Below are 288,358 nucleotides of genomic sequence, written 5' to 3'. Positions count from 1 at the left end.
AAACTTGTGCAAACTGGGCTTCAAAACCAGGGCAGGTGAACTGATATTCCTCTGATATTGTTAGTGTATTCTGTCCGCTTTCTGCAGGTATAAGTCACTACACCATGTGCTAAGCAGAAAGCCCAAGGGCTGCATTAATTTTTCTTTCTTATGACTATTTTGTTCTACTGCAGTAAAAATTAATGCAATGGTAATAAAAAGTTGTTTACATAGTACCAGAATGCAGAACTTCAAATTGTCATTTATAACTATGAGATTTTAGGGGGTCATTTACTCTTTGCTTTATCTCTACCTGCCTATATCAAATTAATTTTATGTTAAAGACATGATTTCTATTATGAATCAAAGTAATAGTCTGAAATAGTTTCCAACACATGGTTTTGTTACTTACTATACCAGGGAGTTGAATATACTTTACTGAAAATCTTAAGCCAGTAAGAGTTTCCATGTCCCAGAGAAAATTCCCCACTGTGTTGCTTAAGACCCAACAAAAAAAAAACAGTGCTTGAAAAATTAAGGATGAAGAAAATTCTACAATGTAACATGATGCTTTTTGGTAGAACACGAGGCCATTGATCTATTAGTGCAAGCAAAGGCCTAAGGAGTGCTGCTGTGTCTTTCACTTTGTCACTTTGCCAGGAACAAAATGGGTGTAGTGAAGTCAAAATTAACTGTATACTGTAAATGACTTGTCGTGTCCAGATATACACCTGTTTGATGTGAGCAACCAAACACACAGCAGTTCCGAATTACTAGAGGAAAAACAACTGGTTTTTCCTCATCAGAAAGAAATCATACACTTGAGCAATTGCAATCCCTTCTAAGACAAATCCTTTGCCAACCTAGAGAACATGGAAAGCAAATATGGTGTATCTGTAGTTTCTGTCCTTTTTCACTGTACAGCAGGCTCCTGTCTTCCTGCTTTGCCTGTTCCTCTTCACACGGTGTGCAGTTCATAGGAGCAATGTGGGTAAAGCCTAAATGTCTCCATTTACTACTCTCTGTAAGCCCTCAGTGTGTACTGTGCAAGGACAAGCAACATGTAAACACCACTCTTTTGACTGAGTTCTGATGACTCTGAAACAGAGAAAACAGTCAAGGTCACTAGATGCTTCACAAGCTGTGAAAGGGATAGTCCTCAATTCCTACCACTACAGACATCCATTGATTTGATTAAGAAGAGAGATTTATTTAAAATTATAAAACAATATTAGTCTAACAGGATATCCAGAGATCTTGCCCAAAGCATGGCCAACTTCAAAGTTACATCAGGTTGCCTGAGGTCTTGTCCAAACTAATTTTGTGTCTCTCCAAAGATGGTGGTGACACCACAGCCTCTTGAACAACCACTTTCAGTGTCTCACCACATTAACCATGAAGAAAGTGTCTGTTCTTCCCCAGAGATTCAGTCCAGAGAAAGAAGGGATTGCATGAAGCATTACAGCCAAAGAAGAGGGGCAGCACACGTTTTGGCCAGAATGCTGGAGGGACAGGTGGCACCAGAGACATGAAGAAGATGGCCCCCAGGACTGTGAGGTTGTTTTGGTCACTTGCTGGGTGATGGCAGCGGGAACACCAGTGCTGTGCAGAAATGGAGGATGATGTCTGGGTCCATGAGAAAGAGAAAAAAAAATCTGAAAAAAAAAGTGATGATGTATAAAGAAGTTGAACACCATTTTTTTAATCTTTTTTGATTCAATTCCCCACTGAGTGCCTGTTGATTTCAATAGAGTAGTACAAGTGATTAATCTGGTTTTTGTGTACAATAAGTCCTATTCTGTAAAAAAATAAACATCTGTTTCAGAAAAGTGCTCACCACGTGTTTTATCAAGAAAGTTTTAAAGAGAATGTGAATTGATTTGAAAGGAGCTCAAGAAAACAAGTAACAAAACAAAGAAACGGTCTCTTTTTTTCTTTTAAAAATTTTTGCAGAAATGCTTGCTGAAAATATCCACTTAAAGAAATTAAGGTTTTTTTATCACTAGAAAAACTTCAGCAAAATCTGCTTGAGGCCTTGTGTTTTGCATCACAATCAGATGCTGCCTGTGGCAGAACTTCCAAAGTTCTGAATCAATTTTCTTTTCCCTGTAAACAATCAAGTCCCTTTTTGTTTGAAGCATTTTATATCCTGTGCTAAAGAACTCCTCTCATACACACATTTAAACATATACATGGAGGAATGTGCTGGGAGATTTTGTTTTTTCCTGAGGCCAAAAAAAGGCAATGGTGGAGACAGTCTGAAGTCTCTTGATGTCAGTGATGGAGATTTAAAGGTTACTGGATAAGCTCTGCGTCTCTGTATGAACATCTTAGATCAACTGAAAATGTGTCAAGACCTTTAATGTTTCCTAGAAACTTTAAAATCTCTGTGGATTAGGAAAACCATTCCCTCAGCTTACTTGTTCCCATGGGCAAACACTGTCATCTCAAAATTGCATGACATATGGGACATTACAAGCATTCTAGAGGCTCTAGGCTACTTTCTTCTGACAGTGTAATTTGGACCTCATGGGTGTTAGATGATTATTTAGATTTAATTCCTAGCTTTACCTTCATCATCAGTCTTTGCAGAATAAGAAAATGAGACAGATCAATTTTGTATTTATCAGCTGATGCTCCTATAATTTTAGAAGATAGTTAATTTTGACATAGTCTATTCCAGAAATTACATCCAGTCATGAAACACGGTTTTCTGTTAAGCCTGAGAAAAAAATAATTAAGAGAGGGAAAAAATATATAAATCTGCTTACAGTTTGGATAATCTTTACCAGTAGTTAGCGTGGGAGAAATAGAAATGAGAATTGTCAATCTTGATACAATAATGATTGCAAACATAGCCCAGTGTTGAACTTCAGGTCAAATAGGATTACAGAAATGAAGGAAAAACCAAGTAGGCCAAGAAACATACAACAAAATTTACCAACCAAAATTATACCCAAGTAGGAAAAAGCCGTTGTGTGTGATCTTGTTTGTAAAACCAATGCACTACCTTTCGCAAGCAAACTGATTATTATATTTTTCAATTCCAAATACTCTGATCACTTACCCTGGGAGAAAATGCTTGTTGGAACTTTTCTACCAGACTTTTAATTATCCTACTGGGATGCAATTTACAGCCCTCCTTTCAGGGTGAGTCTTGGAGGTGCAGCTCCCATTAACATTAATGATGTGTGCATGCTGTGAAGATAGCTATAATCCCTTTGAAAATTAAACACTTGGTGCTGTCAAATATTTTACTAATGCTGCAAATCTGAAGGCATTCAAAATGGGTGTAGGGCTCTCTTTATTTTCCGTATGAGTGATTTTTGATTTCTTTGGATGAACAAAAAGATCTCTCTGAGACTGATGTTTTCTGCCAGAAAGAACAGTTATGAATGGGTAGCTTGGTTAAGGTAGGTGTTCAGAATCTTCAAAAGTCACACCAAAGAGTATCTACACTATATTCTCATTGGAGCTAGTGAAGTTTAGGTGTATAAAAGCATACAAGTTTGAATTTTTCAATTTAATTTAAATTTACTACCAGATTGCTGGTGGCCCATTCTGTATTGATATGCATTCAGTCGGCAGGAGGACAGTTCTGTGAGTTTCATGAGTGGTGGATAAAGCTGGAATGTTATGCTTTGAGAAAAGAAATTGCTCTGCTTTCTGAGATAAAAGCTTCTCTATGCACTAAGTGCACTATATCTAGTTTTGCTCTCCATGGATATAGCTCTAGCTGAACACAAAAATGATGTAAAAAATTTCAACATCAAATTTGTAGACATGCTCTGCTGGTCTACAATCAAATTAATGCACAGATAATTGTACAAAGAATTGATAAACGTGTTTCAGACAGAGCAGCCTAACAGCAGGCATCCTCTGCCCTAGAGACCTCTGCTTTGTAGCTAAGCCAATATTCAAATCCAGAGAGAGAAAGAAATACAGCTGTAGTACTCACACATGCGAGCTAGATAACAAAATCAGACATTTAAGAGAAAGAGATACAAACAAATCAAGACACAATGTAGCCCTAAAATTAATAACCTTTTTATTTATTATTCAGTTTAACCTTTTTATATATTATTCAGTTACACGTCTGACATGTACATTTAAACTCAGGGATACTAAGATAAATTCAGAGCCATGGATAAGTGGGTTTCCCAGGTGGGAAAAGCCCTCACACTTGTAGGCACTGCCTGCTCTGCTTCATCTGCTACAGGCAAAGCTGAGCTGGCTCCTCTTGAGTTCAGTGCTCTGTCTGCCCTTAGCACACATTCACCCAACAGAATGTAAAGCCTAGCCACATTGATCAGCTCTGTCTTCTTCCAACTGTGCAGTGGTAGTAACTAAGTCCTAGACTTTGCTCATAAGCAGGGAGAGTCTAGGAGTCAGTAGCTACCATCTTAGAATACATCTGAAGTATGCTTGAAGGAGATGAATTGTCACAGGTTTGCACCCAAATTGCCACCTGTTGGTGGTGTGATATAAAGAATAAAATCTTCAAAAATGGCACAAGAGTAAATTTGTCTTGGAAAGAATTTGGCTCAGGCTGCATAAGCTGTTTGTGCTCTTTAGCACTCTTCAATGTTTTGTGAACCATCGGTACATTCTGGGTTATCTCCATTTTAGGTGACAAAGATGTACGCAGAGTGCATCCACACTGGGTCAGGCTTGGTGCTGTTATTACTGAAGAAAGAGCAGAATTACATGAATCTGTCCTGAGTTCTGATTTTGAATTGGAGCCAAATTCAACACCTCAGTAGAAAAAGATTGTTTCTCACCCTTCATCCGCAGCTGGCATTTTCACTTCCTCACCTCTTCCTGCCGCCATTTGGGAAGAAGGCTCCTCCAAATCACCTTAATTTGAAAAGACCTTTTGAAAAGAAGGAGAGCAAGTGCAGGTATTACACATCAGGAAGAAACCCACATTATTTTAAGGCTATTTTATGAAGTGCAGAACACTCCAAAAATTTCTGAGCATGTGAATTAGGTAAAATATGAAAAGGCAGACCTCTGTGTAAAAGAACATATTTCCATGTAAATTACATGGAGTGATGCCAGCTGAGACTTGGGATTGTCCTCTTATTTAAATATTATACTATTTGTCTTTAAAACAAAGCATGGGGTTTTGTGAGTGGAACTGCAAAGCACTCAAGAATATTTGCATTGCAGCAGGAGGGACTTTTGATTCTGTGATCACTGCCCCTGCCTGCACTCCAAGTTAGTGCTTCTAGAAATAAGGATATAGCCCAAAAGAAAGAAGCACAGAATAGTCCTCTCAGTGAGGTAAGTGCTAATAAATCACTAATCCACTCTCAGACCTTCACGTGCATTCCTCCAGGAGAGGCCACTCACTTCTGCAAGGACAGGCTTTAAAGAAGGGGATGGGAGTGTACCAGTTGAAAAGTCATTCAGGATCTCTGCAGAAAATTTTTTTCCCAAGCCAGCTGGCTGCCTCCAGCTGAACTGCCCACATGGCACAAACCCATCAGGTGCTGCAAGGGGAGTGAGTGCCCATGGCTGTTGGGGCAGTGCCTGGACATGCCACAGACAGAAGGAGCCACGTGGAGAAGGTGGTAGGAGGCAGTTTGGTGGGCAATGCAGTCCCAAGGACACCTGCAGGGAATTTCCTGAAAGAAGCCTTGGTGGTAATGCAGTGATCTTCCTACACTAGATCTTGCTGCAAGCCTGAAAGTTTAACTGGTTTTTTGGCTGATTAAGCTAATTTTTTACCACATGCACGTATTGTGGTTTTGTGGCAGCTTAGTCAAAGGCTATTGCTATCAAGACAGGTTTGAACATAAGAAAAAAGTGCTAAGAGTTGGACTATGCATTATTTCTGAGCTTCTCTCTACTGCTGAGGCACCTACACATCCCCTGACGACTTCAGGTCCTGGCCCTGGTACTTTCAGGCAGAAAAGGAGACTCCAATCCTGCGGTAATGAATGACCAGAGTTGGCTGTGGCAGATCTAAAGCAGATCCTCCAGCCAAGCCAAGTTATGAGGCTCATCCCTTGCCCTCTTTTCTCTCTCCATGCAGCCCTGTCTCATTTTGGCTGAAGGTCACCAGTGAATTACAGCAGGTTTGGTAGTTATGCTGCTGGCAGGATTCAAGGATGGGAGGCTGAAAACACAGCTGGACACATGAAAACAAAGCTACTGGGATTATTGTAGGATCTGGTGACTTGTCCATTATTTCTGGTCTCTAAACTAAAGCTCTTTTTGCAGAGGTCAGTGCATCTAATGGAATATTTTAGGGCCTCAACCTGAAAATACCTGCTACTGGCAAAGCAGAGCTACTTTAACTGCAAGTCATCTGCCTCTGCAAGGGAATTATCTGGTGAAGTGTTAAAAGCTTGCATTGCACTGATGACAGATGACAGGAGATTTTTTTTCTCTCCTTCTGAAATACTTGTTTTCTTTTAATGAAAATACTATCAAGACCCATTTCATATATGCAGCAAGGATAGATTCTAAATTTGACATGTCTTGCTTTTCTGGTCACCCTAGTGTTGGATAAACTTTCACAGGTGTGTTTAACAACATGGGTAATAGCTATCTTTTTTTAAATGCAAGTCTGTACATTGGAGTGACTTATTTTCATAGCTTTTGTGGATCTTTTTGGTAAATAGATATGCTTCTTTTTAATTAGGCAAAATCAAAGAATGCAGTCATATTTGGAGTATAGGAGGAACTTGGTTCTTTGGATAAACTCTCTATTTCCTGTGGATTTCTCCTCTGATTCCCATTGTGGATAATACTTCCACACAGATAAGCTCTACCCTGGTAATAAAGCCCTCATCACATTAGAGAAATTTAATGATTGGCTGGTGTGGGACTGGGCTTCGGGCAACCATAAAGAAAATGGTCAAGACTGAGCTTGATTTGAAATTCTGAAGGGAACTGATATGGCTGGGCTTCACATTTTGTCTCTCAGCTGAGACTGTTGCATATGGAGGAGTATTTTCTATTTCTTCCAGGCTGAATTAGTGGGTCACAAACACTTGCTGCACCTTTACCTGCATGGTGCACACAGGTGTGTGGACACATAAGGGTAGAACTCAGTGCAGCTAGTCTGTCTGCAATGCAAGGACTTGAAGATCTCTTAGAGCTGATTAGATGAGTTACAAAGAGATGCTTTATCAAACTTCACATTTGCTTAAGTCATCATCTGACTGAAAAGTTTAATTCGCTCAAGATATGCATGGAATTTGCATGGAAAAAAAAAATCAGAATGCTCGAGATTCTACAGATTCTAGTTGTGTGTGGTTTAGAGTATTCCTCTGCAGCTTGAGAGACAAAATCTGCCCTGTGCACTGACACAACCACATTCACTTACGTGAAGCGACATGGCTGTAACTAATTGGACTAAGCAGGCAAACTTTCACTGCACACAGTGATAAAAGCCAAAGATAAACTGCCTCCTAATATTTCTCCCTGAAAATATTTTCATGGTACCTGGCCTCATTTTAGTCTGAACAATACATTTCTGTCTCTAGACACTAAAAATAGTTCACGTACTAATTAAAAAAAAACAAACTGTGACAGAAAACAATAAAGGCAAGGAAATGGGAGAGCATTTTTACATAGCCAGCAGCTTTCCTGGCACCATTTCTAGCTATGAAGAGGGTTATTAGCAAGCCCAGAATTATATAAACAGTTCCCTCTGCCAGCCAGTGTACACCAGAATCATCATTTACTTTCAAATTATTCAAGTCAGCAGAATTCATCTTTTCATCAGTCCAGTGGAAAGATTGGCAGAGGTTCTCAAAAGTGGGATTATTATAAGAAAAAAATTACTCTTTCTCTCAACAGTTCAGTGCCCTAATTTAATAAACTCATAGCTATTCCTGTTTTCTTCATTGACAGAAATGTGTGTTTATTCCTGCTAGCAGAGCATACCCATCCGCTGCAGGAGTGGGAGCTGCATTCTCTGCAAAATGCACCATCATCAAAATCATCCAATAATTCCAAGATGAAGAATCTTTGCTATTGGATGTGATAATTGAGAAAGAAAGAAACTGACTGAGTTTTGAACTGTGCTAATACTGATTACAGTTTAAAACAGCAGGGGAAATCAGCTCTGGATTTAATGAGAAATAAAGTCCTAGCTACTTTTTGCATGAATTTTAATAGTGAGTTTGAGGATGAGCTATTCATCTCTTTGGCTTTATATGCTGACAAAAAAGGAGCTGACTGGGCGCAAATCAGGGCTAATGTTTGCTCTAGGTCTGGCAGAATAGCGTGGCTGCTCAGAGGTAGTGCATGGAGAGGCTGGTGGCTGCAGAGTGAGGGAGCCAAGCCTCGGAGCCCTCCGGCACACCGGGAGGCCCCGGCTCAGTAAATCCTTCAAGATTGCACAACCTGGAACAAGTGAGCAGTCCTATGGTGGTGTTATTATGTGCCTTGGGTTATGTAAGTGCTTAAGTGTTTTGCTGGATAGGTGCCCTAATCTGTCAGTATCTTTTTATCCTGTCTTTAAAACAGTAATAACTATTCCTACATCAGGAAGGAAAATAATTTATTTAGTCATGATTGCAGAAAAGAGGAGGTCTGTAAATACTAAAGAAAATAACTCCAAAGTAGGGGAAACAGGAAAGTGTGGGGAATATCACCCTGGGATGATTATTTGGTAAGAGGCAGTTCTGTTTTGGAAAGTGTTAAACTGCCACCCTCTCTTACTCTGGCTGATCATGTGCCTCTAAAGTGTAAAACTACCTGGGAAACCCTGCAGGAAGATAGCTAACAAACAGGAGTCAAGTGGACTGTGTTCCTCACACATAATGAATAGGTGCCTTCAGATCTCAGCAAAGCCTTTGAAAGCAGTGTCCTATTTGGCCTGAAGAACCAGAACAGATTGTCTGAATAACAGGCTGACTTTCCAGGATCAGGAGTTTAAAAACACATCGGTTCTCCAAATACAGCCTGGTACTCAACATGTTCCCTCATGAGTGACCCCCGGGGGAATATTTTTCTGAAAATTACTAAGACAAATGAAAATTGCAACATCAGTAACTTTTAGATTATACAGCATTTAGAATCAAGATGAAATAAAAACTAACATAAGAAAATGTACTTATTAATGCACTACTACTATTCCATATGCCAGAGGCTGTTAATTCAGACAGGAGATGTAGCTGTAGCCTGATAGAGCAAGGGGAATGTTCTACCATGTGCACCAGCTGAACCATCTTTAACTGCTGCTGCTGGAAACCATTCTGCAGCCTTCTGCCCTGGGTTACCTCCGCTTCCTATGATGGCTCAGGTGCTCCATTTCCTTTTGGCTTCCTGAATCTGTAAATGAGAAATTCAGGGGAAAAGACAGAACAAAGATGGCTTCCAGTCCTTACATGCTTAGGCTGGACACACAGATTTGCCTGATTTTTTCTGCATGGAAGCTCAACAGCAGCTCTGTGTTCATCGCACTACTTGGACATTTCTTCAATAACTTACAGGGAGGGTGAAGGCCTTTAAAAATCAGCTGAAAATATCCTGATAGATAGTTCTTCTGTATTTCCATTAGCTTCTCCAAGTCAAACAATTTTGTGCACCATTACCAACCCCAACGAAAATCAATGGTTGTAATTGAGATGCAGCAAGCCAATGCATCGACCCATGACAGACTTGTGCCTGACAGGCCTGCCAAGGTAAAGTGGATGCACAGCAAATGACCTCCCTCAAATACAGCCAGGTATTCAACCTGCCCTCTTAGGAGTGATTCAATGGAGAACAGCTCAAGCTAGTCATTGAAACAGCATCATGACTTCTGTATAATATCATGGACCATGAAACCCTCTTTCATGTATCCTCTGCTGTGTTTCTATACTGCTTGATCATTAGTGAAGAAAAAATAATCCTTATTTCTCTTACATACAAAATGTTGCTACTTCTTTAAGCTGTCAGCTACACTAGCAAACACCATGATTTGGTTATCCACCTTAGCAGGGATTATTGCTTATCAGGAAAAAGTCCACTTTTCCAGAACAATGGGAACAAGGGCCTTATATGACAAATGACCTTGTAGCTGACTGTGGGGCTCTTGGGAAGCCTGGCCCTGTGCAGCAGGACAGAGACAGCCTGTAGCCTTTGTAGTTACAGCAGTCACCATGTTGTCTCAATGTAAAATGCAAGCAGGTTGCTTTTGGAAAGGTATTTCTCTCAAATAAATAAAGCTGAGTGCAAACATGAGTCTGAAAGAAAAAGAAATGCCCTGCAGGATTTCTGAAGTCCTCTCAGTTTGATGCCATTGGATTAACCTCCCTAGCAGCAAAGAAAAATTAGCTCTATTTGTGCAAGTTTGGACCTTGCAGATGGTTTGCTAGTGTGGAGGTGTGGTCATGTGGAATGCTGCTGGCTGGCAGATAATATATTTGTAAAAAGACTTTGAAGTTTACTTGAATAGACCTTACATCAGGCACTCAGAATCACTGCAGTTGTCAGTTCAACTTGAAAAAATAAGAAAGGTTTTTTACTATCAAACACGTATTTTGTGCCTAGTCTGAAGCTTTTCCCACTTGCAGGTGCTTTCAGTCTTCTACCTACTGTTATGGGTAGACGTGTGCCACAGGAATAGACAGAGAGTAAAAGCTTTGCTCTGCTTTACATTCTTTATATAGACAAAATGTAAACAATCATGGTAAATAATAATACTGGTAAGCATAGTAAATTACAGAGACCAGTTCTAATTCTAATTTACTGTTGGAACACACTTGGCTCAGTTTTGTATTTGTGACATTTAAACCAGGGAGAACTCCATGTAAGGCAATGGGGACACTTGGATTGGAAATAAAACAATGGAACAAAACTCACTGGAACTGTATACATGTTTGAAAAACTAATTTAAAAAAATGTTCAAAGTCTTGGTTTCTTTTCCCCTCTTTAGTTTGGGAATCTGAGTTTAGAGATTCCAAAGCTAAAATAGAGCAGAAATGGAGAGAAAAATGGCTGACAACTTGAGCTTGATCATGGTTTTCAAAATCTCAGAGCCAATAGCAACACCTGTTTTTGAGAGGACTACAATATAATCCTTAGATTTCTCCTTACCTCTGGGATTAAAAAGTATTTTGGCATGAAGTGCACATGTGGAACAGATGTCTGATGACCTCTGCTCCATGCAATGCTCCTCTGTGGCTTACAAGAAAAAGTAAGGACTCTGCATGTTCCCTAAGCTTGCCTACATGTGCATTTTAAATCTCTGCTTTTCTTGTAAAGTTATTTGCACGACAAAAAGATAACCAACAGCAGGCACTGAGAAACACCTACTTTCTGTGGACCATTTAATGTCAGACTGAAAAGAAATCTCTGCCTGTTTTGATGGAATTGCCTGTAAGGGTTTCTATGCTGAGTCACTGCTGAGGGAACATCTCTGTGTTTCTTTGTCCTTCTTAGTTACCTAGTGCTACTCCTAATAGAAAGAAATTAACTAAAAGAAAAAAAACCACAAAGTATTTGCTGGAACAAACTGGGTGAGCTTGTTCTCTCCTTTAATTTTCTTTTTTCCTGGTTTCTCTGAAGAATCTGCTTTACTGTGTCCAGTAGAAATGATAAGATTTTTCATTTGTATTCTGTTTTCTTTTACTAGACTATGCAGACATATTTTCTTGTTTTTTCTGTAAACACATCCACTAGGAGAAAGCCCCTCTTTGACCTGTTCTGGACTCATCCAAGTTTTATTGACTCATCCTTTCAGCATAAGTCCTCTGCACACAATTTTTAGTTTCTACTTCTATTTGCTAATATTTTGCCTTTCAGGGGAAGCACAGGAATACAATAGATGAGAGAAAAACATAAAGGTGTTCCTTCTCTCACACTGCTTTTACCAAGGCAGGTTGCACGTCTTGTTCTTCTCTCACTCACCCCAGGAACTCCCCCAGCATTAGCTATTCAGGAGTTCAAGTTTTAGGCTGGCATAATGCCAGCAAATTCATTAGTGGCACACTGGATAACAGATCAGAACCAATCCTCAGGGATTTAAACAACATTTTAACAGTAATATTTGATGGCTAGAAGAAATTAAACTCTGTCTGGCCTGAACTGTCTCAGGGGGTCCAAGTACCCACATGTAGTAGATAATATAATAAACTGTTACCTCCCCTCGTAGGCAGCTTTGGGAGACCAGATGTCTCTTGCTTTAGTAGCTATCTGCAAATTGAAGTGTGCAAAGCTAACATATTTTTGCAGTCACCTCACTACTTACTTTTGTGATTTGACTTTTGGCTAAAATTATCAGGTTCCATTAATCCTGAAAACCTCAGCACTGAAGTGAACTGAAAACCAGAATCCAAACCTCTTGTTACTAAGAAGTTACTTGGGAATCCACCTCGCTTTTCTTGTGCACCTGCAAGAACAGCTTCTTTTGTTTGTTCTGGAAACAGATTAAAAAAAAAAAAAAAAAAACAAAAATGAAAAATGTAACACACACAAATGCTGTGTGGGAAATGAGAAATGAGAAAGTGCCTGTACCAACAAACCATGGCTAGTGGCACCAGGTCGTTCCCACCCGGGGCTGTGTGGACACGGCTGGGGTTGCCCTGGAACAGCTTTGTGGGTCACGGTGATGTGAGTCAGCACTGCACACGGTGTGGCTGGGCCGTTCACAGCTGTGCAGGACACTGCTGGTTGGGACACTGCCGTGCCTATCGGTCCTGTGCAGGACACGACAGTGTGACACCACTGTGAAGGACATTGCTCTGTGGCATCACAGCATGGGACACTGCTGTGCAGGACATGGCTCTGTGGGAGGGACATCAGTACGTGAGGCATTGCTGTGGGAGGTCACTGAGTGTGGGACACTGCTGAGGCGGACATTGCTGTAAAGGTTGTCAGCATGTGGGAGACACTGCCATGGGGAGGACATTGAAGTCACCACTATGAAAGTCCCTGCAGTGGGATATAGCAGTGTGGGTCATGGTGTGAGGGCCATCCCCGTGCAGGACATCACCACGAGGGTCATACCTGCGGGAGTCCCGCAGTGTGGGACATGGTTCCTGCTGTGCTGTATCCATCCTGATACAGAACATCGCGGTGTGGGACATCGCCAGCCGTCCTGCCATGCGGATGCAGCGGGAAACACCCACCCACCACCTGGCAGGACACCCCCGGGGACACGCGGGTGTGTGATTTCAAATTTACGAGATTTTAAAATTTACGAGAGATTTAAAATGCACGCTGCGGCTGCCCCCGCACCCCGAAGCTTCGCCGCGGCAGCTGTGCCGCTGCCCGACCGGGCAGGGCAGGGCAGGGCAGGGCCGGGCAGGGCCGGGCCGCGCCGGCCGCCCCCGCCCCCGCCGGGCGCCCGCCCAGCCCGCCCCGCTCTGCTCCGCTCCGTTCTGCCCCGCTCTGCCGGGGGCTGGCGGCGGCCGCGGCGCGCAGCGGTGGCGGGGCCCGCACGTCGGGGCGGCGGGGCGGTGATCGGTGTGGCGGCGGCGGTCGGTGTGGCGGTGATGGGCAGCACGGCGCTGTCGGGAGCGCTGTGGCTGGGGCTGCTGTGGGCCGGGAGCGGGGCCGGGGGCAGCTGCCAGGGAAAGTGCTGCCAGGGCCGGGACGCCACCTGCGTCGGCGAGGGCTGGAGGGAGGGAGGCGGCTACGGGACCTGCTACTGCGACGGAGGCTGCCGGCGAGCCGGGGACTGCTGCCACGACCACGGCCAGGCGTGCCCGGGTAGGTGCGTCCGGCCCCGGCCCTGGCAGGGGGTGCGGTGGCGGGCGGCCGGCGGGACCCCGCGGCCCAGCTCTGGCCCTGTCCCCGGCCCGGGAGCTGCGTGCCGGGGCTTCGCGGGATGCGGGTTTAGCCGCGTTCGTGCGGGCATGGGCTCAGGGCTGCGAGGGGGACAGATTCCTCCCTTCCCAGCCGGGCACCAGGCTGGCTCAGGAAGGGAGACGGAGACTTTTCTCCCGCTAGAGAGAAAAGGTTTCCGGATCAGCTGTAGTACAGTGACAGTCTGAAGTCATTTTCCCTCTAAAATATGTTACTTTTCACTCAGGCAAGTCCCAAACACAGATTTATTGCAGGGGGGACGTCCGATTGCCGAGACAGCGGGGAGATTAATTCAGCACCCCTGTGTCTCTCAGCTGATCCCTCACATCCTGACAAACAAATATCAGTGAAATAATTGGGGAAGTCCCCACGGTGAGGTTTTGTCCAGGAGCATGAATCCGCAGGAATTTACTGTGAAGGCAAAGGCTTTAAAATGAGCACAGGAGCATGAGTGAGAGGGTCCTTTGCCAGCCCTCGGGGGATGGCAAAGCCTCCCAGTGAGCAGTGGCAAGGAGGAAAAAGTATCCCAGTTCTACCAAACTGAGTCTGCTTTGTAGGTATTCACAGTGCCTCTTTCTGTGGGTTTTCTACCCTTTGCAGTCTTCACAATTTGAAGACCTCTCTGTGCCTGGGATGCAGGACACAGACCTTGCTTTGCAGGTGCAGTATGAGTACTCGGTCAGCTTAATGTCTCTTCCCAGCTGGCTGGATGCACGCCAGTCTCAGCCAAAAAGTCATGAGCCTCTGCTGCACAGTCCTGCTAATTAGGGTGTATTTAGCAGGCTCAGAGCCATGCTGACATAGCCACATAGCTTTGGGACCCAAGTTGGCTTACATCTGCCTGGACTTGGAAGGGAGAGTACAATTCTCAGATGGTGTAGACCCATCCTGAGGGGTGTAGAACTGCACAGAAGAACTCAGCAGAGCAGAACTATGACCCCAGGTCTCTAGAAGGAGCATGGTCAGCTCCTCCACAGCTAAATAATCTCCCCAGAGTAACAGAAGGGAAAAAAATGCACCACAAAGTAAGACAGAAGGTAGCATTTTTGAAATCAGCATTTTTCAAATAGATTGTTCTTTCATTCAGGAAAGTCACTAGAGGGAGAACTGTCAAGATGCTTGTCCTACAGCCACAGCATATTGCATCTTTTCAGTAAATAAAATTATTTTTATTATTTAAGCATAAAAGGAGAGAGTTGATGAACATGCATAGTGTTAGCATTAAAACAGAGCTGAAATCCTTCAAAAAGAAGCTCAAGATTGTGCTTGAAAAGTTCTAGTTTGAACACTTTCATTACCATGACTTCTCTGGCACCTGATGATGCCCTGCTGTTATCAAGATTTTTTTTTTTTTGTCTCAGGCTCAGGGGTAATTGCCTCGAAAGGCATTGTATGTCTACAATATAAGCACACCACGCTTGCACCCTGTGTGGGGGTCGGTGCCCTAGATCCAGTCAGGAAGATGAGTCCCAGTGGAGCCTCCCTGTCTCACTGCCTCTCCTGCACCAGGGTTGGAATTTGCCAGTCTTTGGTGGCCCAGTTCAGGGAGGTAAACTCACAGGGAACTATTTCTGTTCTCCCTTTTGCCTGTTTCTGCCTGGTTTGACTCCTGCACTGCCTCACTGCCCAGCTGTGCGAGCACCAATGCAAACTCAAACAGAGGGAGCAGCACATTTTGCATTCATGGGTGTAGCATGGGAGGGCAGAATTTTGGCAGCCTGGCAAGGTGGTCCTAGAATTCACACATCCACAATTCTAACTTTATGAGAAGTTGTTCTTTTAAAGGCAAATTATCATATATACTCTCTATGGCAAGTAGTCATTAGCTTGTATTCTGTATAGACAGAAATTCTAAATAGTTTCAGTGGAAGTTTTTATTGATTTACACAAGTGTGGCTGAAAATGTTAGATTCATTTTTATTCCCATTGGGTGTTGAGGTCTCCCCATCGAGTCTTGTTAAAATCTACGTGTTTAATGACACCAGGGGTGTTCCCTGGCATAGTTCATTGTTTTAAATATAGAGTTCAAAACTTTAAAATGGAAATGTGAAGAAAGGGGATCAATGATTCTCATGCTACTGCTTGTTTGTCAACCTGTTCACAACCCATGATTTCAGCGCCTGCAGAAATGACATTTCATCCTCTGGGGAAAGTTTAAAGTGCCGCAAATGTAAGTAATCAAGAGATGCTAGGATGCAAGAGATGCTAGGAATCATACAACCAATTCTCCAAAATAAAAGAAACCTCTGAAAGAATGAACATCCTAAAGCTGCCAGCAGCAGGGTTAAATTCTGTCATGTCTAAAAATCGTTGTAGGTTTGGTACTTTATAAATAGATGGCTCAGCAGAAGTTCATGGACTGCTGAACCCAAGTTCAAGAGTTTTAAAATGAACTTCTTTATAGTTCTAACAATGAAGAATATTTTTGAATAAATGGAGAATATTTTTGAAGAAAGAATATTTTTGTACATAGCATTTTAAATTAGAACTACTGTCCAATGAGAAAGTCTGAGAAAGGAATCAGCTCACCATTTGAATCAGTGGTTACTCTGAGAAAAGCTGGAGATCCTTACATATTACAGTATATGTTGTGCAATGAACATACTACAATCCTCCATTTTTCTTTTTCCAGAGATGGGGAAAAATTAAATAGACTTTGACTCAGAAATCAAAGATTTCTGAGGATCTGTGTTTCATAGTGCTGCAAGTGGAGAAAAAACCAAAGTTTTTGCTGCTCGAGCTGTCTTTCATAAAATAGCAATGTATTTTTTCTGTGATTTTTTTTTTCTGCGTTTTTTTTTTTTTTTGAAATTTCAAGTGTTGCATTAGCTTCCACATTTTGGTAGGTACCTGAGAACAAATCCCTTCCTTCAGTTTCCTTTGACTTGCATCCTCTTCATTGTTTCCAGGAATCACCATTAAACATACTTAAAATCATCGTGTTAACTAAGCTGAGCAAATAGCAGCACAGAGAGGGATCTATAAAGATGTAGCTATGGATCCCTAATACTTCTTTTAGTGTGTCAAGAGATGGCACCATTCCTTTTATGCCAGCTCATGGACCCAATCTCTGTCATGCTGAGGAATTTGACATCTTTCCAACAAGGCACAAAATCAATCCACTGTCCCTTAACAGTTTTTGGGTGCTGACTGCAAGAGTGACATTATTATCTCACTGCCTAAATTCCATTCTAGCAACCCAATATTCTTATTTTTCCACATGACTAGGGCAATTCATCCTCTTACTCTAAGTCTTGATAGCCGTAAAATTAGCATGTATTTCTGCAGATGACCAATTTTTAACTGTCAGCTTGGTTTGATTCCAGTAAGACATGAAGTCATCACTTTATTTGTTATGCACTTACTCAGTCCCTTTGGGAGTTTCTTCATGGAAAATTTGATGTTAGACTGATGTTATCTGCATATCAAGGTGCTAATATGGGATTAAAGTTCTGTGGAAATTCTTGTTTATGCAGGTCATTCATGCAGCCAACTTGGAAGAGAATCAATAGATAAGGAAACAGGCTGGATAGATACTGTCCTTTGGATACTTGGGTAGAGCTAGGATGTGTGATCAGACATTGAAATCTGTGCTTGCACCATAAATCAAGTGGAGTCAAGGACTGTGTGGTGCAGTGTGAGGTGTCTGCATGTGCCAAAGGGGGCTTTTTCTGTGATTGTCCAGCACAAATCATACTCAGGAGCTGTCTGGGAAGGTGTTCCTCAGTAAGTAGAGGAAAACACCAGAGAGTATGAATTGTTGAGCAGGATGGAGAACTGGTGTCCCAATACCCAGGGCAGCCCTGTGATTCTGTTTCAGTGGAATTCCTTAGGGCGTGGGATGCAGTGTCCTCAGCCACAATACACCTGGTGCTGTCAGGGCTCTCAAAAGTGGGTGAGTTTGGTCAGAACAGCTGGTGCACAGTGAGAACAGAGGAAGGGAATTGTAGTAAAGTGGTAAGGACATCTGCCAAGTAGCCTCTTTCAGAGGTTTTAGAGGTTTTATTTGCTTTATGATATTGGTAAGAGTCCAAGAAATTAGAGATGTAATGACAGAGCAGACACTGCAGTTTTTGTGTTTTATGAGAAGAGTCACAAACCTCTAGGAGGTTATCATATTCTACTCTTCCTTCCCAGTGTCTTGTACTGGCAGAATCCCAGAGGGCATAAAATGTTTTCCTGAAAGACTAGTTTGGTCCCATCACTTTCCTGCAACACTGATACAAAGATGTGACTAGTGGTTAAATGTAAAGCTTCTTGGGGATTTAAATTGTAATCCAGAAATGCAGAAAAAAAAATTGAAAGCATGTGATATGTTCCATAACAAGCTAATGAGAAATAGCGCACCTGGGAAATGAAAAGTTTTATTTAACTAAATAATGAGAAGCCTGACCCAGAACAATCCAGAAGCAGTTTAAGATAGCCCACCTATTGATGATAATGTGTATTTTGTACCATTCTCTAACCTGGAGCACCTACTAGGTGGCTTCCAGGAAAAAAGGCTACTGGGAATGGATCACCAGTCAGATTAAATGTCCTTGTAGGCCACAAATTGAGGATGACTCGTGTAGGGAAATGATTGCTTGTCCTCAGAGAACTCTTCCACTTGATGGATACCCATGTGTGAGACATTTTACTTATCTACTCTTTCATGGCTCCTCCTGGCATGGCTGTGCAGATTTGAAGCTCCCAGATGGAGAGGTTGTGTTTGTTCCATCAGTGAGCATCCAGAGATCATCTTGATCCAACCCCTCAGGGCTCAGCCTGCAGTGAAGCTTTGAAAAGCTGTAGTATTCATTCTAACTGCTAGGAAAAAGGAAAATTTTTAGGTTATACAGTTTTCAAAAATGGACTTGGTGTTCCTGGAGAGGAGGCTGAGGAAAGCAGGTTCGTAAAGGTGTGAAATGGCTGTATGTTCTTTACAGTTGCATATTGTTTTAATGGGAAAATAAAGTGAAGACTTCTGTGTTATGTAGCTTCTCACTCAGGAATAAGGTATCTATCACCTGTTTTTGTATTCTGGGAATACACAAAATACACCACAAAACCTTTCTTCCCTCCCTGAGGGAAATGCAGTTTCTTATAATTCAAAGTTTACTTTAGAAATAATGGTACTTTCCCCAGAATTTTTGACCAAGTTCAGAGGAAGTTTGTGATCCATGAGAACTGAAATTAAAATATCTGGTGGACTGTTCTGTAGTTGGATATGAACAGGACCTGTGTTAAAACAGGTGGCAGTGGATACAGTAAGTGTTGAAGAAAAATTAGTTAGAAATTGATCTGAAGGGAATCAAGCAAGCTTCTGTTTAATGTTCCAGCCTTTAAGCAAAATGTAGTGGTGTAGGAGCTGCCAAGGAATGTCAGACCAGTCTGGTGTAGGTAATCTATGAACTGGTCTCCTTTGAGGCTAATGCTTCATGCTTCAGAGGAGGGTACAGAAGAGCCCCACAGCTGTTTCTTTGTGGACAAGGGATGGAATAGGGAGCCAAGCATTGCAAGCATTTGTTTGAACTTTCAATTTGAGTATGCAAAATCCCGGAAGAGCATTCAAACCCATATAAATAAAATTAGAAAAGAAAAAGTAAAAAAACCCAAACCAAGCAAAAAGCCCCTCACAATAGTCTTATTATCTCAAGCTTTTGAGAGCAATTAGGATAAAACAGAAGTCCTGACCACTGATAATATTTTAATACTGCTTTGCAGCTATTCCCTGTGTTGTGGGGGAGTGGAGTCATTGGAGTGGCTGTGCAGAACAATGTCATCCTGGGCTGCGGGTCCGTCGGCGCTATGTACAACAGGAGCCTCAAAATGGTGGGGAACCATGTCCAGCTCTGGAGGAGAAGGCTGGCTGCCTGGAATACCTGACTTACCAGGGGGAGGACTGCGGCCACGAACATGGTATTTTGAATTTCACCTCTCTGCTGAATATTGTGTCCATCACAACCATCATAAATTTTACTGATGTCAATGAACAGCAAAAAAGCCAAGCATCTATCTGCAGTTAGCTGGTTAAAATGATAATTTAGAACTTTCTGCTGTCATATTGCTTTTTATTCAATAATTTGTTCTTCTACTCTGTCTTTTCTTAATTTCAGTTAAGCAGACAACTAAGCTGTGTGCATTCCTTCAGCTGATCAAAGTATCAAATTACCTCTGTGCGAAGTTAGAACACAAATTCACTATGAAACAGGAAATAGTACTCCTTGTGGGATTCCAGTACATCCTCTCTCCTCACTGGCTAGATGACATGCATTATTAGATTTTTTTTTTCTGAATAAAGAGAGCTTAGCTGTAGGGAATGGGGTTGAGGTCCAATGTTGCCAACATTTTATCACTTTTTCAATAAAGTGAGCCAGCATTGCCATCCACAAGCTCCTGATTCATTCACCCACTGTTACAGGAATTGCAATATGACTCAGCTGTGCCTTGCTGTTTTACCATAACTGTTTTTTTCCTCAGTCCCTGCTTTCATAACTACCTCTGAATACGGTAAAGAAAGAAAAAGACGAGCAGCATCTTCTCTCTGGCCTTCAGACAAAGAAGCAGCAGGGTAATCTATTTATCATATGTATGTGGGTCATCTTGTTCAGTAGAAAACAGCTGTCTACAGAGAAAAATGTAATTAAATTTGAAATCATTAAACAATAAGCTATAGCTTGTACTGGTTTTCTCTCCCACAGCTTATTTGCATGTTCTAGATATTGTTTATTACTTGCTAATTGTCCTGAATTAGACATTGGGATCATGGCAGGTCTGATGATAGCTGCTTTTGAAAGCCAGCAGTAAACAATGCTAAAACAAAGCTGAATGTATCCTAAGTGTAAGTCTGAGAAATTAGATGTAGGTCTCTGAACAACGTGGGCTGAATGGGGTTGGTCTCAAGAGACCTTTTTTTTTAAACTGTTTGACACAAACAGTAAGAAATTTTGTTTAGTTACCAGTAGAGATGGTAATGAAGTTTAAATTAGGCTATTACTGGGTCTGTAATGCCCATAATGTTTTGTCCTCTGCTATTTTTCCTAGAACAATAAAACTCATTGATATTCTTAAAGTCTCTCTTCCATTTTCTTTCAGCAGCATAGAAGAAAAAATATGGGTTACTGAGATCTGTTTTTCATAATTTAGGAATACAGAACACTACCAGAAAGTGAGATTATACATAAAACACTGGACTGGGGCATAGAATGAGAAATAGTTTTCATAATGTTTTTAAGAATCCACTGATTGGGTTAGGGTCAGAAGATTTGTTAGCAACGACGATGTCTAACTTGCACCACCCTTACGATATGTAAGTCCATTCAAAGTGCCTACTTAGCTCATGCTTGATTTCTCATAATTTGGTGCTTTTCCTCCGGAGCAGATACTGCGTGGAGTTCCGGACGGAATCCCTTTCGCAGCACTGTGCTTCGGAGACGCGCCCGCACGCGCGCTGGATGCAGTACCTGCGCGAGGGACACACCGTGTGCGTGGCCTGCCAGCCGCCGGCCATGGGCCCGGCCACGCGCCGCTGCTCCGGGGACGGCCACGGCGCACACGGGTGAGCCACACCCAGCACAGTTCAGACTGCTCAGGGTATCTCATTAAGAGATGCATTAAATGGATCTAAAAGATTGAACAGCTCAAACCGTTTGAAAAGCTCAGGTTTTATCCTTTCGCTTCTCACAGAAATTGCTTTTAAAACCTCGATAAAATTGGGAAGTCATTTTAACATAAGAGTTTAATGCTTTATTCACTATTGTGAAGAAGTGATGGAATTTGTGTAGTGGAAGAGGACTTTTTACAGCTGTGTGCACTTTTACTTAAAAAAGGTATTTCCTACCATAGTCCAAATCTGACTGCAGATTTAACAGTGGTGGATTGGTACTCCCCTCAAGCATATAATACCTGGTTTTTAGAAAAGTCATTGTGAAAACAGATATTTATTATTAAAGTAGATATTTATTATTCAGAACTGATTTTTATTTGATCCATACATTTATTAATATGCATACTACTTAATACCTGTACAACCAGCTGCTCAACCCACCATCCTGGATATTCCACTTAGTAATAGAATGTCTGCTCCAGAAAGCATTTTAAGAACTAGATGAGTTTAGTAAAGTCTTACATGATTAAATCTTCTGACATTTTATACAACTCAATCCAGTAACACTAAATACACAGCTTTACTCCTCTAATTTCATATTTATTCTCATTTCAGAGATAAAATCTTACACTGGGAAGCAATTGGCAACTCTCAGTGCCAAGGAACCTGGAAGAAGATCCGGCAACTGGACCACTGTTCCTGTCCCCTGGTGCATAGTTTTATTTTTACATGAAAGTTTAAAAGGCCTTTAAAATTGCAACAAAAAGACTAAGAAAATTAACACAAATGGCAAGAAACCTATATATTTCTGCTGCATTTCTGGAGCCTTAACAAATTTTAAATGAGTCAGGATTTCAGCAGAGTCATTTCAGGAAATTCTCTTTGCCTTAATACAAAATGCAAAGACTGATCTCTGTATTAGAACACTAGAAGCATGTTACCATGTTTCTCTTTTGTAATTAAAGAGCTAATGTTTCTAACCATAGTAGTTGCTTTCCTTTAGTTCTCCATCTTTACTGGCCATAGCCCTGTCTCCAGGCAATGCTCCTACTCAGTAGTAAGCCAGCCAAATATTTTCAAGTCTGAGAATAGTTACTGTACACATTTAAGAGCAAGGGTAAATAAAAATGAAGTTTTTGAAGGCTAAAACTGATTTCAGTTTAGGTACTTTGTTCCTCTCCAGTATCATCTAGACAATTTTTTACACTATAATTGTGTAAGTATTCTTCCTCTACCCTGCAGTTTTCACGTTCAGCCTTCATGAAGACATAGACCTAGACAGCATTGTTAAGGAATTGGTCTCCTCAGAACTTCATGTCAGTAATACACAGTGTAACTTCTCTGGCAGATGAACTTAGACAAGACCTTGTGACTAAGGCCTTGGCTAAGAGTAAAAAAATTACTTATTACTAGTTAAAATGCTATCTACAGTGATTAACATATGAACCTGCAACAGCTGAGCACAGGCAAGACTGCTATGCAGGTGGAGAAAATTTCCTGTTAAGACAGGCAGCATCTCCATGCAGCATAAAGACTTACTAGGAGAAGCCATAGAGTCTCTTAGCCAGAATGAGGAAGGTGATCTGCTTGAGGTTCTGTCCACAATAAATGTGTTGTGAAACAAACCTTTAAACTGCATTTTACTATTTTATTGTAATGAATGCAAGCCTCCAAAACAGAAAGCAGAGATTATTTTAATACTTTCTGAATGTTTCAGACTTCATAACTATATGTTTTTCTTTTTTTATGGGGAAAATTAGCTCAGAGAGCTTTGTTTTAATATGACCAATTCAGACAGGTGCTTGTTCTTAAAAGGTTCTTGGAAAATAAAAACCTTAGCCATGAAAAATAGGTACAGAAAACATCTGAATTCAGGGGATTTTGCTTTTAAAAGAATGGTGTCTTATGTTAGTTCAAGTCACTAGATTCACACTAGTCTGACAGTGGAATGCATGAGTTTTCTGAGATTGTTGAAATCTCTTCCAAATGATCTGAATCCAGAGATACAGGCTAGTGCCATCATCCATCTGTCCCAGTCTCCCATGAGCAGGAGAGTTGCAGTGGCCAGCAGAGACCTTGATAGTGACCTCCATTAAAATGTATCTTTGCTGTCACTGACAGTGTAGACTCATTATTGAGCCCCACTTTGGCCATGTGTTTTTGAGCTTTCCCTTTCCTGCTGGTCTGGAAGAAGGCACTGATCAAGACAAGGTAGGTGTCACAAGCTAACCAAGAAATGCTAAGTGCTAGTGTAATAGGGTTCCTTTCCATGTAAAAAACTAACCAGTCCCTTTGTTACTTAAAAATACAATATTATATGTATTTACGCTTTTTAACTGCAGAAAAAAACCCCAACAAACCATCATCTCAGAAAATTAGCAATACTAATACATACATACTTTTTGGTAAAACTTATAGAAATGTCAAGTCTGACCTAAATTTCAAAGTGAAGCAAAACAAATTAGAATGGGTTATATGGCAGGAAGTAAAATTATGAAAAGGTCAATCTAAAAAGAGATACAGCCCTTTAAAAATACAGAACATTTGACTTTTCATTAGCCTCCATCAAACTAAAGATGTTGCCAGTCAGATCTAATACCCCTATTTACATAACAGACATTTCTTAAATCACTACAAACATTTTCACATTTCAGAATCTAGGTGATCTGTTATTGCATGTAGCAAAAAAGGCCAGACTTTACATTTAAGTCATCATTACCAGAGTAGGTGAGCTTACATGTTTTACACGTGTTTTACACGTATGACTATTCTGTTTCATGTTTTATGACAGCAGCACTGCTGGACACTCTGAGAGTAAAATAAGATGTTATTCTGAAAAGCTAGAGTAGGTCCTTATGTAGGGAAAGGTCAAGAAGAGTTGGTTCCTGTAGTCCAAATCAACTTTGTTTCATCTTGCTCAATGTTCTCCACCGGTCTTTCAACATGACACTTGTTCGGTTGTCGAAGGCACCATGGGCTAAAATTTTAGCCCAGTTACCCACTCCAAACTCCTTTACTCCCAATTTCAGCTCCAGGTCTTCTTTCGGAGTCCATTTCTAGGGCAAGAAAAACAGCAGATTTTTGAACAGAGAAAGATATTAATGTGAGAGCTTACAGCAAATATAAAAGTAAGTTTTCAAACAGCTCTCTAATTGTTAGAGTACACGTCAGAGGGTTTTTTTGAGCACCGTATCTTGAAACTAGAGATAAATGATACATTTTTAACTGAACCTGTAGAGCTTTATGGGGGCTCCCAAAGGGGGATCTGTGTTAATAAAGCCCTGGGTTAATTGGAGTAACAGGATTGGAAGTAAAAAATGTTTATAGAACATTACAAGAGCCATAAGAATTGTAAATGGCTGAATCTGACAGCCTAAAATTTACAGCTTGGTGGAATAAAAGGTTGGTTTTCCAGAGTATGTATAAAACCTCCTCCTATAAGTAACAGATCACTTCCAGCTATCAAATGGATAAATGGCATTGGCTATAGAGCAGAAGGGAACTTTACAGAATCATGTTATGGCTCACCTTTACAATTGAAAACTTCAAAATTGTAAGGAACTGGGCACAAAGGGAAATGGAGGTGCAAAGGAATAGCCTCAGCTTAAAGCCAGCTAGTAGATCTGGTAAGTGCAAGGAAATGTGAATTAAAGGGCGACAAACATCACTTAACTCTGAAAATAATGCACCCAGTGGAAATGTAAATCTTATGGCTGCTGCCATTACACAAATGCATACCCTCCTGCCTGTGCACAAAGGGAGGATGAGCAGCAGAACACCCAGCCAACATGACTGTCAGTGGCACAAGAACCCACATCCATGGAAATAGCAGGAAAAAATAAATTTATTTCTTAATGACATGGAACCCCTTTGGGATCTTTGAAAGATTCTGCTCTTGTAAGCATCATCAGTACAGTCTTTGGCAGGGTGGCAATTTTAAGTGCTCTTCTGCATGGTTCCACCCTTCTGTTAATTTAGACTTCTAAAAATTGCAGCAGGGCTCAGACATGAAAGACAAGGGGGAGTCTCTGAGTGCGAAGGAACTTAGATAACATTCAGCCTCAAAACTGTAACAGATCAAAACTGTATCCTGGTTTTTCTCCAAAAGGGGAAAATGTGGCATCTACACAAAGTGCAAACTGAGGTGTATAAAGACCAAACTTCAAATCTCAAAGCTGGATTTATTCCAGCTTAATGCAAGTATCAGGGCCCTTCCAGTAAACTCTGATCACTGACAAACCTCACTAAGCAGTGAAAGAATTACAAGTAATAGTAGTTCAACTGTATTTCTACACAGTTAGGAACCTAAAACTTCTCTAAAGTAGTTTACCCTTTATCAAAAATACTTCCTTTTTCTAATTCTTCCTGTTCCACAGATCTTTTGCAACATTAGCAGTGAATAGCTTTTTTTTCTACTATTATTAAAAGGCCAGAGATTCCATTGGAATAATGTAGTTCATCTCATTTCAGAGCATGCCAGAAAACTTTACTAAATAAAATCTTTATTCAAGTAACACAGTTATGCTTGACCTACAGCACCAGATAATTCAAATACTTTCATCAAAAGAGACAATCACAACCCTTGTTACTTGCAATGATTAATTACATTTGCTGTTAAAAGGGTTGTTTTTAGCTTGTTTTGATTTTTAATTGCTCACATTGAGCTTTTTAAAAAAATAAATTTCTTCCATTTATTGTATAAATGAGGGCCTGCTTTACAGGTAAATCAGGGACTGACTCTTCAGTGAGGAGCAGAACAGAGCAGTAACTTGCCCCCTGCCCCACTCACTGACCAGGTCTCTGTCCCCTCTGGGACAGAACTTATGTAGATTCCAGCTCTGCACTGTTACAAGAGTGGTTGAAAGCCTGGACATAATGCAGCACTACGCTTGAGCTCACATCAGCACAGTGCCTGGTCCACAGCAACAATGTGACATCTGGCCAGCTCTGAACACCAGCAGAGCAAGCTTCACTTAGCCAGGCAGAATGTGAAGACATTCCCTCACAAATTTGAAGATCTTGTTATTCATTTGAGTCAGTTCTGCTCTAGTAACCTGTCTTCCTTTATGCATTAGGGGACTCTGCTCTGAGTCAGAGCTTTTTCTCCTTCAGCTTTAAATTTATGATTTTTTTTTCCATACAAGTCTGACAAAACTCCAAACATTCAGATTTTCAAACACATTACTAATTTAAATCAAGTATCATCTAGATTTTAGACAACTCAAAGGACTTGCCATATAATTACTGGATATAAAATTGAGTACAAACAGTTCCCTAAATTCTGTGACACTTGCATCCCCTAATTTAGGGATGACAAAATAAAGTATGTGTCCTTTCAATAGCACTGCAGATTGTTCTATGCAGCTAACTGAAAACACTGCAATGAAAGGCTGAAAATGGGCACTGAACCATTGCAATGAAATGCCATTTACAAAACAAGAGCAAACAATGCCAACATTGAATGAGGGACTACATGGAAAAGGAAGTTCTAGAAGTCAACAGCTTGACATTCATTGCATTCTTTCATGCATGTGGACAATTTTATAACCCAGATGATTAAGCAGAGGAGCAGATTTATTGTTTAAAAGGCCAATTATCATTGCTTTCTATAAAACATTTATGAGGTTTTAGTGGTAGGGAGTAAGGCATAAATATAACAGAGGAGCAGATGCCCACAACTTTTCTAAGCGTTGAAAGAAACACAGTTCTGAATCTTAAGTTTCATTGAAGTTCTTTTAACATTTTCAATGCCCCTGTCAGATGCAGTTCTCTACAAATTTAGTCTTTATATTTCAATTAAGGCTGAACTATAACAACATAATTAAGCAAACAACTCCTATTTTTTTCTAACAAGATGTGTGTGTAAGCCCTAGACCTAGACACAGTGCTTGTAGGTGACCCTGTAACAGACTAGCTCAGCACAAAAATATGTGACTACAAAGCTTTCATTAGCTCTGTGTCATTGTGCTCCAAACAGTTTAATACTTGATGTTGAAAACAAGCTTGATGGAAGGGCTCATGCTTACCAGCAACTGCCTAACAAGGTACCTATCCAAGTATATGCGGGAATAAAGTAATTTTGTCTTTAAAGGCAAAAAGCAAATCCAGTAAGTGATGTTTTTTTTTAGGGCACTGGTTTTATCTGCAGCTTTTAAACAGATTGTCAGTGATCTAACTATTCCTGAGATTTATGAGAAAGTGAAAATCTCTTTATAGGGGCTTAAACTTCAAGAACAGGGGCTTAAACTTCAAGAATGAGGTCTCATTAGGGCTTCAACTCATTTGAGGACAGCATGTAACTGAAAATTTAATCAGTACATCAACTTCAGTAAAAATGCTTAAAGAAATAGGAGGAAGTATAACTCTCCTCCAGAAAAAAAAAACCAAAAAAACCCCCAGATTTGGTCTTCCCTGTTACATGAAAAATGAAATATCAAAATGAACACCAAAAAAATGAAACACCTCACATCAAAATGGAGATATGATGATAACTTGTACTATAATCTAAACAGAAAGACTCCACATTGCTTCCTAAGAGATATTATAAAGACAAATCCAACAATGGCAACACACATACTCAATGTTAATTTCTTCAGTTACCATGATAAAATGCTGAATGCTCATGAAGGAAAATTGGCTATAATCAAAAATCAGCTTGAAAGACCCCAACATCAAATCAACTTCAAATTGCATTCTATTAAGGCATACACTTCTGCACATCCTACCAGTGGGAATTCTAGCATTAGTGAACCCAGTAGGGTTATTTTAATGTAATTCAATGAAGTAGGCTTATCCATGAAGAGTGCACAAAGGACCATTTGAAATGTAGCATTATAAGAAGACCCTACCATTTGGTTTATAAAAACTAGAGCAGTTTCCCAAGTAAATGTTTTTACATCACATAAAAAAGTATTGAGTTATAAAACTGCTAAATATTTAAGCGTCTAAGATGGAAAACGAGTTGCCTCTGATAATTGCCCAAAATTCTCACAGGCAAATGACATCCTGAATTCTTTAATCCAAGCTGTGGAAAGAATTTTTTATTTCACACTAAGCTTTGGTAATGGTGTATTTCAACAAATAAAAGCCTTGGAAGCATTAGCAACAGCAGTATTTGAGACAGTAAAAATATGTTATATTTCCTGTCTTTAAAATAAAGGGACTGTAACAATTTCAGGAACTGTAGCACTTGAGTAAGCTACAGAATCTTAAATCTAAGCAATAGATTTAAAAATCAGATTAAAGCTGAGAAAAAAAATCTGTGCATGCAGATTCATTTTATCTCTGTTTAGAAGAGAGAATAGGTACAAACCTGTCTTCTTCGGCTACATGCTAAAGAAACTTCGTTTTGTCCCATATTTTGCATGCTGGTAAGATCTAGAAGACAGTTAACATAAATCCAAAACAAAGGGGAGTCAACATCAAGGCAGCAGTTTTGCATTTTACTATTTAGACCTGACAAGATGTACACTCTTTTGATATGCTTTGACAGATTGGGAAAATTTCAATGTCTCTTTACATACATACTTTTATAAATGAATACACATGAACCTTGCCATAGTCCAAGGGCTTCAAAAAACAGGCTATTCAAAAAACCCACCCTAATTTCTATACAATAGAGTTCACAGAATTATATTTTAAACACTTAGATTAAAATTGCTACATAATAACAAAACATTTGATTTTGGTAAAAACATTTTTACTATATGCACTAGTTTCATTTTACATAGAATGGGAAGTAAGAACCAATCAGAGCTATGATTCTTTGTATACAAATTCCATCATTTCCAAGTAATTTATCAGGTTTTAACTGTGGCAAGCACTCAAGGCATCTTAAGAGTTTGTCCTTCCTTATACAACATGGTCATGGTGCAGGAACTATAACATCATCTTGCTGTTGTAAGAGGGTGCTAATGGTCTTAAGAACATACTTATAACTATTATATTATCTGTGTTAGGTTTTTAAGAAGTAGTACCAGGAAATCACACAAACATCCTGACTTTGTACATTTTACAATACAATTTGTTTTTCCAATCAGCTAACTTCTTTAGTTCCTTCCCAATCAAGTTATCTAGCACGAAATTCAGAAAGAAATGAATTTCAGCTTTCTGTCAGCTTTCTTTTGGACAGGATACCATAAGTCCTGTAAACCAACCAAGCAAACCAGAAAATAGTCAATGACTTTGCAAAATTAATTGCTGGAGAACATTAAGCCACTTCATAGCTTCCTAAATATGGCAACCACAAAATTTGCATTTGTGCAGAAACCATACACAACTTGGAGAGTTTTTATCTACCACAACCATTTCTGCATTATTTTTAAGCACTATCCAATGTGATTGGATTACGTGTCTGAAAGTGTAAAAATAAACTAATACTCACTCTGAAGAACTCTGCTCTCTTTGGGCTTCTGTCCTGAACCTCTCCTGCAAAGAACACAGATCTGAAGTAAAAATACAAAGTACTTGATGAAAAGTCTGTGACCAGAGCAATAACACAAATTTCTTCACCTTGCTATGGGTTTTATTATGACTCCAGATGACTGACTTGTGATATACTGTTTCTCTTTCACCAACCTTAAAAAGAAAAGACAAAAAAATTATTTCCTAGGCAGCAACTTGCCATTTATATGATTCAACAATATTTCAATGAAAGAATCCTACGACTTCTCTGTAGAAGCAGTGGCATACAATAACTGACTGCATCAATGCATTCACCCTCTTAACCTTGCCTCCCTATACCTGGAGGAGAAATACAGAATCTGCCAAGTTGGAAGGGACCCACAAGAATCACTGAGTTCAGCTTTTAGCTCTGCTCAGACATCCCCAGGACTAACACCATGTATCTGAGGCCACTGTGCAAATGTTTCTTGAACTTTATCAGGTTTGGTAATGTGACCACTTCCTTGGGTAGCCTGTTCCCAAGACATTTAAGTTGAAGATAAAAGGCATTTTGCACTTCTATTTTTCATTAGGAATTATTTCCATAGGTATTTTTGAATGAGTCTTTAATCATATCTCTCAGATGTGTCAGGAGCTGCCCTTCTAAAAAAACAACCTAAAAAAAATATCTTATAACGTGTCTTCCTCTATACTGTCTGCATCAGTGTTTTCTTAACTAAATGATGCCAAGTATTCCAAGTACAAAAATGAAGAAATATAGACTCTATCCCAGCTAAAGCCAGCAATTTATTCTCCCTGAACAAGTGGTGATAAACCTAGAATATTAGCATTTTCCAAAATAATCATGTAATTGTTCTGAAGGTTTGCACTGTCAGAATCATGAAGCAATGTAACTATTTCCCTCCACACTAGTATCATTAAGGGGTCAGCTGTAAGAAAAATGTAAGACTTAATAAATTTCCTTATTCTTTTTCTTCTTGAGATGACCTATAGCCTGAAATTAGAACTAAAAGGAGTTCAACCAAGCATTAAAAAAGCAGTCTTTTTTGGACTTATATTATTATGGACTGACAGCTGTTTAAACTGCAAATTGTGCAACCTCACAAATAATTAAACTTAATGACGAGCTTTTTCATGTAAATGCCAAAAGTAACAACCACAGAAGAACACAAATTTAAAGAAAATAGGGAATGTGCTTGTAACTAATTTTCTATTGAACAGCAATTTGGAATTTAGTGCCTCCCCCCCTTTTACCTACTCTTTGATCTACAAGTTTCCTGTTACTGTCCAAGTACATCCCTTAGCAGTATAATACTTAATAACAAACCTATGTTTTGTTTCCAAATCACTTCTGCCATTTTCATTGACTTTCACAGGTCTGTTCTGCAATGTTGTTGCTCCCAATCCTTTAGACACCACATGCTTTGTGGCTTCCTGTGAGAAATATAACTGATATGTTAAAATTAAAGCCAGGCAGTACCTAGATAGGAGTTTGTACTAAGTTTAACATGCATACTTTTTATTAGAACTAGCAGTGCTTATTTGACAGACATTTCAGAGGTATTAACATTAAAGTAAGTAGTTTCAAAACAACTTTAGCATGTTAAGCTGAAATCCATAAAGATCTTTATCAACTAATAACTTGGAGAAATTTTAGTCATAGCTGCAACTGATTTTTATATGGACACAAAGAAATACAACAAATAGTTGCATAATGAGTGAACTTAAAAAATGTGTCAAGTAAATTACAGAACTTAACTAAGACTGAAAATACTATCAAAGTACTCCAAATCTGGTTTTTATAACTAGGTTAGAAACTAAAACTAACAGGTGTCAAGTTTATCTAGTTCTGTAGCACATGGCAGGACAAAGCATACATGTAGCATGTTCAAAAGACATATCTAAGCAGACTTGAGGCTTGTAATAGAACCTTTTTTGCACTGGCAAAAAAATATTTCTAACATCCTGCTCAAACTTCTAGCCACAAACTAGGATTATTTCTCCTCCATTGCCAAGAGAAGGAAGTAGTAATTCATTACTCCTTATAGAGTACCTAAAAGGACCTCCTACACTGAATAATGATGGGACTTTACCTCTTACCAGGGCTTGTAGAGGTAGGACAAGAGTTCATGGTTTTAAACTAAAAGAGGGTAGATTTGGACTAGATATAAGGAAGAATTTTGTTTTGTTTATGATGAGAGTGGCAAAACATGGAACATTCTGCCCAGCAAGGCAGAATGTCTGATCCCTGAAAACCTTCAAGGCCAGGTTGAATGGGGCTCTAAACAACCTGATTTAATTAAAGATGTCCCTGCTTACTGCAGGGTTGCTTATTGTGGGTTGGACTAAACTACCTTTAAAGATTCCTTTCAATCCAAATTACTCTATGATTATACTTCTACATCTGGCACTAGAAGAAAGAGAAATTAGCAGTTAAAGCTAGACTGTTCTTCTGCAGAGAGGACAGGGTGCACTGCTGGGAGACGTGAGTGCGGCACAGGAGTGGGAATTCCTCACAAAGTTGTCTCCTCCATGTGCCAGAGTAACTGTTCAAAGTAAGAATTGCAATGTGGGTGACAGCAGGACAAACTTGCAGGCAGTGAGGGCCTTAGGCATGTTAGTATGGAATTCTGGGCCTTCTCTGACACCTCCAAGCCTCCGCTTCGTCTTAGACTCAAAGAAAGAGCCTTGAAAAATAAACTTGAAAACTGACATTAAAGTGAAACCATTAAAAAGTATTCCTTGTATTATACTCTGAGTGTATGTAATAAGTTGTCCATTCTCTCTGGTAAGAGAACGAAAAACACAGAGGAACTTCAGGATTGTTTATTTAAAATTTGCTTCTTATTACCTTTACATGTCTGTGCTTTTGTAATTGAATAATTCAATATTCTTTTATATGAAGTAAACATAAGAGAAATTCTTTACAATCCTCCTGAAGATGAACTGAAGAAGGAATGTTGTTCTTGCCAATTTTAAATCACTTTTGAGCAAGACTGTTTGTAAGGAACATTTGTATTTACAGGAAAACAGCAATAATAGTTTGCTATCTCCTAACTCCCCTGACATTCCTAAAGCTTTTATCTAAATTAACAGGTCTTGATTTTTTTTATTTTTAGTATGTGAAGACATGTAGGCTTAAATAAAATAAGCATTAAATAAAAAGTTACATTTTTAAAGGAGCCCCATATCAGAACTGCATCTCTTAAACAGCTCTTGTTTTAATTACACTATTGTCCTAACTACTTTTCTAATCAAAAAGTTGTGGGAAAAACATTCATAGAAGATATTTAAGAGGAGTCTCTTTCCAACTAACTTCCTCCAAGACATATTAATTAAAACAAGAAGGTTTAAAATAGGACAATCCAAAGGAAGGCAAAGTTTCCTTTTCATCTAATACAGTAATTGAATATTGCCTAAACAACTCCCTTGGAAGGAGAAATCTATTTAATTGTATCAGGTAAATTTTTTCAAAAGTTTTCAAAATACTTTCAACATACCTGTATTAAGAAGTTAGTTTCATTTTCTTTCATGAAAAGTTCAATGTAAGACTTGATTTTACTTATCAAAAGACTGTAACTGAAGCTTTGGAGAAGAGGAACATATGGATCCCTGGTTTTAATTACGGTTGCCAGCTTCACCCTTAAAGGCTAAGAAAAGCAAAGCTTTATACAACACAATCCTGCAGCAAACTTGGTATCTATGCTAAACAGGAAATACAGAAAGCTCAACATGATGATTATTCAGTTTCCTGCATATCCCTATAGAGTCCATGCTGCAGTTTGAAACAGTTCTAGAGCCACCTAAACATTATGCCAGCTATTTACCTTATGTGCTCATAAATGGTCAAGTGTAGCTGACCAGAGATTTACATTTTCATTTCCTTTATGAATAACACTGAAAGCAGGGCTGTCAGTGGAGGAAAAACACCCAGAAAAAAGCCACTCCTTACTCAGTTCTCTCTTCTCATTTGCTATCTCAAAAAAGTGCCATTGAAAGGGCTGTACAGTATTCAGGAGAAGGAAAACTTAGTACAGCAGCATTAAGGATACATCAACATTGATAATTAGAAATTCTCATTTTGTCTACCAATCCCTTTGAATTTTACAGAAGCCAATGCAGCCAGAGAATTATCTTCTGTGTATAGGTTACATTTTTATTCATGAATTTGAATACTATTACCACAATCTACACTTTCCAAACATCCAAATGCTCTGAATGGAAGTGTATCTGAAGAGTAAGTTATACACAGGCTACTACTTACATAGAACACGTGTCCTAATATACCAGTTGGGGATATAGGAAGCATTTTTAACTTCTCTTCACCTACAGTTCTTCTGTTGCTGTTTTCTCTACTCCAGCAAATTCAAGTGTGTGCACTAACTATCATATTAGAGAGTTATTCACTCAAACCTGCAACTTTCTGAATGATGCAGTCAACTTCAAACCAGGAGGTGGCCTAACATAGATGTTGTCCTTTCCTGTCAGAGGCATAATAGCATCACTCTGTACTACAGAAGCTAATGAGTTTTCCTTCCCTGGGATGCTTTGGTACATACAACACTAATCAGAGGTGACAGAGTCCACTACAATAGAAATCTGCAAATTGGCTGTTAGTAGTCAGCACTATCAAATTCCCAGAATTTGTAGTGTCATCTCACTCCTCAAATGAAATGGAAGAGGGGATGAAGGACAACTCCTGCTAAAAGCATTTTACTCCCACAAAAATCATCCCATTTGTCTATCAATATCCTGGCCACAAATTTCCTTTTGTATTCTAAAGAGACACAGGTAAGAAAGTGACTGCACAGACAATAATGAGATTGAAGTTATGCAGGTAGGATTTGCTAGCTTTGGAAACCAACTCCCCTTTTTCTCCTCTGAAAGTCAAGAGCTTTTAATGCAATTTAAACAAGTTACTACCTTATCTGATTCAGAGTCTGTGAACAGCCTTTCAAGAACTTCAGCAGCTTCCCTGAAATACCTGTTTTCCATATGGACTGCTACAATCTACAAGAAATATAATTAAAAGATATGATTAAATACTTTTCATCTGAGATTCAGAAAAAGCAAGAGAATTCACAATTCTACAGTTTTCTGAGACTCCAAAAATTCAGTTTATATATTTAAGGGTTACTGACACATATCTACTTCTAACAGTTCTGAAATTAGTTTTGAAATTTATTTCAATTGATATCTTTTTCAGATTGTACCAGTTAAAATTTGTTTGAAAAACTGCCAAACAGGAACTATATGAGATAAAAAAAGGTCCCCTGTACAGATCTATTTACTCTGTACTAAAACTGAAAATTCAGTTCAGTCTGCTAATAGCCCAAGATTTTGGTAAAAAGGGCTCTGTTTTAGTAAGATAGAATTTTTAAGGCTGGAAAAGACCTTTAAGGTCATCAAGTCCAACCATCAACCTAACACACACCACCATGTTCACCATTAAACCATATCCTCAAGTGCCATATACACATGTTTTTTTCAAACACTTCCAAGGATCATGTTTCCAGCAGTTCCCTGGGCTGTCTGTTCCAATGCTGTGAAACCCTTTGTGTGAAAGTTTTTCTTTATACCCAATCTAAATCTCCCCTGGCACAACTTGAGGCCATTTCCTCTCATCCTGTCACTAGCCACCTGGGAGAGGAGACAAACTCCCACATGGCTCCAGTCTCCTTTCAGGCAGTTGTAGAGAATAACAAGGTCACCCTGAGCCTCCTTTTGTCCAGGCTAAACACTCCCAGCTCCCTCAGCTGCTCTTTGCAAGGCTTGTGCTCCAGACCTTTCACCAGACCTTTCCCCAGCTCCTTGGCCCTTCTCTGGACACTGTCCTCTTCCCTGGGCACTCCCCAGCACCTCAAAGTCTTTCTTGCCCTGAGGGGCCCAGAACTGAACACAGGATTTGCCCCCTGTGCTCAGCGCTGGTGAGGCCACAGCTCAATCACTGCCCTGGTCCTGATGGCCACTCTGTTCTGGATACCAGCCAGGTGCCATTGGCCTTCTTGGCCACCTGGGCACACACTGGCTCTTGTTCAGCTGCTGTTGACCAGCACCCTCAGGCCCTTTCCTGCCAGGCAGCATTCCAGATACTCATTCCCAATCAGTAGGTAGCATCCTGAAGCATTATGAGTAAGTCACACAGACCTGAATTTGAATCAAGCGACGAATTTCTTCATGAAGTTTTTCCAGTTTAATTTCTTCCCTTTCAAGTAAAGTCCAGAAAGACAGAGCAGATTCCAAAGGTGAAATTCTTTTATCATTTTCAAACTGTAATCCTTAGAGGGAGAAAAAACCAAAGTACTCATAAAAATCAAAGGATAAAATTAAATAGATTACAGTATGCAGTAATGTGCAGTAAAGTAATATGTACTATACAATTTCAATTCCTGTTTCCTCAAGTTCTAGGTGTTTAAGAAACCCAAAGCAACTGCCTTCTTTTCAGAGACTGGGTCTTCCTACCCTTGCTACTAACATTACTGATGCATTTTCAGGAGCTATTACGTCAGCTAATCATTGTTCACTTAAAATGTCACTTGCAATTAGGTATTTGGTCTGGCATTAATAATGCATTAAACTTAGCATGAGATTTCACAACATTTGATATTGATACTATTAATTTTGTAATACAATCACCATGGTAAGTTGTTTTTTCTTCCTGTGTCTATCACTATTTCCATGTCTTAACTTGCTGTTGTATTTGAAGTGCTTAAACCAAGAGGGAAACTCAAACAGGTCTACACAGGAGCGTCACTTAAAAACCAGAAGCAACTCCCCACGCCAGTGTACTGCTGGGCCAACACCAAGGTTTTGCAAACTCTCAGCAAAGGATCAGTGACCAGTTCTGGCAGAAATCTAGTCTAGCCCAATATTCATCCCCTTAACACTCAAGCAGTTTCCCAGTCTGGTCATTGCACACCTGCACAAGCGAGTGTGCCAATGTAACACACGCAGGAGGAGCTGGCAGGTGCACAAGTGCTTCTTTCCCATGGCACTGCCAGCTTAATTCAAGATGTTCACTGAACTACAGCCTCACTTATGCCTTCATTTTATGGTATCAGCAGAATCTCTCTTAACTCATTCCTTTCATTAAGTATTTTTCAGACAGAAGGTAAGCAATTTACACAATAATGAAGAGAAAAATTATTTTTTATCCACTACAATGTCAAACAATGAAATTTTAAACAGTATTATGTGCATATACACACATAACTAAAACAAAAACATGTCCCAGTCAAGTAACATGACACTTCATATTGTTTAATAATGTGAAACAAAAGTGTTGAGCTCTTAGTGAGCTGAAACAGCCTTGTCTGTGTGATCATCACAGATCAAATATTTTAATAACTAGAGAAATAGGAAAGCTACCATGTATTAGCTTTCCATGTACATGGTGCAGCCACACCTGATGTAATACCTACTACACACATGCAATCTTCCTCACCACACATATCATTCTCTACTGATAAGATAAAAACACACATTGAAGTAATATTCTCAAGTGTTATATGCAATAATACAATTTAGAGCATTAGGACAAAAATTTCATAATTTTTATACTATTTTAAATAATTTTATGAACTATTTCAAATATTAGAATTTGATTCCCAAGCTAAACTAAATCAGGATGCCATAATACCTGATAAGCAACAGAGGAAATTTAATTGTATAAAAACAAGACTTTGTGGCATTGCTAGGCTAGAATACACTTTTTTCTTCCATGTTCATGCTTTCAAGACTGCTTCTGAAGTCTTTAAATTCCAAAGAGCTTTATCAAACAGTGGAATAAAAAGAAGTTAGTCTTCCAGAAACTCAAAACAAAATCATTTTGGCTAAACCAACAAGTTGCAAATGCAGCCAAACAGAAGATGTAGTGAGTAAGAGCCCCAAGGACTTGCTGCCAGCTGAGATCTTACAGTCTTCTGTAGGAAACATGGGCAGTCATCCTTTTCATCCATCTTCTCATTCCTGCTGTCTGTCCTACTTTAATCTCTAGAGTGAAATGTGCAGAAAAGAACACATATCCTGAGTTTTAAACTTGTAAGTATTGCTCACTAAGACCCAGTCAGGTCTTTCCAGTATATTTCTTTTGTTGATACTACTCTGACAAAAAAAGCCTGGTAATTTAGGAAGTATATGGTCATTGAAACTCCATGCAGCTAAGTCAGTCAGCACAGAGTAAGTGCTGCAGACAGCTCAATCACATGTGTAAAAAAGATAGTCCAAAAAGTGAAATTTATTCCATTTATTTATATATAGCTATATCTATATTTAAAATATATATATATATATGCATAGTAAAGGCTATGTGAAAGCATATCTAATGTACCTCTGTAAAAGTTCATGCAACTATTTTTAAACACCTGAAAGAAAGAACCTATGTATTTACCAAGGCTTTTTCCTTGTGCAATTCTTATCAAAAGCTGGCAGAGATATACTGTTTTTTTCTGATGTGGAGGTATTTGGGAGAGGCCACTAATAAGAGCTGGAAAAGAAGAGAAAAGTTAAGTCAGTTTTGCTCCAGCACTGCCACAGTGTGGCTAGATATATAGTAGACACTGTGTTACCAGATTTTACTAAATTTCTAATTCCTTAAGAAACCAATGAAGCCCACTTCATTAAGTATTCTTCCTTGCTAAAACAACTAAAATAATATTTAAGAGCTTGACCAGAAGAATATATCCTTTTCTGAAGAAACAGCAGAATTAATCACAGGCTTTTATTCATCCAATTCAAAGACCATAGTATTAAATATAGGGGTTTTTTTTGGTAAGTAGGGTACTACAAAAGACAACTGTCTGCTCCAAAGAACAATTCCAGGAAATGCCCACAAACCTTGAGCCACAGACAGACTGGTATAGCATGTTGCTATAGCAACTTACAGAAATAAAGCAGTAAAAGATACATGGAAAGCTTAGTCAGAAATGTAAATTTAAAAGGAAAATCCTCCTTGCAAGGCTGGAAGGTCACAAGGATTATTACATATTTTAAAATGGGAGCTATCATGAGCTTATTCCCATCATTCAGGTTACTGTGAATTTCTTATGCTAATGTGCTGGATATAGTAATTCATCTTCACAGCATAATACACAACCATTCAAAATGAAAAGTGAATCACAGTTGGGGTTCAAAGGAGCTGCTGGATATTATCTGGAACCACAGCCTTCCTTCCTTTCTGCACTTGCTTCAATTTGAATTGACTTTCTTGTTGACAGCCAATCATTATTTCTGTAGGGTCTCCCTTTGTCACATGCAAGAGTAACAATTCTGTGTTTCTATGAAAAAAACACACCTACTTTTCTATTACAATCTTATGACTGTGCTAAGCTTTTCCCAAAGACTTCTACAATATTGACTTAATAATCTTAGAGTGCCAAACTCTTTCCTCTGTTGCTGAACAGAGTAGGAGCAAGTTCAAAATTTGCTATTACTTGTTATTTCTGCATGACCTTGAATTCTGTACAACTTTATTAACAGTTTCTACTAACACACTCAGTCTTCCCAGGAGATATTTTCACTCTACTTTTGCATTGCATTGTCTCTGCTTCTCACCTGCACAAAACCTCAGTACAATTCTCCTGCTGAGCTGCAGTCCAAAGGCCACACATAGAGAAGCAACACAAATAATTTAATCTAGCAGCCTCCCATTCAAAGTACTGTAGCAAGTTATCATTAGATTTCTTACCATATCCCATATCAACCTGCTTAGTAATCATTCTGTATGCCATTGTATTCCATTCTTTGCACAAGTTTAAACAAGTCATACTGCTATGTTCCCTTGAGTCAAGAACATATAAAGAGACAAAATATGCCCCAAAGCTCTAACCTGGCATCGTCAGGAAAACCGCTTCTCATTGAAGAAAACATCAAAAATCCATCAAATTTATCTGAGTCTTAGACATTTACTTCTAGTTGTCAACCACTCTCACTCTAAAGTTTATTCCCCGTTTTAAATATATATTTTTCCATTCAAAAGCCAGTTACCACACTTCATCTCATCTCATCTCTGTCTGCCAGACTATAGTTCTCTGAAATATTTCTAGCACTGATGTATTGCTGCCGTGTGCGAGAGCTGCCGATACCACCTCAGCCCTCCACAGGCTCCCCGGTAACCCGGGGATCTCCTGAGGCCCCCCATAGAGCTGAGCATCACCCTCGGCGCTGCTGACCGCGGTGGTCGATAGGCAATGAGTGCTTTAGCGCTCCCATGCCCCGGCGGGCAGGAGGGCGCTGCCCCTGCGGCCCCTCAGGACTCGCTGTCCCGGCAGCGGCTGCGCAGAGCCCGAACCGCCGCCGCCCCTCACCCTGCGCAACGTCCCTCCAGCGCCAGAACTCCGCCCCGCTCTGCTCCGCGAAGTGCCGGCACAGGCAGGAGCAGGCGAACTCCAGCATCCACTCCGCGGCCACGGCCTCCAGTGCCTCCGGCGGGGCCGAACTGACGGAGCTGCTCACGGAGCTGCTGCCACCGCCGTCCGTCGCTTCCGGCGCGCCCTGGGCCGCCGTCGCCATCTTCAAACCGCGCGCCAACGGCTGCCGGCCCTGAGCTTCGCCCGCGCCGCAGCCAATCAGAGCGATCGTACCGCCCCGCCCCGCTCCGTATCCAATCAGCAAAGCCGTTCCGCCTGGCCCCGCCCCGCTCACCGAGCCGCAACCAATCAGCGCTGCCGCGCCTCACGGCTCGGGCCGTCGTCGCCGCGCCCTTGTTTTGGTTCGCAAGTGCCCTTTAGTGGTGGAGGGCGCGGGGGGAAAGCTGAGGGAGCGCTGTCCCGTGCAGAGCGGGGCTCTGAGAGCTGCCGTGTCCTGTCGCGTGTGCAGTGCTGCCCTGACCCATGTCGAGTGCTGGTTCTAAGAGCTGCCCTGACCCATGTGGAGCGGTGGATTTCAGAGCCGCCGTGTCCCATATGGAGCGGTGGCTTTCAGAGCCGCCGTGTCCCATGTGGAGCGGTGGCTCTCAGAGCTGCCCTGTCCTATGTGGAGCGCTGTCCCGTGAGGAGCGGTCGCTCTCAGAGCTGCTCTGTCCTATGTGGAGTGGTGGCTCTCAGAGCTGCGGTGTTCCGCGCTTCCTGGAAGAGCAAAAGGCGAAACGTGGATGTTTTCTTGCATGTGTGAACCGAAGGGCTTCTCTTAGCGCGTTTTCGTGTGGGCTCTGGAGAGAGGAGGCTGTGGGAGGGAGGGGAGGGGGGGACATACCAGAGCCTGGGAAAACTGAAAAGTGGGAGCTTGGACTTGGCAACGAAGCCCTGGATTGTATGTGGAGAGCGACGGTATTAGTTGGACGGTGTTTATCTGACAAGGCAACTGTTTGTAGATCTTAAAATGTAAAACCCAGGGAGGAAGAAGGTGGTCTGCAAAGGGCTGAATTCAGGGCAAGTGCTGAAGGGCAGAAGAGTTTTCCTCTCAGAGATGTGGTGGAGGTTTCCATCTCAGTGATGTTCTAGGTCTGGTGAAAGGCTTTAAATTGAGCTTTATTTCACTCCAGGGAGGAGCAGGGTGGTATCAGAGTCAGGAGGTATCAGCTGATGGGCCTTTAAATCCTTTGACTCCTGTGCTCACACTAAATTGCACCCACAGCAATCTTGCTGTGGCATGAATACATTGAGGTCAAAGAGACAAGAAGACACATAATTTAACTTCAAAGAATCTTCTATTTGGACAGCTGTATTAATAGAGTGCAAGACTTAGGTTTGCACTTTGGAAGAGATTGTGACAACTTCTTAATGCTGATGGTGTCAGGAATAAAAATTCTTAGTGTTTGACACAAACCAGGTGGACATAAAAAATGAGATTATTATGCATTAATGTTTAATTGAGTAGATTTTTATAAGTTTTGTAGTAAAAACTGGCAGGAAGGTGGATCAAATTACCTGATAAACAACAGCAGGACCAGTTTGCTGAGTGTAAGCTCTGCTCAGTACTAGCAAAATCATGTTTGTTATCATCTCTGTGTTCAGCACAAATCCAAAACACAGCTCCTCACCAAGCCACTGTGAAGAAAATTAACTCTGGCCCAGCCAAAACCAGCACAACACACAGCCCTGAGTGTCCTTGAGGAGTCCCTAATATATGGGCAAATGGATTTCAGGTACTGTCCCAGGCCTATCTCTTCTCCTTGACAGTAGAGGGAGCCTGAAGTATTTTAGAAAAGATGCCTATCTTGTAGGTGTTTTGAGGTCAGATGACTCTTGTGTTGGGTGAGCTTGCAGCAGCATGAGAAAAGATACTCTAGTGTGGCAGAAAACATGTTTTTATTCTTATGAATGAGGTGGAAAACCACAATTGTTCAGTTTAATTCCTAAACCAGTTTTTTCTTTCTTTTGCAGGTGTTTCTACCAGTTCTGTCTGTGATGGTGGCAATGTTTTTCTTCCCAGATTTAGCTCCTGTAGTCTTGGCTCCAAAGCTGCAACATGTTTACACTTTCCTCTTTATGCTGGGAAGTCTTGTTATTTATCTGCCTTTCATACATTTTAAAATGCACTTTGCATTTCTTGATAAAATTACAAGCTGCTTAGAGCTCCTGCTAGAAAACTGTCCTGCTGATGGGTCTGCCAAGGGCAGATGTGAATAGTGTTTAGTCCCAGTATAACTAAGAGCCAACAGAGGATTTTGTTTAACTGAGAGTATAAAAGGTACAAGTTACATGTGATACACAAGTGTGCGTGCCTGTGTGCATATGCATATGTAGATGTAAATGAATGTACATGTATTGCATACCTATACACATAAATATATATAAATATATATTTATAAAAGTGTAGGTATTAGCATAGAGAGTTAGTATGTATATATTTTTGTCTCTGTGGATACATTAATGTAGATGCATAGCAATTTAATAAGTGCAAGGAGTCTCACCTAAACTTGTAAAATCTGTAAAATGCTCTCTTGCACCTTAAGACAGTTAAAATAAGAAACAAGACTAAATTGCAACACAAATAATTATCACTATTATCATATAATAAATGAGTAAATACATACTTAACAGCATAATTATGTAAATATACTTTTGGTCTCCAGACTCAATCAATCAGGATTATTCTTGGTTCATAGTTGCTCATTTATTAGAACTTCCAGTTTAAAAGGGTTTAGTCTTCTCTTAATTTGCTAAAACTATTTTGGTTTGAATTTATTTTTAATAAGAATCTTTAAGGTACATCATAAAATTGACAGATCTTTTTTAATCCCTGAAAAACGGTGCATTTTAGCATTTTAGCTATTTTAGAACAAAACATACAAATTCATGATGGAATCTTACACTTTATTCTTCAATTTCTTTTTGGTTACTTTATTCTTTATTTTGTTTTAGGTGCTGTTGGGAAGTAGGAGGCCCCTTTCCCCCCATGTTTATTTTGTTTATAAAAGCCAAATAAATTAATTTTTCTTTTGATAAATGGTCCATATTAACTTCATACAGTATTTAATCTTAAAAGCAAAGAACCATTGCACAAGAAACATCACATACTTAGGTAATTAATATATTAATATATGCTATTATTTTTATAACTGCAATAGAATTACATGTGTAAAGCAGTTTTTCAAATTTGTCAATGAAAACATGTGTAAAGCAGTTTTCAAATTTGTCAATGAAAGCTCAGCAATACAACCAGTAGATGGCCCCAGCCTAACATCTCCCTTACACAGTGGTGCTCTGGTTTGCTGGGTGGGTGGAAAAGTTCTTGCTAGGATACTTGCATACATCAGTGCACTGATGTATGAAAAACAGGGATCAGAATGATGGATAAAGACTTTATTCATAGCTGCCCAAATGATAGGGTACCCTTCTATAAAGTTGGGAACCAACTGAATGTTAAACTGAACATTTAAGGAGATTTGACTTAACACAAATGAAAAGAAGTGCATGAAGAAAGTGCCTTTTCTCACAGGTGGTAATGCGCACAGGATGAAAATTTGAATTAAAATTTAGAATGCTGTAGGGAGTAAATTTTGTGCAAGTGAGAAGCTGAGCTAGAGATTGGATCCCACTGAAAGCAAGACAAGAATCAATCTCTAATTTCATTCAATATTGCTATTGGAAAAAACATTTCTCTTGCTATTTAAAAAATCACAGGACTCAATGAAGTTTTCCAGCGGTAATATTTTAAGAATTGAATTCTACTGAATAATAAAAGGAAGGAGGGATTTTACTGCGACCAAAGCACCAACCAGGGATCTATAAATTCAGGTAGTGCCTGGCATGCCACAGATTTTCAACTAATCTTTATAAAATAATTTATTTAAATCCGTATTTTAATATGGAATTAAAAGTGAAATTTATAGGGAACAAAAAGTGTATGTGACAATAATATTGTGGTGTAGACCAGATGGTTAGAAAAAGCAAGCATCAGGGGGAAGTTGCTCAGTTGGATGTGTAATTTCTTGTATCTTGTTCATACACTAATTCCATGAATTGTTGAGTACTAGTGGATACATTTGTCAGGGTGTGTTTGGGTAACTGGAACATGTATCTATCTGGTAAAGATACAAACTTTGAATTTAGAGATTTAGCAGAGTCAACATATCAGGGAACTAGAAAGTCCCAATAAAATGTAATATGAAATAAAGTGCATTCGTGTATCCATTCATGCCATGTTTTAGATGGAAACAAAGGAAGTCTAGCCAGAATTATTCACTGACTTTGGGCGCCTTGGACCTGATATTTCATAGAAATTCATAACTATAGGCTACCTATAGTCCTCTAGAATCAAGGTCCAAGAATACTAAAAGAAGAAAGAAGGACAAGTTTTCTCAGTCAGTTTGGTTTAGATGAAGAACAGGTATCCTAAAGCTCAACTTCTGACTCTGGATAGCTGCAATTCCTGTATGATCTAAAGTCTATGAAATGTTAAATTACAAAATGAGATCTTAAGATTCCACAACCCAAGCTGGGAGGATTTAAAATAGAGTATAGAAAATGAGGAAAGTGGGATTAATAACAATTTTTTTAAAAATTATGATTTAAATTATTCCAGTATGGTTTTAGATTTTATAGAGAAAGAGAAGTTTGAATATCTCTGGGCAGTACTGAAATTCTTTAACAACTGTTCTGGAAGTGTTACCTTATTCACTATATCAAATACTTCTACAGCAAATGAGGTATTGGCTACCTCTCATTTAGCATCTCCTTCACCACAAACTGTTCACTTATTGCCAGATATAAATGAAATGGGGATCTTCTGAAAGAAACCCTCTCATTAAATGACCTGAAAAGGTATTCATACAGCTGAGATGAATTAACATTGTAAAAGCAATGTCAGATGTTTCTGATTTCCTAAATGAGTCACTGATGTTCTCTTAATGTGGCCTTTCTTTTGCATGAGTTTTTTGAATGTGGAATCACAAAGAAGCAAATACAGAATTAAATTTATAATGATTTCTTATTGTTGCTGGATCATTACAGATTTTAAAACACTAATTGCGAAGAACACAATTCAATATTTTAACTAATATTAATGACTGAAGGCTAGGGCAATTCAATATTTTAATATTACAATATTATTATTGTTTCAGTGGCACTGGTGGGTCTCAGCTGCTTTCCTACTTGAACATGCCTCTGAAAATACCATAAAGAAATGTGACTGTTCTAGTTCTAGAATACATCAGACATTAGTTTAAATTTTTAATTCACTTTTAACCTGTGACTTAATAATTCTTTTAATTCATACTTGCATATTTTAAAAGTTCAAGCACACAACAAATAAAGATAAAATGTGGGGGTTTTTTTTCAATATTGTACTGGCCCAGTTTGACATGTAATCTCCCTTTTTTTGTTTTGTTGTTTCCTATCACAATATTTGTGTGCATATCTGCATTACCTTTATTTTATTCTTTATCTCCTTAAAAACACAGCTTTAATAAAGAAATTATTATCAGTTCTATTTTTTAAAATTACTTGTAGTGCTCCATCATGCTAACTCCATGTGTGTTGACTGCTTTATAAAAAAAACCCCACAGAATAGAAGAAAAAAAAATCCTTGGAAAAATAATGGAACATTTAATATGAAACTAATCAATAAATAATTAAAAATGAATAGCAGATTTAATGCAAATTCATTTGTGTTTATGAAAAGTAATCTGTGTTGGGTCTGGCTGAGATAGAGTTCATTTTCCCAGAGCAGCCCTCGCAGTGCTGTGCTCTGTGTTGGTAACTGGAAAGATACTGACAACACACCTGTGCTTTGGCTACTGCTGAGCTGCACAGACTTCACCTTTTCTTTCTTTGCTTTGGTAAATGGCCTTATCTTAAGCTACTAGTTGTTCCCCATCTTATTTTTGGTGTCCTGTCACCCAGGGCTTGGTGGCTTGGTGGGCACCTGGCTTCCAGCCAAGGTCAACCCACTTTATAATTCTATCAAACCATCTTTACTTTATATTTTCTGTAATACTGGTTGCTTAAAGGATGACGAAAATTGGGGTTTAAAGGTCTGTTGAAGCTGTTGACTTCGACAAAGTTTTACACCACTATAAATCGGTCTATTTTGTTTTGCAATCCTAGAACAAAGTAAGTTGGGTTTTTTTCATCATGCAGAGCTACTAAAATGAGCCTTACTAGCAAGCCTTTGTGCTGTCCATACTATTGGCTAGGGACTTTCTTTTGATGGCAGAAGAAGATGTTTTTATTCCCGGCAGCAAGTGGTAAATGCATGCATTGGTTGGGCTGAGACCTCCCTATGTGCCACTATGTATATGGTAAATCTTTGTTGTGAGGGTGGCAAGGTTGTCCAGAGAACCTGTGGATGCCCCAGCTGTGGAAGTGTTAAGGCCAGGCTGAATGGGGCTGGGAGCAACTTGGCCTAGTGGAAGGTGTCCCTGTCCCTGGCAGGGGTGTTAACTAGATGGTCACTAAAGGTCCCTTCTTACCCAGACCCTTCTATGGTTCTGTGATTGCCAAGTGTTGGGCATCAGGTGCCAGCCACAGTAAAGTCCCTCCAGGGACTTGGGGGTTGGGCATGATCAAGCTTGGAACTTTGGGGGGGCACTGCCAAGCAACCTGACAAACATTCCATAAACGTTCCACTGCACTTGGTCAGGTAGTGTCTCCTGCTTGCGGCTTCTCTTAAGGTTTACAATTCACAGACTGTGCACAGGAGGATGTATTTGTCAGGTGCTTTATGTGTAAAGATTTTGGACACAGTCAATGGTTAAATTGGCCACCAGTGCCTTCCTTTTGGTATTACCACTTGTAGAGAGATCTTTGCACCAGAGCATCTTTTATGTGGGCTGGTTTCTTGTGAACTGAAATGACCACTTCATGCCTAGGCTTTCAGTAGATGTTACCTTGCTTCTAAATTTATCTTCTTGGCACCAGAATTGGCTTCATGTTTAATTAACTTTTCTTTCATGCTTGCAAATAGTGTCTTGTTAGGAAATGTCAGAAAGTTGGATAAAGGCAAAGTGAAGCAGTCCTACATTTCTGCTTATGTGTCTATGACTTAATTCTCTTTGCTCAAATTGAAGCCCAAATTGACATTGTTTTCTGAAAGGTTTTCAAAGTATATCAACAGGGACATATTCTTTTTTCTAGTGTGTATATTCATGGAAAATCAGCATGAGACCTTAATTCCAGTTAAAAGAAGACTAAGCAACCTGTTGTCTAAGGATGGCTGTGAACTAAAATTCACTTAATGCTATCATGCTGAGCAACTTAAGTGCTGTGAAAAACTGCCATAATTTCTTTTTATCTTCATATGATCTTCAGAATTCTTTTTTTTCCTACTAAATGATATTCTTTTTGTACTGTGTTCAGCAAGAGGGGAAAATTAACTGAAAATAATTTATATTTGCAAATCCTCTCTATAAAAAACAACATTTTACCTATTTTTAAGTAGTGTTGAAAAACTTGGTGAAGTGTTGATGACTTGCTTTATGCACACTATATTAAAATATCGTGCTAACTACTTGTGTTGTTTTCAGTGGGGTTTTTGTGCTCACCTGTCTGTGCTCTTACATATCAACTCTGTGTCTTACTACTGCAGAGGCAATCTTGCAAAAAAAAGGGGATGATGTGGAAAAGACACCTAGACAGCAAAGAGACTGTGGGTGTTCCACTACACAAAAGCAGATACCAAAATAATTTACTATTTTTCTATATGAATGGCATTTCATGTAAAGGAATTGCTTACTTTAATTTTAATTTAGCTGAAAACTTTTTCCAAAGCATAGTGTAATCTAAACTAATATTTTATTCATGTTCTCTGATTATAATTTAACATCTTACTATTACAGTCATGCCACAGCTACATTCTAAGGTGGAGGAAATACCTTCTTCAGAAGACAAGAAAGAGTAGTGAAATGCTGAAACATATAATATACTATGCTTGCTGAATTGCCTTATGATTTTTGAATGGATAAATAAAACCCCCAGCTTTTTACAAATAGCTGTCTCAGGGCTTGGGGTTTCATTCAAATCTTACTAAAAAGTGAATTTACTGGTATCTGATTTATCTGTGTTTGTTCTTGTGCCAGTATGTTCTTGCCTGCAAGCTCAAGTCATCCCTGTCCCAAGCAGAACTCATGTTAAAATTATAGACACTGATCAATATTTTTTCCTTGTCTTGGTTTTGCTCTGTTGAATCAAGGTAGTCCACTGTCTCCTTGAATGCCAGGAACTTTGTTTTCTAAACATATCCATAGCCTGATTTCATAGTTAGTTTTGGTCAGATATGAATTCCTTTGCAGTTTGTTTCAACCAGAATTTATCATAGTACTTTCTAAATCATCTCTCAAATGCTAGTATGATTTTTTTTTTTCTGCTAAGAATTGCTTTGTTCTAGGTTTTACCACACTCTTGGATAATTAACCTGTGACTTATTGATACAGCCAGTTTTGTATCTGGCCAAGTGTTTAAGTTTCACATCTACTAAGCCCTATTTTAGAGTAGAAATCCTTGTTATTAATCCTGGGTTCCTGAGTGGTGTTCCTATTCCCTCTTGCTGTGTGTTAGTTTAATCTTTTGCATGTATGGAGTGCCTTGAAATTGATACTATGAAGGCACCAGATATGCTCACAGGTTTTCTGCATGTTTGTGTGATTTTTCCTGTTTCTTTTAATTAGGAAAGTCTACATATGGAAACAACTGGTAAAGAAACAACTGACAATCCAGGTAGCATTGTAAGCTACTTCTGTTCTAAATTTCCTTGACTATACCCTAGCCAAAAGTTTTTTCTTAAGCAATTGAGATGGACTGAATTAGTGGGATTTTTTCATCTATTAAAAATCTGTGTTGCTCTTGACCTTATAAGCCATAGCCACAGATTCTAGGGCTGTACTGGAACAGAGCTCATAGGTATTCAGACAAAAAAGGTCTCAGTGTTTTTCCAAAAGAAGTGCATGACAAAAAGGCTGTGGACAGGAGGGAGTACCTGTAGTGTAGGACATTTTGAATATATCATTATTTGCAACAGTACTTAAAGAGTTTAATGTTGTGTGCAGTAATTTCCTCATAAGGAAGTGAATGAAGAAGAAAAAAGCTTTGCTTTGTTGAGTGCTATCAAGATACATTGGAAAGTACATTTTAGGCACAGTTTTTCTGAAGAGCTCATTTCTTGCATGGGAGCAAGATTTTTTGAATGGAAATACATGCATATTCTCAACTTTAAATTTCTTACCTTCATTCTGCCAGCACCTTTTCTAAAATGTCTTTATTCTGTGTACATGCTATTAATTTTTATCTTTTGGGATCCTTATTGTTTTCCAGTAAAAGTATGACCTATCTAGCCTTGAAAAAATAGTAATTAAAGAGACTTTATATTCTTACTCAAGTATTTTACTGTTCTCATTAAAAATCAGGTGTGTGTTTTTTCACTTCTATTGTGCATTGATTAACCCCTGCCTGCCTTGAAACTTCCCCTGAACTTAGAGATGGGTGATACACATCCTGTTTTCTGCCTCTTTGACTATCCTGCTTTATCTTAAACTTGTTTGTGACATTATTCTGAATTCTTTGCTTTCAACAGCACCTAGAAGATGTGAGACAGATTCTTCAGTCCATTCTTCATCTGTCTCAGAGAGAGATTCATGCAAAGGGAACAAAAGGTTTGTGTATGGTTAAGTGATAGTTTTTCTGTCTCAATAGTGCTGACTCAATAATGCTCTCAAGGGGTTTTGGACTGGTGGCAAATAAGATAATTATTATTACTGTGGTAGTCTAAGAGTATAAAGAAAACAAACACTGGCAGTGGCAGGCCATTCCTTTTACTAGCCATCAGATCTTATTTGGGAATGCAGTATTGCAGTATTTGTGGTCATTGATAAAGTGATGATGAGGATTGTGGCTGAGATTGTGTAACTGAAGTTAATTTGTTGTGTAACTGAAGCCAGAATCTCCCTCTGAAAACCTTAGACTATTTAATCTTGAGAGATGAAAGTTATTTTCTTAAAACCAAAGACAATTTAGTTAGAGGGAGAGCCTGCATGGAAGTTTTAATGGATTTTTTTTTTTAATCACTCAAACACTGATTCTGGTGTCTCTTTGGAATCAGTTCATGTTTCTGTGCAAAACTATCCTTAAACCAGAAAAATATTAAATGAAAATCTAATTTATGAATTGCGGTAGTAATGACAAAGGAGTGTCAGATCATTCAAAGAGAGCATGGAGAGTGCCTTCCCTTGCTAGATAGGAGCACTTTGTTTAGTATCATTGAAAGCAGACAATTATGGAAGGAAGGGGTTTTGAAGTCAAGTTTTTAAATAAGTTTAAAATGTTGATGTGTCACAGAGTGGCTACATAATGCTAAGTGAAACTATTTGTGTGTCTGAGAGAGAGACAGAGACTGGATAAAAGGAGTAACTTGGTTAAGAAATTTCTTTGCACACTAGTGATACATTTTACCTTCCTAAGAAAAATCAAATTTGCTGTCACAAGGAAAATCACATAATGTACTTTGAAAAAAGATAAAATTTCCAATGATCTGAAAACTTTGTATATTTAAAAGTAAACTCCGAGCTAGTGTTCACTTAAATTTTGGTATTAATTGGAGTGCATTTTAATTTTTTATTTGTTTGAATGTTTGCAGACAGAGATATGGAGTCCTCAGCAGTGATTCCTTTTCCTCTTCTGATGATGATGAAGATTTTGAAATACAGAAGAAAAAGAGAAATTTAAGGAGGTTAATGAAATTAGTGAATGGGGGGGGGGAGGGAGGGAGGGAGGGAGGGAGGAGTGTGCCTGGGAGGACTTTGCATATGCCTAACAAGTGTTGCCATCTTCATATTGTACATTTTCAAAATTGTCATACCTGTTGGTATTGACAACTGTAATTGGAGTCTCTAAAACCGGATTTTTAGGATTGACTTTTAATAAGAAATTTAATTTCCAGGTGGGAATGGGAGGAAATGTAGAGATACACACATTGATGTGTTTTCTTGATGTAAAATTTCATTGCTGCTGTGTTTTGCTGTTGTTTTTTCAAAGTGAAAACCACTATAAGAGAAAATAGGGGAAATAGGTTTTGTTACTTAACAAATGTTCTAGGAATATTAATTTAATAACAGTCTAACAAATGAGTTTTCAACCTGACATCTTTCAGATGTGTATCTTCTGGCACACAGATTCCAAAGTCCTCAGGAAAGCCCAGGAGTTGTGGGCAGCCTTTATAATGTTAACACCCACTGAAATAAGTGTTCTCCTGGGCTATAACTTTTTGAAGGTGAAAGTTAAACTATTTGAAAGATGTCAGTGTGTTTGGGAAGAGGAGGAATTTTCCATCATATCAATCAAGGGCAGTCCATGGTCTCCACATATGGAGTAATTGTTCTAAGCTTGTATTCCTATATGTGCTGTGTTAACTGGCTTGGGTATTCATAAGTGATAATGTTAAAATAATTAACTCAGTTTAATGTCTGGAGAGACAATTTTCTTTTATCTACTCATAGCCATTAAATGTAAAACACTGGAATGAGTATTTACCTATTTAGGAAGTTTATGCTGGTTAATAAGGTCTTCTGCGTTCACTTGCTGCCTTTAGAAAATCAAAAATCTTCTATCTGCATTGTAAGTTGGAAAGCACCTTTTTTTTCTCACTTCAAATTAGATCTCTTCTGGTCAGCTTTCAGAAGTGTGCCTCAACAGGAGTTGACAAGGATACCATGAAAACTGGAGGAAGTCTGGCTGACATGGAACAAATGCAAATAGATGGTTCAGTAAGTATTTTTGATTCATTGTGGCAGTGAGACATTTGCAGTATTTATGAAACTTCTAGTAATGGACCATCTATAACTTCCTTGAGTTTTCTCTCAAGCAATCCAGCTTCTCATGGAACCTTATCAAGGCTGCAGCTTTTCTTAACATATAAAATGTGTTCTTTCTGTTGACTTCATCTTTAGGTACAGTTTGATGGTGTGGGTGGTCTTTCTGACCACATTTCATCTTTAAAAGAGATGGTCATTTTTCCATTGCTTTATCCCGAAATCTTTGAGAGATTGAAAATTGAACCTCCAAGGTAACAGACACTGTTTAAAACTCTTAAATTCTAATTAACATATTTTCAGGAGAATTAAGCTGGGGCATCAATATGTTTTCATGCTTCCAAATTTTCAGCAGTTGATTTTTTTTCAACAGTAGTAAAACATAACTTAAAAAAATAATTCGTAGAATCCAGTATATATGTTGGCCCAAAGATTTACTGTGTGGTGAGACCATCCTTTCAAAGTAAAGTGTCTTGCCTTTCAAAGGCAGAATTGGGGATTTTTTCATTATAGCTCTAAATGGAAATGGACTTGATTGGTTTGTAAGCAGGAAGTACTTTCTACTCAAAGTCAAATGTTTGTTTAGTGAAAGTCCACTTGTCTCTGCCACCAACTCTTTTTTTTTTTTCAAGTTCTCAAGTATCACTTTTGCAACTGATAGGATATGCAGCTAGAAACTTGCAGTATTTGTTGTACTTGAGCTAAAATAAGAATCCGTCCTCTTTTTGCTGAGCTAAGTGGCTTCTGTGTTAAAAAAAAATACCAGTGTTTTACTTGTTACCTTTATACATTCTTGGTCAACAAAACTCGGTCATGGCATATTGAACTAGGACCTAAAATTCTTTGCCTGCAATAACTTAAAAAATATTTCAAAATAGAAAGAAAATATTTCTGTGCTTTGCTTCTTCATTAATTGAAATTCTTTTTTGAAGCAGCAGTGCTTTTCTAGTTGAGGTAAATGCAGAAATGCAGAATATCTTTCCAGCTTTAGAATACTTTTTCCTTTATCACCAGCAAAGGGAAGCCAATTCCAGTAACTCAAAGCTTTTTAAAGGGGAATCAAATGTTTTACTATAAAAACTTGACTTATTTGAAAAAAAAAATGAATATGGAGTGCATTGTTGAAAAATGAACTGATGATTCCTAAGTTAGCCTAGTCTCAGATTCTGCATTGGAAGTTTGCTCTTGTTTGGCTCCAGCCACCCCTGCTGGATTGCCAGAAGTTTTGAGAGTGTCCTTTTAGGATGCTGCAAGCTTTTATCAAGGTTTTGTATTTCCTCATTATCTTCTTTACTGCTTTTTTGCTGCCTTGGAGAATTATGCAGGAACATTTCTTACTTTTCTGATACTTCAGCTGTTAGTGTTATCTTCCCCATGAGGTGTTTTGTTTAGGAGAGTAGAGTTGTGTGTTTTAAGGATGGGGTTTGTAAAAGGTGCTTTTCCATGACGTTTTGTTCTTATGTGACTTTTTAAATTTTTTTTTTTTTTTTATTGCAGAGGCTGTCTATTCTATGGTCCACCGGGGACAGGAAAGACACTGCTTGCTCGTGCACTTGCTAATGAGTGCAGTCAAGGTGACATGAGAGTGACCTTTTTTATGAGAAAAGGTGCTGAGTGCCTGAGTAAATGGATAGGAGAATCTGAACGACAGCTTCGTACATTATTTGAGGAGGTAAGGTTGAAATTTGGCATGTGCTCTGTATGAGTTTGAAATAAATTTCTATGTTATACTTGTTTTGTCAGCTCCTTTCACTGAAATGGGATTGTCACTGTTTCCTTTTTCAATGAAGTTTTAGGGGTTGAAATCTTGAGATGTATTGGGAAAGGTTAGTAAAGGAAATAATAAAATCCTGCAAAGCACCACCAATACCACCCCCCTCTCCCCCAAAACAACAAACCCAACAACCTCCCAAAAAGTCACAAAAATGTTTCAAGAAGTAAGAGCTGGTGGCTTAAGATCAGAGGGAAAGAGGCTGAAAGCAGGGTCATTTAAACTGATAACAGAGAGTTGCTTCCAGAACATGTAACTTAGCTAAGTCCTGTCTCTGTTCTTGTGGTTGCCAGGGAGATGTAAAAACTCCTGATGTGGTTTGTTTCTTGTCACCCAGTCTCCTAGAGTTGATATAGGCTGTTTTCTGTTACTCATGCCACTTTACTCCGTGACCTCAGTTAACAGAGTCTGAAAAATATAGTTGCCTTTCCAACCATGATGTTTTTCATTCATTTTCTCTTTCAAATAGGGCTGTTTTCCTGATGTCAATATTCCTGTGTTTTCATTGTAGGCCTACCAGATGCGACCTTCAATTATTTTCTTTGACGAGATTGATGCTCTGGCTCCTGTACGGTCCAGTAAACAAGACCAAATTCATAGGTAGGATATGTTTTGTATCTACATAGAAGCTGCTTGATATTTTTGAAAAAGAGATGGCAACTTATTTAACTTCAAGTGACCCATTCATTACCCATTAGTAATTCCATGAAAATGAATCTCAGATTTTTAAACAGTAATTGAAAACTGTTTGCTGAGTTTGATATCAGCAAAAGGTCTGTGTTACCTTGCCTGTATTTTATTATGGCTTAAAATGAGTCTTTTGCTAAACAGAATCTCATCAGTAAAAATTTGTCCTTTTTGAGTGATCATTGGACAAGGTTATGTGTAACTGAAGAAAATTTACTAAGCTGGTGAATGAAAACCATATTTTTCTGTTAGCTCTATTGTGGGGACACTTCTGGCACTTATGGATGGCTTAGCCAGCAGAGGAGAGGTTGTGGTGATAGGAGCCACCAACAGACTGGATTCTATAGATCCTGCTTTGCGAAGACCTGGGCGCTTTGAACGAGAATTCCGCTTCAGTTTGCCAAACAAAGAGGTCAGAACTTCAAATCAACCTTGCACTTCTGTGGCAAAGTCCATCTTCATGACAAATCCCTGTAATAAGGCAGCATTGTGCTGCAGTGCAAGTCTCCATCTGTAGTGTACAGTTTGGACAAAGCTATAGGGAGACAAAAAGGGACATTGGAGAAATTGCATTGTAGTGTACAGGGCAGACCTGGTGCTGAGTATATATGATTAGGGTGATTTCAACAAGTAGTTGATTCTCATTCTCTAGTTTTGGTTGCTCTGTGACCGGTGAAGAAAATAGGATGCTGATAGTAACTAAAATGTTTAAGAATGGGTATATTAATTAGTTTTAAACTACCCCTCTAGCATCTTGAAATTAAAAGAAAGGGTGAGAGAATGCCTCCTTGGTAGCAAAAACTTTGATCAAGGCTGATGCTAGAGCAAATTAAATATGTTGGGATCTTACTGGAAGTTATTGACAGGGACGTGGACAAAGATGTGAAGGATACTGCACAGGTGCAGGGCTTGGGAAGCTTCTAGTTCAATGGCAATAGTTAAGCAATATAAAAATGGGTAAAATAAAAATATTGAAAGGCAGGAGATAGCATGCAAAACTGGTGACCTCTTTTTTGTGTTTTCTCACTGGCTGTCTCTGATATTTCTTATCACTTCTTGGAAAAAGGACAAAAAGGCTTATTGGATTAAAAGCTAGTAAAAGTGCACAAATATTTTTCTCCAGCTTTCATCTGCTCTCAGGAAGAGGAGCTGAGATGTCATTAAAAAGATCTAATGCATGATTCTCTACTGTGATAGAGTTCTAGAAATCTGCCATAATTAATCTGTCTGCTAAAAGTTTCATGAAATTTTACTTAATTTGAGAGAATTTTCTTTGATGAAAACACTGCAGATAAAGATTTTACAATGATTTTTTCTTTGGAATCATTGGGTCTCACACTTGGGAAAACTCACTTTTATGGTACATGTTAAATGCCTTTTACTTTACTGCAGCCCCCAGCAAGAGTTTAATGTAACAAGTTCAGAATTCTTAAATTTCCTGCTTGAAGAAGCAGACAGTGTATTAATAATTGACCTTTAAAATACTAAAAGGTTTAGCAGATAAGAAAAGCATTTGTATTGGTATAAGGGATTTTGTGGGTTTGTGTTGTCATTGTTCCTTTAAAAGAAAACTTAGGGCAAACTAAAATGCAACTGTTTCCAGGCAAGAAAAGAAATTTTCAAAATTCACACACGAGACTGGAAGCCGAAGCCTTCCGACCACTTACTTGAAGAGCTGGCTGAAGAATGTGTTGGTGAGCTTGAAAACTGTGGGTTGCCACATGTGGCTTGAGTCCTAGGGAACCTGAGCTTGTAGCAGGCAGCACTAGAGCCCTTGTAACTTGTGGCAGAGGGAGGCAGTGAGGAGGCACTTGGCATGGGAGCAAATTTAGACACTGCTTTCAATTTTCTTCTTGTCTCTCAGAACATTGAATGGGTTTGTGACATCTTTCCCAGGAACGAAGTTTTGAGCAGCAGGCTGCTGCCTGAGTGCAGGATATTAGGCTGTGAGGCATGTAACAGAACTTTTCTGTGGTGCAGTAACTCTTTAAATTGTCTCTTAGCCTGGTAATTTATGGCTGCATACAAAGTCTTTCAGTGTTGCCCTTTAGAAGTATTGGCCTTGAATTCTGTTTTGTCTGAGATTGGCATAACATTTGATTCCTGTTTTGTTTATTTAGGATACTGTGGTGCTGATATTAAAGCCTTATGTGCCGAAACTGGTCTCTGTGCTTTGCGGCATCGCTATCCTCAGCTATACGAAAGCAGACAGAGACTGCAGATAAACATGGATTCAATTAAAATAAAAGCAAATGATTTTTCCATGGCCATGCAGAAGACTGTTCCAGCTTCACGGAGGGCTGTGCCTTCCCCTGGGCAAGCACTATCAGCTATTTCAAAGCCACTGTTAGAAGACACCCTGGAAAGGATTTTACAAACCTTGCAGAGAGTATTTCCCCATGCTGAGCTTGCACTAAAGAAGGACCAACAGCAAGGTAGAACATCTACATCCACTTGTTTTAAAATCTGCCGGAGCAAAATCTTGGGATCTGGGCAATCAACATACACAAATGTACTCAGCTGTACTAGCAGCACAATTTTATAATTTGTGTGTGCCCAGTGCTGGGTGGGAGCTGTGAGTGACATGCAAGAGCAGTCAAGAACTACACATTCTCTGCTGGAGGACCCTGTTTCTGACAGGAGCTAACATCACATTTATCTAAGCTTTAAATTATTAGCACCTCTTCAAATAAATGTTTAAAGCAGGAGAAATGTTTTTCAAGTGTCTGGGAGCTACATAAATTGTTCCTAACCATCTTTATTCTAAGGAGAAAAACTCACAAGTTTTTGTCAACAGCGAGATAATACCTGTTGCAAATCGTGGGACATAGGACAGCTTTGTAGAGACTTTTACATTCTCCTTTGATTTGTGGTAGAATGAACTCTTCAGGAAATAGCATTCAAAGGATGAAAGACAAAAGAAGTGTTTTTCAGCACCGATTTTGAAGGTGTATTAATACAAGACAGAGATGGATTATGCAGGAAAGTTAACAACCCTTTCTTCTCTTTAAATCCTGTTTTAGGAAATTATGTGATTGATAGCGATGAGGAATCACCAACAATTTCTGAAGAGAAGCAGACCCATAAAACGTGTGATCACAAGAAGGCAGAATTCCTCACTTTCAGCAGGTACATTTGTCCCTGTTATGGCTGTTTTTAAGACAGCTGAGTGTGTGAGCTCTTTGGTGTGAGGGATGCTAGATGAAGGAGCTGAGTATGTGTGGAAGGATCAATATTTGCCAGACATAAGTGTGAAGGTTCAGCTGGTTACTCCTGTTCTGAGTACATTGCCCTGACCCATCAAACTGAACTGTTGTGTGGGTATTTGGCTGGACAGTCTCTGGGATTTAAGAGCTGTTAGTTAAGCCAGCCAAAAGAGTAGCAGATGTGCTGGGGACTGGCAGGATTTCTACCAGAGGCAGAGTACCAGTTTGTGAGAAAGTAGGCCTTGATAGTTTTCCTGTTCACGGACCAGCTTATTATTTTGTGGAACAGGGAGAGTATTTCCAAACAAGGTGTATAGGAAAAAACTTTAATGTCTGTTTTCCTATTCATCACTCATTTTTAAACTTGTTTTCTACTTATTGATGTAGAAATCCTCGTGACCAACCAACATCTTACAGGCCACGCTTCTTGCTAATTGAAGAGCCAGGATCTGGGCAAGCTTCTGATTTGGCAGCTGCAGTAATACATTCCCTGGAGAAGTTTCCAATTTATTCACTAGATACACCAACTTTGTTTGCTAGCACATTACCAGATGAGACATGTGTACAGGTAGCTTTTTTTCTTGTTAGTCTCATAGGATTAGTGTATAAACTAGTGAAGTAAGCAAAAGTCATTGTCAATATAACTGGCCTGACTTAAATGTGCTGTTTTGTTTACTTCTGTCTGAAAATCCACTTTTCCAATAGAATGACACCATGTAAGGATTTTATACATAGCCATGTTATCCATTTGAAATGTAACAGGGAGAATATTACTAGAAGCTCAGGAAGATGGGAATTGCTGCTAATAAACCTCTCTTTGTGGCAAGAAATCCTGCTGGTCTCATGTGGGATTTAGAAAGTTGTTGTTCCTTCTTAAGAGTCTGTGCTACCAGTAGATGGCTCTGCATCGACCTGACAGCATGTCAACGCACATTCTGTAACCTCTTTTTTGTTTGTAGGGCAGCCAAGGTTTTGAGGCAAAGAATTTTTTTCTTTGTTTGGAGTTTTTTTACATATGCAGCTTTTAATGCTGCATTACATGCAGCAAAAGTGTTAAAATGGAATACTTAGATTTGTATGATATTGAGTTTTCATTAACTAGGAAAAGGAAATGTAAACAATTTAGTGCTGTTTTGCTTTTTTACTTTTGGGCAGTAAATCCACTTTGTTTTTTGGCATCACTGTGTTAAAATATTGTTATCTCTAGTAGCAGCATTTCAGAGCTGTGCAAGTTAGGACAGACACATTAGGTGACTGGATACTCAATTGTCACATAGGAGGAGCAAGTATTTTTCAGATTGTTAATCTGAAGTGGTGCATGGAGAAGTTTGTTGTGTGAAAGGACTGTTCCACTTCCCTCATGCAGTAGATGTGAGTTGTCTTCTGTGATTGAGGTGCCATCTGTAGGCAGTGGCTTGTGTTTTTTCTAAGCCCACGTTTGGTAATGAGAGGCAGTGAGTGATTTAGCTCTTCAGACAGTCTAAGGACTGGTCACCTCTCATAAAATGTGCTTGAAGTTATGAATTATAGCCAGGCACTTTGTGCTGTGTTAGCCCTCATCTTTTCACATACACCTTTGTTTGTTCAGCCTGTGCTCCAGGCTGAATTGGGTGTGTGTCCCTTCTGAACTGAAAATGATTTAGCTGCAGTTGTGTAGTGATTTCTCCAGGCAAATACATCTTGCTGAAGAGTTAGCTTTGGGGGTTTTTAGGCACACCACTACATTGGGTGAGGAATTCTTAGGCTCTTTAGAGTTATTTTATACATAAGTAGTTTTGAAATCAGGCAGAGATTCAAATCTGTTACTCTCTGCATAAAAATGTCCATATTGGAGTCAAAGTGCAAATTTTACCTGATTATTAAGGAGTCATTTATCAATTTGTCTTCACATCTTGTGTTTATACCTCTTATTTCATAAGGTAGTTTGACTGATATCTAGTTTTTTAGTAGTCTGTTGTATGTGGTGGAGTTTTTTTATCCAAATAACCTTTCATTTTACTAGTTGATGCGAGAAGCTCAGAGATCAGCACCGAGTATCATATATGTCCCACAAATCCCTTCATGGTGGGACACTATTGGAACTACGCTGAGATCTGTTTTTACAACACTACTGCAGAACATCCCAAGGTTTACTCCAGTTTTATTCCTTGCAACATCTAATGTACAACTGAGAGATCTCCCAGAAGAGGTATTACAGCCGATACTTTTCTTCCTTTGTTACTCAATTTCTTGATAATTTGTAACTCCCTGAAGCATTAGAGTTACATGCCTCTCTTAAGCAAATTCGTAGCTGTTACTCAAGCATCCAAACCCAGTCCCTTAAAACTTGCTTAGACAAAACAGTGCTGAAAGCATTTGCCTAGTATTTTCTGAGTAAAAATTGACTTTGATCCAGCTTTTTCTCCCTTCTCACATACTCAAGATTATTAGACAGATGTATGGACTTGCTTCCAACAATGGTTTTGGTGGCTTCAAGGTGGTTAGCTGTGTCCTTAGTGAAGAGTGTGGTGCTTGAAAAGTAGCTAGGAAGGAAAGACTGTTTTTCTGAAAACATTTTTACAGAAAAGTCAGATGTATTTTTGCTGAAAAAATACAGAGGTCACAGTGTTATTGATGGAATGTCATTTCAAATGTAAGTTATTAAAAAAAATTGCTTCCTTCATTGAGGTGAGAACTCAACATATTAGAAAGCTAAGTTTCAGTTTCTGCTTAAGCAACTTGGAAATCAATTTTTAGGTGTATTCTTTAAGAAAATTCCTCAAGAAGACATGCTAAGCGTTGTAGACATGTGAGACTGCTCATTAAAGGAAGGTGTTCAAAATGTGAATGTGTTGCTCAGATTATTTTGTCTGAGTAACAGAAGTTTTCATACTGTTAATAACTGCCTTCTAAAATAAAGATTGAAATCCCTTCCGTAATTTTTGGTAGTAGAAATAGAAAAATTACGGAATACAACTTGGAAGTATTTAAATTGAGACACTTCATTTAAATTAATTGAAAATAAAATCAGAGAAAGCCCAATCACCTTACTAAAAAGCCAGCACTTTTCCTCTGAGCCTTGCCATTTTCCCTTTGTAGCTGCCATAAAGATTCAAGCCAAAGGACAGCAAGGCACATAAATGGAAAATAAGCAGCCTTTGGGATGGTAAATCCCCAATCACTCCTTTCTCAGTTGTTTATAATTCAGTTTCTTCATGGAGCTTAAAATCTAGAATGTGATCCTTAGAGAAGGCACTTGAAATTGCCATGCTATAAGAACCTAGTCTTTTAAGGCCACAAAGATAACTGTTAATTTATAGTCTTGTCCAGAGAAGTATTCAGTTTAATTCAGAGAGGTACTAATTTTTTTGGAAGAGAATGTAAGAAGTGTGCATGGCCTTGTATAACTGAAGTATATTTTCTCTTCATGCCTTAGATAAAAGCATTGTTTAATAATGAATATGAAGAAGTTTTCAGAATCCCACGTCCGACCTGTGCTGAGAGAAGACGTTTTTTTGAGGACTTAGTTATGAAGCAAGCTGCTCAACCTCCTGCATTAAAAACCAACACAAGTGAGGAGGATGTTCTACATATAAAACTTTGCTAACTCTAGATTAACAGTTAATAAAGTATTTGCTTGGGTGATAATTTTCTATCAATCATTTTTCATGTGCTTGTATATGAGTACCATCAATTAACTACAACTTTCTGATTCAATTCAGCTTGCCAGCCTTTGGAAGTTCTGCCTGTAGCACCACCACCTAAGCCTCGAAAGCTGACGGAGGAAGAAATAAGACAGTTGGAAGAGCAGGAAGAGGATACATTGCGTGAACTCAGGATTTACTTAAGAGATGTGGCTCAAAGACTTGTCATTGACAAACGTTTCAAAGTATTTACAAAGCCCATTGTCTCAGAGGAGGTTAGTATTGACTTATAATGCCTTTATAACTGTGTGTATTCATAATTCCTCTGTGTTTATATTTCTTGGTGTTCTTGTGCTCTTTCTAGGAAGGTTTATCTTTCATGTTAGGACCATACTATTCTGATTTTCCAAGAAGAAAGAAGTGAATTTTGCTTTTACTTGACTCCTTGAGACTCTCAAATGTTTATTATTTGTGTATTCACTGAAAGCCCTATGTTCTTTCTAAAAGGTCTTTAAAACTTTAGAATATTTCAGTTAGAAGGGATCTACAAGGAAGGTCTAGTACAAGTGCCAGTTACACCAAATGCCGACACAATTTGCCCATGGAAAGGTTTGGATACATAGGTATGTTACAGCACTAAAGAGCAGAGGGATCACTTTATATTTATAAAAATACCTAAAGAGCTGCTTTAATAAAGTCTAAAGCTCTTTGATTAAATAGTTTCTGTGAGAACAGGAGTAGAAGCAACAGTTTGTCAAATGAATTTTCAGATACTATTCCAATTTCATCTGTGGTTTTTCTCAGTACATAATCAACAATGAGGGCTGTTGTTTTTTCTTGCTCCCATACACTTCCCATTGAATTTAATGAATAAGTCTATGCCAGGGGCATGTACTTCAAAGTCAGTTGTAGTTTTAAGATAGCTGTGCATTTCAGCAAAGTCCCATTCCTCTAAGCATCCACTCACTTTTCTTTTTCTTTCCTTTAGTTTCCAAGGTGTGAATAACCTATAAACATATAAATCATCTAAAGTAGTCATTAGGCTCCTTTTAAGCTCTAAGTAAAGAAATTGACATTTCTGGGTCCAGTTATCTCATTCTAGAGTAGATGCTTAGGACAGGTGCTTCAAAGGTGCAAATCCTGCAGTTTTTTTCTTGCTGCCAACAACAAAGAGAATCCAAGATGACATTACTGAGAAAGGTTTCTCTGCTGTGATTTTCTAAAAGGAAGTGAAATGCATCCTGCCAGTTCTCCTCTCTGCTCCACACATGCTTCTGACCACCCTGCTTCTTTTTTCCCTCTCTCTTGGTCTGTCTCTTCAAAGACACCTGAAATACCTTTTCTATTTTCAAGAAGCTGGTTATTTTCTGCATCTTTGAGGGTGTTATAAATATTTAGGGCCTTTATGACGTCCTTTATTTGACTTTATGAAAGTCATTAATTTTTTGTAGCTTAAATCTCAGAGCATGCATATTTAATTTTTAGGCACCCAATTACAAGGACACCATTAAACAGCCCATGGACCTCTTGACAGTTCTCTCCAAGATTGACATGCACCAGTACTTAACAGCAAGAGATTTTCTGAAGGACATTGATCTAATCTGTAGCAATTATTTAGACTACAAACCAAATAAAGGGCCTGGAGGTATGGGTGTATTTTTATGCCTAATTTGGAAAAATTTCAGATGTGTAAATTGATAGATTTTTTCTGTGGAAATTTAGTAATCCCACAGTGGATATGGTATCAGATAAATTTAAAGAACCCCATTAGACAGTTTTAAACAACCCCAGAGAGCATTTATTGCCAGGTTGTAAATGTTTTAGTATTAAATATACTGTTTGGGTATGGAATTGTGATAGATGTGTTCATTGATAACTAGTACTTTTTCTTAAATAATAACTTTTCTGGTTTTATGCTGAAAATACAGACTGAGATAATCTTTCAGAACCTGCATATGAAAAAAACCCCAGTCATTCTAATTAATCAAAATAAAGAGTTTCATTGACTGGTGGAAAATTCTCAGTTCTGGCTGTAAAAATTTCAGATCATTTCCTGAGGCACAAAGCTTGTACGTTGAGTGATACTGCATATTCCATAGTGAGGAATGAAATGGATGAAGGTTTTGAGCAACGCTGCCAAAAAATTAAAGACTCTCGTAAGGAAAGAGGTATGTTTTTTGATGCTCAGGATTTTAAGACTTGTCTCATGCTTTGTAACCAGCCACACAAGACCCAATTCTTTGCTCTGCGGGTATAAGAAAGCAAACCCAAAGTGTAATGAGAAATGGAAGATGCCCACAGCACCTGTGGACACCAGTGCCTCCTGCTCTAATGGCAAGTTGCATTTTATTTAGACTTTCTTGTAGAAGGTGCTAAAGTCACTGCTACCTTCTCTGTTTCTGTGGCCTAAAAGCAGGTTGTGATGCTTGGTTCTTCATGCCAGAGGCATTGAATTTTTCATTATGCTGCTTCAAATTGTGGGGTAAATCCTGAGGTCTTTCATTCAGTATGGTTCTGAAATTAATTGCACTGGCTGCATGACATTGTAAGAGCCTGGCCTTGATGTCCCAACTGACATTTAATGCACCTATATCTTGAAGTTCAAAGCATTGTCTGCATCTGTTTTGAATATTTAGCTAGTTTTCAGTTACATGAAACAGTGTTTTTCCCTTCTCTGCCTATAATATATCTAATAGAGAACTGATCTCATGAACTTGCAACCTTTTCTCTAGACACATGTAGGGAGATGGTGCTGAAGCTCCTGTGGTTATTTTCCTTGCAAGATGCTGCTGCTGTGTTTTGAAGAAAGAACTGCTTTGGGAATGGTTTGATTTACTTTTTTTTGGTATCTCTTTGTAGATAAGTCAAAAAGAAAATGCAAAATGAAGGAAGACTCTTCAAGTGTCTCAGTAAAGAGGGAGAATGTTCAGTTTGTATCCTCCCAGGACAGTCCTATGGAAGAACATGAAAATGTACTTCAAGGACACCAGAAAAATGTGACAGAAAATGAAAGTGCGAGAGTGACCCTTGTGGCTAAATCCCCTGCTGGAGAAAAGAGTGTTGTACTTCCTGAATGTTCAGACCTAAGAGAGGAGAGTGAAATGCCAGATTGCCAAATAGCCAGAACTGTTGAAGATGCAGGTTCAAGTGGTAAGTGAAAGGTCAAACAGGTAATTTAGCTCCTTTTGATTCTTGAGGAGGGTTACACTATTTTAGGTTTTAGCCTTCTTGAATTTCATTCTGTTACTTCTTTTGTGTCTCTCTCAAATCAACACACAGTCTTCCTTGCATAATGATGTTGTTCCTGTAGTTACATTGGCTACAGCCATGGTCTTTTACAGCGGCTGTTCTTTTTTTTTTTTTGAATCTACAGTTTGTTTTCCAAATGGTACTGAATTGTGCAAGTATCTTCCCAGTAATAAGCAGCCTAAGTGTAAACTGTACAGCTGTACTTAAAACAGTGGGGACCCAGAGAACCCTGTGGAATAGAAGAATTATGTCCTAATGTTTGAAATATAAGATGTGTAGATGTGTTTCCTAACCTAAAATACTACTTTTTTAGACCATGTTTGGTTTTTTTAACTTCAGGTTTACTGTGCAGTGCTGGAGTGGCAGCATGAATATTTTTTCCTAGTTTTATCCTGCCTTTTTTTCCCTAGTGCTTTTTTTCATGTCTGAGTTCCTAGTTTTTATGGAGCAGCACCAGAAGGATAGAAGTCAAGCATTTCTCTGTAATAAAAAATAGATAACAATTCTGTCTCTGTTACTGCAGAGGGCTAGTCTTTTCCAGGTACAGGATAATTCACTGATACTGTATTACAGATAAAGAAATCTTGATTTCAAAAATGTGTGTAATTCCAGATTCACAAGTACATCATACAACTTGTGTGGGACATTCTCAAGTGGATGAGCAACTGCAAGTATGTGGAGAAGCAAAGAAAATTCACACACAGGGAGTGTCTGTGGATTACTCTGAACTTAGAGTAAGTCTAATTTCAATTTTGTTGATACTGAAGTAGGATGTTTTCTTTCTACCTGTATGGTTGTCAATTAAGTCACTTGTTAACCAATGCCAATTCAAACAATTAATGAGAGGGATATATAGCTTGTGAAATGATTCAGCCTGTAATGACTGTTGTTTCCAGAGCTGGTGTTGGTGGCTGCTTTTGCTTTTGGTGAACTGAATTTTAGGAGACTGTTCTCTTCTTCATTTTCAATGTTTGTTAAGTTTTAAGTTAGCTCACTGTCAACCTGCTACTGCTGTTGGTTAGCAGTTTTAATGATGGACTGGGGAGATGGGTATCTTGGTTTGCTGTTTGCATGCTTTCATTAATTAGGACCTGGAAAAGTACCTTGATTTTTAGCAGTGATGACTTTAAACCTGAAATTAGAAGGTTGATCAAAAGATTGTCTTGGATAAAATACTAATATCTACTTTTCTCAAATGCTTTCAAAATTCAGTGTTAGAATTTTGCATCCATACAGTTACAAGTTTTTTCTAGTCCCCTGTAGGATAGAGGCTCTTATCCTAAGGTATAGTCAGGGAAAGGATCAAACATGGGCCTAGCTGCAGATGGAAAAGGAGGTTCCTTTGCATGAACTGGAGAGGGTGGAAGAATGACCTGCCCTTCAGGTGATACAGCCACAAGAAAAATTCAGGAAATTACTAGGTTGCACTTCTGAGGGTCGGTCAAAGCAGAGGAAGCTGCTGTTTACCTGCCATGATGAGAGGGAGTATTACTTGGTTGTTTCCCTTGTGCAGGGACAAAGTCCCTTTGGTAAAAGGGCTCACCAGCATAATTTATATCACATTTGTAAGTGTTGATCTGAACTGTAAAGGTTAAATTAACTTTCCAAGATGGCTTCCAAAGGAAGCAAATTTCAGGGGGTTGTGTTGTTCATGACTGCTTGTATATTAAAAAAAGTTACATGGTTTTTTTCTAGAATCAGGATGCTAATGGCATGTAATCTGAAATTACTGCCTACTGACTGGAGAAATGGTAGGGTAGAGCCCTTACTGATGTTTCTGCTCATATGTGTTTCAGCTGTGAGGAGAGGGCTACAGCCATGAAACACATATTTTAGAAGTCTTGTTTCCATAACATGGGTGTCACTGGAACTCACTGCTTGTAGCAGAGAGCCCCTCTAAGATGGATCTGCTTGGTTTTGTACAGGGTTTTTGTTTAGTTAATTTTATTTGTTTTCTTGGGGGTTTCCTTTGGATGTGTGTTCACTTATTTGCTTCATATTAGGTGTAGAACTCAAATCTTGTGATAGCTGATGTAAGCGAGGCTGAGTCTGATGGCAAGCAGGTGTGAGGCTGTAATATTTTTATTTGGTGTGGCTGCTCTCTTCAGATATATCTGCACAGCCTCCCACAACACACAGCTACTGAACAGCCCCAGCAGTGCTGCTGCTAGCTTGTTAGTGTTGCTTTCCCCAGATTACCACGTTCACGTCTCTGCTAACACAAGGAACTGTGTGAGAGATTGGTAATTTCTTACAGACTGCTCTGCTAGTTCATCCACTCTTGAGTTGAAGGGTAGGAGCTGACTGATGTTAGTCACAGCACTGATTCAGCTAATGGGGAGAGGTGAGCACCTAAAGATGCTTCTGTTTCCACCTGGCACAGCTCTGTCTGGCAGATCTGTAGGCTTGTTTCTAAAAACACATTTTCTAGGGCCCTGTATTGCATTTGTAATGAAATGCAACCATGACTTCCCCGAGGCAGCTCCTCAGTGACAAAGTGGATCGTGTCATTCCCCACTGTTTTAGAAGTAGTTGAATCACAGTTATGATCACTGATGTCATATAGTGATGAGTAAGAAAATCCTGTCTGAAATGTAAGCTTTTTCTCTGACATGTGGAATATTAATTTGCTTCCTCCAAACAATGTAAGAAAATAGGATGTATCTTGTGCAACTCTGAATTGCAATTTCCATTTTTTTGCTTCAGCGAGTGCTGGATTTGGTCATTGTGGCAACTGAGAATGTCAGTATATCTCGCATGGAAAGACTCTATGCCCTTCTTAGCCAGTGCATTTACCGACATCGGGAAGACGATGACAAAACTGAGTTAGTGAAGGTAAATTTTTTGTCTTGTAGCCCTTTGTGTCACATGCTATTGTACATGTGTGTGTGTTGTGTATGTGTGTGTGTGCGCTGTGAACATCATGCTTATTTGGCATTACTCTGTACAGCTCAGTTGCCTGTCTCTCAAGGCTTTCATTTCAGCCTGGAAGACATTTATTCATATTGCAAAACCTTTGTTGTATGTAGCATAATTTTTGACAGTTTCAGCAGGAAAAGGCTTGAAGGCAATGAGTCCACCCACTCAGGGCTCTCAAACCATTTAACCTCAGTCTGTCAATAGTCTTCTCCAGAAGCCTTTCAGGGGTGGGAGGTTGTAAAAGGAGGGTGCATTTCTCAGTGTGTCACTTCCTCTTTCTCCCCCTGGAGGCAGGCACATGTGGTAATGCTTGTATAGTAGTAATTCCATTCTTGAAAAGAAATTAAGGATACAGCATAACAAGAACTTGAGACTTTTTTCTAGTCTCAGCAGACTTTATTTTTAACTAGCATTGCCCAAGCATCTTTAATTTGACAAATGGGGAGTTTTCTGCCTATGATAGTTTGCTAATGAGTCAAATTCTCTAGTCTTTCCCTCAGTGAGAGGATTTCTGAGTTGTCAGAACTAGGCAGAAATCTTCCACAGGCACCCATGGTCCCAGTTGGACATTCCTAGCATTCAGTTCATTAAGATAGGTTGGATATTCAGTCTTCAGCTTCAAGGCCTTTGAATCCCTTTCAGATGCTTGTGCCTGAGAATAGATAAAATTTGTTATGCCTCTCAGTCTGCCTTAAAAAAATGAGTAAGCCTGTTCTCTTTGGCCCTAGCCATCTTAATCCGTTCTTCCACAGCTGATAGTTAGAACAGACTCTGTTCTGATTGTGCAGGCCAGTCCTGAAAAATGCACCCACCCTTTTCTCATTTAGCATAATGATGTGGTGTGGTGTGAATAGGGAACTGTTTGTGTTATCTCAGTGCTTTTGAGCTTTTGTGACCGGACTTGATTTTTGATTTGTTTTCTACTTCTATCTTAACCAAAAAACACCTCCTCTTCAGAGTACCTTGCATGAACTGATCAGGGGGAACCTTTCCTGTATATGGAGAGAGAGACTTTAACAAAGTACTTAATCAGAGTGCAGAAAAGAACAGTTCCAGCTTTTAGTTGTGGTTCTTTGGGAACTGCTTCTTTTCTCATTGTTGAAACCATCATTGATAAAGATCCATAGTCCCATAATACAGATTCCTCCAGTCTCTCTAGCCTGCTCTGTATTTTGGGTGCCTAATGATTTGTTTGAAGCTAACAGGTCTAGAAAGATGTTAGCACATGTATCGGCTAAACGTGTATTGGCTAAACATTACTAATAATTTTAAATATCAACAGACTCTTGATTCTTTTGATGAAGAAGCAAACAAGGTTCTCTTGCTTGCATTCACACTGTGACTCCTGATTTGTCTTTTTTTCTTGTTAGGCAATGGTGAAAGAAATTGCAATGTTAAGTTATCTGTGATACTTGACTTCAGTATATTCTAATGTTGATGTACTTCTCCAAAATGGAAAAATTATGTTTAATGTCTCAGTAATTGCAACAACTAAGAACAGAAGAACAGGAGAAAGAAACATCTTTTACTGTATGAAGGAAACCAGACATAACCTCCACTCTGACTATGGATCATCTCCTCGGACACTGGATGAAAGCCCCTTTCAAGACAACAATGTTTACTTTCCATGGAAACATCATGAAATTCTTCTAAAGGGTCCTGTTTCTGACTCCTGATATTGTCACAAAGCTTCCAAATATTTTTGTCACTGTAAGATGCGGGGACTGATTTTATTTTTCCTTTAACTTCTTCCTCTAATTTCTACTGAATAGAAGTAAGCTGGGATGCTCTGGGTTCTGCACCTTGGATGCAGCAACCTTGGTTGTGTGTACAGACTGGAGAATGAGATGCTGGAAAGCAGTGCCACAAAAAGGACCTGGGTCCTGGTTGATGGTTGAATCTGAGCCAGCAGCCAGGAGGGCCAAACATGTCCTGGGGGGCATCAGGCACAGCATGGCCAGCCAGGCAAGGGAGGGGATTGTCCCACTCTGCTCTGCACTGGGGTGGCTTCACCTTGAGTCGTGTGCAGTGTTGGGATCCTCAATATAAAAAAGACATTAAATTATTACAGAGTGTCCAAAGAAGGGCAACCAAAATGGTGAAGTGCCTCAAAGGACAGCTGTATGGGGAGCAGCTGAGGTCACTTGGTCTGTTCAGCCTGGAGGAGCCTGAGGGGAGACCTCACTGCAGTCTACAGTGCCCTCATAAGGGTAAGAGGAGGGGCAGGCATTGAACTTTCCTTTGTGGTGACCAATGACAATACCCAAGGGAATGGTCTGAGGCTGGGTCAGGGGAGGTTTAGGTTGGATATCAGAAAAAAGTTCTCCACCCAAAGAGTGGTTGGGCACTGGAATGGGCTCCTCATGGAAGTGGTCACCGCACCAAGCCTGACAAAGTTCAAGAAGCGTTTGGACAATGCTCTCACACATGTGGTGGAGTTCTTGGGGCTGTCTTGTCCAAGGCCAGGAGTTGAACTTGATGATCCTTGTAAGTCCCTTCCAAGTCAGAATATTCTGTGATTTGTGAGAGGCAGTACTGAGATCAGCCTCCCATCTGTGGCACAGGTTGGCAGAGGATGCCACTCCTGCTTGTGACTCTGGCTACCCTGTCACCTCACAGGGGTGGGGGGTGAGGGGAGCACTCACTTGCCCCATCCTTGTCCCCCAGCAGCCCTTACCAACAGCAGTGGTGCAGGCATGGGCAGGTTGGACCACACTGCTGCCTTGCAGGTGGCCAGCACAGGGATGTTGGAAGTAGATGATATTTATTTATTTTCCAACCCAAACCATGCCACAGAATGTGTGTCCAACTGTGTATATGTATGTGTGTGAATATTTATGTATAGATATGGTATATACCTGTGCTCTCTCTGCATGTGCCTGTTGAGAATAAAGCTTTTGGCTGCTTATCAAGTGAGTATTAACTATTAACATAGCATAAACTCATTTTTTTACAATTCTCTTCTGGCCTTTAGAAGGAAATAGATAAGGAGAAACAAGAGATATGAGTATAGCACGTGGGTAGTCTGAACTTGACTTTAAAAAGGCCTGACAGAACTCTGTGCTGGAATGCAGAGCTTCTTCAGCAGGCATAAAGACTATAAAGTTTTTAGTCTGCAACGGTGCTAGATTAAGTAGTTTTTTAATACATATATATTGGAAAATATGCTGAGATCCAATATAATTTCTTACTACTGTTTACATTACATCACTATTTTGCACTGTTGCTGCAAATGTGTTTTGGAATGCATTCTAGCCTTCAGGAGTTTCAGTCCTCCCCAAACATTCTCCATTGTTTGTTTTTTTCTCCCACAAACACTAGAAATTGCAGTGGTTTAATTTCCTTGTTCTGAAGGCTTCCTTTGCTTTTACATATCTGCATGAATTGGTCTTCTATAATTTCCATATTGCCTCAAGTAGAATTAAGAACCCTATTAAAAAGTACTTATCAGAGAAGCTAGGAAGGTGGAAAAAAGAAGTAATCCATTGAAAACTCCGAAGTCCCTTATAAAGTTTTTGCATTGTTAGCCCAGTTTAGCACTTTAGCTGTCTTTTCTGCCTAAAAGGCACGCTTTCAAAGCTGCTGAGCTTTTTCAGGTGTGTTGAATTACAGTCTTTTGTTGCATGACAGAGCTACTTCTTGGCTCACAAATTGTAATTCCTGCTAAGTATGACAGCACAAGTTCTTTTTTTTAAATCTTGCTAGGAGTGCTGAACCATCACACAAATTGAACCAGTAGACTTTAGAATGAGATATATTAAAATTCTCACAACCATGGAACATACATTTAGTTATAATAGAGGTTATATCATATTATATGCAGTTATTTTGGAACAAAGGGGAAGGAAATTGTTCAATACTCTTGATATATGTGTGTATTTTAGCATCAGCTAAAATGCTGCTCTGCTGTAATTACCTTTTCATATTAGTCAATGGCAATAGTTATAAGATATAGAATGATGGAAAAATTGAAGTAAGACAACTCAAAGGTTCTTTTAAAATAACATTACTGAAATTATTAATCATATGTAGAAATACAGGACAGACCAGACTTCTGGTAGAATACTGAGTAAAATAATGGATTTGGAAAATCACATCTGCCTAGAAACTACTGGCAGTTTCCATTAGGTGAAAGATTTTATTTACAAGTATGCCAAGATTATGCGTGGATAATACCATGCAGACATTTCACAGATTTATGGGTGTTTTCCTGAGCCAATAATACAGAAGCAATTAGATGCAGTAAACTTATGAGAAGGCAAAAAGACATGGGTGAAGCTGGTCTGCAATAGAAAATAGTTATAGTTCTGAAACTGTGTTCTGTCTTTCCTTAGTCCTCTGGGCATGCATCTGCTGTGGTTTCAAACTGTTTGGACTTTACAAAAGTGGCAAGGCTGAATTAATGACTCCCTTGTCACATTCACAGGCCATGTGAGTCCTGGGGAATTCCCATGGTGAGGTCTAAACACAATATTTCTGTATTTCAATAGCTTCCTTGGGAGATCTGGAGGTCTCTACCTAAGCCTATGGCCCCTTTGAGGATATTGTTTCTTCCAAGGGGACAGCTTTCCTTATGGAACTTTGATCAGTGGGAAGGGAAGAATTTTCTGATTAATTGAATAGAGAAAGTAAAAGAGAAAATGAGTCTAATTTCCTGAGACTTGATTAGGAGCAGGGTATTATCCAACATATATGTTCCCATTTTACTCTTTCTAACTTAGATTTCTTGATTCAGTATTAAAGATTTCAACTGCCCTCTTGTAAATAAGTGCATTTTATGGAATAAAATGAAAGGGCAATTTAAAAATAAATGAAAGGCTAAATTTCTCCTGTTGAGAGTACTGTTGGCACTTGTAGGATATTTTTATGACTTCTGAAGCTTAAACTATAGATCTTTTTGTAAGCTTTAAATATTAGACATTTTAATGGCTCATTAAGCTAATATATGTATATAAGAATAAAGGCTGCATTATTCTCAGTTAGTGTAATGCAGTTTTAGAGACAAATGTGTTACAGTATTCAATATTATGAACTCAGCAGGGTCTCCTCCCCTTTGCTGAGATTAATTCATACGTGGAAAAGGAACTGATAGGTGTTTTATTCTGTCCCAGCTGAAGAACTACATGAGACTTGAGTTAAAGACAATGTATTTGCTACAGTATCACCAGCCATGTTCATTGGCACATTCACATCACTGAATATAAAACCATTGTGTTGCCCTAGTGTCTGGGACTCCCCCTAGAAAGGGGAAAGGTAAGTTGGAATGCTGTGTAGCACTGGCTGTGGTCCACCTTGCTTGCTACCAGAAGCAAATATTTCTCATATTTTGTCTTTTCTCTATGTCTCTTGTTTTAACCAGGGACATGCTCTAACAGCCCCTATGCAAAACTCCTGATGAAATTACATGGAATTCTCCTTGGCTAAAATCATAGAATGCTTGGATTGGAAGGGACCTTAAAGAACATCTAGTTGTAACCCCCTGTTGTGTGTAGCTGCACCATCAACCAGGCCAGGTTGCTCAAGACCCCATCCAGCCTGGTCTTGAACAATTCCAGGGATGAGAAGTCCACAGCTTCTCTGGGCAACCTGTTCCAGTGCCTCACGACACTCAAAGAATTTCTTCCTAATGTCTAATCTAAACCTGCCCTCCTTTAGCTTACCACTGTTCCCTGTTGTCCTGTCACTATATGCCCTTGGGAAAAGTCCCTCTCCAGGTCTCTGGTAGACACGTTTAGGTACTTGGTGTCTTCTATAAGGTCCTTTGTGCCTTCTCCTCCCCAGGCTGAAAAACCCCCGCTATCCCAGCCTTTCTTCATAGGAGAGGTGCTCCAGCCCTCTGATGCATTTAAGTAAATTGTACAAATCCATAGTGTTTACATGCTTTAATCAATTTAAATTATGTTTACAGATTATCTTTTATGTAAATGAAGATTTTTCTCATAAAAACACATGGAAAGAGTCCCTAAGTTACTGGCCAAATACTGGCATCCCTGGTGTACTGAATACTGACTGACATTTGGCACCATTTTCTGTGGAGTTATACCTGAGATACACAATTGCAGCTTAGGCAACTGTATTTCTATGAAATGATCATTAGGGACCTCTCAGAAACTTTGCTTGTTTAGAAGTAATAATTTATTTATGTGTTTGTTCATTTTTCTAAATATGCCAGACAGTAGGAACTAACACCTTTGCAACTGTTCCCACTGTGAAAATAAGGTCTTGGGAACATGATTCTCTAGCTCTACTGATTAGCTCAGCATTGAATGTGTTTAGCAACCTGGAAGAAAGAGGATGAACTTGGAACAATGTTAAATACTGAAATGCTAAATGTGAAAATATTAAAGAGAGACACACTTTATTGTATATCTATAGAAGTGTCAGAGAAATCAATTGTAATGAATACCAGAAATTCTGAGATTCATTTGAATGGGTGAAACTAAATCTGTAGCTCTTTTCAACCCACGCTTCCACATGAAGAGGAAATAATTTACTGTTGTTTAAAAATGGGAGGTTGGTAGATTTCATCAGATTTCTTATGCTGTGTAAATAGCTATTGTGACAGACAATACCTCTGAACACATGCACAACAGCAAAGTAGTTTGCCTTGATCACTCATCACAATGAATGTCAAATTAATTTGCAACATCAGTACATTCCTGGAATTACAATTTTATTCATTCTGAGCTCTGGATACATTGCTGACAGTCCCTGAGTTTTAATTCTGCAGAAGACATGACTAGAAATTCCAAGGGAAAAAAATATGCTGATTATACAGAAATCATTTTCATTTTTAACTGGGGAGAAACACTGAAGTGAAACTGTACTCACAGAAAGCAGAGGTAGTGGAATATTTATGCAGTGGTGCCTGTTTAAATCTGTTTCTTCTTTATTCATTTTATGTGGGTGAGAATGAGATTCAGACATGAAAAACAGTAGCTACTCTTTTCTGTTATATTTTTAACACTATAAAATTGATTTTCTTTCTGTGTGTACTAAGGTCTTTATTTCTTTTGATTACTGAGAATCCTATTTTGTCCTCCCCAAGAAATGTGAGTAGCTTTTGATTTCGTTTTGTAATATTTAATAGAAAAGTTGGAGCTTTTCTCCCATCTTGCAAGGTAAACATGTGAAACCTGCTTGAAGTTATTAAGCAGGACTCGCTTATGTGCTTCTGATGAAAAGGGTGGTCAGGCAAGAAGGAGTGGCTGATAATAAACCAGTGGTTGTATTGTTGCTGCTAAAAGACACTTCTTTTGGAGATGTAACTGTTCATACTAGAACATGAAATTTTGAAGATGCTTAGTGTTCATACTAGAATGAAATTATTCCAGTCTATGTATGCTTTAATTTACTGCCAGGTATATAAGCCTTGTAACAATCCCAGTGATGTGCAGGTTAACACTTCCATTCTTCTGTGTGAATGGAAAATGATGTCCTGGATATGTGAGTTGTTTTGAGTATGAATTAGAGTTGTGAGAACTATGAGATCTTTCTGCTGTGCCTTGGTGAACTTGGTAAGAAATCTCTAAATTGTGGCTATATCGTAGCACAAATGCAAAGTATTGTAGGGTTTTGGTTTGCAGACCATGGTGCTAAGACAGTGACACATTCCATATGTGCTCTGTGCATGTGTGGGTGTTTTATGTGTGTGTGTGTGTGTATATCTATATATATATCTATATATGTACATGTGAAAGTGCTCAAGTGGTCAGCAGACTTGCCACTGGAAGATGAGTCACAGATATAAGATGTTTCTGTTACCATCCTGCTAAAGGATTGAAAAACTGAAAACTTAGCTCCTTTCTAAGAATGGTACAATTATGCCAGCCTCTGTATATATTAAAATGAAATTATTAAATCAAAACCAGTAAGAGATTAAGAGGGGAAAAGTGGTAAATAAAGGCAGTTTTTTGAGTGGCTGAGGAAATAAGTTCTACTTTATGGATCGGTGGTTTTGATCATTAAATTCCTCAGTGTTTAATAGAAATACTTCCAGCAGTTGGAGCATTCACAGTGGCTCTTTTAACTGTGGATTGTCCAGAGTTAAACTGGACTAAAGTTCACTTAAAGCTCTTTTCCATAAGGACTCCACTAAATTGCAAAAATATCTGAAGAAGCTTTTTTAGCTTTCATAGCATGGATATGAATAATGTACTGATACTTGACAGCTGACAGCTCGCCTCTTGCTGTCTAGTAGAAACAAACTGTTGTGGGAAGATATTTTGAAGAATAATGGCAAATTGCCATTTGAAAACTGCAACATAAGAGAAGAAATAATAAAAGAAAAGATTTCTTTTGCAAAGGAAACCAATAGTTTCATGAGTAGTTTCAATACCAGTGAATGACAACAGAACTCAACCTGAATGTTTTGCTGTAGAAATACCTAAATTGTAATTTAGCAGTGATTCACAATAAATTGTCACTGTGCTGATTTCCAGTGGGGGAAAGATGATAATCTGTAGAATGCATGAGAATGAACGGTGAGAAATAACAAACCAAATTTATTTATAATAACATAAAAATGCTATTGAATGGCACCATTCCTTCTGATGCCATATGCATGGTATGTCTTTACTTTCTGCAAATAAATAAGATTTTATGGTTATCATAATTCAACATCATTAAATACTTTTTAGGACTAAAAATGCTTCTGTAGCAGCCTTGAGTAAACTCGTGTTCCCTCTGGGCTTCCTGATGTTAGCTAACAAAATTGCAGATAGTTTTTCCTCATCATCTGATTAATAGTGTCTATTTTTCACTCAATGAGAAATTTGCATTCAGAGAGTCAGCAGAAACATGGTTTAAGCTTTTTCAGTAAATTAAGGTTTAACATGATAACCTGAATATTTAGGTTGCTTACTTTCCTGGTACTTATATCTAGAAATGCTAGGGATTTTTTTTCCCTATGAATAGATTATGGTGGGATACTTTCTGTGCTAACCTAATGCTATCTCAGTATTTTGTCAATATTTTCTCTACTGACCTGCTCTATTCCTGGTCTGCTAAGAATACATCTTTCTTTAGGACCTAATCCCAGCTACATATCACACTTGCAGGTTATCATAAAATAGTTCTCCTGCTTTCTGGCTGGATTTGTGTCCAGCCATAGGTCAAATTGCATCAATAAAATAGTGGAGATTTTCTATATTTTATTTTCTTACTAGCATCGAGTCAGTTCCTTTCTTGGGCTGCTTTGGGTCTGGGATGAGATGCTGGGGTTCTTGATTTTTTTTTTTGAAATGTGCTCCACAAGAAAAAATAGATGGAGAAGAGAAGATGGGAAAAGATGAAATGTTTAGAACAGAAATATTTTCTAAGCTCATGGTATGATTGAAGAGATGTTGAGCTAGGAACTACATTGGTGTATCTTGGTGCTTTGAATCTGCTTTTTAGAAAATGCTCCCACTTTTTTTTCTTCTATGTGATTTAGTCTCCTTTCTGCGCAACCAAAATCTGAAGAGGCCCAGGTCTTGGTGCAGGATGGAACCATGTGGAAGCTGGAATATTCATGTAGAACTGCAGTTTTGCAAAAACTCCTGGGTACCATGATTAGGTGTGTGGGCTGCTTGGTTTTTGAATAATGTATAACCCCCGAAATCCTTTCCTTAAAATGCAATTACTCGCATGAATGCCAAGAAGAAGATATTTGGACAAGCAATAAGAAAGGTGTGGTTTGTTTTTTTTAAAGGAAAAAGGAAGTTGGGAATGTGTTCAAGGTAGAATAGAAAGATGGAACAAATTTAGATTTATGTACAGTGCTGCACATTCATAGAGGGAACCCTTAGATTAAAAGCTGAGAGGGTAGAGGTTCTGCAGTACAGTGAATGGTGTATTAAGAGATGTATAGCACAGTGAGGCTGTGAAAATAAAGTGTCTCTATGCTCTCATCAAAGGGATGGATTTGGACATCCATTTTTGCTTCATTGCAGTGCTGTTCAGATGTTGTCATTAAAAATAGCTTTCTAATTTGAAGGTGAGGGCATTATAGTCCTACTTTTCTGAATGGTAGAGTTGCTCTATTATAGGTGGATTTGCAGCAAAATTTTGCCTGTAAAAAAAAAAATCTGTTATTTTCATGAGTCATCTTAAAAAAGTAAAAGAATTTCCACTATAATCTAATTTTTCTCTTACAGTTTTAAGGTGGACAAGAGATTGGTTTATCCACTACGCCTGAATATTAGGCTGAGGTACCTAGGTTTGACTAGCCAAAAAAAGGGTGCCAAATCTTTCCATGCTTCTGCTTTCCATCCTGCAGGCAATACTGTTTACTCACCCTTGTGAAGTCATTTGAGGCTTTGTATCCAAGACACTGTGAGTATAATTCTGAACAGAGGGGAAAAAAAAAGGCTTAGAATCACTACATTTCATTTTTTTATAAAAAAGCATGGATTCTGACTTTATTTGCATAGCCAAGTGATTTATTTCTATACACATTGTCTGTCAGAGATTCCTGTATAATTTTGTTGAGCAATGACACCTAAAGACACTATGGATAATTGTTTTGGTTTATATGCAATGTTCAATGTAAAGCGGTTTCATGAAGAGAACTGAAATGAGACACAGATGATTCATTTACACATTTATTTACTATCCTGCTTATTCTATCAGACTGAAATGGAGAACAATGCATTTATTTTAAAGACATTTGACATAAATTAAACAGATATTTTGATGTTGAACAATTGTACAGACTACAACATGCATATTAATATGTAGATTGGTGCAGAAATACTTAGTTGATCAGCAAAATCTAGTATGACAAAAAATAATAATCACATTTCCTTTTTTATGAAGTTAAAATGCAGCTGATATGGAAACATTGATACGAATACCACTAAATGTGAGAAGTTATTAGTCTAATGAAATCAAATGGTTAGTTGAAAAAATAAAGCTATTGTCAAAGTTTTATCTACAGAAAGAAACTAAATCAAAATGTTTCTAACAAATACAATAATAATGAAAAAAAGCATGTTTGATGCAATTACCATTGCAAAATGCCCTATTATTCCCCTGCCCCACCCCCAAATACAACAATGCATGAAGCAAAAGCAGCATATTCTCCCACAAAATGTCTGGGGCATTTTGTAAAGGCAGATGAATGAGATTAGACAAGACTCATCACATATGCTTTTATCTCCTAGTGACAGTACTTTTAAAGAAAGGTACATTATTAATAGAGCAATGTATGATGAAATGTTGCTAAATCTGTAAAACTGAACAATAGTGAAGACACTGCTATTGCCCCAAGAGAACTTGAAAAAATACTGTTGTGCTTTTTTTGTTTGCAGCATTCAGAGCATTCACAGAGGAATACAAAGTAAAGTTCATTAAACTCCATGAAACTAATAATAGTCATGCTACTGTATCTATGAAACTAACACAGTAATAACATATAAACATGAATTAGTACATATTTAATTTGATATTTACAGTGATCTTAAAGCAATAGGCTATGTATTCAATGCTCAGCTTCTTTGTACACTAATCCCTCCATGTTTTAGCTTATCAGCATGGCTCCTTTGATTTTTGAAAGAGTTGTACAGTTAAAACTCTGCAGAACTCTGATAATTTAGACACATAAATCCAGAACTCTGCATCCTAGCAGAAGTACCCATGATTGTCCCCAATAGCAGTATCTTAAATTTCTTTTTAAATGTATTTAGTAATGTGTTAGAAATTGTTTCCTTTGCCTAACACTATAATATATTGCTCCATCCTTCAGTTTTATACAGGCAGAATTCCCACTGGCGTTCTGCTTAAGGACTTCAAGAACAGGCATAAATGTTTTGTACTCTGAACCTTCACAGAGAGATGCTATCTGTGCAAAACTTAGAGCAAAAATATCACTACAAGACTTACGTCCTCCACCTTGAAAGGGTTAAAAGAAGTAAGATAAGGAATAGGTTTTTTGTTCCTTGCTTTACTGTACAAGGTATGTCCCAGACATCAGAGCAGCAAAGCACACAACCAAAACCTTACTAGTTCCTCAATTTAAATAAATTTCAGCTGGTGATCCAAACAGGAAGATATCTAGATAATGGCAAATCAGCACAAAATATTCAAGCTGGGCTTCTGATCCTCCATCAATGCACAGCAATTTGCTTTTATTCATACCAGTATAAAGTCAGGGTTACTGGTTAAGTAAGGGTTAAGTGAAATAAAGCTACCTGCAATAAGTTTAATCATTGCACTGACTTAGGAGTAAGTCTAGTGCTGTCTGTACTGTCTTCATTAAATGTAACACCAACTTAAGAGTAAATTCACTGTAGAAATATGCAGTATATAGAGTTTGGTCCAAACTACAAAACACAACTTTCCAAAGGTTATCAAGAATTTATTGCTTAAATTATTTTATGCGGGTTAACTTGGGGAATGCAATGGCAACAATTTAATCTTTGGCTACATATTGCTTTTTTGTGCAATACCACTGATGAAAATGGCATAATTCACTTGAATAAGTGATTTATCAAAGAGCTACATGGGCTGGAGAGAGTAGCCATGCTAGAGATCTATGTCTACATTAGCAAGTCATGCAATAGGAGGAGATTTGTTGAGGACAACAGTTTGTGCTGACAGTTTACACTATTGGGGTACAAATTTTGGACTCGCTCTCATCTGGTATCAGGACCTGAATGCTTTATCCTGCCTGCAGCATAGCTGGTGCCCTCATGGAAGAAGTTTTCTGGTTCAACTTCACCTAAAAGCAGTCCAATTTCCATGGTGCAGGATTGCTTGGTTATGTGAATCAAAGCATGAGAACTGAGGCTAGCTGAGAGATCCATGTCAAGAGATCTCTCCTGATTTTCTCTAAGATGCCAGTGTAAACTTAACCATAGACTTCCGGATTTAGAAGTGTACATTATTCCTGCTGATGCTAAATATGTATTTAAATAGTTATTTGAGTTAAAGAATTACCCTAATGAAATCAATTACACAGACTGCTGTTAGATTATTGGTTTATGTTAATCACAGGACTACAGTCGATGTCTAAGGTAATGACAGGTCACCATTCTGTTTAGTTGATAGGTATAACTAGGAAAATCATCTTTTTTGGATTAAATGTTCGCTAATACCATGTTTTTTTAATTACTTTAAAGTAAAAAGAGCAGTAATATTTGTGTGCTACTTCCTTGTTCCACAGAGGTATTCATCAGGATCTGCATTAGGTGTTATAAAAGAAAACTAAATATCAATCAATATTAATATAGGATTAGAAAGTATCACTGCTGTTTTGGAAAAAATCTCCATATTACTAAAGGGTAATGGTTCCTAAATATCATAACTCAGCATTTAAAAAATACTGTTTAAACCTGGAACAAAATAAATACAAAGACAAGTACATTACCCCGCCTGCAGATGTCCCATGGTGTATGATCACTGAACAAGAAACCATCACACAATGCAAACAAAATTTTTTCTTTCATTTTTGCCTGCCAGTTACCTAACCTTCCTTTGTTAAGGAAACTGACAGAGAACAACTGATCTGTTTTAGAAAGCATTTCAGCTGGAGTTAAAGCTGAGCACCTCTAATAAAACCAGGCTGGACAAAATACAAATATTTACACCTAGACCAATGGCTCTCTTAACAGCATTTACCAATCAACTGCTTTTAAGAATGTTCTTGCAAGAACACTAAAAGCTCCTGTGTGAAGGATGGGTACACTGTGGGGACACTGGAGAATTCAGAGCACTTTGCAACTAGAAAACAGGGAGAAGTGACACTCAGTTCTTGTACCTTGGTTAAAATGCAGCATCTGGTCATTTGCACCACACTCCCAAAACACTTTCCTGACAAACAAGACACTCCTGTCATCTTGTTGGGTGGGCTGCCTTCTGACCACTCCCAAGAAGAAGAAAAGATTGATATTGGGGAGGAAATGGGAAGAGATCCAAAGATCAATAAAGATACCGACAGGTGATATCTTATTTTTCAGGAAAGTCTTCTGAAAAATTATTAAAGATCAGATATTCATGTGGCAGGCGAGTGGGTAATGGCATCACTGAACCTGTTGGTTCTAGGTTAAAATTACGATGGAGGAGTGGAATTAAATCTTTTGCTACTGGCATTTTTACCTCATTTAGTGTGAACAAGGATTCTTTTACATGTATTTTATTACATCTCTTTTTATATAGTACACTAAAACATGCCTTGTTTACTTACAGTTTTCTGCCCTTCTTTTCCCCCTTGTTGTGTTTGTATTTCTTGCTTGATCTGTGCTGGCTACTTAGAAAAAAAAAAGGCAAAAGGCATATTTGTTGAATTATTTTGCTTCTAATATATATTTTTATGATCAAAATATATATTTTCTATCCAAGTTATTAAAAATTATTTGAATCAAAAAGCCAATCAGTTAAACCCTGGACATATTTGCCAGTCTGACTATCTGCAATAGAGAGTCAAGAAAACAACTGTTGTTTTTACTGGACTGTGGTTTAGAGATAAGGTTGAAGCAGTTCATGAATAAATTGAAGGTAAACCTTGAAGGAAACAGAAGCTCAGTCAACATGAAGGGGAAGAGGTCTACTTTCAAAAGAACTCATTGTTTTTCAAGGAATACAAATACATTGCCCAGTATTACCTGATAGGAAATTACTCACGGAAGCCAATTGTCATTTAGATTTATGAGTGTTATAGGCAAAAATACAATTGTCTTTACACATTTTGGGCTACATAATAGTGTGCTAAAAGGCTCTTCATGTCCATTGCTCTAGTGTTAGATCAGATATCACCTCTCTAGCATCACTAATGTTTGAATTTTGAGACCAATTGTGAAGTGAGGACACAGTGCTTTAGATTGCTGCATTAGCACAGAGGCTTCTATAATCTATACAATGTAGCATTAAAAGGCCTTTTGTGTATTCTTTAAAAAAGTGTATTTTATATAAATTTGGTAGTGCAAAAACTTCCTACACGTTGTTACATTCTTTACATGACATATTTCCCCTGTAAACAGCTTTCCTGTAGGAACTTCCTTTGCAGTTTGTGCAATATATTATTCCCCCCTACCCTCTACGCCCCACCCAGATTTGGATTTATGTGATTATTACTCAAAAGCTCTTCTAATTACTCTGTGAACTTTTTTAAATAGGTGCATTTGGTTTCATCATTGAAAAGGAATTAAAACTTTGATTCACAATTCTGCAGTTAGTAAAAAATATAAAAAATAGATCAATTGCAAAGCTATCTCCCTGAACATTCTTCATTTTCCATTGATGCAAGGAGTCAGACCCCTATCAGGTGCACAAAGAAGTCACATCTTCCTAAGACTACTTAAGCTGTTTTGAAACTGCACAGCTGGCATTAGAGACTGACTCCAGAACTCAGACACATTCTCCCCTTACTGTGGTGAACGGGTAATAAGTCTGAAATGGCTTCAAAGTTGTAGAAAACCAGAAAAATATATTTGTGTAGTTTTGCATAATTTGCTGCATATCAACCCATGATGAATGAAAGGATCCCGGCCTGCACTTCTTACACCTGCTGTGCTGGATAGAAAGCTAGGTCCAGTCTGCAACTGCTCAGAAAGATGTTTTAATCAGGAATTATACAAGTTTGGCATTCAGAGGTGGATCCTGTATATGCAGTCAAGACTGGAAAAACCACATTTCTAAACCTGTGCTTCTGGAAATAGTTTTCAGCATAGACAAAAGTAGATAACAAAATTATACCAAAAGCACTTCTAAAGCTTAATCATTTTGCTTCCAGTATTTCAAAAAAATAAAGCATCTGTTAATAAAGTGAATTGCATTTCTTTCAAAATAAATGTGCTTCTCTGAAAACATTTAAAATACAGCAGCAAATAAGGGCCTGATCTTTCATCAGATTTATATAATTAAACCTCCAGTTGATTTTCGTCAAGAGAGAGAGACTATTGTTTTTCTCATTTAGATTTCAGTCAGTCCCTTTTTCCACCAGACTCCCATTGGCTTCAGGGGAAAATCATTTGCACAAGAATCGATGGCCTTGACTTTACTCCTTTGAAATTTGTAGTGATTGTAATGGGCCGGAATCAGGTTTGCATGAGCTTTAGCTCAGGAGAGCTTTAGGAATGAAATCTCTGTTCCTGCAGTAGGTTCCCTATGGCTGGACTCCTCCCTTTCCATCAAGTGTCATAGGTCTAAGGGGCTTTTCCAAAGTGTAAGGGTCACCTGGGAGAAAAAGCACACAGAAGAAACATGACAGACCTCAGTCTTGCCAGAACAACATTATTGTCATGAATGGGAATTTTCTGTGGATCCAGAGCATGTGACCAGGTCCCATTTGGTCTCAATCTGGACTTCAATAGTTCACTAGGATGAAAAGGCAGATCAAACAGGCCCATGTGATTTCATAAAACTGCACATAGAAAATACAAACCAACAATTCAGGCATATAAAAATTGACTGGCATTTAGTTTTAGTCACCAAAAATATCTAGAAACTAAAAAATAAATGTAGAAGAGTAATGACTATAAAATATTAAAGAACTAAGTTTGGGGACAGTGAGACACAACATGATTGAAAAGTCTTACGCAGAATACAACATAAATACATAAAACTGAATGCAGCAACAAGTTGACATGAACTGCAATTAAAGACAAAAAAAAAAATTATTTTGAGAATTAATGACCAGACATTGTTTGAAAAAAAAAAAAGACATATTCTCAGGTATTGAAATGACTGAAGAGACACCTCAATATTATCTTGTTACAGAAATAAGATGGAAATATAGAAAACTTTTTTTAAAAAAACCCATCTAAATGATTGTGCTGTGCTCATTGTTTGGCCCAGCCATCAGGATCAATATTTTGGGGCTCTTCAAACTTGACTCTTTTCTATGTGCCAGACTTGATTGAGGTCTGTGGCATTGGCCCAGCCATTTAAGCAAAGGGCCCCGTTGTAATAAAAATGGTTATTCCTTTGCCCTAAATGCATTAGGTGCCTGGTTGCTACATATTCAAGTGACATAAAAAGACTCAAGTAAAAATTAATCTACTAACCTAGGATAGTAGAAGCCTGCTGTTCCAAATGATTGAACTGAAAAACACAAACAAGCTTTGGGGTATGGAAGACCTGAGGCAAATCACATGTAGTGAAGACTTTTCTTCTCCAGCCATATGATTTATGATAACAAAAGGTATCACTTTCCCCTACAAACTATGTCTCATGTCCTTACAGCTTAACAGCTTCAACAACATTGCCATTACTGAAGTATGTGCACTGCATGGAGAACAAAAGGTAAAAGATTGAAGATCAAGTAGAAGCAAATAGTGTTAAATCAAAGGAAAACTAAGAGTTTGGGAAATATTTTTTAATACCAAGTTATATTCTATGAGGTCGAAAACTTTTGGATATATCTGAATAGCCATTTGGCACTGTTTATTGCCACAGAAATAACTATGATTTTTAAATTTTTAAATTTTAAAATGGAACTTTTTTTTTCTCAGTTATGAAATGTTGGCAATTTTCTATAAAAATATCGAATGCTTCAAGTTCTGGTCATTAAATCTTTGCTTTCCCTCACAGGATCATTAATTAAACTGACAAATGCAATAACTGAAGTTCTGCAAGTAAAAAAAGAAACCCATCATGATTTATAACACAGATAAACTAAAATACTGTAGTTCTTAATTAACAGATATACTCATGAGCTTTTTAACAGAAAGCAAGATACGTGAGATGCTTTAAGTAGAAGTTGCAATTTTGCAACATAAGTCTGTACAAAACCTCCAGGCAGCACGCTGTGAAGGAAGTACCTGTGTCCCAGGAAATGCTTTTTCCATAAATCCTTGTTAACAGTAGCTTTCCCCCCAACCCCAAACTATTTACAAGTATATGCATTTTGCAAGCTCAAAGCACCTTGTTTCACATCCTTATGAATGCATGCATTGACATTTCATCCTTTCATGTGCAAATTCTAAAATTCATTGTAACTGAGGGAAAAAAAAGAAAGTTTAAGAGTTCAAAACCTGTCTACAATCATAAGTGAAAGGATCAAAAATGTCAGATGTTGCAGACCACTGGCTCCTAATAAAGCTCTCTTTATTGTATTCACCATTCTTGAGTAATTTTTTCCCCTGTTTTTTCAGTTTGTTACAAAAGCAGTCTTTTTCTTTTAAATTAAACAATATTTAAACTAAACAACTCTTCATGCCATGCAAAAATAACATTTTATGCACTTTTGTTGAGGCTTTCCATGTTTTAGTTCATAGGCATTACTAACTGTGTTTTAAGAAAAGATATTTTTATTGCTTCTGTAACTAGTCACATGCTAGTTTCACGTGTAGGACAATAACCAGTTTCTCCTGGACTTGAATGAATTTCTGGAGCAAATAAATGGTTTTCCATTTTGTGACCTTCTTGATTATTGTCTGGCTTTACTTCACCCACAGCATGGTAAATGTCTTGAGTACAGTTGTGGCTCATGCTTTTGGGTGAAGAGCTGACCTGTGGCTCCCCTGGTAAATTGTTGCCATCACTGTGTTTATCCCCACAGCAATTTGTCTTGATATCCTGTTTTTTCTCGTGTTTCATACCGTGTAACTCCATAAATTCTTCTTCTTCTCCAGTGTCTATTTCAGTGAAGCTCCTCCTCTCTTTTGAAGGGAAAGTGAAAATTTTTTGTTTGGGAAAGAGAGGGGACGATTTTTTAGCAGGTCCCTGACAAAGTGCAGGTGCATCAGCACCAAGTATGGGCCGTTCACCTTGGGGGGAATTTTCTTCTAGGAGAATGGTGCTGATGTGCTGAGGGGTGGCCTGTGTGAAATCTGCTCCTGCTGTCACTGGCAGTGGCCTTGCGGTGCTTGGCGGAGTTTGTGGAGCGCCACCTCTATTGTCTTTAAAATTAACCTTAAGGGATCTAGATTTTAATGGGTTGCTACCTTTCAGGGAGCTTTTGGGGCTTTCCATGGCAGTGTCAAAATGAAAATGACCATGTGAAACAGTTTGGGACCCACTGCCATCACTGATACCAGCTCTGTTGATTGGATTATAGTCAAAGGTGACATCAGTTGGAGAAAATCCTCTGTCTTTTGCAAATGGCATAAACTGAGAACTTCTTGCTCTTTGGTTTTCTTCAAGGTTAACAGCATCAGCTGGAAATCTCATTTGCAAGTGAGAGCCAGGAAACAGAGAGAGTGGAGACCTCTCTGTTTCCGTGAAGTCAGTTGCACAGCTGGCAAAACTGTCGATACTGGATGTGCTTCTCATGTCCATTACGATGTCCGCAGGCCCCGTTGGCAACGGATCCCTCTGACCTATAACTTCCTCCATTTCTATTTCTTCTTCATAACTGGGTGGCTTTGCTGACTGGTCTTGGTAACCAGCATTAAGATTAGGCTGAGACTGGGTTTTGGTAATTTCATTATACAGCATCTCCAATTTTTGGGCACTGAGGTGCTGTGGGCTGGAGGATGCTGCAGCATTATTTAATTGCTCATGGGAGTCTTGTTGACTAACTTCTTGGTACTTGTTCTCATAAGATTTGTTTGAGCTTGTTTCAGACATTGTCCTTCTGGCCCATTTCCACCGGCTTGGGGACAGGTGGCTATTATCAGATGTCTCCTTTGGGCTGAGTGGTTCTCCAAGCTTTCCTGAATCTACTGCTACATCTATCATTTCCATACTGCGAGCAAAGGCATCTTTCAGATTCATGGAGACAATACTGCCGTTTCTTTTAGCTCGCTCAAGTGCTTCTCTCCTCTTAATTGCCTTCTCCTGTCTTTTCTGCTCCTTATAAAACTCTGAGAAATTGTTCACAATAATTGGTATAGGCAGGGCTATGACCAGCACTCCAGCAATACAGCAGAGTCCTCCAACTATTTTACCTAATAAGGTCTTAGGATAAATGTCACCATATCCTACCGTAGTCATAGTGATTGTTGCCCACCAGAATGACGCAGGAATACTTGTAAATTTTGTAGCATCCTCATCCTTTTCAGCAAAGAATACAAGACTTGAAAATATCATTATTCCCATGGCTAAAAATAATATCAACAAGCCCAACTCATTGTAACTCCGCCTGAGTGTAAAGCCTAAAGACTGAAGGCCCGTTGAATGTCTGGCGAGCTTAAGAATCCTTAGGATCCTCATAATTCGAAATATCTGAACCACACGTCTGACGTTTTGGAACTGCAGGACACTTTTATTGGACTCTGTGAGGAAAATGGTGACATAGTACGGCAAGATAGCCAGTAAGTCAATGACATTTAATGGGCCTTTGAAGAACTTCCACTTATTTGGTGAGGACAGAAAACGCAAAAGATACTCCATGGTAAACCAAGCAATACACACAGCTTCAACATGTGCTAGCTGAGGGTTGTCATTTGGCTGCCCAAATTCATCCATTTCTTGAAGTTCTGGCAGCGTGTTAAGAGACAAAGCAATAGTGGACAGGACGATGAACAGAATGGACACAATGGCCAAAATCTGTAAAACAAAATAAAAATGTTTTGGTTAGACTGATACAAGTGTGCTTGTCAGGGTTTGATTAAATCCTTTCAAATACACGTGTCAAATAAACACAGAGTGGTGGAAGCTGTTTTTGCTGATGTATTCATTATTTTGTTTTATTGTTTTGAATTTTGCACAGAGAAAACATTAGACTCATCTTAGACATGGTCAAAACCTGATTGTGTTACTGCCTGCAGTAAGCCAATTCATTTCAGAAAGCAGGCCATGACTGGTCTTACCATTTTTAAATTACAATAGGAGGTGATGTTTATTAGTATAAGTCACCAAGTGAAAGATATATTGTCCCTGCTAATATGCAGAACATTTTTAATTTTATGCATTAATTGTGATTATGTAAAAGTTTACATAGTATGGAGAATTGATTGGGGAATACCATGTGTAAGATGGTAATTCAGTACTACATAATGCACACTTCTCTAGACAGGCATACATTTACCAGCTGAAAAGTCAAGAAGAAAAAATTAAGAATAAACAGGAAGCACTATTCAGGAGACTAGTCCTGCTGAATTCTCATGTCTGGACAAATTTCAGATGATACAAGAATTGAAGGTAATGGTCCTGAATTAGGTTGACAGCAAGATTTTAAAAAATAAGTAGTATGAAGGTGAACTGAGTTTCTCATAATTATTAAAATGTGTAAGGAGAAAAAGGCTTCCAAGAAATAAAGTTTTACTTTCTGTCTAAGGAGATAGGTTTTTATAATATATTTTGTCACTCACTTTCACAGAGTCTTAGAATGACAGAATGATAGAACCATAGAAACATTAGTGTCAAAAAAGATCTCCAAGACCCTCAAAGTCCAATATTTGACTGAGCACCACCATGCCAACTAAACCACGGCTCTAAGTGCCATACCACTTTCTTGAATGCTTCAAGACCTACAGACTCCTTAGGCAGCCATTCAAATGCCTGATAAGCCTTTGAGTGAAGAAATTCTTCCTGATATACAACCTGAACCTCCCCTGGCACAGCTTGAGGCCATATCCTTTCATCCTGCCACTGGTTGCCTGGGAGAACAGGCTCTCCTCCACATGGATCCAGCCTCCTTTCAAGCAGTTGTAGAGTGTAATAAATTCTCTCCTGAGCCTCGTTTTATCCAGGCTGAACAACTCCAGCTCCCTCACCTGCTCATCATAACACTTGTGAGCTGCTCTGTGCTCCAGACCCTGCCAGCTGGATGCAGAACCTTTCACCACCTCTCCCTGGACCCAGCATCCAGCCAGTCCTGAACCCAGTGAAGAGTGCCTCTGTCCAAGGTGTGGGCTGCCAGTTTTGGACAATGCTGTGGGAGGCAGTATCAAAGGCTTTACTGGAGGTAGACAGCATCCACAGCCTTTCCCTCAGCCACTAGGCAGGACCCCTGGTCATAGAAAAAGATCAGGCTCGTCAGACAGGACCTGCTTTTCCTAAACCCATTCTGGCTGAGCCTGATCCTCTGGTTGTCCTGTTCATGGTGGGTGATTGCACTTAAGATAATCTGTCCCATAACCTTCCCCAGCATTGAGGTCAGCTGAGAGGTTTGTAGTTCCCTGGAACTTTCTTCTGACCATTTGTGTAGATGTGTGTCACATTGGACAACTTCCAATCATTTGTTCTTGAGCTCTACACAGTTGAAACACTCCCTAAAGTACAGACTCCCCTGCCACACCTCTCCTTCCTCATCTGTTCCATCTGAAGGGCTTATAACCATCCATTGCCACTCTCCATTCTTGTGAGTGCTCCCCTGGTGCCAACTACACCACAGCTCTCCTGCTCTCGATGGCTCCCAGCTCCTCCCGTTTGCTCCCCAAACTGTGTTCATCCATGCATGTGCACTTCAAGTGGGCTGCTCATTTCACCCCCAGCAACAGCATGCTCCCCCCAGGTGCATTTCTAGTCAGCCTGCTCCTATTCTCTTCCCCCTTCAAACCTAGTTTAAAGCCCTCTCAATCAGTATTGCTACAATACTTTCCCCCCTTTTTCCCCCCACCTGTCTCCTGCAGGCCTGGTTCTGTAAAAATTGCCCTATGATGGAAAAAAGACACTTTGATAAAGTTCAGACATCTCTGTACCTCACAGCATTCCACTCTGCCTGGAATAGCTGGTCATTGTCTTTTTCAGAACCAATATTATCAGAAAAATATTAATATCAAAGAACCTCATGGCTTTACCAGAAAGTTTATTTATTTACACTCTAAGGAATATGAGCAACTTTGAGACAATGAGCAAAGTGTTAAAATGATATAAAAATTATTAAAACATTTGGAAAAAAGATATTACTTTGGTTGGAAGTCCTAATTAAATCCAGAGTTTTATTAAAAATACTAAAATAAATAATTTTCTGTTTAAAAGATCAGTTTAAGCTCATTCACAAAAGCATTTACTTTAATTTCTGAGAAATGGAACTGTTAAATCCATTTCTTGATGTTCCAAGGATGCATTAGGTCTGACAAAATTGCTGGAACACCCAAGAAGAATGAAATGAAGCTAAGAAGAATGCAAGTGTGAAAAGTGTATGCAGACTGGTCACAGTGGTGATAGAGGCTCTAGAGATAGAAAGGCCACCTCACTGTAGCTTTGAGAAAAACAGCAATAAACTTGTTTAATCTATGGGTTACTGTGGGATCTCAGCACCTCAGGACTGATGTGCAGAGTGACCGAGACCACCCTTGGGGGGCTCGGGAGTCCTGGAATGTTGCCAGAAGTGTCTGGTGGCTGGACTTTGATCCGACACAGGAGACGACGCCTGTATGAGGATGGGAGGATTTCACTGGGTAAATGGTGAAGGGATAAGTTAATTAGAGTGTAAGACACAGGGTTTAGGATTTCTGTACAGGGGGGTCTAAAGAAGTAAGATGGAGGAATTGGGGCGTGTCCTGTTCTTCTTCTTCTTCTTCTTGGCCTCCATCTTCTGTGGTGATGTTGGCACTTTGGGATTGGTTATTACTAAAAGTGCACTGGTTAATAAGGGTAAAAGGCATTGGGGAAAAATGATAAATATTGTATACGTAATTTTGGGTATAAAGATAGGTGACCGCCCCGGGGGGCTCGCAGTGTGCCCATGGCTGGCTTGCTGTGCAGACCTCTGTTGGACCAAGAGAAAATCTTTTAGATAAACAATTAATAAACACCGAGACCGAGAAAAAATCTGGAGCCTCTTCTCGTCCTTTGAAGCGCGGGCTGTCCAAGGCCACCCCGGGCCTTTCCAGGTCACCTAAACAGCCGGGAAACCAGCAGGTTACCAAGTGGATATTCAGTTCTTTAAGCACAAACAGAAATTGCTCATGGTGTGTGGTGTGTATTTGGCATAATGTTGTAGTTAGGTACTATCTTTGGCCTTCTTCAGCTACTAATAGTGCAGAACAGGTATGCAGGTATCACCTTTCATATTCTAAAGTATTCAAACATATTTATTTGAATTTTTCTCTACCAGTGCTGCTTCTGTCCTTTCTTTTTTATTATTTTTTTTTCCTTTTTCCTAACTATTTTTATTGGAGAAATAAGATCCCTTCATTTCTTCTGCCAAATGAGTTATGGACCATCTGTCTTCATCCTTTGTACAGCCAATTCAGAACACATCCTTAGGTTAACCCATCCTATTTAGAAAGGCTATACATTCCTTTAAACCTTCTGCTACCAACATCAGCAAAAGAAGCCGATCTTAGTAAAGAATGAGAGCAATAACAGTGCATATGTAGGCAGGGCTGATTTATGAAATTTGTAGCTAGGACGGAGGCAGACTAAAGACAACACTATAAGAGGGCAATAACTACCTTTCAAACTGTGGAAGTTGCCTGTATCAGATTTCTGTATTAAAGTTGGAAACTTGAATAAGGTGTACTGGGTTATCCATTTCACCTAAATGACTGTGAAACAGCTAATGCAGGCTTGACTCCTCTAAAATACTCAATAACATAATTATACTTTTTGAATTTATGGAACAAATGAACAAGGCACAGGTCTGAACAGTTGAGCTTGCAGTTTCTGTCAAGCTGATGGAGCCTCACTGGGGCCAGAATCAGAATGCAAATAACAGGATTAGGAAAAGCTGCATAATACCAGGACCAAATTACTTGACATGCATTGTTCTTAAAAAAAAAAAAAAAAATTTGTAAGAATGTATCTGCCCAACTGTCCCAAAACTGATTTCAATTAGGAACCACTGGCATTTCAGTCGGTCATAAGGGATTTATTTTATGCCTAAATGTCTACCAGCATACAAAAGATCCCAGAAAAGAGGTGAGTTAGTGAATAGCACCCTCTCTTGCATTGTGACATTGCTAAAACTCCATGCATTTTGGGTGTTTTATTGAAAACAAGCATCCATCTGTTTGTTCCAGCCATTCCTTCATGTACTGCTAACACAAGCCTGAACTCCCCCAGCTCTTATAATAAAATGTGCAGTACAGCAAGCCTGGGACCTTAAGTGATTTATACATATAATCTATAAGCATGAGTCTGTTCTTAATGAAAAAATTTACAGCAAAGTAAAGTAGTTTAGCTTCTTCTAATGTAAGAATCTCAAGCTTTTATTTGTTTGGGACTTTGTTGTGTAATTAAAGCAGTGCATCATTCCACACACAGTATGTTTTAATTATTGCAATTGATTAGATTTCACAAGTCATTAGGCAAAAAAATGCCAGGGGAAAACTTGGAAGAACAAGAGTAGCTAAGAAAAAAGAAGAAAAGAAGAACTCCTTATTCTGAGTCTACATAAAGAATACTTTGCAGATATTACTATGCTGGTAAATTCTCATAGAACAGATGCAGATTGTATTAAGAGAAGCATAGAATTTATAAAAAAGACTTGTAGCAAACTGCTAGACTGCTTATGCTGATACAGAAAAGTAAAGAAACCACCACTGACTGAATTTTTCCCAGCAGAACTTCCTATTTATCATGTAATATTTTTTAAACTATGTTCTGGACTGAAATGCCTGGAAAATTTTTACACTCCAAGTCATTAATCTATGACCACAGTTCTTGACATAATATTTTTAGCCTGAATTTCAGAATATACTCTGTTAAATGACATATTCTGGTAGGTTATGTCATTTAGCTATGGTACTACAAATGCATATAAAAATCCAGATCCTCTTAATCTTTAAAAACATTTCCTTTTCAATGACAATTTTTTCTAAAAGAATGGACAGATTTAGAGTTTTTTTCCTATGGGCTGGATATGAGGCATTTGAATCTGTTGATGCAATGAATAGAAAAACATTCCATGAGTTAATGATGCAGTCTTAACAGCCTCTGCCAGATGCTGTTATTTTATTTTTTGGGTGCAAGAACTGGTAGCAATCTCCTGAAAATTTAGTTGTTTCCCAGTATTAAATTGCCACTAAAAATGGCTTTTTTTCCCTCATTGCTTATTACTGCCAGCAGAGTGAGGAATTCTGCATAAAATGAGCATACAACTGAGGCAGAAAATAAAGGTGAAATAGAATAGCCTTCAAATTTTGCCTTGCTACTCTGCAACAACTGATATGATACGTGAAATTATATGCTATGTGAAAAGGCTTCTGCTATAACTGACAAGCCAGTGTAATTTTGTGTGCGGCAGAGAAAAAGTATGCATCAGGTGCACATTAAAATATAGCTGCTGAGGGGAATTTCCACTGAGCCCTACTGATCAGCCAGTACAGTATGTTTGATAAATATAGGTTTCAGTCTGCAATCCACTAAGACTGTATTAGCAATAGTGTTTCCTTAGTCTTTTTTTTTTTTTTCCCCAGGGTAGGATCTAGGCTAGGATCTAGACCATTTAATAATAGACAGCAGTATAGTCTCATACTTTTGAGATTTCTAACCTCCACAGACAATGAAAATTATCAGGCTGTCACATATTCTTCCCTTTCTGTGTTGAAATTTATGATCTTGTCTCCACATAAGATATACCCTGGCAGTATCTTTAACTCTGCCTTTAGAAAATCTCAGAAAAAATTGCTGTTGTTCAGCTTTTGAAAGGCTTCTGGAGAACTGTATCAACTTTCTTGTGTATTTAGCTATATATTCTCAATCTGCTCTTGGGAAAGAGGTGTCTAAATTTGGGCAGATAGATATCTGGAGTTGTTCTAGGTTCTTCAGGTCAACCTGAGAGCTACCAAGTGCTATAGCCTGCAGGTCATGCTGGATCTTGCATAAAGTTTGTGCCATTCACATATTCTTTGAACAGAGAGAGACATAATTCTCTCTCCCAGGATTTTTCCTGGGTAAGGCAGTGAGAAACCTCAGAGAGAGAAGAGAAAACAATTCTTATCTCTATTTGGTGCACCTGTTGTTTGGCACATATAGAATGTGTTATGGAGATTGTTTACCAAAAGGGATTTGTTAATTGGCCACTGGTGATGGTTGTTTGGATTGATTGACCAATTAGGTCAAAGCTGGGTCCTGACTGTCTGGTAAGTGTCCCGGGTTTTTCTTGAGTAGTATAGCAGAGTATAGTATTAGTATAGTATGTAATATAATATAGTATAGCTGAATAAAGCAATTGTTCAGCCTTCTGAACCACGGAGTCATTCCCTGGCTGGGGGTTGCCTTGCATCAATAGAAGTGTCCTTAGCTTGTAGCACAGAGCTCCCAGCTCTGGCCAGACAAACCACAGACTCACAGCCACACTGGCAGGAGCAGAAGGTTACATAACGGATGCTTTCATTTTTCTGAGGGAGTAAGCCCATGACAGTGGAAGACATTTTGGGAGGTTTGATGAGAATTTTATAGAAATTAGTTTACTTCAGCAGCATTCTTTACTGTCAGGTGTCTTCAGATTGTGATATTGAGTTTGCAACTGAATGGACAGAAAGTCTTGCTGAGTAAGAGTGTTGTCTTGTACGTCTGTCTAAATCTGTGTGCATTCTGTTCTTGACATCTGGGACTTTCCAAATGAGACGCACATTGGAGAAGAAAAGACAACACTACAAATTGAGTCACCTTGCAACTAAGTATTACCACATGAGGAATTTTAAGCTTAGTCAGGACATCAGTCTGTAGACATTTAGGAGAAGAGGCCATTAAAATATTCTTCTGTGATGCAAAGGATGAGAAGAAGGTCATGGTACAACATCTCACTCCCTGGTCACTCCATGTTCTCCCTCCATTGTGTTCCTTGGACTTCCCACCCCCCAGTTACAAGCATCACCTCTTGCTTCTGACCCACAGCTCTATCTCATGCTGCTTTGCAGAGGGGACTGTGCTCAGCTCACACCTGTAATTCTGCATTCCCACGTATCAGCGTGCCATAGATCACATCATGAACAGTCTGACAGACTTAAAATTATTCTGAATCTAAGGTTTCAACAGACCACTTCTGTATTTTCCAAATTTGAAAAAGTTCAACAAAAGGCAAGACATTTTACTACAGTCCTTTACTGGCTAATGCTGTTTTTTAACATATGTCCTTGGCCATGGGACATAAAAAAGGAGACAAATAGAAATGAATCCTACTTGGATTTACTTCAAACTAGAACGCAATGGAGCTATGGCAAACCTTAAGCATGCCAAATCTAAGCAATCTCAGTAGTCCTGCAACACTGAGAATTATCTAAGAAGTATATGTTTGCAAATGTTCCTTGTTTTAAGTGGTGGAAAAATTATTTTCCAGTTACTAAAAATTTAATTTTTGGAACATAAGAGAGGGGAATAATTTAACAGAACAGCATAAATTTAGTGTAGCTTACAGCTCTATCACTGTTGCCCTTTCAGGAGCACATCTGATTATAACTCTGACAGCCTGTGTGATCACTGAACAGCTTCTCTCTGCTGCTTTCCATCTCCTTCCTTGATGACATTATTTAGAATTCCAACTTTTCATTTTCCCCCTTTTCCTAGAGTAGTATTAATATTAATGTTTTTAAGGACTTGATTTGACTGTACTTCATAGCTCTTTCAAGGATATTCATTAAGCCTCACACCAACTACATATATGAAGGTTAAGCTCTCAGTGTTATGTTTATTTAGTGTCTAAGGGATGTGGTCTTTTCTTTTGGTCTCTTTGCACTGTGATGACTCTCACTTAAGAAGCTTGGTTTAGAAATACTCATTTAGGAGGTTTTCACTAAAGATTTCATAACTAGCTCCATAAACACTCAACATACTTTTAGATATGAGAATTATTTTCTAGTACATCAGTAGGTGAAAAAGCTCTGTCTCCAGTTTAGCTTGACAGACAAGCTTCTATGAAGACAGTGAACTCAAGTGCTGCTAGATGTTTATGCATGGTTTTATGAAGTTCAGTGGTGACTTTACCTAAGGAGTGGCATATGTCCAGGGATGTGCAGTCCTATCAAGCTCACCCAGACTGGGAGCCAACATGTGGGACCACCTTTGTTTCTGTAACGTTAGATCCTTCAGGTCTCCGTCTGAGGAGGTTTAAGGCAGGTAGGAGTTTGCTGCCTGCCAGTTCCAGTGTGCATGGCAGACCAGTGATGATAACATCAGCAGGATCATAATCATGGTAATTCAAGTGGAAGGCATGATAAGAGGTAGTTAAAGCTCAGATTTTGCCACAAGTTAATTCAAACTTCTCCAAGCACAGCTGTAGTCAAGCAAGGTATTTTAAAACTGGCTAAGGTAGGTCTGACTGGAGAAACTGCTTCTGCCTTGGCCAAACCTTCACTTCAGAAGTTCAGTCATAAAGCCATTCTCTGTAGCTGATATACTTCCTGCTTGAGAGCACTGTACAAATTCCATTTTTTTCACAAAGTCTTTCCACCACTTTGTGCTGATCTTCCCATTCCATAGATGAATATTTGCCTTAGAAGACCTAGCATCTCAGAGGGAATAAACCTGTGTAGGAAAGGATGTTTTGTTCTTTGAGATTAGCAAGCATCTTTCTGGTTTAAAGTAACAGTAATAAAATGCATCTGTCCTGCAATCTGTTGCAGGTAGATTACTGTTTATTGTATTTATGCTATTAGGATAACATTAATAGAATACACCCCTCCTGCATTCTGGGGTGAGCTAAGTGCATTTACTTAATGACTTGATTATTGCTTTATAGAAGGGTGACCTTGGGGTTTCTACCACCAAGATTTTCAGCATAAGAATTTAGTTTGGGTTTGAGAATTTGATTATGGCTGAGTATTGAGGTGGTTTTGTATAAGGCAACTCCGTGAGTAATGTGGCAAATGGGAACCCTGGGAATGGACTGAGTCTCTGTGAATCTGAACACAGGAACCACTCAAGTCTCTTAGAACACTAGGGGCACATTAGGTATGCAGTAGAAAACTAAGTACAACACTGCAAACATTTGCGGGATGTATTTACTAAATATTGTAACCAAAAAGTGATGTTGGAGACCAGAGAAATTGCAATATGCACAAGCAATAGGAAATGGATTGCAAATGGGACTATCAGCTTGAACTTAAGCACAGAGAGAGAAGAGAAAACAAACACAGCCCTGATGAAACCTGCTATGATTCCTTATAGGGAAAAGCTGAGGTTAATTCTGAGGGCATCTGTTGGACTGGCAAAGATGGGGAACCTTAAGTAGTCACAGATGAAGACAGTCTTCATAGTTTGGGAAGAGACAAATGTATTTTGTTTAGCATCAGTGGAGACAACCTTGAATACTGAATCAGCACAGAGCTAATAAGAATTATTTTTTTGAACATATTAAGATCCATATCAAGTCAGCTCTAATATTTTTTGCTGTTGTTCAACAGCAAAAAGCTATTTCAGCAGGAGACATGAAATCAATTATTTCATGATAAATAGCAAACTGTCCCCTAGGAATTAATGTAGAAGAAATGGCAGATCCAGAGTAAATGTAGGTGAATTAATTTTTTTTTCACTATGCAATTGGATAAGCCCATGAATTTGACTGTCATATATTGACAGAAATAGAGCTAGGACCTGCTTGAAATTATAGTGTGGCTAGTTTAATCAATTAAATAATTTAATGTAAGGTAGTTTACAGTGAAAATAAAAAGTTTATCTAGCTAATGCTTTCTTTGCTCTATAATAATGTGAGAGATTTAACTGCCTTATGGATGATCACAAAAAATTAACTTAAAGAGTCGTCTTAGAGGCTTTATTTATATATAGATTTTTGGCCTCCTAAGTATTATTTCTAAATGGAATAATTTGCTTATGTGTGAAAGAAAAGTCACCTACATTTATCAAAAATGAATGAGATGTCTTTATTAAAGCTCCTGCCTGCCCTTGTTCAGAAGTTTTCCAAGCCTTTGACATATTTCTTCATTGAGGTTGTGTTTTGCAGTAGCTGTCTAATTTTTGGGTAGCGAAAGCTGAGTATTATTACTTAGATGAATGTACTAGACTCTCCAAAATTTGCATTGAAGTCATGACAAGAAGCTTGCAGCTTCCAATCCTTCTGCATAGCAAACCATATGCAAGATCTGTTCTGCGCTACTTCACTCACAAAAACATTGGCTTCATTACAGGAATTTCATAAAAAAAAAAAAAAAACCCAAACAAACAAAAACCGACAAAACCCCACAGCAACACAGCGCAGCCTCCATACCCAGGCAGGGAGGTGGTCCCGAGCAGCAGCTGGGCTGTGGGAGGCCGAGGGAGCGCGTCTGGAGCGGGGCTGGAGCGGGGCTGGAGCGGGGCTGGAGCGGGACAGGGAGCGCGTCTGGAGCGCGGCTGGAGCGGGGCTGGAGCGGGGCTGGAGCGGGAGAGGGAGCGCGGCTGGAGCGGGGCTGGAGCGGGGCTGGAGCGGGGCTGGAGCGGGACAGGGAGCGCGGCTGGAGCGGGGCTGGAGCGGGGCTGGAGCGGGAGAGGGAGCGCGGCTGGAGCGGGACAGGGAGCGGGACAGGGAGTGCGTCTGGAGCGGGGCTGGAGCGCGGCTGGAGCGGGGCTGGAGCGGGGCTGGAGCGGGAGAGGGAGCGCGTCTGGAGCGCGGCTGGAGCGGGGCTGGAGCGGGGCTGGAGCGGGAGAGGGAGCGCATCTGGAGCGGGGCTGGAGCGGGGCTGGAGCGGGAGGCGGCACCGGGAGCTGTCCCCGGCCCGGTGCTGAACGCGGGGCCGCGGCAAATGCGCTTCACCCCATTCACCCTAAACCCCTTTTTTCTGTCATTTACCTGAAGGTATGCAAATGATGCAGTCTAAAAAGATAAGTATGGAAAAATAAAGATAGGTCTGGCATGATATTTGTTTCTTGGAAAAAAAACACCGTGTAAGGAGGCAGGAGTCTCACCAGAGGTGAGATATTTCTTTTTACCTCTTGCCATTTAGAAAGTTATTACTAGCACCCAGCAAATCACGCTGGAGATAAACAAGCAGGAGTAATGAAAAATCAAACCCCAATTATTTAACTGTAAGGAGTTTTTGCATAGGCTGTTGAATGGATTTAATGGGGGAAATCAGCACACCTGATATACAGATTTATCCTGACGCTGCCTATTTTGATATCAACATTCAACTTAAAGCAGAAAGCCAGATGTAACTGATTTTTAAAACATGGAAACTGGAAACCAAATTACTCGGTTCTCACTTTTTCCATTTGTCATTTAGTTTTAATGGAATCTGCTTTCACTTGGGACCTCAGGTTATTAACCAGGACTTGAGTCTAATTTGAAAACATATTAAGATTTTTTTGTTTGAACGATTCTCATTGTATCATCTTTATACCATTGAATAATACTGTTTTTCAGTCATATAACACAATGAGTAGGTATGGTCTTCCTGAAGGCTGATATTATCTATCAGACTTATTTGAAATTATGACAGGCCCAAAATTCTTTATTCACACTTTAAAAATAATTTCTATATCTTGGCTTCATGTCAATTTCTATACACATTTGAGAACAAAGGTTCTATATAAAATATCTATGTTAATCTATGGTTTTATGTAAACGTTAGGCCAGTATTTCCCAAACTTGCAGAATAAGAGAAATTTTTTTTTCTGTCTTTTTTACAATACAGTAGTTGAAGGTCTGCATATCTTAGGTGTCATTTCCTTATGTTAGCTGTCACTCCAGGATTACTTTTGAAACTTCATCTGTAATACTGCAGTTTCAAACCCTTATTAAGGTGTAATATATGCTGTAACACATACACAGAGTACCAGTGCTCTTCAATAAATATGTAAATGTCCTCGCATCACATTTAGGAAGGTCAAATTGTAATTGAAGACAGATTTGATTCACAAAATATATTATCCATTATTAAAATACCATTAAAAGGTACTGCTCATGCTGCTGTGAGCTCCGACTAAGAGGACAGTATATGAGAAAATGCTTGTAAATTACAGGAACATTCCAGTTTAGAGCTGTAATTCAGACTCTACTTTTAGCACAAATTCCTCAGGCAGGTGCTGGACAGAGTGTTCAAGGAATGTCTGTTTTTCCCAAACTGTGACTTGGACAGAAGAAGGGCTGACTATTCCCTGCTCTACAGAAGACTGGTTTTGTTCTGTCACAAATAAATGTCTGTTATGTTTATAGTCTATTAGAATTATGGTCAATCATTGTTACAGGGTCTGGCTTTTTCTCATGAAATCAAAGGGAGGTTTGCTGTTGCCTTTAACCAGAATGCACCAGTGGAGTTTGAATATTTTAGTCAGCTGTACTGGGAAGCAAAGGAGAGCAGTCTGACAAGGCTTTGTCTAATGTTCTGCACAGATTTTTGTATTTTTCCCATTTTCTATTTTAACCAGTAGATGTCTCTGTTTTATCATGCAGCTGTTGACAAGGACACGCTGCTCCTGTTGTCACAACACATATTTAGTAAGAGAACCATTTGTTTCCAATGGAATGAATACACGTGAACGCAAAAATGTTGACTTAATGCTCTCAGCATAACCCTAACCAACCTAAGCCCCCAGCAGCTTTGGTGAGAGCTCTGGTTGCCAAACAATATTGAAAATCATCTTTATGCAAATGTCCCACAGGATTTTAAGAGGGCAAAAGGGGAATTGGTGGGATTCTATGGATATTCATTTAAAAATAGGTAATAAATTTAGTACATCTTTTTTTATCCCATGAGAAGGCTCACAGAAGCAGCTTACAGAACAGTGTGGAGTGTTTGATTTCTACACAATGCCTCAGGAAATTCCATGTTGTGATAGATGAATTATCTCCTCTACTTCACAAATGTGTAAGATGATATTATTTCTGCATCTACAGGCATCAAGAGTAGCAATGTAGATTATTTGAAACTCTTGTACCTAACTGAAAGTATCATTGTGATACAATTTGATTCAGACTTCTGTGTTTTCCAAATTTGAAAAAAAATCTAGGATATATACAATTTTTCTAAAATCTCTACAGAAGAGATCAGCAATTTAAAAATTGTATTCAAATTCTATTATTTTAAATATATGAAAAATGAAGATATATTATTTCAGAACTTATAACATTTTGATTTTTAGTAATTATCTAAGAATGTGATAGGCTTCCATCCGTTGTTTCCTGGCCTTGTTGTTGTTCTCCTAGGGCAGTTGTCAACACATTTAAAAACTTAGGAGCTATTTTTTCTTGTCTCTGTTTTCCTGGATATCTTTATATTTGAGATCCTGGATTAGGTCATCAGAGAGAAAAATACTAGACTGGATCTACACCGAGCCCTGAACTGCATCAAAATTTTTGTTTGTGGGTTGCTCCATCTTGGTCAGTCGCTCCCTTTTAGAAATCCCTACAGAAACTGTTAGGATCTGTTGTTGGGCCGTATACTCATTAAAGTAAAAAAGCATATAATCTTAGAGAAGAAAAAAGTCACCTCTTTTAGGTGGCAGCTGTTCCTACATGAACAAACGGTATGCTGGGGCTTTTTGTTTCCCCATGTCAATGTTGGAAACAGAACTTCTCTAGCTGGAAGGAACATGCTCCTTACAGACAAATGCATATCACAGACCAGCCCTGTGTGTTCCCACCTGCAGTCAAGAGGAGCCAGAGGTAAGCTATTTTTTAGCCCCCATTTATGCTCCAAAAGCACTGTGATGAGAGGCATGGACGGCCAGTGTGAGTCATCAGTCCCATGTCACTGGTTCCACTGGATGGCCACTTCTGGAGCCAAGCAGAACACTGTGTAGCAGAAATATCAGGCCTTACCCCGAAATGGTTTATTATTAAATGCAGGTTTTACCCAAATGTCTGAGTTGACTGTAGAGAGGGACACGAGTGTTGCCTGCTTTCAAAAGAAGGACCAAACTGTCAAATCTTCCTGGTTGTCAGGCTGATGGCCAGGCCATAGAAACCCCATAGGTTTCCTTGACTGCAGCTACAGCATAGTTTCTACAGCTCAATCAGGCTTAAGACAAGAAATAAACCTGGAAATAAATTTGTCAGGTACGTACAGCTATAATGCAGCTATCTGCAGCAAGCCTATGGACACTAAAATTCATCTTCAAAGAACCCTTGAACGTGGAACAAATACATTATATTCTGGCTATGCTTCAGGAAGTATCTTTCATAGCTGACAATTTCATAATACATATATTTTTTTTCTTTTAACTGTCAGCATCTGGCAATTTATGATAAAGTCTTGGAACAGAGTCTTTGGGGTATTTACACACTGATTACACATATTTCTACTTCTGAAAGCCACATAAAGCCCCCACACCCACCACCAAAACCTCAAAAATGTGCTGGAAGGGCAATGTGATTCTTTATTTTGCATGATCTTTATGATAAGGGATAGAACTGCATGAGTAATTAAAGAAGAAAAAAGTTTGTGTTGTTACTCAGAAGTGCTAATCAAAGCAAAGTAAATATTTTTGAAAAATCCCTTACTGTGAAATATATATGACAAAACCATATGGCTTTTAGTAATTACAGTAATGGCAATACTGGGAGAAAACACTATAATTCCAGCATCACCTGGAATAAACTGGAACCACTGTGTATAAGGAATATATGTCATATTACTATATGCTATTATATATGTTTCCTCTGAGATGTAAACATACAGTTATTACTTTCAAAAGGATTATTAATCTTATTGATCTTACAGATTATAACTGCTTCTGCTTTATTCTGGGTCCTTTAAGTCCAATTATTTTTCTGTGAGCTGTATAATTAGAAACACATTTTTATGGGGAAATACCTGATTTACTATATCTAGGAGCTCATTGGCAGTGAAGCATTTCACTGCTATTAATAGAAACATCACAATGACACCATGGCTGAGGTTTGTTTTTTTCAAAATGATTTATCTTAGCAGTCCTGGCAGTGCACACTCCTGTCATTGTCTCATGCTCCTTTGAAGGATAGGAAGTGGGACAGAGGTGATTTTTTGCCTTCAGTGCAATGCATTTGACATTATAACAGTTAATGTTAGCCTGAAAGGAAATAACTGCACTACTGCGTTTACTGTCATATCAGATGGAGAAATGGATGTGACATGGAGATTAGGGAGTCAAAACATAGGAATATCTGGAGTGCTTTGCAGAATTTGGGATCTTGACTTCTGAACTGAATTTTCAGCATCTAAGAAAACAGTCTTCTTCTTTGAGGACCTGTCTATATTACAGAATGTTATCCTTTTGAAATATTTCCATTAAGACAGAAAATGAGAACCTAGTTTGACATAAAATAGGATTTAGAAATATGGGACTATATTACAATGACTGAAGGAAATACAACATCCTCCATCAGCCCTAACATCATCATTTATGGATACATTTCTGCTCAAACAATTAGCTCCCTGCTTCATTTCCATATCCTGGTTCACTTCTAGGTTCTTTCTGGAGGCACATAACTTTGTGTGAGATGAGATCAATGTTCTTGATAATGTACTCCAGGAGAATAATATGGACAGAACAGTGAGGTCTAAAAGCAGGAACAAGGATGTTTAGACCAGATTTGCTCATGACCTCCACCTCTGCACAAGTGCCCCTTCTGACACTTCTGGAATGGGAGGGCCTTTTGAGTAACCTGTTTGTGTGCTTGGACTGAGACAGAAGAGACATTTTCATCACTATCACCACCACACTTTCAAATGTACCTTTTATAGCCCCAATCTGACACTGAATCTGATTTACACGAGGAAGCACTCATATAGCAACTGTGTGGTGCTGCTGCACATATCTAATGCTTCTGTTGGGGGAAGCCTGCTATATGTAACTCAGCAAGATAAACAGTATTTTCTATGGATTTTTATCTGCAGGAGGCTTGTTTCAGAGCAGCATGATTTGGGTAAGAGATTCCCCTAAAGGCATGTGAAATTGTAAAGGAGGAACAGTTTCCAAATCTCTCTCTGTGGAAATCAGAGAGCCAAACAGTGAAATGGTGCCAGTAAAGAAAGAGAGGAACAGATGTACTTTCATTGTCTGCTCCTTCCACTTACTGTTAGTCTTTCAATACGATGGACACCATTTCTAACATCAAAACATACAAATAAAGCTGCATTGAAAATGTCAAACATCAGCACTGTTAGTAGGGTCACGAGTTTCACACCGATTCTGGAAGCTGGGATGAAAAGAGCTTATTAATTTTATCTTTACATCAGAGAAAAATGTGTTCTGAAACACCCTGTCAAAAGGAAAAGATGCAATCCCCTCTCCATTACAAGCATTGGATTTTTATTAAAATTCATTTAGTGTCTAACTTTGTAGCTGGAAAGAAAAGCAATATTTATTTAACTTTGTAGCTGGAAAGAAAAGCAATATTTATTTTGGAGTTGCCAATTGCTTTTGATTTTGACAAATGACTTAAATTATTTGCTTATCAGATTTACTTTAGGAATGAATTGTATATTTTTTTCCAGAGGGTGTTACAATTCCTAAAGAGTTTCATCAATTTTCCATTAGTGTGCCAGTCAGTCTTAAGCAATAATTACAAAAGCAGAAGCATCATATTAACCTCTTGATACCAGAAGTTGGAATTACCATATATGCACTTAAGCAATGTAAACATTGGCCCATTGGTGACAAGGGATTAAACTGCAGCATGCTGTGTCTGCTGGGAATAAATTCACTACACCTGGCCCAGCATATTTTCTGCAGTGCACAAATCCTTCTCCAGATGCACAGAACTCAATTCGAATCCTCATAACTTCAGGAGCCAAACACCCATGTAAAGCAGGAGTCAGGAATAAAATCCTACCCCAGTCTAATGTATCTCAAAGCAGCTCAAATGAATGAGCCTTTAGCTTTTCTTATCCTGCACTCTGTACAGTAATTACTGGGGGCTTTTGCAGGGAATGTACTGTGCATACTATCAGCAAACATTTTTGATCAGTAATTTATACATCAAGATATGCTTCAAAATCTTATCCCCACAGTAATCCTAGATGTAAGAATCCCACACTAAAATACTAAAAAATGGACATGGTAGAATTATAGGAACGGCAGTATAATTTTAAACAGAAATTCTGTGACTCAATGATTTTTTTTTCAGTGAGAAATCTGTCTCAACAGTTATAATTAATTTTTTTCTTCCAGTAATATTTATCACATTTTCTTCCAGTAATATTTATCACATCACAGGAAATGAAACGAAACGAAACGAAAAGAAAAGAAAAAGAATCAAACATATAGGCATAGTTACTTCTATAAGAATTTCTAGTATTTATTAAGCATATCAGAATTTTACAGGAATAAAGTTATGAAAGGAATTTGTTGCTCTGCATTATTATTGCCTTAAGCTATGATGACCTGTGAGTTATCAAAACTTCCAGGTAGGTCCTGAAATTGAAAGCCAGGTGGCCTTTCTAGACATAAGCTGTTTAATTTTCAAGACAAATGGCAAAGAGCTCCTGGGGAAGACTCTGGAATATTGTGCCTATGGTCTCACATTTCTTAGCTATGAATTTCCTGTTGCATAAAACTTCAATATAAAAACTACTGTACAGTATCTGCCAACCTTACGTTGGTCTTACAAGGATCGCTAATTATGTCTGGCATTTGCTAAACTTTCAGAGATCAGTTCTCATTTAAATCACAGCATCTTGCTAGCTCTTTCTTAGCTAGGAATGCAAGATGGGGTGGGTTATTGTTGGTCATGTACAGCCACACAGGCACTCAGGGTTTGCTGGCCATAGTCTAAGCACCTGCTTTGATATTATCAATTCGTAAATGATTCTGGAAATGATACCACACTGGACCAATAGTCAGCACTAACCACAGATGTGCTGCCTCTCCCAAGTGCCCATTTGTATGACATGACTTTGGGGCACTGGAGAACTTGTTTTCCTTATAATTAATCATTTACCACTGTTTGCACTGCATTGCTGGAAGAATCCAGTTCCCTTTGAAGTGGGCTCTTTACAGACCACTGGCAGACTCTTATCTGCATCTAGATTAATCTTGGTACTAGAATGAACACAATAAATGAAATGGAAAGATAGGAAGACAGGGACACTGTCTTTACCATTTGAAGCTTGGTATCACATATTATTTACTTTATATGTTTTTATATGAGTGTCTGCACAGGGAATGGGGGCCTTTATGAGCTCAGGACATTATGTAGCAACAAGTGCTCTTAAGGTGGATTAAAAATATGATTTATTATTTTCTATGAAAATTTAATTCTGTATATGATTTAGATATTAGGAACTTTTTGCAACATAAGAAAGACAAAAAAATCCCTTAGACTGAATGAGAATCATGTTATCAAATTAATAATAATTTTCATTTCCCCATAGTGAAATAAATAAAATCCCCAAAGATAAGGGCAGGATTTGAGATGAGTAAAGTGGTCTAGAAGCCCATAGTTTTTATAGCTCAATTTCTTGGAGTGGCTTATACAAATTCTGTTCACCTGCTCCTACAGCTCTAACAAATATTCCAACAAATCATTGACTTTCCCTTCTTTTCCATCCTGAAAGATACTTGTTTGCAGAAATTCTTCCAAAACCATGAAAACATGACAAATGTATTTATTTTATACATCTTCTACGCCAGAAAGGAGTTGAAAGGATCCCATTTGATGAGATGTCTATTAAGAAACTTGAAATGAAAAACAAAATTTTTTTTTCTTTTTGTTCTCCACTAGTCTGTGAAGCAGGAAGACTGACATTTTAAGTTTTTTTTCACTGGACCACTCTCTCACTGTATTTTGTAAGTACATTACAATTCTTGCTTACCAGTCTATAAGCTTCCACTTCAGCAATTTAGATGAAGAAATAACCTGTATGTGCACATAACTGTGGTTATCTATCTTAACTACATCATCTGCAAAAGCAGAAACCTTAATTACCTTAATACAATCAGGAAAGGAACTTCTGAGTCCTTTCAATATAAATGCCCTTTTACTGGCTTTTACAGCTGATCTCCAGAATGCTGAGTTGAAACATATGGGAACAGCTGATGCTGTGCTGATAGACAAGAGGTCAAATCTTTGCAGGGTCACATATGTTACTCCTGAAAGCTTAAGCAACTGCTTGCACGCAGGATTATTTATAGTGCTGAAGAGTGAACCAATAGTATTGGTATCTGATCCATACCTCATATAGGTAAACCAAACTGAATGCCAAATCAGAGAGCAGATGTAGGGGAAACTCGTCTGGTTGACAGATGCCATAAAGTTTATTAAATATTAATGGCCACTTAGGCAGATTTTCTCTGCTAGTTTCTCTCTGGAGCGGTCACAAAATCCGAAATTATCTGGACTGCATTATAGTCCATGAAATATGCTACTTCAAGGTCTAGGGAAGGTGGAATCTTGAGCACTTTCATCAAGAACCTTCTTTCTGTATCCCCCGCAGGTGTCAAAGTTCTTTCTCAGTTGGGGCAGGACTTGTATTGGTTTCCCTTTAGCACATTTTTAGGTTTGATTATCCTACTTTACAAACAGTTCTTGGATGCAAATATGCTGCTTGGTTAGGAATACAGCAATAAAACAACAACAAAATGCAACAATAAAACAACAGTACAAATAATATGTCTGGTTTATGAACAGCAGTAAAATCCCTTTGCTTGGACCAGGGATTCTTAAACTGCACAACACTTAACTGCCATGAAAGATGCATAAATAATTCCTAGGAAGCCAATAGCTTCCTTCTGAGTAGAAATGTGACTGGGAACTGCTGTAGTTGCTCCCAGCATTACCACAGACAGTGCATGAGAAAAATAAAGTTGGGGCCTTCTAGAGCCCTTTGTGTTTTGCAACAGATAAAACTGTTCAGTTCAGAACAATGAGCAGCTTCTCTCCAGGACACATGCAGGAGGCTGTGCAGCACAGAAGCAGAAACTTTATATATAATGAGCCACTTCACATAGCACATTATGTGGTAGCCTCTCATAGCAGAGTAAAATAATTCCCCCAGTGTGAGCCTTATTTTAAAAGACATCTGCTTACAATTGAAAGGGATAATATTTTGCAGAGATAGGGAACATCTGAATCTCGAGCAAGAGACTGGAGTATTGGCTGTGACTACCTACAATTACCATTTCTACTCTCTCTTACAAAGATACACTTCCAGGTCTCCACAGCTGTTCATATATTCATGCACTGTACAGATGAGGAGGACAAAGATATCTGCTCAGACTACTTGCCTCTCACAGATAATTTTTTTTAGATACTTTGGGTAATCTCAAATGTACAAAGCGTATTTCTAAGACAGAACAACACTGTCTCAAGATTACAGTCTCTGAAGAAAATACACCAAATATCAAATTTACTCTTTCTCAAAACTGCCATTTACAAATCTCGAGATTTCATGAGAGCAGCAGATGGTGAAAATACATTTTTAACTCATTTATCTTCCATGTGGTGGGATGAATTCTTTTGCTCCCCTCTTAAGTATCCTCCCAATACAATTCTAGCATTATTTCCAAAAGCTGAAATTGGTTATAAAGTTAGGGGTTTTTTCTCCATTTCATTTTGTATGGCTTTTGAAGTGACAAAGAAGAAAAGCCTCACTTGTATTTCAAATGCAACAAACACCGGTCAGCTTTCACATATATTAGACATATACACACACATGTTCACATACACACACACCTACATATATATGTAGATGTATAAGATAAGTATGTACACTTATGCCTAGAGAGATCTCTGCTAAATATTTACAAATCTGAAAGGCAAAAGCTTAATTCAGGAGCATTTAGGGTTGCTGGCTACACTGCTGGCATAGTGCTAAATTCAATTTACTAAACCCTTTATGCAATGTTTTATTACACAAAAAATTGTAGATATGCCAAAAGTAACAAAGCGGATTGGTGTGGAAGATTTAATGAATTCGTGTCACTCTGGAAGCCTGAATCAAACTCGATATTCCTGGAGCTTAATTTGGATTGCTAGGGCTTTTTAAAGTAATTTAGAACATACAGTTAGGAGACATTTGAACTGGGCTGGAAATGCTCTATGGTAAAATACAATTTGTTGCATATCTTTTCTGCATTGGGTTATTTTGGGTTCCTTTCTATTTTTAGTGCAAGACTTTGACTTTCCTTATATCAGTTCTCAGTTCCCACCAATTTCTGCAAGAATTGCACCAATGGAGAGTGGCAAGAAAGAAAGCTCAAAAATAACCATAAAGTGCTTATGTACCATGGCAGAACTCCATGGGCACTGAGAATTGCAGGTAGATACTTGTGTACCAAGTGCATAAAAAGTGATATTTTGGTTTATTCAATATGATGAAATACCTGGAACACCCTTCTCCACAGTTCTTTGAATTTTTTTTAATCAATTCACAGTATTTCCTGATTTGCTTCTCCAATCTGATCTCATTTCAACAGTTCTCTTTGTGAGTAAGATGAAATGGAGAACATCTTACAGAGTCCGTTCAGTTCAAAATTCAGTTACACAGAAATGTTTTTAATGTAATATTGTGCTGTGATTTATATCCATTTAACAAAGCCAAACATTAATAGACTCCAGAGAAAGAAAAAAAGAATTAAAGCATTGCTGGACCTTACATTAGACCTTTTCTTCACAAAGAAAAAGCAAAATGAAAGCGTCACTAGACTGACCTGTATATTGGAAAAGTTAACCACATAACATCAATATGTCAAAATTAGGAGTATCTACAGAATACTGAATGAATCCTGGAGATACTTCACCAGTAATTTTATGTTCATTATGCATTATAAATATTGATCACTAGAACAGATGGTGAAGGATTTACTGAGGAAAATTTTGAGAGAAATGAAAATGAATAAATATTTCCTCCTTGCCTTTTCTTCTGTTCTAATGGTAAAAGTATTTTGTTTAGAAACCAAAATGTCAGATATCCATTAAAAATGTGAAGATTTTTATTTGGAGGGAAAAGCTTCTCTAAACAAATTCCAAGCAGTAAATTTCTGGCTCTCTCCATTGCAAACTAGGAATTGAGCCTTAAGAACCTGGACAAAATATGAGAATATTTCTGGGGACATTACATCACTGTCCCTTGTGGTCTGAGTCACCTGTTGGAATGGCCACATTCCACCTTCCCAATTTAGGGACTGCTTTGTCTCAGGCAGGTGAATCTCAGCACGAGTGTTTAACAGATCCATCACAAGGGTGATGGGCTCCAGTGCACAGCAAAATACCCAAACCCCTGAAAACAAGGCTGACTCAGGATGTGCAGAACATCACCTTCTGGGCTATTTGCACATGCTCAGGCACAACAGGCAGAGTGCCCATCTTTCCTCTAGCCTGATTTTAGTGGGATGACATTATGACAACACTATTAAATGGAATGAATCAGAATTCTGATGGTCATGATATTCCCTGATACTTCATAAAATCAGTAATTTGTGTATGATTCTGTAAAGAAATTAAGATTAAGTAGCAGGCACGGCATATTAAACTTCCCTTACCCTGTGTATAATATAATATAATATAATATAATATAATATAATATAATACAATACAGACTAATATGTATGGTCATGTGTCTGGGAATATTAAAGTTCACTTTTTCAACTGCAAGAGAACTCTCTATTATTCAGAGGAGTATTCCATACTATTCATCCTCAGGCTAGAATGTACAGTGGAGTTCACTATTTGTCTGAGAGAATGTTATGATGGACAGAGTCAAAAGACTTATTAACATTCACTAATCTCACATCCACCAAGAGAGCCATGCTATTCCAGAGAGGTATCAGGTTAGTTAAGCATGATTTTCCCATTTGTAAATCCATCTCTCAGTCACCTTCATGTCATTAAAATAGCTGGAAGCAGCTTCCAGGATGATTTGCTCCATGACCTTCCCAGGGATTGAGGTGTGGCTGACCAGTCTGTATTTTCTCCTTGCCCTTTTTGAAGTTATGAGTGACATTTCCTTTCTTTCAGCTCACATGAGCCTCCCCTGATCACCACAACTTTTTTAAGATAACTGAGAGTGGCCTTGTGGTGATATCACCTGGCCCCTCATCACTTGTGGGTTTATCCCATCAGATCCTACCCATTTGTGGATGCCCAGTTTGTTTAAATGCTTCTTAATCTGATTCTTCTCCACAGAGGGCAAATTCTCCTTTTTCCAGAATATCCCAGGGTTCTTACAGATTTTGTATTGCTGATGGTTGATCTTATCAGTAAAGACCCTCTGTGCTGGCTCAGGCTGCAGCTTTAACACTGCTCATGTGAATTGTATGATCTTTCACTACTAATGGATGGGTTGGAAATAATTTTCTTTAAGTTCTAGGCTCATTTTTTACCAGCCATTAGCCAGAAAAGCCTTGTTTTCTCCTACCAACAGAGATTTGCATGTAGAACTCCATTCATTGTGGTGAAGATATGGGACTAGAAACCTCAGGATATGCAGCAGCTTTGAAGGAATAACTCTTTGGTGAATCTAATAGCATACCACTACTTCAATGCTACTAGTCCTGAACTGACTAGATTAAAACCAGCAAGTTCTGTACATGCAACAATAACTCCTACTATTTTTCAGAATTCCTCCAATAACAGAGAAAAGGCATGGGATGGCTCATAAATAAATAATATAACCCACAGAAACAGCTGCCATTATTTTTTGTTTTATTTTACTGCTGAAAAATTTCCACTCTAAAGACCAATTTTATGTTCCATAGAGAAGAACATCCTGTTACCACAAAGTACCAAAAGTCACACATTCTGACTTGTTAGATATGGCAGAAATTGAAAGTAAAAAGCCACAGCTAAATTGTCATAACTATAAATTGCACCTGAAGAGCACCATCGCTTTTTTTTTTGTGTGTGTTAAGTGGTAATACGGACAATAAAATCAAACACATGTTGGAATGATACAACTCAACAAATAAGTTGGAATTGAAAGAGTTTCCTGGAACTGAGAATGGCCAGAGTGAAAATAAGAATGAAACACCATTATAATAAAAAAGAATACTTGGGAAACACTTATTGTTTGGGATTTTCTGAGAATCTTTTTTAGTTTTTTCCATGCTGTGCTAGCCTGATTGCTAACAAATTTTCCCTTTTATATAATATATTCTCCCTACAATTTTCAAGTAACAACTTTTCTCGCATTGTTGTTACTTGAAAATTATAAAGAAAATATTATATCAGGAAAGGAGAGCTTCCTTTGCCAGAAAATACCTCCTATTTGTTTAGAGCTTCCCTAAGTTTAAATAAGACAACTCCCATCATAACACAATAAACTTTTGCATGCTCATTTTTATGTCTTATTGACATGATGGAAATAAATCACTGATAGGCAAATCTCAAAAATATTCAGAGCTAGCTATATCTAAAAGGATACTTGGAAAGTCACAAGGAAAAAAGAAAGGAGGCATTTGCAGCGGCAGGGATCTGGGGAGCTGTGCTGACAGTGCCTGCACAGGGGGGTTCACTGAGTGCACAGGCACAGCAGGGAGCAGTGGGGTGCTTGGTTCTGCACAGTCACAGAAAGCTTTTCCCTTTCAGCCCTGCTGTCCAGAGCCTGTGGTTAATGCCAGCAGATAACAGCTCCTAATGCGGCTGGGATGAGCAGAGGATTGGCTGTGTTTGCTGAAGGGCAGAGACCAATATGAGCCAGGAACAGTTGAGGCTTAAAAGAGAAAAACATAGCAGGAAATATGCTGGGGCAGAAGGATGGCACCTTTTAGAACAATATGCTATTTTTCTTGGAGATAGAAACAGAAGACCCGTTAGGAAAACTGGGGGCTGGATTACAGTACCCTGTTTTTGAAGCAGAGTTAAAATCTACTTGCTTACCACTAAACATCTTAATTTAGCATTCACTACATTGCATTCACTAAACATCTCAATTTAGCAGCTACATGTTAGCAAAATACATAAATGACATTTCTGAACTGTCATTGGTGCAATATGATATTTCCCCAGAGCATATGGAATTAGAAATGATCTTCCTTTCCATTGGCGGGAGCAAACTCTTCATTTCCTGAGCCTTTGGATATATTTACATCGTAGGACTGTCACTCTACAGCCCACACCTAAAGCCCCAAGGTCATTAATCACCTCTATGAAAGATATAAAGCTACTGGAATAGAACACTGTCACCAGACAAATTACAGTATATTTCCGACCTTGTGTCTTAAATATTTATTATCGCTGTAAGTAGATTTGTGGGGCTGCTCTTTTTGAGAATCTGAAGAAAGCTGCAATGAAGGGAAGCTTGTCACTTGTTCTATGAATAAATAGGGCACTTCAAGATCCATCAATCTGATGCCTTCCCAAAGCAATAAATTCAACTTCAAAAGGGGGAAAACTTCCACCCTCAGCTGTTGATTTAATTTGTCATTATTGTATGTGTATGTTTCTTTTGATGGTTTAAAAGCAAATTCTTAGTGACAAAATTTGGAAAAAACATGAAAAGATTACCTTTACAAAACATAATGTTGTGTTTCACTTTGAAATCTATGTCATTATGCTCACATCTATTTCCAGACTTTATTAGGGTGTGTGGTAGAAAAAGCCCATCAAATCAATCAGAACCTTTGAAGAAAGGTTTTTCACAGTTGTCATTTATCCTGCCTGGTTTTTGACTCTCTTTCAAACAACCAGGAGAAAACACTCTTATCCTTAGTGAACTTCTCTTGGTTGCTTCTTTCAGAAACAGGAGGTATCTAATACTTTCACACCTCAGATATGAAATACAGCTATGTCATGAGACAATGCACTGCAGCACTGCAGAGGTCAGTCCCCACGGGAAGGAAGTGGTAATTTAACTAGAGAAAATACAGGATTTTTAAGGGAAGGGAAGGGAAGGGAAGGGAAGGGAAGGGAAGGGAAGGGAAGGGAAGGGAAGGGAAGGGAAGGGAAGGGAAGGGAAGGGAAGGGAAGGGAAGGGAAGGGAAGGGAAGGGAAGGGAAGGGAAGGGAAGGGAAGGGAAAAGTGATATTGGGCAGTGAGTGAACTGGGTGTAATGGACAGCATATGTGTGTGTGTGTGAATCTTTGTATGACTAGCGATGAGATCAGGAGCAAAAGAAGACCAATAAATATTTGATTTTTTTCTCATAGCCTATTGTGGTTACAAGCCAAAGCGATCAGTCATGAATGAGAATGTTTCCTCAAGCTTTTGCCTGCTGATCAAGGCTGCCTGTATAATTCAGTGCACATGCACAACTCACATCCCTTCAAGGACAACTCTCTTTTCTGCTACAAAACCTATGCAGAGTGGCAGGTAGAGTTTAATGCAACTTATGGTCCTGTGAAGGTCTGGAACTAAATCTTGACTGGCTACAAACGTGACAGAGAAACTGAAATGGCACATTTCTATTCACACCAGAGATATTTCATATGATTTACATGTGTGTAAATCCATCACGTGATGGAAGTGTGTTCTATTTTGATATTCCATGCAAATCAAATGGGTCACACGGTTTGCTATTCAAAAGCTCAAATAAATAGTCTAATATTAACAGTCCTGAAATAGTATCATGGAAAGGACAGGCATGCACAGCTAACATAAGACAGTGATTTTCACAGAGCAACTTTGCTGTTTAATAGCACGTACATTTGCTGGCTCAGACTTTGTTTCCTCCAGCCTTGCACTAGGCACACCTGCAGCAAGGAGTTACTTGCAAACTGATAAGCTATGTTTTCCACATCTTCCAGAGTCAGAAGCATCATCCTGTATACTATAATACAGTGATAAATTCCCACTCTTCAGGTCTTTTGAGTATTCCCTTGGACAGCTCCCTCCACTGCTGAGAAGTATTCACAAGCACATTAGCCAATGCATTTCTGAATGTGTTTATGGGAAAAAGTAGTCTGTAAACTGTATATTACTGTGCACTGACACCAGTGAAACTCTTGTCCTCCTCTGCTCTGCTCTCCTGTGCTTTATCATAGCTTTAGGGTGCTATGCCTCATTACAATTTTAGTCTGTTCAGAGCAGCAGTTGACCTTTCCTTTTGTTATGGAAAACTCCATGCATATTCCTGGAGCTATCCAAATGACAAATAAAAATCACCTAATCCCTAACTGCATCACCTAGTCCCTAGCTGGTGTGCACAGAAACTCTCCATACTACATTTTCTACCATCACTATCTCCCTAGGTACTCATTACTGTGAACAGTCAATGATCAGGCTGTAACCTGGATAAGTTTAGTGTAAGGACACATCTGAAGCAGTTCAGAGTAAACACATAAATAATTTAATTTCCAGAGTTGTCCAATAGAAACAAGAGTCTGTACAGAAATCTTGTTTTACCTCTCTACCTCTGTTCTTTTAGGCTCTTTTTCTTGAAGTTTTAAAGTTCAGCCTCATATGCATGATCTGTTTGTTTTAGTCCCCTACTACCTAATGCATGACATTTAATAAACTAATACCCTGCTAAAGCCTAAAAACGGTTCTCTTTTAAGGTACTGTTGAAGAAACATCAGATGGTTTGTCATCCTGTACCAGGAAAGAATGAGTAAGTGCTAAAAGTGGCTTCACATCCTTTCTATATATAGAAATCCTATTACAATTACCCTTAACTGTCCTTTGCCTTGCTGTAGTAGTTTCTTCTGTGTCCTCTGTACTTCCATAAGTAAATACAATAAGATGTCAGGGTTTGTTTGTGTATATAAAAAGAAGAGGCAATCCTGATCCACTTTTAGTGTACAGCTAATTTCCAAGCAAATGTGTGGTAAATCCTCATCTATCTTCCCCTTTGTTTCACAGTTTGTATGTGCAGTAACAGTTCTTGATGCTGTATCTACTTCCACATTTTGAGAGCTTAACTGTTTCTCAGAGTATCTCCCATTGCCACACCTTGTGCTTGGAGTACAAAGTATTCAGAAAAGGAGTCAGGCAGCATTAATAGCTTCAGGAAGCAAATCTGTGCAGAATTCATGGCCTGCATAAGGAATGAAGGTGGGTTTTAGTGAAAGATCTGCCACAGATGGATAATGATTATAATAATCACCAGTGCATCTAATCACGTTTTTAGAAGGTCTTTAAGAGGCTTCTTTGTTGACAAAGTTTTTTACTCCCTTTGCTGTCAGTGCAGAGTCTGTTTCTTTCCTTCTGAAGATTAATGGTCAGTTAACTGCTCCTGGCTGAGCAAGGCTCATTAAAGGAATATTGTCTAATCATCTACAACACTGCCTGTCTCTCCTTATTCTAAGCATATAATTTTGCAGAAACAGGATCAGAGATTAATTGAATCAATTAGCAGCAAGATTTGCCGACAGTTTGGGAGACCTAAGATTTCCCACTTACTGTATTGATTTGTGTGCAAAATGGCATCTAATTTTCCACACTTCTAGGACTGGCAGGCATCCAGTCTGTTATTTTTCTGTCCTAATGGCTAAGAACATGCCATGTGATCCTTGCCCATAAATTGCATTTCTTTAATCTTCCTTTTAAATGCAGTCATTCTATTTAGGTATTTGGGGCATTGTTTAATATATTTTTCAAAAAATCAAGAGATGTTGGTAAAATACAGGCCCAGCCAAGCTTAAATCTAAGACATTAGCTCTAAATCAGGAGTCACAGTGCTTACCTGACAGAAAATGGGACAACTTCTGTACTAATTGATAACCTGTAGATTTATAGTGAATCACTGCTTTTCACAGAAGAGGACAAACTAACATTAAATTCCTCAGTATGCATATATAGCTTGAAAGTTTAGGCTGCTCTCTCTTCCCACATCTGAGCTTTGTCATTCCTTATCTCAAGGCAGAGCTCATGCAGTTGATAGAAAGATTCTGGCCATTGATCAGGACCCCAGAGTGGTTTCAAGCATTCAGAAAAGCACTCCTGCCTTCTTCCTGGGTGTGCTTAGAAGCACATGAGAACAATTTCATAAAGCTAAATGGTGCTGCTTTACAGGTGAAAACTCTGGCAGAGTTTCTATTTAATCTTTTGTCTTCCATCCTAATTGTGCTGAAGTACTCCCCAATCATTAGCAGAAAAGACCCTTTATGTCTTTACAAGATGCAGAGAAAATCAATCATTTAATCTGTAGCTCTGTTTGTGAAAATAAATTATGAGGAGTTTTGACTTGCAAGAGTAAATGGTTTTGTGACTATCTCTGCTGAGGAAGAGCACCCCAGCCACACAGTAATCTCCTCTTGCACCAGCAGAAAGTGTGCACTTACTCATCTCTCTCAGCATTTCTACAGCCTTGTTTGACCTAAAGTTTCAGGAAAAAACTCTTTAGATACAACTTTTCCTGTAAAGAGTGGAATATTGCGAAGATCAGCTTTTATGTTAATAAGAAAAGGAGTGGAGATTCATGTGTTTTTATGAATGACTGTCACACATTTATTTCTGTCTAAAATAGAAATTAGTAAGATGGAAGTGAAGGAAGGAGGAGAACAAACTTCAGTATCTGATTCAGATAGCATTTAAGTCATTGAGAAGTGGGTGACTCATTTGAATGGACTTTCACAGGGATGAAGGGACCTCATCTACAAAACTGAAACTCCTCCAAAGTCATAGAACATGATCATAGCTACACCTACTTATTTCCTTATAGATAGCCCTCAGTTTGGAAGGTTAAGGAAGGCTTTTGGAAGCTCTGCAACCCCTTTAGTGTTTTTCAATAGAATAGGCTCTTTGTTACTCAGAAGAAAATAGTAATTATTTGCTCCTCCTTCAATTACTCTTCCTTCAGCAAGGAATCAGATCCTCAGTGTCCAACATTTTCACATAGCAGTTTTTTGCTGTTCACATGTCTAAAATGAAATTGAGAGTGTTAATCTGCTTGTTTACTAAAGTTCCTTAACAGCCTTACTATCCACCTCCTCAGTTTTCCATCAGCAAGTGCCACTGTTCAGCAGAGTGGAGAACAGAGATAATTGCGTGAAAGACAAAAACCACAAGTAATGCAAGATTGCACGAGCCAGCTCATAAGCTAGCGCTCTCTTCATTTCCAAAGTGCAATTCAAAGCTCTGGGCCAGTTATGCATGTAAATTTTCATTCCTGGGGATTATTTAGTGAAGGTGGTGGGAAATGTGCTATTCTAAGAAACCACAGCTTTCATTTACTTAGTGGGTGCAACAGATTCTCAGCTACTTTGTGTAATCAGATTTGCTTCTTTAGCTAAATCATAGTATCCTGTTAACTTAAAAAAAAAAAAACCAAAAACAGGAAACCTGGTTTATAACCTGGCAGTTTTCTGCCTTTCCCTCATTGTTAGACCACATTTCCTGCTTGCTGTTTTCCTTCCAGGACTCTGATAGGAAAGCATCTTCTCAGCTGGTTTCTTGAAAGGAAATGTTTGACACTGACTCTTTTGTCTCACTTGTTTTCCTCCTGTTATCAGCTGCCCTTTTGCTCCATGGCAGGTATTCTTGAAGGTGAGAAGGCACTGCTAGGGAAATGGGGAACTTTCAGTGGGATCAATGAATCTGAGTCTGGTGTGGCAGAAGTTCTGGTGAAAGCTGACCCCACTGTTGCCATAGTACAGACTGCTGAGTAGCCAGATATTAAAAAATGCTATTAGCCCCTGTCTTTCTCAAAAGAGAATCAGCAATTTTATGAAGATGGGATCTGAAGTCTTTCATTATACTGAAAAACAGCAAAAAAGGCAAGCCTTTCCAAATATTACCTCTTGCAATGGAATTAAGAGTCTTACACCTAGTATGCTCTGATGTTTGTGCTGCATTTTTCAGTACAATATTAATTTTTTAAATTCAGTGAAGCAGGCTATTTTAGCCAAGATTAAGGGTTCTAAGGATCATGAATACTAAATTCCATTTATATAATACCAGAGTCACGGCAGACCTACAATATTACAGGCAAAGAAGAGAACATCCTGTAGGTAAAAGACCTCAGTGTATGAATAAAAGGTTCTAAATAAAGTGCAAACTCCTCTTTCATTCTCTTTAAACTACTCACACCCTCCAAAGCTGTAGCAAAGACCAAAAACCTCAGGTCTGTAACTATCTCAGGAAGTGTTCTCTATTATTTCTAAGAGTGGGTATTAGTTGTCACTTACAGCACACGGCCAAAGCCAAAAAACCCTGCCTGACACTGGATTTAGGTAGATATTTGTCACTGAAGTCCTACATTACTTAAAAAAATCACAACTAAAGGAAGTACCTGGAGGGACCTAAACTCTTTTGCTACTTTCCTTTCCACTTCAATGCCTCTCCTCTGATATACAAACTCTAGGAAACAGAAAATATCTGTCCCTTGTGATCTCTTTGTTTAGGGGTCTCTTTTTAGAATCTGACAAAATGGTTTGGGGTGCTTAATATATCCCAAATTTGTAAACCAAACCAAGGTCTTAGTAACACAATGGAATTAAAAATCCCACTGTACTTATTTGACCAGCTTAAAAGAATTCTGCTAAACACTCTGCAATGCAAATGAGAGGCAAATTAGCATATCTGACCACAGACAGTCACTCTCCGAAGAGCAGCGTGTTTAGATGGAAATGATTACCCAGTAATGAAATAGCAGCAGCAGTGATGAACCTATTTCCTCAGTTCTAATTACATAGGCTCCAAAGAGGTCTAAGCTGTGTTCCCTGAAAAGCTAATTATTCTACCAAGAACACTCTCTGCATTACAAATAAATTAATCCCCACAGGAACAACTGAGCTGAAGCAAATGTGACAATGTTTCTGCCATAGGGAAAAGTATTTGCTCCAGAATTTTTAACCATTCAAACACTGGAAAAGCTCCATTTGCCCCCTTGAAAATAAAGAAATTTTGATAAACAGTTCAGATTTTGCAAGGTTCTTGATCTCTCAATTTGGTTTTTCATGGCAAGGACCTTTTTAATCCCTTCTACATTTTCCAGAAGACATTATTTCTGGTTTTCTATCTAAAGTTAGTTACTCCTTACCTTTGAATCACCTTAATAAATGCTTTAATATGGGGGTTTAATAAAAGGATTTTACAATAAAAAAGTCCTAAAACTGCAACAGAACTGAAGATATCTTCATATAACCTTAATGTTGCAATAAAAATTACTAAAATAAAATTGATCCCATATCTAACAGCCTATTGCCTAGAAGTAAAAGAAATTATTATTGAGAGCTCAAAGGCTCCCTAAAAGCAAAAGGTACAAAGGGGAAATTGGCACTTGAGTTGAAAGCCTGTGTTTAGAGACATACTGCATAACACTAGGCAAAGCTGTAAGACTGCTACTTTCCAAATGCTGCTATTTGAAATTAAGCAAACTAAGTTGTCTGCAGCTTTTCTTCCTGGGGTATTTTGTATCCTTTCTCCTCCTCATCTCTTCCTAAGATTAGCAGCAACACAGGTGGAAAGGGAGGGAAGGGTCAAAGCTTCTCAGTATCTCAAATTTCCAACTCTTGCCCTCTTGTTAGGAAGAGGATGTACCCATGTATCCAAATGGAGAAGCCAACATATTCTAGCAGGGTCAGAGGGAATTGTCATGTTCAGTTCTTGCAGCACCTTGAGACCCTTTGCCCTTTCTAATTTCTGTTTCTTTTATTTCTCAGTTTTGGGCATGGAAGACATCCAGCAACTCTGGATTAAAGTATGAAATTCATAGATACTATATTCTTGTCTTTAAATGGCTGGTTTAAATTAAGATAGGCTTAGGGAATTTCTTGAGATAAATACCCACCAACCCACCCTGCAGCTGAGAGCAAGGGAGTGAGCAAGGTGCTCTTTTGGCTTGTTAAAAAAACCAAAATATTTCCATGGAAAAGCAGAGGCATCTAAAGCAACACTGTGCTGCAAGAGTTACTCACTAAGGAGCTGCCAAAATATATTTTGACTGTGCAAGTTATAGTATGATCAGAATGGAAAATGGATTCAAATATTTAAGTTTCAACTGACAGATTGGGGAAGAGGGCATATATTCATTGCACACAATTTTATAGTACCTAATTTTTGTACTTAGCATTGCAATGAGGATTGATAGAACTAATCCAAACCTTTCACTTAAAATGAAACAACATGAAAATGAGAGGACATATTATTTAGAAATTATGAAATTATGCACAAGATTAGATCTTTATGCCTAGGGTAACAAGCACAAGAAATATTTATTTTTATTATTTAATTTAAATATTATATATTTATATAGTTCTTTAAATATTAATTTAATTTATTTAATTATTTAATTATTTAATTTTAATTTTAATTTAATTTTCCTCTGATACAGAGTCCTTATGGATCTGTCTGAGATATTTGACATAAGAATGAAGAAAGGAAACAGTTTGTTGAGAAGTTAGGGCCTTTTCATGATACTGAAATGCTGAACCTAGTTTTTCGAACAGCAATTTGACTAACATAGAACTTGAAGTGAGATGAATGAGACTTCCACTTAGTTTTCTCTTTTAAAATCTGATCCCTATTTCTTAACTGAAAACCAGCAAAAATAAAGGAAATCAGAAATGTAATTGTTTTTCAGTCCATTAGATAAAGAAATGTGTATGCCATTGACTAGGTAATAGCTTTCCCAGAACTAATGAATTCTCAAGATTCAGTCTGGTGGTGATGCAGCGGAGGATTATGGCAAGGAAAGGAAATACAAAATGCCATGTAGAAATCAAATATTTGAGCTGAAAGCAGAGGGAATTTTTTAAAAAATGAATATGCTAGCTCAATAGCACATGCAGTCTCCTGTAAAAACAAACTTTCACTGCTTAGTTTTAAGATTAAAATCACTTCACTTGAAACAGTGAAAACCTGTGAGGAAAAACATACTTGATATGCTCCAGGCTTAATCCAAAAAGCTGTTTAGTTAAATCCATGCAAGTTTTTGACAGACCTAAGTGCCTTGCCTATGATTATCAGTCCACCTGCAGCTTTCAAGCCTTCATCCCTAACTGACGGCTCTGACTATGGAAATGCCTGATACCTCCAAAAGAAACCACAGCACTGAAGGATGCCAGGTAAAGCAGGGTGCAGAGGCATGTTTTCCTCAGCATTGCTGCCAGCCACTGAAAATGTGTCAGGCTTGCTTGCCGTGCTTTCCATTGTCCCCTGTGCAATGCAGAACCAGGTGAAGGTCACAGCCTTCATCTTTGAGGTATCTCCTCACTGAAAAAAAAAGATTTTGTTTACAAGGGTGCAGAACACAGATGACAACACTTCTCAGGTGGAATGGAATAATATGGCCACAGCTCATCTTTACAGAGAATAGAACTGACATTTAACAAGAATATCAGACACCTAAAACCTAAAATAGAAAGCTCATTTCTTTCACCTTGTCTTCTTACATAAGTATTAATGATGTTGCTCGGTTAATGTATATGAATTTTCAAAACCAGACACTCAAGTACTCACTTCTATATCTGGGGAAGGGGTGGGAGAACAAGCTGCCTCTCAGGCATTAGATACAGTGCTTAAGCAAGAAAATACAGTACATGTCCAGTTCTGGGCTCCTCAGTACAAGAGAGACGTGGAGCTCCCAGAGCTGGTCCAGCGGAGGGCTACAGAGATGATTAAGGGACTGGAACATCTCTCTGATGAGGGCACCCTGAGACAGTTGGGCTTGTTCAAACTTGAGAAGAAACAACCAAGAGGGTACCTCATAAATGTGTATAAATTTCTGGAGGAAGAGTATCTAGAGCCTTGAGCCAGGCTCTGCTCGGTGGTGCCAAGCAGCAGGACATGAGGCAATGGGCAGAAAATGATGCAAAGGAAATTCCACCTCAATGTGAGAAAGAAGTTCTTTACTGTGTGGGTGACCAGGCACTGGAACAGGTCATCCAGAGAAGTCATAGACTGTCCCTCACTGGAAGTATTCAAGAACTGTTTGGATGCAATCCTGTTCCATGTACTCTAAGAGAACCCTGCTTGAGCAGAGAGGTTGGACCAGATGAACCCACTGTGGTCCCTTCCAACCTGACCCATTCTGTGATTCTGTAGCTGATTTTTGTTACAATGAAAAATACAGCCAGAAAACAGAGAAGGTCAAGATGAAAACTCTTGGAAGAAAATAACACACAAAGTTGTTGGGATAGAGAAGGAGAAGGACAAGGAGGGAAGAAAAGGGGGGAAGAAAAGGACTGACAAAAGCATGTAAAATATCTTCCTTGTATTTCTCTGATTTTCTGCAATCATTAGCCCCTCTTTTAATAGCCATAAGAAGCATTCGACTTTGTACAAAATGGAATGGGAATGGGAGGAATAAAGAGAAGTGCCCTTGAACCATCCTAGATGCAGAAATCACCTATGGCTGTCTTCTGTATTTCATTATCAGTTACCAAGAGCAAGTAAGTAATTTTTTGCTATCCTTGGTTGGGCAGTTCTATTAAAAATGGCTTCCTTTTATAACACATAATCCACTTTTTAAAATAAAGGGATGCATGGCTTTGAATAGTGAGCAATTCCATCTTAACCTTGAATTTGTTTTGTTACAATGAGGCAGATTGCTAGCCTAACACTGCAAGCAAACATAAAATTATTTGATAGAAACAAGTCCTTTCTTTTCCATGATACTTACAAGGGGAACAGGTTTATAGTTCAGAAGACAGAAACTATCCTCTGAGCTACTGTTGGAATTTCTGCCAAAATCCTATCCAACAGCATGCCCAGGAGTTGGTTCCTGCTCATCTGTGCTTTGGCCATCTTTGTGATGAGGGCAGATAAGGTGATCTTTGGTTTCACCCAGTACAGACTTAGAAACTGATTCTAAAATTACTGATAATGACAGTGAATGCATGTAAGATTTATTGCAGATCATTAATTTGCTTATATATCACTGTAGAAAGGTACTCAATGTTTTTTAGGACAGGATCAGTATCTCATTGCTTGGGAAGATCTGTGGCATTACACTGTGTCTCTGAAGGCTGAATAGATGAAATTTAAAGTGATGAATATTTCCCAACAAGAATCTAAAATCTTAGAGCAACAGTTATCGAAGAGTGGATGAGGCAAGACAGAAAATTATGCTGATCAGTGAAGCAATGTCAGTGGAGGAGCTTGTGATTCTTCAGAGGTTAAATCAGTCAAGCGACAGGGATCTTGTAAAATCTGTATTTCAAGTGCTTGTTTCCATCAAATTGTGATAAAAATCTGATTGGTGAAAGCTTACAGGATAGCTTTAATGAACAACATCTTTTCTGATTTTTAATTCTCAGATTTGAAATTCAAATTCAACAGTTTATAAGATAGAAAGTATTTTCTTGCTCATACTTCAATAAGTTTACATTATCCTGTCAGGATGGCCAAAAGCAGAGTCTAGTTGAAGCACACATTGAATTCTGCCTAACTTCAACCAGGTCCAGCCAAACTTTTCAGTCCAACACTTTCCAGAAAGTAGCAGCAGAACTGGGGATAAACAAAAGCAGTAGAAATACTTCATAGGCATCACTTTTTACATATTAAGGTATTGGAAAAACATGGATAGCAGTTATGTGAGGAAAAAGAATAAGCTACAGATTTGCTGGAAAATAATTCATTCTGATGTAAAAATCTCTTTTTTGCCCCCCTTGCAATTTTAGCATGCACATACTTCCCACTGTAGTAGCTGGTTCTTTGATGAATGTCAGCCAAACTAAGCTGCCAGTAACCTTTCCTCAGGTAATTGAACTTATTCAGAGTAGCATTCATCTGGGCACATCTGCTCTTTGGGTGTTTTTTTTTGCAGAGGACTGGTAGGGCCAAAAAGCCATGGGAACACCTGGGAGCAGCTGCACCAGGTTGCCTGGTCATGTTTTCCCCCAGCGCAGCCTGCTCCGGGGGCTGTGCTGGCTCCAGCTCTGATCACTCCTGCTGAGTGTCCCCAGAAATTCTCCAAGCATCTCTGCTAACACCAGCTGCTGGGCAACCAGATAAATTCAGGCAGTCTGTCCTATTAACAGAGATTATGATTCATTTAAAAGCACAGAGGTGAAGAGCAATTAGTATTAGTGGTGTTATTAAAGTGAAATTCTTCTAGAGAGGAAATACTAGGAGAGAGAAAAAATTTTTCCTGATGTTTTTCAGTTACTGAGAATATTTCTAGACAAAAATAAGTGATTCACCCTAAGCATTTTTGTCACTTGTTATTTCAAGGGAATTATCATGGCTTAGCATTAGTTCTGAGGTATAATTCACAGTGTTTAAAATAATAAATATGTAAGATCCTCTTGGTAAACAGATCCATAGAAAGGGCAGGCAGATGGAGGTCTGCATGCTGTTTTGTTATACGTCCAGCATTACTTACATTTTGTAACTACTGAAACCCTTAAGCTTTAAATCTCCTCTTTCTCTTATAAAATACTGTGAGATTAGGAGGTCTGCACTAATCAAGTGTTAACAATAAAAAAAACCCAAACCCATTGTGGAGCAGCCAAGTCAAAGGTGAAGGTATTGCCCAAATCCTCAATGATAGACCTTAAGTATATTTTTCTCTGCTTAATGTGATTTGTAAAATACAAAGGTAAAGGTGTTTTTCTGTGCCTGGTTATCTGTTGAGAATAATGCATGAACATATATGCAACAATGAGCATAAAGAGAATAATGCATTAATAAACAGGAACAAAAAAACCTTGTTGACTTGATTGCTTCAGAGTCTGAGATTCACACTCTGATTATCTCTGATCTATTTTGAAAACAAATATTTGTTTTCTTTTTTTTTAAAGTTTCTCCATCTTAGATTTGGGGTAGACTAAGTGTCCTGGGTGTAGGTGCACAAAGAAGCAGATAATAGCAGATGAATCTCTGAGTTGAAAAGATATCTGTTCTAAGTGGAATTCCAAGTTGGGGACATACTTTGTTCACATTTTCTTTAAAATATCATAAAATATTTATCTAAACACTTCTGTGCCTAAATACCTTCCCCAGGTTTCTTGTTTGCCAGGTAATATGGCAACAGGATATGTGAAATATCAATTAAATAAATACAAAAAATAGGGTTTCATTTATTGAAAAACTTGATTTCTGACATTTTCTAAAGGAATGTTGATTTGGTATGTGGAAGATGCAATTTAAAATAATAAAAATATACAAAGAGGTACATATTTCCAAGCTGAAGAAAGTGTCCTTTTCATTAAAGATTAATAAAGTTTTTTACTTTAATAATTTCAAACATGAAATTGAAAAGTCTACAGTTACTAAATAAAAAAAAAGTATTCAAAATATCCAAATAATTGTATTGATATAATATTTACAGTTCTAGCTTGCTTGGCTTAGTGCCAAATCTTTATCCTCTTCTAGGAGATAAAAGAGAGTATTTCTTGGAGAAATGCTAATGGCAGTTCATTCAAATCCTGTGACTGAAGGCCTTGAGCTGAATATGTGGCACATTTTACCCTTAAAAAGATTACCCCCATATTAATTGAATTTCCCAAACATGCTTTAAGGAATATCACTATTATCTTACTTCTTTATTGAAGGCAAAGCCCCTGAGTGTTTAAAATGAGGCCAATTTTGCTGCATTAAGAATAATGATTATCAGTTATATTGAGGATAACACTATGCCACTTTATATTAGCTACTTGAGAAGGAAAAATAGAATTAACAAGGTCTACACTTCTCTGAGCCTATATCAGTATAATAAAATTTGATTAAAAATTAACTTTTTTTTGTTTTGTTCAACTTATGAGCCAGAGGCTCTTTGGATGGCTGACATTTGAAAGAAAAACTTTTAGTGTGATGTATGTGCATTGAATGAGATGTGCTGAAGCCAAGAATTCTGTAAGTGACCCAGCTGAGTAGCATGCTCCAACTGTGAATGAAGTTCAGGATAGTTTATTGGCCTCTTGTCTAGTAAACATGAGATGGATTCTGCCACGTAGCAGGGCATAACATTCAGAATGTTACAGAAGTCATCAAGGAAAAGAAGTACAGCACAGAATTGGTCACTGGCTGAACATTCATTTCAGTTTTGGTTAAAGCATGAGCATATTTGCATGTTCTCATGATGCATTTATCAGAACAAACAATTAGAAATGGATCCTGAACTCCTCTCATGATTCTCCTGTCCACCCCACGCATCAAAATGTTTTTGGGCTGAAAGTCAGCTGTAAGCAACAGATGCAAAGTAAAAGCTATTTTTCTTTATAATGTGAATATCTCCATCCCCACCATACTTATTTCAGCAGAATGCCAGAGGGCTAGGAGAAGATGGAGGTCAGTGAGTTTTTAAACCTATCATGGATATTCTTGTTCTTTTACATTGAAAGAATTTTCACTGGAAATTTTAAAAGCCAAGGCTCATCTGAAAAGCTGATGGTTTGAAGTCAGGAGTATCCATACAGTGTAGCATATTAGAACCTGAAAGTGGAAAAAGCTTATTCTCAATCCCCCATAAAACACAGAGATTTTCAGAGGTACAAGCACTTTCATCTTGCCCTTGCAGTTAAGAGATCTTGTCAGTCCTGAAATTCAGAAGAGAAGGTTTTGTCTCGGCCATGAAACATAAGGCACATGAACATTTAAAATGCAGTTCAGAAAAAGATCTCAGTAGGATTGGATCTGAAACCCATTTACATTAATTCCTGATTCAGAAACACATCTGTAAGACTGATCTCTCATATAAAACTAAGGATTTAGATGCAAGTATGTGATGAATATACCACGTGAATGGTTATAGAAAACTTTCCAGAAAGGTCAGCTTTTTGGTCTGTCAATCCTGAAACAGTTGCTTTGAGCAGCAGGAATTATCAAACATCTCCAGATATTCAATGTAAAGATGAAGTTTTTGATGCCAGTCAAATAAATGCAAGTGTCAGCTTTCAGTGGCTTATAACCCTCACAACTGTAACAAGCAGCTGGGAAAGGTGACAGTCAGAGCATGGTCACTGACCAAACACAGCCAGCGTCACTCAGGATGCCCTTCTGGACCCTGACTGGCCTCCAGCTATTGCTCCACACGGGCACAGGTCTTCCATTGCTCTAATGTCACATCTGCAAGACTCCTGCAGATGCCCTGGATATCCCACCAGGGCACCTCAAATGGTACTGGCTATCAGCATTGAGGCAACTGAATGCAGTTCTCTGTGAGAAAAGCATGAAAGCCAAAGGATCCAAAGCTGGTATCTCAGATCCATAATTATTTTAAAATTGTTATGAGAAGCTCACCAGTGATTTCAGGATGCTTCAGCTGGCAAGTATTCAACTGGAGTATGCAAAGTTATTTTTCACATGTCTGCAATTAATTAAGCACTGGAAGTATTCAGCTAAGTGTTCCCTCAGATGAGCATTTATAGAAAGGATAACATTTTGGTGCAGTTCTTTTACTAACAGGCTGCTTGGGAAACTGCAGTGTTTTGTGAAAATTTTGGACTGACTGCTTCAAAACCTTGACAATATGTTTAGTCTGCATAAATGAGGGAAAACATATTTTGTTTTGTTCAGCATGCTCTGAACTTTCACAGTTACATAATTATCTGCTCAGATGGTCCCACAGTCTTATTTTGACTGAAGGGAAATTGGAAGTGTTGATAAAATAAACCCAGGCTGGAAGCTTGGCAGCTCTGCCATTTGTTGGAGAGAAAAAGACCGAGGTTCAGGACTTTCTTTAGCATGTGATGTTTTTCCCTGCAAACCATTCCCTGACATGGTGATAGTTAGCTGCTACAAGGACATAAAAAATGGCTGGATTATGCTTTTCTGGTCTTCTCCTGAATAAAGATATTATGAGAGTGTTGAGTTGAATATTGTGGGACAAGCTGAGATGCTGGCACTTCATACCACCCAGAATCTGAATCAAAGTACTTGATCTGATTTTGAAATGAAAGAATCCAGGGTTTAGTTGCGAAACTTTAAACTCTCAGGAAGCCTAATTTTTTTTTCCTTTCCAGTACCTTGTGTGTAAAACTAAGGTGTCAATGATTTCCTCTGCAAAGCATTTTGGTGACACCAATGCTATGGTATCACCACAGTCGTGATGAGTAAAAAAGGAAAGGTATGATTTGAGTCATAACAAGTTGGTAAAAATAAAATTGAATGAAAATTTTCAGATTATTTCTTGTCAAATATTTTACAAACTCAGTCCCTGACCAAAAAATGGATTTCAATGTGGGAAACTTTCTCCTGTGAATCTCTGAAAATTATTGTCATTCCTTAGTTCTGCAAAAGCTCTTAAGGTGAAAGGAAAAAGGAAACTAGGAGCTTTTCCTTGCCAGCCCTTTGCCTCTGTATCGGCCAAGAAAAATATGGTCTGAAAGTGTAACTGTCCTGCACCTTTAATCATTTTCTGTGTTAGCAAAGAGTAAAATCTGCTTCTGGAGCTCCTGTAGTTAAAGCACCTTACATCCCTTGTCCCTAGGGGTAGCTGTCATCATGGCACCCAAGGCAGCTGAGGTTTGCTTCATTAATTTTTCACATGTGCATCAACATGCCATGTTTTTCTGCTTACAATTTCATTGATTGGTTCTTGACAGACAATTTTTTCCCAGAAAAATCTGAACTGTCTCCTACTGCTGCAGCAATACTGAGGTAGGCTTTGGGCAGATCTAGAAAGGAAGGCAGGCATTTTGTTTTCTCTTCCACACAACCAGTGGTGTGTCTGCTCAGTATTCATGAATATCTGCAAAGAACAACAGATTTCTTAATTTCTGGGACTGCTAAAGAAGTGCATTGCTTTTGGCTCCTTGCATCTTAAGTTTCACAGCAAAACTTCCCTGCTTACTTCAGTTCTGCTGGTTTCATACGTCCTTCCTTATCAGAGAGGCTGAACAAAACTGCCCAGGCCATGAGGCACTGTCAGCCTTGCCCATCCCTGCCCAGCTTCCCCAGGAGCCCCTTGCCCATGGGGAAGCTCCCACTCTGCTCAGGGCACAGGATGCCAGTTCAGCCTACTGGGGCCAGCAGCTGCCATGGGCTCAGCTGAGCCAGCTCCCCTCAGCCCGGGCCCCACAGCCCAGCATGGCCTTGTCCCAGTGCCTGGGGAGGTGCCCAGTGTCTGGGGCTGCCCTGTGCCTCCCTGCTCCTGGCTGGGGAGGCCTGTGATGAGCTGCCAGGCCCTATCCTGCTGCGCTTGAGGTGCCCTGACAGGAACATCTAAGCAATTATTAATGGCTGGAACTAAGGCAGAAGGAATCCATATCTTCCCATGGTATTTATTTGGGAATGCCAAGTCCTGGAAACGGTTTAACATGCAATGGTCCCAGTGGAGAAACACTTCAATCATGTTACTGGAATACCAAGGCTACAAACTTTTCATCCAGACTAGGCCAGGAAATGAATGTCACTCTCTCACAAAACCCGTCGAACGTCCATGGTGTCAGAAGAACACAAAAGCTCTGGTTAAAACTATGTAATGTTCCTATATAAAGAAATTAAAATTGAGGGGAATGGAGAATAGTGGAGTTGGGGGTCCTCTGGATATGAATTGAACACAACTTTCCACAGGCTGGCAGCCAGGTATACATATGGTATATCTCTTGATGGCTTTCTCTGGTATTGACTCTTCACAATTTTTGGATTTAGTTTAGGATGAGATTAGGTGTGTCCACCATGCATAGGCAGACCTACTGTATCTGCCTGGAGAAGACCCTGCCCATCAGGACTCACCAAGACACAGGCTGTGTCTTGGGCCGCACAGACTACCCCTTGGCATCCACCAACAGCCTTCCTACCTTCTACAGCCCTTCTCTGGAGACTTCTTGTGCCTTCATACACCTGTGCATTTAATATTAACAGAAAGCTTTTCAGAATTCATACTTTGAATATTTTCCAAGGTAACAATCTAGAACCATCATGTGTCCTTTCTGATGATCAAAACAATTAACCTTGAGGACTAGAATGAAAAAAACATTTTTTTGCTCTCAAGAAGAGCTCTGTTCTGAGAGCACTGACAACTTCATTCTGCTAAGGATCTCCATTGGTTTTCCTGTATTCCAGACAGGAAAGAGCAATAGGGCTATACTTTCTTGCAGGTATTCAGTGCTAAAACAATCCTAATTCTGGTGGACAGGGATCCCCAGGAAATGTTTCTCTCTTCCAGTGCAGCTCACAACCTGGCCTGAGTGACTTTTTCCTTATTATAGATATTCTGCAGGTCTTACAGGAGATATTTCTGGATTAAAGAAATTCTTTTCCTTAGATGGGCATTTAAAGGATAAAGGCTTTAAATTTCTCATCTAGAAATTTTTCTGTGGGACATAAATATCAGGGCTGCAGGAACACATCAGGACAGGTTTTTGCAGGACACTCCCCACTCCTCAGAGCAGCATACAGTCAACTTTAAAAATACAATCTGTTTTCATACTGCATAATGCTCATGATTAAATGTGAATTTCTCATAGCTGTTAGAGCCTGGGGCAGTCACCAAGCCCCAGCTGATAAATGTTGCTTAAATGAAAAGACATTCTTTTGTTAGGCTCCTGGCAATTCAATAATGATGTGGACAAATCTCTGGCAGGGTAACTAGCAGACCCTGCAAACTTTCAAGGAGTCTCTTTTCAAATGTCATGATAACAATAGGTCAAATCCCTAATTTCTGAACCAGAATCACATACCACAAGGATAAAGCTCATTTCCTTATAACTCCTACATGACACTGCAAAATTTCCTTTTTGGTTTTGGAAAATCTACCAGGAACATTTGGAAAATGTACTAAGAGCCGAAGTAAGAAATAGATATATAGGCCCTGATAAATGGCACGACTGATGAGCCATTTTTTTTGTGGTAACACCTCAAGGCCTCTGACAGGATGAGGTTCTGTGGTGGGAGGTGCAATGGGAATGTTGCAGTGAAACCATATCTGCTCAAAGACTTTGCAGTCAGAAAAGCAGTTTGCAGCACAAAGAACAATCTAATCCCAGTTCTACATCCTGATGAGTGAGGTGTAAGGAGTGCCTTTGGTAAGCATGAAAGGGGAATAACTTATTTCACTGCTGTGTAGGCTCCAGCATTATAATTATATTATAAATATCATGTCACGACACAGGATGTTATATAGTCAAGTTTGTTCATATATCCCATTGCTGGAGCTGGGAAAACTGTTCCTGATGAGTAAGTTAAATTTTCAGCAGTTTTAACTTTTAGCATTAATCATAATGATAATAAAGTTCATGCTAATAGATGCATTCTATAATTTAGGTATCTAAATATAGCAGTTTCCTGAGGCTCTGACAGTGTGAGGTATTAGCCTTTCCTGACTGGTGTACTGAATGGGGCTTTCTGCTGGGAGCAATGTGAATCATGGATTTAATGTATGTAAATTCTTTCATGTCGAATCTTTTCATGGGTTACAACCTGCCTGCTTAGACTCAAAATCTGTATTTGATATGGCTGTGATAAGAAGTTCTGCAGTATTTTCTTATGGTGGCATACCACGAGGGGAAAGGGTGGTTACAGGGGAAAGGCAGAAGCTGTGTGCTCTCCTTTGTAATTCAAAATAAATGAAAATGAAAAACAAGTGCAATATCTGAAGCACCATTATTTTAAATTTATGAATCATTAGCTTTCTAGTACAATAAGAAATAAACATAATTTAATAGGCAAAGCATAACAGAGGGAACTCTAAACATGTTTAAGTGATTAAACAGCAGAGATCAGCAGGTTTCAAAATGAGAAATTGTTTTAAATATATTTCATTAAATTATTAAGTGGATTGCTTCACTTATTAGCTTAAAATTTTTGTTCCCCAGAAATTATATCTCACTTTCCAAAGAAGATGTATTAAAAGAGAAAGTACATGCTTTTTCTGCCATGATGAAAATTGGGAAAGGACGCCCAAACCTCTGCCTTATGTAAAGGCTATTGCCCAGCCAAAAGAAAAAAAGAACAAAGAGGTTTTTTGTTACTGATACAATGTGCTGTTCTCAAAGAGGTGACAGGAATTTGTTTGCTGAACATACAGCATGTCTCTGGAAAACAATAATCCCCTTTAATTCTTAATCTTACTGGGAAAGTCTAGAGCTAAGAAGGAAGACCTAAATTTAACCAGACTCAAGAATTTAATCAATTTTGGGTAAATTTAGCTCTCCTTCCATGTAATCTGGTGGCAGGCTGGTGAGACAGCAATCTTGTGACAGGGTATGTACTACTGAAGTAAGTAATGAATTGGTGACCACAACCTGACCTCAGATTGCTTCAACATGAGCAATGCTCTCCCCTGGATGCTTGTTTCAGTACCACAGAAATGAATCCAACAAATCTCACCTCCAATCTGCTGTTCAGTGCTCCTAAGCAAGGGTACCACAGGGCACTTCAGTCCCACTGAGGGACAGAGACACCACAGCTTAGAGGCACCTCAGAATTCCTCAATACGTAGGGAACATTGACCACTTCCAGGGTCCTGCTAGAAGCAAACTGAGGGGCATCAGCACACAGACTCTTTCTCCTTTCTTACATGCAGCAGGCAAAATTTCCATTCCAGTATATCCTCTTTTTTAGGGATGTGACCTAGCTTCATGGGATATTTATGGCAATATTAACAGCAGGCATTAGCAGCATTTCCTGGATGGTCTCCAGATAATAAACAATGTATGGGATTCCTGTCGGCAGGCTTCCACTCCATAGCCAGGGGGAGTCAGCTGAGATGCCCAAAAAGCACAGCTTTGTCAAATGGTGGCCCTCCATGAAGCATCAGGACAGAGGATAGAGGAGCACAGCAAGAGCAAGTGCTATGCTGGTGAACATATGGATAAACTCTAGAAAACTGTCCCTTAATTGCTGGGGAAGGATGGGCAATTAGTGCCAAGAATATGTTTATTACTGTATGTGGGTACAAGAGTGCATCCTGGTATTCTGGCTGCTCTCCAGGACTCCCAGGGTCTGTGGGTAATTATAATAGACACAGAAGTGTGACCTAACTACAGGTCCCATAAATTATCCTCCTGCATATTTTGTTTAATATTTTCTTCATGATTTTTATATATACTGCATATACAGTTAAAGAAAGTATATTTATCCTATAACAGCATTTTACTAGTAGAAAGATCAGAGAAAGAAATAATTTAAAAATCAAGATCAGGAACATTTATTTCTGTTATGATTTCTTTGCCCATATTTACCGAATGCCTATTTAACCTTTTAATTATTAGCTTTCCTGGATAAGTCTGCTATGTATAAGTTTTGTTAGTTTCCTCTAAGTAAGAAATTTTAAACAATCAGCTTCAAAAATATTTTTAATTCTGAACAGAAGTGGTTCAAATTGAAATGTTATTCTAAGGTGATCAAAAACCAAATGTAAAGCTGAGCTTTTGAAAATTATCAAATATGAAAAAACATGAACTACTCAAAAACCTGATCTAGACCGGAGTTTTGTGTTATTAGATAAGTTATAGCTATTTCTATTTTTTACCACCAAAATAAAAAAAAAGTTAATTAAAAATTCTCCTTTCATTTCAAAAGTCTTCTTTTTTTGAGAAAGAGAGAAAAATAAGAAATGGTACAAAGTTTTGTCTTCCATTTTTCCTACAAATTTACCAGAACTTACAGAGGACAGTTTAGGCAGAACTACATTAGCATGCAAAACCTTTTTGTGTCATAACCCTTCCCCATAAAATATAGTGCTCTGTATCCTTCTGAGTAATATAATATGAACTTTGCAGGACATAATAATGCTACATCCGTCAAAGCCTCAATTACAACATAGGAACTCAGTTTGATCTAAATTGTCTAATAACATAGCCAGTGGAATTTTGCCCAAGCTACACTGATCATAAGTTTCCTTTATAGTTCAAAACCAAACTGCTTCTTCTTCTTTTGTCACTGATGGGCTAAAGTGCTTGAAAAATGGAATAGAAATTAGTCTCACAGAAGGACTTCTGTGATGGGACTTGACAAATAGAACTGTGGAATGAAGTCAAGATCTAGTGCAAGGTCTATAAATGTAATAGATTTCCAATTTCACATTAAAATTTGTCCATTCACAGATGAGGGCTAGCATACCTTCAGAAACAGGGAGGTTTTGTCCACAGGCACAAAATGTGTGGGAAAGAAGTGCCTGACAGAATATGTTCTAGGTAAATAAGGCAAGGGGGAGAAAGTAGGAGATTTGGGACAATGACTGCCTAAGTCAGGAATAAAGCTCAAAGTACAAACAGCTTGAAGTCAGCCTCCAACCACCACTTTGTGAATGGTTTGAGCTTTACCATATTCATTGCCTTTGTATGTGAATCCCTGTCAAAGTCTTAGCAGCTGTGGGGATCTAAAGTAATCAAAAGGAGCCAAATCTGAGAACAAAGAACTTGATATTCCATTAAGAATAAGCACTTCTGCACTTTGATCTAACATACAATTGATTTTGTCATTTTTCACTGCTCTAATGCTGTTTTTCACTTTTATTTAAATTTGATTACATTTTTTATGTAATTTGCTTTAAATATTCTTAGCAATAGCAGCAAAATGAGGTATGGGAATGATGATAGCAATGTGGACTTTGAACTGATAATAACAGTCCTCTTTTATTAGTCTGCTCAACAAGAGAATAGTAATCAATCCTTACCACAAGGTAATTATGGACCTGTGCAATCTCTACTGTATTTGGTTTGAGCAAATTTTTTGATTTTGCTTCTTCCACTGTAAAAAAATAACAATTTTCATAGTAACTCATTTTTGACTATGTCTTTATACCACGGCACCTGAACTCCTCTGTGGCTGCCATTAGCCAGTGTCAATAAGAAACTGTTATGTGTTTCAAGTCATATAGATGATTAAGAATGGGTTCTTAGGGTCTTAGGCCCAGCAAAGAAAATCACAGGTAACTTCCTTTAGTTTGTCTTAAAAACCTGTGGCAGGACCCAAGAAGTTCAGTCCATGATGGCTATCAGAACTCTATGAAATCTCCACAGATTATACAATGAAAATGAAAATTCAGCAAAACCTGCTTTATCTCAAAGACAGGGATTTTTTCTAGAATTATTCTCTGGAAAAATTTTGTGTAATTGTCTTGAGAAGCTAATTCTATACTATGACAAGCAGTTTGTGGATGCAATTCATGCATTTGTTAGTACTCCTTCTAAAAACCCAGATATTCCTCATTTGCTAAGGAATCACTTTGATACCAAAGCATCATCCTGGTGTCACAGAAATGCATGACAACCCTGGCTGAATGAATTTTAGGTGTATAAACACGTCTCTGTAATGTCTCTTATATCTAGAGAGCATTCAATGCCCTTAGCCCAGCAAAAGGGCTAACAAATCACTGCCCTGCAAAGCAAGAAGCAAGCCTGGAAAACCTGGGGGAGGTTGGGCAGAGTGGCAGTGTGCTGCATGAGTGCTTCATCTCTTAAAAGGAGGTTCAGGCTACAAACTACAAACTTAACACCTGCTCCCTCCAAAGATCTCCTGGATTTGGACAATCTTACCCAAAACCAAGATTTCCCAGTCCAACCTCCCCTTTGGTTCTACAAACAGTAACTTTCTTGTATTTTCTTTCAGCCAGAAAAAAAATCAAAGTGTCACACAATGTGCCTTGGGGAGAAGAAGTTCTGGCTGCTGAGGAGGCAAACTTCAGGAAGGAGTGGCACCTCCAGCTGTTAAGCCCAGTCAGTCTTCTGCCCAGTAAATGCTCTAGATTCCTGGCAAAAAAAAGGAGCATCACCACCCAATTCCATGCCACTAAGTCATTTTTTGCCTTGCAGCAGTTTGTTTTGGGGTATCACAGACATGAAATCGTTAGTATATTACACAAGAGAGCAATGGTGCCACTGCAGTTGCGACAGCCCAAAGATACAAGGCACAGGGTTTGCAGTGAGAGATGGTATCTTTTGCTAGATCAACCAGCACCATGTTAAAAAAAAAAGGACAAAATAGTGAGTGAAAAAAATCTTGTCTTTTTTTTTCTGATGGCTTGATATAATCTTCTTCTCAGCCTCTAAGAACTCCAATAATTAAAAAATATTTGCTTAAGGATGACACTGTTTGTTGATATTTAATTATCAAGTGATCAAACAATAGTTAATTCTACAGACCATTTAGTAATGTATCATGTTGCAATAACAAAAATAAGAACAAACATTTAATGAAACATTAAAAATCAAAGTGAGTGTTGACATTCATCCTGCTATTGCCCAGATTTCATCAAGTTTTCCACTGCTCTTACTAGTTCCAAAGGTTTTGCTCCATGTTTCACTGTATTATCTCAGATTGTGGCTGATGACTGAAGGATCATAAAGAAAATAAAATAAGAAAAGAGGAAAGATAATATTGTTTGGAACTGTGGTCAATTATTCAATTGGGACAGCTGTTGCCATGAATGATGTCACGTAGATCTCACTTAGAAATAATATACAAATAGAAAATATTGTTCCACCAAATGCAAAGTACTGCAAATTATGTAGATAATGAGTTTTTAATGACTAAATTCACTTTGTGCACAGTCTCAGAAATGTCTCTGTAAATGTCGTTTACGTCATGAAAAGGGCACATTAGGTAGAGTTGACCACTCTGTACTCCCTCCCTGCACTTACACCAAAACCATTAGAGAAGGGACTTGAAGATATTTGAAGCCTGTTGTAATTACCTCACATGAAAGAGAAGTTTCATACCAAAATCCACTGAGAAGGGATATTTTGGTAACAATGTAAAGCCAAAGTGCTTCAAAAGACCCTAGAAATTCTTAAGCATTTTATCCTGCTTGTGAATATAAAAGGCTACAATTTCATTCCCAGTTACAACAGCAATTCCAGGGATTTAAAAACCTAAGCGGTTCATTTTGCTTGACCTTCAATTTGCTACTATAGAACTAATTATGAACATCTAGCAAATTTTTTTTTGGAAGAAACAAGGATGTACATACAGAAATTTGGTTAATAAGAGAGAAGTAAGAGAATAAAAGTAAAATTTTGAGTTGCCTCACTATGACAGTAATTTTAAACTAGTTCAGTCAATTTTATACACATTGTGACAACCTAGGTTTGATCATATGAGATCTGTATCTGTTTCACTTGGAAATCAGAAGCATTTTATTGTGATATTAAGGCAATTCATTACAGCTTTCATGATGAAAATGCTGAGTGCATTGTGAACACACAGTGCTTTGTACTGCTTGCATTGTGTTTTTAGAGAATGTTTGCTGATTTAGTCAATTGTAAAAATTCATCAATTTCAGCAATAGAAAGGTACTAAATACCTTTGACTAATGTATAGTGACTTCATAATTGCATGCTGATAATTACAGCAGTATCATTTGAAATGTTTTATTTAGACAAAATTAAGCCTTTTTCTTTAATTTCTAATTCATACTTATGGCATAAAGTTTTAAACAAGAGAAATTTATTTTTAAATACATATTTTTTCAGAATTTTTCAAGGCTAAAATGTCAGTTTATGGTGGTGGGTTTTTATTCATAAATCTGTATTTCTCAATGGAAAAATCTTCTGTTTAAAAATTTCCTAATGATCTTCTGTGGTAGATATATTATATAAAAACTACATGTCAACTAGTACTCTTTTACTATGGCAATTTTGCATGGCATGATTATTTTACATTTCCTTGTATATTCAAGAAAATAAGAAAACATTTAACCCTAATTGCATCTTCCCCAGTAAAAGATCTAAAAGTTTACAAATGTCTTTATCTTGAGACATTATCACAACATCCATCCTGTATTAAATGATTTAAATTCTTCACCATGTCTTGGCTTTACTGATCCTGGTTTCCAAAAGCTGCTGGTTTTCTATTTTCATATGACTTTGTTATCTAGTGATCACCGGTTTCCTTTGCTGGGATTTTTCATCACTTCTATCCCGAGAACGTTTTTCCTCACAAAACACTTCACCAGTCTTCATTGCCACTTTGTCAGCAATTTGAAAATGCCCATTCAAGCAAAGAAAAGAAATCCAAGGAGTCAAAAATTTTGAATTAAAGTTTCTAAAGTAGCCTAACATGAGCGGTAGGGTGTCCACAGTGGTCATTTAAAGACCTGAGAATCTTTATGTTAGCAAACAACTTTTTGTTGATTGCTAACATATTGATAAAATGTTTGCTAGCTGTGCTGTCACCTCACTCCATCCCTGTGGCCACAGATGATTGCTTACTCATAAACCTTTTGAACCCAATTAGCCACCACAGTAATTATCAGCAGTCCCCACAAACCCCACTAACTTTGTAACAATACACCAGAGCCATTTATGGGACTTTGTAATGATGAGCAATACCCACAGCATTTTCACCCTGCACTTGAAATGTTTCTTTTCAAATGCAGACAATTTGAGCCACAAAAGCAATTTTGCACACAAAAAAGCCAGTATCAACTAACTTGGACAGAGAGCTGGAGCTGTAGCAAAAATGTCATGTCTGTTCCCCTGAGAGACTTGGAAATCATCACATTCCTGCAACAGCAAACTTAAACATTCATTTAATTTATACTGGATGTTATGAAGTCCAGTTGGTTGAGAAATTACAGCTTTGTATTGATTTTCTACTCCTTTTAAAAGGCTCTACCAGAAGTATTAGTGTTATGCCATATTCAAATTAATGACATTCTAGTTTTTATAGCCTATGTCCATCACTAACATAAAAAAAAAATAAGACCACAGAAATAGTAAGTCTGTTTTCTTCTGTACAAGGAAAAAGACTGTAGTCACTATTTTGACTGGGCCTGTGAAGAATAACACAAATAAGATTATACAAAAAAAAAGCTCCTGCTTGACAAGAAGGTGTTTTTGTAAAATGATACACAATGGGTCAAATCCATTATGAGGAAAAGGAAGTCCCAAGAATTGGCTGGGGCAAAGACTAAACAGCATTCATAAAATAGCTGATGCCTAAAACTGTTATTCATTATGCTCTATTTATCAGCTTGTAAAGGCTCCTATTTTAATTTATAATAACACTCCTCCTCACTTATCACCCTTCTGCCACTTTTCATTACTTTTCATTAAAAAATTCAGTTTTGTATAACTTGTTCTCCCACAGAGAAGCAGAAATTTATTTTCCTCCCCATGTTTTGATTACAATATGCATTTTTTGCCTAGATTCTCCTGACTTTTATTAGCGCAATAATTTACTGGACAGCTCTCTGCCACCTCAAATCTGGGCCCATTAACACCATGCTGCATCTTGATTTGTCTTCTTGATAGCAGAATATTGAATTCAATTCCAAAGATAAAAATGCCATCCTGTTTGATTCATCAAGTGGAATAAAGCCCTCTTGCTGAGAAAGCCATTTGAGTGAGGGTTAATTGTGACCTGTGCTCCTCCACAGTCCTTGGAACATCTGGCCATATGGGCTGTAAGCAGATTAACCCAGTGCTTTGCACTCTCCTCCTTTAAACAGCTTAAAGGTTGCTGTTTAAATAGCACGGCATGCAATTTTTTAAAAAAAGATCAGCAAATATTCAAAATAACTGGGACCAGATGAATAAACCTTCTCTATGGGAAATTTTCAGAGGACCTGAAGAAGCAAATTATTTGGAAATTGCTTCATTTTGTTTCAGTCTTATGTTTTAACTGGATATATCTAAATTTAATCTTTCCCAAAGTTGTCAAATCCTATCTAGCTTACATGATTGATCCAGACATACAACTTCCACTACTCCTGCTCCTGACAATTGTAATAGACAGTTTTAAAGTCTGGGTAAGAGAGACCTGTAGTAACACCAGCTTGTCTGGATGAAGCCTCCATGCCTCGGTGAAGCGTCCCCCCAAGGGTGCTGGTGGCAATGCCCTTTTAGCTTCAGCTGTAGCTCCAAAAAGCTGGAAAGTTCACCCTCCCTGCACTGACCACCCAGCTGGTGCCTGCTAGTGCCCAGAGCTATGCAAGCATCTCGCTTGACACGTCCTCTGTGGTGCAAGCAGAGGCAAGGCTCTGGCTGCCCTCCTCACGCCGGCTGATGCTTTTGGCCGCAGGAGCAATTGCAGATGGACTGCCCTGATGAACCAGAGGTCATGTGGAGGACACTAATGCAGAGTCTTTCTTTCTACCTGGGTGTTGTTTTTTTTTTTTTTTCCCAACAGCAAAATAAATTGCTGATGCTAAAACAACTAATATGTTAATTCTGTTTTCTTTAAATTTATGTTTTCTTGGAGTTTTTTTCCCCACTGAAAATGGAAACCTCCTCACAGGTGGAATTTTGGTTATATTTGAAAACAGGAAAATCCATTTAATTTATTTTAAATTAAAAGGTTTCACATAGAAATAACTGTTTTAAAAAGAAATCAGATTGAGGACAAGTTCCAAGCCATGTGAAGTTGGTACATTTTATCCCCATCTCTGTGTCTAGGATTTTCTTTGGTAAAAGCAGAAGCTAAACTCCACAACCCCAAATGTTTGCTTTGTTTGAAATTGCCCTCTCAGGTTTTGTAAAACATCTAAATTTCTATTTTTCTCCTGATTTCCAAGCACTTTATCTCTCAGTTCTTGTACTTTGTAGTTACTGCAATAGAGATTTAGTTCTGATCACTGTGCTTTTGGGAGTAGCATGACCAATCCTGGCCAGTATTGTTTTCCAATGTGAGTTTGAAGAAGTGTCTTCTTCACAGGTGCAGGTGGTCACTGCAGCTCTGCAGACAAGCTGAAGTCTTATTATCTTCATTTTACGTAGCTACTAATTTTGAAGTTGTCCATCATGATTAGTTCTGGGACTAAATCCTGTCAATTACCAACCATGGTGATTTCAAGGTTGTCTCGCTAACTTTAAAGAGAGGAACCAAGGAAATATTGATGATATCCTCAGAAACAATATTGGAAAACAGTTTCTGAAATTGGATTTCTTATTAACATGCAGAGCAGCACACTGCCTATTACTCTGCATTCCTAGTTAATGGAAAAGTTATTAGCAGACAGCACTAAGTTAAGAAAAGGAATGATATTTTGATTGAGTTATTGAACTGGCTCTATTAAAGAAAACTCCATCACTGAGCTGACAATCCCCCTCCTCATCCTGCTGTGCATCTTCTAGGAGGGGACCTGAATGAGAGCAGAGTGCCAAGGCTGAGGACAGCCTGCACTGGAGACAGACTGCAGGAGCATTACCACAGTGCACAAAAAACTAAGGCAGCGTTTTAAGGACTAGATATCACCTCTTGCTTAAATTGTAGGTATTGTGTACACCAAAAGGCGCTCCTAAAACAGGAAAATGGCAGCAATTCTCAAATTTTGGGCTGATGATGCCACTGGCAATACTCCACCAGCCAGTTCAGGTCAGATGAGTGTGTGATGCATGATCTTTGTGGATAATTAACAGTAGACTTTTTTAAACACCAAAGGCCCAAGCAACTCTTTCTTTCAAATAAAACATATGCAGCACTGACATAGGAATTCTTTATTCCTAGACCATGGTAGAATATAATTTTTCAGTCCTTTAGAAGGTTTTGATTTTCGATTTTTCCCATTCCATCTGGGTTGAAATGAAGGCCTTTCTAGTGAAAGCCCAAATCTCAGAATATCATAAATTAGGATCTTTGTGTAAAATGGAAGATAATCCACATGAGCCTTCTTCAACTCCCAATTTCAGCCAGAGATTTCTATTTTACCAGCTCAGCTGGGATTCCTGACTACTAGATTACAGACTTGCTATCTCTTGCTGTGCCCTAGTAACTACTCAATTATTTAAATATGGAATAGCTCCAACAGATGCTGTTGCAAGAAACACGTTCTCTAACAGCACAGCCAAGTCATTCATCTGGGACACTGGAAACCAAGGGTCAAGTCCTCGTACCAGACAGGTATAAAATCTTTATACAAAGAATTAATTTTTGTGCTAGACACACAACACCACTGGGTCAGGGGAACATAAGTTCAGGGCTAGATTCATTCCTAGGATGGAGTAAACTCCACCACTGGTTATTGGGAAAGTAATTTAACTGTTGAATTTTGGCAGAAATAAGCTCTTATAAAATGGCATCCTAAGAAGGAATAGACATCCTCCCTAATCAATGATGCAGAAGTCTAATTAACAGTGCTACTGACACTGATATTTGGTATGAAAACAAGATATTTTGTGGAAGTGCAGAAGTTTTATTAAAATAATAAGGCATTAAAGCAAATTTCAGAGTTCATGGTGGTGGTTCACATTCTCAGCAACTCAAAAAGCATTTTTGCAGTGCAAGCAATAGACAAAACTGCCTTGGAACTAGATGTTGAACCAAATATTCCTGCTGGGGAAATTATGGAAGTTCAGTGAAGATCCATGCAGGTCAATGGAACTTTGTGACTTCACAGCTATTAGAAATCCAGCGCACAATCCCTTGACAATCAAACCAAACCTCCAGAAACTTAGCTATAGTCTCCGGGGGAAAGGCATTTGCCTTCAGCTCATGGTGAAACTGCTGCTCCAAGGCTCCTAGGAAGGCTGGTGGTGTAACTCCCCTCAGTCTGGGGCACTTTCATCATGCTGGTGTTAGAGCTGCAGGCCATAAGTCTGGTATGGCTCTGAGGCTGTGCAGGAGCAGCAGCAGCACTGAATGAGGCTGGAGCAGCGTTCATGAGCTGGGCACCAGCAGTAACAACCACTGCCCACCCCAGTACAAGGGGCTGCAACTGCCTGAGGGCACTGAAACCTGTATGAGCTCAGAAGAGTAGGAAGATGGACAGCACAGAATCATCCCATATGAAAAGCCCTGATTTACAACAATTGGATGCCATTTCTTCTTTCTGAAACTCTGAGATTTCATGATATGAATGATTCTCTGACTACTGCTAAGATAATGCCTTTGTTCAAACTGATACCCTGCAATAATTTATATAAACACTGTTAATTACATATTTGCACTGTATATCAATTTTGTCTGTGCCCAATGATTTCTTTTACAAAAGAGAGAAATAAAACTTAAGACAGTTTTCAAATAAATCACCAGCTGCCTGTCTGATTTCTTAGAAGTGAACAAAAACAGTGTAGGTGACAGTCAAGACAGGCAAACTCAGTCACTCCCAAATCATATTTACCTTCCAACACTGCCTTTTCCTTTCTGATTCATCTATAATGAATATCCTCCTCTCTTCATCAGATCCAGTTACTGTTTCTTTGTCTACAGTAACATAATCCACATGGTTTAAAAACATAGCTCTCTATCTCTATTTCTTTCCCTTTACCATTAGTATAATTGGGATGAAGCTTTGCCCATGAGACCTACAGATAGAGTTTGCAGTAATAAGGTATTGGAGGAGTTTAAAAGAGAGAGACCTTGCAGACAGGAGGAAAGACTGCAGCAGCTGTTCAGATGAGCAAGCCTGGGTTTTGTGAGGCTCTGAGCGCCTGCTGCTGCCGCGTTACACATGAAGAAATAAATGTGATGCCCAAAGGCAGAGTACGTGCATTTGACAAGGTAGGATGCCTTCCCCCACCTGGGTGCTTTCAGGCACAGCTAGAACAGGGCCAGCTCTAGAAAGCCACATGGCAGCAGCTCCTCAGCCATTGCTGCTGCCACTGGTTTTCGGGAGAGGACGACAGCACTCGGTGAGCCCCGTCCTCATGGCTTTCAGAGACAGCACTGCAAGATATCCACATATAACAAGAAAGACGGGAGAAGATTTGTAAAAGAGGGAAATTGTAAGATTTCGATACTCTTTTAAATAAATCTCTTACCCTGCACAGTGACTTATCTTTCCGGGATTATTTTCACAGCCACGGATTTCCCTTACTTCTTCACTAAGTGAATATCCAAAGCGAGACTTTAGTACTAAGACATATGGAAATCAAACAAATCAAGATCCATATAGGCTGGTGTCCTCTGGTTGACCTGTCATGTGTGGAAAGCAATGACAATCTTAATCCTCAGATTTTGGATTGTATCCAGTCTATAAAAACATGTGAACTGAGAGGAGAGGATTGGGAGGCTGGCTGAGCTGCAACGGGCAGTAGATGTGGACACTGCTCAGCAGTGCCTCGAAGAGCTAAAACCCCACAAGTGTGTGGGATGCCTCCCTCTCCACTGCTGCTTCTGCCCAGTTTGGCTTGTGAGAGAGAAAGCCTTGAAACAAAAAGTAAGTCTCTGCTGTGAGATCAGTAGCTGTTAAAGCCCATCAAACCAGTAAAGGGAATCTCAGTTCTCATCTCTGATGCTGGGTGTTAGAGTTGGCAAAATAGCACTACAGCACGTGTTCTGGTATTTGTTTCTGCCAGCTGTGCTCTATTTTGTATTTTGGAGGAAAAGGATTGAGCTCTTTATGAACTCAAGGAGTTTATTTCAGTTCCTTTGCCTTTATAGAACAGAATCCAATATGAACAGTAAGCATAATTTGAAAACCGTTTAAGAGGAATATATTACAGTATAGTAATGAAGTGGTCCCTTCTCAGCATATTACTGCCTGCTATTTGACAGCATTTTATAAAGCAGCAGCTTTCCCTGTTCCATTGCAATGTGCACGCCTGTATCCTGCCTGTTACAAAGAGAGGGCTGGCTCAATCTGTTTGACCACTGTCTCTGCCAGAATGCCAAAATGCTGCTGTGAGCATCAGAGGAACATGCCAAAGATTAGAAAAAGAAATCCTGTGTAAACCAGCAGAACACAAGTGCTCAGGGCCCTGTGAGGGAGGTTTGCTCTTTGAGCTGCCCAGCTTGCCAGTGGGTCTCTTCCAGCCCATGCACCACCAGGCACAGAAACCAGGACCAGGGGCCAAATGCAACCCAAACCAGAGCTGGCAGCCAAAGATGCTGAGGAATGCACTGGTCCAGAGTTCAGAAAGGCAAGAGGCAAAGCCTGTGTGTCCTGTCCCTGGAGGAGCCAGGGCAAGGACCAAGGAGCAGAAATGACTGTACTAGAGGAAGGGTGAGGGACAAGGCTCAGTAGCAAGAGGAGTACACAGCTGCTGCCAAGAGACAGGAGAGCCAAGGTTATTGAATCCTCTACTAAATGAGCAGGGCACATATTTAGTAGCTGGATTTAGCAGATCATTCCAGTGGAAGAACTGGGCTGTGGAGCTCTGAGCTTGGGCAGAGCCTGTTACCTGAGCCAGAGCCCATGCTGCAGTAGCAGAGAGAGGATGACATAATGAGGGAGGAGGAATACAGCTTGAGCAACACAGCTCTTCCCTGCTAAACCTACCCTTGCTTATGGAGAGCTGGAACTGGCAACTTTTTTGTCAAAAAAGGGATGAGAGTTGTGAGCCACCTCCAGCTCCTGCATGCCTCACTCCACAGCCCTGCAGCACAGCGGGCACAACCCATCATACCATAGAAAAACCAGATCTTCATGAGGCCATTACCCTTCAGAAAAACACACTGGTGTGTGGACAAGTAGCACACAAACATGTTAGATCCACTCTTAAAAGAACCTCACTCAGCTCGCCTGCATTTTTTGCCTTTTGATACTTAACAAAGCTCTCAGATCCCTTTGAACCCTCATTCCAGCTCTTTTAAGTAATAAACTCTCACAAGACAGGCACAAGAAGGAAAATATTCCTTCATTAAAGAAATCCTGCATAAAACACTACCCTTAGAATAAGTTTTAGATAAGAAATGAATGTAGCTGAAAATGGCAGAAATGTAGAAGCTCTAATGTAGGATTTTTCACATTTCACGGAAACACAAGTACAAAACAGCACATTTGTTATTCATTACATGAATCTCCATAAAACTCTAGTCTTATAAAAAGTAATGTCAGGAAAAATCTGATTAAATGATGCTGTTTTCCCTCAGGGAAAACCTACTTAAATTAGAAGAAATTGTGTTAAAGCCTGAATTTCCTGCTCCATTTCACCTTATTTACCATTCCAATAAATTTATACTAGGCAAAAAAATTGCAAAAACCACTCAATGTCGGGTGAACACAAAAAAGTATATGCATTTAATATGCTCACCTATTTAGACTTAATGCTTTTCAGTTGTCTACTTTCAAGGCTAAAATATTTTCTTTGGGCTTAGTTTTGTCATCTTGACATTTTTAATAATCTGAATATTTAGCTACGTTAGTCTCTAGCATAACTGGAGCTTCCTGCTTTAGTTTTGCTCAAGAATAGCCCTTGAAGTGGATAGTCAATGCTATTTTGAAATTACATTCAAGTATTCTTAGGTATTAAGTGTGAAATTTGACTCCAGATTAATAAAAATCTTTGTTTACCCTTTGCAATAATTGCATCAGTATTCATTTAACTTTGATTTAGGAAGACAGTTGTATGTGAGTGATTAGATGATTACTGAGAATATATCTGAGGATTATCAAATAACAATAGATATTTTGTCTTTTGCTGTCTTTGAGTTTGTGTCTATTATGCAGCTGTGAATTCTAGTAATTCTTCTTACTGTTCAAGTTGCTACTCTGTCAAAATAGAGCCAGCTTTAAAAACATTAGCTAAATTCGTACCTTAGACCACTGACACACACATAGAGGTATTAAGAAATAAAGCTTGATACTTGTCTCCATAAAACAGAGATGTTCACTTCACGTGTCGCATAGGCTGGACTGCAGGAGAATATGTGTATGAAGTGTGTGACTTCTGCTATGGCTAACAGATATTAATGACCTAGCACATGTGTTCTCCTTCAATTTACTGGGCTCATGGCAAAACTCTGAAGGCTGCTGCAGAGGCAGATTTCATTGACTGCTTCATTTTCTACATGCTGGAGGCAGCCTGGGGAAAACCAGTTGGGTTGTCTTCTGGCAGGGTAGGGGGTCACTAGCAGCCAGGTGACAGTCATCACTGCAATTGAGCAGAGTTTAGTTTCCTCTTAAACTCCTACCTAGGTTGTCCCTCCCAAATTCATGCTCCCCTCCACTTTAAACTTTGTTCATGTTTTACTGGTGAAATTTTTGGTTGCTTTCTAGACTCATGAATCAGCTGTAGGGAGGGACAAGGACATGCAATGCTCCTGCTGATGCAAGACCTGTTTTGCAGCTTTAATAATACCAAGATATAAAGAATATGCACTTCTGGGCAGTGATTTTCATTATTAGAATGATTTCTAGATTGAATGAGTTTCTGATAGATTTCAGTTTCTTGTCCACCTTTTTGAACACCAGGGAGGGGCCATTTTTTAAAAAAGAACATTTTTTAAAAAGGCTTAGGCATTGTTCAAATACTTTTTAGTGTAAAAACTTAGAAAAAGAAAAATTACATATCCAACTTTTTCTGTGCGCAGAACGATAAAAATAAGGATTCACTATGAAAAAAAATCAAATAATTCATTGCTTTTAACTAATCAGAATTTAACTTTCATTCTGTACATAGAACACAGAGTTTAGCAGAATGCTGCAATGCAATGTGCAAAATGTTAATCTTTGAATTTTCACTGAAATTTTTTGTTGATGTGCTGAATTGTGGTAAGAACTTTGTCACTTTGGATGCTGAGTGCTGGACTTCAACCTAAAGGAAAACGTAAGGTCTAAAAAAGGACAATTTTGGTTGAAAACACACCAAAATTAAGTGTCAAAATAAGGTAACATTTGGAATAAAACTTAAAAATAATAAACAAGGTAGAAAGGGAAAAGAGAACAAGCAGGATACCACAGATATCATAACCAAGTCCAAGATAACTGATAAATAAAAAAGACAGATACAAGAAAGTGATGATTGACATCGACCCATTTCTGTGTAGATGGTGTATAACACACAGACAGGGCTGTTTTGCTCATTTTTTTCTGCTTTCACAAGAAAAATGTTTTTACAAGCATGATGAAATACTTTCTAGCACTTTCAAGAAGGATATCAAACAGCATGTACAGGAGATAAATACTTTTCAGGCTGTAACCCTGAAAAACTCACATAGAAGATCCTATTTCTTCTGGAACTCAGTCAAGCTTTTGAGTAGAAGCAAGCTCATCTGCCTTTGATCAAAACTTTTAATTCAGTTAGTACTTAGGTACCTAAGATTTTACTTAAAATGCAGACTTATAGCTAGTCAATACCTTGACTCTAAATTAATGCACTCTACATGTCTCATTAGCAAATTTGGCATGACAGAAGAAGATCAGAAGATCAAGACTTGATAAGGGTTCCTACATCTTTGTCAGAGATGTAGTTGAAGGAATTTACTTTGAAGTAGTTTGTCTGTTTCTGAGATTGAAAGTCTCCACCTGTTGGGGCTCAATGCTCCTCATGGCCACATACCTCAGAGGGAGGGAATGACATGTATTCATAAGCACTTGGAAGGGATTTTCCAATTTAGCTTCCTCCAAAAGAAATTTAAAATCCAAAACTGTGATCCTAACTAGACCAGAACACAGTAAATGGAGGACATACAGGGATTTGCTTCAAACCAGCCCAAATAGCACTACAACTCTAAGCATTCACCTAAAGCAACAGTTTCCTGCTGTGCCACCATCCATGTCTCATCTCCAACACAGTTTCTTGCTGTGCCACCATCCATGTCTCATCTCCACAGATTTTACCTAAGCCCTGTATTTAAGAGGATGATTCACAACATGACCAACAAGTTAGAGAAAAAGAAATCAAGCTGTGTATGCCTCCCCTGTGGTTCTCCAGAGGATCATGTCTCCCTTTGGCAGTGCTGGTTCCTGATAGCATTCTCTAAGCTGGGAGGCTGAATGAAGCACTTGTGAAGGTGCCATGAGAAATGTCTTCTGCAGATGACCTACCTGAAGACAAAAGCTATGAAAGGCTTCCTTTAAATCATTTTGAAAGGCTATAGTACTGTGGCCAGTGCTGGAAAGCTTTACTGCCTGAAAAATATTGTCAGGATGTGGAAGAAGAAAAAGCAGCAATTTACACAACTTCTTCAGGGCTAAACTGCTATCTCATATTTAGGAACTCTTGGCATCAAGTATCCTTAGTTACCCGTGGAAACTAGGCCTGTGTGAGTCAAAACCACATAGCTGAACAAAAATAAACACAACAGAAAATCTTCAGTTGAGCTGTTGCAGATAATAATTTTTCTCTATGCCTTCTTTAGTAAATTGAGATGAACATTTGAGAGTTGTAATATTTTTGGGGCATTTATGATAAAAATAAGAAAATAAAGAAATTCTGGACTCCTTTTATAACAAGAGTCAATTGATTTTCAAACACCAAGGAAGATGCAGCTGTGCAAACATGCACAGTACCACCATACTCTCTGGAAGTCAATCTCTCCAGCAATTAGCAAGTCATTTCCCAGGCAAATCTGGCCTGACTGATTCATCACAGAAACTGGAATTCATAGATGTCTTCTCCAAAGACAGGATTCTAGCCATCAGACTGTAAGTGAAGTACAGGCAATGAGGAGCCTCTAGTTTCTCTTCTCAAAGCCACTGAATTTTGGCTGAGCTTTTGCAAATCAAGTTCAATTGATTGACATTATGGCAGAGAGAGAAAATGGTGTTGAGCCTGTAGTTCATGTGCTAATAAGGAAGGTCCACCACATTTTCAGTTGAATTTAAAAGGTTCTAATTAATTTTTTGAACAGCTTTAACAAAAATAAGCTTTGAGTAATGGAAAAGTAAGATTTATTTTTCTAGAAAATATTCTTACTTCATTGCTAATAGAGCCCATGGATGTCAACTTCCTCACTTGCATCTGCCCCTTCTGTGAGAGAATTTTTCAGATAGATGCATGCAAAATGGAAAACGTAAATTACAAATTGAACATCTGTAAGGTAATCATCTGGTGAAGACAAGTAAGCCTTCTCAGGAAAGTACAAGAGTTCTGGTTAAATTATTATGAGCTGCAGAAATGCGCTCTTGGGTGTCTGTGTATGTGTATATATTATAAATAGACACACACATCACAATTCCAGTTTTAGCAAGGGGAATATGCACATCTTGTCTCATTACTCACATTCCATTTTCTACTTTGCCTAAAATATATTTAGTTACATCCCAGCATGGAGTATCTTTGAATTTTTGTTTGGAAGGAGTACCCAGCTTTCTAAACTCTTACCTGGCTAAGCTCTTTTCAGAGGAACAGCTCTCAATCCCCTTTTACACTAGAAGTACAGTAGAAGGAACAATTTGCCAATCTATGTGCAAAAAGCTCTTATACAAAGAAAGTTTTTGCAGGTCTGTTGTGCAGCATGAAGGCAACTCTTTGGGTCAGCACTGAAGCCTTCTTTTGTGTGTAACATTAATGGCTTGACTTGCTAGAACCTTCCATTTTAGAGGCTGTAAATTATAATGTATTTACTGTTGGTAGGATACAGTATTAGGGTATTTTTAGACACTTAATCCTGTGCATACCATATGTAAGGAAAACAACCCTAGGTGCAACTTAGCCTACGTACTTCACATTTAGTCCCATATTTTTTTAATACAGAATGGTCTGGCATGTTTTTCTTCAACTATATGCAATTTAATGTTATGGCTTGCCAAGTTATTTTAAAGAGATTTATAAAGATGGCTCATAACATCTTCAGAGGCTGAAAACTGCTATATCTGTAGGAGGGATGGAAAGGAATCTGAAAACCATTTTCTGGAAGGGGCTAATAGCTGAGAGCATGAAAAGAACCTAGGAAGAATTTCAATGGTACTTACAAGAATGCATTTTTCATTTAGCTCTTGGAAGAGGCTCTCACATGGGTCAAATGTGTCTTGGCAATTTGTCAGTAAAATGCAATTTGAGTTTGAAGCACTCTGAACTGAAGCTTCCAGAGTCTTACTTGTGGCCTGATGAGGAAGGTTTAATTTCAGTAACTGCAGGCCTGATTCTCTATTTCCTTTCTTAAACCACTGATGCCACTAACTGGGTGAATGCACTCCCAAAGTGGTACAAAGAGCCCTTCCTGAATGCCAATAGTAGAGCAACTGTCACCAGGGCCACAGGCCACAGGACAACTGGAGAAATTGTGTCTGGGCTTCTGGCATGTCTACATACAGGAAAAGACAGAGGCAAAAGCAGAGGTGAAAGAATCACACCTTAGGCACAGCCTTTACTGTGTGACCCCTCACTGTGGCCCAGAGCATTTTACTCAGTGTCAGTTTGCTTAGTCTCCAAGGCAGCTGAATTCTGTGGCTGAATAATTTATTCCAGCAGGTCAGAGGAGTTCCCCACCGAACAGACTGTACTAAGCAATGACCCAAAACAACAACTAATGAAGGTGGTAGGCTCACCAAAAGCATTTATATGAGAACAGAAAGGAAAACTAAAAAAATCCTGCTCACAAAGATGATAAATCTCTTTACAAATCATATGACAATTGGCGGTACATCCATTACCCCTGTTTACACACCCTTTTTGAAATAGCTGCTTCACAGTCACACAGAGGATGTTGTCCACTGCCCACCACACATCACTCTCCAGAGAATCCATATGGAAATCTTTATGTCTAAGCCCAATTTCTGGTCAAATAAAAATTCTTGAGTCCTAATGCTCAAATGCTAAAGGGATGATATTACTTCCTTTCCATGGCAATTATGGGGAACTCTTCTCAACAACGCAGCTTGCTGATGTATTTCGATGATACTATGACTTTGCTACATAAACTCACGACTGTATTTTGCAAACATCCATGCACAATGAAGTGTCATTGCTTTTTCTCTTGCGTAGGAAAAAAGATTTAGTCTTGATTTGATTAAAGAGCATCTAAGAAACTAAGTATGGTTTCTACTCAGAGAGAACAGCATTAAGTTACTTTTATTTTTCTTCTAACAGTGAGAAAGAACAATGACAAAAATGCAATGAAAAGACATGATACATTTTAATTTCCATATAACAATCCTTGTCAAACTGAAAATGATTTTGCACTAACCTTGAAAAGATGAGCTGCCTAAACCTCAGGCCCCTCAAGAAAAAACAACTGCCAGTGGAAAGGACATAAAGGTAAAAATGCTGTATTGGGTAATTCATTTACATAACACGTTTAAAATGCTATTGTTTAGGATAAAGATTATCTTTGTTAAAAAAAAAAAGCAGCAAAAATCCTTCTGGCTGTTACTATGCTACTATACAGACATTTGGTGAAGATTAGGACTATAACTCTAAGTCTCAGTCAAGCAGTGCTTTTAAATACATCATTACATGGAACACTGCAATTACACAGAACAGCGACTTCCACAAAACTCATTTTAGACTCGTCAATTCTAGTAATTTATGCCTACCATCACCATAAGCAAATGGGATGAAGAACTCATTTTATGACTGCTAGCTGAAAGAAGATACAAGAGGACTGGAAGTGATTGCCTGGACCAATATTTTATTTAGTTTTTCCTCACTTACAGAATGAGTCTGCTAGAGAATCTGTAAAAACATGGAAATGGAATAACACAGTACATTGACTGCCCAAGGTTGGCAAATGTTATGTTATAAAACAATCCTATAAATATCTATATATCTCCAAGTGGTTAACCAATAGAATACCAATGGAAAGCACTAAGGATAAGCAGAGGATTTTCTGGGTTTTATAAAAACAATAGCAGTTCTGATTGCACAATGCAAATAGGCTCTTCTTTGCAGTCCTTGATCTGGAACTCTTGTCGTGCTCTGTAGAGAATCGAATGGTTTATCCAAGCTCCCCCAGCAATCACACATAGAAAAAGAATTCCATTCCTTTGATGGAATTTAGAAAGGTCAACAGCTCAATTTCTAATCAATGATCTGCTGAAAGTCAAGAAATCTTTAAAGCTTGTTGGGCTAGTGAGATATTTGTGTAATTCTTTACACAAGTAGTAAAGAATTAATGCATAATGATTCAGATTGTTCATAGAATAAGGAAGGATAAAGGCAAGAAAATGATGCTTGATGATCTCATTCCATGAGTGTCATTTTTCCTGGGATTGAAATTTTTCCAGGAGTAATGTAGACAATCATACTGATTTTGAACAACCTGACCCACACTGTAGAACCAGTTAGAGAAGAAGAAAATAAAAATATTCCATTTTCAGATAAAACTCCAGAGGGAATTTTATTGATGGGATGCAAAATAGCCATTTGATTAGTATCAAATAGCTTTTTTGACAAATTCTACAATATTTTTGAAAACTCCTTGCCCTTGTATGCCCAGTTTAGAGGTCTAGCTGAATCACTCACAAATGTATTTCCGAATATGTTGTTCAATGTGTTCCATGACATTTTAAGTAAAATATACAATGAATACATTTTCCCGGTTCTCAGATGACTCAAGTAATTAAACAAAACTGGGACTTGGCCAGGACATGGGAACTAAAAAAATTACTAAAAAATGTCACGGGAATTTTTAATAACACAAAAAAAAATATAATACAGCTTTGTCTCTCCTTTCTGGACTCATGGGGGAAGATTAATTGGGTGCAGGCAGAGAGAACATGGTCTACTGACTGAGCAGAAGTACTGTCTGAGTGTAATTACTGCCAAGCTACAATATAATTATCCTGAAGCGTGAGAGGTGGAGAGATCTCAGTGTGACATGTCAGCCAGGAGTATGGGGCAAGACAGGGAACCTGAAATGTGGAAAGCAGAGATCCCTCCACACTCATTCCCTGCTTCACTGGAAGTGTTTCATAAATGTAAAGATATTGAGCACTGAGAACTTAGGGAATGCTAGAATTAGTGGTTTTTATTCAGTATTTGTCCTTATTTACCCTTCCCCTTCAAGGCATAAGAATAGTTTTTAATGACTTGAGCCCATACAATTTTTTTCATAAGCCTCCTATCTCATTGAGTGAGTGCATGAAAGGGCACTTGATGTTATCTCCTTGCTCAATATATTGTGTACATTTCAGTGGAGAAACTCTTTCCCTAATGTAAGAGATACATTCTTGGGCTGTTCTGTAGTACACAGAGGACCATCCGGTGATTTGAAAATTTTATTTATATATTTTCTTGACCTGTAAGGTAAGAGATTCGATGCCAGGACAATTTTACAGATGTGTTACTAAGTGAAATAGAAATTGAGATTACCTACCACTTTTAAGCTCCTTTTGAGATGCCCCAGGACTGACTTTTCAGCAGAGGTAACATTGTACAGTGGTTAATATATTCTGAGAACAATTCTTTTAAGTTAAACTGTATTATTAAGTATTGGCAAATCCAGGCCAGTACTTAATAATACAGTAAACTGCATTATTAAGTATTGGCCTGGATTTGCCAATACTACCCCAAATTAGAACCATGCTGCTCTCAGGCAAGGCACAACTGTAGAGAGAAACCTACAATTAAAGGGCGTGACAAGTCTGGTTTGTGTGACTTGCTCACTAAAGCACAGAAAGGAGCAAGAACTAAGGAAAGAATCCTATTTCCTTGGACCAGAGTCACCTTAACTAGATGAGTATCCTACCTCCTCTAACAGCTCCATGCACTGCACTCCTCAGCTCTTGCAATGACAGAAGCAGTGTGCAAACAGCAGTCATACTTAATCATACTTAATTCTCCATTTGAGTGAAGGGCAACACAAAGAAACACTCTCTTATGAGAGACCAAGAGATTCCCCTTCTCAAGATTGTGAACTTACTAGGAATAGTATGACAAAACGTACAAAACTGGTTTTCATTAAAAACATAAAATTCAGATAAGTTGAACAAAGTATTCTAAGTCTTGTAATAAATATAATTCATATAGGACCTGTTTATCTTCCAGTCTGCAGCAAATGGAGAAGGGGAACAAAGTTTCACAAAGCTCTGCACTAAACAAAGGATGGTGGTTCATACATCTATTTTGACTTGTATCTTGAGTTTCCAAGCATGATTTCCAATACACGCAGGAACAAGTCTTAGGTGAATTCATCAGTTCAGAGCATCTGAACTGACATATTCACCCCAAAATTTATGATGATGTGAAGCAGTTGCAGTCTACTCTCTTTCTGAAATTTCACTATTTATAAAGCAAAATATTAATTCTATCTTTCTTTTACAAACCTAGTATAGGGTTTTTTTTGTTCCAAATAACTTAGGGCAGTCGAAGTCTGCTGCCAACCTGTCTCCCTGTGTCTCACAAAGCATTAACAGAACTATTTCCTGAGCCTCATACTTCCCTAATTTTAACACCTTAAAATCAAATTACAAGCTCAAGGATCACAAGCAGAACCTGGTACTGAAGCCTAGCTTCTTTCACCCTATGAAATGAATATTGCTTGAGAAGGAAATCAATACCAAGCCTTGTATAGTGAACAAGAAAGATACGAAAGCATTGCTCCTTTTCTGCTCCAGCATTGCATTCTGAAATCAAAATGAACACAACAGCTTTCCCAGCTAATGGGCTGTGCTGGTGAGCCCTGCTCTGCTCCTGTACAGATCTGTGCACAAGGCACTGCAAACAAATCTCATGAGAGCAGGTGAGATTTGTCAGAGGCAACTCTTGTTCCAATTGACATTGTATTCTGGTGCTGACAGCTGAAGGCTAAAATTCTAATTGATTAATTTTCCTTTCACTATAAACATTTTCTTTTTCCTGAGAAGGTCCATTTAATCTAGAAAAGTGATGGCCCTTGGCAGTACTGGTTATTCTAATGTGGTCAGTAAATATGCAAGAAGGCTTTGACTTCTAATTTTTCCCTGAGTTTTCAGCTCTGTCTGGATCCTGCTCAAGGAATGAACAAAAGCACAGAGTTCCAGCAAGCCAATAACTGACGTATTTACAGAAATGAACAGTTCTGTTCTCTGATCTGTTTTTTGGTCCCTGCACAGTCAAACAAATAACTTAAGTGGGAGTTTTGCCTGTGTAATGAATTTAGGAAACCTTCCAAAATAGCAATAGGATGTGTGGAGAGCAGCAGTGCAATAAATAGCCATGTTTTTTTCCCCCAATTATCTCCAGAGAAAGAACAGACATTGGACTGTGGAACAAAATTCAAGTTTCAAATGAACAACAGAATGAAGATATTCTGATATACTTTATTTCTGACCTCTGAACATCCAAAAGCCAGGTACAGGCACTAGATATGGAAACCGAGAGAAAGACTACCACTATTTCCTTTGACTCTTAGAAGCATTTAAAAAACTACGTAATATTAATTTAAATTACTCACAACAGGACACATTGAGCTAGATCTCTGTCCTGCAAATGGCAGGACAAAAGAGAAATTCCAGATGGGCAGCTAAACCCTTCCTGAGTTGCAATCATATTTTGTCAATATTTACCATTTCCCAGCTCACTGGCTTTTTCTTGGCTTTTGTACTCTTTGTTTTGCCACTGAGAAAATACTGTGCAGTGAAACTGTTCATTAATCCCTGCAAACATGTTCTGGAAGAGAATAAATAAAGAAAAATGCTGTTTACTTAGATGAACAATCATAAGCAACATAAACTGGGCTTGAGGGAGAGTATAACACAGAACTATAGTCTCCTTTATCCTAAGTAAAGTCCATTCATTATGGGCTTTAGGATAAATTTCTAGAACTCTTGTGACTTCATCTTGTTTTTCCCTAAGCTTTTATGGAAAGCACAAGAAACCCCAAGCTCCATTTTCAGTTGAAATATATGTTTCCTTCAGCTGGAAAGGAATGGAACCTAGAATTCTGCCTGGCTGAGACAAAATGAAATGTCTGTCATGTTGATCTGCCTGACGTTTGGTTTTGATCTGGACACTGAACAACAAACCTCAAAAATCCATTGTTACATTGCCTTAGTGAACAAGAATTAGATGCAAATTGAGGGGATTTTTACTTTGTTTAATGACTGAGTATCCACAGTGGTGCCAGTGATTTAAGGTAAGGATCTGGTCAATGCTAACCTTGTCAAGCCAATGCTATCATGTTAATAAATGATATTATGAAGAAGAAGTAAAGAGCCAGGTAATATGGGTATCTAATCCTAAGCTAATCCTGGCCCTGGGTGAAGATGTCAGTGCCACACAGAGAATCCCTCCAGGCTGGATCTGGACACTCACTTGCACACAGTCTGCAGCCAGTACCTTCCTTTCCAGATGACAAACTTCATAAGGGGTCCCACAGTGTGTGACCAGCCTGTGCACAACACTAGCCCTTAATGGGAGGGGAGGGCTGCTTGAAGCAAGAATTTGATTGTTTGGAACAAAGCTTTTGGCCCAAACTGCATGACTCCATCCATTTACATCATGAAATGCTATAGTAAATCTAAAACCACATTATCTTGCACATTGAGCAGTCTTTTATAAAGTGTATTGTAAACTAGTAAATATTACATTTGGAAAAAAACCAATGTAGTGAATAGAAGAGATTTTCATTTTACACTATCCTCAGAGACATCTGAAATTTCTTTGAGATCAACACTCTGGACAAAAAATGCTGATTTCAAAGGTATTTATGGAAATATAACCTCATATGAGTTCTGTGCAACAGACAGCTTGAAGTATTTGGGACCTGCATGCTTGAGGTTTATCTGTCAAAATACAAAAGGTAACAGGGAGGGTGGTAAATGCTATCAAGTAGTTTGGGAAGCAGGGATCCCTTTACCTTTCTCACTTACACACTCTTGGGCTGGCTGAGCAAAGCACTAATGTACTGTCTAGACATTTATATAGAAGCAGATTTAGTTTGTAGGAGAGTGAGCCACATAAATGACTAATTACCCTGTATCTTACATGAGCCATCTTCAACTGCCATATATTTTATTGAGATGAGCATATTAAGAGGCATAAACTCTATATGGGAAACCCTGAAATGCCCCATGTAACTTAATTTTCATAGATAAGAAATGCTAAACAGTCTTTCCAGCGTACCATGACTTTCTGCAGGAAGTAAATCCATTAGAAAATGAAAGCTTTCTAATGAAATGACAGGGTGCAGTCTCATCATCTGCATGTGGGACTGGCACTCACAAATTATTGTTCCAGCTGCCACCAGGCAGCTCTCTTTATCAGATCTAATTTACTTGTCTTTTATCAAGCCATGTGAGAGACATCTTAATCATGAAGGACAGGATTTATCTTACCTAATGTCAGCTTTCTGAGGTTAGGCAAATGGAACTCAAGGCAATGCTTAGGGTCAGAGGAGTTGTACTCCTCTGTGAGATACCTGCTGCGGGATTGGGTCCATGACTCTCCTGTCTCTTGCTGCTGTCATGAGATCAGAGACATTTGGCTTCAACTTTGGTTTCAGCCTTCTTAAGCAGGTTGGGATGAATCCTGTGTTTCTTTCTCAGAATACTAATGACAGAGGTGAACCAAGGTTTTAAAATTTGGAACTGGAGACTCATCTTTTCCCCAGATGATGGCTATGTGATACCTTTTTTTTTTTTTTTTTGTTAAGTCCATTAGAGAGAGGATGTCACAGGTATTTGGACTGGTACTATCCTCAGGTTACACTGAAGAAAATGTCCTTGTGAGATATCAACCACCCAGTTAACATGACTGACTGATCTAAAGGCAGCTGAAAGCATTAGGCACTAATACAGTATATGCCAGTTTGCTACTCCAATGGCTGGTAAGCACAAAATCTGACATGAGAACAAAACTATCAAGCTGAAAACACCTGATTTCCCTTATTGTCTGCAGAAGGTGTTACAAGCTGGATGCTTTATGTCTATCTGATGTGTTGTAACACATTTTTGAATGCAAATAAATTGAAGTAGCCATAATATGAAGGCCATCAGATGGTTGCCTAGATCATGTTTGGTACCTCAGAGACAGCCAAGATGAAGAGAATGGTTGAATGAGAACATGAAAATATGTTTAGTTTAAATATTAGATGAAATCACATTCCATCTGGCCCTCCTTAAATAGTCTCCTGCTTGAGCTTTGCTGTGCTCTTGAAAGCAAACAGGTTGAAAGCTTCTCTAAAACACAAAGATTCAGCAGCACTCAGAGATGCTGTGATTAAGAAGCCAAGCAGTGCACAGTACATAATGTTACATCACCATCCTTAACTGTTAATGCCTTATTAATACATATACAAACCATGAGTTTATGTTCTATAATACTGATTAGGCTAAATATATTGTGACCAGGTTTTACTATTCCCAAGTAGAAAACTCTGTGTATTAAAAGAAAAGTAAATGCATGTATTTTACTAAACTATATGTGTGACTGACCAGCTTCAGTAAAATTACAGAAATTGACCTCAATGTTAGTCAAGGCATTTTCCCAAAATGTTGTTTTCTTATCTTTTCCATTTTCCTTTCCTGTAAATCAAGTTAATCCAAATATAAATAGTGTAAAATGGAATGAATAACTGCTGTGAGGTCAAAAGTGGGTCAAAGAAGGATAAAGAATTAATCTCAAGACCAAAGGCCATTGTATTTCAGATATGCAGCTCACAATGGGAAGAACTCTATAAATTTTAAATGAAATTTGGCAGGCTGACCCTGGTGTGATTGACATCTTTTTCTAGACACCACGATCTGAATTCAGTCTGTCCCTATGCATGTCCACATGTGTGAGAAACACTACTGAAGTGAAAACACAACCTACTATATGGGAATTGATGGTCATCATCCACAAGAAATGCATTCATTTAATTAATTTAATGAATTAGTTTTATTCAAATACATTGATTTTCCTTCTTTTTCTGCGCTAGATAGCAATCTTAATTCATTATAATATGCCAGAAATGTATATCCAAACATCATTTAACTATAGAAAGCTTGATGTCAGCTAATATTCTGCAATTCCCAGTAGCTGGGAAACCTATCTCTAATAAAGTGACAAGACATATAATTGCTTTTACACATACCAGTACCAGGAATTCCTAACATGATTCATCTACAAAGGGTAGTTCTGAATACCTGCTGATGCAATATAATAATCTTAGAAATTTGATTAAACCTTGTTAGAGGCAGAGTCCTTCTTCTTCACATAGTTATCACAGCCCAGTATTGGCTGCTTTGCTAAATGGGATAGATCCTCCTCTCAGTCTGTTGTTTGAATTTTCTTCCTTTTTTGATATTCAGCTTGAGAATTGTAATAGTAAACACAAAGAAAGTACAATACTGCTGGAACACTGCTTACAGAATCAGCCCAGGGGACAAGCCACAGCAAGGCATTCTAGGCAAAGCTAATGGTTAAAGATTTATCCTAAGAAAGAAAATGAAGGAAAAACTGGTAAAAGGCTAAAAATCCAATCTGATGCTCCAGTACATGTGCAAATAGATATACTTTAATGACTTCAGTTATGGAGGAAATGAGGCTTTAGAGATAATGCTGCCTTGCCTAGCATAGCCTCTTCTCCCTCAAAAAGGCATTCACTTGACTTTCAAGACTCTGAGATTCCTTACTAGAGTTAATATCCTGTGATTTACCTCACACATCACTGTAGTGGACAAGAACTTCTACATCCTCTAATAAGCAGCAACTCTAAGTTTGTGACAAACTTCACAAGAAAATTTCAGAAACTTGCTTATTTTTCATCCTTCCTGTGTTCTGTAGCATGCTCAACTAAATCATAGTTATGGCCATGTCCAGAGAAAGATATTTCTTCTGCTTGATTTTAAACTCTGGTTTAAACTTGGTTTTAGAAGCTTAGCCATCTAAATTAATTGGCAATGTTTAAATTTATTGGTAATGAATGGTGATTTACCCTGAAAAAGAAGCCTCACGTAAATGGACTTCAGCACAAGAACACCAAAACTTCATGTGACAGAAAGGCTACTTTAGAGCTGGGGCCTGATGCCATTCCTCAGCTGGACTCAATTGCCATCAGACATCTCCTTTTGGCAGCTGGGATGTTCCTGTCCAGCTGGGAGGTCCTTCTAGCACTGAAAGAGAGGAGTGGATAAAACACAGTGTGCCACCGTTTGTCTAGAAGATGAAGACTTGGTGTTTTTGTGGCAGAACATGTCCAACAGGGGAGATGCCCACTGGACCCTTTTCAGGGACCTTTATTAGCTTCTCAGTAAAGGACTGTCAGACAAACTCTGCTCTAAACTGGCTCCAGGACTAATGCTTGCTTTACCACTTTGTAACCAGTAAAAAGTACCCCACCAGTGTGGAGGAGGATGAGCAGGAATATTTTGGTTCACCCACTCCAACACAAGCAAATAGTCAGCACAGTGTCTCTGGGACTGAAATTCCTCTGCCTGAGCAGAAAGAAGAAGGAACGAAGATTTTGTCAGCAATCTGATATGCTTCAGATTACTTGACTGGATACTTAGCTGACTAAAATCAACATAAACCAAACTGATACCTTTTTGGTCAGGTATAGTCAAGGTATACTTACTTTATGGGAAGTATGCTATCCATTGTATTTTCTAATACTGAAATATCTGAAGTAAAAGGATTAAAGTATTTGTCATCTTGATATCTCAGCCTAATTAACTGCACAGTCCTGACGGAGTTACAGAGAAATTTCCTTTTTGATCATTAGGTGCCAGACATAAGAACAAATGTCATTTCTGAAAATGAATATATAAACTACAAAAACCGTTCTGAGAATTTATATCGTGCCACAGAACATTTTCCCTGAATTTGTATTTAGGAATTAGGGTTTGCTGCGGTGACTGAGCCCAGGTGCACTGGCTGACGTCCACATGAGCAATTACATTCAGCTCAAATTCCTCTTTTCAGAAGAGCAATGCACTCTCTCTCCATCCTGACACATTGTATGGTGGCAGTGCCTATTATTTCAAAGATGCACCCAGCCTCAGAGACACCTGTACTTTATTGATAGCTGAAAAAATCCTTGTACCCACAGCTCATATTCTCCTTCAGACTCTGCTCTAATTCACAGAACAGACTTTGTATTGCAGGTCTTATGTAGAAGTGCCTACCCTGTTTTGCAAACCACTTTGAGAAGCACAGAAGAGCAAGTGAGTCACCTGGGTGACAGCTAGTCCTCCCAAACAGTAAGAAACAAGAAAGCATAAGGGGAGGGAAAATGAGCTCAATATCATAACAGCCATCTCCTGTGTCCAGAGACATCACAACATCCCTTCTTAAGCTTGCCTGGAAAAGCAGAGAATAGCTCACATCTGCCCCAGCCATCAGTCAGTGAGATGTGCGCAGAAATCTAAAATACATTCTTTTTCCTGAAGACAAAAAATTTCCTCAGTCCTTTTCCATGTCTAATATTCCACCTGGAGTAAGTACTATGTAATATCCTTATTACTCAGCCTACTCCTGCACTAGACAAACTGTGCTGCCACTGATGTGTGAGAACTTGCAAGGACTGGATATGAGAGAAGTCAAAGGGTAAGACATTACCATTCATCAGTGTTCTGTTTTTCAGTCTTTGATTTGTCATCCTCCCTCCCTTTTTCCTTCCTCAGCTACAGGTTTCTCAATGCTATAAATTATTTTCTTGGTTTCATTACCAAGAGGGGTTTGCTTGTAAATGCATTAAGTGTCTTAAGATGTTTAGTCATAAGGTGTGGAAAAGGACACATTTTTTTTTCATGGAAGTAGCAGCACTTTCCTCTGGTATCTGATGCCATGCCATTTAAACAGTAGGCATACTTCTATTCTCTTCTTCAAATCTCTGTCTTCCACTTTTTAGTGTTTTCTTTTTTTCCTTTTTCTTATTTAGTATCTGAATCTGGTTCAGCATAAAAACTATATAAAGGCAGTGCCAAATTCTACTCCAATATATGTCTGGCTGCTAATAAATCATGACATACTTAGCTTTTACTTCATTAGGAGTTTACTAGAAATGCTGTTATTACCCATGATACCATCATGGAATAACAAAATATTTTTAGGAAAAGGATACAGGAAAAGTTGTTCCTACACAAAAAACTGTTGACAAGTATCTTTATTGTATTGTCACTTGACGCATGGGAGGGGAAAATAAATGCAATGGTGAATTTGCCAAATGGAAAAGTACCAACCTGGTTAAACGGGAAAAATTATTTTCAGACTTCTGACAAGATTTTACAATTAGCAAAGAAATATAAAATTAAATTAAATAACATACAAAACCCATGCAATTTTGCTATTTTTTGCCCTTATTGTTTATTCTTCCTAATAGCCCTGTTTACTCTTTTTTGCCTCTTTTGATCTGACTTGATGGAGTTACCACCCATTCTCTGGATTTCATTGTAATCTCTCACACTTGGCCGAAGAACAGAGGAAATGAACAAAGCTGTTGATATGTAAATAACAGCTTTGAAGATAGAAGTACCAGATTGTTCCTAAAAAGAAAAATGCAATTGCTTTCCTTTTACCAGATTAAAAAAAGAAAGTCCTGATGTATTATTCAAATGGTGACTAAAATCAAAGATTCCATTATCTCTGAAGAATAATCATTTCAGTCAAACCAGGTATTTCCAGAGAGCCAAGGAAATTGAATTAAGAGTTCAAAATGTTACATTCTAAATGTTGTTGCCAAAATTGCTTATTTCAACCCTATTTCACTTTCTGTGTATTACATTATGAGTGCCTTTTAGCAGGATGTTTTAAGAGATGGGTTGATTTTACCCTGCATAAAAACAACTGAGGGCCAAATGCTGATGCCTCAGCTCCTGTAGGTGATGTCTGAACCACAGAGTCACAGAGCTGGAGGGTATCTATGGAGGTCATCTGGTCCAACCCCTGCTCTTCAAGCAGGGCCATCTAGAGCTAGTTGCCCAGAACCACGTCCAGAAGGCTTTTGAAGATCTCAAGGATAAGGAATCCACCACCTTCTTGGGCAAGCTGTGCCAGTGCTCATTCAGCCTCACAGTGAAAATGTGTTTCCTGGTGCTCAGAGGAAACCTCCTGTGTTTCAGTTTCTGCTCATGTTTTTCTCTGATTCCAGAGAGAATCTCTCCTGATCACAGAATTTATGATAAACAGGCACCAAAACTCACTGCAATCATGTCAGTCAATATTTCTGTATAACTAGAAGGAAGAAATTAGGTTCATTTACCTGGAAGTGCTATTGCAGTTTGCACTGCTAAGTCCATATTTCTGTATGAAGTGTGTTCGTGGAACAATTTCACCATTCAGTGAGATACCCTAATGCCTTAGTCCGAACATGCAGTTGGTGGTATGCAGATAATTTGCAGATTATGAGTTGCATGTCCACAAATATGATAGAATGAGCCTTAATAATTGAAAAGGGCTTAATGCAAAATAGCCTCAGAATGGAATAATTGGAATACCCAAGGAAAGCCTTATTGATTGTCCTTCTGAACAAACAGGATTCAGATATTATTTTCTTGAACTACCCAAAATGAATAAAGTGTCCTGTTTTTAAATCTTGATACTCAATAGTGAATGAGTGGAAGTGAGCATATCTGCCCCATCTGTTGTCTTAGAGATACATAAGGTGTCTTCATGTGTCAAAGTGTGTGTCAAGGACTCCCTCCCAGTGTTCAGAAACAGTTACATTTTTACCTTTTGGAGAAAGCCATGGGGAAATTCAGGAGACTCTCAGGTGAAGTTCAGGTAGTTCACAAATTTTGTAGCGGCCTCCCCTAAACAGCCCAGTTTGTCTCTTCTTCAGGACACTTCAATGTAGACAGCTTGGTCTGTTATTGATTCTGTCCACATTCTGGAAACTGGCAAAGTGATGCTGACTACTGCTTTCCAAAAGGTTACAGTTCTACATGATGATAAACGATGGGTAAGCACTACCATAAGTAAACAGCCAAGGTGTCTGATAGAGAAAAGTCAATGAGAGTAAACAGCACAGAGCCTGATTAAGTTGGCCCCAATTTAGAATTAAAGTGACATAAAAATTATCTGCTCTTATCTGGCATGGAGGCTTATTAACTACATTTGTTTCAAACCTGCAGATATAGAAAAGACAAGATCTACATTACTTGATTTTTCTTGCTTAGTGACTGTCAGCAATATGACACTATAGCATGGTAAGCAACAATATAAGTTGGTCTGGGTTTTTTTTCCCCACAATGTTCCTTTTAATAGGAAAGTAAAATATCTTTGCCGTCCCCAGCATGAGCAGGTGAAGAAGATGAAGGTTCAGGAAGAAAAGTAGCACATTTTTTTCTGACAAAGGTGTGGTGAATTGGATGGACTTAAAAGCAAGAAAAAGAAAGACTGAATGAGAGAGATTCCAAGAAAGCGAACACAAATGGTAGTGCAGGGGCACAGGGTAGTGTGGGAGTACCTGGCTGCCACGTTGAGCCTGAAAAGTTAAGAGAAGAAAGTAGAAGCTCATTTCTACCCTTGGATCTGTAGATGTAGGAGTATGGGAATATCTGCAGTCTTGGAACAAAAGGAACTTTATGCAGGTAGATCCCAGCTGGGTTTGATACCCAAGGTTCACTGTTCATCAGTGGGAAGATGAGCAGAAAGATGATTAGAGAGATGGAGCACCTCTCCTGTGAGGGAAGATTAAGAGATTTGGGTTTGTTGAGCCTGAAGAAGAGAAGATTTTTGGGTGACCTAATTGCTGCCTTCCAGTACTGGAAGAAAGCCTACAGGAAAGATGGTGACAGACTTTTTACAAGGGCATATAGTGATAGGACAAGGGGTAATGGCTTTAGACTTTAGATTAGATATTAGGTAGAAATTCTTTACTGTAAAGTGGTGAGGGACTGGAACAGGTTGCCAAGAGAAATTGTGGATGCCCCACCCTTGGGAGTGCGCAAGGCCAGGTTGGATGGGGCTTTAAGCAACCTGGTCTAGCAGGAGATGTCCCTGCCTGTAGCGAGTGGGTTGGAACCGGATGATCTTTAAGGTCCCTTCCAACCCAAACCATTCTGTGATTCTGTCATTTACTCAGCCATCAAGGCTTTTTTCCCTCTGGCATGTCTACCACTGGCATCAAGACAGCTGTACTTCCAGGCAGTGCAGGGATTTTAATTTCACTTTGGACTTCTTGGCTCTCTGTGTCCACCCCCTGAAGCAGCTGAGAAGGACGATCCATATCAATGCAGGGGACAAGGGCAAGGTGGAAACTACCACAAGCAAGCTCTGCAAGAGACTGCTCAGACCAGAGCATTAGATTACACTTCTGTCTGAAGCTGCTGCAAAACTACGTGCTCAAGGCTGAATCATTCCCCTGAAATGAATTCTCCATGTGAGGCAATTCAGCAACTCTCTAGTGGGGTGTTGGGTTTTCTCATCTTGTCCTCGGGCTGCAAAAATGTCCTTGACCACTACCAAGCAGTTTAGAAAGGAGAAAAAGGAGAAAACCACTTCTCACAGAGTTCATTTGACTGAAACTGGAATTAAATCTATTCTTCCGACCTCACAACCTCCCCATTGTATCCAAGTACAGGGTAAGAATAAAGTATATTAAGTCTATGCTCTTGAGTGGAAAAAAAAAAAAAAAAAAAAAAAAAGGGAGGTTTGAGAAATTTCAACTTGCTCCCTTACTCCTAGCATGAGTTAAAAAAGCTTAAATCTCTGGTTTCTAAATTCATCCACTCACTCTTAGGGAAAAAATATATATTTCATGGCATATGCTAGCAATAATCCTGTTTACCTCTGAGTAAACTGGAAGATCAAAGTTTCTGCCAATCTAGTGAGTGAGCAGTCAGGCTGCAGCCCTCTGTATATTACAAGGCAATCAGAGCTCACTTTTAATTAAAACACAATGTGGCAAATAATTTATGGAGACAATTATTAGACAGTCACACATTAGATTGCCCCAGAAATGGCACAAATTTAACCTGAAGAAGTAGTGGTTTATTTAAGCAGTACTTGTACAAGTTTAGGCACACTGTGCATGCCTAAAGATGTCTGTGGATGCATAACACAAAAGAATCTCAGCTCTGATGTGTCCTTCCATGCTACCATGAGGTAACATTTGCTACTACTATGAATAACATTTTGCATCTATTTATTTATTCAGATTCACCCCAAAGCAATCTCTCTGAAGGAAGCTGGGGTCTGGAATATCACCCATTAGCACCAACATGATGATATAATGCACAGAATATACAATCATTTGTCATGAAGGATTTCAAAATACTTCAAAGGTGTTCATCAAAAGCCGTTACATGTTTTTATCTGTGTATCTGCAGCAGCACATCTATGAGATTTTTATACTCAATTGGATGGATTTTCTAGTGTATCTATCATTGGTTAACCAGGTTAATTAGGAGAAAAATAATTCTAAACATTATATTTATGCTTTGACCTTGAAACTTTCACAAAAAAAAAAAAATTCTTGCAAAGACCAAAAATGGTACTTCTTATTTATTTAACCTGATTCTAATAACTGAAAACAAAAAACCCAAAAAAACCCACCAACAAAACGAAAATGGGTGAAAGCCCACTAGTGCCAGTTAGCATTTGAAGAGATCCTTTTGTGAACCTTGCTATTAAAAAGACCATGATAGTAGGAAGCAACTATAATTTGGCTGTGAATCACAGAGCTATTCACAGGAAGACTCTTAGCAAAGACAAAGGCCCTGCTGTCCATTATAAACCCATGAACTGCCTTCAGATAAATGCAGCTTGTCCTTCCATGTAAAGCTGCTCGTTGCAATCCAGCCAGCAGCCTCCACTGTTCACCCTAATGAAAATGCACTGCAGAACACAGAAACTGTCTAATTCCTTACAGGGGAGACTAATTTTTTTCCAGCAACTCCTTTGTACTGAAAAATTTAAAAATCCCCAGTGAAAGCAGAAACATACTGTATTTGTTTTCCGCACAAAATTCAACCTTTATTTGCAAATGGCAAAAACGCCTTTTCCTTAAAAAAAACCAAATAATAACGGTGTTCCTTTTGTGTGTATTTAGCAGAAAGGTAAATCTCAAAGAGCTTTCCTCTATACCACCTTTAGAAAGACTCTCTTTTTTCTGGGTTTTGTGCACCTACAAAGGCTTTGAATAAGACAAAGCAATTTCTTTGGCTGCATTTATTTTCTTCCAGACTCCTTTCAATTAATATTTGTCTAATATTTGCTAATTGCTACTAAAGATGCTGTATCAGGTAACGACTTTTTTTCCAACCTACCGAGCTTGGAACTGCAGGATAGAAATTGTATCTATGGATATGCCACTGTAGAGTAGCAACAATAGCTTTGGGCTACAGCTGCTAAAAATAACTTGCTCTGTGCTGCAACTCAGGCATGAGAGATTCAGACCATTCATAAGAATTGCAATTAAAAGCATCAAATGGAATGGAAATACCCTCCTCCATCACTCTGACAATTCCTTTTTGATGAGTCTTTGCAGTAGTGGAGTTTTCCTCTTGTTTTGTGTGTTTCCTCTTGTTTTGTGAATGCTTTACTGTTATATGAAAGGCATGGCATTTTTTTCTTTTTTTGCTGCGAACCATTAATTTTAGAGTAGAAAAAGGGAAGTGGGCATAATTTTAATTTCAGATAGACAGCAAGGAAGAAAAAAAAGACAATTTTTCAAGGACAAACAATGTTAAGACTGCTGGCAACTTTTAAAAAGCAATTAAAACAGTATTCCTCATAATAAATAAAACCCCTTCATAATTTAAATAAAATCTGGCCTCCTGCACATATTTAATTAGCATATTTTCCTTCACAAAAAGTCTCTGTGGGCATGGTTGACCTACTCTTACCAAAGCACACATCCTTGAAAAGCAGTCCCACTGAAGTTGAAGAGATTGATCATGCAAATAAATCTCTCATCACCTGGGCCTCAGAATAAACACTGCACTGTGAAGTCAGAGGAAGAGTTGAAACCCTGCCTGGCAACCTTGCTGGGAAACTGGCTGTCAGGGAACCAAGCAAAACCAGAGGCAGCAACTTGTACCACACTCTGGGATGGCTCAGGGGATGGGGACAATTCTTTTCCTCAGCTTCCTTCCTTCTCAAAAAGCAACCCTTTGTGAAAGGCACATGCTTGGTGTGACTGGAGCAGCTGCTGGCTTGCAGCGGTGTTGGCTACTGATTTTCCAAGGAGAGGTGGGCAAAGCCCTTTCCCTGTGTGCTGAGCAGCACAGCACAGTGCGAGGGCAGCTTGCCCCTGTTACCCCACTGGCAGCAGCACCCCAGGGGAGATGCCACCAGGGACTGTGCTGGGGCTGGTGGGGCACTCAGGCACACATCCTGCGCAGGGGCAGGCAGAGCAGAAGCCATGACCCCTGGCCAGCTGTCCAGCCACCTCTCTGCTGCCCAGGCCACAGGTCACTGCCCTGAGCTGGGAGGAAGCAGCTCAAATCAGCTCCAGCAGCGCACGATTTATTCACCCCAGTACTCAGGCTCCTCTTCACCTGTTTTACCTGTGCTTTGTCCCCTCTCTGCTGTTCACAAAGGGGACAGAGCTCCTGGATGGTGGTGACAACTGTTGCTGTGCTGTTTTCTTCCTCAGGATACCCACTCTTTGGGATATGGAAGGGATCTTCTCTGCTCCATGTTAAGCAGCAGCAGCACAGACAGAGGTTCAAGTGTCCCATCTATATCAATGATCTAATGAGGACTGAGAGTGCCAAAAAAAAACCAATTCATTTTTCTTTCTTCAAGTTGGAACAAACTGAAAGACATGTCTCCCCTCCCTTAATTTTGTTCTGCCAACACAAAACAAAACAACTTCCTTATCAACATGTCTTTGGGTCAAAACATCTCTTCAGTCTGAAACAAAATGTTCCATCCTGTGGCAAACATCCAAAAAACAACAGGGAAAGAAGGACTGGCTGCATTTCCACAAGTGCTTCCCTCTTCCAGGATCACCTGTGATGAGGACACTTCTGGGACCTGAATTCCAAGCTCCAGATCCAGTTCTCACTGAAGGGGTTCCAATCTACACCTCTTGTGAAATGGGGCAGCCACTGTGCTATGCCATTCTCCTGCTCTTGACAGTGAATGGTTTAGTACTTATAAAAAATGTGTTTCAGAGTGGTAAATATCCAGCAAACATATATTGGGGTTTTTTTTTTAAGGCACTGTTGAGACAAGAAAATTATAGTTCAAATCAATACAGGCAGCAGTGAATACAGCTTTACTACATTTTGCTTGACAACATTAATCACTGGACACTGAAAAAGCAGAAGGGACATTGACTGTCCCTCTGTCAAGGTATGATGCCCCCTCAACAGCCTCATGTTTACAACTGAAAGTACTTGGCAAATTTGATCCAAGTCCAGATAGATTTTAAGCTCCACAAAACCACCTTTTGGCAAATCTTCTATTTGCACTACTTGTAAATTTAAATCCTGTTTTGCTATACTGTTGCGCAAGAACAATGACTTATAAGGAGTCATTCAGAAAAAAAGCTGTATATTTATTCATATTTCTGTGAAAACTGAATACGTTTTGCATCTGAAATATTTCCTGTGTTAAATTCATTCTCACAGTGCTGTTTTCCATACTAATCAGTACCCAGTATATTCAGCATATTCAGACTGATATATCAGGATGATAGTGGTTTAGTACAACTACTAAATTATTCATGTGAAAACATATGCTGCACTAACACTGCCAAAGTGTTTATAAGCAATATGTCTAGGGAAAAAAAAAAAGAGACAAGAATTATCCACAAATTAAAAACGAGAGATCTTGCAAAATTATCATTAATACAGTGTAGTAGTATGCTGATGAAAATTGCTGATACTCCAAGGTAGGAGGTAATGTCCATTAGGTAAGAATTAAAAAATAACATTGGAAAGACTGCTGTTAAAAAACCAGGATTGGCCAAAAGGAAATATGGCAAAGCTGAGGGTTATGTTCACAAGTTGTCTATATGGTCAAGTCAAACAAGGGTCAGGTAGGAGAGAGGCTGTGATATTTACAAGTAAGAAACAGTCAGTGGGCAGAAACAGTGACACTAAGAAATAAAAGGACACATTCAAACTTCCCCTAAGCCAGGGAAAGCACCAAAACCATAGATCCATGCAGTGTCTGGCCAGTGTGTTAGGACCTCAACACAGGGCCTTTCCTGACAATCCCATTGCTGTTACAGGACAAACAGACTCCCTTGCAGATGGCACCATGCATTCCTAAGTTCCCTGTCCAGGAACAGTTCTTAGACAGACATATGTTAACTTCCAAAGGAAAAGCACTGCTAGGATCATCTGTTTTTCATAGCTATCATGAAGTTGGGGATAACATCTGAGGGTATTTTGTGTTATTTCTAAACTCTCCAATCCATCTTTTACAAGAACTTTTAAGGTCAGCAGAGAGCAACACGTGCAGCAAACAGATTTACTGGGCAGATTAGCTAAGTGACCTCATAAAGCGAACAAAGCATGCTGCTCTTTCAATCAGCATCTTTTTAAATCTGTTAACTAGCACTGAAATATTTGCTTTGACATGAGAGTTTGCTGCAAGTGTTTCCATGGTAATGCCTGGCCTCTCAACTGTGAGGACAATTTCAGCTAGCTCCAGCAGACAGAATGGGCTTAAGGATATGTTCCCAGATAGCCTTCAGACTACATTCTGCGCAGACCCCAGCAAGAGCTGCAATACAGATAAGAGATGAGGAAGAGGGTGGTCAGCACCCCCAGCAGGCTGTAAGCTCAAGGATGATCTTTGGTGTAAAGGGCAAGGGGTGCAAATGTTCCTTCCCACTGATCTATCCCTAAACTGAGATTAAAGACAGGAGATGCAGGATGGTGTTTTCCCAGATTTCCCTGAGCTCTGCCTGTGGCTGCAGCACAGCTCTCAGTCAGCACAGCAGCTGGCTGTGGGCTCCAGCTGTGGGCCTGCAGCCCATTCTCTGCAGGCCAGCAAAACCTCTGCTCTTGGATGGCCCTCTGCTACAGACAGCGGGAAGACGTCAGGCCACGCGAGCAAAATCCTTCCTTCTAATCACTGACTGCCAGCTAATCCTACAACAAAAATTCTCATCCACCTTTCCAAACAGCTCAACTGCATTTCCTTGTATTGCTCCTTCCAAAACCTCTAAAGTACAGCTACATACAAATAACATCTGGACATTGCTTTGTGCAACTAACGTGATTATAATTTTTACACATTTTATGCTGCAAACTGCATGTGGTCAATCTTTGACCTTTGCCAAGAGAGTTTGAATTTTTTTTCCAAATTTCTTTTGAACTCAGTTTTTTGCAACCACTTACTAGGACCTGTGACTTCTGCATTCTATTGTTTTCACATTGTTCTCAAACTTATTTTGGCACTTGAGGATTGCAGAAGGAAGAGGAAAACTGTGGCTCCAGTCAGATTACAGGCTTGTGAATTTCCCTCTTTGACTGTCTCACTGTGCACCCAGGACTCTCTGCTCTAAAGCAAGGGGTCATCTTTGCTCTAAGCAGATATTCTGCCAGAGCAGTTTGATTACAGGCAACAATGTAACACTCACTGAATCCACGTAACATTAGAAGATAGTGCAAAGGTTTCCTATAATTAGGAAGAATTACAAATAATTCTCCTTATTACAAATTTGGACCATTTTGTATGCTGGGCTGCATCAAAAGAAGTGTGGCCAGCAGGTCTAAGGAGGTGATTCTCCCTCTCTTGTGAGACCCAGTCTGGAGTGCTGTGCAGAGTTCTGGTGTTCCCAAGAAAGGAAGGACATGGAATCATTGGAGCAAGTCCAGGGGAGGGCCACAAAGTGGAGCATCTTCTCTATGAGGACAGGCTGAGGAATTTGGGACTGCTTGGAGTCCCAAAGAGACAGCCTGGAGAAGAGAAGGTTGTGTCAGACGTCACAGCAACTTTCCAGTATCTGAGGGGGCCTACCAGGAAGGCAGAGGGTGGCTCCTCATCAGGAACTGCAGTGATATGACAAGGAGCAAGGGGTAAAAAATGAAGAAGGGGAAGTTTAGGTTAGATATCAGGAAGAAATTCTTTACTGTGAGAGTGGTGGACAGGTTGTCCATGGACATTGCAGATGCCCCAACCCTGACGATGTTCAAAGGCAGGTTGGGTGGAGCAAGGTCCATCTTTAAGCTTCATTAAAACCCCTTAAAATTCTATGAAACACATAAATAACAGGCCTATAAATATTATGCACGTAATAGCACAACAATGTAAATATTGGATCTATTTTGCAAAGTATTATGCACGCTACATATAATATTATACATCAGTAAGACATCTATACACATAAAGATGTACAAACCTGTGTACATCTATATAAAAAGATTATGGAACACGCTATGAAAGCAAAATTATTTGTTTGCTATAATAATGAAGAGAGCAAACATGCCCTTTAATAACATCTATGCTGCAAAGTGGCACAGGAATAAGGATCCTCCTTACCAAGCCTTTGAATGTTAATGATATAAATTGTCTCTGCTGTACCTTCGAGTGGTTTTATAGCTGCATGTCATCATGACACACAACACCTCCCAATTTCTATCAGCATATTTCACACTGGAGTTACTTATATGTCCACTGGTTTTTGGTGTGTAGTACTTAGTATTTCTTTTTTATTCTGTTACTTTGAATAGGGTGAAAGAAACTCAGAATCGAAGGCCAGGGCCAAGTCACACAAGTATTGCATGTGTGCTGCAGAGAGCATTTCCATTTTGCTGTCACAAGGCTGCTGCCAGTTAGCACAAAAGCCCATTGCCCAAGCAGGCTTTGCACAGGCAACCTCACAGCTCTCACAGGTTCAGCCTGCAGCTCTGTGTGATGGGATGTTTCTGTTTGTGGGGTTGTTCACACCCTTCAGCTCTGGGCACCTTCTCACTCTGAGAAGTGACACACAGTACGGGAAGAGTCAGGAAATGGCACCTGACCTGCCAAAAGCAAAATGTGTCCTGACACATTTACCAGTCTGAGCAGAGCCACAGTGTCACCAAACAGGAGATTCTAGTTGCTCTGAGTCTAACAAAGGAAGAGCAAAGGAAGAAATATTCCCCATTGGCTCCTCCCATCACCCCAGTGCTGGTCCCCAGGAACATGTGCCACTCACCCTGCCAGGGCCTGGGAAAGCCAGAGGTGTTTGGGGCTCTCAGAAAAAGGTGATGCAGGACAGGCCAAAACTCCCCTCATGCACCTGTCACTGATAGAGCCAAATCGAGGAGATTCCTAAACCTTATCTTTCTCCCGGATTCTTCATTCTGATCTCTTTAATTTAACTGGGGGTGAATGATCTGTGATTTGATTCTGACCTTCATACACAGTCCTGAATAATGTACTTATCTGAGATATAATCAAATATGGCAACCAACAGCACTGTCTGGCTCCCTAGCGACTTTCTTTCTCTTTTGTTGTTTTATTTTTGGTTTTGTTTCCATTCATCATGCAAATAGTTTATTTGTGTTATTTCCTTGAAATAAGGATATGTTTTTCTTTTATTCATCTCCAGACATTACATACTAAATAAATACTGAGTATTAAGGTCTTAGATGAGAAAAATCTCTTGTCGGCTTCAGTATGAGATTTGTATAACCTACAGAATTCTTAATGTACTTGCAGATTGACTTTTATCTCTGTTTTTAGCCTTCCTATTTAATTTGACTACTTACATAAAACAAAAATGAAACTTACAATGATGTCCAGTTGAATATTTGAACCTTGCCATCATGCCAACATAGCTGTCTAAAATAAAGCTGAAGCAATTGGTGGAAATAGGAAATTAAACACTTGAAGATGATTATATTTAGAGAAAGGATATAAAAAAAGCAGCATCATTTTTTGGGAAGCTATGTACTAGGAAGAGCTATTACAGACAAAATGAATTGTTACCTCTTGGAATTAAACAAGAATATTCCTGGTTTTGACATGTACCTGCATTTTCTACCAGGAATGTTTTTACTAGTGTCTTTAGAATACAAATAATTCTTGTTTCTCATCTGAGAAATATTTTGTTTTGCTCTCCTTTGCGGTTCCAAGTCAATAAAGAAATATGACAATGCATTTAATTAACTTATCATATATGATATTTTCCATCAGTAAAAGAGACACCAGCAATAACCACACCAAATTCCAGTCATTAATCACATTGCTTTCAGTCCTTTTATCTTAGCGTTTATATATTGTCTTAGATTTTGCAGAATTTTACAACAGACATATGGTTTTTCATCTACCTGCTAATTCCACATTGAGAGATTCACTATGGTGACTATAGCAGCAGTTGTGTTTAATTAGAGCATTCTTGTCAGCTGGGGAAGGTAGGACAGAAATTATTGGGTAAAGTTTCCATATAAAATGTCCCTGGTGGAGATAAGTGCAAATAACAAGGAGAACCTCAATTCCCTGCTCTAATCCCCTCTTCCTAGGGTTGTTTACCACTGAGAAGGAGCTCAGTGGTAAAACAAACAGCTGGTTTTCTGGGAAAACACCAGGAATGCATCAGTCTGAGGATGTGCCAAAGGAAGCAGAGGATTTGTACTTTTTTCTGCCAGCATCTGTGGGCTGCAGATGTGGTCAGCAGGCCCTTGGGAGGAGTGGCTATGTCACAGTGTCATCTGGGGTGCAGAATACTGTCTATTCCTGAAGGTGCTAAACCTGTGAGCTCTGGGAGGTACAAATCAAATCTAGCCCATGACTCTCTGCATTAAGCTTTTTGTTGGTGCCTTGTATTGCATTCCAAAACTATATATTAACACTGGTTAAATTATTACTGGATCACACCTGGGACTGTATTGGAAATTCTTTCAGCTTTTACTATTCACAGCTTTATGAAATCAAAGTTACTTCAACATACACACAGGTAGCCATGTGTATGTATGGAGGTTTCTACAGAAAAATGATCTCTAAGCACCCTGTTTGTAGAGATAAAAGGGTACATGTGTGAGTATCCATGCCCCAGAACACATTTGTGTGTTTGTATATAACACAGTATACACAAACACGTAAATTATGCATTCAAACACAAATGAAAGACACAAATATTTCAAAAAGTTAGGATTTGCGCCACATTTTGTCTTTCCCTGTTGATTATTTTTTGGGGAGGTAGGTAAATGAGCAGTAAAGAATGGTCATGGCACTGGCTGAAAAAAAGCACACCTACTTTAAAGTTATTTTAATCTAAGAAAGTATCTAATGGTGCTTTGGAGAGGTGAGGCTATGAGGGGAGGACCAAAACAAATAGAATGGTTAGAATAGAATGGTTAGAATATGAATAACAGGGAAGGCGCATCAGAACATAAATGAAAACACAAAACCTCTCCCTTTCTCAGGAAATGTAGTATCTCTGTCTGTAAGGTGTGAGGCTCACTGAATCTGTGGCACTGAGAGAGACTGATATCTCCCTGAAAACTGAGAGAAAAGAGAGCACAATGGAGAAGGCTTTGATAAAAAAAAATAAAAACCCTCTGTCCCCCAAAATATCATACCCCAAAACAATTCCATGTTTCAATAAATATCATACGTGTCCTATTTGTCTAAGTTTATTTGAGTTTTCATAAGAGATTTCATCCTTAGCTTTTTCTGTTCAGATTCCTGAAAGTTCAGTCACCATGCTTTACAAGAAAGAACTTGGTTTAATTTCAGACATAAACACCTTATGTAAATTCTTCAAATAAGGGTGAAGAGAGCACCCTTACTTATGACAGAAGCAAGGCTTACTTAGTTGTGGACTACTTCTAATATCAGATAGCAACAAAACTAATGAATGAACACAGGGTACATTTTTTGCCAAATCTGTAATTTCAGGGCTCTGTTTTGTCTTTGAACACAACACATGATTAATCTCAGTGTAGGATTTACAAAATCCGCTTTTAGCTATAGGATATACTCAAAAAAGAGGAAGTAAAATGTGGATTGTGCTAAACTTAGCAGCTTTGGCAATTAATGCAACTTTATTCATTGATTCAGTCAAGTAAAATAGTTTGTTAGATAAGTATATGAATTGTTCTGCAATTTTGAATGCTACTACATATCCAGCCAAATGGGCTTTAGGATAAGGAAGCCAGGGTGATTCATTTGTAATCCCTTTAGTTGCTTTTTTATTTGTTCTTTGAGATTGCAGAGACTAAAGAATATCATACTTACCCAAACCCTTGGATTATTTCCATGCAGAGATTCGACCTTAATGCTCTGTGTGTGTAATAAAATCAGATGGGTTCAAATGATCCCGGTACAGTGACGCATTCTTGATACTGTCTAGTTATTTTAAGTATGCAGTTCTGGTAATGTATGCCCACTTTTCCTCTCACAGCACATGATGGGGCTCAGATTAACCATTAATAAAGGATTATGTGATGGCAAGTCTTATACTGGAAGCATGATGAGCAGGGGGATGAGCTGGTCAAACTCCTTTTCACCACCCTCAGAGTGTCTTAGCTATGTTTTTATTTCAGCATCTGCCTCCAGATGTATTTCAATTAAAATGAAGTGTGGAAGGGAACTTTGAATCCTACATTGTATATCCTTCATCAGGGAGGAACCCAAACTTCAATACCCATTGGGAACAGTTTCCTGCCCAATGCAATCCCCTACCTTTTGTCTGCTCAGACCCCAGCCCCACGGCACTCATCTTTCTCAGGCCATCATGACCTTTAAGAGCCCTGATCAGAAGACCTCAAGAGGAGATGTTTGATGAGACCACACTGAGGAAATAAACAGTCCCAACTGCTGCAGCATTCCTCTCATTGCTTTGGGGTGTGTGTAAGGGATGAACTGAGTACCCAGGGCTTTAAAATTAATTTCATGCAGAATGGAGGATGAGCTTTTAAAGGAGGAGAGGGAACAGAAACCCTGCTAGTCTAACAAATAAAACCACAAATAATGTTGAAGGAGTATAGTTTTATTCTGTATAATGCAAAGAATGAGGATGGGAATGAAAACATTTTATGAACATTTCTATGCACTGAAAGGAACACCTAACATGATAATTAACTATAAAACCTGCTTTTAGCAGAAGTAAGTGAAGACCCTCAAGTTGAACCCTCAGTCCTAAGAAAGATAAGCATCATCTCCCCATGTCTACTACAGTGTCATATACTGAAAAGGCTATTCTAAATTTTAGGTTACACTTCAGAGTAAACTATTTTACAAGCATTCAGCATCTCTGCTCATATTTCACACACTGAGTATGTGGGACTAGAAAATTAAATGGTTTGCTGGAAGTCACTTGAGGTGGGCAGTGGTCCAAATCTTGTGCACGTGCTTTATTTTGTCTCTCCCCCGATTGTGAAATTATGGTAATATTGACTATTATTACCTTCTGCTGTCCCATAACTTGATGTGCAAAGGTATACTAAAAATATATGAAATGTTCAGGATCACTTGTCCACAAGGCTGAGTAGTGAGTACTCCTGTGTAAGAATGAAGGGAATAGCTTGCAGTACACACAGACTGATCTAGCAGATTAACAGTTACTCAAACTTACCTCCAATGCCAAAATACTCAGAAAGAGGACAAATGCAAAATCTGCTGAAGGGCACTACTAGTATCAGGTGCAAGATAAAGACAGTCATCATGTTCTCAAAGAGTGGAATAAAATTATGTGGCAGCAAAATCAGAAATAATGGCTAACTTTGCATCAAGTCCTCCAGTCTCAGTGTAACTGTGCAAGTCTGCCCTACCTTTGCAGAAATCATATGGACTAGAGGTCTTTAGATCCATCTTGAATGCCTAATCCTTTTGTTTTCCCTTCTCAATTACAAGGAGCTTGCAAGAGTAGTAATGATCTAGAACTATGAAATAGTGGACTTTGAATTCCACTGCTGAAAAATTCTGAGTCATCTCTGAACATTTTTATTCTTACTTTCATTAATTTCCTTGTATTGGGGCAGGTGCTTTTTATGAACGATGTAATTATACATAGCAATCCTTCACATAACACAGTTCTCTTCTTACCACTTCTTGTGCTAGCATCTATATATGTCATTAAAGTGTTAATAATTATGGATGTGGATCCCTAACTATGCATATTAAGGCCATAAGTTTTCTTTTTAGATTCCATGCTTCTGATTAGGATTAATTTCATACCAGACAAAAGCTATTTCCAAGGTTATCTGCCAAAAAGCTCCAGGCATGTCCTACAGTTGATCATTTCTCATGAAGTTCACTAGCAAACACAGTTTTAAATAGTTCAGAAGTGATCTCTTCCTCTGTTGCAGGGGTTTGGTTATTTGTTCAGGGTTTTTTTTTAATATTACCTAATGGTACTGGACAAGGACATAGAGGTCAACACTAGTCTCAGTAATGTCCCCCAGAAATTGTTCCAGTGTGTTTCAAAGACCTCCAAGAAAATTAGATGCAGCTCACTTTTGTACAAGTACATCCCCTGAGGAATCATCACCTCGCTGTCTTTTGATCAAGAGGAACACAGAATCACAGAATGGTTTGTTCTGGAAGGGACCTTAATGATCATCTAGCTCCAAACCCCCCTGCCACAGGCCAGAGACACCAGACCAAGTTGCTGAAAGACCCATCCAATCTGGCCTTGAACACTTCCAAGGATGGGGTATCCACAACTCCTTTGGGCAACATGTTCCAGTGCCTTGCCACCCTTGCAGTGTGGCATAGTGATCTGGTCAATTACATGGAGACAGATTAAAATTGGGGTACAGTAGCTTGCTCAGGCTCTTTCTTGGATAGATTTCTCTAGATGAGACTTTTCTGTAGCAATACAAGTAATTTTACAGCTTTTTTGGGTCTGGTGAAAATACTACTTAAATCATCAGAAAAGTTCATTTTTCATGAAAGTTGTATGGAAATGTGCTACACATTGTGGGAAGGTGATGGCCACGTGGTTCCCCTAACCACCTTTAGCTGATCTGTGCTGGGTAGCTGCAGATGGAGCAGAAAGGGCTCTTGGGGCCACTGGCAGGACATTCTGGCCATCAAAGACAGCCAGCACCACCATCCTCCCTGGCCACATTCTCCCTCCCAGGGCTTGGTCCTGCATTGCTGCAGGGAGACCAGAGACAAGCAGCCACTTTTGTCATTGGGGATTTAGTCCCCTCTAGGCAATGCTTGTAATATTCTTCTCTAAGAGTAGTGTTTACACAAATCTAAGCTGGATAACTGAATAAAGTACTTAGGCCATCTAATTTAATAAGTTACTAAATATTACCCAAGCCCCAAGCCCAGGAAAAGAGGCAGCTACTTCTGAATGGAGCAGAGAAAATAATTTGCTATCTGAAGAGAGGTCAGAGTCTCATATAAGGAAAAATAAGATGGTTCCTGGATATCGTAAAATTGCTTACCAAAATAAATCAGAGCACTACTAGGAGCTTTAGAAATCTATCCCAAAACATTCAATAATCAATAAGTTCATTTATTAAATCTTCAGATAGGTGTCTCATTTAACAAATGTTAAATTTGTTAAATAGGTCTCTGAAAAGGACAGAGACCTATAACTTCTGTTTTACTCATGACTACCTCCATGGATACGACCATCTGGAGAAATGCAGTAACCTAGTATATACCAGTAATATTATTTATAACATTCTTCTTTCAACTATTCAAAGAAACAAGGTAATCCGGGACATTTCAGTATGTTAGCATTCAAACATCCTAAATCAAGTTAACCTGTTCTCTAACTTCTTTATCTTCTCAGAATTGTACCAGAGAACAAAATGGTCCCCTGTATCTTATGAAATATTTTATAATTCAACAGTAACCATCCTTCTTAAAAATTCTCCTAAAACATCTACATCAAATTCAAGAGGTGAAATTGTCCTAGAACAGAACTTCAGGCTATAAAAATAAATCTACAATATAATTATTTTGGGGAACAACTGGCAATTAGAAAAGACTGAATTCAAGGACAGTCAGGCACTTTGTGTCTTTGCTAAAAGTCAGAGGTATGATTTACTTTTTCTGTTTGATTAGGTCATCAGAAAAATAGCATAATTAGGAATAGTAATGAAAACTTTGATGTTCAGTCGATAACTTTCAGCCAACTTTCTCTCACAAAGAGGAAACATATGTGCTTTTCAGCAACCCATAACATTAAATATATTTCGGTGCCATATGCTATCTTTCCTCTTTGGATCCTATCATAGAATCTGTAACCTCTAAAAATGTTTTGGGGTTTTTTTTCACCAATTGCTTCTTTGCATCAGTCATAGTCACATTTTTTAATCATAAATTTGAATTTTGGCCATAATTTTTTTGTCAGACGCGACAGGGTCATAAAATCAATTCAAGTGAGCTGTGCAAAATTAACAGATGAAATGGTGTGTTAGGTTTGTTTTCACCACCATGATCATTAAGTACAAGGCTGGCTCATTATGGGAAGACAATGTTTAATCATCCTCCAAATTCTGCAGATGGATTTACGTCTGTGCATATCCCCTTCTGTGATGCTCAATAGCCAGGCACAGTCTGTTCCCATCGTCTGCAAACAGAGCCCTGTTCAGAGGGCTGCTCTGGTTTAGCAAAGCATTCCAACAGTCTGAGTTGGTCTTGCTGGTTTCAGAGGAGTTTAAGCCCATACTTAAAGCTAACAAACCTACACTAAGACCATGGAGACTGGCCTTGTGTAGGTGCACTGCTGCTTTTGAGAGCTGGAGTACACCACGAGCTTTGAGGACTAACAGCGAGATGGAACAATCTGGCAACTGTGCCTTGATTAGCCAGTGCTGCTGCTGCAAATGAAAGAGTGGGAAGAACAAAAAAAAACCTAAGAATCCCCAGAGATCTAAAAGCAAAAACAAATGTTGAATAACGATTTTCTTTACAAGATTAGAAGACATTCCAAGAAGAATTAAAAATATACATCAGCCTATGCTTACCATTTCCTTGTCACATTCCTGGCAACAACTTGAGGTTAAGTTATGCTTAAGGGAATCTTATTTTGGTCTAATTTCTCAGCGCAATTATTTCCCTCTCAAAGGGATGACACATGGGGGAGGCACTGCAGTGCTTTGAGGTTCTTTTCCTCAAACAAGACAAACGAGCAATGACACCCAGGATTTTGCCAGTGGGACTCTGTTCCAGCCTTGCCCTTCAGCTGGAGAAATCTGGAAAACCATAACCTGGCTTCTCAAAAAGGGAAGTCTCGGTGATGCTAAACCTATCACTGAAGCTACATTTCTAAGTTTCTGCTTAAGAGTATCAGATTTTAATGATGACTTTAGAAAACAGACATGACTCCTTGTACAAAAATTGTTGGCTAGTATAATTCTTCTATTGCTATTGGAGGTATACAGAGCATGGGGTCAATTTTCTTTATTTGACTATTTTATTTGTTTTAAAAAGATACATTTCTTTAAATAATTCAGGAAGATAATCACAATTAAGAAGCTTATTCTCACTCTTTCATTGTGTGCTTGACACTGTGAAATCTCTTGCACAGCTGTAAAGAAGGGCACAGCAGTTGCTTGGTGTCATGGCAGAAAGAGGACATCTGATATATGGCTACCATTGCCTAGCAAGAAGCGACCAGAAAACCCAAGCTGTTGTAAGGATACAAAGCATATGACAAAAAGGCAAGGGACTCAGGTTTTGTTTCAATCCTGAGAGGGAGTCTTCAGGACAGTGGGTTTCTCAGGACAGTGAGGTCTAGGCAGTGGTCATATGACATTTGGGCCACGCAGCAATCAAGTGATAATTCAAATGCTTTACAGTGCCAAAGTTATTTACTGAAAGTCAAAGCTTTGTTATCAAAACATCAAGACAGACCACTCTGTACATTCATAAAGAAGAGATGATTAAAGGTGTGGTACTAACAGTGCATGATGACAGGAAAAAATAATCAAATTTGGAAATATAGTGGCTAAAAGTAGATGTTCTCCTGAGAACTCACACATACCTGATCCACTGAAGGATGGATCTGACTCACTGTGAAGAACAATGTGAACTGTGACTCAGTTGAAGTACTGCAAGGCCCTTTTACTGAGTATTAACCAAGAAATAAAAACTGATTCATCTTTCTTCTTACCTAGAAACTAAGGTTGTTACAGAAACTGGGCTATTGCTGTAGCTCACTGGAAACCAGGAGTATAGAACTGGCCCTGGTGGCAGTAAACAAAACAAATATTGGCAGGTATGGTAAAAGATTAAAACTTTTTCCTAAATGAAAAGTATAGAAAAACCATTTAAAAGAGGAGATCAGATGAATTATATGCTTCTATTTGTATTATCTGAGGATATGGCAGATATGGAACATCCAAATGTAAACAAATAAATCCTACACAAATGACAGTAAGATCATCCATTTGACCCTGAAACTGGTACTGTTAAGGAGACTTCTTACTCTCTAATCTTGCATAAACTTAGTGAGAGAGCTATGGTGCAAAGCACCTTTCTCCTCAAATTAGTGTTATAAAGTAACCAAGTTGTTCATCTTGATGTTATCTGTTTTTTTTTTTTTTTTTTTTTTTTTAATATAGGCTACCATGTATTAAAAATAGAAACTTGAATAAGATTATTTTTTAACATTTTAATATGAAGTAACATGCTTTGGTGGTATTTTCAACAAGGATAAATTTAAAATGAATTATTCAAAATTTCTCAAGTTGAGCAATCTTCTAACAGCTTGCTATCTCGTCTCTTTCCCTATATTCTTTAGAAAGGTACATTTTATGTCCCATTACTTATTACATTTAGTAAATGTTAATAATTTTATTATTATTTTTATTGAGTTAATAATGTTATTATTAATTATAATTGTGTTTAAATAACTCAAATTATTTAAATTCAAATTATTATTACATGTTATAATTATTACATTTAAATCAGGTTATAAAGATTAGCAGGGCCTGCACCTCTGCTTATTCTGCATTTAAGAGACTTATAGATTCATACTCTTGCTCTAAACATGAATCAGCCAATACATAAATAATGATGCATTATTATTTTATTATCATTAATAAATAATAGAAACAACAAGAAATTTTGCCTGAGTCAGAACTCCATAATTTGAATCCAAGACTGGAGTTTATTGTCTGATGGGAAGAGAACCAGTAACAATAGGATGGTGTTGGCCAGAATATGAGAGGTACCCATTACATCTTGATAAACCCCTTTTTTCCCAGGAGAGTGTTGAAACAGTAGAAGTGACTTGATGCAGGAAAGCCATAGGCCCGTGTGAATATACCTGCGCTGAAGGTGCATTCTTGTGGGCACGAAGAAAAAGTGGCAGTAATGACTGCAAGTTATATGGAAATAAACCCATTCTTCCACTCCATCTCACTTACTTCCCAGGGAGAAGACAGCCTTTTAAATAGACTTGAAAGCAGGTTTTTTTCATGCTGAGAACAAATTAACAACAGTCAGACACTAGTTAATAATGTGGGCATCTGAGAGAGAGGTCTTGTTATCCAGCTACAAATAAAAGAAGGGGACAGGCAACTTCCATCTATTTGCCAGTAAATAGCGAGAAAAATACTGGCCACACCACGAACTAGGAGGTGGAAAGAAGATTAATGTGATGTTTTCCAGCAAGATGGCTCATTTCCCCAAGCTCTAGAAAGGCTCCATTTAGAGTAACAATGATTACTTTCCATTTCTAACAATGGTAAGAGGAGGATTCACAGCCAAGGATCCATTTCTTCCATCCTAGGGTGTGCTGAAGGAGCGCGCATTGCTACCCGACATAGCAACTGGGGATTTGTTTTGCAAATCAAGCCCCAGGTTATCACACAGAGACAACACCCAGAGTTATTTCTGAACAACCACCATGTTCAGTCATGGGATTTGGAGGTGTACCTACTATTGTGTCAAGGCAGGAGAGCGCTGCCAGCTCTGTGACTACTCCAGCTGGCAGCAGCACTTCAGGGGCGGCACAGGCAGAACTCGCTGTACTTCATGCACTGAGGTGCTGCTGGGTTTTGCCGACAAACCCAAATTGCCAGGTGCTGCTAAAGGGCTTAGAGGGTGAAGGTCAGATGAAGCTGCTCAAGCGTGTGCTGCCAAGGCCAAGTACCAGGTTATCTTAGGGGGAATGATTCAGCGACGCTAGGTATGAAAGCCAAATGCAGATCAATCCCAAAATCTTGAAAACCCACACATAATCTCTTTATCAGGCGTTTTATAAGGTTAAACTTCAGTGAACTGTCAAAACTTTAAAAAGAAGCTGCATAGCTTTTCTAACAGAAATCAAGTGATCACAACTGCACTGCTGTCTGGCTTATAGAAAGAAATGTCACACGTGAGTCTCAGATGGGTTTATTTCACAGGGATAAACAACAACTCTCTTCAGACAGCTTGTGCATTGCCTTCTTGGAGGAAATGGCAGGTCAAGTTTAAAACTGTTCTAAACATAACAGTGCAGAAAAAGGCAAAAAGTTGAGGGGAGAAAGGACATTGTTTACTTCATTTTACATTTCTTTTCTGAGGCTATTACCAATGTTAAATCTGCAGTGGCATCCAATGGTGTATGTCAGGAGAAATCCCCCTGTTCATTGTGGCTCTGGGACTGTCATGACAACCTGTCACCAAAACACTGAGGGATCTGAAAGACAAGGTTTCCTTTCAACCAGCCTTCAAAGTTCAGCCTTCCTACGCTGTTCTGTATTGTCACCAGAGACACTGGGATCTGAATCCCTGCACTCATACAATTTGGAGCAGGTATTGATAATTAATTTCTGCCAAGGGTTCCAAACACTATCACACTTATATTTAGTCTCTTCATTATAATGTTTTGATACACCATATGATCTTTGGGCAGCTAAAACAGCCATGATTCCTCCAAGCTGGATAAATGGCCCCCATTTGCCCTGATGAACAATGCAGCAGGGCAGCTTCCTCCGCGTACCTTTTTCTGCAGCATGTGTGACTGATGCTGTCAGGCAGAGCAATGTTCCCCATGCACTTCACGTAAAATTAAAGGGCTTTTACAGAGGATTTCAGCTCACCTCCCACACTAAGCTGAAAATTCTGAAATAAGCTCAACTTCTACAAATCAAGAGGAATCCAGATAGGAAGCTCCCTAAACAGACACAATCCAAAATTGAAATGGGTTGAGGAGGGCTTTTTCTTCTTTTTTAATGATAAACAACTTCTATTGTATATTGCAAATTGACTGTCACAATAACAGATTGGGTTCTTCTGCAAGAAGCTAACTAGCTAGATGTAATAGAAGTAGACTGATTATTTGTGCATATTGCATTTTGCAATTCTTTATGTTGATGAGTTTTTAGCCTGGTACTTTGAGAGATTTGTCAATCTCTCTTGGAAAAACAATAGATGCTACATGTAATATCACATTATGCTAACAATCAACACTGACTACTTTTCAAGACCAATTTTCTTCTCTAAAACATGAACTGAATTTTATAAATGTGGCCATTTTCCTCTTAAAAATGCAAATTTCCTGCTGTTTTCCAAGATTATATATTCTAAGTCTTCCAATGCATAATGACAGAATTATTCAACCAGGGTCCTGTAATGACTTAACATTATTTATTTCCTGTTGGACTATTTCCTGACTTCTGTAGCATTGGAAAAAATTGCTTCCATTCAAGATGTCTCTTTCATTTATTTTGATATGACTGATTTAAAAATTGCTAAATATGGGGGATTAAACATTTAGGAAGGAGATACACAGAAACAGATTTCAATCTTTTTATTCAATGAAGTGAGCCCACTCACAATAAAATAAGTAATGCAGACAAAGCAGAGCTTAGAGCAGGACCTGGACTGCTGTGTTTATTGAGCTCTCTGTCTCCATTGGAGCTTCTTCAAATTTCACTTTCCAGCCTATCTATGAGGGGGTTTGGGCCTACTGAGGCTGACAGTTAACTTATTAAAATAGATAGAGAAATTAATTTGCCACATTTGAAACTTATTTGCAATAAAGCTCCAACTACTGAAACTTCATCTATGCTGTGGATTTACCCTTCTCCTTTTCAGCCCCAATAGTGTGTAAGAGGGCTTCAGACTTTCCTGAAATCTTCAGCTCTCTGTATGTGAAATGCCTTACTCTAGATCCTTTGCCTTAGCATTTCTGCTCTCATGACCTGGGGCTTGTGTTAGGTCCAACAAATACCCAACAAAGTGCCATTTGGGAGATATCAATATAGGGAAAACACAAATAAGCAGACAGGAAATGGGAATTAGGCCCTTTTAGATACAGAATACATCTCAAGAATTGGCTTGCATCCAGTCTAACTCTTCCTTCTTCCAAAGTGATCTTCCCCCTCCTCATAAGAAGCCTTTCTGTTCAGAGCTTCCATGGTTTAGTTAAAAAATGAAAAGCCCCTTCCAAAATCAGAAATTAAGTTCTTGGTCCAGCTCAGAGCTTGTTTGAACACCTGAAATACATCATATATACTTGTTTACATCTTGGTTACATGGTCTCCTTAGAGAAGTAGGAGATAATTTTGAAGCTTCTTTTAAAAGAGGACTGCCAACACCTTCCCATGTTTACTGAAATATTTGTAGGCTTTCCAGTGTGGGTGGCAGCTCAATTGTGCTAGCTAGCAAGTCTTTTACAGAACTTGGCACCACTGCTACAAACATGCAGTGGTATGGAAGAAACAGCAGTTAAATGTAATTCAGAAGCACTATAAATACTGTACCACATTGTTTGTAAACAAGCATCAGCAGGTGGAAAGTATGGTCTGGAAAAGTCATTCTGGGAAATTGGTCACCAGTGAGAAGACCTGGGGAGAAATAATGTGGCTTGCTGAAGGTTTCTCATCTATGAATGGAGCCTTTTTCAGCTGGCAACATCTTTCCATTTCACCAGAACTGGTCCAGAGTTGTCATCTGTTCTCTCTTCACTTTTCTTAGCTGCTTTTATTCTCTGATTTCCTCCAGTTCCAGCCTTTCTGCCCCCTTTTTCCCACCACAAGGCCACTTGGCCACTGTCACCATGTGCTCCCTCTGCTCTTTTTCCCTTGTCATGACTCTTGTTGGACTCCAAGCTGGACTTCATCTCACCTGGTCTCTGTTGAAAGGTAAGAGTTTGATCTGAACTAGTCATCCACACACCCTCTGTAAGCAATGGGGAGAGAGGCATTCCCAGAGTATGGCACAGCCCATCCTAAGAGAGAAAAATCTACTCAAACTCTCAAATTAAAGGCAAATGCCATCTGCAGCACTTACAGTTCAATCACGTTTAGCTCCACCACCTCCTATCCCACTGCTACAAACCAACAAAAATCAGCACTAAGGGACACTTCCCTGGGAATATCCTAGCCACTACATCTCATAAATTTCCAGGGACTCATATTTCCTTGGCAAATTTGTTCAGAATTTCTTCACAGTGATAATGGCAATGATGGGGAAAAGGATGCAGTAAAATGCAAATAAGCAGTACAAATGTCTTTAGGCAACACAGAAAGGAAACATTTGATTGAATTTTAATAAGCTGTTCCTTATGTAGCTCTACATTCATTGGTACTACACTTTATATCTTCATCATTTCATATCTCAGTGTTAGAAGTATTTTTCTTTTGCCTTTTTGACCTCTCAAGTCTCTTCTTTTCTGGTAGACATCACAAGCTCTACTGCAAAGAAATGGTTTTCTTAACACTTCGAGTATGATTAATCTGCACTTAACAGATATTCTCTCACTCCCCCTTCTCCAAAAGATGAAGCATCATCTGCTTGAAGTCTTCCCCATCTACTTCTAGTCCTTTCACACATATGCTTCACATGTTGATGCATGTAGAGCCAATGACACCTATCACATTCAGTCGGCTTTGAAAGGACCACCTTTATCCCACATATTTGTGTTAAATCTTCACATTCTTCCATTACATAGTTCTGTGGAGGCTAAAATCTCCCACACCCTCAGTCAGCAGTCTTACTGTCCAGTTTTGGGTGCCAGAAGGGAGCAAAGCAAATGATTAGCTGTTTAAAAAATTACCCATGAGGAAATATGCATTAGCTATCCTATCTGAGAGAAGGCTGAGAGCAATTTGCATCAGATTAGTGAAACAGGACTTTTACAATCAGCTCTCCACATCTACTGTGGAAATGACAAGATGTAACCGACTAAAATTTCAGCATGCAGGAAAATTGGAACAGATTGCCTGGGATGGTTGTGAAGGTGCCATGACTGAGGGTGCCTAAGGAATGATCAGAAGCAAAGCAGGTGTATTTGATTCTGTGCCCACAGGATCAGCTAAGCACTCTCTTCTTGTCTATTCAACTTTATTACTCCATGACTCAAAGATAAACATCTGCTGCCTAATTTCATTGTGCTTCTTCAAACATGTCTATACAAACCTCATTCATCATAATCCAGGAGAAAAAAGGCCCAGTGCCTATCATAATTTGTGCTGCCTTCTTCTAACCCTTCAGGCATATTAACTCAGACCATTTGGATCCCCTTTCTCTTATCAGCTCACTGACTGTATTAACTACATTAACAAACACAAGTCTCCAGACAATACAATGGCATTCAAGAAAGACAGCCCTGAGTGGGATGGTAGATCACCTTGAAGCCAGACACACACTCTTCCCAAAGCAGGATACAGATTATGTAGAAGCAGCAAGTCACTTCCTAAGCACTCCATTCCAAACCACTCCCCAAATGTACTCAGAAGCATTTGCTGTCCTGCAGGCAAACACAATTTAGGGAAAAGTAATTACAATTTTTTTTATTTTTAGCTTTTCCTTTGAAAATGCAGTAGCAATACCAGTGCTGTAGTAGTGAAGGACTCCTGTACCCTTGTCTATTTTTTCCAGCTGCTATCATCTGGTTCAATACCAGACATTATGTCTCCCTGGAACTTCTGCTTGTTGCTACTTTTTTGTTTGTTTGTTTGTTTTTCAAGCATAACCAAAATGCCGCACAAAAATGATGTTGAGAAGATAAATATTGTAACTCACTTAAAGCTTTTTACCACTGAGAACAGGACACAGGTTTTTTTGGGACATCTTTCATATTGATATAGACAAAACAAACAAATAGCGATCTTAACTGACATTTCTTACAACACTAAAAGCTCCAGGACTCCTACTTTGAATTTTTGCAATAGCTGAGACTTTTTTGTTTGGTGAAGCTCTGACTTGTCAGATTCAGTAACCAAATCATTCCTCAATAGCTTTGACTCTCAGAGGATATGACACAACCTCCAGCATTGCAGTGGATCCTGTAGGCACCAAGCTGCTCATAGGTAGTGGGGAGGTGGTCAGGAGCCTCAGGCACGGACTCTTTCTCCAAGAGGAGATCTCTGCTCACAGACCCTGTATGGGGCTTATCCTGATCTTCCTTCTCATGGGACTGAGCCAAATCCATCTCGTCTCACCTAATCTTTTCCTACAGCTAATGTCCAGCCTTCTGGTGTTACTAGTGTTTCTTCTATCCCATTCATCCTTTTGCAATAATGAGATGACCTGGAGGAAGGTGGCTTGGTCTGCCAACAGGCAATGCTTACTGGGATGAAATGTGGTTTATCTCCTTTCAATATTAGTCCATATTATTTACCAGATATTCCCTTAAGTTTTCCTTGTTTTCTTTTCACAATCATCCCTCTTGTGTGATGCAGCACCTTTGAATGAGTGCAAACTACAAATGCTAAAGTGATATTTTTACAGCATAGATAAAAATCATCAGTTCAGATTCATGTTTATGAAAGCCAGAGAGAATAGGAAGAGAGCTGTTCTGGCACTAATGCACCTGATACCATTGGACTACATGAAACAAAGTTAGTGAAAACAGATAGCACCATCCCCAGTGGGCATGAGCAATGGATTAGCACCCTTGTTCTTACCTACTTCTTTTGTGTAGCTTATGAGCACTTTATGCAGGTTTGTGCTCAAGCAAAGGAGGTTTGCCACTTAAAATCTTGTGTTTCAGTGTGTCAGTAATGTCGGCTACATTGGCATTAAAAAGGGGATGTGGGCACCTGAACAAAAGATGCCATAAAGTAATTTTGGTTCTGAGCTGCAGCAAATCCAGGCACAATTACACCTCTGGCCACATATGGGCACTATGAGAACCCTGCCAGGACCGGCTGCACAGCACCAATCCACTCCAAGGGACTTATCCTTCTCCAGATCCACACCCTGCAGGAGTCAGCATGGCAGATGAGGACATGCTTGCAAAGTGGCAGCAACATCAGAAGACTGAGATCAATGAAATAGGATCTCCTTTGCCTTATCTATTGACTACTTCATTAAAATGTTTTGGTCTGAGGTGGGGGTACAAACTGGAAGATAAATGGCTTTGAGTTTGCTGAGATTTTGCCCAGTCTCGGAAATAAATTGATTGGATTAATGTTACCCAGAGAAAAATTGTCAAAAGATGTTTCAGAGTAAATGTCAAGAAGGCAGAGGTTAAAAACCAGAACTCTGAATAGGAATTAAAAGAGTAAAGGACATTGATAGTACTGCTTAGGATGTCCACTGGAAATAAAGAGCTGATGAGCAAATCAGGATGCAAGAGAAGAGCAATGGGAGTATTTGAAAAGCTTAATTATTTGAAATAGCTGATCACCAAACCTCAGCATGAAGGGAAGGCTGAGGAAAGCTATTGTTTATTTTTTTGTCAGTTAATGACAGGTGTAAGAGACTGAGAGCTTTTATATTTTATCAAGCAAATGTCTGGGTACTGGCAGAATCAGTTAAGTTCAACTGGAATTTAAACTCCAAGTCTGATTTTTTACTATTCTATTCTCTACACGATTTTGAACAGCAAAGAGCACCTAAGAGCAGCACAAAATTTTAAAAAACCACAGAAGCCAGACGAGAGTGACATGCCCAGAGAGCATACTACCATACACCAGAGTGTTCAGTGAGGCTTCCTGGAAAGGAAATATAGTCTAGTTTTCTCACCAAATTAGAAACATTCAAATACATCTTTGTGTACACTAAACCCTAAGGGATTGAATATGCTGTGTGAAGGAGATAAATATAGTCTTCTTGATTAATCCCTACCTGAACCTCATGTAAAGCCTCCTCACTTTTTTTTACATTTATTATATTCTTATGAGTTTAAAAATTGCTGCTGTATTGCAGAGGGGTTTTGTATAAAAATCAGAGCTTTTCAAATATTTGCCTTAGAAGTATTTTCTAAATTTGGATTAAGTAGGTAATTTATTTCTTTCCACAGAAAGAAATGGGACCATTGATATTGATAGGGATGTCTTGAGATCAACTTGTCCAATGCCATCCTGCTGAAAGCAGGGTCCCCTAAAAAATGTTGTCCTTGACCATGCCCAGTATTTAGGTGCCAGATCATTTTATTCATCTCTTATTTGGGAAGAAATACTTCACTTTGGTACAGAATATCCACAAAGAGCTTCATTTGATTTAAAAGAAAAAAAAAAGAAAAAAAAGAAAGAAAGAGGAATTGCATTCGGTCACTGTACTGGCATGAAAATATGTATAATGATCTGAGCAGAAGGCCCCAGAAGTCCTTGTGTATCATTTATTTGGATGCCATTGATTTGGCAACCAGACCTCAACAAATCAAAAGAGAGGGGGTTGCCATTTGTCACACTGGTTTCCATCTCTGAATACATATTTTCTGCCCCACTTTGTCATTCCAGTTCAATTAGAGAATAGGTTACAGTTAAATTAGAGAATAAATCTACCCACAATTATATGTCTAAACCTATTTCAAATTAAGGAAGGTATATAGTCTCCCCTGAAGGCCCTCACATAATTATTGTGGATTTCAATTACTAAACAATTCAAACTGTAGGGATCATTTTATAAGGGAACACTTAAAAGAGTATATAGGGCTAGCTTGGACAAATACAGACTCAGTTATTTGTCTTTCAACCACTTCCACTAGAGAAAAATATTTAATGAGCCTACTCTCATGGTTAGAATGAAGTATGTGCTCATGAGATTTCAGGATTGAATTTCGGGATCTAATCCTACAACTTTTTTCCAACTATTCTCAATACAACAATTAAATTACATCCTGCTACATGAGTCTTCAAGAATGTATTTCCTAGGGAAAAAATGATAGCAGCAAACAAATACTGATGACTTTGAGAATAACAACATGGAAGAGGATTTTCAAAAGCTCATGACTAAAGATTATGAATAATATTTGATGCACAACAGAAAAAGCAAGTAAATATTTAAGTGGGGATGAAGACCCGTTAAAGTGTGGGGAGCTTTGCAATAGCTTACCTGACATGATTTTAAATTATATGGCATTTCAATAGCACTGCCAAATTTTTTTCTGCTGTTGGTGACTTTAGAGGAAATGTAACAATGCAGTACTAACCTAGTAAATACAACTGAAGTTTTAATGGCAGAATAAAAATGACAGTGTTGTTACAAATTGCATTAATTTCAAACCAGCCCAACTTTATGAAAATGAATGAGAATTGTTAGCAATTAATTTTAGTTTATGCAATTTGAGGTTTAAGACTAAAGAACTGCTTAACATGTTTATGATGAAAAACAATATGAGCATCTATAGCATCTGATTGATGCTGTGTGAATAGCTGCATTCAGAAACTCAAACACCAGAATTCTACAGTGGACAATTTCTTCACAAATAAAACACAGGCTTCAGGTAATAAGCTTCTCTCAGCCTTCTTCTGATATGTGCTAAATAATAAATGGCAACACTTTGGCCAAAATTAGAGAAAACACAGAAGTGAAATTCTGTTCATGACATAGCAAGGTATGTGGAAGTTCTGAAGCCTACACAATGCCTTTTGTTTGACCTCCTGTTTTTGACTGCAGAAAATTACAAGCATAAAGGAGACAGAATATGCCAACTGAGCAGGCTAAACGAGAGGTTCCTAATGCATGTACAGAAATAGCCTATATATATGGAAATAGCACCTACATACATGCATACATAGAGCTTTATTCAGGCTTCCCATACCAGTGTTGACTTCATTAATTCCTAAAAATAGCCTAGCAAAAGCTTTTTCCTTACAGGAACATAAATGGTACCAGGACTGTCTTATTATAAGCAATGGTAGACTGGTGTGCTTCTACCAGCCTAAAAAAAGCTGATGTGGCCTTCAAAATCTTCAACTCTAAAGGACATAAAATCAATAATCAATTTATGAAATGGCTATCTCAAGGAAAAGAAAAACTAATAAACAGTTATTTAACTCTTAGAGCACCAGAGTCCTCTAGGCTTCCAGTAAAATCAGTGTTTTGGAAAATATTTATTGATATCTACATTTACTCTCCAAGGGGTTACCTTAAGTATTATTAAGCAAAACTTGACAGGTTGAATGATTGCAGCATTAACAAACAGGTTCTCCTTGGCAGACAGGAAGGCTTGTAATTCATACTAAGATGACATCTGCCATTTATAATTGCTTAAAAAAGACAAAAAAACCCTACTACACTGCTGCAAAGTCAAGTGTTTTATCTTCTACCCTGGTATCCTACACTTTCAGCTTGAAAGCTATTTACTTTTAATACATACAGAAAGTTCCAAGTCTAGAAATGACAAATATAGACCTTGGCAAGGTGACAGTGACATTTGGTGCTTGCTCTTTTGCTACCATTTGCTAAATTTTAGGCACAAAATCTCTCAGGATGGAAACACTCAGTAGGAAATTATGTCTTTCAGCCAACCAAATGTTGTTCCAATGAGTACTGCCTTAGAATATTGGCAACATAGCCATGATCTAACAAGCTCTGACAATGCATGCAATATTGTCTTGTTACCCATTTGATGCCTGTTGATGAGAAATACTCACAAAAACAATTTGGCCTGAAGCCATTCTAGAAAAATGTAAGAGAGAGATACTTGGACATATTCATTAAAAGTAAGTGCCTATAGGAAGTGGAAGAAAAGGAAAACTCTCTTTTAATATGCCTTTTGTACTGATGTCCACATTGACACCAGTTTCAGAGGTCTCTGCAGCACAGGTATGAGCTCACTCACACACAAATCAGAGACAAACCATAATTTGCTGTTTTCCCCACTCACACTGGCCACTAGGTGTGAGCCCAGCTAACACCCACAGCCTGAGCACGCTGCCTTTACATCCCTGCCCTGCTCAGTGTGCAGATGCCTTGGGTGGAGAAGGGTCCAAAAGAATGCTTCTGACATATCTTTTGCTATGTGTAGACCTTCCTCCAGCTGCTGTATTGCCTACTGGCAGCAATATTTATTCTGAAGGATCATAGTGGAGCACTTACCCTGGTTCTCTGTGTGCTGTAAAGATGATAAACTCATCTCTGACGAATTCATGATAAACTCATGCCACTTGTCCTACAGAGTGTTAGGAGCAGACTAAAATAAATTAGTATACGATAGAAATCCATACATAATACATACTTCCATGCAGCTTTACTGAATAACTGGGTGCTAAATGCATCATTTCATTCTGGATTACTCTGTAGTAACTTGACTGAAGTTCTCTCCACATCTTTATCTGCTCTGTTATGCAAGGCTTCTTTGCAGTTAAAAACCCTTCTATGGTTTACCCAGGAGCTCAGTGTGATCACATGCTGTGTGTCAATGCAGGAAGGTCTCCATCAGGCAAAAAGTATGGAAGTCTGTTTGTGGCTAGACTTCCTTAAGGATAAAAAGTCTTGCCTGCTGGATTCTAACACTTTCAGGGACTCTTACCGAAATGGTCTTCACACCTATTTGTTGTCTTCTTTGATAAGGGCTGTCCTGCTCCAAGAAAATTTGAAGTATGAATGAATAAGCTTGGCCTTGAGTTCCACTATGTGTTATTAAGTACTTGCCTGTGTGAAAAAGATGGGCTGTAGAGAGAACTGGTGATAAAGTTACATTCTGAAATTGCTGAGATCTCCCAGCAAAGGTTTAAGTCTGGGGTCATGTCTGATAGAGTGGTAAAGTCACCACAAACTCTGGTAGACTGCAACTATTTTGGTTTTATTCAGTGTTTGCTTTTGATAGAAAGTGTATTAGATAACTTGCAAAAAGCGGGGGTAATCTTGCTTCCCATGGCTGCAGTTTTGTTTTGGAATAACCATAAACTTCTTCTCCAGGCTTTTTAATTAATTATAAGATCAGAAACCTGCTGAACTTTCCGGTAGCTTCTGCAAAGATGTCAATTCATTTCTATCCCTACTCACTTGCCTAACAGCACTGGATGTGTGTGAGGGGGAGATCTAGAGCTGCTGGAAGCTTGTACACAGCCTGAATTCTCATAAAATAATAACAAGAAATGAAAAATGAAGTAAAAGACATGACATGGCTTTTACTAGCTCAATCTAATTTATAACCCAAAAGCTTCCTTTAATATAAAATGCCATCAGGTAAAGACATGGTTATAAAGCTAATAGCCAATGCAATGAAAGGAAAAAGAATCCAGAGAAAACCTCCTTGGAGTGCTCAAGAATCTTCAGAGCTCATGGCTCATCATTAGAACTTCTACAATTTCTCAGTGCCTCAATATCTCCTGTAGGAAAATACATCAGTTACATTTTTTCTCTGCCTTGTTCCCCGCTTTACCTATTTCGTGCCATATTGTGCAACTTTTATTCAAATTGTGGGACTTACCACTGACTTTACAGAAAATACCTATCAAACCCCTTATCAACCTAAAACAGGGTTACTTGGTTCATCAGTTGTCTGAGGTGAGGTACTGTTCATTCTTATGGGTTTCAAAAGTATTTAACAAAAAAAGACCTAATTTTCATAGGTCCATTTTCTGTGATCAAAACACCAACAAACCTTTTGCAGGTTTTTACCCCAGGCATTCTTTTTTTGCCCAGTCTGTGCACGTGACTATCACCTTCTATGGGGTAATTTTGTCAATTTAGCATAACAGATTAATATCAGGGATCAGTTCTGTGGAGATACAAATACTCAATTGACTGGATGCACTCTAACACAGACACTAAAAACCGGAGGTAAGAAGAGTATGTAGTCAAATTTATATGTCAGCAACATTTGTGTTTCCTGCCAAAGCACCATGCAGCTTTGACACTGCTGCCAAAGCACCCCGCTGCTGCTGGTTTAACACCAGCGGCTTGTGCGGCTCAGCGCTGCCTTCCCCGACTTCAGCAGGCACAAAGGTGCCATGGATCGCAACATTAAGGAATCTTTAGCAGCGGGGGATTAACGACAACTGTTAGCGCTGGATGCTGAGCACCTCAATCACAATTTTCTTTCGCGTTTGCAGCTTTAGCATTCCGACTTCCCTGGAAGTGAAATGTAAATTTTGGAGCACTTCCCAAAAGCAACACACTTTCCCTAAGTTGTTCCAAAGCAGTGATTTTATGTACTGTTATGATCCCCTTAATCAAAGGCTGAATAAGAATTAAACACAAGCCCTAACTCCTAGCTACTGCACATGTGAACTCTAGGATGAAAAGAAACATTTCAAAGCAGAGAGGATTGTCTTGACTCAGCAGTAAATGTCAGTCTACCATTTTTGCTTTGGATTTCATAATGACCACTGTGAATCACAAGATCCTGCTCCCCAACTACTTCTGCTACTCTCATGTCATAAATATTCTAAGCTCCTGGAAGCAGATGCTCATTTTACACAGAGGTCACATATAGTTTCCTACATAGCGCTCGTCTGCAAGGCAAAATTATCTGATTTGTCTAATAGGCAGAATTACATTTTATTGTTGCTTTTGCCTGTCACATAATCAGAACCTCAGGTATATAAAAAGTCAAAAGTTATCTGTCCAAGAAATAACTGGAATTCAGATCAGGATATAAATATGACCCTGCGTCATCAACTAAGCTTTTGGAAGCCCTCACAGATTGGGAAAGTAGCTGTGAAGTTCAGGAAACAGCATCACAAAGTGGGGCTGCAGAAAGACAAACCAAAGAAAACACTGCATTTCAAAGCCATTGACAATCCTTTTTCTTGGCAAGTTAGCTGCAGTAATCTCCAACCAAAAGTGCCTTGAATAATAAATGTGAAGAATTGGATGGTACATGGAATATATCTATAGGGAGGGGGCAGAGATGCAATTACCAATAACTTCTCTGAGACTGTACAGGATGCACAGCGTAGGCAATTCGGGCACTTTGCCACGAGTCTGGGTTAGCATTAAAGTTTTGCTAGTAAACCATGACAACCACTGTTTTTATTAGGTTCAGCAATAGAATTGTATCCCCTTGCCACACAGCATTACATACAAAGCACTTAAAAATGGGGGATGTTGCTGCAGCCTCAGGGTGGGGTGAAATAGCTAGAATGAAGCATGGGAGCTACAGTAAAGAAAGCTGCAACACCCTCAGAGGATTTTTAACACGCTGGTCAAGTTGACTGAGGTAGCAACGCTCATTTAGCACCACTCCAAACTTGTCACATCTGCAAGGCCCATGCTGGCAACATGATATCAGCACCTCCCTTCTCATTGGGGCACAGGCACCTCAGCAGAGCAGAGTGGCCGAGTCAGCAGCTGGGGCCAGGCTGAGGACAAAGAGATCTACACTCCTGCCAGGATGCCTGCTCACTGCACAGGGGCTCCAGAGCTGATGGGGCTCCTCTAACTCATTTCCCAGCGCATCATCCCCTGAAAGAGGGGTGTGTGGTGTGAGGTCCCCAAGATGAGGTGAGAGATGAGAATCTGACTCCATGTTCTCAGAAGGTTGATATATTAATCATATCATATCATATCATATCATATCATATCATAGAATGCTATAGTAAAATTATACTAAAGAAAGAGAAGGATACAGACAGAAGGCTTAAATAGAATTAATAATAAAACTCGTGACTGACTCCTCAGAGACAGTCAGACACTCCTCAGACACTAACACAGCTGGATGGTGATTGGTCATTAAGTTAAAACAATTCACGTTTGGATAAACAGTCTCCAGATCACATTCGAGAGCAGCAAACACAGGAGCAAACTGAGGCTTCTCCTCTTCTCAGGAGAAGAAATCCTGGTGAAGGGATTTTTCAGAAAATATCATAGTGACAGGGGTGCTGGGAGGCAGTCTTGTCAGCCAACATATGAACATCTCTACCTCAGGTTCTCCAGGTCTGCTCTCCACCAAGTCCCCAAGGGGAACTCACTCAGGTTTATCCAGCCACGCTGCTGGATTCTTGAAAGCACTTGAAAATTTTCCAGCCTGCCTAAATTAGGAAACCTGAACCATTTTCACTTTTAATTGTTGGGCATATATGGGGTTTTTGATTTCTGTAGGGAAAGCCAGATTTTCAGAAGCAAAAGTATTGAGAGTAAGTTGCAGAGTGAGATATTTCTCACCTAACAATGCATGAATTAGAAACTAAAGTAACCAGTCTCACATGAAATACTCAGTAACCATGAAATACTCAGAAACCATATCATGATGGTAGTTTAATTAGGATAAGATTAATTAAGATCCAGTTGACTACCATACATCAACAAAGCCTTTTCAGTTGGCATGTGCTGATTAGGACAAAATCACCAATTAAATGACTGTTCTAATTAGAAGCTGAAAAAAGTTAGCCACTGCAAGCAAACTAATGACCAGGCAACATGCCATTTTGGGGAAAAGTAATCAAAGGTAACTCAGTGATTTTTGTAAGTAATACTGAATTATCAAAAGTTTCAGCCAAGCCAAAATCAATGGCTCATCTGAGGAAAATAAAAGAAATATTTTTCTCACTCACTCTTTTCCAAAACAACTGGTAATTTTTTCAAAATATTAAAGCCAACCTAACCTTGCAGCAGGGCATAGCTAAATACTCTCCAGCTCCATTTCTGAATATGATAGTGCTTCCCAAGGGAAGGAGATAGACACTGTCAATCTGTACTTCTGCAGTTCCCAAGACAGAGATGTGTCAGATCTAACAGCTTGCTATCAAAAAAGCTGAATCCCAGTGCACTCTTTTCCCACCTCTTCTGCTCCTAATTGCCAGCTTCTGCTGCTTCTCTTTACAAGGCCCAGTGCTCACTTGACCTCACTGTAAGCTGGTTCCATTCATTATTTTTGGAGGAAACTAGCAGAATGAGGCAAAAGAATATTAACAGTTTTCTTCCATGCCAGGTAGCTGAATTGTCTCTCCATAAGGTCTGATGAGGGTTATAACAGAAAAAGCAGGATTGTATGGTAGGGTTAGGAAGAGGGTCAGAAAAATGGGGAAAATGGGATTTCCACTTTCAGCAGCAAACAGCTGCAGGACCAGATGTCATCAGGTCTCTAGGAACACATTCAGTGTCTCTGCAGCCAGTAACTCTGCTCCTGCAGCAGTCACTGCCTTCAGATATTTTGAATGACCAGAGAACTGCTATCTACCTTTAACTGCTGGCAGAAGTTCAAGTGTCAGCAATTCCAGAGCAGAGGACCAAGAACAGATATCTGAAACAGGTGCTGCAGACAGCTCCGCTCCCCAGTCCTGGTGGAGGGAGAGGGAATCTCTCCTAATTCGGGTGGTCATGCATGTGTGCTGTTTGGCAAACACGCTGTATATGGTGCACTCCAGCACACATGGCTCCAAGGCAGGCAAAGGTAGCTCTGGCACTCTGAACTCTCAGCACGACCACTTCTCATTTCATGACTTGCTTAAAACAAGCAACTCACAGCCAAGCTGTGCACAGCGATAAAGCCTCATAAAAACAGCTCAAAGCACAGCATTCGGTGACTTTATGGGGCCAGGGAAGACTTATGAGGCAAGCCCAGGGTTTATGCCACAAAAGCACTCAAAGGACAGACCTTCAGAGAACCTGCCATGGAGAGGAGTAAGTTGTGCCATCTAGTTGTCTGCAGGCAGTGAAGCAGATGGCACTGACTCCAGTTATTTATAAGGACCCCGGCACTCTTTATCAGGATGCCAGTAATTTTCATTTATTTGTGTGAACCCACAGGCTTAGAGGTGTTCAGGGTGGGGTGCTCCTAATCAGATTCTTGCCAAATAAAATCAGCACTGAAATAGCTGAGTGCACTGCATATATATGCCTATTTCAGGTGTTTCCTTAGATTACAAAAGAACCCATTTTATCATTTTCAGATGAGGATAAGAACAGATACTGAAAAGATAACTGCACTGCTTTTTGTTTCACAATTTAATTTGCAATGTTCAATTAAGAAGTTACTGCTTTGCTATGTAGTACAAACACTATTAAACATAAATAATCAGAGACATTACACAACTTCCATTGAACAGCATTATTCCTATTGACTAGTCCATTAAGTAACAGTATTTAGATCACAATTAATTGGCTAAGGGTATGGGTAAAATTTTAAAGTGTCATTAAGAATATGGTTTCTAACCAGAAGGAGAATTTCAGTTGTTCATCTGGGAGCCAAACTCAAAATGAAGCAAACTACATAGTTTTTAGGGAAAGATATCCAAGAATAACTTCCCATGATGAAGACACGATATAAGTAAGGGCTGCCACAGCGCAAAGATTCCAAGAATGCCTTACATTTAACATTAAATAAGGCCAGATGCATTCTGAAATTAAAGGTCCTGTTCTTCCAGGACAGATTAATAAATTCGATATTCCATACTTGTCTTAATTGGGATGTGCATAATTAGAATAGCACCTTTTGAGGATACATCTCAGAGAACCTTTTTGGCTTAATGATAGTGAATGATCATGACAACTGTTTAGCTGGGATAGTATTAGCAAAAATTTCCCCTAATGGGATACATGCAGATTGTGTCAGGGGGTTAAGTGGTGTTTAACTAAGTGTGAAATTCCAAGTCCATGTCCCTTAATAAAGAAATTGTTGAATAATAATTAACAGAAGAAGCTGAAATGAACAGTAATGAATAAAATCTGACACCTTGTGTTTATAGTCAGCACGAAAGTAACAGGTACACACAAACAAAATGTACTTCAGAAAAATATTTTTTGTCTTTCCTGAACAGATTGCTATTTTTTAACTGTTTGCATTAATTAAGTAACTGAGAGACAGTTTTGCAAATAACTTTATCTGAGGCTAAAATGGAGCAGTTTTTTGTGGGGGTTAGCTTGCCTGCATTGGAATGCCTTTACCTGGATAAACAGACCACATGATGAGTTGCTGATCTTTGGCTGGATGGGCATAACATAGAAGTGCATTTACAATGAGAAAAGCTGATGAATGAATTTCATTATCTGATCATGCTCTCCAATATTGGCTTAGGATTTAAAGTTCAGTGAATGCTCATCAGTAAACCCATTAGCCAAGAACCCTCATGGTAAGAAATGAGCAAAGCTGCATTGTCAGGCGGGAGGCATTGTATTTTACACTTCAGCGACAGGCATTTTACAGAAAACTGTTTCTAAAATTAACTCAGAGGATGCTGCTACCTTGTGAGTGAGGTAATGATTAGGCTCCACACCAGGGAGAGCACATCTTCCTCCTCTCCTCAGCCCTTGCAGCCAGGCACACCCAGGAGGGGAGGAAGAACAAAGCTACCTCCAGTCTCATCCCACATCCCACCTGACCACCCTCAGTTTAAGCCAGTCCTGAGGATGCCCCAAAACCAGGACATGCACTGAATGGGGAGCAAGTTGGAAACTAAGTGTGAGTCCTTTATGGTGTTAGTGAATCATGATCCTGCCTCAAGAACAGGACTCACAGGGAAACCACAACTGAGCCCTTCCTCTCAGCTAACGTAATTTTTATATGACTAGGCATCTTTCAGATTTATTTTATGTCTGCTTCAAATCAGGACAGCTTAATGAGGGATGACAAACAGTTGATAGATGTCCTCATTAACAGAAATTTAGTACCCTATTTCTACTCCAATATGTCTTGCTTTGTTATTTTGGAAAAAGCTGGCATTTAAGATTTAAAATATTTTAAAGCTGGCTGCTGAGTTGAACACACTGAAGTTTCGCCATCAAACTGTCCAAATTAACATTATTGGGATGTGCAAGGGGATAGTTTACAAAGTATATGGTTCAAATACTTTTCAGCTGAAGTAAGCTGTTCAGCCTAACTGCTCGCATCCAATTTAGAAATGTTTCCATGTGATACAAGTAGTGGCATAGTATGATACAGCACCCATTTACACAGGTGAAACCACACTTTTGGAGACTCAGTTGCGTATCTGCAAGGGTTTTGTGATAGTGTGGTACTTCACTGCCCAACCTCACCATTATTTCCCATAGCCCTGCTGCAGGGGTAACACCATGGGGTGACTCCAGGGGTAGTTGTGCTGGACATGTGGTTGTGATGGCTGCATCTGGCTCAGAGTGCTCTCAGGGGAGAAAGGTAACAACACATTAGCCCATGGCTAACTGGAGCAATGAGCCCACCTAACCACAGTGCTGATCAGTGTCTGACTTGAGCCAAATTTGAAGGAAATTGACTTCTGCAATTGGTATGCAAAAAGGACTGGCTCAATCATCTCACTCCATGAAGAGTGGACAGTCCAGGGAGGGCCCACTAAGCTCTCCTGCAACGCTGCATGCCATGATCTCCCCTTGGGCAGGAGCAGCTCTCAAGGTTACATCTCGAGCTTGAGAGAATTCTTGCCATGTCAGATACTTGGTAGGTCAATTTGAAATAATTGTGCTGAAACTTTGGAATCTTAGCTAAGTGATAGAAATGATTGATTGTGCACATCTAATCCTTTAGATATAAATCACCAAGTCTGGGACTTAGTCTGGATCCAGCCTCACCTAAACTCCCCTCTGAGGACAAGTTTAGAACTCAAGGGGGTCCTTCTGAACCTCATACCTCATTGGGAAGGTTCCCCTTACAGTTTATCTGACCCTGTCCTCTATGCAGTAAATAAACAAGCGTTTCCATTGAATCTAATTAAACCACTGTCATATGTACTATCGAACTTTGTTAAATCGTTGTTTTGTATCAAAAGAAGTATCTCTACTTCCCTTGTATGATTGAAGTGTGCCACTCCATCTATGAACAGCTTTTCACTAGTGCAACTACGATGTTCAAGGACAAACACCTTGGAATATCACAGGGACTTGTAGCAGGGGCTAAATTGTAGTTAGACATCTGTCATCAGATATTGCTTCTTCTTCTTAATTGAATGAATAAACATAACTATAGAAGATAATAAGCACTTGGACAAATTACCTTTTAAACAAACACCAACACAAATGTATGTACATTGTTTTGTTATATTATATTTTGGTGTGGTTTTTTTCCCGTTCCATGAGCCTCCTCTGACGTAGAATTTCTGGTTAAAAGTAAACACAGAGATTGCTAGTGCTACTGAACAACACAAAAAGGTTTTTTTTCTTTAAGGTTTTCCTGAATGAATCTTGAAAGCAAGCTTTCTGTATGCCTAAGTTCTCATCATAAGGATACTAAATTTCAGTTATTTATTGATAGGGAATACAGGGATGTTTGCTTGGATGGGCCCAAAAATGTATAGTCTTTATTACAAAATTCATGCTCATGGATGAGTTGGCAGGCTTATATCAGTGCAAATAAAATGCTGGCTATTGTGCATCATTCCTATTTTTTATTCTTAAATGGATAAAAATAGGTGGATGAGGTAGAAGTCTTTCATTTCAAATCCATCAAAGCCCAATTATTTTCTATGGACTTTCTTCCTCTGTGAAAATATAATCAAATTATTCAAAATTATAAACAGCACATAAGCAATAAAATATATCAAATTATAATAATACAGAATTTAATAAATTTTATCATTATATATCATCAATACTACACTGCTTCAAGATAAAAAAGCAATGCAATATTGCTGCTTTTATTCTTTTGCTTTTTCTTACTTTTTGTTAAGAAAGAAGTTGTTTCCTTTATGCATTTCATTCTTGTTCAGAACTTCAGAAATGACATTTGATTTGTCTGATTATCTCTTCAAATTGTACATCAGTGGAGTTATTTCTGATTTACCAAGCAGGAAACCAATATACATGCTGAAAAGGTCTATGTATGGAATTACTCCTCACACAGCAGGAGATCTGGATGTGGTCCACTCATCACTGGGCATTACTTGTCCCTCTGTGCTCTGGACCAGAGTGGAACAGTGGATCCATGTTTGTGATGGCCTTAGATACAAAGATGTTGAGATGTAGTGGGCAGCTGCAAAGACTAAAACTAATAGCTCTGCAGTTTGAAGCTCCCAGTCTTAGCTAGGATAGTAGATATCACAAAAGTGGGAGTTGATCCAGGGATGAAATGCATTTACTATGCAAAAAATATGAATGATGTCCGTGGAAAGTAAAGTGGATAATAGAACATTATTGTGTACAAAAATAATTCACTGCAAACAAACTTCTGAATCTGTTTAAATCCAATTGTTCGTCCTCCTTGGCCTAACAGAGATAAGAATTTTTTAAAATTATTGTATGCAGAGCATCTTCAAGTGCATGTGAACACTGTCATACTGCTGAAGTCACACACCTTTGTCCACCAAACTAAATAAAACATCACACCAACAATCAGCTATGGCATGACTGCACATTGCCACATTACTTTTATAAGTGCAAAACTGCAGCAGTCAGTCCATCTGATTTAAAACTGTATCTTACAAGAGCAAGACTTTGTAAGCCTCCTGTAGGATAACTGCAGTCGGTCACAATCAAACTATGGCTAACCCTGTAGATTATTCAGGCATACAGTCTGTTTTTTCTAAGACATTTCTGTTGTAATGAGCTTCTCTAATCTAATAAACAAGATACATTGTCTCTGCTTAGACATTTCTGAGGAGTATCTTGAGCATATTCTGGATTGCGTGAGGAAAAAACCCATAAAACCACAAGGAGACAAGAACGATGGAAAGGCTTGCACATCACAGCTGTGCAAACTCCGAAGCCTGGTAATCCACAAGGGTTCTCCTGCAGGCTGGTAATCTTTGTGATGTGTTGGCTGCGTTGCTCAATCCTTGGATAAGCCAGCCCCGAGACTGCGCCTGTGGAGGCAGGAGCTGCTGGGGCGGCAGGGACGGGATTGGTCCCGCGGCCGACTCGCAAAGTCTGATTAAGCGATCTGCCACTGCTGAAGTCCTTCAGTGACCTGCCAGCTATTTCTGTGTCTAAGACATTTGTGAAACAGCCCCAGCATGTGATGCCCTCGCTGACGCATGCACACACCAACTGGGCAAGGTGGCCGGTGGCTTTTGTCTTACAGCTAGGAAAAAAGCCTACGCACACCTATTTCCTCTCGCTGGCTTCTAATCCAGGGATTGAAAATGTCATGTTAGATGCGAATGGAGCTTCATAAACAATAAAAAAATTAACAGGAAAAAAAATTAGGAAAAAGAAGAAAAACAAAATCAAAGAGATTTCAAACTAATTTTCAAATCCTTTGATTATTTTGAAATCTTTTCCTTCCCACAGCAAAACTCTCAGTCCATTTAAGAGAACCAAACCAGCTTCAAGCATTACACTCAAACTTTCTGCTTTTTCTCTGCTTTCTTGAATGCATTTATTGGAACCAGACTGACAAAAAGAAAAAACTTTCGAATGCTAAGATGTTGATACTTCCACGACAAAGATGTTCTAGAACACAGAGGTCAAAAAACTCAGTTACTGACAACTTTTACTGGTACCACACTAAAAATCTGTGCTTTTATTCTCTTGCAATGTGATTCTCTTGCACTGCAGACGATTCAATAACCTGCACTGATTCATCTTCTCTTTGCCAAGTCTTTATCTATTTTGGTTTTGGAGTGGGGGTTCTGTTAGATGCATTTAAACCAGTATAATACACCCAAAGTTAACTCTTTAATGAAGATTACCACACCTGAAAGCATTGACACAATTTTTTGCTTTGTAGATAAGGAAAATGAATGCATTTCTTAAAAGTTTTTAATTATATAACACATTATAGTGATTCACTCGGGGAAAAAAAAAAAAAAAAGGTACTTTGTATAGTAAGTCACTAGAACTCTCCTAGCAAAGATAAGCTGATTTTCACTATTCAAAATCTTCTTGTGCCGGGTACCTGTCTCTAAGCCTTACCCAATTCATCAATACTTAGGTTTCCCAGTTCTAGGGAATCCTTAAGACAGTGACACCAGAAGCACATGTTGACCACACTATACTGATATTATGAATGGTGACCTTTCAGTTCTGGGCACTGTAAGACAGTGGCTGCAGCTATAAAACACCTCCTTCCAAGTAAGCTGCCCCGAAAAGGTAATTATTGCTCCTTGCAAATTTCTGTACATGATCAGAATGGCAGAGTGACATGACAAAAACCAGTGCTACTCACAGTGTCACTCAAACACCTGATCAACATGGCAATCTGTGGCACAATCCAATCAGTTTTTCATAGCACACCATGAAAAAGTAATTAGATACACAGATTCCTTTAACAACTACTTAAGTGATTTGCGCTTCTATTTTTCTGCACACCAATTGAAATTGTATTCAAGACAGTGAATGATTATTTTATCTTCTGGTATCTAATGTAAGGCTCACAAACATTCCCAGTTTGAGTTTTAGGAAATTATTATTCCTAAAGATTCCTACAATAGTTTGATATCTGTTAATATCCATTTCATGCCAAGATTTTCTGCACTACTGAGGACAGGTCTGAGAGTAGATCACTCAGAAATAATGGTCAAAAAATGAAGGAAGAGTTATTTGCCAGGCTGTAAAACTCTGAAATTGGTATGTCTAGCAAATGACTTTTAAAAATGATCAGTTTTGTGTTCTTTCTCCTACCCAATGTCACAACTTTGTATTCACTACCTGTACAAGAAAATATACATAATCTAAATTTTGTACCTAATTTCAAAAACACTTTTTATGGACTTCACCATTTCAGAGTACTTTCAATCATTCTGTAAACAGTGGCACAGGCAAGTCAGTCTGTCTTATCTAGAAAGAAACTGTGTGACTTGAGTGTGCCCATATTTTTCCTTGTAAATGGGTTCCAGGTCTATGAGACCACAAGCAGCTGAGGGAGCCAGAGCTGGGCAAAATTATGTTAATTGATTTCATATAATATTAGCCTTCTGAGGAGCAAGCACCTAACTGCCTAGGCTTCTCCATAGATAGAGATGATACTTCCAAAGGGCATTTCCTCCCTATTTTTGAAAATAATGTCCTCTAACTATGAGGCAACAAATTCTTTTACAAAGTGCTGCACATAGAAGGAGACAGATAGCAGAGTTTCAAGACTTCTGCTTCATTCTGCCTTGATTTTTTTTGAAAATAACTTCCATTCCCAGGACAGTTAAGAAGCACGAACAAGTCAGTATCAGTGTTGTGCATGAAGAAAACCATTTTCTACAGGAAAAGGCAATTAAACCCCACTTTTACCATATTTTCAGTGCTCTCTAATGTAAAAAAAGCATTGCAGATTCCCTTACAGATCAGGGATCAGTGGATGTTTGAACAGAGGGCTGTCTCTGAGAGAAGATCACATACATTCTCTCAGCATTTCATGTGCCCTAATGGCAACAAGAAATTGAGAGTCCTTAAAACATGCAATGGTAAGGGCAGTCTGGTTTGTCAGGAGTGCCAGTTTTAGACAGGCCCTCCCATCTTACACATGGAGAGCACCTGCATCTGAGGCTGAGCACTGCAGCAGCCTCCTTTAAGGCACAGAGCCTGTCAGCTGGGATTAAACTGGATTACACTGGTTGAAGCAAGCGTTACCTGAGAAATGACTCCTTATGCTACTTAAGATTAGACCAACTGACTGTACAGTAATAGAAGTAATTTTACAAGGAAAAATAAGTCTGTATTTTGGGGATGAAGCAGCCTTTAAAAGGATGTGGTATGCTATAATGAAAAGAAAGTCTTGTGCAGGCTTTATTATTTTATCAGGTAGATTAATAAAAGGAATGAAGGGAGCATGGCATGTGCTATTTGAATTTTAGTGAGGCATTTTGGAGTCTTTCAAAACAAATCCCAATTTTCTAGTTAATACAAATTACCATGGATATAAACAATATTATGAGGATTGAAAACTGGCTGAAACAAGAGGTGATGATGAATGACAATGTAGTAGTGAGAATGTGTCTACTGAGGATCACAGGTATCAGAGCAAGGCATGGTGATTGCAAAGTACCTCCATTAGAGGAAGGAAATACTTTTAGTAATGAAATCTCCACATAAGGCAAAACAGAGATGAGTTGAGTAGCCAAGTGTTGATAATAAAGTAACACAAAGGGGTCTATAACAATTAGGAATATGAACAGACTGGTGGTGAATTATGACTTGCTCAGGGAAAATGCAGAGCCATTCAGGAACAGGTGCCATAGGTGGCGGCTCAGACGTGATTTCACAATGCAAAATTTCAGCAACACTGTGCTTAAGGGCACTCAGCATTCACAGCAGGGGAAAGGGAGGTGGCCTGGTGCTCCCTGTGGTGTTCCCTTATGTAAGTGCTTCGCATGGCTGTCCCAGCAAGGTGGCACTGAGCTTTGCTCACTGTCAGAAACACTCAGTGCAGCAGAGGGGCCCTGGAAGAGAAGGGTGGAAAGCGCTGACTCATAAGCAAGGACCAGAGGAGTTAAACATGTAGCTGGCTAAAAGCAGGCTGAGTGGGGAACTCTGTAGTGCTTTATAAATATATGACTCTGGAGATGAATTTCCTCAGAGTGACACTAGAAATCATGGCATGCAGCTAAGAAAGGTAATTTAGAGTAGGAGCCAGATAAAACTTCCTGACAAGGAACAACATTAGCCTTGGCAGACCCAAAGGGAAGATGAAGATTTGAAAACTCAGCCAATATATGGGAGATTGTGTAATCTGATTTTCTGGGCTTGAGGGAAAGGTGAATTCCCAACAGGAACCACACCTAGTAGAAAGCAGAAATGCTTAATATTTGACTCTGATCCCGAAGAGGTCAAAGCTACAGTGACAGTCTTCAGTCTTGTGGGGCTGTGCAGACACAGAGTTTGAGGATTCCCTTTTCCAGAAGGGCCACACTGGACCTGGACCTCTCCTGCAGCACAGGGAGCCCTGAGGACAGTCCTGCAGCCAAGTCATACACAGGGGAGCATCATTCCTCTGCCTTGCTCTATCTAATGATGAATTCCTAGTGTGGAGACAGTTCTACAATGCTCAAACAAATTGAAAAGGATAAAATTCAGACACTTGCTGTTATTTCTTAATTGAAAGGCCTGACTGACACTTGTGACTGTTTCTGCTGTCGGGAGATAAACCAGGAGCACAAAATCCTTCTGCCACTCCTTGGCCTTACAGGGGGCAGACACACAAGGTGGGGTAGCCCTCTGCTAGGGTAGATGCAAAACTAGGGGATTACACCTACCTGGATGATAAAGTGGCACTTCGCTCAATTTGTCATGCTAATATTCCATGCTGCAGCATGGAAACTGTTCTCTAAATAGGTTTCTAATTTCTGTACAGATTAAATGCAACCAAGCTACTTTACTTGCTGATAATTTATCTAATACCTCTTAGCTGTGCAGTCACATTCACCACAATGAGTTAGACAAGGAGATATCAGGTGTCCTGTGGAAATTCAGAGAATTACTAATAAAAGAGCAGCCTGCTTGGATTAAACATACATTAGTACTGTACTTTCAGGCTGGCACCTCTAAATCCTCATTCTCCTGATGTCACTGCTACATCCTGCCCTGCCTGTCAGCATCCATCTCACGCTTGCTAAATTCCTGTGCCACATACTATCTTAGCTAAGCCAACCTAAGGAAAAAGGGCTGAGATACGTTGTAAAGGATCAGGGTTCATGTCACTGTGATGGAATGAAAGTCTGGACAAGCCTTTTCAAGGAGCTAGCTGAAGTGTCACCTTAAGTTCAGCAGCCGGGAACACCAGGAACATTTCCAGCAGAAAAAACCCAGAGAAATAATGACTTGCATGACATATTCAACCGATCCATGATCTTGTATGACTGAAGTTCTTACTCTCTGGGCAGCAGTGAACCCTTCAGGATCACAGATGAGAACAGCATGTGCTTTGAAATTCTCCCAGGATTTTCTTACAAGGATTTCTACAAGTAGAATGATCTTGCCTTTATGTTTAAAAATTGCAAAATTAAAATAAAAGGTCTTGACTAGTTTTTTTTATAATAGGTGTATCTGTATAAATAAGAAGTAGAAATAGTTCTACTTCAAAGCCCTTACTGTGAACTTACTCAATTGCAACTGGGTTCAGAAAAAAAGTTGCAAATAATTCCAGAAATCAAATGTATGTGAGAGTTTCTATGTTATTTTGTACATGAGAAATAAGGAGCATCCCCAAGAGAAGAGTACATATCTCAATATCTCAAATATATGTTTTTCATGTCCCTGCCATTGAAAAATATAAACATAAGAAAACCCAAACAGTCAGACACTTCCGCTTTGCTCTGCAGAATGGATGCATCCAAAGTGCTTAAAGGAGGCTGAGAGACCACTGGAACACTTGGCCAAACCCTTCCTGCCCCAGATCTTGCTGGTGGAAACCTCCATAGCTGGTGCAGAGGAGAGAAACAGGAGGTAGCACTAAAAGCCCAGGAGCATCTCTTATGTAAGTCACTAAAGGACTTAAATGAGGTGACAGGAAATTATACTTTTTTGTTTGATTTTTGCTTGAGTTTCTTTTTGTTGAAAGCATGAATATTTTTACTTGTATTTCCTCTGAATACTCCTTGCTCCCCTACTTCATCTATGATGAGAAGGTTCTGTTTAGTCTGTATGTTACTTTTTGCAAGAAATTATTGACATTAACTTAATTAATGAGAAGTAGTTAGAGATGCTTCTAAGTCCCTTTTCCATGTAGGGCAAGGCAGATATAGGGAAAAAGATGCGAGGTATAATTATCTATCACTTATAAACAGCTGTCCATATTGTCTTTTAATTCTATTTTAGTCTGTTTCATCCAATTTATTCAGCATTTCAGAAAATGAGCAAAGATATTATCTTAGAAAGCATTTCTTCTTGTTTATTAGGAAAGAGTGATTATCTCAAGTAAAGATGATGCTATCAGTGATTTAAAGAAAAGTGACTATTGCTGCCCAAAGCCTGCCCTTAGAGTAATGCCCAAAAGCCATGGTGGTCTGGTGATCACAGATCACTGTTTGCTGTGACCCTGTCTGTTTAGGGAATAATAAAATAAATATTAGAGGGTCAGACATGTGGCTAGTAGCTAGCACATGCTATGAACAGACGCTTGCTAGTAAAGACTGGCAGTTCATCCATTTTGAATTAAACTGTAAATCAAGGAACTATGAATGTGTGGGAGGAGTGGATTAAAAATTTAACAAAAAAGCTTTTCGTTTCTTAATTCCATGATCTGTCATACCTCTCCATCTGTGCAAAATTAGTGAGGGTTGCAGAAAAAAAACTGAAAGGGTGGGATGTTAAAATGGTTTACACTGAGGTTCCTGTGCAGTGTGGCTGACTTCCATGCTTCCCAAACAGCACCATTCCAGAACACCTCTGCTTTTCTACAGAATCCACCCAGACATATTTATCTCCAGTCAGACAAAAAGCAGTTTAAGTAGCTGGACTGAAAATGGAAATAAAGACCTTATCATGCTTGAACAATACCATTGACTTTAAAGGGAAATTTTTTACATAGTGAGCACTAGCTCAAACACTGACAGAAAGGGATACCACATACATTCTGCCAGTTTGCATTGAGAGAATGTTAGGCAAAACAAAACCTACCCTTGGAGAACCAACAAGAAAGAGAGATTATACAACACATGTCTGAAAGAAAAATGACAAATGATTCCAAGATTTTATTGTAATTTTACTCCAGAAACCGAGCTTGCTATTCCCAAGCTCCAGGTATTGATTCCTACACATTTTAAAACATCATGAAAGGGAGGCTGATCCTTAGAAGTGCTCTCTGACAATGATGTACAGTGCTTGAAATATGACAAAGTTAGCTGAAAAGTTAATATATTTTACAGTGAAAGGAATAGTTTTAAGTGCAAACTCCTGAAATAACCTCATGTAATTCATGTATCTCCCTGAGTTGCTGGATCTGTTACTTATTTTAAACTGTCTGTATATTCAAGCACAGAGTCACTCATTGAAAATGTGAAGTAGTTCATCCCTAACTGTAGCTGGTCTCTGTGCAGGGAAAGGCCACAGGCGAGCTCCTCTCAGCTTTGAACACAGCATGCTTTCATGCAAAGGGACTCTCAGCAACACAGCTGGCTAGAGCAACAAAAGCAGTACCAGCAGAGTCTGGACAGCAACAGGTTCCCATCTGCAGCTCTCCTTCTGTCATGAACAACCTCCATGTCCTGAACAGCAGCCCATTTGAATGAAAAAACAGGGGAATAAAAATCACTGGAGTATTGCAAGAGTGCAGAGCCAAACCCAACTGGCACATAAATTCTCCTTCCTACACGGGGATCAAAGTAGGGAAGATTGGTTGAAGTGTCTTCTTTCACCTCAGAGCACATGTATATCCCTTTCAATGAAGAGAGGTACTATTAATCATGATCTCCCACTCTCTCCTAGGTCAGATAATTCAAAATTCCCATCTGGCTGGTGTTTTGGAAGTTTCATTACCGGCCTTTCATACTTCTGGTGTCTCATTATCTCTGGAGGAGTTTCTATTGGCAGCTTGTCCCTGACTGTGAGACTACTCACAGCATCAAGGAGGGAGAAAAATATAATAAAAACCCACTCAGCAGAAGCAAATGATGATAACTGGAAGAAGCCTACACTGAGAATGGGAAAAGAAAGAATGATTTGAGATGTGGGCTGTGTGTGGGAAAGTCTCCTCCCTGGGAGCCGACCTGGCTGGCCAGAAAGTGGGGTGGTGCAAGAGGATACCTCCAAGACAAATACAGGAATATGCAAACCAGAGAAACCTTTCATCAAAAGAGAAAACTAACCATCAACAGAGATGGTAATTCCATCCCTTCTCTCCCTCTTCCTTCTTCTCTACCCTCAATGTTGCAAATGATGTCTTAATCCCACAGATACATTTGCCTCTCCTGTGAGCTGGATCTGAAGCCTCCTGAAGCCAGTGATTTCAAAGGGCTTCACTAGGCTCAGTGGGGTCTGGATGGCTTTGTTTCATGGGAAAATCCTTTCCAGCCTCATGACCTATCAGAAAAGAAAGAAGAAAGAAGCCTAAGAGCTCACTATCCTTTCTTCCTGCCCTCTGACAGAGTGAAAAAACAAGAGGTCCCTTCAGTCCTGACTGCAGAGACCAAGATCTGTGGGGACAAACCCAAAATGGCTTTTACAAAATGGCACAAAAATTGTCCCAGGGTGCAAAGCAGAGAAATACACAGAATGGTTGAGGTGGGAAGGAACCTCTGGGGATTATCTGGTGCAACCCACCTGCTCAAGCAGGGCCAGTTGTCCAGGAGCATGTCCTGATGGATTTTGAGTACCTCCAAGGATGGAGACTCCACAAACTCCCTGGGCAAACTGTGCCAGCTCTCAATCACCTGCCCACTGAAAAACTGTTTCCTGCATTTCAGTGTGTGCCCATTACCTCTGGTCCTAAAACTGTGCACAAAATCCATTCAAGAACCTTGAAGAATCTTGAGTACTGAAATTTGAGCACTAACACGCTTGTTCCTAATCTGGTTAATTTAAAGGTACCCTGAGTTTACACTCAACCCATTTTAGTCCTACAAAAATCTAAGGTCCAAAAGGTAATCTATGCTTTTTTTGGTTCCCTTAAGCAGTAAATTAGGTTCAAAATATACTTTCTGGTCATTATTTTACTTCAATGCAGTATTTCAGGTAGGTGCCCTCCGAAATTCTGTTTCAGCTGCAGTTGTTTGGCAGTCAGACAGGCATAGCCAAAAAATATGATGCAGTAACATTATCAATAAGAAGACTCCTAATACTTTCATATAGCATATCTCTGAGGCAATGGCTTCTCCAACTACTTCTTTGACCATGACAATAACCTTTAGAAGCAAAAATTTTTGCATTTATACTTAATTCATTAATTTGTTTTCCATTATGTTAGCAGTTTTAGGCTTGCTGCATCTTGTTATTCTAATATTCTAAATAGGATCAGGCAGAGAATATTTACATTTTAATTAAAAAATATAGCAATAAATTGAAGCTTACAATTGGAAAAAAATGGGGGGAAGGAAAAGCAGGTTACTACTATTTAATTCAATGGCACTAATCAGGTTTTTTTTTACTGTGGGCTTTCTACAAACATCTTTAGTGTGTAAAAGTATTTTTTTGTCATGCAAATCATTCTGAGCTAATATTATACAAATTTATTCTTGAAAGACTTCAATTGCTTTCCAGAACAATAATAAGCTTTAAGTGCTTTGTATCGGAAATGGTTTTTCCAAGCTTAGAAATACCTGAAAGGAGAAAAAATAGATAGAAAAAGTTCAGTTCAACAAGATCACAAAGTGAACAAAACAGGTCTAATTCTCATCACTTTCTGCCACCACGGCAGCATTAAGGATTTCTGTCTATCTGTTCCCAGGCCCCGTGGAGCTGCCTTGCCAGAGGGATGTCAGGTAAAACTATCTGGATGTAAATGCAAATCTCTTTCTCCATGTTTGTAAATTCCTAGTAAGATGTATTTAGTGAAATGGAAAGAAGAAAATGGATATCCCAGTGTAGCACTTCCGAACACTCCTGTTCCAAAGAAGAAAATAGACACAAAATTGGTAGAAGTAGGATATGTCAGGTTGAATGACAGGAGGAGGGAATCACTTCTCAAAAAAGATGAGAAGTGATGACTTCTGGAATGGCTATGGGGTCCCTCCATGGCCCCACAGGTCTAAGAGAGTGTAACTTCTCAGTCTAAAGGAGCTGTTAGGTCAGCAGGAGCAAGAGCAAGGAGACTTGCCTTTCTCCAAGAACCAAGTTTCTCAGGTTTGTGTCAGTCTTGTGCACTGTGAAACATGAGCCACCATGCAGACACTGGAACCTGAGCTGTAAGGTTTACAATAAACAAGCAAGATCAGGACATTTAGGCTGTGTTAGTCCTGTACTATCATTGCATCAACATGGCAAACAAGGAAGCGAGCAATTATCTCAGCTCACCAAAGGTTGCTTCAGTCTCCTCCAGGAGACAAGGAAATGTGCAGTTAACACTGGAAAGAAAATCAAGTTTCCAAACCTCTCAAAATTCTTCTAAAATGACGATCCAGAGAAAAATTACTCAAAGAAAACTCAGTGGATATCAGATAATGACACTGTCGAGTCAGGGACAGAAAGAAGACTCCAGTCTTCAGGTGGCTCAGAAGGCAAAAGCATTTAATGAAAGTAGCGGGTGTTTTTATAATGTGACTCTCTAAGGTGATTCTTGATTGGTCTCAAAGTAGAAATATCTCACATTATTGGTGACTATGAACAGCACACTCTAGAGAACCATAATTATAAACAATGGTTAAAGAAAGAGAGATAATAATTGTTTTAATTCTTCTCCTCTCAGATTCCCAGGCTCAGCCTGGGAGAAATTGTCCCTGTTCTTTCTTCGACTGAACTGAGAATATCCACAAGATAATATTTGTTTCAGTTCTTTCTGTGTAAACTTCTCATTATTCTCACGTGAAACCTGAAATGATGTCCCTCAGATCCTGTCTCAGAAGCTATACAGTGTTCCACTTCTTCTCCCCAAAGACTTTTCCTTTGCTCAAGGTTACTCAGAAAAAGCCTGGAACCCACTGGGGTAAGAACTGTCCAGAAGTTAATGGTTCTAATTCCATGGTCAAGCCTATTTCAGTAGCAAATGATGCCTATCTAAAGGAGCAGACAGGTCTCACTCAGAATATGGGATGCAAGACACATACCAGAACTTAAACACATCTAGTATCACCAGTATAATATTTTCTGCCCATATCTGGGTATAGAACAAGACTTTTTTTTTTTTTCCAGCTCATTGCATGAACTTGCAAGTCAATTGTAAGCCCTTCCAGAAAACACAAAATAGATTTAAAAAGAAAACAATTACATGGTTTAAAGAAAATGGATTAGCCTTCTGACTTTGTGCATTTGGGCCATGCATTTAAGTTTCTTCCCTCAAAAATGACAGCTAGAATATCACTTAAAATCACAGCAGAGGTTCTAACTTGGAATCAACTTTGTATTTCTTGTTTCTGAGCATTTTTTTTCACATTGAATATCATAAGGTTCAAACAACTGGGAAGATGTGGCACCTTTGTATGGAGCACACCTTATGAGTCCCCAGATTCTTTGGTTCATTCCTTGAAAGTGCAGTACGAAGGAGCTCCCTGGATATGTGTGTGGATTACAGATGTACTCCGAAAAGTGGTTTTGTTGTGAGAAGCAGTTCAGTGCTTCCATAACTGCAAAGTAGGCAGGCGAGTACAGTCTGCCACTCCAGCCTGGCACTACACAATACAATTCACCTGTTTCAAAAGCATCACCTCAGCAAACAGTGCCAATTATTTAAAGGTAAAGTTAAAGGGATTTAAATAAAAAGCCTGGACACTTCACATAGAGCAATTGTTCAGGGTCAGGTTCAATGGAACTTTGAGCAACATGGTCTAGTGAAAGGTATTACTGCTGATGGCATGGGGTAGTAGAACTAGATGATCTTTAAGGTCCCTTCCAACCCAAACCATTCTGTGATTCTACCATTTTATGATTCTGTGATTCTATGAAATATTATCTGAGAGCATGTTCAGGATTAAAAGCTCAAATATGAGAAACTTATGTGTAATTTTATGTAATGGATGCAATTTCATATACAGTAATAATAGCTGAAGTATCGAGAAGCCAATTATACATCTCAGTGGTCATTTGTATTTGCAGCAATTATTCTAACAACCTAATCATAGTAATTAGCCTGGCTATTGTCCCCTATCTAGATGGAAAGCTAGGTCGACAGCTCTTATTTTTTAAGCTACCTACATGGAAATCAGGACTTTATTTATCCATCTATCACAACCAACCGTGTCATTCTTTCAGAGCATTTGATACTACTGTTTACACAAAGGCAAAGCAAAATGACTGACCTGAAATATTCCGGCCCCTCATGATGTATTGCAAGAATAGGCTGGAAAGTTTTTAGAAAGAAAATTAAGTTCTCTATGTGCACTTAAAAACCATCAATCATATATATTTGGAGAAACACAATAGTCACCAAGAGTAAAGCTTCACTGCAGATTCAGTCATATTACTTCTTGGTGATTAGAGAAAATAAAATATAATGTCAACAAAAGCTTATTGGAGATCACAGGTTTGATTCAAATTCCACCAGAGTCAAGAGGAATGTTTTCCTAGGACTTGAGGAAGGTTTGGGTCAGATTTTGTGGCATGCTTGCAGAGTTTCCCAACGTGAGGGTCTGAGTGGGAGATGGGGAATGGTGCTCACCAACACAAGCCTCTGCTTCAGCATTGCACCAAGCTCAGTGTGTGGCTGCAGGAACACATGCAGCAGTCCTGTTTCCCTCATGCTGGGAAACTCATGGCATTGGAGCTGTCTGGGAAGAATCCAGGGTCAGGTATTCTGCACTATCTGGAGCCATATGGGGTGTACACGGCCCAGCTGGCCCATGTGTGCCACGTGTTGGGGTAACCAAAAGGATGGACTCATGTCTCACCTCCCATATGTGGTTCCAGTAAACCCCACAATTCCTGCAGGACTGAGCTTGCCTTCAGAGAGAAGAGCTTCTGACAAACCTGGTAGCAAATGCAGATTCAAGCCTATGCCAATGTGCATTATGAATCTGATGCATAATCTGCCTTGCTGGGCAAGCTTGAAGGGAGTACATCTCCTTCAAATTTTGGAAAAGGATAGGATCCTGCCTTTTTAAAAGAAGAGCATGAGATGAAAGTGGGAAGGACACTGCCTTTTTGTTTCCTTTACCATTTACATACTTCTGTACCCGTTGAATTTTCTTCTCTGGTGGCTGTCATCTTCTGGGACCCTAGGAAGAGTTTATCTTAAAAAACCAAAATTTAAAAGGTCATAAATACTGAGTTGTCTTTCCAGTTAAAAATACTGAAGTGTTCAACTTAACATTCAAGGGTCGTCCAAAAGCAGCCATTATTTTTCAGATAGCAGGTGGGATCTAAAACATAAATAGGATCTATCACATAAATGTGATACTGAAAGGATTTTGTTAACTTCTCTAGACTATTAAGGAAATTTAGAGACTGATGTTACTTAAAACTAGAGGAAGAAGGTTAATCTATTTTTTCTATTTTCGCAATCTTCTGCGATGCTATGCAATTTTCAAACTTTTTGTCAGTTTTTGCAGAATTTCTTCACATTTCGGTAATTTTTACTTTTTAAAGAATTTACAGAATTTCTCATTTTCACTGAATCTGAAAGATGTATTTAAAAGATGAGTGACCATTTCTAATACATTTCTACTGAAACACTGTTTAATACTATTAAAAACAACATCCAAAAGAGCTCTGACCTTTCCCATTTTTCCTTTCAAATGCTTTAGCTAATTCTGATATTACTACAGCACTTAAGTCACTGTAGAGTTTCATTAATGAATGTTTTAATATGGCTAGCTGTAAAGAATTCAGGTGAATACAAACTCTAACATAGAAAATTCATTAATTAATTTCTTTGCCCTATGCTTTTTCCCCTCTAGTATTTAAATCTTGTGGCCCTCTGAAACTCTCCTGTTGCATATGTTGCATATATCTCTCATGGTAGGAAGGAGATTGGTCAAAAAATACCAATCTGCATTTGGTCAAATATCTGGTGAGGTGGCATCAGAAGATGCTACACTTCATTAAATGCTTTCCACACAGACTGAGTCAGGCCCGTATTTTCTAGCTCTATCTGTACAAGCCTGCAAGAAAGGGACTTTCAACCTTTTAAATACCAATGCTTAGAGATGGATGGAGGAAGGCCAAAATATTCAGCCTCCAGGACATGTCCAAAGACACTGTGGCTGGGAGGTGATCCCACAAAGGTCTTTTGGGCCTTTAGAATCCTTTGGAGTGAAAAAATGGGGGAAAACTCCCACTTTAGCATTAGTCCAGCTCCTGACATGCAGGCAAAGCTGTCAGCCCTTTGGGCCTTGCTGCTGTGGCCTCCCACTTGCTGCAGGTGGGGAGGGAATGTCCTTCACTCCCCTGACCTTGGCTGGCTGGAATCACCACCATGGGGCTGCCTGCTCTGCAGCTGGGTAAAATACTGGCCAGTGATGGCCCCACTTATTTTGCAACTCTAATTGTTTCCATGCATGCCTCAAAATACATCTAAATGAAGCTCAAATAAATCTAATTACTTAATGTCCTTGTTATCATGAACCTCAAACAAAGACAAAATGCTGAATAGCTGCATGTTGCAATTCAAACTTTTATTACAAATAAATTTCACAATAATACTCTAGTACAGTCCATTATTTTTATATTGCCTGTTTTAACTCTGCTTTTAAATGGTTCTCATAAATCTGCAAAAGATCATTTATACAGTTGTCTTAAAAGAGTCACATATACTGTGAGCAGAAATTGAGAAATTTCTAAGCACATGTATGTATTTTGTTTGATTAGACTTAAAAGATATACTTGGGTTGTAGACCTTTTATAAACATGTATTGAACTACTATTTTCCTAATACAAAATATTCTTCCAAGTTGGATTGCAGTCATCAGTGGCACATAAAGAGAGTAATGAACAAATTTGCAAAGCAGGCTGGAAGGTGGCTGAGGGAGACAGAAAAGACTTGACAGAGCTCTAGTTTAGCAAGAGAACTGAGTTGATATTCACTGAAGAGATCCTTCAGTTATGACTAAAGGAGTACATGGCACTTAGAAATACTGAAAATTGCATTTGTTTTACGGGCATTATGCAATTACTGTCTGAAAAAATATCTTTCGCTTTTACTGCATTATTTACTAAGCAGTTGTAAACTCTGAAATCTCTTTTTGTGTGTATTATATTTAAAACTTGCAAACTTTGCTGTAACATCACAGTTTGCTAGTGGCGAAGAGGGAACTTTACCCCATCTAGAAGGTCTCTGAAGTCCACTGTAAAGAAAATCCACACAGAAAGAAGCTGGATGGCAATGAGATGCCTTCAACTAGGTATTGCAATGCCTGAAACATGTGCTTCTTGCTCCAACAGGGTTAGCACCAGTGCTGGACTCAGGGTCCAGGCCACCCTGCTGCCATGGGGAGCTGGGCACTGCCCGAATGGCAGGCAGAGGAGAAGGCACACACAGCTGGATGGCAGCATCCAGGCTTCTCTGTGCTGGGGTGCTGCAAACAGTGGGCATTGAATTTAATCACTGGGGTTATAACATAATGTAAATTATGTCATCAAGGAAATAACTAAGCAAAACTCCCAGGGGCCAATATTGGTGCAGCATCTCTGCCCACACTGAGTACCCCAGGAAGGCACCCAAAGGCTCCCCAGAGCAAACTGGAGAGCTGCTGTAAGTTTAAAGACTCCCAGGGCCAGATATTTGCTTAAGTGTCCATGTTCTAGGCATCCTAGGCAGGAAACTTCCCTTTTTTACCCCTAAAATAAATGTTCTTGGTTTGCTACATCGATCCCAAAGCCAAAATGAGTATTTCTACCTGTGTTTGTTATGAATATGTTGTTTACCCAATACAAACATAAATTTATTTCTAGATTAAATATTCATACATTCTAAATTTATAAGTATTTTAAAATATTATATATGGATTTATACATTAAATCCATATGTCTATATATAGATATTGATATGGATGTATATCATTTTCATACTGCCTCCCTGACAAGAAAAAAGGTATTGACTATTTTGCCAGGATTTTTCTAATCTCTGATAAAGTATGTACACCTGACAGGCTGCATGTCTCACTGCATTACAGCCTTTGAAGACTCTGCAAGGCTTTAGGCATCACACAAATATGAGGACTGTGAACTTGGGCAAGAGCTGGCAACATGCAAGCAATGATGTTATTTTTCTCTTACTTCAGCTAAGATTTCTTCTCAGCTGATTGAGGGTTTTTTTATCCCCAAAGCTTCTAATGTAAAATATTTTCAAATATAATTACTTCAGATTGTGACCTGTCATATCAAGAATTTATTTACATACGAAGGAGACAGTAATACATCTGCTTAAGAGGAATAACCTATCACTGCTTCTTCAAAGCCAGAAGGCAATATAAATTTCTTGCTCAAGATGTACACATAGGTTACAGCTCAAAGGCTGTCAGGCTCAGAGCATGTTTTTACATATATTTTATTATTATATAGTACTTAGGCAGATTAAAATATTTTAAAACAGGGCAAAAGGCCAGCATTTTGCAAGCCTATCATCTCATTGCTACACTTTTGCAAGGCAGAGCTCTTTTCTGGGCTTGTTTTCGGGACTGTTGTGCATTCACAGCTGCTGGGTGGGCTGTTACTAGCTGGCAGAATGGCATCAGCTGGATCTGCTCACTCTCCGTATCACCAGTGGGATTTAAAACGTCTCTCTCCAAAAAGGATGACAGATTTCAGTGAGAGTACACTTGTCCTCGCTGGAGAAGGGATGGAGAGGAGTGGGGGAAGCCCGTGTGTGCCCGCCACCCCTCCGAGGGAAGCCACAGCCACCAGAAACACTTCCAGGCTGTCAAGGCACAGAGCCTGATGTGCTCTGCCACAACTGGGTTGTTATTATCATTACTCTTTTATGGGTGGCATCCTCTCTGGATCACCCACTGGCACTGCTTGTGTGGCTGTGCTGCAGCAGCCCCTTGCTCAGAGGGCACTGCCAGGCACTCTGCTCAGGGCAGGGGTGGCCAGTGGTGATGCTGAACCCACTGCACAGGGCACAGCCTCCATCTGCGGGATGCAGCAATGAGACACCATGCAGGGACATCATCCACCATGTGCTCCCAGCTACAGCAGCCTGTTTGGAAAAGCAAACTTGGGCGAGACTGGCAAAGGCCTGAAACAGCTCAGCAAACCCGTACCTGAGAGACCAGGGCTTGGTGTGGATAGCAGGTACCAATGAATGAAGGTAACTGCATCTAAAAATGGGTTTAGGATGGAATCTGAATCTCTAATCTACCTAATAATACCTGGTATTTGTATCAAATAAAATCTAATACTGTACATTTATAAAGTCTTTTCCTGAGACAGTCTGACTCTGAAAGTTCTTTCTGAAGATAATTTAACATCATGAAAAATGCACAGTACTACCTTCCTTGGTGTCAAATCAATTATAGAATCATAGAATGGTATGGGGTGGAAGAGACTTCAGAGACCATCTAATTCCAACCTCCATGCCACGGGGAGGAACTCCTTCCACTAAACCAGGTTGCTCAAAACCTCATCCAATCTGGCCTTGAACACAGTTGGGGGAGTTTCTACTTTGATGTCACTTAGATATTTATACAATTCCTTCAAACTCACAAAATGTCAGAGGGTCAACACACTCACAGGAACCAGAACCGCATGCAAATCTTACATAGGATCTTGTGAGGAGGTGCTGCAGGCTTTCTCACAGTGCTGCTGTTCCCAATTTTAGATGCACATCTCCAGTACACGCTCTTTTAAAGCAAGAATTTCTCAAATTCCTACTGGAGGTTTGCTGTAAAGTACTTTGAACTAATTAAAAATGTCATGTAGTTGCTTTAAAATTGTATGATGTTGCCAGAGAAATTGCTGCATGATGAGACAGCAACTTCCTTCATGCAAAAGTAAAAATTATCAAGAATTACTTGTTCTGAATACAAGACAGAGAAATTTTTGAGATTATCTCCTGCATATAAAGATAGCCAGCATGGTCAGACTCTTCATGTACTTCCATGATGGGGACAGACCACATAAAGATCCCTCTGAGGACTCCTGTCACCCTCAAACATTCAACCCAATCCTTCCTCTACACTACAGGGGAAAGTCTAGAAGAGACTGGATAGACTGAAAATCTAGAAAGACTGGATAAACTCTGACTATCTACTGATCTGATAGACATGATGTAGAGACAGGAAGAAAATTAATTAGACAAGAGACAGGGTACAAGATATAAATGACAAGTTATGTAAAGAATAAATTCAGCACATGTTTGGGAGGAAAAACCAAAAGGGCATGGAAACTCTTGGAAAAAGACAAAGAGAAGATGACTTGCACTGGAGCAAAGACAAGAAACTGGGCCAATGGAGGACAACACAATCTGAAGAAAGGAAGGAAAAAATGAAGCATCAGGAGATAGGATAAAAAGGAAAAGAGAAAAAAGAGGCAAAATAGGGAAACCTATATCTTTTAGGAAAGAAATCCCTGCTACTCAGAGTATGCTTCTGTGGCTCCTCAGTGAATACAACTGCTTTCTCAGTGCACGCTAGACTTAATGTGCCATGAATGATAGATTTCAGAAGAACTTTAGAATTCAATATGTACTGTGAAATGTTCCATGCTCAGCCACTCCTGTAGAGCTGGGAAATGGCAGGAAATCATTTTGAACAACAGTGTGTGTTATTTTGAGGGAGACATAATGGCTTGTTTGGTTTGACATCCAAAACAGATATAACTGTGACAAAGGCATTTAAATGCTAATCTGTCATTTACAGTGGGTAAACAAAAACTAACCTGCATAAAAGCTGTGGTGCTTGTGAGACAGTGCCCTAGAAGCCTGAAATACTGCTTAATTCAGAGAAGACAGGGATCTTGGCAGGCACAATTTATACCCAAAATATATGAATGTCGAGAACAAATTTTAGGTACTCAAACCTTTCTTTCCTGGTGCTGGATTTGGATCATACAGTTTGGGTCTCAGACAGGAGTGATTTTTCATTTGCAGTATATTTTTCAGAGATGGAAATATGCAGGCAGGTATTTTTCAGGAGCAATCAATACCTGCACAGTCCAATAAAAATGTACCCCACATGTGCACATTCAAGAGAGACAGAGAGATCCTAAATTCATCACAAGGTGGCTCTGGGTAAGTCAGGAAGAAATGTTTGCTTTATTTTTTGGGGTTTTTTTGTTTGTTTTTTTTTTTTGAGGTTTTGTTTTTTGTTTTTTGTTTTGTTTTCTTTTGTTTTTTTCATATTCTTTTCTTCTTGTTAAGCCTGCTTGTATGTGGAAGTCTTCAAAACACACAAAAGCAACTTATGAAAAGTCTCTACACTGGACAAAATGCGATCTGTGACTTATCTCAAGCAGGCAAAATGACAGGAACAGAAAGAAACTCAGTCACCTGTTCCTGCTCCTTGTAACATGGTGTGATTTATCTCCTTACTATCTCATCACGTGGCTTTTGTCACGCAAGTCTCTTGGCTCCTGAGAGCTGCTGAGTAACCTGTACAGAAACCACACTTCCACAGAAATAGAAAAATGTGTTAGTTTCTACATGAAGATTGGCTGCAAAAAAAAAAAAACAAAAAAACAAAAAAAAACAAACAAATAGTGAAGTTAATAGGATATTCTGTAATGATCTGTTTGGATCTGGCCTTGACATGGATGGCCAGGCACTCTGGCAGAACTGTTTCTAGTTCTGGACCTTCACTTTTCAACTTTGTTTTGTCTTTTTCCTGTACATACTCTTCTGCAATACAAGAATAAGCAATGTGTGCTTTGCACGGAGAACTGCACTTTCCTGTGATACTGACATGTCCTGTTTGTCAAATGTACCTCCCTCGAGTATAAATGTGAAACTTCTGTTGAGCAGGAAATTTCCCCAAGCCCCTCAAATGGATGTTCATTTGCTCCATGCAGTACTTGGGTGCTGGTTCATGAGATGTCATCTTCTGAACACCCCTTCTCCAGTACTTGCTGCTTGTTCTGTGACTGAAAAGGGAAGAAGGGAAGGCTATGCCTGTCCTACACAGAGCCTGTGTGAAAATGTACACGACAGACATCAGCCTGGAAATCTGCGATCATAGCTGACAAGTTTAGAATCAAATCATCCTCCCCTTATCCTGAGATGTGTATCCAAAGGAGCAAGCATAACCATTCAATTAAAAATAATCACCAAAGTCTGATATTCTTTGCACTATTCTACTTGTGGGTTTTATGTCACTTATTAGAAAGTACTGATTGGACAAAAATTGGCAGAAACTTTATTTTCCAAGAAAATTTCCAGCTCAGTTTCAAGTACAGAGGTTAAAGGTATTCTAGAACTGTCTTAAAAACGTTCTGTAGAATAAGGAAGCCAACACAGCATTCAGTTTTATGTTTTGAGAGTCTGACAATTTATTACTGTGCTTCAAAATGTTCAGTTATGCTTGTGTGGGCTTTGACATTGCTCTTTCAGCCGACAAACATAATCTCACAGTGTGTCTAAGCCTCTCCACATAGATCTTACAAGCTTTACTCTGTTGTCAATATCCTGCCTTGTGTTTCATGACCTCGGTTCAGTGAATACTTCAGGACATCCAGCACATGGCATCAGACATCTTGATGACACCAAACCTTGCACACTGCTGTTTAATGACCTCTTGTATTATTTTTGTCTGTTGACTTTCTAAACCCATCAAAGCAGATTACAGCCACTTACAGTGTTCATGTCTTCTGAGTACTCTGCTCAGCTTAATACAGCAAGGAAATCACCTTATCTGTCAGATATTCACTGTACCCCAAAATCTCTCTAAAATACATCATAATCCTTCAGTTGGACTAAGAAAGGATCTCTTTTGAAAGATAATTGCACAATCTGTTTAAAACATCTTTTTCATTTCTATGTTCAAAAAGGAACAGGTTTTACACTTTCTTAATCTATTTTGCGAGCAGTTCACTGATGCCAATGGTGTAGATATGAATGTAAACAGCAGGATATGACTTTTGGTTATACAGTTCTTCTAAAATTCCTTGAAACTGATACAAGCTAAAAGCATAGAGAAACTGAGCCCAGGCACTACAGGTTACACATATTTATCAGCCATAATTCCTGACAGTCTTGCATTCATATACCTGGGATAAATTTTGCTCTGCTAAATACGAATGTGTCTGTCTTGCTTTAGACAGCCACTTCTTTTTTAATTGAGAAGATGATTACAGCAGGATTTCCTGATACTTGTTCTTGCACTCCCATCCTCTGTTGTTGCCCATTCTCATGTGAGGAAAAGTTAACACAAATAAACACATATGTTAAGGTGGTAGCAAATTCAATGCTTTACCATTGCCAAGTATCATTTCACAATATGTGACTGGGATTGATTGAGACAAGGGGAAAATACAAGAAATAATTTTTTCAGCCCTTTCTGCTTGGACATATCTTTGCTCTCTATGCAAAATCCATAACAACCATTTTATACTCATGAAGAAAAACTAAGGCTAAAGAAAATAAGAACTTTTTTAAGGAGCAGGTGATGTTCTGCTTTAGCAAAGGGGTTACAGTGAGCAGTATATTTAGTTGTTTTGTTTTCTCCTCAGTGAAAGATCACATGCTGCATTTCTGCAGGGAAATTTACTGCCACCTGACTAAAATTAGATAGTCCACACTTATGCTTTGAGTTTATGTCGTTATCCTGGGAATGGTGTGGGAGTTTAAATCTATAATCTCTGCATACTCACGGAAAGGCTGAGGACTATTCTGAATAAATGCAACAGCCCTGGAAATTCAGGCCTTAGCATTTGAATAATTTTTTTAATGAACTCTTTTAAAGCATAGGTGCTGGAAAGCAAAAGTGGAGGGGAGAGGAAGGACAGGTAAGCAAGCATACCATATGGGTACTTAATGTATCTGGCAGCCTGCTGTTTTACCACTCTGGAGCCTTGTAATAGCATTAGCTGACACAGACGTGTGACTGTGCTTATCAGACGTCACTGCAGGGCTGAGGGACACACTGTGGTGACAAGCCCCACCACTCCAGTTTACACTGCATGCTGCAGCTCCTGCTGCTCAGACCTTCTGAAGGCCAGCTAATTCACAGATAACAAAACACTGCCGGGTGTAACTAGTCTTGATAGGTTTTTTTTTTTTTCTCTTGGGTTTCTGTTGAAAAATTTTGCTTCACTATGTTGGTTTTTTTTTTGTTTTTTTTTTTAAGCAAGCTAAGAGCCCAGAGCATTTGTAGTCATTGGCAAAACTGTATTGGGGGGCAGGGAGGGAGATTGGGAAGGCAACAGCAGCTCCCAGAAAGTGACACCAGCTCTCAGTAAATTAGTTGTGGGGATTTGCCAGGCAATGACAATTTTTAGTTCTAATTCTCAGACCCCTCTTTTTACGGCAGCTTCACATACTGTAGGATATTGCTTACTATCTCTTCTCTCTATGATAGGCTGTAAATTCAGAGAGGAAGGAAGTAAATACATAATCCAAGCCTAGTGTCAGTGTTATTTTGCTTGGATTCCACTTCACTGCACTCAACTGCACTCTATCTTTCCAGAACTGAGCTCTTACAGTAAGCTCCTTATATAAAAACCAATGCAAAATATTAAAATTAAATGCAAAATATTGCCATTTTTATCAGATGTCCATTTCCAAACAACCTGAAAAATAAAAGAACTTTCTCACTCACCTGATATGTCTATTTGTAAACCTCACATCCTATTTTTGAGACCTATCATAAGCAAAGTGGTTTGAACTGTGACACAAATCCATGTTGATGACCCTTAAACAGCCTTAAGGATAAGTCATGAGCCTAATGAAAACTGCTTGCTCTTTTCATTCATTCAAACATCTGTGCTAAATTCTTAAAAGAATATTTAAAGGATGTAAGGAAGTTTTCAGAAATTCCCAAGAGGCTGGCTCACATCTTACAAATGCAAAAGCAACTATTATCCCAGAGAGCATATAAACAAAAAACATTAATTTAAAAGCCAGATTACAGCAGGACTCCATTATGAAGCCAATTTTGGATTAGTAAAGCCCTTCTTTCTCCTTATTCTATATAATTTCTCCATTTCTTTCAGTCAATATAAAGTCAGAGTAGACCAGATACAGTGGATGCTTGTTTTTTCCCATTAAACTAATAACTAAGTAGGCAAACAAATGTTGTGCATCATTTTTGTACACATCTACACGTGTGTTCATTTCTATGAGCCTGATAATGTCTTTTCAGTAAAATTAACCAGGCAAGCCCTGCAAGACTAATTAGTTTTTCTTGCACAAAACTTTGGCAAGAAGTCAGCATTTCTTCCCATTTAGCATTTTGAATTCAAACTGGCTCCATTTATGCCCAAGTCAAAATCCAACTCAACTGGTTTTGGCCACAATGGGAATTTCAGTCCTCAACTAAGAGTATATTTCTGACTCAGTGATTCAGTTCCCTGACCTGTCTTTTACTGTGCATGGTCAAAACAATGCACTTCATTTCAGTGGCCAGTCCTGATTTAGTCAGAATAGCCACGAGCCAGACAACTTGAAACATGTAGTAAATTCTGGGTTTTTCCAGATTTAGAAAAAGATGTAATTTCTGGGATTTTTCAGCTGTCAAAACAATTGCCTTTCTTCCTTCTGTCAGGTGTTCTTTGATCTCTATCTACTATTCTGTTGTTTCCCTAAGCGCAGTATTTTTCCCCCCTCAGGTTAGATGTCAGCAAGAGAGGGTTTTCAAGCTAGAGTGAAATCTTCTCTTTCATGTGCCTTACACTGTCAGTTCAATACACAACAAGTGTTAGATCCTGAGACTCTCTCTGATCCAAACCATCTCATAGCTAATAAAATAAAATTATCGCAATGGGATACAATTGAGAAAAATATAGAGCACTGTCTGCCCCTATGTTGCTCAACAGAAACAGCAATAGGAAAGTTTATGCAGACTAGCAAATTATTCTCACAGCAGAAGACATATGACTCTGAATTAAAAATGAGCACATATGCTTTTATTCCTGGAAGCGTGACATCCACAGTACTGGCAGTTTGGGACCCAGTGTAACAGATTCTTAGGCAGTTTCCACCCTTCTGGAGTACCAGATTAATTCTCCACAGATGAATATGATGTAAATATGAAACATTTGGCTCCAGCTTGAAGCAGTCAAAAGTGATTTGCTGACTATCCCACCAGTATTTCAGGATGCTCTGAACTACCTTATTATTCGTGTCAGCAAACCCTCAGGTGGCCGATGAAAAAACTTTCTGTTTCCTTCCCTACAATGCAGCAACCATTCATGAGATACTCAGAAAAAAATAAAATGAACCCCTCAAAAGTCAATTAACCAGTTCAATTTCAGATTGTGTCACTGAAACAAAATCAGACACCTCAGGGGATGGAGAACCTCTCCGTACCCTCAGTATTTAAAGTTCTGCATCAGCTGTGACAAGGAGCTTTGAGAACAGCCATCATCACCAACAACAGCCTGTAGGTGTGCTGCTTATGTGGTGTACTTGCAATGTAATTTTGGAGTGGTAACTGAGGAGAAGAAACTACTATTTCCATTGCCAATACATGCTTTGATCTATAAAAATACCCTACTAGCTACCTCTGGGTAGGGCAGATTCATTTCCTAAGTTGACTACAAAACAGAAAGATAAAATACTACACTCGTGATAGAAATAGAGCACTGCAAAAATGGCCAGGCTAGTCATAAGGTCACTAGTCTTACCACAGGCCATTAATATCTATATGAAAATTAATTTTAGAATTTTGTCCCTTAGGCATAACTTATACATAATGACATTGCCACAATATCTTTGACTCTGCTTTAATTTTCTCCATTGTATGGTAAAAACTTCTTTGATTTATTTCTATTTCTCTGCCTGTGAGGACCATTTAACAGTACTATTTTCCTGATTAGAATTCAGCATGTTTTTAGATAGTTCTTGGAAAGTGAAATTTTATCTTAAAGGCAGGTGAATTACAAAATCTATCACATCTGTATGAAATTATCAATAGAAGGAAGTTTGGATCACAACAAAGTTGCTGTATCTCATGTCTGTTTCACCAAACCAATCACTTTAGTCAAATTCTAGATTTTAAGAGATTAATTGCAGTTAGGTACATGCTTAACTGTAAGTCATCTCTTAAAATTTAGCATATTAATAATATGTATATTATATATAATACACAAGTAACATAATGTGATGAAAAGAACAAGGCATTCCTTATTAATTCTGTAGACAATGTGATAATGAATTTTTATATTCATTGTCGTGGTTTCAAGGAGGCCAGCTATGATAGTTTCTAAGAAGTGACATATTGTTTGTATGTCACCACATTTACTGCTTTAACAGTGCAATGCTGCAGCTCGTGAGAAGGAACTTTTTATGACTAGCTGCAAACCTTTTCTTCTGATGGTAAAGACAGTTTAAAATAAAAAAAAAATTAAAAAAAAAAAACAACACCACCAAAAACCAAGGCATAAATAATGCTTTTGCTGTATTCTAATACCTGGATACATTTCTGGGGAGCACAATTTGTTCACTGCTGGGTGCTTAAGCACACATTAGATGATCTTTATCTTCCGAGACAAACTGAGCTCCCATTTCTTTCAGGCACAAACTGAAGATGTTCTTTGCAGAGAACCCTTGAAGCTCTGTGCCAAATCCAGCTCTTTCCAGTCAGCATTCTGGAAAAGCTGCAGCTTCCATCCAAACAGTAGAGAAGGTGAGAAGCTGACATTGCTGCCTCACGGGATCAGAAAACTGAGAGGTTGTTAGAGCTAATGCAGTAAATGTGCAGCAAGACAACAAAACCTGTTTTGCCTTCCCTTCCTCCTCCCTCTGGTGAAGTCAGACATGCTGCTTTTAAGCTTTTGAGAGATGTATTTGGTGATGCTGCACTGAAAGATGACTTTGCAGAACTTTACCCATGCAGGTGCTCTGCCCAAGGTCCATCCTGCTGAGTGAAGGTGCCTGCCTGGGACTTGAATTTCTCCTATAGTCAGTGGAGAAAGACATGTTACCTAAAGCTGCTGTCAATCCCACTGAGCCCCTGTTTTTCCTGACTAGGTGACAGAGCTTTAGACAACCAGACTACTGATCCAGGCCCTGTGGTTTGGGTGCTGGGGGCAAAAGGGATGAACCCTTAGCTCTCTTGCAGCAGGACTGGGTCTGGAGAGCCAGATGAACTCCAGCTACTGATGTGAAGGAGGGCTGAATTCAATCTCAGTGCTGCAGACTTCACATTTAGCAATGTTGCAGAGTAATCCAACCAAGTCAATTTTTCTAAAATGTGTGGAATATCTCAAAGTCAACACCTAAATTATTTTGACCCCTAAGCAAAACTCAATTACTGTAAAACACCTCAGTGTGAGTTTAGATGGCTCTCCTCTTCCTCTTCAATTCTTTACAATTTTTTGCAAGTGAATAAAAAATGAACCTTGGAAAAAACATTCCCTATACGTAATTCCATTTCAGCAGCAACTGAAAAACTGGAGTAACAGGAGTTCAGCTACCAAGAACTTATGGAAGAAATATTATAAAGTGGGACACCTTGGGATTTATGTCAAAAACATGCCTGAAAGAATTGCTTGTGGTTTTTGTCTTCTCCATAAGATAAGTGCTGGAAAATGCCGACAAGTATTATATCTAAATATATACATATACATACATACAAACACAGACATATATATATATATATATATGTATATTTACAAAAACTTATGTATAAAAGGACAGAATTCACTTATGGTTTGAAAGCTGGACTGAAAGAGAACACAGGGCAGGGCTGTCTCTTGTCTCCTGGGCTGGGGCTCTGGGGGCCACCCGTGAGGAGCAGATCGGGGTGCTGGGCAGGTCACCCTGACCCACCCAACAGCTGCAGAACCGAGAGTGTGCTGCTATTCTCCTTCTGGTGTTGCTGTAGGAAACGTCTCATGCCTCCTATAGCTCTTTTGTGTGGAGAAATTGTATGTAAAATCTAATTTTTGGCTTTATACAATGTCTCTGGGCATTGTAAGAGTGCAGAATATCAGCGTATGAGATCACTCCCATCACATGAACTGCTGACACTTGAAATGCTCTTTTGATTCCTCTTTTATTTGCACAAGTTGTTAGACTAAAGAGCCAGGCCCCATATAATTTTCTCACACACAGATCCTCTTATTTTCTATTGTTAGAGAAACCGAACTACCACATATTGTGTCAAGTGACATTTCTTAAATGCTGTAAAATAAAGGAAAAACAATTTCTTTTCTTTTTTGGATTGATACCTTGATTTTTGTTTCATTATACTAAAATCCTTAAGTCTACTGTGTAATAGATATTCCCTTACTAACCCTTCTAAAAATCTCTATACAGAGACTAAGATTTGTGCCAAAGACATTTGATTCTAAAGGACAAACAACTGAGATTATTTTTATTTAGCAGATTTCCTAATCACATACTGCCTTGGCTTCCCTCAGTATATATGAAATTCTCTAACCATATTTCATTATCTCTAGACTTCTGAAAGAGAACTTTTATTAAATCAGTGTCAAAAATCTGAAAGACAAGAATTCAGATATGAAAAATATAAACTCTCCTTACAGTATTTCAACTGTTCCCCTATTTTTACTCAAAGGTTTTATTCTATTCTAAGAACAGTACAAAAAATTACAAATTTTATTGATGAAATGATTTTGAAAGTGGTGAGGGTACCTCTAGTTACAGGGAGTGAGGGGGGAAATTACTGGACTGTCATGTTCTCTCCAGGCTTCAACTTGTTCTCTATGGCTGTCAGACTGTATCCATCTATCTGAGAAACTGCAGGGGTGGAAGCAAAGGAGTAATTGCCTTCCAAAGGAGCCTTGGTGTTCAGCTAACCCCTAATAACATGAGCATCTGTATGACAGAAAGAGCACTACTGCACAGTGCAACAAAGAAGGTTCCCACATCAGCCTTGTCTGAAAGCAGACCTGCCATAAGACACTCCCTAACACACACCTGTTCAATATTTCCTTTGCACAAGGACTATGATTAATGAAGGCTCATTTCTTTGCTATTTGTCAATGATTCACACTAGCACTCAAAAGAAAAAAAAACATTTTCTTTTATTTCTCAATGCCAGCATTTTATGGCCTTGAGAAAGACTAGTAGTTAAATGCTTTCAAGCCACAATAAAAGCCCAAGACAACAAAACACAAAAAATCCCAAAGCCCTGAAAACGGAGCAGACTCAAAAGATCAAAACCTGGCTTTCCTGAAGAAAAACAACATTATCTTTTGTGGCTCCGACAATGCAGAGGAGATGGTAACCATCTGTGCAGGAGCAGTGCAGCATCACCTTCTGCAGTGCTGGACACGGATTCCAGCTGCGCTTTGTCACTGGGCAGAGCCAGGGAGGGACATATGTTCCATTTTTCCTGTCATTTCCCTTGAGTGCCTTTTCATAACTACATTCCTGCTAATCAGCTTCACCTCAGAGTTGGGCAGGGCAGCTAGTTTCCCTTCAGGCTGCAGAGTTTCAAGAAGCCCCTACAGTCGCACCTTGTTTGATCAGCTCTGTGGGTATGAGCAGCACAAGGACACACAGACTCACTAAATAAACTCAAGCAACTGAAATAGCACTGTTTACCAGAAACAGGCAAACACAAACCTCAGCTAAGGGGCCATTTGACCTTCAAATACACAAAATGCAGTGTTCTCTCACTCAAAAAACTCCCAGCACAATGCAGTGGTGGTGATGTGAAAGAGGAATATGAGCTTTCTCATAGCTGAAATTGTCCATGCTAGGGCACAGCAACAGCAACACACATCTTGAAGCACCCAATGCCAGGAAACACCCAGTGCCAGTGAGAGTACAAAAGGGAATATCTCATAAGGTCTAAACATCTTCTCTTTATTGTGTGTTTTTTGCACTTGCAGTCTTTTGGTTCCCTTCACCTTTTCACAATCCCTGTCCAGACCCAGATGGTGCAGCAGATAGAAGAGCTGTGAGTTTTCATTCTCTCTGTTTCGGTCACAGATTGCGGGTTCTTCCTGATAGTGTGAGCTCTTCACTCCTGAAGTATAGGAACTTTACTCCAGTGGCAAATTTCCTCTGTCATTCCTACATACTTTGTACTTTTATATTACAGGATTTCTCTCCATCAAGGCTCTGAAACACTTACTTGGCTGACATCCTCAAAAAAAACTAGGCATTTCACTTCTTTTGCCTTTTTTTTTTAAACCTACATGGTTTACATAGCACCTTAATATATACTGATTTGTCTGTTTTTACATATTTGGCTTAATTAGGACTTTGCTAGCACTGGGGTTTTTACTGACATTTTTCCTATTCTTATTTAAGTGATATTTTTTTTTACTTTCTCTCAAGTGGATGATCACCTGGATTTTGTGTGCTTTTTCACATGATATATTTTCCTTAATTTTTTTTTGTAAAAAATTTTCATGATGTCTTCAGTTAACTTTTTTGTGACACTGAGCAATAACTAAGTGCAATGTAAAGTGAAGACTTTACCTCCCACATCAATTCTGTTCTTCAGAATGCCCAGTTCAGACATTTTCTGAGCTGTACAAGAGTCAGAAATTGGAACCAGGTAAGGAAAAAAATGAAAAAAAGTTAATTCACAGAAGTTTTATACATGTTGTGTAAGAAAATTCCAGGCACTCTGGAACCCTTTGGCAGCCCAGCTGCAGTGCTCCAGTGGCACCAGCCACTGGAACCATGTCCCTGATGGATGCCATTTGCTGCACCCAGGTTTTCCCTCTCCTGCTCATCACTTGCTCTGCCTGTGAGGTCTGTGGGATTGCACACAGATTTTCTCTATTGGCTGGTGCAGCTTGAGAGTAATGGAAATGAATTCTGACCTCAATGTCTCCATCCAGACAGCAGCTGCAGGACAGGTCCAGCAAGTTATTTACTGAAAGCCAAAACTGCTGTCTTGAGTGAATACACAACAGCCTTTGTCCCTCCTTGTCCTCTTGCAATAAACTCTGTTTCTTCTCCTTTACAATATGATGAACAAAAAATTTGGAAGATCAGAACTCCATGGATGCAACTTCCTGGAGGAATCAAGCATCACTCAGTGTGCTGGTCCCTCCACAATGCACAGCAACACTGAAGCTGTCAGCATGGCCCTGCATGCAAGTTAATAACTTTTGCCTCCCAACCAAGAATTACTATGAAAGTAGCACCAAAGGGTGATCCAACAACCAGGCTTCCAGTCCGGGCTAGAGCAGCTGGAATTAATTTAGTAACTTTTGCCCTGCCATTTCAGAATCTGGAGGAAGCTGCCTGTACCCATTATAAACTCTTGCTGTCTGAAGTGTACTGGAAGTGTAGGCAGATTGCAGCATCTCAGAGGAGATATTTAATATTTGCTTACCAAAGCCAAAAGACCAGGATGGAATTAAGAATCAATGACTATGGATAAATATCTAAAGCAAAATCTGGATGCCTTTGAAGACTTTCTTACACTTTTATCTCAGCTCTTAGCATTTATTTTTGGTTTTCCACCCACAAAGTCTTTTTTATTGACTGAAATTAAATATTAATTCACTTTTCAAGCTACACTGTAGAAACCTGATCAAAGGCAAATGGTTACTATAATAAGTACTAGTTAAATTCTATAAGCATAAAGTAATTTATAAATTTTCTTCTAAACTATAGCACTGAACTAAGCATGTCAAAAGGCTCTGGGACCAACTGACATGTACACCATTACACAGACACACCCACAATATATTGGCTAAAATAGCTTATTTTCTATTAAAAGAAATAGAAACAAGGCAGTTGAGTCTCTTAGACTTGTAAGCTTTCAAATCACTGCCAGCATTATTAAATGAGAACATTATTTAATTACGAATGGTATGAGAGGATAAACTCTGCCTGTTCTAAGTCTAAAATATTCTAGACCAAATTTCCACATAAATAAAAGATGTTCCAGGTGAAAGATCTGGATCCAGCTTCCCACTTTGTCAGAAATTTTTTGTGGGACCTTAAAGCACATGCAGTGAACCTCAGGTCCACAATTGTACCACAGGGCTTCCCTACTCTGTCAAACGATTGTAAATCTCAAATCACTTCAATATTACAAGGAACTCAGTAGTAAAACAATGACAGTAGGGACAGATAAGAACACACATCTACTTGTCTGCATTTAATTTGTAAGCAAGGCTCATTAACTTTGCTCCTCACATACAACAAAATGCTCATGCTTTCTTTAATTGATGTCTTTTCACCCCAGAGGTAAGCTTGTGGCACTAAATCTTTACTAGGATTGATTTACACAACAAAAAAGATGAGAATATTCTCAGGCACAGTGTATACCCGTCCCTGGGGTGTCTTGGTTTTGGGCTGGTGTGGTGACATGCTGTTGTGACTGAGCTCAGCACCTTTGCACAGTGATTTTTGCATGCATATGCCCAGGACACACAGAGAAGCTGTCAGTAAACAGGCAGGAACAGCTGTCCCCAGCTTACTTTAAAATTCTGACCTACACAGCTGGAGAAAACACTGCTTTGCTTTCACAGAAGGAATAATCTCACTCACAAGCAGGCTAGTCATCAGACCTCCTCTCTCAGGAGATGGCTGTCACTACTCTGAAGTTCCTTGCTGTGAATTAAGACATGGCAAACTGGAGACCCTTTGCATGGCCACTGCCTATGACTGAAAGGTCTGACAATAAAAACAAAAGTTATTTGAGATAACGTGCTAAGAATTTTTAAAAAGAAAGGAATAATAATGCGATGGATTTTAGGAATAAAAACCCTAATAGGCATTGGGATTTCAATACATATAGATACTTGCTGATTATATTTCTCCTATTCCCTACCCTGTCCTTAGTCTTCTTTTCGGATGATCTTTTCTAGCCTTAGAGAAATTACCTGATGACTTGGATTGCCTATTTATTTTCTTTTTCCTTTGTTTTGCATCCTTACCATACGAAGAAATGCCAGCTGTACAGCTGACATTAGGTCACTTATACAAGGTGCAGTTTAATGATCTAAATTGCTTACTTATTCCAGCTAACATGCATCTTGCTCCTGACACACATTTCCTGCCTTTGGCACATGACAAGCCAGGCAGAGCTCTGACACCCTGCTCTGTCCCCAAGGCAGCCTGTCCCCAAAACAGGCTGCAGCCCAGCTGCCCCAGAGCAAGCCCTTGTGCAGAGCCCCCCACTTGCCCAGGGCTGTTTGCTGGTGAGGCTCCATGCAGCACCAGCTGCAGTGCAGAGCCTGAGCTCTCATCCTCACCAAGCCTGGTGGCCTTGAGGGTTTCCTACGGTCAAAGAACAATATGGACACACACAATACTGTGCAGAAGAACCCGAGTGCACTTGCACAACTGGGACTACAGATCTTGTGTGGAAGGGGAAGGACAGACTGCTTTTGCTGTTCAGACACAACCTGGCTCTGTGTTTTTTATGTTTATTTTGATCTATTATCCTGCTCCCATTTTTTTTTTTAGTAAATGTCCTTTAAAAACTGTGTTTCAAAATAGCACCCTTAAGTCTAGAATCTACCTTAGCTGTGAAAACTTACCAAAAAATGAATGCCAAAGTATTTGACATCATTAAATAAATTTATCAGCATTTTTTATCCACAGAAAAATATATCTTTTTTTTTTTCTTACACGCTAGATCAGTGTTAAATTGGTGCACATCAGTCAATGGTTGGTTGCCCTTCTTCTATAAACACAGAGATCTCAGGTGACTTAGATGAACATCCCTCTGGAGGGGAGGTTTCATTCCAAAGATGTTTTAAAGCAATAGTTATGGTGATATTAAAAAATAAACATAAATAAATATTTTAAAAATGTAAAAATGTTGCAAGATTCTTTTGTTTAGACCTAAAGAAAAAAAGAAAGACTGGCTTGACTTCTGATTGACTCCTTCATGCATTTACAATAGAGAAAAGAAAAATTTAGTTTTGGACCGATGGGAAGGGAAAAAGGGGAAATCCAATTGAAAACCTCTGTTCCTCTTTTGCATTTTACTTATGTCAACTCTAGGCAGGTTCAGCACCATTTCTGTGCCCAGAGGCGCTGTTTGTCTATGGCATAGCACTGAAGAACTGTTCCTCCACCATCATCACATGGCTGGAACAAGGAAGGATTTCCATGTGTGCTCCTGCAGCAAACTGATCTGCCACAAGGATCCATGATGGCACATGTCCAAGCTGCTCCTGCTCTCAGGAACACTCTTGAGTTCCGCCTAGTTCCCAAGGGATAATATTCCTTTTCACACAATTGGAATATGAGAAAACGTTCAGAGCTTTTGAAGGTTTTCTTCCCATCTTCCATTTTAAAAATGGAGGGGGCAAAGGCACCACAGAGCTTGCAGTTGTGCCTCCTGCTCACAGGAACCCAGGTTCTCCTGCTGCTCCCATGCTGGCTTTCAGCTTGGCTGCACAAGGAGGAGACATCTGTGCCTGCCCTGTGCCCTTTCCAGCTGCCTCCTGCCTTCCAGTAAGGCCCTGGGGGAGGATGCCTCCATGAAAGCAAAAAAACCCTCCCAATAACTGCACTCACTTAACCACCTCTGTCACACACAGCCTCCTTCTCAGGAACATGGGCTTAGGTAAGGGCTGGAAATCCTGTTTTTAAATCCAGTTAGAGAGGAAACTTATGCTGGAGTTAGAAATGCTGAAGTTACATTAATATGAATCATTATTGCTGAAATGCTTCAGACATGTTATCAGAGATTCAGTGCAATAATGGATATTTCTAAGATTAGGTTTTTCCTTTCAATTTCATACCCGCCTAAACGAAAAAATTTGTTTTCAATTAACAACAGAAATCAGACTGAGAGGGGACACCTGTGAGTCAGACATAGCAGCTCTCATCATCAAAGCATCTCATCATCATCAAAAGAAATGAATTTGCTTTCAGAAAAGAGGAGTATTTCAGAAGAGCTTATTCTTCGTACAGACATTGCTAACATCAGTTACACAATATTGTAATAAGACTTGTCCCACCATTCTGTGTTGACACGTACTAAGAATGCTTCCCAAAGAGCACATCTAGCCCTCATCTACTCCCTCTGTAATACACTCATCAAGCAAATTATTTTTCAGTCCAAGAGCTCTCATCTCTAGCTACTCTAATTAAAAGACCTCCTCTTCAACTTACTTATTTAATCCAAAACTACACATATACGTATGTAGCAAACTGTGTTGATTCTTCCTAAATTCAACAGACTGAAGAAGCACTGAAAAGCTAAAAGGAATTATTCACCATTTCACTATTACTGGAGCACCTACAGCATTTTGAGTAAGTTTGTTATATGTAGTTTAGAATTAAATCCATGAACACCAACCTCACTATCAAGCAGGAGAATATATCAATCTAAAATGCAGATTACAATAAATTAGTATCAAGTTCACAGAATTATTGACCTGAGTAATGTGTCCATCCTGTTTCAATTCTAAAAAAATGTCATAGAGTTCAGTGAAACAGGACTGGCCTCATCCTATGTACTCTTTTCATATTACACATTTTGCTTTTTGTGCTAAATGCAGGTAGCCATAGCCTAAAGAATTTTGAAGTCAATGTTAGTGTTACAACTGAATTCAGGGGCACTAACCAAATTTTTCTGTGCTATCATCTCACAAAATGAAACTGTATGGACACATGTATAGACCACAGGCCAAGATACTTTTGGAACAGTTTTTTTCAAATAGTATTTAACTCCACAAAAGAATTTATATTAATTTTTTTTAAAAATGACAGATGAAAATACAAAAGCTTTATGAAAGTAACAGAAATGGAAATGAGTTCCCAATTTTTCTCAGAATAAGCCTGTAACACATTTATCAGTCTTCAAAAGAACAGCCTTACCTACTTTATTTTAGCAATACCCATTGTTCTCCAGAAAAACCTCCCCCAAAGTCAAACACACTGGTGGATACTTCAGTAAAACAGAACAGACGGGTCATCCAGGGATCCTTCAGCAAGCAATCCAAAAGGAGGCTATAGTGCTTGGGAAACACTGTGTGAACGTGAGTTTGTAACAACAAAGCTTGATGTCATTTCTGTCTGTCACAGAAATCCAACTGACTGAAGGAGTAGGAAAAACTGAACCATCTCAGGAGTTAGCCAAAAATACCATCCCCAGGAATACATGAAATCACAGCAAGATTAACTGTGCCAAAGCATGCCAGCCAGCAGCAATCCCTTGCAGTGGGGCATTCTGCAAGGGGCCAGTGGTACCTGAAACTGTCACTGCCACTCGCTTGTCCTTGGGACAGCTCTGCCCTGCGCTGGAGCTGTGCTCCTGTACTGGAGCTTTTAGCAATGTCTGACCCTTGTGGTTGCATCAAGAGGGACTAAATGATGGATGATTGAAGACAGTGAACTCTGGCTAACAAATGTGCCCCAGAATCCTGCAGTGAGACTCATTGCTGCCTTGGAAAGGAAAGCTCCCCCTTTATGAGCTTTTTTGTGAAGAACAGCTCTTTTTGGACTTTTCATTCTTATCTTTTAGAGACGAGGACAGAATAGCTTAGAAAACCCCAGAAGATTTTTCATTAGTTTGGGGAAGCACCAGTTTTTAGGCAGAAGCTTAGCGGAGCAAAACATCATTTCCACAAGTAGCAGGCATAAAAGTTTCTCAGTGAGGAATGAGCTTGAGCATCAGAGGTCAGGTAAGACTAAACTCAGGAGTTCACCTTTTCATTCAGATAAAAGCTTCCTCAGATTGCAGGTTTGCATCCCATGGCTCCTGTCTTTCCCTGCATTTTAGAAGAAATCCTGTATGAATATTTATTACAAGTAGCTACATGATGATCTGAAAATTCAGCAAATATGATTCAGGCAGTTTGTAGGTACTTAAATACTGAAAGAAAACTACTGCTCTGATAGCTTCAGCCATCTCATGTATCTTCTTGATGTGCAATATTGTGAGCAATTTTTTTAAATGGCTCAGCTGTCAGTGTTGTATACACTTATATATAGTGTATGTGTAAGATAAACTCCAATAAATCCAAACATTTATTTTGGAAATAAAGGCTAGTTGGTAATATTTAGAATTAATGCTTACAGTACCAGAGTAAGCATGTTTTTCAAAGATAATTTGCCCCTCCCATGGCTGCTCAAAAACACCAGAAGGGCTGTCTCAGGTATGGTATGTGAGTACAGGTATTGGCTCACCTATAATGCTGCAACACTCATGTGGAAAGGGTACTGCATGTTTATGAAATTACTTAAAATGTAGAACTGTTTTCTGAGTCCCACCCAGTGTAAATCAAATTCACTCATCCCACCTGAAACCCTGGCCTTTTTTCATGCTTTCCCAAAAAGAGAACGACCAAGGCATATTAAGAGCAGACTGTGGAGGCTTCACATAAGGACTGTACTGGGATCCTGTTTTAATCTCCAAATCATTTTGAAACAGCTGTGCCAGCGCCACTTGCTTGTTTTCAATATTCCCTCAAAGGACCTGGTTTTCAGTGCTATGTGTCAAATATTCACATATCTTCATCAAATAGAAAACTCATGAGTCTGCCATATGTCATGCTAAATACCATGGGTTTTTTTTCTGAAATAAATAACATGCAACAGTCTGTTTGGCTTCCCAGTCACTTGGGAGCAACTTTTTGTTGTTCTGCATCTTGCAACAAAATCGGAGAGCCAAACAAAGGCCAGTTTGCAGGGGATCATATGGATTTGTTTTGCCTCTCAGCTCTGCAAAAGCCAGACAGAGCCTGTTTATCCAGACAATAAGATGCAGCCCTTTGTGTCCCATGGATTTTGCCTGGATAATGTTTCATCATTTAATTCATTACTGTATCTCCCTGACATCTGATTCCTTCCAAATATCTTACATGAGAGAAGACAATACACTGGCAGCTGCTTATAAAAACATGGAACGGAAATGCAACATTTTTAGGACATATGATCTGCCTCTGGGTGAAGGGAAAGGCAAAACAGCCTGGTCTGCCCCCTCAGGCATTACCCAGCTTAAGTGACAAGTCACAGCTGAAAATCCAGCTCATGAGATGCCTCTGATTTTGTGAGGGGCATGCTGTAATGCCCAAAGCATCACCCTCCTAACCAGAAATACTCCAGGACATATTTTAAAAGATATATACCATTGATGCTACTCTACACTCAATAGATAACAGCATAAAAAAGGGATATGATCAGTGGTAAAAGAAGCTGTTGTTGTAGTTAAATTACTCTCCTAAATTAAATTATGTTAATTTGCTCTCCTAAATTAGGGATGCAAGGTGCTGGGGTAAATTGGAATAAATGCTTTCTATCCATTATGGCAAAGGATAGCTGCTCTCATGCAGATGGTACCTGCTGGTAAATCACTGTAATATCATATATTCCAAATTCTAGTAGGTTTCTCTGTGCAAGAGCTACTGTGTGATTCTGTGAATGGCGTCACAAGTGCAGGCATATTCTCTTCATTACTGTAAAACTTTGTTTTGCAAAACATTATCAGTTAGACATTACCAAATAAAAAAATGGGTTTCCCCAATTTTTAAAATAATTATTCTTGCCTTTTTCCCCTCCCTTTAACAAGACTCATCATGAATCTCCTTTGATTTTCCTTCATGTATCCATAAAACCAGAGTCAGGGAAGCCCCTTATCACAGCTACAAAAGTACAGCTCTCATCCCTTTGTTCATACAGGGAATGGGGATATTCCCTGGTGCCAGTGCTTGATGCCAGTGATGGACTGTTATAAAATGAGTCACTGCATCTTTGCCCTTGGCACTGCTTCCACAATTTCAGCATCTCTTTTACTGAGAATTAGGTGCCAATAATAAGCAATGGGGTTCAAAGGACATTTTACTCATTCCAATAGCAGTTTTGGGTAAGTTTTTTAATAAGTTTGCACACCACTGATAAAATCTCAGGGCTGAAGGGAACCTGTATGTAACTGAGGTACTGAACACCTCTGAAGCAAGACAGATCAGATGGTAGCTGTATTCCCATGACACCTTAAACTGACCAAAAATGCTGAATCATGGGTTACATGATACTTCATACAAGAACTAAATAGAAGGCAAATAATCTTTTAATGACCAGCTCAGCAGTGAGCATATGTAAGTTCTTCAAACAAAATCAATTAACTACTGTCAGTCTTCTTTGTTCCTTGATATAATATCTATTGAAAAAGCAATAAATTCCCTTATCTTTCAAGACATTAAAACACTTGAGTTATTAAATATGAATGACGAGGATCCAATATAATCTCCTTATCTTACAGTCACATTGACTGACTTTATCGTTTGGCACAAGAAATAACTTCACCTTAAAAGCAAAGGGTGGTAATGAGTCTCCTTGGAAGAAGCAATTGTGAAATGAAGACACCTATTTATTACCAGTGACCATTCTCTGTGCTTTACTGTAACTTATTTTCAGCGGTCAAATTTCTATAAAGTATTGGGAGTGACAATGCAAATTATATTATTCCTGGTAGTCTATTTGAATAAAAGTTTGTGACAGGACTGCTCCCAAAAATAAGTTTAAACCAGAGGTCAGACAGAAGTTCAAGCCACATACCAGCCAGAAAAGAACACTTTTCCCCAATTAATATCCTGCCCTGAGGTATATCATAACATACCAATAAGCTAAGTTTTTCTAAAGTACTTTGAGTGTATATGGTTTACCTTCAACCCAAAAGGAACCAGTAGCATACCATTAATTAGGGTTTACCCCTGAATGAACACTGTGACAATCCAATTTCTGAGGACTTGCAAAGGAAAAATGAAGTGTCCTGTATGACACTCTGCTCTGTTCTGGTCATGCATAGTGACTCTGCTAATTTCCACTCACTCTAAGACCACTTTTAAGCTGCTTTATAAAGAATAGGCATGAGAGTAAGTGTGAATTATACATAAGACTGTGGAAAGTAATAATCAGGCCTCTAATGTAAAATAGGTGTCCTGCTTCTCTTGGCAAGTCACTGTGGCAAGCCCAGCCAAAATGCACTTGTAAATAATGCTAAATAAATATTGGTAGCCTAAATCTCCTCCTGTGCGCTCCTGCTTTTTTTTTCCCCTTTGTTCACAAAAGGGATTAGTTACTCAATACTGCACACAAAGTCTTCACAATTTCCAGTCAGGCTTGGGATAATTATACCTTCTGTAATCCACAATCCACTAGGTTAGCTGATAAATTAGTGTGCTTTTTACAAGGAAGTAATACTCATGTTACAATTTGTAACAGAAACCAAAATAAAAAATCCTCTGAAAACTAACCCAAAGAAAAACAGAAATCAATAAAATAAGGAAAAATCAGCCATGCAGTGAAACAAGCAAAATTAACAGAGAACACTTTCAACCCTATCAGGTTTCAGTTTAAATAAAGCAAACCCCATTCTGCAGAAACACAAAGCCCAATGTTTTCCCCTTCTATGTATGTACATCAACAGGGGTTATGCAAAAATTCAAGGACAGAATGTGACTGAATAATAATTTTTTAAATTACTTTGTACTACCTTTTGTACTTGATCAGTTAGTAGTCACATTGAGTTTGATGCAAATATTCATATGAGAAAAAATAACTTGCATAAGAAAGAAGTGTAGAATCAATCACAATCAATAACATCCTAGTTGTATTCAAAGAGGAAACATGGAATATAAAACACAAATTGGAAAATCTGAGTGATAATTGTTGATAATGTTACTGTAAGGTAATTAAAATATTCTTGTAGATGAAAGGTGATAAGTCACTATCAGATATCTTTAGGCAGACATAGGGTCTTCGTTACTCCTGGATATTCCACTTTTTTCTTGTTTCATTCACTCTATGTTTACAGTAAAACATCTTGACTAGATGTTTAGGATTTAGCCCAAAAGAGCTTCATCAGTATTAAAAACAAGAGAAAATAATCAGGCTGTTGGACCCACTAAGCAAGAATGAAAGGAAGAGCTTGTGCATTAACACTTTGAAAGACATATCAAATGTATGGATTCATTTGATTCACACTCATTCCAAAGTAAGGCTCCTTTGATTTTGGGAGCACTGCACAAAACAATGTACCTCAGACACAGCTGACATTGGCTCACATAGGTGCTCTCCTAAAATGCCAGTTCCACAAGGTGCTGACCATAAACACTGATGCAATCCAGCTGCACTAAGTTCACATCTGGATGAAGTCAGTGCTCATTCTGGAATCTGTTGAGGAGTTTTACACTACTGACAGGTTGGTCAGAGCTGCTGCTGCACTAAGGAGACTGTTATAGGTCCAGCAGCTGCAAATAAAAGACTAAATGATGGCTGATAGCATAAGTAAAATATTTTTTTTAAAGGACAGTTTTCACAAACTACTGGTTACGCAATAAGTATAAATAAATGCCTGGTCTAAAATTCAGATGTTATTCTGGACCTAAGAATGCCAGACATACAAAACTCTGTGGTTTGGGGACCAGGCTTTGCGACTTCTCTGGGATGTAAAATATGCAAAATTCCTGTCCTTCATAAATTCCAGCACTGCTTCTCATTCCATAGCACTGTACATGTCTGAAATGGCTGGACTTCTGCACATCTTTATCTTAATCCTACTTAAAAAGCTTATGAATGAGAGCACTGGAAAATGGAGGCAAATCCTATTTTCCTCAGCTGAAATGTCTACTGAATTCACAACTGTTTACTGAACTCCTGGGATGAGGACAAAGCAAGAATAGCTGTGCCTCTAATATGGTAATTAGTGACTGAGATGAGGTGCACATATGCATTTACTAAATAGAAAAAAATCAAAAAGTTGTGTCTGTACTGTGCTACAGTACTTGACCTATAATATTCTCTTTTTTACTAGCTAAACATAGTCTTAATTTCTTGCCACACATTGTTCTTGCTTTCTCCTATTTATTGTGGCATGCCCTGTAAAATACATGCTGCTCATTCACTGTCACCTTGCTCTGTCTCACCTTGCTGTAAGTGAAGGCAGTGGCAAACCTTCACTGACCTCGAAAGGAGCAGGATTTGTCCTGAGATGCCTAATCCAAAGCAGGACTCCCTCTTAATTCAGTAAGCTTTGGATCAGACCTAGAAGGGTTCTTAGCAGAATCAAGAAGTGGCAAGACACAGTCACATATCAAAACCACATCCGAGTATTTATCTCACATTTCTAATCTTTGATGTGAAAGGGATTAAAAAGCAAGCTGTTCCTGTCAACTGCTTGGATGCCACACAGGATTTAAATGACTGAACAAGAACCTATAGGATATTTATGCACATTCATATGGTTTAATTTCTTCAAAAGGCAGTTAATATTTGAATTTGAGGCTTATGGTAGTATTTCCTCACTTGCTTCCCAACTTGCTACTGTCAAAATCCCACCATCCTTTCTATTCCTACAGAGTAAATAAGATGTTTGTGCCTCTTGTCTCAGGACAAACTAGAAACTTATTTGACCAAACACAAAAATGAAAAATCTAAAAGAGATGTTATCGAAACACTTCAGACAAAATCTTGCCAGTGATCCTAAAGCAGTCTGTTTCAAAATGCTTTCAACTGATTCCACCATATCTTGTTTTATTTTACTAAGGTAAAATGTGTTGTGATGGACTTTGCTCTCCTTTATGTCATTCAGCCAAGTTTCTATAGCTGTCTGAGCTGCCATGGGCATATCTGACAATGATTTTGGTTCATATATGTATTTACAGACTGAAGGTGACTAGATAGAGAAACTGACTGCATGAATTATGGTGACTTCTAGCTACCAGAACCACAGAAACCACATCAAATGGCATTAACTTAGACAAGAGGCAATTGAAATAATGAAAATCATTACATGTGTACAAGTGCAATGTGAAACTCCCCGTAGCAAGAAAGATCTATAACATTGAATCAAATTAGAGCATGAGGGGAAAAGGAAATAAAAAGTTAAAAAATAATTATTTAGACATCTGGGGAAATTGAAGAAACAGCCACATCTATCTGCAAAATCTGAGGAGAAATCTGCTCGGAGTGACCAAAGGGGGATTTTCTTAAAAGCTGAGGGTCAGCCTAACTTCTTTTAGCAAATGCATGATGGGGCACTGTGTAAGTCATAAGAACAGTTGATGAATGGCAGGCACTCATGCAAGTTTAACCATCCTATATTTCTGCATTTATTCAACATGCAAATGAATGAAAACAAGTCACAGGCAAAGAATGTAAAAATCAGTATATTACTTTTGTTTTATTCATCTGCTTCATCTTGCTGTGTAGACTCCCACCCAGTCTTAGGAAAACACCAATTAAGCATATGTCTCAAGCCTTAGAGACAACTGCCTTGGTTATATGAAAGAGGAAACATTTCACACACAGATCTGCCTGCTGGATGTCTCTGGGGCGCTGTCCGTGGCCGGGTGATCCCGCAGGTCGCGCGCAGCGTGTTCAGCAGCGTGGCTCAGACAGGATTTCCTCCTGCCCGCATCCAGGAGGAGACGTCCCTCATGGAACACACTGGTGACATTCAAGGTGTGCAGGACTGAGAAGCTGGCCCTGAGCCCTGCAGGCAGTGCAGGAGCTGTGTCACAGAACTGCTGGCGGGGGCTGATGGATGTTAGCTTGCACCAGGGGATCACGGTGCGTAACACGGCCTCCCCGAACCCTGTTTGGCAAAACTTACACCCATCTGCTTCCCCTCTGCTCTTTCTCCTGGAGAGGAACATATGGCCCAGAATATGTATCTTGGAAGCAGAAAATGTATTCATGTAGTTTTCTAAAATATTCTGAATAAATTTATTCACGTAGTTTTCTAAAATATTCTGAATACATTCATTTTTCTCCTATAAGCTTTTATTCCACTTATGAACCTTAAATTCTGCCACAAGATTTTTTTTAATAAAGTAAGTTCCTTGCTTAAAAAGTTAGGCAGCTCACAAGAAAAATGAAAATTAAAAAAAAATGTGTATTGTACCTGAATAATCAGAGTTACTATTGCAAGAAAAATCTTTGCCAGAATTCTCATTTTTTTGTCAATTGCAGCATTCTATTTTAATACTTACCTTGGTCCCAGAGCATTGCACCCAATAACAAACAACAACAGAAGAAAATAAAGCCACAGTTAAGCTTAACATGAACATCTAAACATCAAACATTTTAGAGTCATTCAAACTGGAGCTGAGCTTCCAAAATTTACCTCACATTAATTAGTGCATCACACCACAAACAGAATCACTAAGTTCCTCAAGATGGAAGAAAATCTTTCTTTTAAATACCAGTACCAATATCTGTGTGTGCTGTCCCATTTCCACAACCAGGGTAAACTTTTCCGTTGTATCAGTGAAACTTCAGCCAACTTCCCTGTTTGGAGACAGCAGAACTGGACCCAGGATTCACCCGAATTTGTTCTCACTTCTGACTAAATATATATAAACTTTACACATCTATATTTGTGTGTGTATACATGTATAGAACACATACTTGTTTATATACATATACCTGCATACACATAAATATGCATGCATATATATATATATTATTATTTTAGTATTTTTTTACAAAACACTCTAATTCTTGATTGCAGAAATGGAGTATAAGAGAAAACATGCCATAATAAAACCATGCCAGACCAGATGATGATTCTTTGATAGCTTATCCAGCACAACCCACCAAACACTGACACAGCACATATGCAGTGCCTGGAATGGGACAAGCAACACTGAAACGGATGTTTGTCATAACCAAATACTTTTCTAACAAATAAGTAGATAATGTACTCTGTCTGCATTTCATTGAAGTGTTTCATATGGAGTCTATTAAGAATCACACAGATGTTTCTCATCACATGCAGCAAAAGCAAAGTACAGTACAGTACAGTAGTTGCCTAAAAACAACTGAACTCAACAGGGCTCCTTCTGCTGATTTCAGTGGGTTTAGGAAAGATTTGGGTGTTTTCACTACATGATATGTAGATTTTTAGATTCTTCTTTTCTCTAAACATTTTAACAGATGTTGTTGATTCCTACAAGTCAAATGCATGGGTCATGAAGCCATTTTCTACTATCTTTGTATTAAGCCTATTGTTTATCCTACCTTTGCTGCAACAGATGAGTTGGGTTTCTCAAGCAAGTCCCAAAGCTTCTTCCTTTTCTCTGGGCAGCAGGTATTATCAAACTCTTCCCCTTCTCTCTCTCTCAATGTCTCTGCCTCCCTCCTCAGTTCCTCATTCATTTGCTCTTTCTTTTGATGGTATCTTGCCTGACAGCAAGATTCTAAATATATTTCATCAATCCCCCAGTAATCAAGCTCCTGGCCAAAAGAGAGAGCACACATTTCTTCCATCATATGTAGTTTCCCTGTCCTGTAGAAATTCAAAATGGAAGTGAAAGCCCCTGGGTGTCGATCAAAAAAATACTCATTTTCATTCAGATTATAGTCATCACATACTTCTAGCAGAGATTCATGGGTATTGCAGTCTCTGAGCTTTCCCAATCGTGTCCTTGGAAGTCTGTCCAAAGTCCTCCACAGCACTTCATGGTTGAGTCCACCAACATTTATTTTAACTCTCCGCGAGCAGGCTTTGCTCCTGATGATCTCCACTGGCTCCGGAGGCAGAGAAAGGGTGGACCTTGAAGACTTTTTGGTGATCCCTGGTGGAGCTTTCTCAGCCATTCTGAAAAAGATGAAGTTGTAACACCAGAGTCTGTAGGAAAATGAGCTTGGGGACTAGGAATATTTGGGCAGAATCCTCTTCAGACAGACACCTCCATTCCTGAAGCTAAAAAAGACAAAAAATTAAAATATTGCCAGGTACAATGCATCCCCCAATCTCTCCCCCTCTCTTTCAATACTTTCATATGCAGATGAAAATTTAATGATTTTAATTTGACCCTCTTTATAGTGATACTCTTTGCGGTAATATCCAGAAGCACTGGAACAGCTGGAACAGCTAAAAGCACTATGCTTAAGCAAAGGAAAAACTCACTGGAATTCCTGTATTTGTGAAAATCAACTGCTACAATTTGTAAAAATGACTTGGATTTTTTTCTCTTTTTTTTTTTAAGAATCAGTTTCTGATGCAGCTGTGTTAGCTTAATCTGACTACTTATCTTTCAGTGTGTGAGGTGTGCAAGGGGAAAGATTATAGGAATATCTATAAGTAAAGACACAGGCTAGTCTACTTTTTATTGAAAAAATTCAAATTTGGGAGACTGAAACAGAATAAAACAATCACAGTATATCAAAATCTCCACACCAAGCTGCTTCCCTCCTTGTTCCAAATCAATCTGTATTATTTCATGGGTAAATGTTATTTACCAAACAATTCAAATGCCATCCTGAGAAGTCGTATTTTTTACCACCACACAGCACTTTTTTCTTTACAAATGAGTGAGAAGAATCCTAAGTCTTTTGTGGCCAACTGACCAGTAGTACATGCTATACAGGCAAGGGCTGTGCATACAGTTCTCTGGATCCTCTGCAAGGCTCTTCCCTGCCCCACTGTTCACCTGTTACATTGCTGCAGACACGACTGCATGACAGCAATCAGTGACCTCAGTTTCAATAATCCACAAGTGCATCCTCACTCACTGTGCCCAGTGCTTCAGAGAACTCTGAGGTGCAGCTGCTTGTCACTAAATGTAGAATACCAGAATCAATCAGGAAGGAAACGCACCCACCAGCCCTACTGCTGCCAGCTGTCAGACACAGTGCTTAAATATTCACCTAGCAGTAGTATCATGGCCAAAGAATGCTTAGACAAGGCTTCTGTTTCAAACTTGGAAAGTCCTCAGTAATTCCCAGAATTGACATCTCCTCCTCCTGTTCTCAGCAAATCAACAATTCAACAGTCTGGTGGGTTGTTTTTGTTTTTGTTTTTGTTTTTATTTGCGTGTTTTGTTTTGCTTGAAGTGAAATAAGTCTAGCAAATAAAAGAATTTGAAGTGTACAAGAATTTGATCGTCTTTGCAGAGTAAAGCATGAAAGTTGTGCTGGGAGGGATTTCTGCTTATAAATACAGCAGGAGTGAACACCTGGGAGGGGTTTGAACTGTTTGTACTGAAGTACCAGTTGGCACAAGAACAAATAGGTACAAACTCATCATGAGAAAAGGCAGAAATTTGAAAGAGAATTAGAAGGTCACACAGACCAGATCCACACCAGAGCAGTGAGGATTTAGAATAACCCTTTACTAGAAGTATCAGGAAAAACAAAGAATAATTCCAGTGTGTCCTCTGACATGCCCATGATGGTATTGACTATGTTGCTGGTATAAAATCAAAATTGCTAAACTTCATTATAGCTAAACTTTAAAAGTTCCTCCACCAATAGATAAAATAAGACGCAGTCAACTACAGCCCAGGTATGACTGTCATTTCCAAAAACGTCAGAAAAGAGGAAAATTACTTATGAGGAAAATACTTACATCTAAAGATTTACTTCTTTGTTTTGTTTTGTGCATAATCACAAAATTGCTAAACCATGGCAACATCCCAGAACACCACAATTTTAGTTCCAATTTCACTGTCAAGCTGAACTTCAAAACTCTAAGGGTCCAAATATTCTGCCAAATATCTTCCCATTCAGCCTCCAGCACTGCATTGTGAAGATCCCTCCTCATCTCCCAGTGAAACCCAGAGCACTTGTGTGCCTAATTACATAAGGGTTTAAGACTGTAACATTTACCTTCATTGAGAAAAATGGTTATCTGATAACTTCACTTTCAAAGACAAATATCCTATTAAAATCGAAGCCCTGGCATCAGTAGGTTTGCATAATATATATCCCTTTCTTTTGTGTGTGTTTTGGTTTTTTCCCTCTTGAACTTAGGCTGATTTTTCCCTCTGGTTTTACCCTCCTCCTCATTGCCTTATGTGCAGGGGGATGATGGTGATGGTGAGGCTTCTGAGAAGTGAGGGACTTCAATCCTTGCAAGATATCCTCACTTAAGCATTTCCTAGTGATCTGTGATGCATTTATCAGTCTTCTGACATACAGACAGCTACATAAAGAGTAAACAGTTATGAGAGGATATTTCTCTACACAGGAAATATTTGCAAACTCTATTTAAAAAAAAATCCTTTTAGATTTCAATGCACAATGATATTTCTCCTTTAACGGTTATCTTACTTAAGAAAACATAAGAATTTAAGAAATTCATAAAGAGGTTTTGTTATTCTTCATGAAATCAATCAAGTCTTCAGGCATTTCCTAGAGAGGTTCAGTAGTTTATTCACTATTGTATCTCAGGGATTTATTTTTCTGTTTTTAAAATGAAAATGTGTATCCTAATATTAGCAATATCAAGTAACAATACAACAGAGATCAAGCATCTCATCTGATTAATCTTAAGTTAACCATATCCTTATTTATTTTTTCTGATTGCAAAAACAAAGGATTAACAAGACTATGCATTGTTTTAACTTTTCTGCAGTGTAGTTACCAGGCATATTTTTTAAACAATGCAAATACTCTAGTGTCACCATGACTGGTCTAAAGCTCATAAAACATTTTTTGATTTTTCAGTAGAATTATTGGTTGCATTTTTGTACTTGAGGAAATGTGGCTTTTCTAAAAAACTTTCAAAATCCTGGTGGTCATACTGAAGTCAGCAGTGAAACATTAAGTTTAGTGTTGAGAATGTGCTATGTACATATGCATGTACCAAGGGATGAACCACCATTCAAAAAATGAAGCATTCTGAAAAGATTAAAAAAGCACATTGTCCCAAGTGAAGAATCTTGAACCATGAGGCTGATTTTATGCCTTTTTTACAGAGCTCATCACTGAAATATGCACTGAAGAAGGAGGATGTATAACTTAAAAGTAAATAAATTAATTATTTTAGTTTCCTTCATAAGAGCTTTTCTTCCCACCTTCTTTCATTCTTCATACCTTCTTTAGTTCTCTGATGATAATTTTTTAAAAATTTCTTCCTGAGCAGCTTTTCCCCAAACCTTGGCTAAAAAGTCTGGTTTTAACTGTGCGCTTAACAACAACACAATCAACAGCCTCTACTTTCACAGTCATAGAGTCCCTTTACCATCTTCACAGCCCTCCTCTGGGCACTCTGCAATAGCTTTACATTATTATATTGTGGCACCCAAAACCGCCCCCAGCACTCGAGGTGAGGCTGCCCCAGAGCAGAGCAGAGCAGGACAATCCCCTCCCTTGCCCATCTGGCCATGCTGTCCCTGATGCCCCCAGGGCACGCGTGGCTCTCCTGGCTGCCAGGGCACTGCTGGCTCACATTCAACTTGCCAACAGCCAGGACCACCAGATTCTCTTTCCACAGCATTGCTCTCCAGCCTCTCATTCCCCAGTCTGCACATCCATCCAGGGTTGCCCCATCCAGGTGCAGAATCTGAACATTAGTCCTTCTTACACTTCATGTGGTTGGTGATTGCTCATCTCTCCAATTTATCCAGGTCTCTCTGCAGGGCCTCCCTGCCTTCAAGGGAGTCGACAGCTCCTCCCAGTTTAGTATTCTCAGCGAACTGAATATCCCTTCCAGTCCTACATCCAGGTAATTTATGAAGATGTTGAGGAGCACAGGGCTGAGAATGGAGCCCTGCAGAACCCCACCAGTGACAGGTCAGTCTGATGTCACCCATTTACTGTAACCCTTTGTGCCTGACTCATGAGCCAGCTGCTCACACCCATCCCATGATGGGCTTATCCAGATGTGGCCTGGACATCTTATCCAGAAGGATCCTGTGAGAGATGGTACCAAAAGCCTTACTGAAATCCAAAAAAGATTACACCCACTGCCTCCCCCCATCAACTAAGTGGGTCACCTTGTCGAAAAAGGAAATTGCCCTTATGTTACCGTGTAACATTTCTAACTTGACAAGGCACATAATCAATTTAATACAAAATCACCAGATCTTTCATTATAACAAAATTTTACAAGTGAGGTTACCTTTACAATTTATTAAATTATGTTTCTGGATTTCAGCTACTGTAACTAACTCAGAAGATTTTTTTTTCATAAGAAGACTTAAAATACTTTCCAGCTTGGCTCATTGCCTTAACCTTCAGGCTGTGTGCAATTCCACCACACACTTTGTCCACCATGGGCTAGTAATAAGTGTAACTATCACTTGGGAGGCAGGCAAAGCCAGCCTGGTGATAGAAGAAGCCAGCAGGTCTGAAGAGTCTAAGATCAATGTGCTGGATTTCTTCATGTGCAAAAATGCTCATCAAAATCAAGGAAGATCTGGGGAAACAATTGTTGCTTTTACTAGTTTAGCTGTTAAAACTGACTAAAGGCTTAAGAATTTCAGGCTGTATTCAATGCAGGTATGTAACACTTTCTGGGAAAATTAGCTTTGGGTTTTGTAGTTGTAATGCCAGGGGAAATTCTGAGCAGACATTAGGAAGAATTGGTAGAGAAAAAGACAAATTCTACCCCCATATATAAGAGCAAATCTAGATAAACCCTGCATTCTTCCTGTGCAATAATAAAATTACTTTGTAGCAAAATACCTGTAATATTACATAAAACTCTTCAAATCAAAGTCAATTCTTTGCATTAAATAAAAAATGAAAACTTCAAAGAGTACAACTCGAGAAGCTAGGGAAAACCAGAAGGAAGGTTAAGTGCCCTCCCCCGCACCACAGACATGCAGCTTTTAATGGTGTGACTCTCGCATCAATCCCTTCCTCTTTACATGAACGGGCAATTATTTACCATTTCTTTTCATCTTTCTCATTCAGTATTTGGCCTCTGATGTTATTCAGCTTTTCCTGCTGCAAGGCCTGCATTACACACAAAGTGCTGAATTCCCCTCAGGGAGCTCTCCCTGTCCTACCCAAGCACTTCCAGGGTATCCCAGTCTCCCCTTCAGTAGGAGGCCATTACTACCATTGCTTTGTAATGTAGAAATGAAGGTCATACATGCCTGAGGTACCCAACAATTTTGGCTGCTCAGATTGAGATAGCTGCTTTTTACAGAGTCCCTAGCATTTTCAGCCCTTTTGATGGGCAAGCCTGACCAGATTAAACCCTCAGGCTGAGGAACCCAGTTATCTGTGCTGTCACGTTGCCCGAGCAGCGCCTGCCATGGCACAGTTAGGACTCTCCCAAGTCATTTGCAAGGATGGCTGGAGAGCTCACATGCTTCGAGGCCTGCTCCTAGTAAGTGGTTTGTTCCCAGCCACCCGCCTTGGAGTGCAGGGCAGTGTAACTGCACACAGAGAGGTTGCTGTGCCGAGCAGTGCCAGCCCCTTCCACGGACTCCATGTGCGAGACCTCTCCTCCAAAAGGGTTCACATCCCAGCCACTCTTGCATGCCTTAGTCATAAACATCTCTCCCAATCTTTGTCACACAAATTTTGCCAAAGAAGATGGAGAAGTTACAGTACATAAGCACGCTTCACTGCTGGAGCATGTCCTGCATTTAAAGCAGAGAGGAAAAATATGCAGTACCTAAGAAGAGGTTGTATCATAAGAACCCCAGTAAAAGTGAACAATTTTGCTTTCTTCTGACTTTTAAGGGACAAACTTCTATCATTTTTGATTCTTCAAATTATCATTTGAAGATGTCTTTTTGTTAGAATTTGTCAAATTGCTTTCAAGAAAAGATTTGATTAATTAATTTCCTTGCTTTGAAAACAAATGGAAGAGTTTTTCACAATCTGCTGGAAGTGTTTCCAACATTTTAAAACAAAATCTGGTTCTAGATGTACTGATATTTAACTATCTTTTTAAAAGTTCAAGAAAGCTCTGGATTAAAAAGAAGACATCGCGAAATTATTAAACATTAAAGAAATTATTAAATTAGTTATTCCATTCAAAGTATTTATTTTCAAGTCCAAAGAGTCTAAGATGAATGTGGTGGATTTCTTCACATGCAGAAACGCTCACCGAAATCAAGAAAGATCTCAGGAAACAACTGTTGCACTTACTAGTTTAGCTATTAAAATTGACTTAAGGCTTAAGAATTTCAGGCTGCATTTAATGCAGGTATGTAACACTTTCTGGGGAAAATTGCTTCAGGTTCTGTAGGTGTAATGTCAGGGGAAATTCAGACTAGACAATAGGAAAAATTTCTTCACCCAGAGGATGGTTGGGCACTGGAACAGACTCCCCAGGGAAGGGGTCATGACACCAAGCCTTTCAGAGTTCAAGGAGCATCTGGTCAATGTTTTTAGTCATATGGTTTAGTTTTTAGTTTTAGATAATCCTGTGAGGAGCAGGGAGTTGAACTCAAAGATCCTTATGATCCCTTCTAGCTGGAGAACTGGAGGTACTCTGTGATTTAAAAAAAAACTTTAGAAAGCCTGTGCTCACCTCAGCATCTGATTCTTAAAGCCTACAAATGAGATCCAGCAAGTTAGCCAAGAAAAGATGAAAGAAGTTGGTTGTGACAAACCAATATATTTTTACTGAGCAAACACATTTTTGCTAACTTATTTGTTTGTATGATTCTTCTTTCAGTGTCTGTTTTGCTGTAATCTCTCTGCTGCCACATCTTAGCTCTCAAATGTCTGCTCTTTGTTTCAAAATATAAGGATCTTTAGTTTCTTAATGGTGTGCTGTGGGATCTTTTACTAGAATTTCCCCTTAATTTCAGTTTTTAAAAAGATAGCTGAGGTGATAGCTAAAACTCTGCATAAAAGCATCCTGCTCAAATGAGTTGTTAGTTATTTCCATTTCCCACCTCTAGAGAAGTCACATCTCATACAGTTAAGGATTGGCAAGCTGAACGCAGGAAGTGTCAGGAAACATGTCGAAGAATTCCTGAGCATCCTTTGTATGTCTCAGATTCATATCTATATGCAGGAACACATGCATGTGTGCACAGGAGAGAAGTATTGAGCTTTGGTTATCCAAATTGCTGGTGACAGCTCTTGGCACAAGTCCTCAGGGGCTTCAGTGGGTGACACCACTCAGAGCAACGTGGTCTGAGGGGGCAAAGAAGGACCTTAGCCTGTGTCCCCTGTGACACATCTTCTCTGTGAGCAATGCCTGGCTCTTGACAGACTACAGTCAGGGGCAGAGCTGTTACTGGAGAGCTGAGTCTTTCCATGAACTAAGACAAATCACACCTGTTGCTTTGACTGCTCTGTTAACAGCTATAGAAGGGCTGGTCTATGAAAAGTAAGATTTAAGAGTAAATCCTTGCTTTAAGAGTAAGTCCTGCAAAATCAGCTCTTGGGGCTATGGCTAACTGGTCTGAAATGATGATTATCTCTACTTCATAACAGATCTCACCAGTTATTTATTTCTGGTATGAAAAAATTTAAACTTTGGCTGCACAAAGTCTTGGAGATCTGCAGGAAAAAACTCAAAAAAGATGAGGCCTTTTATAGACCAACTTTTCAGATTGACTAAATCAGTCTGTCTGCTAACTCGCTGTTCTCACCATCTTGAGCACAGAGGTGTCTTTTAGATGGATGAGCTGAACTTCACCAAGGAGCAGCAGACTCTGAGACTCTATATATTCCCTAGGAGCCTTGGATAAGAAAACCCAGACAGAAATAGGTAAGGTGACAAAAGACAGAAAAAGAGGGAAAGTATAAATGATAAAATGTTTTTAAAGTCTTGCAGTCACACAAGCCTGGCAGTTTTGGCTTATCTGAGTTTTCTAATACCCCAGTAGCACTTGTAATCACTTACTGAAGCTCTTATGCAAGGTAAAGCCACGTGGGTGGGCTCTAGACACACTACAGGTGATGCAGACTGCTTTACAAAAAGCTACATGCTCTTGAGAGCATTCCGAGTAATTTTACCTCAAGTCTCATGGAATTTAGGGCTCAAGTGGTCTTTTTGAGTAGCAGCTCTTCACAAGTCTGTATCTGAGCACTGGGATTGTAGCATCCCCTCAGCCTGCACTGGGGTCTCAAGACAGCACTGAACATGGCTTTGTAGGCACCCAGTGCTGAATCAAGATCCCCACCAAACTTTATTTCAGATCAGCTCCGACTCTCTCTTTCCTTACCAGCAGCTCTGCTGTTGGTGCTTGTGACAAGTGTGGCTATATGATCCTTACAAACAATCCTGATGCATTCCTGCTCAGTGTACAAAAACCTTTCCATTTCCATTGCAGGTTGAAATATCTCTCATTTAGGACGTTTTTGTTGGTCATGTCTGCACTTTACTGCTGATGTTTACAATTGGTTGCTAAGGGCTGTTACTGCTTTTGCCAAAGATACTGTCTTTCACTGCTTATTTAGCCTTCCCTGGAAACTTCTGAGGAGATGAGCTGTCACAGAGAAGTACAAGGCCGAATGGCAGATCATTTTCTTTAATGTCAAACAACCTGATATTACAGAAATGTGATTATGTAAGGTCCTCATGTCAGGTCTAAATCAGACTACATATTTATATCCCAACTAGCACTCTGGATCCAAAGGTTTGATTGGTGCTTCCATACAATTCTTTGAGTCTACAGATGTTACATGTTCAGGATACACTAATAATAGCAAATACATTAATATTAATAAATTAGAGCTTTGAGTTGCAATTTATCCATCCACTACCTGATTTTCTCTTCTAATTGCATTGCAGTGCATTAAGATGATGGAGGAGATTGTCAACACATCATTTGTTCTTTCAGGAGGCACTAATGTAACCAGTTGTCCTAAAGCAATTGGTTTTAGGGTTATTCTAAATATGTTATCTTCTCTAACCCTTCAATCTTCCACTGCTCCCTGCCAGTAACAGTGCTGCCAAGTAGCTGAAAGCAGTGAAGAACTTCACAGATGTCTTTTTGTTCTGCTGAAGAAAAGCCTGCACAGTGTAGTAATAAATGATGATTCTAGATTTCTAGGCAGGGAAATATTGCACAACATATAATATTATCCTATATACATAGAGAATGATGTCTGAAGCAGAGGCACATCATACAGAAGAGTCAGATTTTATCCCTCTTTGAATAAATTTGCACCCAAAATTTTGGAAGTTGCATTTTGGTCAGAATCCTGGTATACTATTGAGTTTTCTAATAAAGAAAAAACATGCAATGCCACCGTCCCAAATCTACAATTAAGAAAAGCAGAGTTGTATTCCTAAATGACTTCGGAAATTAAAACATTTGTGTTCAATTGCTGCTTCTGTCAAAATTTCATTTTCAGCCATTTCTAAGAGGACTGTTCCCTGATTCAATCAAGGTGAATGGTAGGCCTAAACCTACCTGGGCCACAGACAGGAAGAGACTTGGCCAAGGGTTACAGTCTGAAAGGAGCAGACTTACTCAAGAGACATTTGTCTCAGCCCATTAGGAGCCCATCTCAAATTCCTATTGTGGTCCTTTACAGAAGCCCTGAAAGCAGAACAAAGGAATGAATCAGGCCTTGATTTTTGGGAGACTCAATTTTTGACAAGTGCCTTTGTTGTTTGTTTTTCCATAGCTGGAAATGTCCCCGAGGTCACAATGTCCCCGAGCATCAGCAAGTCTTTACAGAAGGCTCTTATCATTTAAAATTAAGACAAAATTCCATCTAATCTTGATCTGAAGAATTCAACCCTTCAACATCTTGATGTCTTCAACTATAGGATGCCTTGGAAAAACATCCCAAATGACTACTACAAACTGCTGTGCAGAGCCTTGGGGAACCCAACATCTTCTTTTGCCTATCTGAGGAAAGCAGTCACCATAAAACAGAAAACTTTGCTTCCTGACTTTATCTGTGACCTTATCAGTTTTGGTTCCACAAAATGCACAAAGACACAGTTGGTCTGGGGGTCGGTAAGGGGCAGCTGTTTTTAGGAACTCCAGTTTAACACTGTAGAGAAGAAGCTACACTGACTTTTAGTCCTACCTGATACCAAGAGTATTGATATTTTTTGACCCTCAAATTGACCTGACAATAGAAAAAAAGTGAAGACTCACTATCATGCACAACCCTATGCTACTGTTACTATAATTCTGAAATCAAGACAGGCTAAAAGGAACACTTTTATAAAAATGCCACTATAAATTAATTTATTTACTTCTATCAAGCCAAAATGTATTTTTAAAAGCCACAGCATCCTCTTAAAAAATGTGCTTCATCAGAGCCATTAGTTCAGGGTTTCTAATATTAAACACCCAAGTCCCAAGTTCAAAGAAGGGTGTGGGAACCTCTAAGGCAGGATCAACTCGATACTTCACAGTCAGGAAGAAGATGCTCTTAACTTCCATCCAGGCCCAATGCATAAGCAGGATCAAAAGAGACACAACCCACCCACATGATATTCTAAGACTGGAAACCTCCTCTTAAAAGAGGTATGTAAAATAGTCCTTCAAAAGAATTGAACAAGGTCTACTCTTTCCAAATACACCTTGAGGCGGTGGCCTTGGCTCCACCTTGATGTCATTGCTTGGTCATTAAACATTCACTGAAAGGACCACACTCATCCCTGTGACTCAAACCTGTGGTTTACATCTTCCAGGCTCCTGCTGCTATCAGTAATCCCCAGGACAGCTGCAGTGACGGAGACCAGCCCCAGTCCTACTGAACAAGAATGAGGCAGCCTGTGCTTGAAAGACAACAGACACGAATGAGTCTATAACTGGAGGGTGTGACCAGTCCTTTGGTGGGTGGTCATCTTGGACTACAAGAAGTGAAATGTTTATTTGCATCATGTTAATCTATGAAAGGCCTAAAAGCTCAATTTTTCTCCAAACCACAAGATTACCAAGTACCCAAACCACAAGATTACCGAGGAAAAGCAAGATATTATTGCTTCTACCTGGGTTATCTATTAACATGCTGAAGCAGCTAAACATTCTCATCTTTTCTTCAGTTCAAAAGGAGCAGAAGATACTGCAGAAGCACTGCTAATGCCACTTTAATGGCATGCCTAAATAGGCACCAAAGTGACTATCAGTAGCCAGGCTAGTCCTGAGAATAAATTCAAGTACAAAACTTACCCAGTTAAGAGGTTTGCCCTGTGTCAGCAATAATAAGAATGAAGAAAGCATAAGAGGAAATATTCCAGAAGGCAAGACCTTCTAGACAGCACTCCTGTCAAGGTAGAGCGCCTCTGTGCTGTTAATCTCAGCAACCACTGGAAAAGCACGTTCAATACTGTCATTCACAGTTGTGTGATTTCAAGGCTAATTAAGCCTATTCACTGTTTTGAGTCTGCTTAAATACATTAGCGGGATTCTTCTAGCTTCTGCAGCTTGCCAGCACTTTCTGCTCAAACTGTCTCAGAATGTCTCTGGTATATGCAAATTTACACTGAATGAATGGCTATAAATTATAGCAGGATTATTCTGCCATTTGAGATGAGATGAGGTCAACAACCTTGTAGGTAACCAAATCTTCATACATTAAGAGGGCAAATGACACAACTGAAAACTGTATAAAAAGAAACACTGTGGCTTCATTTTGAGTTCTTGCATTTGACTGTAATTTTTATCTCTATATATATGGAAAATACAGCTAATTTTCTAAAAGTTAACTATTGATGAGGCACTGTGAAATACTACTTCATGAACTGCCTTATAAATGCTCTGAGGCAAATTTATTCTGTATTTGGACTGTACTGCCATAACTGATTTCTATTTCTTAACTTGTTAGGCAATCAGGGGGAGAAGCTCATCTCCAGTGTCATCAAAGAAGATTAGGTTTGAGAGCTTTGTTCAGTTAATTATCAGCACAGCTTTGCATTCATTTCCTCGTAGCGTGGTTTTACCTGAAGGGCTGACATTTATTTCCTAACAAGCTAGTACCTGGATACGATGGCAGCGAGAACACCTTGCAATACCAAAGTCTGATTTCCTAGTAGGAAGCACTTTCCTAGGAGTAACACAAACCTAGGGGCTTATGCATCACGTGCCAGTGCTGTGGTGAGAGAGCTGCTCAGCCCCTCTGCCTTGGCTCGGGCTGCAAATGCCCTCACACAGTTTTACAGGGCACTGTGCTCCCCTGTCAGGGTGCTGGGAGGGGCAAATTGGTCAGTTCCCGTTGTTCCCTGTCAAGAGTTCAGCCGCTCTTTATCGCAGCCTGCTCCTACATGCTCAGAGCTGCATTATGCCAGCATTACATATATTATTTATTGGCTAATAGATTGTTGTTCTGACTCTCTTGCTGGTGCCAGCAGTGATGCTACTGACTACTCTTTATAGTCATCCAGAGAAGGAACAGGCATGTACAGAATCCAGACACCTAAGTCACAGCTGATCTATCATTATGGCTAAATATAGATTTCCTGCATTAGAAACAAATACATTTAAAACCCCACTGATTTTACTGGCCTGAGACTTTTTTTAATTGTTTCCCTACTGTTCATACCATAATCCAGGAAGAAGTGCATTCAAAATAATATTCCTTGTTTTCTGATTATGCCGTTAACATCATCATACTTTGATGCTGGTGAAAAAAAAAAAAAGTAGCTTAAGAAAGACACTCATCCTTTAAGAAATTCATCCATTAAGAAACTTCATCCCTCCAGACTTGGAAGAAGGAATGTATTGCACAGCAAACAGGTGAAAACTTAGAAAGATGCCAATGTCTGACTTGTGCTGAAATTTCTGCACATTCTATAGCAAGCACTGGGACAGACAAAAGGCAAAATAGCCTTTGCTGTCCTTCCAGATTTTTATGAAGAATACAGGCAGGTTTAAGCCTGATAGATTTTAAATAACTTGACTGATGCATACTCTCCTAAGGCTTTTATGGTATATAGTGGTTTGGGAAGCTTTACTGGGACTGACTTTCTACAGTAGCCAAGATAAGAAACCTCCAAATTCTGTTCAATAAACACTTGAGTTGTTAAGCTTCTCTGTTCAATTTTTTAAAAGAATTTAGTCATATATATGCATTTTACTTGGACTTTATTTGAGCATGACTGAGCACTGTATATATTATAACATGCAATATGATACCTCTAATTGCATAATAGTGAAGAAAAAAATCAAAATAATGAAATTCTTTCCATATCTTTTCCATATAGCCAGAGAAGTATAGATTAAAAACATATGAAGCTATGGGATTGCACAAAAATCTACATTTGCAATAGGATTACATTTACTCTGTAATGTCCTAAGGAATTTCTTGGCACATTATCCCATAGAACACTGTTGCACATCTTAAAAAATCTCTGCAATTTAATATTGGAAAATTTATTTTGGTTTGAAGTTAATATTCTTGTTACAAAGTAAACACGCATTTCTCCCTACTAAAATGTGAGTTAAAACACAATTCCAAAGATTTATTATGAAATCCAAGAAATCAAATACCCAGTTCCACTACTCCAGCAATAACCACAACAAAAATATGCCAACTACAGATGGGAAATCAAAAATATTTTCTCTTGGGGTGTTCATACCGTATTACTAGAAACAGCAAAATACAACAAAGTAAACTACAGTCTGTTTTTTTATCATGCATCCATTATCATGTTTATCTTATATTATTGTTTAATGTTTAGTTTATATTTGTTTTATATTTATGTTTATAATAAATACAGATAAATAAAGTACAGTTCAGATACCCCTTAGCTAAAAAAAACTTATTCCTGAAGATGATAAAAACTTACTATTGCAATATTAGACAAACATGTATAGTCCTCTCAGAGGCAATCATTGCTTAATTCCAAGAGCTGTGAGCATTGCTGGGTCAGAAGACATTATGCAATAAAATGATGAATTAATAGAATTGACCCTTGAAAACATCCAAAAATTCATTTTTAGGCTGCATGTATGTCTACTGTGATGAAGCTGAAGTGTTGTACAGCTTTAAGTGCTTCCCTTTCTGGCTGCCATCTCTTGCTGTGGTGAGCAGCAGGTCTGTACTCTGGTAAAACAGACAAACACCTCCAGGAGGGTCTGCAGTGGAATCCCACTGCACTGACATACTTCCAGTCACTGCCCCCTTCACCAGATATCTCAGCTTGCATTCCTCCTCCGGGCTGGGACCAGACAGACCTTCCCCAAGGTGCTGTTTATATCATGACAGACGAAGTAAAACACTGAAATATCCTTCAGCAGGTAGCTTTAAATACAGCAACATCATGGAATATACTTTACCTGCACATGTGGTTACATGAAGCTCCAGGAAGTCACATAAGATCAGAATTTTTTTTTCTAAAAGTGACAGTAGCAAACTGTTTGGCAAAATCCCAGCTGTTAGCAAGAAAGCTATTGCAAATCTTGACCTCTCGCCTTGCTTTGAATGGCAAGCCAGAATTTGCCAATTAACTTTCACTTAGAAGAAGAAAAAGGCTGAGTGTGATATGGCATTGTTAAGGCAATGGGACATTTTAAAATGCTGGAGCAAATGGAGATGTTCAGGCTGAAGCATGCTGCTCTGAACAGCACCTCTCCCTCATCTCGAGCTGAAGATGTTTCACTGCCTGCACACATCTGAGTGAGGGCAACCTGCTGAGCTCCAGCAACAGCATCCAGCCGAGAAAAGAGGGAGAGAAATTTGAATGCTGAGGTTAAAGCAGCCTGCAGAAGCACTCATTGGAAAAAAAAATAACAACAAGCCAGCCGCAAGTTCCACTAATGCTGAACTAAGTGAGAGTTTATCAGTTGTATCAGATTTATCAGCTGTTTGAACAGAATAGACAGAGGTGCTAAGAACCAGAAACAAACTATTTTTTTCTGTACTGCATCTTATCTCTCTGGGAAAGACTCCAGAGTTTTGCTAGCACATCTTGGTGATCAGAGAACAAACAAATCCCATAAGTGGCATGTACTCACTGACCCTGCTCCCCTGAAAGTTTCTACTAAAACTCCCTGGAGGATCATGTCCCAGGCTTGGTGGAATGTTCAGTTTTGGAGACCTTGCCCAGCCTCTGAGGCTTGGTGCTAGCTCTGCTCTAAGCTGGACAGACTCACCAGCTGAGCAAACTTGAACTCTCGGTGTTTTTAATGCAAAATGTTACCAGACAGGCTTTTCCCCCTCCCAAGCCTGCCCAGTTTCCCTGCTGTTCTTCCTCTCCTAAACCAATCCTGGCACCTACTCAGAGCTCCAGGACAGGGTCACTGAAATCCTTCACTAAGGTGTGCTTTTAATAGCAAGGTCTTGATGACTATATATTCGCTAAGGAACGTTGTCTCCACCTGATGCTATGGACACTTGCTTTCTTACACAAACATTGAAAAAGTGACAATTTTGGCAGTGTTGCTAGAGTCAGTGTTTTCTGCATTGAATTGAAATGTCCAAGAAAATGCATATATATTGCCTATTGTATCTTAATCATTATGTAACTTGAATTGAATGAAGTCCAAACCCTACTATAAATATGGACAGTACATACACAGGGTATAAACAAAGGTCTACCTTCACCCAGGCAGTGAAATTCTGATGGAAGAAACACACTGAATGGTTTGTAGAAGCCATGTAGCCAATGAACATGCCTATTCATAAAGACATTTAGATTTTTAAATCCAGGGGCCAGCATGCTCCCTACCTACAGAAAGCATATATAACAGTATATTTTAGACTACCACAATGCTACATGTATTTTCTTCCATAGAGAGGGTTTTTCAGTCCCCGGGAGGATGGGATAATTCCAACGACAGCTACCGAGAAGGCTGAGGTTTTGTATCATCAGGTTTCCACAAGCACTATCAGAGCATCGGAAACAAATGACGAGCCTTTATCGCTGGAGCTCACCCACGGCAGGAGGCAGAATACTACGAAATGTCATTCCCTCCCTCCCTTTAGCAGCTCTGAAGGGACAAAAACACAAGCCACGGTTTCCGAAGCGCTCCAGGGTGAGGGTTCTGTTAGCCAGCCTCAGACGGATCCAGGCAGCCGGGGAGAGCCCCGCGGCTCCGTCCCGCCCCGCCGATCGCGCTCCGTGCCCGGGGCGCTCCCGGCCCGGGGCACCCCGGGGCTCCCGCGGGAGCTCCGCGCTCCCGGCCCGCCCGGGCGCTCCCGGCCCGCGGGCAGCCCTCGCCTCCGCGGGCAGTCCCACCAGGGCGGCAGCGGGCCGTGACTCGGGCTCTCCAGTAAACACAAATAAACGCAAAAGGCAGCCCTCGGCGCAAGAGGGATGCCCTCCCGCTTACCTGGCTCCGCGGGCGCCCGGGGCGCCGCCGGGGGCTGCAGGAGGGATTCCCCAGCGCTGGCAGGGGCTGCTCGGGCTTCCCCGGGCACCGCGCGGCCGCCACAGCCACGGCGAGGGATTTGTTTTGGTCGCTCCTTCCCGGGGAGGGTTTTCCTCTACATTCTCGGCTCCACATCACCGCCTCTCCCGGCACGGAGAGGGCTGGGGGTGGAAAAACCACGGCAAAGGCATCTCCCTCCTACCCCCGGAGACGAAAACCCGCCGGAGCAGCCGCGCGGCGAGCGGCTGGGGTGTCGGGCGGAGGATGGGGGGGGCCGGGGGGGATAAGAGTGGAGCCCTCGCTGCCCTCGCCCCGCCGTAATCCCCGGCTGCATGCGAGCCGCCGGCTGCCGGCGCGGCCGCCCGTGTCTGCGGCTGTGCGTGGCGGCGGCGGCGGCGGCGGCGGCAGCGCGGGGCGGGGGGGCACGGCCGCTCCCGGCCGGGGCACGCGGGGCGCCCCCCGCCCGCCCGGCGCGCTCCCGAGCGCCGCGCGCGCCCCCGCGCCCGCCCCGCGCTCCCCGGCACGGCGGGGGCTGCGCGCTCCCGGCACTGCCCCGGCGGGGCGCGCCCCCCTCCCCACACCGCGCCCGGACCAAGGGGGCGCATCCCCCGCACCCTGCCCGGGCGGGGAACCGCGCTCAGACACACCAGCCACGCACAGACACCGCGCCAGTGCCTCGGGAGGGGTGCACACGCTCACAGACACACGGACAGACACACAGACACACACTCACGCACGCTCGTGCACATGCATGTACACACACAGCCCACACTGACCCCCAGGCAGGGGATGTGCACACACGCACACACACACAACCCACGCTAAGGGCACCCTCCAGGCAGGGGATTCCCCTCTCACACACGGCTGAATCCACGTTAACATTCCTACGTATGGGATGCACGCACCTCTCAGACCTCCCCAGACAGGGAATGTGCGGGCTTGCACACAAACACAAACACACACACTTCCATGTACTGTCCCCTCCCACACACACAGACACACTCCACCTTCTCCTGCTCAGTAGAGCATCCGCAGCATCCCTTCCCAGTTTTCCTTTCCCAGCCAGGGGCTGGAAAGCCCAGCAGGGCACCCAGCACACAGCACACAGCACAGGACTGTACCCGGCCGATGACCCGGCCGGCCCAGCCTTGCTACTGACATCCTGAGAGCCTGCCGAGGGCTGAAGCCCCCGGCAGAAATCCAGTGCCGGGAGAGCCAGGACCCTTCACCCCTTCATGGGGCAGGGCTAATGCATTTTTGTCATCAAGTCTTGGCAAGGTTGCCGGCTGCAATCAAGACTTCAGCTACTCCTGCTGCGTCCCATAGTATTTTATAGCTCTTTATTGTTTTTCCTTGATCATTCCAGATAATGGGAGGAAGTCTCTTTCCCTCATTCATTAGTGCCCCACTATATTTCAGGTATCAGATTAGAAAGCTTTTTTCCTTTTCAAGCTCTTCTCTGTTTCTCAGGTTTCATAACAGTCCATCTGTAGCTTTGCCCTCTGCATTGTGTTGCTCAGGATTCATCATCCTGTAGCTCTGAGATTCAGCCTTAACTGTTGCACATTTTGCTGCTGGGATGAAGGCTTTCCAACAAAACTTTTATCAGCTTCCTTTTTTTTTTTTTAAATTCAAAGACCTCCTAGTTCTTTTGAAAACTATCCAAGAAAAAGATTAGGCAGTATCTGCCAACATGATTTTAATTACAAACCACCCAAAAAATAGGTTAAACTTTGAATGCTCATTTACTGTTCTGATGTTCACCCATATTATGTGAAAATAAAATCTCACTGTCTTGGGGACATATAAATGTATGATTTTTAAAAAAGTTTGCCTACCTTCTCCCAGCCTAACTGCAGTTTTCTGAATGGCAACCACAGCAGTAGTCCTAGTCAGTGCTGAGTTCAAGGCTAGATTCCTATGAAAGCTCCAGCAGAATGTACTTTTTCTGAAACCTGGACACCTGTGGCATAGGCATCCATGCTGCTCAGCCTAGTCTTACCCTTATGGTCAATCAGGGAAATTCTCCTCCACATCTTACATGTGATAAACAAAGCTCCATAGCAACCCATTCCTCTCCTCAGCTACTCCCCAGCTGAAATGTTGGTATCTCTGTCTTTCATATGTTCCACCCCTTGTGTGTATCCACGTGTCTCATCATTAATTTTTGAATGCACCAATCAGTTTCAGCTGAGCAAAACTCTCAAAGGCAATTAAATTACAACAAGTTTAAGAAAAAGAAGGCAGGTGGATGAAGTTAAGTACCTCTTTGTGCTCAGAGCATGGCAAAGGTGACATTAGGAGTTCACGTGCTCAAAATCTGCATGTACATGTGACATCAGTGAGAAAAGTTAACTGGAGCATCTGCCTTCTTAGGCACTGCAGTTCAGTAAAGCCCATGAGGCAGAGCTATAGGAAACTGGAGTTCATTCCTTCAGATTCTCATTAAATAATAGGTTGTGAGGAGCTCCAGTTCTCCTATACAGCTTTTCATGATGCAGTGAGTGGTTTTGAAGCACACTGTGTTTTTTTGAGATTTTATTACTTGATTTTTCATTTTTGATAAAGGAAGAATGTCTTATGTCCCTCTCATACACACACCTCCAGAGACTAATAAGTCTTGCTTATTGGGAAAACTGACAAAAAGTGCAGTTCATAGGTGAGTTGCTGCAGTTCACTGTCTGCAGTGGTATGCATGCTGTTAGACGCTGCTCCAGAGTAAGCAACTGATTTGCTTTCAACAAGGAGAAGTTATTCTGGAATAAAAAGCTCCTTATTTTGCTAGTATGTCCGCAGTAAAAGTAATTTTATTCTGGGAAATTATTTTTGCACATAGAGGTACATTATCCTGCCTAAATTCATGTTTACATCACTGCATCTTTGTTATTCAATTTTCCTTTATAAAGAGATGCTAGCAGTTCTTGGCTCACTCCTTTTCTAGGCTTTGAGCATTTATGTTTGTGAACACTCATCTTCTGCTCTTACCAGCATGCTTGGATATTGAAGGGAAGCCTTTGTTGGCTCTCTAGTTACCAGAAATAAATGCAAAATGTATGGCCATGCTGCTGAACAGTGTCTTTCAGATCATGTGGGAAAGATTTCCTTTAGAGGAGTTTAGTCTCAGTTGGTCAGATAATGGGAAGAAAGAAAGAGCTTGAGAGAAAGAGAAATCTCTTTTCTACCAAGATTCTGCTGCAGGATTTTTCCCCCTCATTACAGCAATGTTCTTCAGAATACCTTTCATCCATCAAGACCATCCTTGTAAACATCCTGGGCCTCTTCCTTCTGACTTAACACTCAATTTATATAGATGAGCGTGCTAGGTCTCTGTGAGGCAGTGCTTCCTAAATGCCTCCCAGCAGTGAGAGGAGAAGCTGTTTAGAGGAAGGCATGGATGGAGAAAGATGGGCAGACATTTGGAAAAGTACAACTTAAAATTACTATGACCAGGAGGATTGTTCAAACTCACACTAAATGTTGCAAGAAATAATTGTCTTCTCCACTGCTGAACACCTTGACCATGCCAGTGAGCTCATGTGAGCCCCTCATTTGCTTGCTTTTGAAGAAAGAAGAGTGGGCTTATGTTTGTCAGGGCCTTGAAGGCATGACCAGGACTGCTGGCCCTGATCCACTTTCCCTGAAGACTTCCCAATCCCTGTCTATGGTCCAGGACACCATTTCAGCTCAACACAGGGCTTTCAGTCCCTGCCTCAGACACACTTCCCTGTGGAGAAGGGAATAATCTACTTATAGACTGGTTTAATGGCTATTCCTTCTTGTAGGAGCAGATATTACATTAAGCACCAACAACAGCAGGACTGCTGTAATCAGCATCAAAGCTGGCCTGTCTAAATAAATGGTTGATCATTTTCCTGAGTGTAATCATATCAGTTGTTGCAATGCTGAAATATGGTTTTGAAATGTATCTTAATTTCCCAGCAGTGTGTCTCACAAATGGCAAAAATAAGTTCTAGAAGAGTGAAGCCCATCCCAGTGCCCTTTGTAGCACTGAAGACTTGCAGAAAAAACAAGTCAAACAAAGGCAGCTTCTTGGCCAAGTCCAATATTCTCTTGAAATAAATCACATTAGGAATAGCATCTGGCAGTAGCATAACCCACCACAGTTCATACCAAGTCTTGTCTGGATTAGGGACTTCCTGATTATTGGAATAGCTTTCCGTGCTTCCTATTGAATGGTTGGGGTTTGTTTTGCTTTTTCCCCCCCTCTTTTGTTTAAGTTTTGGTTTCCTTTATCATATTTCTCTAACTCAGAATACTATGTTTTCTATTCTTGTTGCCACAGATTAGGCTCTGACATTCTTTTCCCCTCTTCCAGAGGGGCTCCTGGAAGTGTTTTCAGCCCTTTCACAGGCTGCAATGAGACAGCAGTCTCACTAGTGTTTGAAGGCTGCCTTGTGACACATCCAGGAGTGATATGCTGCTGCACACAGGGACAATAGTGGCAACTTTCCCCTCTTTAGTTGCCATTGAATGGAAATTTACAGAGCTGGGTATCCCAAAACCAGAAACAGAGAAGAGCAAGAGCATAGCCAGGAAGGACAGACCATGGGAAATATGCAATTGTAAAACAAGCCATAACTTGGATGGGTTTGAGGGTAGTGTTTTGTCTGTTCATAAAAATTGTTCATTATTCCTTTCTTCTCTAGGTGGATTCTTGAGGGGTTTTGTTTGGTTGGTTGGTTGGTTTTGGTTTTTGTTTTGTTTTTTGCAGGGGGATATTTAGGGTATTTTGTTGGGGGTTTTGGTTGGTTTCTTGGTTGGTTTGGTTTTTTGGTGGGTTTTTTTGTGGGTTTTTTTGTTGTTTTTGTTTTTTGTTTTGTTTTTGTTTTTGTTTTTATTCTGGACAAATCTGCATAAGAGAATAGTAATTGGTGTCAGGCAGGGCTACAATCAGTTGTAGACGTGACAAAACACGACCAGAAACCAAACTTGAACTAAACAAAGGCATGTCGTTATGATTAGAGATGAATTATTAGAGTTACAGTTAGACCTGAAACTGACATTTCAAATTTAGGCATTTTCTCATATGCAGAAGTCAAATAGATATGATTTGCTGGTTGGGTTTTATGGCAAGCAAACAGGATGCCTGCTGAGTGGCTCCTGGAGCTCAACACTGCAACTTAGGTTCTAGGATGTAGGGCTCTCCTTTGTGTAACATGAGATAATGATGATTTCCAAAAAGTCAAAAGTTTTTTAAACCTCCTGTAGTAAGCTATTGCAGCTTGCATTTTTATTTTTAAAAAAATGCGTATTTGGTCATGTAATTTTCATACTTTTATTTTTTATTAGCATAATCTGGATATTAATACTGCCTGACAATTGTTATCTGGTGTTACTCACAGACCTTTAAATGGAGATCCCTTATTTTGGCCCTATGCCAGATCACAACCTGAGAAATAATTAAGCTTTTTTTGTGAATCTCAGGGATGGTACATCCCAGATACAAACTTGGTCTGCTATTGCTTTCTAGAAGTAGCAGTGGTTTGGTCCAAGTTGATGCAACTGAGCAGTCTAATAAAACCCAGTCCTGTCACTACGAAGAGCTGGCACTTGCTGGTTACATTATATAGGGGATGCTTATAACCAAAGCTACATTTAGCATGAGGCTTCTTTAGGTGATCCAATATTGCCTGCTAACTTTGAACTCTGCAATGAAAAAATATGTTTCCTTAAATACTATCTCTGAGAAGATGGCTTTCATGCCTTCCTCTGGCGCTGCCTCTTCCACAGTCCCTCCCTGCTACCTTCTCCCCCATCCCTTTCAAGGCAGACGCCCACAAGGAGGGTTCTTCATTCCCAGGAGGGCTGTTATGGAAGACATCCTTTGCAAGCCTCTTTTGAAGTTTTGCAGTACCTGCCTGGGGTTTATGTACCAGGCAGAAATTTTTCTGCTTTTCCCCAGTCTGGTCAAACGGGAGTCAGAATTTTCAGACTTTAAGTTTTGGATTATTTCTGTTCTATGTCAAAAATGATTTAATGATGGATTAATTAAAAGTCATCTGTCACAATAGTTTAGACATAAGCAGAAGGTATTTTCTGCATAGGTCAAAGCTGAAGGAAAACAGCAAGGACTGGAAGAAGAGATGTTCAACAGCTGCTCAGAATAACTAGCTAAAGACTCTCTTTTTTAGTAAGGGAGAATGCAACATGTAGGAGCAGAGGATTTTGCAATGGGAAGATGCCAATTGCAGAGAGAGGAGGATGAGATTGTGATAAGCTGTGAGAGGTTGAAGCTTATAGTTATAAGGGCGCTCTCCTGCAGCTGAGTAGAAGAGGATGGATGATCTCAGCAAAGTTATAGGGCTAGGCATGTGGGAAGAGAGCTTCCTCCATATCTTGATTTCTAACAGGGTCTTGGGGGAGCTATGGGGAGGTGAATTTTCCTGAAAGGCAGTTTGGGCCTTTTCTTGAGCAGGGCAGTTCTGCAGGTACCAGGCACTGAGCTGTGCTCAGGCAGCCTAGTGCTGCCATTGGGATGGGAGCTGGGAAGTCAGCTTCCAAGAGATTGGACTGAAACTGTCGTCAGCACATCTGATAAACTTGTACTGCAGTTAAATATGATAAATTACATGTGGATAATTTGTTTAAAACTTACTGTATTCACAAGTGAAGTGTTAGGCCTTGGAGCTCTCGTTCACATCATTATTTTTCATTTTCAATATTTTCCCCAGGGATTAAATCTTAGGACTGGAATGCAGAAAACCTGTGGAAATGTCCTCTTTTAATGAAATATCTAGATATCACCAGCAAACCCTGAGCAAATAATAAGCCCATATTTCTCCAGCTGTGAATAACACATGGCATAGAACAGTGCTCTGCTCCTGGCTTGCAGCTCAAAACAGCCAGCAAGCTAAAAAAACCTTCCATTTTCTTTAAACTATGTTTCAGGCCTTAGATAAACTTGATGATATTTTTTGGTTTGGTTTGGTTCTGTTTTCATTGTATGGGATTGTAGACAAATCTGATAGAGTAATAAATTAACCTAATTGCTTTTTTTGTTGGTTTTTTTTTGTTTAGCATTCACCCTAAGAGTTCCCTACAGTGTTTTCATCCTTTGTAATGTCTGGAAGAGAGTGATGCTGTGATATGTAAATGGAACACTGAGCCCAAGTGGAACCTCCTTGAAGACAAACAATAATGAATTTGTTGCCAGGTAGTGGTTTCAATTTGTAAACTCTTTTTGGGAAAGAGCTGTAGTTTTTCTTACAGCCATTTGGAAAACAGAGTTTTCTGCTCATGAGGACTCTTGCTTTTTCTAATGATGAATTGCAGCATCTCAGCTAAAAAGAAGTGCCAGCTTCCTGGAGAAGTTGCAGATTAATTCAGAGGTGGAGGGTGCACCCTGCATGGGACACACTTGCACAGTGAGTCTGTGTAAGTTTTTTCACCTTCAAACCTAAGGTGTATGAGCCCAAAAGCTTGGGGAGTGGGTGCTTTCACTGGCTTCCACTTCTGAACTGTGCCTGCTTTCACTGGCTTCCACTTCACTGCTGAAAAACTGGAGGAAATCCCTGTTTGGTGGATGGTTCCCAGGTTTCCAGGGTCTTGCCTTAGGGAAATCTGAGCACAGACCAGGATGTGGGGATCAGCACTAGCATGGGACACTCCAGAGAGATACAAAGCTGATTGCTTGTGGCATGGCAAGCCAGGCTCCTGAGCAGCTTTGGTGATCTTCCATGAAGAGGTCCTTGAAGAGAATCAAGGTTTCTGGTTCCAAGGCACCTGCCAGGGAATGGAGTTGGTTTGAAGCTCAGCTCAAAAAATGATAGAAATTTACCAAACTAACAGAAATTTAAATAAGCATTGTGATACTTACACACTGGCTTTGCTAGAACATTTCAAGAGCTCTATGCTCATAACCAGCTTCAGAAATATCAACCAGTAAGTGATCAACTTTTTGAAGTAATTTCTTGGGTCATGCACATTTCCTTATTACACAGGAATGCTCTGATTCTGGTACTGGATACTGGCTCTGTGGGGTTTGATTAATGCCATGGGGTGTTATTTAAGTCAAGGAAGTATGACTTTTATAAAATTACATGTCAAGTCCTCAGGTTCCCCCTAAGAACATCAAATCTCAATTGGTGGGTTTCACACCGTAATCTCTTCTGAAATATTTCATTAGACATATTTTATACCTACTGTGGCTGTTTTAAAAATCTCCTGTAGTGTAGGATGAATGCAATGGCATTATGTTTAAAAAACCCATCTTGGAGGTGTAAATTACATGTTCACATTTTCCTAACTTGGCTAGAACACGTTTCTCATTGTTTCTATTGAAAAACCCAAAACCCACAAAAATCCACAAAAACAACAAAACAAGAACCAAACAAAAATCAAAAAATCTTATTCTTAATTTGCATATTATGTCCTTTGCAAATCAATGGAAGAATGCAAAAGGTGCTGTGTAGATACAAAAATGAAACACACTGGTTTTGAGAAATGTAAACTAACATGGTGATTCAAATATGGAAGCTGATTGAGACTGGAAGCAGAGTCATGAAACTTTCTATTCTTACTGTAGATTAAGCAGATTAGTTTTGAAGTGACTCGTGTTTTATATTTTAGTGACCTTTATTTCTGGCTACCTTCAATTTACTTCGAAGTTATTCCCACAAGCTCCATTATTTCACACTCTTGAAATACTGCATCTCTTGCACAGATACATTCAGTATCCTCCATCCACCGTGTCCCATTCCCTAGCTGCTAGTGACATATGCTGTGGATGGTTCTGAATTCTATACACTTAAAGGTCAGTGTTTCTATTAAATTACTCGAGTAACAGAAAAGGTGTGTTGCAGCCTCAGCAGACAGACTAATGTGGATTCCTTTCCTCTCCTGTCACTGTTTTTCGTGAAAGTTTATAAGATGTTTTGAAAGAGGCTAACAGATGTAGAAGTGATGGGAAAGAGATTGTGGGGAAAAAAATGGACCTGAAAGACCAAGACATAGATTTTTCCCCCGGAAGTCAGGCTGAGCTGTCAGATGCCAAGCTGAGTAGGCAAAAGTGGTCAGTGGAACCTCTTTCCCAATTTATCTGAATACTTGATTGTATCACTGCAGTGACTTTGAAGCAGGTAAGAAAACCTACCAAATTTCATTTGAAAAATGTTGCATTCATTTTGCATGGATGGGGATGACTGCAGAAGATGCAAGTAACAGGAAATTGTGCCCCATGCTTTGCACAAGCTTGCATTGTCATTACTAATAATTTGTTTATAATTGAATTTACTTGCAAATTACATAGACAAATATCCTTGTTTAGGAATTGTTTGCCTGGTGCTTAGTTCTTGCTTTAAATGTTCATTATTGGTATTTGCTATTTGCTATTTGCATAGTGTTCTGGAATCATGGCAAGGCTCTGTGGGCCCCATGATATAATTTCATTCCCCCACCAGGTGATTCTCAAACCCGCCAGAGACTCAGGATGGCAACATGACCCCTGCAGCATAACACCTCTCTGCTGTTGTGGGCACTGGTTATGAGAGTGGGGATCAGGTTCAGTAGAGTAGCAAACATGCCACGCTATTGCTGCCAAAGCTAATTATGAGGTGGAGACACACTGTGACAAAGTTAATTGTACACTTGCATTTGGTCTGGACTGAAGACCTGAGAAAGAAAACTATGCCAGTAATCCAGTTCTTCACAACAGAAAAGGCTCGAAGCCTGTGTGTTTGTTTGAGGCAAGAGGTGACCATGGCTGGGGAGAAGGAGGATGGCTTTATCCACCCAGAGAATGGGATGTGGAGCAAGCCATGTGGAGGACAGAGCTCTTTTTCTCTGCTTTCCCAACATCTTTCTTTCCTGGATGTGTCAGCTCTCTCCTTTATTCTTAAAGCCAGGTGTTAATATCAGCTGTGTTACATAAAGCATGGCTAATCTGTTAGAACTAACTCTTGGACTTGTATTTTTGGTTTTGTGGGCAAACATGAGATTCTTACAATAGATGGGGTTTTCTGTCTGTACTGCCAACTGAATACACATGATCTTCAGACTGATGGATGCCTGTGATCCCCAAAGCAAGAAATGGTTAGGACATGGACTTGTGCAATTAATTCAAGGTGTTCAGAGTGAGCCCCGGTGTTAATTTTCAGTGAGACATTTCTGTCACTTGATGAAGCTCTTAGAGAATTGAACCTCCATACAAACTACCATCATTTAAGACATAACCATCCATTCTATAAACTGACGATGAACTGAATTTTTTTGGCAGTTCTAGATAGGAAAGCACTTTCATCTCTTTCTTCTCTCTAGTGAGAGATTGACTTTCTGTGAAACAAGGAATAAGCCCAAGCAGACTGACAATCAGAGCAATAGGATCTGTTTCTAATTCTTAGAGCCAAAGGTTACTTTAAAGTACACACTTGTTGAAAATGAGTGGATTAGAAAAATTTTAAAAACTACAATATTGGACTGCTGGTTGTGTGCCTTGATAAGTACACAGTCCTTTTTCCTTCTAATATCCTGGTTATTTAATATGACTAGGAGCAACATTTGAACCTCTTTATAAGGGGAATGCTTCCCAGAAATTACTTTATCTTTTTCATTTATTACTATTGAAATTGTCTAATGGTTTTCACCACCTGAATATTTTAAGCAGGTTCACTCTGAGTACTACAGGTCTGCATTATTCTATTTAGCTCCTTTTAGCAGAATGGTCCCTTAGTGAGAGAAAGGCCCTAAGGCAGAAGCTGGATGCAATTTTAAAAGAAAATCTTGTGGTTTTCATCAGGTAGTGGAAAAAAATATCTTTAACTATGGAAAAAGCTGGAGTGTAAGCTATTAGGTACCAGAGAATTCATCCTAGAGAAGCCCTTATAAATATCCAGAAAAGACTTCTCATTAATATTAAAATTGAGTTTTCATACTAACGCTCAGACACAGATTGTAGGAAATTAGGCTTCACTGATTCAAAGAATTGCTGTTTGCTGTGTTATCTCTAAGTAAAAGATGTGCTGAATGCCACTCGTGCTTTTCTTTCAGAAAAAAAGCCTCCAGTGTCCTAGTAGAGCAGTTACATATCCAGTTTGTCTCATGTGCAGGAATTTGGCATGGAGAGCTACAAGTCATCTGGGACTTGGATGTTACAAGGACAGTGTCCAAGGTATGGAAAGAAAGGTGCCTACAAGTGAGAACTGTATGAGCAGGACAAAGGACACATGGAGAAAAATTAATACCTTAGTAAATTAACTTAAAGTTCATCATCATGATTAATGTTTCCCTAAGCTCTTGAGAGTGCCTGAATAATGATGTATTAAATCAAGAAGATTTTTTGAGTATCCTATATTGGCAGGTGCTCATTAGAAGTATCCCATTATTAAGAATGTCTATATTTTCTCAAGATCTTTAAAGATTAATGGTTGCACATATACATCTCTCTCCCTACCAAAAAAAAAAAAATACCATCCTTATACGGCAATAGTAAATATTGGTTTAATTTTCTCAATTTTTTAGGCTTCTTCAGTTGGCCTAGACTCATTACTGGACTTCAACATATAGAAAAGTGTTATGTTTTTCTATAATTAGATAAGAAATTCTGCACAAACTGCAGATTACAGATTGCAGATTGCTCCTAGATTATGTGCATTATGACTCTTTTGAGCTTCCTTATTATATTATCAGTCTAATTATGTGTACCAGTGCATTATTTTAATGTGACATTGAATCAGCGCAAAAATTTGTTAGCTGGGGCCTGAGCCATTGTCTGTGCTCTGTCTGAGATTCATCATGCTGTGCTACCATCTGTGGGCAGCCTCCAGGGAGAGAAGGCTGTTGTGCTGGCTCCGAGGGCACTGTGACATGCGTGAGACACAGCGGTGAAGGACAGAGAACGCGTGTGTACCACGATGAGTCACAGCTGTCTGCAAGCTTTTGATAAACCACAGCAATGTTCCTATGCCTCAGCAGCTCTAGAATCTGGAAGTGTGGAAGTTTCAGCTCCTAAAATTCATGCTGGCAGTCTCCCACATGGTTGTACTAGAGTTGGGCAGTGCCTCACAACTTGGGCATAGCTGGGAAATGAGCTCAATACATTTCACTGGGTATCTACACACACAAACCCTAAACTTTTGTGAATATCAGACTAGAAAAAACTGCCCAGTTGAAACACACTTTCTGGAATGTTTTTGTGATATAGGCAGCAGTTGAGATATATCAGTATAAATTTCTGATATATGATACAGTTGACAATACCTAAAATATTTGGGTGTCACAGGAAGGAACTGCATCAGGCCTTTGATTTTTTTCTAAGTGCTCAGTGAATGCACCCTAAATTGCTATAGATAGTTTAAAATTCTTTTGTGTTCACGAAAGAGATATTAGCACCACTTATGATGCTGAGACTTCTTTTAAGACCTACATTTGTTTCCTACTATTTTACTCAGCTGAAGACTTGATAGACAGTATTTGAAAAAAGAGGTTCAGTTACAGAGAGTTTAATTTGCAGAATGAATCTTTCTGCTCTGAAAGCAGAATTATTTGATTAATTCCACTATTAATACTGTGCCCTTACATGTGCATTTTACATGCAAATATAGGTGTATTTTGTGAAATGACAGGTACTGATAATGATGTCAACTTTCAAACAGCCTGGAGTTCAAGGTTGGTAATGAATCATTTCCACCGTCATCTTTACCCACTTGAAAATTACAAGGAAATTAACCTCTCTTTGATGCAAAAAAAAAATAGAGGTCACAAAAATAATCCTCCAAGATCACCAAAATTCAAATTTTTCCCACTGATTCTCAGTAAGAAGCATCTCCTTCTCCCATTCACATATATTGACAAGAATCAGACATTTATGTATGATGGGGAGCATCTTGCTTTTTTGATTGATTTGGCATGGGGGAATGAATTGCTACTTTACCTAAGGCAGAACCTGCTGCATATGTGCCCTTCTTGGTGGTGTTCTTGTTACATTAAACTCTTGTTTCAATGCCTTGGCCATTGTTGCGGTCAGAAAGCTTAGACTGAGCTTTAAGGTGTTAACCATTTTATTGCAGTTGCATGGGAACAGTTATACACATTTTCTCTCTCTCACTCTCATTTTAAAGTCCTGAAATCAGACTGATGGCAGCCAGATGAACTTACAGAGGCTGGTGTAATTTATATCTATGCTCGTGGCTCATTTCTCCTAATTGTGGGAGAAATCCCTTTGGGCTCACTTTAAAGGATTCACAATTCTGTCTCAATCTAAGATGTAAGTAGATCAAAATGCAAATGTGCTTATTGTGTTACTCTTGTCACATCCTGAATTGGTTGGAATTATTGATACATGTGTCCAAATCAGTTTCTGTGGATCAAAAAGCCGAAAACAACAACAACAACAAAACCCAAAAACCAACCAAACAAAACAAAACATAAAAAAAACCCCAACCGACCAATAGAAAAAAACAATCAAGGAAAAAACCCCACACCATCAACAAAAGAACTACAGCATGGTATTTTGTGTAATTTCTAGGAAGGAGGCAATAAGAAAAAGAGATATGGACATTTTTCCTTTTTCCTTTGAAACCAAGATGAGCTTCAAATATTTCATAGGTTATATGTATTCCTAGTTGGTGTGAATATTTGCTCCTTTCCAAAGGAAAAGGGTGATGCCCAGGGAAGCTGTATTTTCAGATTGTAAGAGGTTATTGGGCTGTTATCCCTGTAATAAAATTCAGTACATCAAGTGAATGACTTGTTGTTTAGTGAAACATGGCACAACATCGATTGAAGGTGCCCATTAAGTCAAGACATCAAATATACCCTTGTGGCACTGAGCTAGGGATCACTGTTGAAATTGCAGAACTTGCTGGTAACAGCAACTGAGCTCAAGATAAACATTGTCCTTAACTCATGCCACAGTGACATTAATGGTTCACGATATCATGCAGTGATCAAAGCCTTCTGGGAAGACATAGATGCAAAAAGACAATTTTCTTGTTGATCCATATCCACTTTTTTATTGAAAAAATACACCAGATTTGAAATTGTATAGATATCTGCTTTAAAATAGCCAGAGAAATTCTGTTCTGTAAGCTCTTTTATTTTCTTTCCAAGTTTTGCATGCAAACCTAACCACTGATGTCTCAATATGTGAGAGCCATCAGAGGGTTTTGTCAATTAAATACATCAAGAAAAGAGAATAAATGCATTACTATGCATTGTCTCTCAAACAGCAAGAGCTTTTCTGAAAAAAAAGTGTTTTTCTACGCTTATAAAAATACACTCATAAATTCAAATTGTGATCATGGTCTTCATCTTGAAAGCCTCATTTGAATACCTTTGCAGGAAGCTTTTTATTATAGTATATATTCTTGACAGGATTGATAAAAAGCCAAAATTCCAGGGTGCAATTCCGTTCATGTGGATACCACCAAAGTACCAACTGCCTTGTTGCTCCCTTGAGGTATTTATCAGATTGCTGATGGGCTATAGATCACCACCTTTCCTCCTCTGTAGTTTTTTCTTGTCAAGAAAAGTCAGATTTGAGTACAGCTTGGGGTTTGAGGACTTTGCATAGACACCCTGCCTTTCTCCCCTGGGACCATCACCATCCATCTGTGGCTGTGCTTATGTCTTGGGAGGGTTTCGGCAGGCTGGCAACCCACAGCAGATATCCCATCCATAACATACCTCACTTAATATCCTCACAGTCTTCTAAACCAGATTTCTGCACACCCCAGTGTTTTGCATATTAATGGAATTTTGCCATGATTCCTGTGGCAATCACGTTTGACCTTTCTTTTGTTTAATGTGGTTCTAATGCACACTTGTGTTTGGAAGCAGAGACTGTAGAATTGTCACATGGAAATACCAGATTTAGTCACAATGGTTTTTATATGTCTGGTTTCTTTAGTTGGGTGTAAATTAGTACTGTTTTGAGGCCTTCCTTGTAGCCTCCTGAAGCAATTTACTTCCCTCAGGGAATAGTACTACCATTAAATACAGCTCTGCTTCTTTGGAGAACTTTTAATCCATTGGGGAAAAACATATTAAAAAGGGAAGAAAATATTGTCTTCTTTGTGCAGGAAAGACACTATAATACCCCTTTACATTTATTGAATTCAAACTTTTTTTAAGTAAGAAGTTTTATTTTTTCATTCAAATACTTCATGAAGAGTCTAAATTTTCTATTCATTGAAATATGTGGTAGACAAAATAAGGCTTGCATTTATTTGAAAAAATAAGCTACACACAGGATTCCATTGTTTAGATATATATCTGAAACTGTCTAGAAAATTTAACTGTCTCATACATTTATAGAAGTGCTGAGCACCCAACTTGTCTGATGGTAGCATAAGCAGCACTTTGAGAATACCTTTAATTTCTAGAAATACTCCAAATCCTTGACAGCAGTCAAATAATGTCATATTTATGTTTTCAGTCTTAACACTCTTTATCCTATTTGAATATCTCACTAAGAATAAACAGTGCTATTTATTAGCATCATCTGAAGACCAGTTTGCTGAGTAAGATCTTAGAGGTCTCAAAATACTTGATTTCCCATTGCAGACTGGAAATGCAAATGTTTGCAGAGAAATAACCAAAGCAATCTGTAGGGAAGCTCCACAGTAACACCCAGCCAATCCTGATATTCCCTTGAGGGGCCGGTGAACTGGAATAACCACTTTTGTTTTCCACGTGCAGCTGAAGAGATGTCAGCAATGAAACCACAGAATGGAAACGTCATCACACTGCCCCACCAGAGTCATTCCTCAGTGCTGGACCCTGCACATTACATACAAGTCATGGAAGAGTATTCCCAGCTTTGGAGGAATTCATCTTGAGATTATACTTGTCTGCATTTTAACTATTTTCTTTAGTGTCTCCCTGTCGCCTCTTCGTGTCCACACACACGTACACATTTAATAAGGTTAATAACAAATAGCTCCATCCTATTGTTACTCAATCAAGCCATGAGTTTAAAGAACAATTTATTTACACCTGCTTCTTCTTTTCACGATTGTCACTTCCACAAGTAGTTTTCTTATTTTAATACACACTTGCTTTAATGTACTGAAGCATTTTGAAGACCAAATATGAAAATGACCTGTACACCCAAGTAATTTCATCACCATGAGATACCACGGCAGTAGAAAAACATCATCAACCACTCTTGGCAGTTCATATATTTCTGGGCTTTATCTGGTTTGTGGTGAAGTCATTGCAAATATATCCATTGACACGAAGTAAACTGACACTCCAAAATATCATCTGGGAGTTGCAAATATTACTTTTGGAACGAAAAATTATATATTAGTTATATAAAATGCCTCCAGTTGGCAATGGAAGAAGAAATGACAGAAGTGCTAGTGATTAACATACTAGAAGATGTCTGATTTTTTATGATGTACAATAAAATCCCAGGAAAAAATTAAAAAAGACAGAACTCACATATTTGAATAGCAAACTGAAGATATAAACTGTGACACATACCCAAAATGCAGAAGTGTTTTATGAAGCATTATGCTTTCTGAGTGTCTTTTGTTTAATCCCAAATCTTAAAATTCAGGCTAAAACAATAGGTGTTTTAGGAGGTGGGATTCTTCATTGACTGATAATTCATACAAAAAATATGAATTTACAAGCTCTTCTTTAGTGAGCAGACTTTAGCAACATCCTTTGGCCTTACTATAATCAGCTCAGCTTTAGCCCTCCTAAAACTCAACCAAAAAAATAATTTGTTGTTTCTTTCATGGAAAATCAGTAAGACTTTTGTACTAAAAACTACATATACATCAGAAGGGATGGTAACTTTATTTTCCCCCCCATTTCAAAGTCTTTTGACACAAAATGCCTAATTTTGAAAATGTTAACACAAAGTTATATAGAAGTTGCAGTTCAAATATGCTAGTCATACCTATACTTTCAGTCCTAGAAAAAAAGCCTGTCTTGATGGGCTCCTCTTCCCATCAAATGTCTCCAACTTCCCATCTTGCTGAACTACTCAAGTGAATTAACTTTCACTGTGCATTATGGGGCCTGGGCTGCTTCACTTTTCAACAAAACAGGCATATGAGATTTCATAAGTATGGGTTTTCATTGCATTGTTTATTTTCTGGTTTTGTCTGAAAGTCATAATTTTCCACACAAAATTGTGAAAGATGACATTCAGAAAAAAAAACCACCCACATTTTCTCTAAAATCATCGATGAGAATTTCCAGTTGAATTTAGCATCCACATCATCATGGATCCCATTTTGGTAAAGAACTTGATGTGTGCTACTTATTCTGTGGGAAGTGAATAATATTTCTTGCTAATGGAGATAATGCATCTGTAAAATATAAAAAATGCATTCCAATAACTTCAGGTTTTCACTTACTGCTGAAACCAGACTTGAATTTGACCCATTATTCTTTTTAACTGAAGAGGAGAATAATGCCTTGTGTTGTCATATGGCAATACATCAAATTGTTTCTAGCTATCAATACCAAAATCAGTTGCACCCTCAGGGATTTGGCCCTGTGCTTATTAAACAGTAATATCTTTGTCAACAGATGGATTTTATACTGCTGATATCCTGACAAGTCACTAGAATGAATCTGAAGATTCCCAGCCATAACACAATCCTATTTTAACCTTGGTTATTTTTAAAAACCCAGTGTAAAAAACATGACAAGCATCGATGCTTAATGCAAATGCCTAGCAATGCGTGTTACCTGGTAACCAAATGGATGGCATGTTGGAGAGGGAAGTGGCATCAGCAAGGGAACATATGCCAAAGCAGCTCCTTGCAGATATAGAGGTGGTCACCATGGATTTTGCCACATCAAAAGCAGAGATTGTCATGACCTAGGCTGAATTCATGGAAGAAGAAATCAGGTCTTTCTTCTTACACACACCCATGGAGGCAGAGGACATTCATAGTCTGTGGCATCCGAAGTTGCTAGAAATGTCACTTTTGTCTGGAGGGACAAAATTTCCCACAAACAAAGAAGAAAATGTCCCACATTTGTCCAGTGAAACAGGATTAGAAAACTTAACTGCAACATCACAGGACAACCAGGTCAAAGTCTAAGTTTCCTGAGTAACTAACAAGGCTCCTTTTGCTTTGTTGGCCAAAACAGAGAACGGTTTCTTAGAGAGATCAGGATTTATTTTCTTACTGTAAGTTCAAAGATTTGTTTCTTTGCTTTGGCCTTCCCTCAAAAATTCATTCTGCTGGAAATTCATCATCTCAAAAACATAAGGCATTTCTTTTGCTTGGGAGAGTCAATCTGAGAGCTCTGCCACAGAGGCTTTCACCAGAGGTCAGCGTAAAAAACTACAGTAAAAGTTTGAGGTATGATCATTGTATCCAAATAGATTGTTTTCTGTGAAAAGAGGAAACCCAAACATTTTTTCTAAATAAAAGTTTTCTTTAATATTTTTTAAAATAATTGCAAAAATAGCCTAGAATTTAAATAGAAACTAAAATTATGCAAATAGGAGCTAAAATACTGGAGCATCATGAAAATATTTCTATTTAAGGAGGTATCGGTGTATCTTTTTTATTTCCCAGTGATATACAGGACAACCACAGTTTACATTGCCTTTGAAGTGTTTGGGTTTGCAAAGCAACTTTGGAATGGCTTCCAAAAATGGCTGTTTTTCTGAAGCTATTCTTGGCTGATGCCTTATGTTGCACCACTTTATACTAATGCTGGGAGTGGAAATGTCACATGCCAGACAGTCTGCTGTACCTTTACAGATGTGGCACACAGTTCTGGGCTCACATACTTCATTCTTTAAGCTTGTAACAAGTAGCACATTCTGCACTTTTATAGAAGCTGCAGAATCCAGCCCATCCCATGTTCTCTGGTAGATTTCAAATAATCTGTGTTACTGGGGAATGTGTTGCAAATAGCCAGCTTAGCATCTGATTTCATCTACGAAATTTCAGAAAAAAGAATGAAGTCCAACTGTTAGCAGAGAAGACACAAAAATGGATCACTAGCACAATTAATGGTAAGTAGAAAAAGGTCAGAGCCTTGAGGAAAAAACAGTGCCATTTCCCTAAGGAAATTCATTTTCACAATGGATGCTTTTCTTTCATAAGACCATGGGAGCACAGTTTGTGCTTGTTCAAAACACAGTCAGAGCAGCTTACTTCATTAAGATGTGTGTCTCTCTGTTCTTCAGCTACCTTTCAGATTTGTCAGTCTGTCCCATTTATTAAATATATCCCAAATAACTAATCAAGAAGCTTTTAAGAATGTTTACATGCAAAAATGAGGAATAAATTATTCAGTACCTGAAATCTGATTATACACAAATTTCTGGAAAGTACTTAACTACGTGCTTACATCCTTCCTCAAGAACGCAGCCGGCTCAGGGCTTTTCCACCTGGCCATGCTGTAGTGACTGAGCCACAGCCACAACCTGGAAATGCCTTTCATGCTGTTAAGCTGCGAATTTCCAGACAGGGTCTGTAGGGGGAGAGAGGCTGCAGGGCTGCAATTTGCAAGAAAAAGTTTCCCCTTCCTCTTCTGTGGTGCTGCTGTCCCTCCATGCTTCCTTTCCAGTCTCCCCATATTTAGGAGCACTTCTGTCCAGGCCACCCTGCCACTGATGTTCAAAGGTCCTCTCTTGAACATGTGCTACTGGTTTCATAACCAGATTTTCTTGTATTTAGGCCTGGTTGGCACCTAAGGCACCTAGGGCACCTAAGTGATGAACTGAATGTCTTTCTGTACTTATTTGAAAACACTTAAGCACTTGAAATCAAGTTTGTGTCTATGCCAGGTCCTATACCATGGGAAATGCTGTCTCTTCTTGGTTTTAGGAGGGATGTCTGAACCACAGAAAAAGTCTGCTATTGGCAAAGCATATGAAAACAAGCAAAAGCAAAAAAAAAAGGTGTTGCTTTTCAACACACACTTGGATGATCGGCACCAGTATTTTGAGCTAGACATGTTTGACTACTACTGTGATGGCAGTCCTAAAAATGCTTGCAATAATAAGGGAAGAGTATTTACGAAACCTTTTTTGTCTGGAATCTGTGGGCAGAGATCTCGACCTGTTAACTGAACCGGGAAGATTTATGTGCATGCAGCACAGCAGTTTCTAAACACGTTTCCAATGTTATTTCAGGAAACTGTGACAGCTCCACCGTGGTTTATTAACCTCCTCTATAGATTGACTGATTTTAGCGTGGGGAGTGTTTTGTCATTGCATGTTAAATGAGTGGTGTTGCTGAAAATTTTGCTAATGAGGACACCAGACGTGGAGCTTCCCCTGGTGCCCTTGGCTATAGGGATTTGTTTCTAGCAATGTGTCATCTTCAGTTCTCAGTTACATCGAAGGCATTACTCAAGTGACAAAAATAGAAAGATTATTGCTCATGTATGTATGCATTGGAGTTATTTGCATGAGATTGACAGGGAATGCCTGCCTGTCCTTACAAACAAGCCAAAAAAGGAAAATGCCGTATGATGTTGCAAAATGGCACGTGAATTACCTCACTTTCTCATCTGAGTCTGTCTCTCACTACAACTCATGTTATAGACACAGTGAATACTCTAAAGCTTGAAATGGATCTGCCATTTACAGCCAAAGGACTCTTTTAAGCTTACTAGTCCATTGGAAAAATAGCTCGTTCCTTTGACCAGTGGACACTATCAATTGAAAACAGTATCAACACTGAATTTTATAAATAAAAACATAGATACACCTACAGAAATATACATAAATTAATATATATGTGGGGTTAAATATTATGTTTATATACACATAAAAATACATACACACACACACACACACACACATATATATATATATAGTGATTTTGTAGGTATCTCACACATAACATATATCTAGATACAGAAACCAAAAGGTATTCTCATAAAATAATGTGGCTGTGAAGAAAAATCACTTTCCTTCAATAGATCCAATCAAGAATTATGGAGCTGCCAGTAGGACAGTTAGAACCATCATATGGAGTTAAAATAATTTACTTAATTTTAATGACTTAAAGTGAATAAAAAACAAGGGAGTAAAAAAAGCAGCACAAATCAACAAATGCATTTTTATTTTTTAAACACCTACCAGCTAAATAAAGTTGGGCTTGCCATTATTTTATATATATACAGCCCTGCCTTCTGGAAGGCTGAATATCTTCTGTGAGAAGTTCACCAGATACAATTTTTAATGTCTAACTATAAAGGGAAAAGAATGTAACAAATGTCAAGCATTAGTGGAGTTGGGTGCATGGCGATGTGCACGTGTAGGGGTGTGTGCATATGAACTACACATAAGGATGAAAAGTAGAAATCAGAGCATCAGAATGATCTGGACAAAAGAAAGAGCAACTTGGCCAATTATTTGTTTAATGACAGGTTGCTATTATCAAAATTTACAGACAGTTTTTGAACTCAGAAACTAAAGGAGTTGGTTCATTTCAGGCTGAAGTGAGAGCTGAAGCCTCTCTCCCTCTGTGAGCTGAATTTCAGCTGGGATTATGAGAAAGCTTAGCCAGTAATGAGTGTTAATGAAGGGCTTGCTGGATGTTTATGACATCCACTTTGCAGCAGTTGAGGAGAAGGCAGAAGGTGTTAGTACAAGAGTTATTTACCAACTTCTCAGGCAGTTTCAGATGTGGTTCACTTCTGAATAGCCACAACTCTTTCCATCTCACCTGTGATCTCAGCATGGAACACAAAAAAGTTATGAACATCTGACTGCCAATAAAACCCCTCTCTTGTGCCTTTCTGTTGCCTTGTGAACAAATGAGATGTACAGGAGAAATAACTACCCTGGACCAGTGCTTCTGTCCCCCACTAATCATAGTTCCTAGAAGGCCATTACGAGCAATGAAAACTAAATGTAGGGTTGTCTTTGGGTTATCTCTGTAATTGCAACTTCTCAGGCAAAGCAATTTTAAAAGCTTGGCATCTGAGATGTGAGATCAGTGCATATGAATGCACACGATCGTTTATGGAAATTTGTTGGTTGAGTATTTCCTTTCATGCCTTCTGGCACAGGAGACTTAGGCACATACAGTTTATTTTATCCTCTCTACAGCCCACACTTGTAAATAACAACTAAAGCAGTACTGAAGGCAAAGACTTGGCAAGCTTAAAAAATGTAGTAGATGGTTACAGTGGCAGCAAGAATAGCCAGTTATAAAAGCAAAAAATAAGAAAAATAAAGTGGTTTGGATGCATAAACCCCTCAGGTTGTACAGCTCAGTTTTAACAGTATTTATCAACTGAGCT

General features: G+C 39.1%; 4 protein-coding genes across 4 annotated transcripts; 2 read left to right on the top strand and 2 right to left on the bottom strand.

The window, feature by feature from the left end:
- The first annotated feature begins 13,406 nt into the window (after positions 1-13,406).
- Positions 13,407-22,994, top strand: SBSPON (somatomedin B and thrombospondin type 1 domain containing). Its single transcript, XM_059487829.1, has 5 exons — positions 13,407-13,638; positions 19,438-19,632; positions 20,194-20,284; positions 21,095-21,271; positions 21,935-22,994. The coding sequence occupies exons 1-5, from the start codon at positions 13,422-13,424 to the stop codon at positions 22,050-22,052; spliced, it is 798 nt and encodes a 265-aa protein (XP_059343812.1). The 5' UTR covers positions 13,407-13,421; the 3' UTR covers positions 22,053-22,994.
- A 6-nt stretch (positions 22,995-23,000) lies between these two features.
- TERF1 (telomeric repeat binding factor 1) lies at positions 23,001-40,231 on the bottom strand. Its single transcript, XM_059470728.1, has 10 exons — positions 40,027-40,231; positions 38,112-38,207; positions 35,870-36,000; positions 34,646-34,732; positions 33,223-33,372; positions 31,050-31,156; positions 29,831-29,896; positions 29,703-29,746; positions 28,632-28,696; positions 23,001-24,375 (listed from the first exon to the last, which is right to left on the bottom strand). Exons 1-10 carry the CDS (start codon positions 40,229-40,231, stop codon positions 24,217-24,219), a joined length of 1,110 nt encoding a protein of 369 aa, XP_059326711.1. The 3' UTR covers positions 23,001-24,216.
- Positions 40,232-40,623: 392 nt separating this feature from the next.
- On the top strand, positions 40,624-68,763 carry LOC132072331 (ATPase family AAA domain-containing protein 2-like). Its single transcript, XM_059470599.1, has 22 exons — positions 40,624-40,969; positions 49,670-49,748; positions 50,729-50,821; positions 51,746-51,854; positions 52,038-52,153; positions 53,397-53,571; positions 54,182-54,270; positions 54,610-54,769; positions 55,961-56,051; positions 56,478-56,792; positions 57,327-57,486; positions 57,951-58,131; positions 59,566-59,751; positions 60,979-61,114; positions 61,265-61,461; positions 62,672-62,831; positions 63,232-63,358; positions 63,408-63,520; positions 64,046-64,336; positions 65,048-65,169; positions 67,142-67,270; positions 68,725-68,763. The coding sequence occupies exons 1-22, from the start codon at positions 40,624-40,626 to the stop codon at positions 68,761-68,763; spliced, it is 3,414 nt and encodes a 1,137-aa protein (XP_059326582.1).
- A 16,837-nt stretch (positions 68,764-85,600) lies between these two features.
- On the bottom strand, positions 85,601-249,827 carry KCNB2 (potassium voltage-gated channel subfamily B member 2). Its single transcript, XM_059477886.1, has 2 exons — positions 249,249-249,827; positions 85,601-87,763 (listed from the first exon to the last, which is right to left on the bottom strand). Exons 1-2 carry the CDS (start codon positions 249,825-249,827, stop codon positions 85,601-85,603), a joined length of 2,742 nt encoding a protein of 913 aa, XP_059333869.1.
- Between the last annotated feature and the right edge of the window lie 38,531 nt (positions 249,828-288,358).

This window comes from Ammospiza nelsoni, chromosome 1 (genome assembly GCF_027579445.1).
Source record: "Ammospiza nelsoni isolate bAmmNel1 chromosome 1, bAmmNel1.pri, whole genome shotgun sequence".
In the NCBI taxonomy this organism is placed as follows: domain Eukaryota; kingdom Metazoa; phylum Chordata; class Aves; order Passeriformes; family Passerellidae; genus Ammospiza; species Ammospiza nelsoni.
Note: the sequence above shows the minus strand (reverse complement) of the source record. Positions and strands in the feature narration are given on the sequence as shown.

Excerpts from the sequence above, each read along its gene's own strand:
- SBSPON (XM_059487829.1), top strand. The coding sequence starts at position 13,422 with ATGGGCAGCACGGCGCTGTCGGGAGCGCTGTGGCTGGGGCTGCTGTGG. Across the intron at positions 13,639-19,437 it reads CCACGGCCAGGCGTGCCCGG|CTATTCCCTGTGTTGTGGGG; the intron begins GTAGGTGCGTCC and ends ACTGCTTTGCAG. Across the intron at positions 19,633-20,193 it reads GGACTGCGGCCACGAACATG|TCCCTGCTTTCATAACTACC; the intron begins GTATTTTGAATT and ends TTTTTTCCTCAG.
- TERF1 (XM_059470728.1), bottom strand. The coding sequence starts at position 40,231 with ATGGCGACGGCGGCCCAGGGCGCGCCGGAAGCGACGGACGGCGGTGGC. Across the intron at positions 29,747-29,830 it reads ATAATAAAACCCATAGCAAG|GAGAGGTTCAGGACAGAAGC; the intron begins GTGAAGAAATTT and ends TGTTCTTTGCAG. Across the intron at positions 24,376-28,631 it reads CATGTAGCCGAAGAAGACAG|AAATGGACTCCGAAAGAAGA; the intron begins GTTTGTACCTAT and ends TTCTTGCCCTAG.
- LOC132072331 (XM_059470599.1), top strand. The coding sequence starts at position 40,624 with ATGGAGCGGTGGCTTTCAGAGCCGCCGTGTCCCATGTGGAGCGGTGGC. Across the intron at positions 56,793-57,326 it reads AAAGAAGGACCAACAGCAAG|ATGGATTATGCAGGAAAGTT; the intron begins GTAGAACATCTA and ends TACAAGACAGAG. Across the intron at positions 61,462-62,671 it reads AGCCCATTGTCTCAGAGGAG|GCACCCAATTACAAGGACAC; the intron begins GTTAGTATTGAC and ends TTTAATTTTTAG.
- KCNB2 (XM_059477886.1), bottom strand. The coding sequence starts at position 249,827 with ATGGCTGAGAAAGCTCCACCAGGGATCACCAAAAAGTCTTCAAGGTCC. Across the intron at positions 87,764-249,248 it reads ACTCATCTGTTGCAGCAAAG|ATTTTGGCCATTGTGTCCAT; the intron begins GTAGGATAAACA and ends TTTGTTTTACAG.